The sequence below is a fragment of the Apus apus genome, chromosome 4 (assembly GCF_020740795.1).
Source record: "Apus apus isolate bApuApu2 chromosome 4, bApuApu2.pri.cur, whole genome shotgun sequence".
Classification (NCBI taxonomy): domain Eukaryota; kingdom Metazoa; phylum Chordata; class Aves; order Apodiformes; family Apodidae; genus Apus; species Apus apus.
This window is the reverse complement of record NC_067285.1, coordinates 56,550,399-56,805,445: the sequence shown is the minus strand read 5'-3', so window position 1 is coordinate 56,805,445 and position 255,047 is coordinate 56,550,399. Positions and strand designations below refer to the sequence as shown.

Genomic DNA, 255,047 nt, shown 5'->3' with positions numbered 1-255,047 from the left:
GACCCAGATACAAATCACAGTAAAACTGAGATTGAGCCTGTAGTGTTCTTTCCTGTTTGCATTTTCTTCCCTACTTCTCCTTGACACATTTGTTTCCTCCTTCCCCTTCATTCAGTCTCCCCTCTCTCTTCACAATTTTGATGAATATTAGGTTCTGCAGAAGCTCATTCACCCACCTGTCCCATCACCTGACATAAAGTTGGTGTGTGCAGTTTCTTCTTTACAAGGAACCACTGTCTCTTCTCTCTGATTCACTTACTAACCAAAGAGAAGTCGTGTCTCCAAAATTATTGTGCCATTCTCTACCTTGCTAGGAAAAATGCAAGTGTTGTGCACTACTGAGAAGTGAGTAAAATCATTGGCTTTGTGCATATGAAAAGTTGTTAATTTCTGTTTATCTGTGTTTATTCTGGACTTCACAACTGTTTTCCCCAGTTTTCAGGTGTCAGCAGCCTTTGAGATGGCAGGGTTTATTCTGTGCTGCTGTAGCTTGGGATTTTGGTCTGTCTGGCTTCTAGCCTTCCTTCATTGTTAACCTTGTATGCCTGCTGAATTAAGACTTGATACAGATGAGAAGTGAAGATGATGAGCTATTCCTAATTAAAATTTGCTGCAAGCAGCTGATTTGTAAAAGTTATGTTACGCCCTCAAGAAAAATGAAGGTACTTATGCTTAGAATACCCCTGATCCCTGTACACCCGTCTGCTGCTAAATGCTTTTCAAACCCTGCCCTTCAGAAACTCAGACCTTCACCTTCAGGCCTGGCTGTGGGGCACATTAGCAGATCTGTATATCAGAGCAACCTGCTCAGTTATAAACTAATAGTGCTTTTACCCAGTATCATCCACAACTGCCTCCTCATTAATTCTCTCAGCCTGGAAGCACCCTGATGTCTCCTTAATAGGGGTTAGTATTATTTATAGCAATTTACAGGTGTGCTGCTAGAAGACAGAACTGTAAATCACCCCAAATGTTATTCCATGATGAAGTATCCCTACATTATTTAGCACATTGTCCCAACATGACTGAATGATGCACAATGGAAAAACTTGCCACAGAAATGTAATCTTGAGAAGGACGAAATACTGCATATTTAGTTTAGATGTGTAGTTGCAGTTGATATTATTTTGGCAGTTTTGTAATCCAGGAGTATTTTCAGCTTCAGAAAAGTGGAGTACTTCTAACCTGGGGCAATACATGTGACACTGTTATACAGCTGATGTTGCAGAGGTATTTGACACAAAGAAAGGTTGGGCCTTATGTGCATGTTTCAGTTACAGCTTACTGCCTAGAGTGTACCATAGCAACTTCGTTTTACAGTGTATGAGAGTGATTCTCCTCAGAAGAAAGAAGACTGAGGTGTGATGAAATGCCAGCCAAGAGTGCCTACAGATACCTCAAAATAAAGAACTACATGTGTTCTGAGATGTTTGTCTATCATATTTGGCTTTAATCTGAGCACAGTTCTTTCCCGGATCGAGGAGAGGCTTGTAATTTTGAAATGAGAGGGAAGGTGGAGCAGCATCTTCTTCCTAAAAAGCCTGGACTGAAAATAATCCATATTAATTGTTATTCGAGTTCTTTCTTTTGTAACTGCAGGTGTTTTTCCTCCTTCAGATGTGCCAGGTACCATTTGTGTGGTAAATGTCTTCTGTTTTTTCTTTACTCAATCAAGAACGGTTTAAAGATTGTCATGCCTAAAATACACACCTGGTTGAGAACTCACTGGGTGAAATCTGGCCCAAAACCTAACAGAGCAGCTCCTGCTGCAGCCCAGCACCAGTAGCCAGGTCTGCTGCTGGTTTCCTCTGGGCAAGAAAACTTCCTCACAACCAACCATAGGCATATATGGAAGAGCAAAGAAGGAAAGAAGGGATTTAGAGAAGAGAAGGGAGGGTTGGTGTCAGTGCTTCCTTCCCAGGGAGTTTGGAGGTGTATGAATTAAAGAGTGTTTTCTAAAGGTGAGAACCGAATAGCCTTGGAAGTGCCTCTGTTGCTTTTTAATGAGTAATGGGTTTTTTCAGTTTAACCTTTTGAGTTTTCTGAGTTAAATCTTAATATCAGTCAGGTCTCTCCTAATGTGTAGTTCAAGACCTTCTAAAACTATTGGTGAGTATATTCAAAATGTTACTACAGACACAAAGCATCCATTTCCATGTGGGTAACAAGGCTGTTTGTGTTTGCACATGTCCATGTGCAGGAGGAACCATGAATTAGAAGCAGCCTCAGGCAGCAGAGCTGCATTCAGGCTGCTGCTTTAGGAGAATGAGATTTGCTGCAACACAGCAGTCTAGGGGGCAGGAAAGGGTGAAGAAGGCACACCAGGTGTTGAAATGTTCACCTGAGCATCATCTCTTCTGCAGGTAGCCCATTCACAGCTGGGAGCCTGGCTTCCTTGGGAGGGCCATGGGGACCACACTCTGCATGGCTGTCTCTGTCTGTATCTCTGTCTGTGCCTCCTGTAGCCTCAAACTGGCTTTAAAACCCTTAGCCCACTTGAAACCTATAGCTCAGATAGGGAGAGGGCTTAACTGTGAGCACATCCCCACAAATTTGTGCAGTGAAGCAGCTGACAGAGGTGAAAGACCCCATGTGTGTCCCACACAGGGGAAAAGGCAGAAAATCACACACATAGCAGAAAGCCTGCCCCAGGCAAAAGGTTTTATTAATGATCTATTGTCAGGAAAAGCATCAGTCAGAGTTTGTGCCTTATTGACACCAGAGAACCCAACCAAAAGACCCAAATCCAAGGGAAGTTGTCTTTCAGTCTTCCACTGCTGCTCTGCCTCCCTGCTCTGGTACCCCTGTGGCCAAGCTTTCAAAATGGCTGCTGTGCTGCTGCTGGGGAAATAAACTGCTGCTTGCTGTAGTTGGAGGTGAACGGGTGTTTCATCGGGCATGAAGTACTCCCGGTGTCCTGGGAGTAAGATATTCAGGGATGTTGCTGGTTGAGATTGTCAGCAGTGCTGGTAAATGAGGTAGGGCTGGTCCTCTGGTCTGAGTGCTCTCCTAGGACTTGGGAGACTTCCTTACTGTTCATCACCAGTCCCAGATGTCTCTATTTTCCTCTGCTGTAAGGTGAGGTAGCAGCATGTCCCTGCCTCCTGGGAATGCTGTGGGGATCAGTATGATAAATACCATGAGGCACTCTGATATTACCAGAGAGAGGGGGAAAAGCACTGAATTGCCAAAAAGACCCAGAAAGAATTGTAAAACTCTAGGGAAAAAGAAAAGGAAGCTAAATAAATAAATGAACCCCAAACAGGCAGTCCACTGGCACACAGTGTTAAATACACTGTCACTCACTCCCAGCATGATTTTCCCTTCTTTGCATGCTCTCTTCCACACATTGCTGCTGCTTTTGCAATTCGAGTCTGCAATGTGTATTGCTATTGCAGCACAGTAACAGGGTTGGAATTTGGACCACATTTTCCTTCACAGAGCACAGGCATCTTGGCACTAGAAGCCGTGTAAGCCATGTGTTTCGCAAAAAAAAAAAATAAATTAAGGAGCAAATTAAAATGTCATCTACATAAATATGCCACAATAAGTTGGATCAAAGTGCTCAAAACAAGACCACTTTGAAACAGAAAGGTGGGAATCAAAATTGCACATCCCTGCATATCCACTCAGATGCCAGCTGGTTAACCGAGGTATACATACCATGGCTGTTCAAATGAAAACATTTTAGCAGCTGTCTACAAAAATGTAAACCTCTCCCCATCTTCCCAGGGCTGCCCAGTGCACCATCCCCATGGGCTGCCCTGGTTCCAGCCCATTGCCTGCCCCATCTCTACTCATCAGCACATCTGCAGGGTCCAGCAGGCACACAGGGCTGCTCTGGGCTTCTCCAAAGGATGAGCAATAAGATCCCTGGCAAGGTCTGGACTTCACCGAATCCTGTTGCCATTGCCTTGCAAACCTGTGTCTGGGCAAGAGCCCATTGGATTGCTGGCTCTAATCCAGAGTATTCAATGAGTTAAAAGGCTAATTCAGGGGCACAACATGGCTCAGCAGGCTGGGGGGAGAGGTGCTGGTTTTCATGTCCAAGCCAAACACAGCCCAACCTCCCCAGTGGGGAAGAGGCTTTATAGAAGAGAAAAAGCTTAAGTAAGTGGTGGGTGGTCTCTAGTGGCTGTGTCCGTGGCAGTCTGCAGAACCAGCTGGGAACTGTTCTCTAGCCCTGGGGCTAACATGGCACTGCTAATTCCCCTCCTTTCTTCCCATTCCTCCCCAAAACTGTGTGGGCATAGCCAAACTGCCTGCTTGGAGCAGATGCTGTCTGCAGCCCATGGCCAAGCATTGCCCAGAAGGGTGGGTATCAGCCCTGGCCAGCACAGTGAAGGCAGAGCTGTCTGTGGCCAGGCTGGTGCCCCTTGTTCTGCTTCATTTCTGTTTTGGGATCTGAGGGAGGCTGCACTAAGTGGCTTCCCAGGATCCCACCCTCTCGGCTGTACTGGGAGGCTGGTGACATTTTTCTTGTGGCACAGGTGTTGCCACAAGCCCCAGCACTGGTTTTGAATACTGTCCTCAGCAGAGCCAGCAACAATGGAGCAGAATGGGCCACATTAACCATCACCCCTCTCTAAACACAACCACCCCAGCGGTGGGATGTGAGGGAGGCCCCAGCCTTCCTGAGCAGACAGGGATTAACCTGGGCAGAGAGACAGGGACCAGACATGTCACCCCTCCACTGCCCCCAGCCCACTGCCAACATCCACCTTGTGTCTGCCTATGGATGGAAGATGAAACAAAGACCGCTTTAAATTGCAGTCCAGGAGAGAAGGGAACAGGGAGCAGGCAGCTACCCCATCTTTGCGGGTGAGCTGCAGCAATTAGCACAGGGATTCTAGCTGGACTTTCCCTGTGGTCATGCCCCTTCTCTGTGAGAAAGGGCCAGTAGGAAAGATTTGTGTGCATCTTTGCATAAAGTATTTATTTAAGTACAAGAAACTTGGGAGAGGTATGTACCAAGGCACCGGCTATGTCCTTTCACAGTTATTTTTAAAGATGCTGCATTTTACTAATGTATTTTTAAAGAATCTTTATTTCTAAAATGAAGAGCAATCAGGAAAGAAATTTTACAACTCCAGAAGTAAAAACTTTCCAAAGGTGACATCTTTTGCTTTTTTTTTTTTTTTTTCTGCATAGCATCCCTTGTCTGTAAGCGTGTACGTGCATTTGTGACCACCTGTGGGATGGAGGCTTCCATAAGGCTAAGGTTTGCACAAACCCTTCTCATCACATTCTTTGGCCCATGGGCTTCATGTTGCCTGGTGGGCACTGCCACACATGACACAGCCAGAAGCTCCCCCACAAGAGTCACAGACCTGTAAATGAGACCTGTACACAGCTCATTCACTGCTGCACACCCATTTCTGCCCACAAAGGCAAGAAACTGAACTCTTTTCACTTGCTTAAATGCTGTAACTGCTGCTGCCATAAAATATCATCATTGTAACATGGGACTTTTCCAGGGCTTTGCCTCCCCATCTGGCATGGACTGACTCATCCAGCTGTGTTTGGCACAATTTTTTAATAGCTTTGTTAGACACAGACATAGCTATTTCCCTGTAAAATGCACTGCCAACAAAATATATGTTCTCAATGTTAAGTTAATCCTACCTACTTCCATAGCTTTCCCTCCAAAATCATGGAGCAAGAGAAAAGCTACGAGGGTTTTGAGTGAGCAGATGGGTAAGAAATGGCTTTCCACCATGCAATGTGCCCTTCTCAAATCCAGCAGGCCACACACTTTTGACCACATGCACCCTGAGAGGACTCAATCCCCAAATGCCACATGCAAGCAGGCAAGGAAAACACATGCCAGCAACGTGCCACTGTACTACATCTCCCATATGTTCCTGGTAGCAATACCTTTGAGCAGCTCCGCAAGTACACCTCAATGCATCAACCTGGGGCCTTCTGGTGATTCTTTGTGTGTTTTTGCCTACAAAGGGTGATAGTTTCACTTGTCATCCTGAAGGCATTTTTCTCTTCCTCTGGCCAGAGAGCATCTGGGACCAGTATAGTGGTGGTGGCTCTAAGAAGGGGCTCACTTTGCAGCGAAGATCCTGCGATGTCTGGAAGATGTGTCCAGCTCTTCAGGAGCAGCCTCCTCTCGTGTGGGGGCCAGGACTGCATGCACCCCAGCTTGCACAGATAGGGCCTCCCATGGCCTCACTGCCCCAGAGGAGGGGAGGGCTGGATGCAGAGTGGGGCTGCTTACAGGCCACGCTCCTGGCTGGAGAGGAGATAAACGTCCCCAAGGGTACCTCCCTGTCCCTGGGACCGTATGGTGAGGTGAATACCCCTGTGCTGAGGTAAATAACCCTTTGATACAGGCCTGTGTGTAAAGCCAGTTAGAGCCCCTTCGGGGCGTGTGTTCTGGGGGAGTTGCCGGGCTGCAGCGGTGTTGAAGAGCTGCTGATACCTGCACCATTCCCCCCCGCCAGCCGCCTTTGCCCCTAATCCGTGCACTCTGGAGTCGATTCCAAGGGCAAAAGGGCCTTTCCGACGGGTGCTGAAAGTCCCCTCCTGCAGGGGGGATTTGCCGCCGCCCTCCCCACCGCACCCCGAGTGTCGCCGGGGCAGCGGGCGCCAGTCCTCGGGGCCTCGGGGCGGGAGTTGCGCGGCTCAGTGTCCCTGCCCCGGGGGACTCCGGCTCCGCCACCCGGCTGTCACCGCCGCCTCCTCCCCGTTATTTACATCCGTCTTTAGCAGTCTAATTACCTGCTTTATTGCTTTCGCCCGGGGGAAGCCCGGGGACGGCGGCGCAGGGAAGGACCCTCCCCGCAAGCCCCCTCCGAGCTCCACTCCGCTCCACACCGCCCGGGGAAGGGGGTTGGACAAGCGGCTCAGCCAGGACTGCCCATGCACCGCCCGGTTTTCAGCAGGGTTTCGGGAGGACCAGGTCTCCGGAGGCGGCCGGGACCCGCCGCCGCTCAGGGACGGGGCAGCCCCTGGGGGGGCCGGCGAGGCCTTCCCCGCAGCCCGCCCACCCTCCTGGGGCATCTTCGTCGTGTTGCTCTAGCGCGATGTGCGCCCGCGGAGGGAAAAAATCCCGACAGAGTACGTGGATGTTCAGACGAGCAGTGGAGGTAATTTATTTGCCTTTATGCTCTTCCGATGGAGTGGGGGAGAGACGGCGGCGTCGTGCCTGCACATCGTTAAGCGGGTTTACTCCTCCTCAGCCAAAAGAGGTTCGTCCCCGGTCTCCCGCTTGCCGGGGAATCCCCCCGCGCCCCAGCCCGAGCACAGAGGCGAGCCCTGGGCCGCCCCCGGCCGTGGCCCGGCGCCACGGTGAGGGGCCGTCCCGCCGGGGTGCCGCTCCCCTAGCTCCGGGGGGAGCCCCAGCCTCTCCCCGCCCCTCCAGGTTGTCCGCCGCTCACTCGCACTTCCAAACTCATCTAAATTACATCAATAACAGAGCGCACTCTTTAATGAGCTCTCAACTTTAAAGACTTGAAGGATATTAACAAGCCGCTTGACAAATGGTGCTTAGAAGCACATTAAAGACGCTGCTAATGGAGCGCATAATGACGGCTAATTTTCGATCAGATATAAATTAGAGCCCCAACAGTTATTTGCCTTAAGGACTTTATGTAAATGATCCTGTTCTGTATAAACGGGGAGGCGAGGCGAGCCCAGCCCCGCCGCGCTGGGGAGCGGTGCCGCAGCCGGACGGGCCGCGCAGCGCCCTGCTCCGCCCGCCGCGGAAACACCGCGGGGCTGCGCCGCGACCCTATTCCCCCGACCCCCTCCTTCCCCCACCCCGTGGCACAGCGGCATCGCCCCCCCCCTCCCCCTCCCCACGGGCGCCCGGCTGCCAAGTGGGTTTGCGAGGGGGTGGGAGGAGGAGGCCAAAGGTTCGTCCCACTTCGGGGCTGGTTGCGGAGGGGAGGGGGCGGCTGTGACCCGGGGAAGACAGTGTCAAACCCCCGTGGGGGCTGAGGTCGGCCCAACCCCTCGGGCCGGGCGGCGCTGCGCCCCGCGGCCAAGGCGGAGGTCTGGAGCAGGGCAGGGGCGGGGGTCCCGCTGCGAAGCCGGCTCCTGCACACACGCACTCGCTCCCGGGGCTTGTCCCAGCTGCTGCCCAGCGCTCCTACAAGCACCTTTTATCTTCCTCCGTTCTTTTGGCTTGGGGGGTTGTGTTGAGTTTTGGGGCAGATTTGGGGGATTTGCGGCTTTTTTTCTTTCTTTTAATCTTCTGGCAACAAGTGCCAGCTGGGAGGCCGGCCCCTGGAAGGCGTAACCCCCCAGCACAGCGGCCGTGGTTCCTGCCCACCCGGGCCCCGCGGCTGCCCCCCGACCTGCCCGGCCTTGCGATGCCCCTGGCACGGAGGAGCCGTGTGAGCAGGTCAGCAACACCCCCGCCCCGGGAAGGGGATCCCGGCTGTCTGTGGGAACCCGCCGAGTTTTCCTAGGGATTTTTTTGGTGGTGGGTTTGGATTCTTTTTTCTTTCCTTCCCGCCCCGCTTACTTGCGGGGTGCCCTTCTCCCTCCAGAAACATCACTTACCTTTGCGGGGCGCGCCAAGCCGTGGCCGCGGGGCAGCTTCCCCTCCTGCGCCGCTGGGCTCCCTCCTCCGGGAGGGCCCCAGGGTCTCACCTGCCAAAATAACAATAACAGTAAAGGGGGGGAGGGTGTGGAATGTTGCCCCTCCGTCCTAAACCCCCGTTTACCGCGCCGGGACCACAAACCAGCCGGCCTTCCCTGGGAGCAGAGCGGCTTGTTAGGTCTGCCAGCGCCGCGCTAAGGGGGGGACCCGCCGGCCGAGGGGACCGCCCCCTCCCCCCTCTCCAGACCAACAGCTCCCCCCCTCGAGAGGGTATTTTTTCAGAAAAAAAAAATAACACCAAACAAAACGGCGACCCTCCCATCCGTCCCCGCGCCTCTCGGTGCAGCGACCCGCGGGCCTGGGCGCTGGAGTTGCGCGGGCGGAGGGGGCCCCGCTGTACTCACCCCGCGGCCCCGGGGCTGCGCCTCCTGCTCCGCGCTCGCTGCCCCGATCCATCGATTTGTTCTGGGAAAAGGCGGCGCATTCTTATAGCAGCTACGAGCAATTAATATTGCATTAACCCTATTACAAAAAAAAAAAAATCCGCACCCTCTCAAAGCCATCTATTATTAACGCGAGTGTAATTGGAGACCCGGGACGTGGGTGTGTGCGTGTCGTGGGCAAGGCAGGAAAACACAGGCGTGACAGTGTGGCGGGAAGGAAGGGGAGCCGAGGGTGGCTAATATTTGATTTCAGGTCTGTGGTTTTCTAATTCGAGATTAAAAGCAGTCACGTCTTTGAAGCCAGACACTTGGTGTAAATGTACAGTTAAAATATTCTATTCCATAGTCCCCAGACAGAGCTCTGCTACTCCCAGGCTTCATTAAATTTTAATTATCATCCCAGACTGGAGCAAGGAAAGAGGGGAAAGACTGTCCACCTAATTGCAATTGATAAAGGCAGAGAAGCCTAGATCTTTTTTCCTCGCGCGCACGCACAGCAGTTGTTGTTGTTGTTGTTGTTTTAATGCGGGTAAAGCCCGGAGAGGGCAGCGTGAGCATCTCCACCTATAGATCTGCTGTTTACAAAAGATGCACGTGAAGGAAAGCCGGGAAGTGATGTTATAGATGGGTAATGGGGAGGGGAACATTAGCTCTAGGATAGATCTGGCGAAAGATCAACGGAAGAGACAGGCACCCTCATTAGGGCTCGGCAGCTTATTGTCTCCCAAAACAAAGCGCGCCGGTGCCTCAGACCTTCCCGTCACGGGAGGCGGTGCCGAGCGGCAGCACAGGGGCTGCCCGGGTGCCCGCTCGAATCTCTCGGAGCCGAGAAGCCTCTGCCCTCCCCTCCCCAGCTCTTTCGTGCCTTTTCGTTTGTTGATAATCTGCGTGTGCGGGACAGGCCGTTACGGGGAGAAGTCGGCTAATTGCCTCAGGTTTTTAATTTGGAAAACTAGAGAGCAATTCTGTCTCCAGGCAGCAAAAGGTAGAAAATAAAACCCACCGCGTTTGCTTTCTAAGCAGCTTCCCATTATCACATCGCCACTTAATTTTATTTCCATTCTCTCCAAGTTAAATAGAAAGCCGAGCTCACAGGGGAGCTGCCATGTGCCTACAGACTGGGGATGTCAAGCAGAGAGACTCACTGTGCAAAGTTAATTTCAATTCCCGAGGAGGATTTCACATTCTCGCTCGCTCTGACCCACAGTAATTAGCTGAGATAACTAATGATTACTTACTTATTCCTTGTAATTATCTGGATTTAATAATTCGCTGTGTAATTTATTAATTCGCCCATAATAGCCTTTAAGTGAATGGCTCATTTAAGAGGGCGAAGCAGCAGTTGGGGGGCTGTTCGCCGCCTGCTGCCTGCGCCTACGGATGGTTTGGGGGGCTCTCTGCTGCTTTCGGGGGTCCAAGTGGCCCGACCCTGCGCCAGGCTGGCTCTGTCCGGCCCCCTGCCCCGCCGCTCACCGCCCCCATTCTCTCCTCTTGAAATTAGCCTCGTGCCCGCGGTCGCGGCCGGGGCGGGGGGCAGGGAGGCGTTTTCCGCCCGCTGCCCACGCCGGGAGGGGGTCTCGCCGGGGGGCGCGCAGGGGTGCGAGGGCTGCGCGCAGGGGCAGCAACACCCCTTCACAAACCGCCACCCCGTGCCTGCAGCCCCGGCGGCGGCGGAAGGAGAAGACAAGCTGCGCTGCGCGCCCGCGGGAGTTCTGCGCGCCCGCGGGACGGTGCAGTACCGTCGCGGTAGCAATAACGGCAACGACAGCGAAAAGCGCTGGTCACGGAGGGGGTCGGGGAGGACCGGGGGGAAGCGAGGCGATGCCTCCGCGCCCACTGAGTGAGTGCCGCGGCCGTGCCAGCAGGCCGGCACCCTCGGAGTGCCCAGGCACTTTGAAGATGCAGATGGAGCTGGTGGCTGGGCAAAAGTATGAATATTTAATAGCGGTTTCTTGTATGATCTCCCCTTCCCCCCCGCCTCCCCCCGCTCGTCACCGTCGGGTTTCCTCGGCTTTTGTGAGCTCCACGCGGGGAAATTACTCCCCCCCCCCCTTTTTTTTTTTTCTTTTTTTTTACTCCTGTGCGTGGAACTTTCCCCTCCCCAGTGGCGAGAAGCAAAGCGGCTCAGGTACCGGGGGGCTCGGTGGGGGGCACCTCCAAACAATACCCCCTCCCTTCCACGCACAATCCCAGCCACGCACACTGTCACCCGCGACGGGCGCGGGGCGGGCGGGGCTGGGCGCGGAGGGAAGCTGCCCATGGTGCTGACTCCTCACCACGGACAGCTCCGCTCCGCGCCCCGGGGGGCAGCAGCCGCCCCGTACCCCCTTGCCCGTGCTGGGGGGCAGGAGAGGGGAGCACAAGAGCCAATCCCGAAACCCGTAGGCGTCGTGGAATAGGGACAGAGGGTGGAAAACAAGAAGCAGGAAAGGCGCTTTGCCAAGGAAACGTTAAAATCCTTTTGTTTTTTCTTTCTTTTTTTCTTTTTTTTTTTTTTTAATGAAAGACGGTTTAACAACATTTAAAAATAACTGAGTACATTACTAGCATAAATAAATCTCCTATTAACCAAAAGAAAAACCAACGAAATCGGGTCATGTACAGAACTTAAGACTTCAAACGGTCTCGAATAGAACAGCGATACAGCGGAATCTGTAAGAATATATCTATATGTGCGTCAACGCCAATGAAATATTTACAATACATACAGGTACCCAACCGAGCACCCTCCTTTTATTGTTGTTGTTCCAAAAGAAATGTATAAACCATCTGTGAATTTACAAGCAATGCAGCCTCGCTCGCTCGTTCCCTTTTTCCTAGAAATTTAAATTTGGCTTTTCTACAAACAGACCGCTCAAAGGGACTTTCCTCCGTGGTAAAGTAGTATTGCAATCAAAGGTAATAAATAACCGACCGACCAAATAAATAAATAAATAAACAATCAGATAGATAAGATAGATAACCGAGCCGGTCTAAACACCGTCGCGATACAGCTTTGAAATCGAGAAAGACGGATATTGTGCTGGCAAGAAACCCGAAGGGACAAACCCCCCCACGCTGTCACTGAGGCGGCCACGTCCTCTCTCGCTTCGGGAGCAGCGTGTGGTGGGGACAATATGGGAATCCCCATTAAATATGTAACGCGGTAAACAAATACCTCGGACAGTGAATCAGGCTACACAAATAATGTAGGATATCTACTAGAGGGTGCCGACGCCGTACGAATAAGAATACTCGCCAGAGAAATACCTTAGGTTCAGGTGACAATTTACAGATGGCCAAAAGGGACGTTCAGAAGAAGAGAAAACCTCACGTTCATAAATCCTACCAACACAAAAATACTTGATCCTCACTATCCTTTTTTTTTTTTTTTTTACTTTTACCAAGACTTAGATTAAAGAGGTGTAATTAATTAGAATGAGCACAAAATGAAGTTGCTAGAGAGATAAATTAATAATTTACAAGGGGTTGTTTGGCAGTAATCTAATAATAGCTTTTGAAGACCAGTGAACACAGCAGGATCAGCTCTTTCCCTAAGCGTTATAACTTCAGAGAAGGAAAAGGATAATAACCACAGTAAAAATATATATATATTTATATATTTATAATACGCAGTGTAAATGCAGAAAAATCTGCCATCTTATTTTTTTTTTTTAATCTTAATTATTTAAATCAAAATACTTTTGAGACGTCTCTCGCGGCGCAAGCCTCAACTCTATTCAAGTTTGCGTCCCGAGAACACCGTGACAGTGCGGACACAGCGCTGCGAAGGGCACCTTTCACTCGTGCCCCCAGGCGAGGTCTGTTAAGAATAAAAACCAGCGGTACTTGCCGGGGCGGGTCCGGGCGGCGGCTCCGCGGGGAAGTTCCCCCGCAAGTTGGGCGCGGGGCCGGCGGTGGGGTGAGCTGGGGGCGGTGGGCTGGGGTTGTGTTGGTTTTTTTTCCTCCTTTCCTTTTTTGTTGTTGTTGATTTTGTTGTTGTCGTCGTTTATTGAATCTGAATCGGTTGGACGATGCCGATGCCGTTGATCGTCCCCGGCTGCCGGCTCAGATGCCGGCCGAGTACTTCATGCGCTTCTGCTTCTGGCGCTGGTTGCAGAACCAGACGCGGACCACGTTCTTCTTTAGGTCCAGCTTCTCGGCGATGGCGGCGATCTTCTCGGAGGAGGGCCGGGGTTGGAGGGCGAAGTAGGCCTCCAGCGAGCGCTTCTCGGGGGCGGCGATGGAGGTCCGCTTGCGTTTCTTCTCCGCGCCGCTGAAGAGCTCGGGCTTGGCCAGCTTCTCGCGGTGGGACTTCTCGGCCTCCTCCAGCCAGGCCTGCAGGATGGGCTTGAGGGCGATCATGTTGTTGTGGGAGAGGGTCAGGGACTCGAAGCGGCAGATCGTGCTCTGGCTGAGGGAGCCCACCCCCGGGATCTTCAGGTTGGCCAGCGCCGAGCCCACGTCGGCCTGGGTCACCCCCAGCTTGATGCGGCGCTGCTTGAAGCGCTCGGCGAAGGCCTCCAAGTCGCGGGGGTCGGCGTCCACATCGCTCATGCAGCCCATGTGGGCCGGCAGCCCGTGGGCGTGGGCCATGCCCAGCGCCGCCGGGTGCATGGGGTTCATGCCGGCCATGTGGGGAGCGTGGCCCGGCGTGGAGACCACGGCGCCGTCGGGGGCTGCCATAGCCCCCAAAGCCAGCCCCGGCGTCAGGTGCTCCAAGAGTTCCCCCTCCAGCGCCTGGTGGGGCTGGTGGTGATGGTGGTGATGGTGGTGATGGTGGTGGTGGGTGCCCGACAGGGCGGACGGGTGGGAGATGGGCACCGAGGAGGAGGAGGCGGCCGAGGTGCAGGGGATGGTGTTCATGGTGTGGTAAGTGGCGTCCGGCTTGAAGGGGCTGTGGTGCGGCGGGTGGTGGTGGTGGTGGCTCTTGCTCGGGGAGACGATGTCCACCGCTGCCAGGGCTTCGGCGCGGGCCAGCAGGCTCTCGTCCAGACCGCCGAATATATTGCTCTGCAATTGCAAATAGAAGGCACACATAACGCTCAGCAGGGAATTCGCCTCCCCGCGCACTCCGCCGTGCCACTAAAACCTTCCCAGCATGTTAAAAGAGAAATCCTGGAGAAGGGGGGTGGGAGGGTGGGGAACGGGGGGGGGAGAAGAGAAGAGAGGAGAAGAGGGAGCGAGCGGGGCGAGGGAGCGGGCGCGGCGCGCAGCCGCTCGCACAGAGGCAGCCAGCGGCGGGCTGGCGGGCGGACGGACAGACGGACACACGCACCAGCCGCACGCAGCATCCCAGGTCATAAAAATTAATACAGGCGGCAAGAGCCGCCGCATGCATAAGTTGGGCGAGCGCCCGGCGGCGCCGGGTGATTTGCTGCACGGCCATGAAAAAATCATCAGGCGGATGTGGGGGGCCGCCGAGGGGCTCCCCTTAAAGCGGGGTGGCAGGCGGCGGGCACCTACCGGAGGGGCGGGCAGGCAGGCCCGCCGCATCGCCTCCGCGCCGCCGCCGGGGCCGGAGCCCGAGCCGGAGCCGCCGCTGCCGGAGCCGGAGCCAGGACCGGAGCCGGAGCCGCGTCCGGCGGAGCCGCCGGTGCCGGTGCTGCTGGGGGAGCTGGCGGCGGGGGCGGCGGCGCCGGCGGAGGGGCAGGGCGAGGCGGTGTGCAGGGCCGAGTACTTGGTTTCGTGGAGGCCGCCGCTGCCGCCGCCGCTGCCGCCGTGAGGGAGGCCGAAGGGCTGCTTGCTGCTCAGGGACATCATCATGGTGCTCGCCGCAGCCGCGGCCCGGCCCGCCGGCAGCCGACCGCCGGAGAAGGGCAGGGGCGCGGGGCCAGGGGCCCGGACGCCCCGGAAAAGCCGCAGAAGGTCCGGCCTGCCCCCAGCGCCCCCACACCCCGTAAGAAAAAAAGAAAAAAAAAAAAATCCCACTCGCCCCCCAGCCGGCTGCCCGAGCCCCGCTGGGGAGGACGCGGCCGGGAGAGGCGGCTCCGGCGAGCCGGGGATGCGCGGGGGATGCGCGGGTTGCCTCCCGCCCGCCTCCGCTCCTTTGCCGGCCCTCGCCTCTCGCGAAGTGCCCTCCCCGCTGCCGCGCCGGTGGGTTTTACTCTCTTCCCTCCCTCCCCTCCCCTCTCGCCTGTCACTACAGCCCAACTCCTCGGGAAGGGCCCTCCGCGCCTGCCTCCTCCTCGGCCCAGGCCCCCTCCTCCGCCGCACCCTGCCCGCCCCCCACCGCCCCCGCGCCCACGCCCACGCGTGCTCCCACACTCACCGCCACGCCGCCCCCTCCCCTGATGGGGCGGAAAAAAGCCAAAAAAGCAAAAAATAAAAAGGGATGGGGAAGAGACCCCCCCCGCCGCTCAAATCCATTAAAAAAAATAATAAAATAATAATAATAAAAAGGAAAGATAAAAGTCCCGTCCAGGCTCACAACGAGCCCACAGTTCAAAGAGTGTCCCGGGCACTGCCCCGGCACGTCTTGCCGCTGCCGCGGGGGTACCGGCGGGGGGCCCGGGGGGGCCGGGGGCTCTGGCCGCAGGGCGTGGCGCGGGAGCCGCCGAGGGAAATGCACGGAGCTGCGGCCGGAGTCCGTCCCCTCCGGCGTCCCCCATCGGCGGAGATCCCGCGGGATCCTCCTGCGCAGAGCGCACCGCTGTCCCGCCAACTTTCCCCTGCCTCTCTTCGAAAAAGAAGAAAGAAAGGGGGGAGGGAGGGGGAAGAGGAAGAGAAGAGAGAAGAAATCGAGGAAAGTCAGTTTTACGGGAGGTGGCCGGGTTTATTTCCATGAATTTCACTGTACAGCAGGAAGGTTAAAATAAGTGCTTAGGTGTTTAATTTCTCACCTAAACAGCAGACTTGGTAATTTTAAGGGAAATAAAAAAAAATTACATTGTATCAGCTCTCACTGTCGCCAGCTCGGAGAAATGAAATAAATCAAAGTTAAAAGCTTGAGTATCATTTAATTATGGTGCGAATAGCGCTTGGAAAGAAGTAGAACAACATCTCTAAACAAATTACGGCCGGGCCAGGAAGGAATTATTAGATTGAAATTTCATTTAGGCTCGGGAGACACAGCGCTTCAATATGTAATCTGTTATGCCTCATCTGATTTGTATGCTTAATTCAGCTTGACGAATTTATTAGTTTTCATAATAGTAAAAAAATTGAGCAGCACTATGGGCTAATGCATTGTGTGTACTATAAATTGTATGTCACCGTTGAAAGGCTGAAGTCTATAGAAATCTTTTATTAATGACAACATAGGAAAGAGGATTTTCTTGCAAGCCTTTAAGGAGTTCATGCCAAACCTCCGCGCTCCGTGTCTCAGTAGGCTATTAACATATCGTCATACTAATTAGGCTACTTCATGAGTGATATAATTTCAAACTTTAAATTATGTTCTAATTAACAAGGGTTGTCCAATTTGCTTAATCTTCAAAAGGCTTTTGGCTTGTCTAATTAGTCTAAAGCATCGAAGCATCTCCAACGCCCGAGAAAAAGCCATCAATAACATTTTTAAGCGGGTGTGCAGCAGATCCCGGGCAGAGCCCAGGCGAGGTGCGGGCTGGCTGGCGGGGAGGCCGCTCCCCACCTCCCCGCCCTCCTCCCGGTGCCCCCGCGGCGCGCCGGGCCGCCCCTGCGCTCCCGCCTCCCCGGCAGCGGCCTCCGCCCTCCGCGCTTCAGCGCGGGCGCGCCGGGAGGTGCGCGGGCGGATGAGGAAACCCCTCCACTTTCGGTAGCGAAGAAAAAAAGACCAAAAAAAAAAAAGACTACCTCGTTGGCTCTGGGAAGTCCGAGGGCAACCAGCCCGCCGGTACGCGGAGCCGCTGAAGGGGCTTTGCCCACCCCGGGTCCGCCGCTGAACTTTGGCGGAAAGACGGGAGAGGAGGAAACCTTCCCGCACTGTACATTTAACCCCTCCCGCACTGAGTTTAATTACTCGCAATAGTTGTTCTAATGTATGCTGTCACACAGGAGAATTGAGAATGCATATCGTTAATATGAATTAATCTTGATCGTAATAGCCACTGACAACCGATCTCCAAAACCCTGAGCGCCTTTCGCCGCTCCGAACGGCCGCCACCGGGGTGCAGCGGGTTGAGAAACAGCATGCCCCAATCGCTGGGCAAACTTTCCCCGGTATCGGGCCCGGCGGCTGGTCCTGGCCGGCCCCGTGGGTCCCCGCGGGGCCGCGCCCGTCGGTGACGGAACTCGCCGCCGGTCCCGGCCTCGCGCAGCGCCCTGCCCGCGGCATCGCTGCGCTTCCCTTTTTTCTCCTTTTTTTGGATGTTTGTGTTTTTTTCTTTGGTTGGTTTGATTTGGGTTTGTTTTATGGAAAGAGACTCCGGGGTGCCCAGCTGCCCTCCGCTCCCCGCCCGCTGTCGTGAGGGGCGCCGGGGGGAGCCACAGCAGGCGCAGAGTCCCTGTTGCCCCCGGCATCTCGGCGGCCCTCCGAGGCCGCGGGCCCCGCAGCCGGCCCTGCGCACCAGTGGGCTGCCTAAATAAAAGGATAGCTCCCCCCCCTTCCCCTTACCCACGCCCACACCCTGACCCACGCAGACATCTAGGGAGAAATCACTGTCGCCTCTTATGTATCCATGTTCTGATTTACGATTAAAATTTAAAGCCACGCATTCATATTTTACCGAACCTAATGCGCCCTATGAATTTTTAATCAATTAAGATGCGGGCTACACTTTGAGCAAACTCTACCTTTGTTTTGAGCGCAGGGCAGCGCCTGCCCCGGCTCTACCGGAGGGGTGGCCCCGGTGCCACACACCGCCCCTGGCCTCGCCGCCTCCAGGCTTTTCCCCCGGGGCTCCCGGGCCGGGGTTGCGACCTGGCCCCGCGTCTGCGGAGGCACTGAGGGTAGGGAGAGCTGCAAGCCGCACAGCCTCAGCAGCCACCGGGCCGGGGCGCCCCATCGGGGCAGCGCCGCACTCTGGGCCGCACCCTAAGCACCCTCGTTCCCCCCAAGTCTGGCATCGCTGCCCTCACCGGCTCCGGCTCCCACTCTCCCTGCTCCAAATCTGTTTTTGGAGACTGGTGCGTGGTGTCGGGAAGGCACCGGGGGGTGCACACGTGGCTGCGCCCCCGCCGCCCCCCTCGCCGCCTCCACAGGCGGGACGACCCCTCCGGCTCCTCGGCCTCGCCGGGGCCGCGCTGCCGCCGCAAGCCGAGTCAAGTCACGAAGTCAAACTTAAAGCTCGGAACGATCAATGAAGACTTTTGCCGTCCGTGGCGCCTCGTGCTTCCTGGCACTAAAATAAATGCAAGAAATCGAAACTTAATTACTTGAAAGAAATCCCGAAATCCCTCTGCATAATTTATCCAGGTATTTTTTTGTGGCGTTTGTGTTGAATGCACGCGTTTAAGTCCGCACGCTCCTCTCCCCGACGCCGCTCCCCTCGGCAGGCGTGCAGCGACGGGAGGGCTCATCCCCGGCCCCCCGCACCCCTCCCGCTCCGCACTCCGCCCAGCGAAGGGAGGAGAGTGGGGTGGGCTCCGGAGATGACCGCGTTTCTGCCTGGGGGTTGCCCAACGCGGAGCCCCCGAGGCTGAGTGCATCTCCCGGGGCAGGGATGCGGGCAGGGAGGCATGCGGTACCTCTCCTCACCGCCTGCCAGGGCTGAGTCCTGAGCGAGGCGCCTGGCAGATATTTTCTGATCTGGAGTGTCTGGCGTAACAACCCGAGTCTCCTAAGTGTAATGGAAAGTGCCATAAAGTAACTCAGTTATTCTGATAAACTCTCCCCTTGTCTCTGACGATACCCTCGTGGCCTCCACAGTCCATCTTACGAATAGGGTATGACACCTGCTAGCTGGGGGTAGGATATTAACGGGCAGTGCAGGGATGGCCTTCTCATTTGCCATCTAGCCTGGCTGATGAGAGCCAGCTCCACAAGCCTTCCACTGAATTCATGAGGGCTGGGAGTCTGCCGGGTCGGGAGCAAACTTCATCATAGACACCTCATAGAGAAGTTGAAGTAATGTTATGAAAGAATGAAAAATACATTTGGGAGCTGCCTGGAAACTGAAGTACATTTTGATTTAACTTACATTAACAGAAACCTAATGTAAAAGTGAAGGGATCTAACAAAACCATTAATAATTTAAAAATAATTACAGATAGTCTATCCTTACTATTCATAACCACTCAACATTTTAGACAAAGGAAGCTGAATATTCTTCATGGGAGAAAGATGTGAGCAGACTGCTAAGCAGGAGCCATCCAGCTTGTGCTGCCTCTCCTCTGCTCATGTGTATTGCACATTCCCCACAGTACCCAGGGCACCATCCAAAAAGGACTTTCCTAGGAGGGAGGGTGAAAGCTGGCTGGAGGTGGAGGGCAGGTCCTGCCTTCGTGTGAAGCTTTTTGGTGGGTCTATGGCACAGATTTCAACCCCTCCTTCTTGCTGGAGTTGCTGTTTGAGGTGGGCCCAGTCTGGCAGAGGTGACCAAGTGCTCCCTCCTGCCTCCCTGGGCTCTCACAAAGCTCTGCTAGCCTTGGAGGCCTTGGGAAAGGCTTTTTCTACCCGTAGCCTTGGTTAACACCGGTGACAACAGTGACTCTTCTGTCCCATGCTGTGCCATGCTACTTAACGACAGCTGATATCAGCACCATACATCATCTACTTGGCTTGCCATGGCTCTGCACAGAAGTTATTTTTAATGCATCCATTTTAATTCAAGCTTCCACCTCACGCTTTATAGCTCAAGGGTCTTTGAGCATCCTGCAAGGTTGTGATTTTTGCCTGTGTTTCTATTCTGTTGAGGTGTTTTTGAAATACACCTGCTGTCCAAACACTGTGTAAAATCGAAGCAGCTGGATATGAGGCAAACTTCACTGTTTTTCTTTACAGATAAAGATAAAATTGTAAAGAGGGACATTCACAGACATAAAGTGGCTTCTAAAGGAAAAGAAATATCGGACAATACAAAGAAGATAAGAAATTCAGTTTTAACTCTCACAGGAATCTATCTTACAGATAGCCTCACAGGTGGGATCCCTTCCTAACTGCTTCCTCAATCACTTCTTGCACTGAAACTATTAAGACCTCATGGATCATTAAAAAAAAATAAATTGTAGAAATCACATGGTAGATGTCCTTGGGACTCCATTCTTGCTGACTTAGACAAAACCCTAGTATCTCAGATTACCCTTCATTAATTATTTTCATTAATTTTCCTTGTTATAGATGTATTATCACAAATCATATTCCAAACACATCCCCTAATTAAGCACAAAATTCCTCTCTACCTCTGTATGCCATTGAAATGGAGCAGTGAGGATGTGCCTGTTCAGCCTGTCCCTGCCGCACAGCCAAGGCTGGTGCCCAGAGGCTGGTGGCAGGCCGTCGAAGGGATGAAAGACAGTGCTTGCATGTCAGCTATCTTTTGAGACTTGCTCTAACTCAGAGAAAATAGTGTGATTTTTCCATTTGGTCATCAACATGGGTATGCTCAGAGCTTTTAGCACTTCCCAAATTTTGAGAGTTCGCCATCTTCCTCTGCAGTGTTTTCAAGATAAATCTGAGTTCCTCTTCTCCCCCTTCCACCATGTGAGGTGTGGGCTGATCTCTTTATATGTCCCCAGGATTCACCAGGCACCACCAGCCAGGAAGAAAACTATGACAGGTGGTAAGCATTGAAAAAGGCAATGAAAACCTTGTGTTTCTAAGCAGCATTTTTAAAATGGTTTAACAGTTGCATCACTGGATTTGCCTTTGTATCTCAGAGTGATTAGTGTGCTAAAATACTTACTTAGGTAGACATGGTCCTGTGGCCCCATGTGAGAGGTGTATAATGTACATCTGTGGTATTTTAAGTTCTGTGCTTTCCATTGCCTCCATAGTTTAATGAGGTCTTCCGCAGACTCACCCTGCTTCATGAACGGGTAGCAGAAAATGTCTGTGAATTGTTCTGTTTTCTCCCTTTGAGTCAATGCCCACGCAATCAGAGCATGTTGGGACTTGACCCTGGCTGGTGAGGAAGGCCCATGAGGACCAACATCTGCTAGAAATAACAGATATGCACTGGAGTGTTGGTCCCTGCAATACAGGGCACACTGAGCACAGACCTAGTCTATTGGCTCATCCTTGAAAACTGGGCTTTAATTCCCAGTAGATAGATCTGTGCATAAGAGCAATGATAATGTTTGGGGGCAATTCACCTTATATGTGGACCTAGACATTTGTCTACTTTTTATTCAAAACTAATCACAATTCCTCAACTTTCTCCTTCCCCTACTCCCCACCCTGTTGTTTTTTTGTTTGGTGTTTTTTTAGTTTGATTGTTTTGTTTTGTTTTTTTTAATTTAAAATTCAGTGGAAATAGTTTCCACCTTTCCTACAACCTCTGGGCATACATCAAAGCCCTTCCCTTCACACAGAGCATGGGCATGTATCTGCTTATGTTCTCCTATCCCTCTTTATAAACTAGATATTGTATGTTCTGAAGACTGTTAATATAATGAAATCAAATTGTGAAATGCCTCTGCAGCTCATATCAACACTTTCTACTGGAAAAAGCCTGTTAGGACTATGTTATCATGTATCTCTCGCAGCCCTGAGACAGCAATTGAATTCCAGTGAAATCACTTACCAAAGGCAATCAAGTCAATCAATGGGAGTTTTGCTAGTAACATCAAACATGATTAAATGGTTCTGTGTTAGGAACTGCAAATACACACATGGAAAAGAGGCCAGATCAGAAAATGGGACTATGAAGATAAACAAAAAATGCAGAAAGATAAGAAAAGATACCCAAAAAAAAAAAAGGGCAAAAAAAAAAAAAAGGCAGATTAGTAATCAACTGACATATATAGCCTACCCAATACAGAGTTTAAAATGCAGACAAGTCAGTTTATAGCCTGTAACACAAACTTCTGCAGGGGGGATTACTCAGAAGAACTCTTATCTACACATCCTGTTTTAAATATATTGCTGACTTGGGTTGTAGTAAACTTGTGTTTAACTGCTTTAATGTTTGTTTTGATGTGGGAGACCAAAGAGGCTGTCATTTTGAAACTTTTAAATATCATCAAGCTGCATGTGTGTCTGTTGCTATGTATACATAGTAAATACATTGTCAAGTTGTATTTTTACTTGTTAATCCCTTAAGAGTTATGTTGCCTGGTAGGTACCCAGACATCGTGAACTTACTGGAGTAAAACACAGCTTGTTTTTCTTGTTTAGGCCAGCACCTTTCCTTGGAGTAAGTGAATTTGCTGCTGCACACCCATGAGACAGAGGCAATGGTTTCTGACAGCTTCCAGCATCCCTGTCTTTCCCAGTGACTTAGGCTCGCAGCATGTTCACCTGCCTCCGAAAATAATCCTGCTGGGTCCAAAGAAAGCCAAAATGGGAGGAGAGGGTTTTTATTGTTGGGGTTTTTTTTGTGGATTTTTTTGTTTTGGTTTGGTTTTTAATTGGTGGATTATTTTTTTTTTAACTTGATATAGTTTTTAATAATGCTTGTGGATATTTTTTAATAAGGGGGTTTGATCTGCCAAAGATTTCACAAGCATTAAAACTCATTTGCTTTAAGTGCTGACAGCTGTGGAATGGCTCTTAAAGAGGAGGGGTGCACTCAGGGGGTTCCTGTCTGTGGTTCGTCCCTTTATCTGTCAGTCCCTGCACACTGGTGACCTATGAGTGTTGCCATCACAGGAGGGGGTGGTGGTGCCTGAATTACTGCTACCTCACCCCTGCGAATACAACTGGGGCACCCTGGGGGAACAAGAGAGGAAATTCAGGGCAGCTTGTGGCTGCTCTTCTGCTAGAGTAGACCAGCCACTGGGGACATGGGCTCAGGATCCTTTTCCATCTTTCCTCCCCCCAGCTCCAGGGTAGAGCAGCCCTGGCTGATGCTTTAGGGCAGCACAGGCTGGCGGCATCCAGAACTGGTCCATGTTTCTTTGGGTAAAATTGGGGTCAGGTCCTGGGTAGCTGCTGAAAGTTTGGATGACCCTGGGAGGTGCTTCCTGACAGCTGGGGCAGGGCTGGGGTTCCCCAGGAAAAGTGTCTCCCCACTGCCCAACCTAGACCCCCACTACCAGTTTCTAGAGAACAGGGAAAATTCTAAAGTGGAGCTAAAAGCAAACCCTTCTCCAGATTCCCAGCAGAGTGCTATGACCCATCCACTGCCAGGATTGTGCAAGAGACACATCTTGGAATGAAAGGCCATCTAATTCTTACTTTATCTCTCTGTTACACCTGATGTCCTTCCATGTCCCTGGTATGACATCTCATGGCATGGCATTGTACGTTGCAGCATGCTATATTGTGATTTGTATGTAATAGTGGAAATTTAATTTAAAACCAAAAAAGCACCAAAGGCAGGAGACATGTCAATCTAGAAACAAGATGGTTCAGTCTGTACTCATCTGTTGCTCAGAATACTTAAAAATTAACCAACTGACCAGAAAAGATCAGGAACCTGACAATTAAGGGTTACGTGCTTAGAGGCCGAAGCATCAGTTAGTAAGGCCCAGCTGCTTCAGATACTAAAAGGTGTGGGGGAGGTCTCAAACAAAAACAGGTGCGTAGAAAAAGTATCTTCTTGCAGGCATGTGAGGGGAAGAAGGTGATGAAAAGAGTTTTGTTTTCTTTGATTCGAAATTGTGTTCCAGCTGTGGATGACAGCCTGTGCTCCATGGGCGGGGTGAACCCTGGCTTGGAGAGAAAAGGAGGTGGGGCTGGTTTGTAATTCTCCTGCTTTGGGGCCTGCTGCAAAGGTCAGAAGGTTTGTGTAGAATTTCATGTTCAATACTCATCTGGTTGTGTTTTAGCAGGGATAAGCTCTCTACACACACTCATGTAGATAAACTGTGTCAGCACAGCTTTTATAAATCCCATTTTTACCAAAGATTTATGATACAACTTTAAATGTGTGCTCTAGACTGGTATCTTTCATAGAGCATTTTAGTGAGGGATCTTATTTTTTGGGAGTTGGTGCATTTATTTTCTATGCCTAAGATACATGATTAAAAATGTAATTTATAATGTGGCATAATAAAAATGGATTATCATTAAGGGGATAGCAGACTTACTCCAGTATCTACATAATTTATTTTCAGTAACGTTTTTATAGGGATTTTACACGTGCAATACAGGGGTGTGAGAGGTGGCAATAGTGCATTGGGCAATAGTAGGAGCTGCTGTGTCAACTCTGACCTTTTCGGCCTTGCTGTGCATGGATGAAGCAGTCAAGCTGGACAAAGAGGGAGGGAAGAAACGCTCATTCAGCAAAGGTATGCGGCAAAATTTTCCTTCTGTTTATTCCACTTTAAGTCAGAAATAACTGAGTAAATTGGAAGCGTCTTTGCTGAATTAATACATGTGAATGCTCCAGACATCTCAATGTTCTTATAAAATTCAACCAGCCCTGGGAATAGCTGGCTAGCTTGCTTCTGAAAGCTGAGATATGCTGCCTCCTGTACTGCTGTTTGTTAAAGATGCCTATTTTAAAGAGGCTGTGCAATATTACAGTTGTGTTTAAGATGGGCTGTATTCACTATTTGCTTCCATATGGTATGGCCATAGCTGCTTATTTCACTGTAATGATGATAACTGTTTTCACACAAATCCAGCTGTTACACATGAAGTGGTGGAAAACAACAAATCTCTCAGTGTGAACAGTGGCTGGTTTCTCCTTTACTCAGGGACTATGTGCACTGAGGGTGCTACAGGCATCTGCAAAGCAAAAGTCACAGAAATGACAAACAAAAGCTGGGCTCGTGCATTCTTTGTTATGGCAAAGTTCCTGCCAACTCAAAGACCAGCCATCAAATCAGAGCTTCATCTGAAACTAGAGAGACTTAGGCTGTACTAGCATTACTAAAATAAATAAACTCCTAAGTGAAATTTGCAATCTTGTTTTTGTGGGCATTTGTTTGTGGGTTGTTGTTTTCTTTTTTTAAGAGGTAACTGACAAGCCAGTGACTATAAAAACTTAGTTGCTTAGAGTATACACATAGTTGCCATTTGAAATCATCAACCTTCTTTATATTATGCAAGCAGCAATTCATATGTATGTCAGTACTTGCCTAGTTTGTTAGCTAATGTGCATATGAATTGGACCTTAAATACTCTACTGGCACACATCAGAATATCAAGATTCAGATTATAACAGTTGCTCAGTTCATGAATTTTTGAACCACTTCCAGTGGTAAAAAACCCCACTAACTACAAGTCAAGAAAGATATTATTTTAGGTTGTGTGGTATTCTTGCCAACTCCTCTGGTGTAAAAGCCACAAGTTTGTTTGCTTCCCTGTTTGACAGGTCATGGAAGTAGAAGCAAAGAAGGGGCAACATCACCTTTTGCATAAAACTCCCCCACCATTCTGGCAAGGACAAAAATGAGAAATTTCATCTAATTTGCTCATGATTCTTATACCATGTTTCCAAAACATATGAGAGTATAAATTGTGATCAGCTGAGAAAGAGGTAACTTTGTTTTGAGTTGTCTGTCTGCTTCAGATTGGTAGACTTGTGCCGCTCAGAATTTGCTTAAAGTCTACTGATAGTTTAAGTTGATGTGCAAATAACCTTTCATTTATCTGCCCCTAAATGCTGTAATCCATCATGAGAAGAAGAGCAGGAACAGCATTTTAGTGTAGACGGAGGATGGTGGGATCGCAGGTGCTGGCAGTGCAGGATGCAAGTGAGAGGCACACACCTTCTGAGGACAACTTTTGTTATTTAGTTAGGTCTTCCTTTTGGATAAGCAGTAGTAGAGGAGAGCAAGAACTTAGTGCTAGAGGGGAAAAAGCAGACCACTATGTCTTCAGGATGAAGACTTTTGCTCTTCTGGCGTTGTGAAAGTTAGTGCTGTAAGGAATGGGGTTTTTAAACTTGTGTTTCATTATTCCTTGCCTCTGCTAAGCACAAGCATGATGACAGGAGAGAAAGGAGAGGGGCCTGAATGCAGGCAGGGGGCAAGGGGTGCTTGTCCTGCCAGTGTGCCACCAGCACCTCGAGAGAAGGGTGAGCTGCGGAGCAGGAGGATGAGTTTATTCTGGGTTAACTTGTTGGTTTTATTATCAGAAACTCAGCTGACAACAGAGGAAGTCTGGAGAAAGCACAAGTTTTCATAACTGCAAGGGAGAGTCCTGAGATAAGATGCTGGTTCTGAGGCTCAACCTGTTAGCCACAGTGACTGTGGGCATTTTGGGCTTGTAATTTCTAGAAGCAATTAACACAAGAAAACAAAACACTGACTCAAATACATGAAGAAAATATAATACATTTCAGTACTTACTGAAAAGTTATTTTTCATCTCTGCACTTAGCTAACTCAATCCAGAAATCTGCTTTTTCTCCCCATCAGAACTGAATTAAATCAGCATTTTATTATTCATTTGGACATCATGCTCCAGAAGATTCTAAACAAAAATGCTGTGGCTGGTGACTGGCACACAATGTGTTCAGGATTTAGATAGCAGCTACTGAAAGCTGTTTTCTGCTGGAAGCTTCTTTATGACTCCAGGTTTTGGGAAGGCCAGACAGCATAGGCCCAGCTGTCATCCAGCCTTGTAACTGCCATGGACCCACCTTTCCCATTTTTACTTCATGTTTGGTGAGAGTTTGACTGTAAACAACTGAAATAAAATACTAATCCCCTGGGTGGACTGTGCTGGAGACTTATGTCCTGTTGGTCTTGGAGTAAAATGAACATAGTATGTGGGTTTGATCCTTTTTATTTTCATAAGAAGCTGACCAACTGATGTCAGCGGAGCATCATTCCTCTTAATTATTTTAAATCATCAAGCACCTTGTTTAGTGAGTGGGATGACACATGAATGTGAGGCTGCCTGCTCTATTTCAGGCGGGGATGGGTCCTGGCAGAGTTGGGCTCTGCCAGTGTCCAGCCCCTCGTCATTGCTGGGCTCAGCTGTGGGATGGTGTTGGGCTGGTGGATCTTCAGAGCCACTGCTGTCTTCTGGCATGCATTCATGTGCTGAGAAACACAACAGTGCTTGCTCCTGGCTGGGGTCTTCTGAGGCTGTTATGACACCAATAAGTAAAAGTTAATTGCAAATTTATTTCCTCATAGCAATAAGGAAAAAACACTTGGGGCCAGTTTCCTTTAAAGAAAAGGGGGAGAAAACCTGTTCTACACTCATTTGATTAACCTGTGCTGTTAATCACTGCCAGGTTTATGAACCTCTATTATAAACTTGTTACTCTAAGGAGTTTCAGTTCGGTGATTGAAAAACAGCTTTAGGGCCTGGTAGGTAAGAGCAGTGAGAAGTGCAAGTAGAAGCACTGAGCCTTTGAAGAGGTGCATAAATAATTAGTAACATATTTCACGTGAACTCTTTCGTCAGGATAGACAGTCAGACCTGGGATTTTATCAGAACATGATGAAAATGTAGTAAGAGCTCTATATTTATTCCAGCATAACAGTATTGAAATGTAACATAATTTGGTACATTAGAAGCTATTTTAGGTCACAGGTAACAGTGCTGCATTGCTGAACTGCTCTTGTATCTGCTGTGGTCTCTTCAGGAAGTAGAAAGTGTCTGAAAGTTATTTATGCTCTTGTGTCTTTTGAATCTTAGATCCATATTTCATGGTTGCAAAACATACAACACAGGTGAAAACATGAACTGCATCTTAAGCACCGTGATGCCCATGCAACTTCAGAAGGAAAATATAGCAGGCAAAATAGAAAACAAAGGTGGAGTTTTCTCAAAACACTCCAGTGGAAAAGAAAAAAAATCCAGCCCTCTAGGACACACCCATGTACCTCACTGCAAAGTGACAATTTAATTTTTGCTAATTAACAACAAACACAAATCCTCCTAACAAAATATAAGTATCTGGAAGTTACTGGCATCACAAGTGTCTTATACCAAGCACACCACTGTATTAATCATGGTTTGGTTTAGCATCACTCCAGTTGGTTTGAGTTGGGTGGGTTTTTTTGTTCATCTCACCCTCCTCCTCGCCTGCCCCGTTTATGTGGAAAAACTATGGTTTTTAGGGCAAGACTTCTGCTCTCCCAGTTTAAAGCACTAATCATAACCTCTGGGCAAAAGCCTGAGCTCCACCTGGTATGGATGACTTTGCTTGCTCCCACCTGGAGGAGGAGCTCAGTGAGTGTCAGCATGAGTGCTGTCCAACTGGGAATTCGTGTCAGCTTCAGCATAGCCCAGCACAGGCTGGTGGGTCTGGGGCCCCCTATGAGAAACCCACATGATGAAATGCTGAGGTTCTTTTAGTAGAAATACATTGGTCTCTCCTACTTTCAGAAATGCTCATGGGACTTCAGCGAGGTTGGGACTTAATGAGTGCTTTCTCTGTTAACCTGAACCGAATCAAGATTTCACTCTTTGCCTTTTTCTGCCAAGCATTTCTGCTCAGCTTTGAAGTCTGGAAGAATAAATCAAATTCAAAAAGTGACCTTCATTTTGCCTCCAATTCTAATGTTTGGACTGAGCAATGGTACTCTTAGAGCAGGAACACAGGCCAGCGAATTTCTCAGTCACAGTCATGAGGCATTTTCCACCCCTTCTACTTACATTAGGAATTACATAGACCTGTTTAAATAATGATTGCAGCTATTTTTTTAAATAGCTTTCATGCTTGTGTGCATTTGTATTTTAAGAGGGTAGTATTTAGCTAGCTTTAAGTTGTATTTTTTCATTGTGCTTGTCAAATAATTTTAAAGGGATATACGAAGTGATGAAAAAACAGTTTTCTATTTGCATGCTATGTGATGTGAAATGCAATGGGATCTCTACAGAATATAATATACAATGAAATGAGAAGTTACAGCTGATATGTGGAAGGAGACAGCACCACACCTAATCCTTCTGAGCTTAGCTTGGCAGCACATGAGCTCCTAGAGAGGCAAACCTGGAGCTGATGGGTGCCTGTGGGTACTGCTGTGCCTCCAGCCCTGTGGTCAGTGTATGGCTGCTCCCTCCTGCCAGAGGCACCCATGGGGGCAGGGCAGTGATGCCCACCCAAACAACTCTGCAGGACTCACAGACAGCTTTTCACAAACCCAGTGAAGGTGGTGGGAAAGCCCTAGCTGCAATTCTGCAGCAGTCCAGGTGTTCATCCTCTGTAAAGTGCTGTCCAGGTTAGCCTTTCTGTTTAAATTTTCATTTCCACTCTTGCTAGGAGTGTACTACTCATTTTTACAATTCTTTCTCTAAACTTGCCTTTGCTACTTAAATGGAAAGCTGTGTGCAAGAGACTGCTGCTTAGGCATCAGACAAAATACCCAGACAGATGCAAAGCCAGCCCCTCCTCCTTAAAGCTGGTTCTTCTCACCCTGGTTTTAAACTGGAAGAAATGCTATAGAAATCCATAGGCTTCAGCAAGGTAAGCAATGGAAAAAGAAGGTCCATGTTTTCTTGTTTATCTTCAGTCTCTTCTGGTGTCTGGTGGAAGCTGACACTAACTTGGCTATTTCATGTCCCACAGCATCAGAGTGACCTATTTTGTCACCATCTCTATGGTGAGCTTGATCTTTTTATTTTCACAGGAGCTCATAGGGCAAGTATTACACCTGACAAGTGAGTGGAAGCTGTGCTACTCAGTTATTACTTTTCATCTGCTAAGCAGGAAAGTGAGCCTTTTAAGTGCCTGGCTTGCGGGAGGTCATCATTAGTCTGTCAAGGTGTTCATTTATTGCTGTCTTCAACAAATGTATTTGATACGGCAATTCCTAGTTATGTTGTTTCGAACAGACAAGACATACTGTTTATGAAAACAGACTTCTTAAAAGCAAGCTGTGGTGGCGGGTAAAGGAGGAGAGGTTGTTTACAATATTTTAAGCCAAACGGTTCCTTTGGCAGAAGGTTTTCTTTAACAAGTGAGAATAACAAGAATTAGCTCTCTCAGCACTTTAACGAGCAGAGATTTTTGTCTGTAATGAGAAGAATGAGGCTTGTTTGACATAAACAACAGAACAACACAAGAAAGATGAACAAGGAGGGCAGAAATACATTAGTGAAGGTGAGGAGAAACAATTTCAGTGCTCTACTGTGAATTCAAGGTTCTTGAATTATAAATTGTAATTACAGCTGGCATCGTTCCAGAGGAGAGGTTGAAAGAAGGTATGTCTAACCAACTGTGCTAAATCCTGTTGAGGAACTGACCACAGCAGCATCCTTCCTGAGTTCATATAATCCAAATCACTCCCATTTTATTCTTCTGTACCAGGTCCTTCTTAATGCAGAAATGCAAATTCTCTTTCAGCCCCTGAGATTTGAAAACTGATGAGAATTTTTATGTTCCTCCATTAAGGATAAAAATAGGTTATCCCAAGATAGACAGCCCCCCAAATTATATACAGATTTGATAAAATGGGAATAGCTTACATTTGTCATTAAATGAATAACTACTTTCAGCAATCAGTGCCAATGACATGATCGAGCCTCTTCTGATTTTTTTTTTTCTGTTTCTGAATTTTTTTAGCAGTTTGGTGATAAGTTTACTAATGTCAGATTCTATTTACTTGAAGTAGGATATTCATCCATGTATAATTTAAAAGCAAATCTTTGGTCTGCTTTCTAAATCTAGCATGTGACTGAGAACAGCAGAGATATTACATGTGTGGCTATCCTCGTTTTCTCTGCAGCTCTCCCAAGAAGCAGAGCTTGGCCTCAGTGAGGAGACTGGGCTCTGAATGTGGCTGTCTGAATGTGTCTGGGTAGATACACACGTGTGCAGCCTCCAGGGTTTGGCCTTTGTTTCTAAAACCAGGATACTGTAGGACAAAGTGGATATTTATTGGATTCAAGCTCAGGATGGTTGTTGGTTGATGGCTGTTGCTGTGTAATGAAATTGTAAGGCTCCTACTTTTTAAAAATTATTTTTCCTTTCCTCTTTCTCCTTTTGAGAGCAATTGCAAAGCTAGGTTGCATTGCTGGAGTCCTGCTCTTTTCCCACCAGTAAATAATGTCACCTAAGCAGTGGTGACTGCAGACAGATAATTCAGAACCCTGGTTTCCATTTGGTGGTGTAGGAACAATGATTACTTTTCTTCTAGTCTGGCTCTTCACACCTTGCATATGCTAGTTATACTGATATTGCTCTTCTCTTTTCAGGATCTTCTGACAGCCTCAAAACTGGAGCTAGTCATCAAGTATTCACTTGGTCACTTGCTGTCTCCCGTTCTTGCTGGGTGTTTCATGGCAGCTGTCTCAGCTTTGCTCCCCCCCTCGACCTGTTGTGCATCATGTGTAAGTGTGCTTCATTTCATTGAAAGATTGGTACAGGAAACTGCGGACATGATCTGGCTGGAGGGGGATATTGGAGAAGGAAAAACTCTATGTAATGGAATAAATCTTATCTGTGTTTCTTTCCTTCTGTTTGGACACAAGTGTGTGCTACTTAGTAATATTTAATTTGTATTGCACCTATTAACAAGGGACCCTATATGTACCTGTGAGTTTCCAGGCTCTTATTACAGAAGTGATTCTTTTCCCACTTCCATTCCAGTGCTAGAGGCTCCATTTGCTTCTGCTTGCTTTGCCTCCATGTAAACCCATGTTTTTTTGATTCTATAAGGACAGGTAAGAAAGTCAATATGTCTTGGGACCTTAAAGGAACTAAATAATTACTACAAAAGAGTTTAAGAAGAATTATTTGGAACAATTTACCCTGTTAATTTTATGTTGGCAAGGCTATTTCCTTTACTGGAAGTGTCTGGGGCAAGCAAAAATGCATATTAAAGCCAAAGGGTGGTGTGTGCCATTGTATTTTATCTACAGTTTTGGTTTAGACCCTGATCTGTTACACCTCCATAAACCAGGGTTAATATGGTTGTAATAAAGGTCTGCTAAATGTAAAATGAGCATTATATTGAAGTAAAGTATATGGGGCTACTTCTATTTATATCAGGCAAGGAGAAAACCATAGATGTCTTGTGTAAGCACGTGGATATGTGCAAAAAATGTTACGTGGTTATATATAATCTACTGAACTTTGTTATTTTTCATCTATATGATAAAAGATGTATTAAAATCAGGAGAAAAATTAGTCAAATTTTGTTGCTATGAGAGAGTTTTTACAATTTCAGGCCTATTGTGTTGGTTTGGAAAACAGAGGGCATTTTTTGTTTTGTATTGGGGGTGTTTTTGTCAACACTGGTATGAACTGTAATTAAACCAGGTACCCATATGTTTACATAGAAAGACAAATGGTCTGTTTATTTCAGCACCTGTTTAACAAGCCACTAGCACAATCAATTCAATTAATCCCAGGAAATAAAACTTGAAATAAAGATGATATCTGAAATCATTTTTATTCATGGTTAGAGACCATGCAGATTCTTTTGACAAGTTGAAAAATCTTATGGGTGATGTTGAAAACTTCATTGTACAAGTGCTAATTCAATTTGAGGGCAAAAAAATTGACTTGATAGAATGGTTTCTGTAGAGATATTACTAGAATAGCAAACCCCCAAGCAATACAAAGGCAGCCAGAGTATTGTATGCTCATTCCTGAATTTTCAAACACTTAACAACTGTGAGAAGTATGAATATGCAAAGCTTCCAGGCTCTGACCAACATTTCCTTATTCTTTTCTATTCCTGGAATGAAAAAGCCAGTGGTTTATCCCATTGCATACATATAATGGTTACTAATGCAATTTAAGGTTGCAGATGATATAAGGTCATAGGTCTCTAACTCTGTAGAGCATTTAAGTAAATCAGCCTCTTCACCAGCTGCAGCACCTTAAATATGTGTGCAAATGCTCTGTTGAACTGGGGCTAAAATTTCACCCCTTGTATCTTCACAGCTGTTATGCAGGGGAGAGGGAAAGTGGACTTTGCAGAGGAAGAGCAATATTAAGAATTTATCAAATCACAACTATGGAGATTAAAATATTAAAATGGGAATGAACTCTGCCTTTAATGATGAGGGTCCTAAACAGTCATCCTCATCTCTAGAAGAAAAAACACCTAGAAGAGAGCCTTATAATGAATGTCCCATGTGAGGGAATGGTTTGAATAAGAATTGCCCTCCCACGTGGAAGACCCCTTGACCTCTGTGAGGATTTCGGGGACTTAGTGCCACATTGGATCTGAAGCCTCCAAAGGCAGTGTTAATTTGCCTAATTTTAAGTTCTGGGCCAGACACTGCGAGCTTTTGTTTGCACATATAGTCCATTATGCCTGAATATTTCATGGCAGCATTTTATGACAGATAGCGTATCAGCCTGATGTTTTATCTGGCAATGTGAAGTACCACAAATTGTGCACAACAGTTACACTGGTATTGTTGTCTGACCCTCATCTTTTGCTTTTTCTTACATGAGCAGTGCTACTGATTTCTGATAGGCAAAAAACCACCCACAGAACACCTGAGGTATTTGTGCAAGACTTAGGTTCTTGTGCTTACTGCTGAATGCTCAAAGCTTTGATGTCTCATCCTAAAAAAGACAGTAGAAACTACAAGAGTCAGTTCTTAAAAAAACTAAAATAATCTTGCTATAAATAAAGGACACAAATCTCTGCACGTTAAGGCTACCCAGAGAAGTAGCAAACCTGTTTATATTAGGTTGTCTCTTTACTATAAGGAAAATGTTTCAAAAATAAAAAAGCTGAAATGTGTATAACATTGAAGAATGCCACAAAAAAGCAGCTGATGTGCCATGAATGCTTTTAGCTTTTACTAGTGAAGTTTTTATTCTATACAGGCATTAAAAGGATTTATTCTGGGAACTTTTCTTCTGAGATACCTGTAGTCTTTCTCCTCCTTGCTAACTCTTGCAGGTGCTGTTTGCAACAGCCTTCTCAGCTGCCTGAGTCCCTTGACTGTGGCAAGTAGGCAAATGTTCTAGGTTATGACAAAAGTACGGAGGTTCCAAGCAAGGTGCTGGCAACATCAGTATTTATTGTAGGCTACCGAAGTCCTAGTGCTCTGATCAGTTCCAAGGGCTTCAGTGGTGAGTTGGTAGTTCTGGGTCTTGTTTCAACATGCAGGTAGGTGGTGATATGTCCCAGGAGGTGGGAGTTGCTGCAGCATCCTTAGCATGTGCTAAGTTACAGTGGAGGAGTGGAGGGGCAGTGTCATTGCCAGTCTGGAAATGTGGCTGGGATCTTTGCTAAAAGCAAAGCTCCTCTCTTGTTTGTCAGCTACTCCACAGTGAGTTTCCACCATGGACAAATTTTCTGACCATGAAAATTGCCATGTCTCCATTACTTAACCTGGAATGTGAAAATCACTCCAAGTTTCTGCTTAAATATTGTAAAAAAAAAAAGTGTCCACCTGCTTGCCCACTGTAAATATGTAATAATATGTGTATGTAATAATGTAAGTATGTAATAGTTGACACAGGTATTATGTGCATTTTACTGAGGTCAAGGAATTCTTTTATGATAAGAGAAAATGAAACCTGCTTGTTTTTAAAGTACTACCTTTTGTATAAAATAAGTATCTCTTGCAAGTGAAGATATAAGTACAGGGAAGACAGTCTCACTTTTAAGTGCCTCATGTTCAGAGCATGACTGTCTTAACTAGAGAAAGTGCTGCCAACTACTGATTGAAATTTAATGTTTTGGTTGTCATATGGCTTCCTATCTAAAAATTGACAAGTAATTTGAGCATTAATCAATCGGCTGCTGCTTCCTCTACATATTTTCTAATAATCAATCCAAATTTTTATTGGGCTGTCATTGTTAAGGATGATCAGCATGGTGTGCTGACCCTGGCTGGATGCCAGGTGCCCACCAAAGCTGCTCTATCCCTCCTCAGCTGGGCAGGGAAGAGAAAATATAAAAAGTCTCATGGTTGAGATAAAGACATGGAGACATTCACTCGCCAGTTAAAGTCATGGACAAAACAGACCCAAATTGGGAAAATTAATTTATTTATTAAAAATCAAATCAGGGTAGGACGATGGGAAAACTTTCCCCCCACTTCTCACTTCTTCCTGGGTGGAACTTTACTCCAAATTTTCTCTGCATCCTCCCCTCAAGCAGCACAGGGGGATGTGGAATGGGGGTTGCAGTCAGTTCATCACATGTTGTCTCTGCTGCTCCTTCCTCCTCTAGGCGAGGACCCCTCACACTTCTCTTCTGCTCCAGGGTGGGATCTCTGGCATAGGAGACAGTCCTCCATCAACTTTTTCAACGTGAGTCCTTCCCACGGCCTGCAGTTCTTTGTGAACTGCTCCAGCATTGGTACCTTACATGAGGTACAGTCCTTCAGGAACAGACTGCTCCAGTTTGGGTCCCCCAGGGGTTCACAAGTCCTGTGAGCAAGCCTACTCCAGTGTGGGCTCCTCTCGCCACAGGGCCACAGGTCCTGCCAGAAGCCTGCTCCAGCATGAGCTTCCCATGGGGTAACAGTCTCCTTTAGGCATCCACCTGCTCCATTGTAGACATCCCTGGGCTGCAGGGGGACAGTCTTCCTCACCAGGGTCTTCACCATGGGCGGCAGGTGAATCTCTGCTCCAGTGCCTGGAGCACCTTCTTCCCTCTCCTTCACTGACCTTGGTGTCTACAGAGTTGTCACTCTCACATATTCTCACTCCTCTCATCTGGCTGCTGCTGCTGTTGCTCCTGCAAAGTTTTTTCTCCTTCTTAAATATGTTGTCCCAGAGGTGCTACCACCATCACTGCTAGGCTCAGCCTTGGCCAACAGTGGGTCTGTCTTGGAGCTGGCTGGCACTGACTCTATCAGACATGGAGCAAGCTTCTGGCAGCTTCTCACAGAAGATAGCCCCTTTAGCGCCCTCCCTCCCCACTACCAAAACCTCACTAGGCAAACCCAATACAATTGAAAAAGAAGGGGTTTGTGAATAAAAATTAAGCATTCTACTGCTCTAGGCTGTGCTGCGTCTAACTTGTGCAAAATGATGTTACTTGGTGTTAACACTGTAGCTTTCTTTTTGCAGAAGAAGGCTGGCTCTGTGTTTTGGAATGCTGAATAGAAAATTAAAAATGCAGGCCAGTCTTCAGGAACATTTTACTTACTGTTTTAATAAACTTTTGTTTATGCCTAGAGGTGCCATTAAATTACCAGCCAGACATTAATATACAGTACACAAGGGATCTTGTATATAAGCAGTGATTATTACTGTGTGACTCAGATGGAGCTTGCTGTATAAACAGATAGCTGCTGGACAGAAGACTGAAAGTGAATACCTGTCTGGGTAAAGAGTGGTGGTACTTAGGCAGTGGATGTGCCATTTTGTTGGCTATGTTTAGAAGTAAGCTCTTTTTTAGAACAAAAGCATGACCCCAGAGGACAGTGGTCTGTCATGGTCAAAACACCTTTGCTTTCTTTAATAAAATAATGGAAGGCAAGCACATGGTGCAAATGATCCTGGAGCTAAAGGTACTAAGCATTTTCAAGTGAAATGTTGTTCTTGACCCCCTTAAAGAAGGAGTGTTTTTACAGAACCAAAGCATCTGCTTCCATTGCTGAGTGTGTAGGGTTGCTGGAAATGATTAATTCCAAAAATGACTTTCTTCCTGTGCTCCTGTGTCCACAGCAAGAACATCACCAAAGGAAGCAAAGACTGCAAGATCAAGCTGGAGTAAATATGGGCCGTGGACACCACACTGGAAAGCATCTGCCTGAGTAATGAAGCGGAGAGGTAATATTGGAAACGTATTTTGCTGCAGGCCTTGTGTTTGCATGCTTCTGCAGACAGGGACAACTTCAAATGTGGGATTGCAGGACTTGTAATTTCATCTAGAAGGAAGGAATTCAAAATCCCTCCAGCTCCTGAAAAAATGTATGCCAATTAATTCTGAATTGGGATTTTCCTTTACATTTGATCTACTTAAAAATACACCACAAGGAAAGCTTCCTATGAGGAAAGCTTAGAAATGCTCTCAGGGAAAAGGAGCCATCGTAACTCTCCTGCTTCCTAAAGGGATCAGGGCAGAACTCTACTTAATGTACATCCTCTAAAGGAAATACAAGGCCCTACCTAATACAGCCTCCTTAGGTTCTGCTGCAAAAAAATAACCAGATGATTCCTCCCCATCTCTGCTCTTCTTGTTCTTAGCTTCCCTACTGCAGTTTATAACTGACTTGCACCTACAGACAAAGTGAGTTCCTTCCCTTGTTTACTACAGCACAAGGTTCTGGCATTAAAGCTGAAAGCCAAGGCTGAGATCTGATAAATTAACAATGTAAAATCAACCTAAGATGACTTGTGTGGTATAATTTGGATAGGTGGCAGTCAGTGGTCAGTGCTGCTTGGAAATCTTTGTGAAACCTGATTATGTTGTAGGAATATTTCAGGCTCTCAAAAGAATAACTCTTCTTTTCCTTGGGAACAGGAAGGAGGGGGTGCAGTGTCCCATGGGTAGAGCTCTTCAGCAATGTCCTGCTAAGGGCATGGGGCAGATGCTGAGCATGAGAGAAGGGAGGAGTGAGAGGGTTCAGCAACTGTGTTGGCTGTCCCAAAGAAACAAGTGGTGGGTGTTCAAACACTGGATGTGCCAGATGTGCAAAAGTCTTGCCTCCTGGTTAGTGAGGGAAATTAATTCATGGTGGAAGGAGACTGGCATGACAGTAGGCTTGGATATAAAAGGCTTTCACTTCAGTCCACATCCTTCATGGTGCTGTTTACCTTGGGATGGTGTATACCCCAAAACTCTTACCTCAGCTTCACTTTAACCTTTGGTTGCCATCCCATCTCCCCTCTTTTTGTTTAAATAAGCAGTTTGAGCTGGACAGTTCTAGAATAATGACTGCATCCAAAACTTCCCTCAGACAGTGCTGACTTTATGATCTGTATCTGATTACAGCCAAAAAGTAAGGCAGTCTTGTTTTCCTTAAATTTGATGGTTGGAGGGGCTGTATTTGTTTCTGTGTTTCTGTTTTTCATTTATGTCATTATTTGCCAGCAACACACAGTCATGTCCTTTGTTTTAGATAAGCTTTATTCCCTTGTCCTGATGTGCTAGTGTTATAGGCACAAAGTGTCCCAGTTTTTTTTTTTTAATACTTCATCACTTATTAATGCTGCAGATAGTGGGATGAAGAGCTGTTAACATCCTCATTTTTCTGTATTGGCAGATATAATAGCTGATTTGTTATGAAATAGCTTTTCGAGGATGTTTTCCTCTCTGGTTAAATTTTTTTTCCCCTAAGTTTTGAGTGTATTTCCTAATGCCTTATCTCCCTTCCTGATTCCACTTTTTTTTTGGGGGGGTCTGCTTTCACATTTGAGAGAAGTTTTCCACTTAACTATAGAACTTTGAGAGATGAGGCAGAAGTGAGGCTAATCAACATCAGACATATCAGACCCCCTCTATTAAGGTGCTCTCATGCCTCTCTAAGAAGAGAGGTGGAGGAGAAGCTGGAGTTTTGACTTAGTTCAGAGTACTGCCAATGGGGACCTCCTGGCAGCTGGATGGTCCCTGTGTGTATGTACTGAATCATTGAATAGTTGGGGTTGGATGGGACCTTTAAAGCTCATCTAGTCCAGCACCCCTGCAATGATCAGGGCCATCTCCAGCTAGATAAGGTTGATCAAAGCCCTGTCCAACCTGACCTTGAATGTCTCAAGGGTTAGGGCACCAATGGTATCAGGAACTACAGCTGGTACAAATGAGGGCTACATTACAATGAGGTTCAGTATGCCTGTATGTGCTACAGTTACATAATTGCAGTGTCGACATGCCTGGGTTTATGCTTACACAATACCTGCTGCAGAGAAGCCTTGCAGTCTGATCTCCGAATTCTGCTCTAGTATAAAAAAGAATTTAGGAGAAAAAAAAAAAAGAAAGAAGAGTAGCTCAATTCCAACACTGCAAAAAGGACAAGTGCCACTTGGACAGGTGGGAACATGCAGCATTCTCTCAGGACTCACGTATGCAGCACATAGAAGCACTTGGGTTTCTGTGGGGGCGCTTCCTAGTCCATTTTAAATAAAAAAACCACTAAGGCTGAAGTCAAATAACTTGATTTGCAAATAATGTGGAATTTACTTCAATGCAGGTAAAAGACAGCACTGTCAAGCTATATGACTGTAAGCACCCCTATTTCCTGGCACTCAGGTTTATTAAGAGGAGGGCAGGTAAAACCTTTCTTTGTAAATCTGTACCCTAGTAAGCATAACAAGCTGCTTGGGGGATGCTTCCCCCTGCTTCCATCCTGCAGGGGGATATTGTGGCAGCTGATGAGGACTGGTGGTCAGGCTATGAGTCATGAACATGGCTTGATATTCAAAACGGTGAACAGAACTCAACATGCAAAGCTAAGAGCAAAGAATGTGCCTACATTTGCCTCTTTCTACTGCACATCATGTTGATCCTGAGACTGTAGTCTCCTACATGTCCAAACTGGCCATGGTCAGAGCTCATCATAGCTGTCCGGGGAATGCACTTGGCTTTTCTTTGGACTGATGGAGAGCTGGGTCCTGGCTATGGTAAATTCAGGACATGGCAATGACATGCAAAGGTCCAAGACGTATGAGACAACAGGTACCATAGCATGAAGTCAAACTGACAAACCTGAAAAAGTCTAGAGACATTTTCTCTGACATTCTCCCTCAGAAAAGCCAGTGAAATTGTTCCTTTTATCTGTGTCTTTAAATTCTTTGGTAATACTGAAATCAAAAGGAATGCCACAGAAAACAGGCCCCACCTTCCATCTAGCTCAGTGAATACCAAGTTTGGAGCATGGGCTGTCCTTTCTCTTGGACAAGCCCTGCTCTTCCTTCTGCTAGAAGATAAAGCTTAAGCTTCCAGAAGCCAGCTTTCAGAAACCTTAACACACACCCTTCTTGCAACTGCCTCTTTCTCAAGCCTATATGTGCACATGTATTCCTGGTTTCTCCAGTTGCTGCTCCTTCCAAACTTGACCTTTGTGACAGGTGTCAAAGGTGGGATGATTGCTCTCTTGTGTTTTCTGTGATTCACATGCTCTTCCCATTATGAGTAGTTAATTACTCTCAAACTGTTGTAAAATGTTTGTATCTGCACACACAGAGAAATACATCTGCTGGATTTCCTCTATAAAAATACAGAAGAGGTTTTTATATTGAAACTGTTAATGTTTTAGGCATTTTGGTATGAATATTGCAATACTAGAAGGTCATTTTTGTAAGTGTAAGGAGAAAAAGATACAAAAGTGTCACTATGTTATCTCTGAAGTGTCTTAACAGGTTAAATCCAGTTGTTGTTCTCTGTGAAATCATCCAGAGAAGCTACTTCATGTTATTGATTTCCTTTTTCAGGTTTAAATATATGCAGCTTTTAATGTTTGTTTGTTTGTTTGTTATTATTTTCTTGTATTTTTAAATTGCTTTTAAAGAAGCCCATAATTTGTTTCAAGCAGAGCTTTACTATCTCAATTTTTTTTTTTTTCTTTTTAATCCAAACTTCTGAGTGCATCATAATCTTACTGGCTACTGAGAAAGCATGTTTCTGTGAAAAAGTGCAAAACATGAAAAATTCTCTGATGTGTATGTTCATTTGGAGGTCTGGGATAAGGCAAGATAATATCATGAGTGAAGTAGCACTAAGCTGGGTTCTGTTTCTTTGATAAGAACAAGCAGGTTCTAGTAAAGGGATCTGCAAAGCCCTGTTTGCTGCCTTTTAGATTTTATTCCTAATGCCTAAGATTAGTGCATGATAATTTCACACTGGGATCTTAAGGAAAATAAAAGTTGCTTATTTGCTGGATACTAAATGTATAAGAGGACTCTTGATTATAAGTTAAAAAGAACCCCAAAACAATATGCATTTAAAATCTCTGGAGAAAGAAAATCATACCATTATAGAAATTATAAAAGGTTTTGTGGATCTTTTTTTATCTCATGGCATTCTTTTAAAAAGAATACCTATACACGTTTCAGTCTCATTAAGCACTGTTCTAAATTGAACTGGTGCATCATTCCTACTGCTGTGTTACACTACTGCAGCCTGTGAACACATTTAGTAATATTCAGTAGCAACAACCAAAAGATACAGATGCCTGAGACAGTGTAAGCACCTAGGCCAGGACAGAAAAAGAGTTGCAAATTCCATTTCCATAAGGAAAACCAGCTATCGGGATCAGTAAGGCAATCTCTTCAAGCTGCTGAGGAACTCTAAGGTCATGGCACTAAGTGCTTGTGAGAAATATAAATGTGTTGTAAACTGTCTCCCATATATTTCCACTTTTTCTCCTCAACTTTCCTATTTATAATTAACACCTCTCTTTATCTTGTTCATTCTGAATATCTTTGTTCTTTTCAAGCTAAATTATTTAATACTATCTCTTCCTCTCATTTAAGCTCCCTTTATCTCGTGCTCCCCTCTCCTTTATACTGAAATCTCTCCTGTCTACATGCATAATCAGATGACATCTGCAACTACGGAATTCAAAAATCCCAGCACATTCCCTAAAATAACTGTGTAGTTATTAGACAGTAAAGTATGTTGTGCAGACAAAGAACTAGGCTCCATATGGCACAAAGAGGAGCTGACATCTCGGCATCGGTTACAAACTGTGTAAGACTGATTGCTCATAACATAAAGCCCAAAAATGTCCAGTCCATTTCTGACTCTTTGCAGACATGAAAAACCAGTTGCTGCTCACATCAACAGTCCTGTTGATTTCAACGGTCTACCTGTGAGCAATGAAGATTTGGTGTCACAGAGCTATGCATGTCATGAAGCTTTTATGTTATGCAGAAGGAAGCACAAGGGCCTATAGAGGCAAGAAAGCACCTGGAAGCCCTGAGGTATGTTTGCAGCCAAAAAAAAATTAAAATTTGGTCGTGTGAAATCAGAGCAAAGCTAAACTCTTGTTCCTGTACTGTGTTCTAAGCCACAGCTACATATACCCCCAAAGTGGTTTTGTAACATGTAATGGAGAATACAGGTACACATGTGCCAGACCGTTCTGGAATCTGGTCAAGTCCTAGTGGTTAATCCAGATATGTGTATTATCTGTATGGGAACCGGATGAGGAACACGAAATGTTGCAGGATACAGTTTTGGATGACAGACACTAAATTGTCCCTCTTGAATACTGACCAAATGCCTCAATGTGGATTACAAACTGCCCTATAGCAACAGTGACACTGTAATGCAAACAAATGCAGGATATGTGAGGATCCTGCCAATTATACAATACACTTGCAGTGTTTTCTTCCTTCCTGTTCTGGTCTGATAGGGCAGGGCAGGGTTTACAGAGTGCTTTCTTATCCAAAAGCATGAACAGTTTGACCTGTTTCATATCAGAGACCTATATGCTAATCATGATAATCTAATAACAGCTTTTAAACAAAACCAGCTAAAGTACCTTTGTACAAGCCTTTCAATACACAATTTAGAATATCTCCATATGATCTTAACGATTACACAAGACAAGAGCTACATGAATCCATGTATTTTCTTGGCAAAAGACATTTTTTACAAACTTTGAATCTCTTGGAAACAAATTTCCAGGCAAAGCATCCCCTCAAAGCAACAGAGCCTTATTAAAACTTATATTTTCCTTTACTAAGTATAGAAAATCATCAGTGATATTTGATGACCATAGGCAAACCATTATTTATAAAAAATTTTTAACTGTACTAAATCTAATACACAATGAATTGCTCATTCTTCCCTAGAGAAGGCTTGGGACAGGGCACAAGGAGTGACCCTTGTTGCCTTGTTGTGGGAAAATGAGCAGCACCTTTCAGAGCCTAGACTGAACCTGGGGTTTCAAACTATAGCCAGTTAGATGCTCTGTGAGCAAACACATCTGAAACTTGTTGACAAAATGAGCCTAGAACTAACTTGGGCAGTGGGAAATATTAGAAATTCATAATTAGTATGTACCTGCAAAGTGGGAGGGGTAGGATTAGTACCATGTAGAAACTATGATGCAAAAGCAGGGAGAAACTGCTGACTTTACTGCAGGATTGAATTTTATTCCCAGGCTGAGTATCCTCTGTACCTGCCCCTCTGCATCCATCTACAGCTTCTGCAGCAATTGACCTTGCAACAACTTCATTCACTATGAAATTTGGCTGCTTCTGAGGGCTTAGCTTTTGGCCTGAACAGATTGTCATTTTGCTCTTTCCCTGGCAACAATGCTTTCCCGTGTTGTGTTGAAGCTGTTTGTGCCTTCTAGCCCCACTGCTGCAGAGTGAGGCCTCTGCATCCTGCACTGAACTAGCTGGGCATGTTATGCATTTATTTTCTTAAAAACCAGTCATCCTGTAGCAGTTGCACAGGCAAATGCAGTGAGGTTTTGCATTTTGGTACTCAAATCTGAGAGGACCAACGTGTACTCCAGGAAACTTTAGTAAAGCAGTGAAATGTATAATCATTTTAACCCTCAGATTTTGGACCCCCTTGCAGCTGAGAGAAGGCACATTCCCTCCACATTAAAAAAAAACCCTCAAGGATGAGGTATGTTTACACAAATAAACCTCACAGGACATACAACAAGCAACATACGCTTCCCGAAGTGGCTGAGCTCACAGCTGAGCTTCAAGCTACAGGTATTTCTTTACTTGGTAGCAGAGAGCAGAAGGCGTGTGGCAGCGCTGTTCTTTGAAGCATAAATACACCCAGAGAGACCGTGGAGTATAAACTTACCGAAGTGTTAAGAAACCACCCAGCAGAACTGTCATGTGTTTGAGACCTGCCGGAACGCGGCAGCCGCGTCGCTGTGAGCAGCGGTGCCCACGGAGCGCTTCGCGCTGTCATTTCCTTGCTCGTGTGGGGCTCCTGGCGGGGCAGAGACTGGGCTAGTGAGCCCCTCGGGAAGGCGAGACGAGAGCTAACTCGGAAATGGGAAGCGCAGGTCGAGCACCAGAATGAGGTTTTTACGCTGTTTTGATGGAGATAGATTGAACACTGAAATAAACCCGCCGAGCCCACAGAGAACGGTCTCCAGTCGGGAAGCCGGCTGGCTTAGCAGGCGCTCGGGGCTCACACCGCGGGACGCGATGTCGGCACGTCACGACAGGTGTGTCTTTTCCTGCGGGCAGGGCAGACACCTGTGGGCCGGTCAGAGCGGGCAGGCAGGCGGGCACCTTCCCTCGGCAGCCAAGCGGCACCGGGGCCACTGTGAACCCCCCGTCACCCGCCGCTCCGGCGCGGTAACGGGACACGGCGCGGGCACGCGTGTGGCGCGGCCGCCACCGCCTCCCGCAGCTCCCGGCTTCCAGCGTTTCAACCGTCGCTGCGGAACCGCAGCCACGGCGAGATCCCGACCCCCTGCCCGGCGGTTTCCGGCTCGGGCGGGTGGCAGCGGGCGGCGCGGGGCGTCCGCACGGCGGGACTGCGGGGTGTCCGCACGGCGGGACGCCCGGGCACCCCCCGCGTGTGCGGGCGCCCCGCGCCGCCCCCCCGGCCCGCCGCGTGCCCCCAACGGCCGCAACCGCCGGCTGGCTCGCGCCCGCCCTCCCGCGCGTCAGGCGCCGGGCGCCACGCAAACGTTGTAATGAACCAAAGCAGCGCGCACGCGGCGCCCGCCGCGCCCGCAGGGCCGCGCTCCGCCCGCTCGGGGCCGGCGCTGGAGCGCCGCGCGCCCCGGCCGCTCAGCGACTCCCCGCCCCGCGCTGCCGGGGGTGGCCGCCGGCGCTCGCGGCTCGGCGCGGGGATGCGGCGCGGGGCGGGGGCCACCGAAAACGGCGGGGCTCGGAGCTGCGGGAAGGCAGGAGGGCGGGCGGCGGCGTTGGAGCTGCGTGTGTATTAGGAGGTGCGTGGTAGAGATGGCGGCGGTGGGTGAGACTTTTCCTGTCGGCGGATCCGGCTGGTCGTGCCGGCGGGCGGTGGGGCTGCACCCCGCCCCGCCGCTGCGCCGTGCTGCGCCGCGCCGGGCCGGGCCGGGCGGGGGGGAGCGGAGCGGCGGGGCGCGCCATGGGGCTGCTGGAGCGCCTGCGGAAGGAGTGGTTCATCTTCGGGATCGTGCTGGTCATCGCGGTGGCGCGGCTGGAGCCCGCCGTCGGCGTCAAAGGGGGTGAGTCTGGCCGCTGCCCTCCCGGTGCGCCCGGCAGCTGGGCGGGCGCTGCGGGGCTGCGAGGGGAGCGCTAGGGTCAGTCCTCGGGGCCGCCGCCCGGTAGCCCGGGAGTCCTAGCGGGGAGCCCAGCAGTACTTGGTCAACTCCCGCCCCCCTTTGCCTGCCGGGGTGGGCCCGGGTGTCGGCAGCACGGTGGGGAGCGGGCCGCCTGGCTGCTGGGCTGCGGAGGTGGGCGAGAGGCTGCCGGCCCTTCTGCCGGTCCGCGGGTGGAGGGTGCCGGCCGCTTGGCTGCCGGGGCGCTGGGAGCGGCTCGGATGTCCCTCGGCCGTCGGGGCATCCGCTCAGAAACTTGGAAACTCGAGCTGCCAGGGTGCGGGAGGGCGTGCTGCGGGGCGCAACCGCACATCCCCGGCCCACCTCTGGTGCCCGCACCGCCGGCGGCTCGCCCTCCCGCCCTGCTAGCCGGTCACTGCTTCTCAGGTGCCTGAGAGACGTTTCAGGGTGTATTCCCGTGTGTACCTTTGCTAGGCACTGTGCCAGCTGCTTCAATAATACCCTGCTCTTCTTGGATTAGTGGTAATGAAAACTGGATGGCAACTGGCTTTGAATGTACTCCTGTTAAACTAAGTATTGACTTCAAGAACTCTAAGATGGGCATAAAGCCATTGCAGTTCAGCGTATTAATGTCTGTGAACTGCGTGAGAAGTGTAGTGTTAAAATACTAGGTACTGTATTTCAGACAGATTATTTTTTTTTTACTTTGTAATAGCACACTTGTATTTTAGATAGAGTTTTGTTTTGTTTTGTCCACTTCTAGTTCAACTTGAAAGAGGAGGGAAAACTGAAAATGATTCCGTGCAAAATGGTATCAAATGCTCACAGTAAACAAATCGGAAGAAAGATCTGTCATTTTCTAAGCAGTGAGGTCTTGTATGTTTCTTGTAACCAGCTGCAGAAGCACCCAGTGTTTATTTTAAAATAACAGTGTATCTTTTAGTCTGAATGCTGGCAGCCTCTTCTGGTTAGTTTCCATTGTAACTCTAGATGTCCACAATTCTCAAGAATAAATTAAATTATATATATATATATATGTCTCTGAAGATTTAAGAAAAAGGATGTAGAACGCTGGGAGTTGCTATGAAGGAATTCTGTTCATGTTATGGAAGGGGAAGAAGAATCTAGCATTTATATGCATAGATTTTTAAAATTATTTTTCTTAGCAGAGTTGAAGTTTGAGGATACCCAGCTTCTCTCACTGAGGAGCCAGCCTTTTTTTTTGTTTGGGTTTGTTGTTGTTGTTGTTGTTGTTGTTGTTTTTTTCCCTGCCCCTCAGGCTCTGGAAAAAAATAAAGTAATTTAAAAAAAATATGGCCCTAAACACTTGCTGTGGCAACTAAGGTTCTGGAGTTCAGGGTAGACAAATTCTTGCTGTGCAAGGATCCCTTCTAACATCTGTGTGCTGTTTTGCATAGATGAATATGACCCACATGGAGCTTCTTGCAGGATCTATGCCTGTCTTCGGCAGACCTTAAAAGACAACTTTAAATTGATAGTATCAGGTGGTATGTCCCTTTCTGGTTTGATTGTCATTCTAATTGTTAGCAGCAATGTGGGAGATCCTTTTAACTAGAGTAAGAGATAATTTTTCCTGAGCTTACTTCCTGCATGGAAGCACTATGATGGAGCACTTCATTTAATTATTCTACTGCAAAGACACATCAAGAGTTGATGTGGTATTGTTCCTGGGACAATTTACTTGAAAAATCTTGTAAGCATTGATTGAAACTTTTGAGCTCAAATTCCCCAAAGTCGTATCCCTCTTCTGAAGCTGCATGATCTCAGTGCTTGTTTTAAAACCAGAAAAAAAAAGAAAGAAAAAAAAAAAAAGAGGTGGGGTAGTGGGAAATGTCAGCATATGAAAAAAACCTTAGTTTGTCATCTTCCAGCTGATAAAACCATGCCATGTAATTTTTAAGGCCTTACTGAATGGGATGGATGACCCAGCATAGATACCAGTGGAACACTGTGCCACAAATAACAAAGATTTGTGCAGTTGCCACCTTCAGGGCATAAACCAAACCCTTTTTGTGTGCTTTTACTACTTGATGAATGAGCCTATTTAGTTCCTCTGTGAAAAGAGCTTTCCTGACCAGTCTTTTGCACAAGAGTGGAGGGCCATCCATTCTGACCAGAGTTCCCTTTGCTTCATGAACATGTGGTTGCCCTAGTGGTAGAGGTTTCTTCTGTGTAAAGGGGTTCAGGAAGACCAGTGAAAAACCCAAAAGAAAAACTGAGACCTGGAAGAACCACTCTCTTAGCCAGACTACCTAACCAACTGCCTGTCTGCCCAGTGTGGACGTGCATGTACATATATGCTCTAATTTCCATAAGATTAGAAAAAAAATATAATCATATATATAAAAAAGCATTTTTCTGTATCGCTATATATTTCTATTTTTTTCTCATTTTAAAATTTTTTTAATCCCTCCTGGTTATTCAGTTAACATGCCATAATTTTGCAATTAGCCATGTGCTTTGTTGCAACTTTAACTCTTGCATTTCCTGGCGTATTTTTACCTTATGTTTAGGTTGCTTGGTTTAGGTTTTGTATTTAACACACACAGTTTTAGTGTCTCATCAACAGAGTCCTCCCTGAGCGAAGGATTTGGGTTTAAATGGCTTGAAATGCAAATTTGAGTAGACTCAGTGTACACATCAAATTCCTCTCATTTAAAGATCATTGACCTTGCTCCAGTGTGACTATCAATGTATCATTCATCTGAGAGAGCAGAAAGGACCTTCTCTTCTAGAGTGTTGAGTAAAGGCTTGCTTGTTTGCTGCTGCAGTTTTGCTCATGACAACTTACTGTCGCTTGTTGAGTCAGGATATTACTTTGGTCTTAAGTGGCCTGCTAATATTTTCTTTCTAATATAATAACTGGTTGAGTGCTTGTGAAAAAATGAGTGTATACATACATTTTGCGCATGTTGGCTTCCAAACGCAAAGTGTATTAAGAGAATTCATCATTTTTATAGGAGTGTAAAAAGTATTTTACCTCAGTCTCGCTGAGAAAAAAAGTATATAAATATATGTAAACAAATGTAAGCTTTTAATATAGCAGAACTCTTGGGGGTGCAGGCATCTGCCCTTGCTGATCTCATTGCAGCAGTGTGTCTGAAATCTGTTCTGGTGGGGCTGGATTGAACTGCTTTGCCACAGCCTGGTTGTGGGGGAATAATGCAGAATTACATTGTTCCAAGGAAATGATTGCAAGGTACAATTTGGTTTCCTCTGTACAGGCAGCCAGACAGGCGTGTGTGTTGTGGGGGAAGGAGGAGACATATGTGAGTGATACCAATGACTGTGGAGGGAACAGCTAATATTTTTGTTTGAGTTTGCTGATGCTCTAGGGATACTCTGTTGACAGAACTGTGAAAAATTCCCCATTTTCACAACTTACCTGTTGGTTCCCAGTGGCCTGTAATCATGGAAGCCAAATTTGTGTGACATTATATCTTACTCTCCGCTTACTGGTTTTCTTTTATTTAAAGAATGAATAGCATGCTTTCTGTAACTTAACAGAAACCCCATTCTTTTTATTAGTGACTTTAATTATTAGATTTTTCTCTAGGTATTTTTCTGTGTATTCTCAATTGACATTGATATAACATATACGTATAATTATGTCTTTGACTGTAGTTCACTTTTTTCTCTATGTCTGTATTTTTTAGGAGCCTTGAAACCAGAAATTACCATAACTTACATTGCTGTTTCAGCTATATTCTTTAACAGTGGACTCTCCCTAAAAACCGAGGTACTGTAATTTCTCATTGCTTCATTGTTTTGCTTTGAAAAGTTTTGTGTTACTTTTGATCAGGTTTAAACGTAATCGGAGTATTTAATTACTATGCTGTTGTTGATGCTGGGAAAATAGCTAACAAGAAAAGATAAGTATTAGACATTTCTGGAATAACCACTCCTTGGTTTCAGAAGATTCTTCACAAAGTGAACATGATGAGAAGGAGAGTGTGAATGCATTTCACCCATCCATAGAGAGTGGCTTGCTTGACTTTGCAGGGCTTTGACTAAGTGGAAGTGCTGGGCACAATTTTGAGACTGGAGCTACACCTTGGATGTGTCTCAAAACCAAACTGGGGTGAGATCCAGCACACTAGCACCTGTGTTCTGCTACACCTTGGCTTCCCCAGTGCTCAGTTGAGATATGGAACAACAAACTGTTAATCCTCTCTGTAGGGAACTAGGCAGAGAGGGGCTATGTGGAGTCTCCACACCTCTGTAGGACACAGAGCTCTCTGTGCCTTTCTCTTTCATCTTACCTGCTAGTGTTCTCTCTTAAGTAAAACTGGTCAGGCTAGTCACTACAGGATTGATGCAAGCTTTAAGATTGATGGTGGCTTTAAGTTATCATGTTGGGAAGGCACAGGACAGCAGGTGGTATCGACACAAGAGGGTTCATTTGGAGGACAATATACAGGTACAAAGTCTTGGCAGTCTTTTTCTGTAGGATTTAGTTGTGAACAGGTGGACTTGAAGTGCCTGTGCTCTGCTGCATGTGACAGACGTTCTGACTTGTTTCAAATTTTGTCACATGTTTTTCAAAGAGGAACAATATGAGAGTAAGAAGAGATGAAGGGGAGAACCTCTTAGTGATGTGTTAAGGAGACACAGAGAAAGGAAATGATGGCTACATGCCAAGAAGAGAAGGAGCAGCCAGAGTTCAAGTGAAACACTGCGTGTCTCTGCTATTATAGTATCTTGATTTTTTTTTTATACTGTGGCCTGTGCTAACAGGTGATGTCATTCACATGTTGCATTAAGCTAATGTATAAAAGTATCATCATTCGGTATTGACTGGTTATCTTATGGGTAAATTGGGATTTTGGTGAACAGTGTGCGTTCAACTAAAACAAGTTTTTGTACCTGTATCATGGTTACAGTGATAAATTTTCAAAGGGAAATGGTGTTTGAATTGCTGGCAGCCCTCTCCTGTGTCTGATTCTCAGTGCTAATGTGCATCTAACTTTTTCCTGTTAAAGTGACATGACTGTCAGGTTCCTGGACAACGTGTCATGTTCTGCTTTGAACTTGCATAACTCTTTTTCATCTGTGGTTCTAAAAGCAATATATTTATGTAAATGAAGTTTTGCAGGAACTGATGTTTCTGTTCAGGTAGCCAATCTCAGATTGTTTTGGAAGCATCAGTTAGGGCTGGTGCTGTACATCCAGCTTTATATTCCATCAAGAAGCTAAGCCTTTTCTGAATAATTGCCATGGGGATAGAAGATAAATAGGAAGAAAACAATTTCACTCATTGTACCTTCTGCTATTACTTTCTAAAATGCATAAAAACAATCCTTAGATGTGTTAGGAGGTGAAGTCATAATTTTATTAAAATATTCTGCAGCATGTTTTAATTGTTAAAGGCACAGCCTAAAGCTGATTATTGGTTGATGTATTGTTTTATTGGGTTGCAAAACAAATAGTTTCTGCATTTGTATTTATTAGTTCTTGACCTTTGTGTGGGCTGTTCTGTCTTGGATAATATATTAGTTAGATCAAAACTAATATTTGGTGTGTTTTATGAAAAAGAAGCTGTGTGTTAACAGAGACCTTCAGATAAATCTGACAAAACTAGAAATATCTGTTGATCTTTTAAGGTTAGACTTGTGATTTTATCTGCTGTGAAAGCACCTGCTCAAAAAAGTTTGCCAACATGCATTCAGAAAGCAGTTCACAAAATAATAAGCAGCATTCAGGGAGAACCTGTCTGTGCATGGCAATGTTATGTTTTAAAATCTAGAGATCATTGAGGTTCTATTATGTTTGTAGGGATAGTCTGCATCCAGAAATGACAAGAACATTTGATTCCACCTTAATGTAATGCCCTTTCAGTTTTCGGTGACTGGTTTTCTTGCTCTTTTAAAGCAAATACCTCCTGCAGGGCCCCAGAAATTAAATCACATACTTGAGTTATCAATTTCAATAAGGAATTTGTAAGGCACTGAAAACTCTGTTTGCTCTGTGTGGGTATTTGCATGGCTGGGTGCCAACAGAGACCCACACTGACCAGCAAGAGGCTAGGATAAACTCTCTAAAAGATCTAGAATACTGGGAAAGACAAGATACCCTGTTCTACCTGGTGTGCAGGAACAGAGTAATAACTGGCAGCTTCCAGTACCTTTTCTGAGACTTCTACTTTTTTGAGGGCTATAGTGATAGATGTATTTTGGGACAAGCCCTTGTAGATTGCTTAAGACAGTGAAGGCTGTTTGCCTCAGTGTTTGTTCTAGGATTAATCAGTCTAAGGAATAACTGTTCTGAAAGACAATCACTAGAAACATTTTAAAAAGTGGTAATTTAGATCTGCAAAGACCTTTTCCACTAATATAGCATTCCATCATGCACTAAGTTTTCTGTGTTTCCTTGCCCCCAGGAAGCTCTAACCAGTCTTTTCCAGGTTTTTGTCTTGATTCTTGCTTTTGAAAGAATCACAGTGTTTTCTTCAAATAATCTGGACTTAAGGCATTTTCCAATTGTAAAAATATTTAATTCAAAGGACACTTGTATATGTGTGATGGTGCCTAAATTGGGGGTGCCTTCACAAGTTGGTCCACTAGGAAATCTGGAGGTGACTTGGCAGGAAAGGAGGAGGAACTAGAAGCTTTGCTGAAATAAGTAACTGCCTTTGTTTTTTCTCTATTTATTTGCTTTTTAAAATGTACACTTTTTTATATAGATATTTCCAGGTAGCTTTTCTTCCTGCACAGAATGTGTTTCTAGGAGTAGAGATTTTATTTTTGCTTTCTTTTTGATGTAAGATTAACTAATACTACAGTGATGCTATTCATAATGCTGTAGGTACTGTGACAGGTTCTGTGTGAAGAAGGCCTCTTTTTTTCATGCAAAGTGATAGTAGCCTGTTTAAGAGCTTCCTTTATTTAAAAGAAGTGTTTCATTCAGTTAACCAAGCACTGAGTGTAATTATACTTTCTTGGCAAAACTGGATCATGATCTAAGTTTCAAGTCTATGTTTTGTATTACTTTAAGAAGAGGTTATGAACCCATGTGTATTTTTTTTGTGGAAGGTTTTTTTTCCCCCTAACCCAAATTTCAGAGATAATTTTATTACAAGAAATAAAGCAACAAGAACATGGTGCTGAATTGCTAGTACTTCCAGATGTATAATTACACCAGTGTGCATTTGAATGGTCAAAAATGCAATATTTGATTGTGTTTCGTAAAGGTTCAAGTGTTTTGAAGCCGAGAGAGGCATTTGAAGATAGTCTTCTATATTACTGTACATAGAAATACACTTTTTTGTATTGGTGGGTTTTTTCGTGTGTGGTTTTTTTTTGTTTGTTTGCTTGTTTGGTTTTTTTTTAGTGCATCCAGGATGTCAGATAACTGGAGAGTCCTAGCAAGTTAGCTTTGAAGAAAAAGTGCTATCAGTTATTTTCCAGTTGCATTGTTTACCTGAAAAGCGTGCAAGTAATTTTGAGAGAGAGCAACCCTCATTCTGTGAGGGTTGAAATGAGCTGAAAAGTACAAGGCTTTTTCCTTGTGCTCAAAAACTGTGTAGAGGATCCTTGCAGTGCCCAAAAAGAAAAACAGACACAGAGCTAACTGAAGAATTTATTGCATAAGAATACTTGATCACATCTCTCTGCAGTGCTCTTACTATTGACAATTTTTTTTTTTTTCCTTTTTTTCAGTCTCCAGCTGTGTTTTGCACTTCTCAGAATTTTATGGCTTAGCTGCTCTTAACTTGTTATGGTCTTGATATTCTTTCTTAGCTATTTTTCATAATCCTATTTTTTTTTCTATGAATTTATCTTTCAATACATAAACAAAAATAAAAATCTACTACAATTTACTTTGCTTTTTATATTTGTTAATGTTTCCTTAAAAAAACCCACCACAAATTATGACTGTTTGTAATGTAAGCATCCCTTTTTCATGGTATAAATGAGAATCAACAGTTTGTAGCTCTCTAGAGAAACCTGAAATCACGTGGACACTACAAGTTGCCCTTGCTCAGCAGTCAATAAAGTAAACAGGCTGTCAGCATGGTTAGCACAGGTTTTGAAGCAGTGACAAAGTGTTAAGGCTGCCTGCTGAAAAGCTGCTGTTACGAGAGCGACACTATTATTGAAGTGGTGGACAGTTCTTTTGGAAAAATGCCCAGGAGCAGATAGAGCTTTTATGTTGTCTGGATGTACTTCATTATTAAAGAGGAGATCAGATGATCCTTAAAGGTGCCTTTTTGACATGCACTCTCTTTGTATTATAGAGATGATCCTAGTTTTAAAAGCACAAACGTTATCTTACTTCAGCTGTTATGACTGCAACTTCCTCTCTTTTTCTTTTGCAGGAGCTGACAAGTGCTTTGATGCATGTGAAACTACACCTTTTTGTCCAGATTTTTACACTTGTGTTCTTCCCAACAGCAATATGGCTCTTTCTTCAGCTATTATCAATCACACCTATAAATGAATGGCTTTTAAAAGGGTATGTTTAAGCATAATGGAGTGAAATATATTTGTAGCTATCTTCTTGAAGGGCTGCTTATCCTGCAGTGGGTGTTTTAAGAGTTGTATTGTGAACAGATTTTGCTAGCTGTTTTTGTGCTTCAGCACTTTCCTGTCAAAAACACACTACCTGCATAAGATAAGCCTTTCAGTAAAATGGTCTTATTTTTAGAAGGTCTGGTCAGTTAGTTTTGACTTTCAACATGTTAAGCTTTCTCTTTCACAAAACACAGCTAAAGTGCTATGCTGGGTCTCAAGGTGGATAGGAAAGGAACGCTAAATAAAACCCATAAGTTGGTGATTAAATTCTGTGTGTGCCACATGCTGATGTTCCTTTCTGTTTTTAAAAAGTCTGTATTGAGCATCACTCACGTGTCCAGATTGGGGTTTGGTATCTGCTCCTAGCTAAATTATGGGGAAAAATAAAGAAGAGAGTGAAGTTTTCATAGGAGGAGAACTTTGAGATAGCCAGAAGCTAAATTACCATGAAAGCAGTGGGTTTCAAGTCTGGTGTACTCTGGCAGCGTGTGCTTCCAAAGCTGCATTGATGGTAGTGATAGATGTTACGAAAAATAAAAAAAAATAAAAAGCTTTTTAAGTAGTAAAGGTCAATACCTAGCACCATGCAGCTATACTGGAATGTTTGAAGGCAAAAATCAATTATTTCACAAAACTACTTAAAGAATCCCCACTGCTTCTTACTGCTTGGTGAAACATTGCTTGGGGAGAGTTTACTGTCTTAAAAGTTTAATGATAAAGCTGCTCATGTTTGTTTTTACAAGGCCTAAACCTAAAAGAGCATTTGTTTTGTTTTTAAGAGGCTTCTTCAGGTGTTCCCCCAATTGTAAAGTGGTCCAGATGATACCGGGAAGGTGAAATCGGGATATCTTTTAAAAGTTAGCACTGTTTTGCTTAACAGTATTAGTACATCAATATAAAACAGAGCAGAAACTGACATCATCCCAAGCATCTTTTAAGTTACATTTTGGTTAGATGGCTGAGTTTTGCACTGACAAAATCTCTTTGGAAAGGAGTATGAAGCAACATAATAATGTTTGCACAGATTCACCTCTTCTGTCCCTCTTAGCATATAGCATTTACAGCACAGATGGTAAGGCATGAGGTGCAAAGATCTAGTATAAGATAGTTCCGTATCTAAAATACGTGTCTCTGGACCCTACTGCTCAATTGTCTGTAGTGTATTAGTAGAACAGGTATAATTTATCACCCTTCAGCAGGTGCTTGGACCCTTGATGTTAGTGTTTATAGCATGGCATTAAGCAGTGGAATGCTTCAGTTGGTTATCTGTAGTAATCTGTTTGCCATTAGAATTTGTTTGTATATCAGTAGTGTTACAAGTAGTTGATACAAAGCAAGAAGCAAAAAGTTAATGAGTACATGTTTCAATATACTTGATTAAAAGCATTTCCATTTAGTGAGTACCAGGCCTTTTTGTAGAGTAATATTTTCATATGAAGACTATTTAAAACCATACCTTGATAGTGATTTTTATTTTTTAATGTCCAAACGTATTTGAAATTTGAGAGGTCTCACAGATGCTGTGTTACTAATTACTTTTCTTATAGTGTGGAAAGTCCCTGCCAGCTGAGATGAATGCCCTTGCACACATTTCATACATCTCCGGGTTACTGTGAACTTAATCCACCCCTTTATTAGTGCAGGTGACAAGTTCAAGGAGCTGACTGCCAAGAGACCACATAGAAGAGAGATAACAGTAGCACAACTGATGTAGAGGATGGGCATTAGAATTACCATGTGTTTGTTTGCTGTAGATTTTTGTGGGTATTTCCAAACTTTTCACACCATTTCTTTTTCCTGTATTTCTTTTTTTTCAATATGAGTTTATCCTAAGTGCTGACAATTCTGCTTCCATAGCTTACTTCACTGCAAGCTAAAGGTACAATGTACTTCCAAGGTGGTGCTTGGCATTTTGTGATTGGATTTATATAATGTTTACATTGTCTGTCTCTTTCCTTTTCCACAGTGTCTGTAGCTGACAAACTGAATACCATCATTGTCATTTATCAGTTTCTTCTATTTAAGCTTTTTGTATATTTGCAGCTTAATAGTTGCACTATAATATGCTCCCTCTTATTTGGATTTAATACTTCTGTTTGCTGTAGCTTTTTGACACTGTGTTTCCTGGGCATGGACTAACACAGTTACAAGTGCAAAGTAGTTCAATGCTAGTAATTGATCTGGTCTAGAATACTGTGTCAAATTCCGATACTTGAAAATATATGTAGATTCCATTCTTTTGAGGGTTTTCACAGACAATTTCATGCCTTACCGTTCTTTCTAAATCAACAGTTTTTCTTCGGAAGTCCCAAATTTAACTGTAATATATTGTGGTATGTTCTTGTAGTTTCTAATTACACATTTGATGCAACTAATTTTTGTAATAATCACATTTTTTTTGGCATGTCTTTGAAAACAAAACAAAGCACACAATTTTTTCTTACTTTGCAGCAGCATTTACTATGTATGTCGATAATTTTGCTGCACAAACAATGGAAAAAAATGACATAATTATTTTAGACTTCTAAAATGCAGGAGAAATCTTTGTATGTGTTGATTAATGGAAGTCAGGTGATTTTACAACAAAGTGAAAACATGCATTAAAATTAAACATTTCATGGTCTTTTAATGTTCAGGAAATAAAAAGCTTAATTGTGAATATTTTTCTGGTAGGGTTTGATGAAAAATAAAGTATATTTCGAACCTGAAATAGTGAGCGTGTTTCTTCTTACTCTTCTATTTAGCAGTAAATGTTTTTATCACTGAGCAGCTTTTTCAAGAAACAGGGTTTTGCATCCTTATTTCCTTTTTTTTTTCCTCAAATAGCTACAGATATTTCCATCCACACTGCAAACTGTACTCCATCATGCATATGCAGTTACCTTTGTGATAGATGTGTAGATACCTTTGTGAGTGGTAGATACAGTACTTGAAATGGGGAAATGGAGTCACAGAGAGGTTAGGTCTTTGGGTTTTTAAATGGTGACAGGACTCTTCACTGAGGTGGTTGGTAAGAGAAAAGCACAGAAATCCCGCCAGCTGGTGCAGGGCTGTGGCTGTAACTGTAACATGAACTGACTGGGTTGCACAGGTGATGATTGTTTCTACTCAGCTCTGTGATATTTTAAGGTTTTAGGGTACATAGTGTTTGCATCCTGTGGGGAATGTAACATTTCTTCTCATTTTCAGCTTGCAGACAGTAGGCTGCATGCCGCCACCCGTGTCTTCTGCGGTGATTTTAACCAAAGCTGTTGGTGGAAATGAGGTGAGTTTTCGTTTTGTTCTTGAATGCTTTTTTTAGATGAAAGTTCAAACAAATATTTAGTTATGGTGAGCTTGTGGAGCAAAACATTGACTGCAATGTGATGTTGTTGTAGTTTGTAAAAACTTTTAGAGTTAAACTTGGCTATTATGTTGGTGTTGAACAAGGGAAACAATGTTACATGCTGGTGTTGTTCAAACTGAAAGAAGCTCAGTTTTCTGAGGTGATAGAAAAGTTTCTGATAGAAATTGATGTTAGGAGATTTGTTTGTTGCTGCAGTGTAATTCCTGACCATGTAATGTCCATATGCCATGTACTAGTTATTTCACAGACCATTAGCTTTGTGGTGAAGAACTGCCCTTGCAGTGATTGTTTGGGTGTTGTTTAGTTTTAAGAGGCCTTATGGTAAGAGTTCCGTGAGCTTGAAACTGCAAATGTAGCAAATGATTATGGAGACAGAAAAATTAATTTAAATTAATTACATTGTTATTTGTTACTGCATGAAATGAAAGTTCTGTGAACATGGAATTCTCTGACATTGATGCAGTGCCAAGCTCTCAACAGATAGGGAAATGCCAGAATTGAAGTTGTTTGTTCAAACTCAGTTTGGTCATTTCTGCCTTAAATGGCATATGCTGATGTAATTTCAGACTATTTATCCACAAAATACCTCCTGTTTTCAGGAGGACCAGTTAGGAAATTAATCCAGGTGTGCTAATTAATGAGGTTGTTTCCTTCCTTCTTCCTCATAACTGCTGAAGGTGAATGAGACCTAATAGGTGAGGAAGGGAGAAAATAACACTTGAAGAAATTAGTTTTAAAGCTAGGGCTAGTGGGGTGATGTTCTGGAGGGTTAGAGCCAAATCTTAATTCAGCCATAGAGCTCCTGCATGAGGTTGGGCAAGTCACTTCAACTGCATTTTTTAAATACGGCTCTTAGTTGTGTACTTCTTATTTTCTGAGTTCAGACTCCTGGGACTGATTAATGTCAGTTTTAAAACACATGATAGCACTGAAATAGATTGAAGTCATAGTTTGTACTGACAAAGTGCTGTTTAATTGCTGTATCCTCTGAAGAGAGACCCAAAGCATCTTAAGTCAAGCATCTGTAATTACGGGCAATCCTGATGCACATCACTGTCTCCCAGTTTGCTACCTGAAAGCAAGAATAATAAAAATTGTCTGATGGAGGTGCTGTGGAGTACTTATATAAGGAAATAATTCAGGTACATAGAAATGATGAAGAAATAAATTAGAAGTTTTGTAGTTACAGTTCTAGATGTAGATGCTGTAAACTATACAAAGATGCCACATAGTGAACAGTGAGGGTGAAATGAAGTATCAAATGTGTGCTTGTTCAGTGTTAGCACAATCTGTCCTAGCCTTAGAACACAGAAAATATCCCGTGGAAAAAAAAAATGAGTGGTTGCTTTGTTGAAGGGAATATCATAAAGCATTTGTGTGCAGGAGTAAGAGAGATATTTCAGTTTCTTGACCGTAAGAGTTCACCTTTTTATGCTAGTATTCTTCTGAGGTGGTTGGGGTGTGTATATTTTATACCAGCTGGAAAATAGAAACTTTCTATTGTGTGAGGTTTGTGGAAGTAATTGTATAAATCACTAACAAAATAAGGTAGAATCTCTAATTCTTCTGTACCTAACCGGTGTTGAAGGAATGCAGAAATGTATACCTTAATGATTTTTGCAGGTAGTTACTGACAGTGGAGATGGAGTGAATCAAGAGCTGGGTCTTGGGAATGGAGAGTTCTCAGTCAGGCTCTAGGAAAGTATACAAAAGAGAAACACCCTTTAAACACTCTCAGTGTAGACAAAGTATGTAGTGGATTTATTGCCAAACTTGAACAAGTTTCCAGTTCAAACGTATTTTTGGAACTTGATGCTTCTCTGTCATTAAGATGATTGTTATTTTTCCTTCTGACGAACAGCAAATCACATCCCTCATGCTAGGAGAGAAGACCCTTTCACATCTCTCCTCGCCAAATTTCACCCAAGCTGTTACTGATGCGTTTCTCTTTCTGACATTAGCAGAACCAGGCTTTTTTTTCCCATTACGATTTAAATCCATTCTTTTATACAAAGAATTTAAACCTGAGAGTCTGCTGGAAATATGAGTGACTGTACTTGAGAACATTTGTTCATAATAATGTCTCTTAAACTGCTTTGACCTCATCAAGCTTGTATCCCTTACCTAGAGAAACTGACTAGTCTTAGGTTGTGTCTACACTGCGTAATGTAATATGAAGATAAACAAACTTGCTCAGAAGCAGTGTGGTGAAGAAGCTCCACGTGAGCTAATTAGTTTGAGAACTGTCCTGCTGCTGCAGAGTGCAAGCACACCCTCAATAAGTGCTCTGAAGACCTCTGGATTTCTTGAAACACAGCGTATAAGAGCTGTGGTAGTTAGGTGTGTTATGACAGTATAGAGGGGTTTAGGTTTTTTTTAATCTTAGTAAAAGAGACTCTTGAATCTCAGTTTGGACTTGGGTTATCCTCAAAGAAGTGTCAGGTACTAGGGAATGGTAGAAATGATACTCACTTGGGGCTGAGGAAACATGGGTTCTATTTTTAGCTCTGTCATTAACCTGTTGGGTAGAGCAGTGAGGTATCGTGTATCGGGTTAGCAGAAATGGATAATGGCAACTTATGTTAAGTGTTTGAAGAACAGTGCTGAAGGTCTTACATAAAAGTTGCATTTCATTGTTTGGGACAGGGTATTAAATATTATTAAGTGTCTGGTTAAATGCTTAGAAAGATAGTCTACATCATTAGAAGCTGCTTGGGTGGGGGATTTTGCTGCTTATCAATGGGAAAATGTGGTTATGAGATTATAAAAGGAAGACATTTTTGTTAATCTTACAAAGACTTGGGTTTTTTAATTAAATGTTCCTGAGGGCACAAAATAAAGTGTTCTGCTTTTGTTGGCTAAGGAAGGTGTGGTCAACAAAGCTGATACTAAGAATTCTGATTAGACTGTATTCATTGTTGAAAAAGTTGATGTTCTGGGGTTGCAAGTACAAACCCAGAAAAGCTGAAAATCTTTATTATTTAACTCTCAGTGTTTAATAGCAGCTATACAACTTACCCGTGTTTTTTTTTCCTGATGGTTCAAACACATGGTATATAAAAAAACGTTGTATCTAAGCTTTAAGTCCTCTTGGTCTGTGTATAGGAATACAGCAGCTGAACAGTTACTCAAGAATGCAAATAAAAAATTGTCCAAACTGAAAATAAACATCCTTCCTTATACATCATTTGATCACCAACCTTGTGATCTATACTGCTTTCAAATATCTAGTCTCAGCAGCTGTTGTACTCTTATGAGGAAAGGCTGAGAAATCTGAGGCTCTTCAGCCTGGAGAAGAGAAGGCTGAGGGGAGACCTTATTAATGCCTGTATCTAAAGTGTGGGTGCAAGAAGGATGGAGCCAGACTCTTCTGAGTGTTTCCCAGTGACAGGACGAGGGGCAACAGGCACAAGCTGGAACATAGGAAGTTCTAATTAAATATGAGAAAAAAACTACTGAGAGGGTAAAAAAGCACTGGAACAGGCTGCTCGGGAGAGCTGTGGAGTCCCCTCACTGGAGATATTCAAAACCTGCCTGGATGCCATTCTGTGTAATGGGGATCCTGCTTTAGTGGGAGAGTTGGACTAGATGATCCATCGAGGTCCCTTCCAACTCTGATGATTCTGTGATTCTTCCAAACTCTACCACATTAACCATTTGTATTACTTTGCAGCATGCCTAGCAGCTGAGAATGTGGGGGTTGGCTTTGATGGTTGGGGCATTCCAAAGGAAACAAATTCTATCAAAAGCCCTTTGTCAGCAGTAACTTTCCATTAATAAGGAAAGACAATCAAGTCAGTTACCACCTTTGCTTGCTCTAGTTGTGGCGTTATGGTAGGGAGGAGGATTAGATTTGGAAACCAAAAGGCTCCCGAGTCTTTTGGTGTTTGAGGGTGAAAATTAACATTTTCACTTAGATCTGAGTGGTTTGGTGGCTTGTTTTAAGGGACTGAAAAGAACCTTCTTCATAAATCATAGGGATTATAGGAGGGAAAAGATCCCTGTAGCTTTTTAAGAAAGAAATAGACAGCAAAGAGAACCTACAGCAGATTTTTTTGTGTATTGGTGTTTTTTGACATAGTTGATGGAGGAGAAATCCAGTGTTGGCATTAGCAGAGTGAAGAATAGTATATTCTAGCTGCAAATAAGATGATGGAGTTGACTAGTTCACTCAATACTGCTTGTTATACAAGACTTAAGACAGACTTTTCAAATCTCATTTCCTTGCATATTGCCATGATGGCAGTGGCAGCAGCAGAGGTGTTCAGCTGTTCAAGACAGTGTTTCTGTACCACCTCAGAAACACTTGTGTACTAGTAGTAATATAAGTACTGTGTTTTGAAAATGTCTGATATGCAGCATTGTAAGATAATTACCTGTGGTTGTTGGAAGAAGATATGGAAGAGATTAAAATTTCTGTCCAAAGATAAGATAAGATATATAGGCAAAGATGCCTATATAATTCAGACTAGCTAGGAGCAAGTAGCATTCTATCCAGAGTAGTGTTAGCAGATGAGAGATGTAAGCGGTCCGGAGGGAAGCTCTCTGTACTGTCTGAATATCATGGGCTTTGGAGGAGAGGAAGATGATTTATGGCTATTCTGGCTTTGGTTTTCGTAGAAGTAGCTGTTCTTGATGTCATGAACAGAAATGCAGCTTGCTTAGTAGGGCTACAAATTCACACCTATCAACTCTGTGACCTGTTCTTAGGTTTCTTCAGCTCCTCTCTCTGGTCTATATATGATGTGTGGTTTGTTCTCTCAGCTCTCTTTCAGAGAGAAAACCAGGCTATTCCCAGCGTTTGTCACAAATACATTTAGCTCATTAGCAAAGCCAGTTTCAAGTTCTGAATATAATTTGGTGCGTATTAAGCCCTATACAAACAAAAAAATGTTCATATGTATGCTGACAAAAAATGAGGGATTACCATGATAAATAAAAATCTAATTTTTTATTTAGTGATATTTTCTCAATTATATAGTTGTTTTTGACATCAGTAATGCTTAGAAAATCTCTTGATTTGTGGAGAGAACAGTCTATGGAGGCCGGAAGGCCTCGCTGTTGTTCTTTGCTCTTGTTGAGCTGGGGAGGGTCAGGGTTTTAGTGACATTATAGCATTTGACAGCACAAAAGGCCTTTTGTGTAATTTTTCCAAAATGTATTTTAGTTTCTCAAGGAAATGATAAACCGAATTTCTTAAAAACTTGCTTCTAACTATCCATTTCTGTAAGAGAGAGACAAATAAATATGTCAGCATTTCAAGGTGCTGTGAAGACAAACCTATTAAAAACTGAGAGATCCTCAGACAGAAATGCTGTAGAGATGCCAGATATTACTACAAAGTATTTAGACAGCAAATGTCATATTCTCTTTAAGAATCAAAGTAACGAAGAAAAGAGGTTGAAAATTAGATCTATAAGTCTATTATCAGTTTGGGAGAAAAAACAATTTGCGATGACTTTTATGGCAGCTTAATGACACAGTTTTGAAACATGTAACATAACAGGCAAGAGCTGTGATGGAATTGTAGAGATAAATCATGGCAGACAGTTCTTTTTATTGAAGAATACTTTGGCTATTTCACTGTCATACACAACAAAACCATTGAGGTTTTTTTTGTTCAGTTAAGCTGTAGCTTTTACAAAATCTCTTAACCAAGGTACTGGTTTGTTTGGGGTTTTTTTAGCAACTTTCATGTGGATCTGTTATGCCTTTTGTAAAACAAGGTGTTGCATATCCATGATAAGATTTTAAAATATAAAATAGATTATAATAAAGACAGCTAGAAAAGTATTTATGGAACAAGATATGAAGTAAAGAAAGAATTCTAGTATTGATCTCTAGATTTGTTTTTTGAAGCAGCTGTCAAACATAAATCTGAATATAAAATTGCAAGGTCCACAGAATCAAGGAAGACTAGTAACATTTTGCCAACAAATTATGTGCAATAATTTTAACTGATATTTTAAAATAAAATCATGTGTGTGTTTACTGAGAAATGAACGCTGGAAAATTCCCTGGTTTGAGAGTGGTGTGTTTTTTCAGTAAAAACTAAAAAGTGAACCCTGACACTACTGTAAAGTCACAGGAAAGATATTGATTTCTCTAAAAATATCTTAAGTTCTTTGAACTGTGTATACATGTACATTAACCTTTGAAAAAAAACAAAAAACAAAATGAATAAAAAGAAGTACAAGCTCTAATGGTTCATGATTCATAGACTGATGCACAAGTGTACCAAGAATGTTTACCTTTGGAAGGTAACACATGAACATTATGAAACAAAATCATTTAAGATCTTCAAATAAACTCTATGTGCCATAATGATTAGTTGTCTCCAATAATATAGTTTTTTCTTCACTGAATGTAAGTAAAAATTTACAGTGGTGTTGTCTAAAATTTTATATCCAAAATACACTTAAAAGATTAATATTTTGGGGGTTTGTTTATGAAAGGGTAAGTCATTCTATTGTTTTAAAATTTGATACTGTTAAAGGAAAAAAAACCTCTAATGAAAATGAGGGGGATTTTTATTTCCTAAGTAATGAATTTTGTCAACCCACACAGATTAAATAGCTCTAAATGAAAATATGACCAATTCTACCAGTAGATACTGTAGTGAAGTCTCTGGATAATATATTATGGATGTCAGAGGACAAATTTAGGGAAGATTGTCTCTACTTCATGTGTACAAATATAAAGAGTTAAATGTGTCAGCATAAGCCTTGCATGTACATAGGAGCTGTTGTGCTATTAAGTTCACCCACTCTATTCTAGTATTACAGTCTAATTGTTTATGTATCCTAAGAGTTTACTTTTCTTTTATCATTACTGTGCTTTGAGCAGATGGTTTTTATTGAACTATTTATTGACACTTAGGGGTTTTTCCTTCCCTGAGTGGTGAGTACATTTTATATCCATCAATGCACAGGAGTAGCCCAAATTATTACTTACAATATGAATTTCATCACTATAATGTGTCCCAGTCACGCAGCTCCATTAGATATCTCTAGAGTTCTTCATTGTCTTCTCAAGTCTTCTATAACCCAAAGCAACTCTGGAATCTTCTAGGTTTCCTCCCTCCCCCCCCCCCCCCATTGTTCTCCTTTCATTTATCACTAGTAGTTGTAATACAGATCCACTGTTCAGAATGGAAGGAATTTTCAAAGGCATTAAGGTCTGCTCTTAGTTCAGTGGAAGTAAATTGAAGCTAATGGACTTCAGAAATACCCATATTTGAGCACTTTACTCCCCAGCTCCTTACTTCAGTTTGTACAAAGTTTCAGGTTCTTCCAACACCTTTGAGAAGCAACTGATTTGCTATCCTAAGGTATCAATCATTGAGTTAGACTTGTGATAAAAGCTTTAATTTTGTCTCTGGTTGCCAGTACTAACTTGGGGTCTTGCATTTGGCTTATAAAGTGGCTGGTGTAAATAGCCCCTCTCCTACACTCCTGGGACCATAAGAGATTAGGGAAGTGCAAGAAAAGATACTAAAACTCTTAACTGCTTAACTTTTATGATACAGAACTTCCAGCCTTGTGCATGTTCAACCTTCCCAAATCTGAAGTTCTTGTAGCAGCTCTGCCAGAACCTAGGAAGCTGTAAAATTGTCTGTTGAAATGATGCTAAACTGCTTGTGCTGTGGCTCTAAACTACCTGGAATCATCATAGCCTTGTGTTTATATAACTGTTTGCCCAACTGGCCTAGATGCGAGTTTAGCAGGAGTGTTCTCAGGTGCTTTGCTGTTGCTGTTCTACATTGCTTGACTGGAGAGACGAGTTTTTTTGTCTGCTATGGTGCATTCAGTGACCCTGAAAGCTGTTTGTGGCATAGAGAAGCCAGGTCAGAAAAAAAGCCTTGTTCTTATGCTTGATAAAAATGGCCTTTTAAAGCAGGGTGGATTTGTATTTGTCTTGTCCTGCAGGTCAATTCTGTGTAAAATTACAGTGTGCAAGACCTTCCTTTATTTAGCAGGGAGTGCTGTACAAAATGCATTGCCTATGCAAAGCAAGGGGTTTTAGCTGTTGAAACAAAATCAGTAATACTTTCATTAAAGTATTTGCCGAGAGTGGGGTCTACTGGCCCCCGAAAATTCAGCTTCTGTGCTCTCTGGTATTTAATCTTTATGGCTGTTTGAAAGAGAGATCGCAGATATTTTGTAGTGAGGGGGAAATGTGTTTGTTGCCTGCTTTCCCTTTCTCTATCCTTGAAAGGATATCTTCTGGAGAGCAGTGAAGACTTCAAATATTCTGAAGGTGATACCTTCAGAAAGTTACAAGTGATTTGTTTGTAGTGGAATAGTTTTTTGCAGTCTTAATTCTGTTGAATGTCTGCATGATGCCAGTGTTCGCTGTGTAAGGGTCATTTGCTAATGGCTTTATTTTGGCAGAGCAGTGCACTTGTTTGTTGGCACTGAAAGCCAGTGACATGCTTCTGGTTCTGCTGTCCCTCACCTCTTGGCTTACAAAGCAAACACTAATATTAACTTTAATAGTGAAGTGTTTAATAATCGTTGCATATGTTAGGGTTGATGTTAAATTGCTGACACAGCAGAACACAAACTGCTCAGCTTTGTTGCTCATTGGTGGTGTATTTTCTACCATGAAAAATAAAGAAGGCTCCGTTGACATTTGCTCATGTGTTCATCTGTCTCTATTGACCTGGATCCTCCTTCACAAAGACAAACTGCTGCAAATGGTTTAGCATGGCTGTTGGTGACCCCAGCATTGGGACTGGGAACAAAACCAGATACTTGTAAAATTAGCAAAAGCTAATATGCACAGTCATGATTGTCAAAAATTGAATTAATCCTGTGTTGTTTTTGTTTTGTTGGTTGGTTTGTTTGTTTGTTTTTAAACATTTGGAATGATAATGTGTAAAGCATTGCTAATATTTTGAAATCTGACAAATACCTTTTACTTTGACTGGTTTCCAGCTTACTCTGCAGGTAAATCTAAATTAAATGTGTCTCTTGAAAAGACAAAATGCCCTTTAGGGAATATCTTTAGAGGATTTAGTCAAGGATAACATTACTGTTCATGAAATGTGCAAATTCTGAACACTGGCTTGTAGAGAGATAATGTTTCTCCTTTCTTAAATATTTCCTTTCCATGTTAAAATCAAAGCTTCAGAGTATTTCACTTGGGAATGTTTTTGTTTCTATCCAAGCACATTTTTATCTGGGATGAATATATTTGCTTAGTGGCTAATAATATATAGGATAGAAAGCAATCAGGCTTGCAAATTCAATATTTCTGTTATTTGTTTTCTTTAGCTAAGTTTTTGGGTGTGCAATATTAAGTCCTTGTTTGTGGAAATCATAGCTGTAAAACATAAAGCGGGTTTTTCAGTTAAAAATGTTATCTTCAAATTTCATTCTTTTTCAAGGAAATTAAGTTGGTTATCCTTTTTTTTTTTCATCATTATGATAAGAGCATCATGAAGGTTTTTGTCTTCTAAATTGTTTGTCAAATGGTTATATTCAATACATGTTAAGAAAAAGTGTCTTGCATTCTATGGGAAAATTTTGTCTGCATGAAGAGACAACAAATTTTTAGATTCCTTTATATAAAAGTGAACAAGCTCAAATTTACTTAAAATATTTTAATAGAACTCTTAGGAGAACACAGGATATTTTAGAAGTGTTTCCAGTTGTTTTTTTTTCTGTTAAACTGACTTTTTACTCCTTTATTTGTGAGAGTATTTGGCTAAAAATGTGGAGAGCAATGGAGCAGCAAATTTTCTCTGCTTTCAAAGCATTATTTAGGCTCCAGCTTCTGTAAAATACTGGCCCTAACTGGTCCAAAACCAGGAAGCTGCTGGTAAACTGTTTCTGGACATGTTGAGGAAGAGCCACTTGTCAGCTGGGAACCCTTTTTCAGATGTGCAGTCCTCACAGCCGGTTGCTCTCTTGCTCAGCTAGGATTTTTTGCAAGTGTTCCCTTGTGCATATGACCTTTTCTGTCTGAAATCCACTACTTGTGCTGCCACTTCTGAATTAGCAAGGATGGAGGGGAAACAACACCACTTGGAGTAACTGCAGCAGGGGCTTGAACCCTTGTACTCATACGGGAAGCCCCTCTGATAAGATGGTAGCATTTAGGAAATTTTGAGGGGCAGGAGACTAGCAAAGGAGCATTAGTGTGTTCACACTACTATAGGTGCCCTGAAGCTCAACAGCCCCTGATTATTCATGTGGTAGGGAAGACATTAAATAGAAGCTTTGCTAACCCTTCCAGTACCTCTTCATATATATCCCCACCACAAGCTGCGTTTCCAGACTCTTTGGTTCTCTGGCATTTCCGGTTTCTCTGCCACCCACAGCCTGACCTCTCAAGGTCCTCGCTGTCCACCTCTGAATCCTGTTGTGCTGCAGGCCTCGGTACACATCCCCAGGGAATTAGCACCAGCTGCCTGGCTGCTCTGAGAAACAATGTGAGGCAGAGGAGAAGTGGGAAGGGGTAGGAGCCATGGTCGTGCTTGGCAGCATGTTATCATTCCTTGATGTGCACTGTGAGGCAGTAACTGTACTTTTTGACTAGGACTGCAAGCCAGACTTTGAATTTAAGGTAGATAATGTTTCTGAGGGAATTTTCCCCAAGAATCAGGGGAACAAAAATCTTGCCTTATATTAAAGTGGATACAGTAATTCTGACTTCATCTATTTACTTTGAATAATAGAGGGATATTGAGTAAGAAATAAATGAGCAAAAGAAAACCTACTGCATGCATGGCTTATCTGCAAAGAAGTCAGCAACCATAGACTAACTAGTTAGTCCATTACAGCAGTTCTGGTAATTATGTGGCACATAAACTAAAGAGAGTATTAATGTACTTGAAATGGGATTGTGTTTGGGATTATAAGTCCAGAGCAACAGTATATTTCCTGAATTAGGTTGCCAATTAGCATGTATTAATACTTCCATAAAATTTTGAAACTCCCAGTTCTAGCAGGTATTGTGGATCATTGTAACAAGATTCCCAAAATGCTGAATTTCTAGTGTGTGGATGACTTTACTTAGCTAGACCTTTTTGTTGTTATATTTTGTAATTATCTAAATTCATGTTGTTTATTGATATTGTTGCAAAATATCTATAATGTACACTGGGATGTATACTTTGATACTGTGTGAGTGTTTCAGCTCCAACTGCATATCCAAAACCTTTTAAAAGGAAAGCTCAATGAGCCCCATGGGGCAAAGTAAATTATTACATGTGGTGAACTCTTAAGTCATAGACCAAGGTCATGGCAGTGAGAGTGTATTTCAAAAAGGTTTTATCTGTGCTTGGAAAGCAAATGAAATCTCTCATCATTAACTTTAGAATTATAGTTATAAGAGGATTTTCACTAGAGGTGAAAGATCAAGTTCATGGCGGACATAATGGAGTCTGAAAAGTTCTTTCTCAGACATAATATTAGGGCATGAAACATTCACTGAGGTTTTCACATTATCGATGGGGAGTTTGTAGCCTCTAATCTGGATACTGAAGATCAAAATAGTTGTCATTATTGCTATCTATTGTGCATTTATTTCAACCTTTTTAGATTAAAAAAAAACACCTCTTTTTTAATATTGTAAAGACTTTTAGAAAAATTTCATAGCTTTTCAGCTGCGTCTGTCATAGCATACAGGCAACACCTTCCTTTGTTAATAATAATAATGCTTTTATAGAACTAGAATTTTGTAAACTTGAGTGATCTTCAGTCCCTAATGAAGTAATCAAAGCACATGTGCATACAGTGTTATGGTGTCTGTTGTAATTTGTTGATATCTCATGTAAACCAGAAAGAACAAGTGTTGAAGGGAAGCAGGGCAGCAAAACTTAAGTAGAACTAAGGTTTTTAGTGACCCAGGCTATTATCAGTCTGTTCTGCTGTATGTAGAAATGAATATTCATAGGCCTGTTTATTCAGCAGTTTGTGCTAGACATGTATGTGTGTATTTCTGCATTTCAGTGACACCAGTGAGCAATGGAAATCTGCTTAATAGTTGAGAGTCTGAGCTCCGTGTCTACATCTTGGGAATGGTTTTGCAAATACCCCCGCTGATAACACCATGCACTTGTTCACAGAGTTTACAGTGCTCAATCTGTTTGCTTGCACAAGTGCTGAAATTTGCCAGTGATGTGCTACTTTTAAAAGCAGAGTATTAAACAACCACAGGCAAAAATGAAACCCTTAATATTTCTGCTTTCACTGTCATGAAAATTATATATACAGGAAAGTTTCAGCTGTTATGATTTTATTTGGAAAAGTCTGTTTAGTCCTGTTTTCATGTTATTTCACTTCTAGGTAAAATTTAAGGTTTCAGTGTTTGTTTTTTTTGTTTGTTGTTTTTGGTTGTTTTTCTTAATTCCTTCCATCTAGTTTAAGAAGAGGTATTTGTTAAAAGGTGCATTTGCTCCCTGAGTTACAACTACAAATAACAAGTACATATATGTGTTTCCAGGTGATATTTTTATTTCTTTGAAAATATAAATTAATTCTACAGTAAGATTGAGTGACAGAGCACTGGAACAGGCTGCCCAGAGAGGTTGTGGAGTCTCCTTCACTGGAGACATTCAGAACTCACCTGGATGCATTCCTGTGTGTTGTACTCTAGGTGATCCTGCTCTGGCAGGGGGGTTGGACTAGATGATCTTTTGAGGTCCCTTCCAACCCCTAGGATTCTGTGATTCTGTGAAGATGTTTTTATAACTGGAACTAGAGAAAGTCAGCTTTAAGAGTGGGTGCTGTGTTTTATTCTACTTAAGCAAAATACCGTATTCCAAAATGAACGTGTTTTTAGGGAAACTTTTCATATTTTCAATATATGTGGTTTCTTAGAAGTCCTTTGAGAAGAGGAAGCATAAACTGAAGTGATGGTTACCTGTAATTCAAGAAATGACACCATTCAAGTTGGACATAAAACCTCAGTTCTGATCTGTGGATGTGTTTTATGCTTCTGTTTTAAAATGGCAAGTGATCATGAAATTTAGAAAATATATCCTGTTACATTTTTTTCTGTAATGTTAATGTCATATGTGTTATCTCAAAAATACTTGCAGTACTTTCATTATCCAAATGGTCCAGGATATCTGTATTGAGTGAGACTTTCTATACAGATTATGTTCTCTAAGGTGTATATTTTAATAATTTAGTCAATGGCCTCTCTTACATGTTTTTCCTTCAACCAAAGGTGCAAGCTCTTTTGTACAGTTGTAAGACATTTCCATTTCTAAGCATAGTTACAAATGTCTGTGACCTGTTGGTACTAGGACTGTTTTGCTATTTGTACCACCCATGTCAGTCATTTCTGCATGACTTGATTCTCTGCAATTTACAATCTGAGAAATTCGGAACAATAGATGTTATTTGTAAGTATGGAATACCCAGAAAAATACTCAGTATTGAAAAGTGCTGTCCTCAAATCCCTTTTGAGAATGAGTCACTCTGAGGCATATGTGCTTCATAAGGAGTCTGCTGTCAGGAGCTCTTGAGTAGCAAATGCCTATGTTGCTACGTTTGGTTTTTCAAATCTTCTTGGTACTCCCATCAGGTAAAACTTGGAGTACGCATCTTCTGCAAATAACATAAAAAGACCTACCTTGTTATATATATATATACACACATATATTCTTATATATATACACACATATATTCTTATATATATACATATATTTATTTTTTTTAAAAAAATAAATATATAAATTCCCAATAGTAGCTTATTCAGTAGTGCTGATTTACTTTGCTTTATGTAAATACAGAATCCTAGAACATAATGACTTTATAAGCCAGGTATTTTGTGAGTCTGACAGCTGAACTCTTAAGTGGCAAACAGGATTCAGATATGCGATTTTGTCTTTAGAGTATGTAAAATTAATTTCTTGTTGTCTTAGCAGTATAGTTAGTGTTACTACCCTCCCAATTCTTCCCCCTTCTGATATCCTTGCATAATAAAAGTCACTGTGCCCATAGTGTAAGCATCCTGTCATGTCGCTTAAGTGATCACACTGATTTTAATTTCCCTCCTCTTTCAAATCACCAGCCAGTTCCAGCATGTTGTTTATCATCTTCCTTACTAACACTGAAATCAGCAGTAAGTCTTCTATTTCCCAGACTGCTGGGTATTAGTAGTAGTCACTGCTTCTAAATTTCAAGAGATTATTTTATTCAGGTATATCACTCATGCTAACTTATCATACAGTATCTTGTGAGGTAGATGGCTCATTTAGCAACACTTCCAGCAGGCTATGCTCATGGTTTCTTTACCAGCTCTCATGGGTTGTGGTTTGCTTATTGTTTTGTTTTGTTTTTTTTTTAATTTGGGGTGGCAAGAGTGTCTTTTCACTCTCTCTAATAATTTTTTGCAGCCTAATGCAGATCTGCCGTACAAGCAGATTTTAAGAATGTTTCCTGTCTTTCAGGCTTCAAGTTCCTTCTAAGTTGTGTGGAGCAAGGCAATGGAAAAATTAATTTTGTTGGGTTATTTTCTTCTGTAGAGCATACTGTAATAAGCTGAGATTTTATTTTAAGCCATATCTCTGCTTACATGTTTTTACAAAACTAGAAATAGTTGAATTTGGTTTTCCTCTAATTAGCACATGCCAGCTGTTATCAGCAAAAGAACACCTGTGCTACTAGTGAGAGTACCAGGAAACTTGGGCATGTTTCTTCTCATTTATGCTAGTGCAAATCAGATATTCTTCTGTTGAAATTAAAGCAGTGGAGTGGGTAAGTGTAGGTAAGAGTCACAAGTGAAAATTGGGTCTATATGACTTGTAGTAGGTGGATTTCCAGAAGCAGTAATTTGTCTTAGCTGGTCTTCTTATGCAAAAATGTGCAGTTGACATAAAATGCTAAGCATATTTATAAGGAAGTAGAGTAATGCATTTTTAGTCCACTGTATTCTCACAAGTTAATTTTGGATTATTATTTTTTTTTTAATACAGTCTTTATTTCAAATAAATGAAACTGTGTCCATACTTTTAAAATAGAATAGTGAAGACAAGTATCGAATTGTTCATGCTGTAGATGCTTCCAAAGATACAGCTTTATTTGTGGGTTAAATGTCTGTAATTAAGTTAGAGTAATTGTACTTATCTTTGTTTAGGAAGTGTGTTCATCAGGAAACATTAATAAACTTTCCCTCTACTGTGTCTTTATGCAGATATTAACAAAGTATAAAGTAATTTTGCTAGCTGATGAGCTGTTTAATTAGAAGATAAGAATAAGAGTTTTGATAGAGGTGGAAATGTGGAAATACGGAGTACTGGAGTGCATTCAGAATCCTATTCCTCCAGCCTTTGCTGGAGGTAAGGGCAGCCTCCAAAACCTGGGATAATTTAATCAAAATAGTTTATGAGTGTTTTCTCCTAGGTTTGTCCATACATACAGAAAGAAAATGCGTAAATAATGAAGAACTACATATTGTAGATATAGTCAGCGGTGACCTATAGAGCTGTACTGTTAAATGTCCTAGATTAGGAAAGAAGAAGCCATAGTTGTATATACAGCCTTTCATATATGTGTTGAAATCAGGAGTCCTAGTTAATTTAGTACTTGGGCAGGATTGATGGTTCTGCAGTGAGATCAGCGCTTGAACTATATGTCATTTAGAATATTGTTCATTTTGATATAGACTGACTAGGTTTTTGGAAGAGTTCAGGTGTTGTTCAAAGTATTTTTACTAGTACCCATAATGGTTTTTCTCTCTGTTCCACTGTAATGACAGATAAATGGGAGCTACTCCATTCCATTTCCAAATTAGCAGAAGTGTTAACATGGATTCTGTTTAAAGACCTTTTTTCTCTGGAGTTTGTTTTCGTGTTGCATTTGCCTTTGTATGGATATGTTTGCATTCCTGTCATGCTACAGTGCTGGCTTCTTCCAGCTGTTGAGTTTTTTGGAATGGCTATAGGGAGTTTCATTTACTGTTAGAAAACCTTACTGAATAGCTGTAATTTCATAATAGATAATGCAAGACAGAATTAGCTGCCAATGTTTGGATGCTCATAGAACATAAATCAATACTTAGGGTAAACAGAGGAGTATTTGTGTTCTGAAGCATTTGCCTGTTTGCTGTTGAGTCTTGGTGATGGCATATGGCTTTGAAAACAAGTCTGTGATACGTATGTCCAAGCTCTTACTGTAGTATTTAAGACAGTCCTACCAAAATGTGCTTTTAGACTCTGTGAGAAATATTTTGTTAGAACCTCTGCCTAAATCCTCTGTATTTTTCTGTGTTTAACATGTAGGATTAGTGTGGAGTTTGTTTGCTTTATTGACTGTTTATTTCCTGTGTATTTTGTGAAGCAGATCTTATGTGTTCATATGAAGGGTGTTGTGTGTTGTTGATTTAGGAGTGGGGGAAAAGGTGTGTGGGATGCACTATTCAAATTCTATGGCAAGTGAAGACAGAGGGTGTATAAATAAGCACCTACAGTACATAAAATAACAAAATTACAATTCCACCTAGTCTTTATTTTTTTGTGCTACTTGTATTAATGCCATCTCCACTGATACAATCACATGCTATTTTTTAAAAAACACATTAGTTTGACCTGTTCTACCTTACAATGCTTTTCTTATTACACTACAGTCTGGATTGTTCTGCAGTCTGTGATGTATTAATAAATGCAATATAAGTTTTTTGTGTGGTGGTATGGAATATTGTATTACTTTTTTCTGTTGTGCAAAGCTGCATAACTACTTGGAAGCTGCAGCAGTCAGTTATTAATTAAGCTGCAACAGGCTGGTATCATAGCACAGCTTTTAAGAGAAACTTTTCCACATATGCATGTATTGCATATAGAGAACATGAAACAGTTACATTGCGCTGGTGCTACTGGTATTTTAAAATTATTTGGACTAATTCATGTTTACTTTAACAACATATCTGCTTGATGAGAAAGTAAAGGAGAATTTGCTTGATTCACATGAAAAAAAAAATTGCATAGCACCTTTCTGAATATCTCAGAAGTAAGATGAATTGTTCAGAAATTTTTTTTAGTGTTAACATGATGTAACAAAGCTAATGAAGCACAGATTATTTTCTTGATCCAACTGTTACAGTACTTTAGGAAGCTGCTGAAATACATTGGGTAACTTTTTAGTATTGTTTCTATGACTGAGCAGGGGGTGTTGTGGCTGGAAGAACACAGAATAGCTGTGGTGTGAGAAAAAGCAGGGTGATCTGTAACAGCATGATCCCTAGTAAAGTTTAGTTCATGATTTTCAAACTGCATCTGTCCATAGCACTTTTTAAAGATTTTGACAGAAATTTATTTTCTGCAAGAGCTGCTGTGGTATGTCAGATTATTTATTCAGAGGTTTCTCCAAAGTTCTGTTCTGCATAGTTTGAAAATATCTTGAAATGAGGCAAAGGTAAACCATATAGGCCTGCCCTTAGAGAAGGATTAGAGTTTGAATTTATTTAGTGTCCATTCTTTTTCATTTGAACTTGCCAATGAAAGAAAAGATGTGGTGGTTGGTTTCAACCAAAAAGGACACCCACACAGAAGGAATCTCTTCCTTATTCCTGCTGTTATGTGCCACCCCTGGGTTTTAAAAACAGTGCTGGTTGTGTTAGAAATGAAATGTAGTGTTGATTTTGCATTCTAGTGTTAGAAACGTAGTGTTGGTTTGGTTCACATATATATATTCTAGTGTTAGGAATATATAGTTTGTTTGAGATATATATTTTAGTTTTAGGAATATAATAGTTTGTTTGAGATAAGTGAGATATCTACACATTCCAATGACACCTGGAATGGTTTACAGGCCAAGAAACTGAGGGACTTAATTGGGCTCCATCTGGGGGATCTGAACATGGAGAAGGATTTATGGCCCAAGATAAGGCCAAACAAAGCTACTTCTATGTTGCTCTTCAGGGCAGGATGACACCAGAAGATTGTTAATTGGGAAGACAGCTAAGGGGGCAAGAAAGGTCAAAATTTTACCTTAAAAGGTAAAAAGTAAACTGCTAGAATGGAATGTGTAAACAGGGGTGGGAAACTTATAGGATAATTTGAAGCGTCGGATAGGCTGTAAACCCTGGAGTACTCAGCCAGTGGGGAAACAGGGGGGGGAATTTTGCGTCGGGGAATAGGGAATATAAACCGTTATTCACCTTGCTATAGGTGTGCCTACTTACTTAGGTCACCCATTCTTGCAAGAATGTAAATAAACTGTGCTTCACTGAAGGATCTGTGTGGGCCTGTTCATTGGCACGTCAAACGTTTCTCACAGTTGGAAGTACATGATAGGGATAATATTCATAGTATGGGTGTGCTTACTGCCCTCAGAAAAATAAATGTGAGATTTTTTTATTTCTTCCAGGTCTAGGTGTCCTGGTTCTTTCTCTTGGTGAGTTCAGGCATAAGTGGGCACTGGGAATACCTAAGACATGGGAACACTGCTGTAGGAAGGACATAAGGAGCATCAGTATAGGAAAAGGGCCTTTTGCAGTGCTGCCTGCAACAGTGTTGTCCAGCTGCCAGGGTCACATCTGATATTACCTGTACTGGTTTGAGGAATCTGATGGACCAGTGTTTGTGGCAAAACTCAGGTAGCCTCCAATGGCAGGAGAGCCCTGCCTTTGAATTAAACCTTCCAGCACATCTTACATTTTGAACTGCCCTGTTTCTAAGCCCAGAGCAGCCAGTTGAGCACTTGGCTGAATCTGTTACAGTTGTCAGAGGATCATACTTCAGGGATAACACTGCTGGCAGCTAAACCCTATGAATTAGTAAAAAATTGAGTGTTTGGGTATTAAGAGTAATTTTTGTAGACTTTTAAAAGATTTGTTTGATCATGCAGTATGCTGACTTTTCAGTAAAATCTTCATTAAATCCACCCATTCATTGCAGTTTTTTTACTTCTGTTTGCCTTTGTCACCCGTTCTTTCCTGGATTATCATTCATTAGCTTCCCCAAAGAGATTAACAGTTCCATAAAACACGATCACGTGCATTCTGGTGTTCTGCATGAAAGTAGAGCTGGAGATAAGAGAAGCCACAGGATCCCTGTAGAAATTTGAAGACAATTTTGATACTCTAGTCCACTAAAAAATCTGCTGATACTGTAATGTTTTTTCCCTTGCCAGGACCCTCCTTGCCTGGTGTCATTTCTTGAGGTCTCCTGGGATGAGATTAGTCTAAAACAACAAAGTAGCCAGATGTCTGGTTCTGAGAGTGTCCCAGAGGCCAGGGTATGGTAGGCAACAGTAATCGCTTGGGGCTGAAGATCAAAGGTACCTGAGAATTACTTATGGGCACATACTATGTGTCATTCCCATTATTAACAGTCTGAGAAAATTTGTATCTCTAATTAACCCTTTTGTTGGTTAAATTTTCTTGCCAGTACACTCCTGTCTGTAATAACTATATGTTCTTTTTGGTACTGTTTCATATCACGTTACGCTGGTGGGTTTGTTTGTTTGTTTGTTTTTAAAGGCAATACTCTCATAATAGCAAATCTGTGTAACTAATCCATATCCTTTTTATCATGGTCATTTTTTATATGTCAGAAGTTAGTACAATTTCTTTTTGTTTACTGTGCCATCCTTAGGGCTGTTGTTATTCCTACCAGAAAATGTGTCAAGACAAATGGTTAACTTGTCAGGATAGTGGTTTTAGTTCATTGTTTCCTAATCTAAAAAGAATTGGAATCTAATTCCAGATGCAGGATGTCTGCACATCACTGCTTTTTTCCATATTGGTAATTCTAATTAAATGCTAATTAATATGTTCAGTGATCAATGCTCATTTGTATTGTATACTCTGAAACAAAAAGCTAAGTGTAAGTGCTGTCCATGAATTCTTGTAGTGCTTTTAGAATTAATGGCTCCTGGAGTAAAAGAAAAACCTGATTGCAGCCTTCTGTGCTTTTTGTTATCCTCCAGATGAAAATATGGTTGTGAGTGGAATGTCTCTTTTAGTAAATGATAACATTGTCTGCCTTTGTAGACTTGAAGACTTAGAACTATTTTTTCCTAGCTTTGGAATAATAAACTGTAATTATCAGAGATACCTGTTGTTTGTTATGACTGCTACAATTAGACTTTCTTTAACATGACGTAGCATTAACTTGAGGTAAATACTGCACGTGTATGTTTGAGTGGGAGGACATGAGTTTCTGGTCACTGTGAATGTGTTTGAAGTTTATTGCCTATATTACATGTATTTAACAATTCTAAGAGTTATCTTTGAGCGAGTAGTGAGTGAGGAAAAGATCCCTGGAGTGATTTAAAGGACTGAATTTATTTATCTGTTTCAGTCTTGATAGTCTGTCTTCAAAACATGTTATTCAGGTGAGAAACCCCAAAAGCTGACCTGTCGGAAGGTGTATTGTGTTTTTACGTTTACTTTTGACACGGGTGTGCTTGCTGTCTGCGTCTTCCGCCACAGCCACAACTGCTGCTATTGTCCCCACTCCTGTTCAGTTGCACACCTCATCAGTCTTACTCTGCACCCAAAGCAGTGTTTAAGAAAGATTGCTGAATGAAATAAATGCTAGGCAAAGTTTTCTGGTGATGTAGGGTAATTTACCCTTTCAGGCCCTATGGCTGTCAGCAGGAATAGCCAGTCATCTTATTAATCTTATGAACCTCCTTTAAATTTTCATAGGGTAGAGACAGGTACTGTGCTTGTCAGAGATACAAGAGACGGGAGAGCTGGGTAGGAGTGGTTCACAGGAAGGAAATAGCTGTTTCCATATGGATGTTGCACTCTGGATTTTGGATCATTTGTTGCCATTCATGTGCCATCATCCAGGCACAGGGGCCTCACTGTGACTGCTTGGGAGCCACATGCTGCTTAGAAGAGTCTGGCTGGTGTAAAGAAATAAGCTCTTTATAACATGTATAACACATGGATCCTGTTTTGCAGACCCTTGTGGGTTTGTTGTTTTTTTGTTTGTTGGGTTTTTTTGGTGGTTTTGTTTGGTTTTGGTGTTTTTTTTTTTTTGTGGTTGTGGTGGTTTTTTGGGATTTGTGTGTGGGTGGTGTTTTTTGTTGTTTTTTTTTTTCTTCTCAGTTTTTCATTTGGGAGGCATTGCAGCAATCTTGGTTGTCTGCAGTGCTCTGTTGAAGGTCACAGTCAGAAGTGGAATAGGTAAAATCCAAGTGGCCATGAAGCTGTGTCTGCAAAAGCCAGTATGACTTTCTTTTGAGATAACACACAGACAGCAAGGTGCTTCCTATGCAGGTGATGAAACCGTAGCTGAGGTTTTGGGAGAGCACTGCTAGATGAATTTGCCTGGGATAGAAAGGCTTTGCCTGAAATAGGAATGCCTTTCACTTAATTCTCTTTTGTTTTCTACCTGGAGCTCTGGGAGACAGTGCCACAGCTACTGCCTTCAAGTGAGAATGTGACATAGTCACCAAATACTAGATTAGTTTATAGAAGTAGAAGCACTACTATCTCCCTCTTTTTTTTTTTTTTCAGACTGGTAACACTCCTATATGAATTCTGATCACTAGTACCACCTCTCCGGTTTAAGTAAAAAAAATGACTGGATCTGAGATGATGGGGGAGATTCAAATGCAGTGCAGGAGCAGAGAAAAGCACTGCAGAACTACTTCTCCATGTCAGCTACTTTTTACATTAAGGGATGAAGTTGTGAGGCACTAGTAGTTATTAAACCAGTAATTGGAGTTTGGAACTGGTGAAAATTTTGTGTCTTCTGCAATTAGATTGTCCCTCAGTTTCTTTTTCTTACAGTGTGCTTCTTTTCTGTACCACAAAATGTCTTAGGAACCTATAAAACAATTCTTTATTTGACTTAGGGAAAATAATTCTTTAGAGCAGTTTAGGTGCTTGAGTACAGTCCAGAAATAGATGTAAATACGTTACACAACTAGAATAAATTTTAAAACATTAAGATGTTATATCACATATTAATGAACGCTGCTTCATTCTGGGTACTTCCATTAAAAGAGAGTATCAATTTGAAATAACTTTTGTAAAAGAAATAACATCTGAACTAACAAGACTACCCCTTAAAATCTGTGGGAGCAGTGTTCTCTAGTTAGGGCATCCAGGGGTTACAGGGCTGTATTTTTTCTGCTGGCATAGCTATGTATAAACGAAAAAAATTGTGTGTTGCATTCATGTAACATTCATGTAATCATCTCTGGTATTGAAGAATAAAAACATAGGAACTGTGCTATCAAAGAGCAAAGGCTGTACAAGTAGTCAGGAAGAGCAGAGTCTTGCAAAGGAAAATAAAATTGTGGTTGAATTGAAGGACAACTTGTGAAGGAAATTAAAATGCATCGTCAGTATGGATCTCATAGTTTGTTACTTCAAAGAAGTATAGGTTTTTTTTTTTTATAGTGACATTGGCATGTGAAATATATTTTAAACAAGTATGTATTTTCTTCTATATTTTAGTAATTCCAGGAGTGATCACTCTGTTAAACAGCCCTCAAACTGAGCATATCCTGTATCAGAAGCTTAAGCCACATCTTCCCTTTTACTTATGTGAGCTGTTGCAATGTTCTGTACTTTGGGCAGTGTAAAATCAAATTTAAAAAATCTCCTATTGACTTAATTGAGACATGGGTCTGATCTAAAGATCGTGCCATGAAATTAATAGAAAAATCTTTCTTTCCATTCAGAAGTTTATTTCTGTTCACATGTTCCATTCACAACATTTGAATTTACAAATGACCAATGTAATTAACATTGCAGCTTTCTGTTGTCCACTGGCAACATGTCTGTAAGCACAAAGCTTTCACCATGAGCAGCAAAAGTTACTTGATGACTTGATTATACTCAAATTCTTGGTAGAGAATTCTTGCTGTTGAATTTCTGGTTTTCCAGCATGTCTGGTACAACTTGCCATTACTTTAGTTTGTGGAATTTTTAACCTAGAATTTGGAGAAGTAAGGAAATTAGAGAAAACCTCTACAAAACTGAGTGTTCCAGGGATTTTTCTTTTAATCTCTTGTAATAAGAAAGTCACCTCCTTTTGCTGGTTTATGGATAACCAAAGTAATTTATATTTAGAGGTGCTGAAGGCAAAAAGTTGTAATTTAAGTGTTCCAAGTGCTGTTCAGTTTTATGTCACCATTGTGATGATCATTGGTTAGTTGGGCTAAGGAGATGGCTGGAAGGATCAGGAGATAGTCGACAAAGCTTTTCTTCTTGAAATTGCAGGTTCTAGAAGTCTAAATCAAGTCATAGTAGATATATGAGGTTGTGGCTGTGTAAGAAGACTCTTGGCTATATTTTGCCAACCCTTGGGTTCTTTTAGAGTTTTATCCGTGACCCCTGTGACCTAGAATAAATTTGATGCAAAGGGCTATTTTTAACTATGCCCCCCTTCCCAGTTCCGAGGGGCACACTGCTAACAGGTTATCATGCCTGTGGTGGCAGAAGAGAATGTTTACATTGTGAACGTTAATTGCTTGTAAGCAATTTTTTTATAAATATGTCATGATTTTCTTAACGTGTAGTAGTTTTTTTTAAATCGTTATGTAGTTGAGGAATGTTAATAGGCAGAACTTTCATAAGGACAACTTTCTAGAATATTTCAATTATACAGCTAGCATTATTTTACTTGGTCTCTCTCTGACAGACTATTGTGACGTGGATTGCTATGCATTACACTTATTTGTACCAATAATAAAAGCATTTAAAATAAAATATGAAATTGCTTCTGAGTATTTCCTTCTTTGAGAGGGCTAGATAAATGCAAATTAATGAGGTTAGGGAAATTTTGCTTCACAAGTGATCAAGTAAATCTGGCTTTGCACAGTCTGCGAAACATGATTTTAATAAGACTGTATTACATTTCTGTTGTGCCTGCCATTGTAAAGGGGAATTGGGGAATACGTATTTTTTTAATGAAATTAAAAGTTGTATTAGAACCAGAGGTTTGGGGTTTTTTTTGTAGTCTTTGAGATTGTCATATAATATGAAGAAAATAGTATCTTTTACTGGCAAGTGTGTTTATTTTTTGTTCTTTCTTGTTAAGTATCTGAGCTTGTAGTCTGCACAAGCAGCATGTATACTGAAATTAAAATGGTTTGTTAGAGAAACACATTGACATACATGGCATAGTAAATGTAAATGTTGTCTTTATTTAAAAGGCTCAATAGAGACAACGTGCAAATTAGTATTCTGACTTGACCCAAAGCATTTGAAATGTGGGAATATTTCTTAGCTGTTAAGAAACATTAGTTGTGAAGAGTAGTACAATTATAAGCCGTCTTTAAATCAGATGGTTTATTGGCTCTTGCATCTCAAATGAGGATTATATGGTGATTCTTGGATATTTCTGGTGTGTGTGTGTGCAACTAAAACCTGGTCATGGGCTCTAGATGTTTAATGAGTAGCCATGTCATGCGTGGTGGCAGGCCTAGTACCAAAAATTGTTAAAATAGCTTTGGTGCTGAAAATCCTCCAGTGCTACAAAGCCCAGAAAGAAAAATTAAGCTAACCCTGAGCCCGCTTTCTTGGATGACAAAGCACAGAAATAACAAAGGTATCTGCCTTGCTGTTTTTTTAGGGAAAAATCCAGAGGGTAGGTAAGGCTGGAAGGTGCACCTGGAGAGCAGTGTGGCGTATTGGCAATTTTTGTTCGGGGTCTGGTTCCTGCTGGGAGCAGCAGCAGGTCCTGTTCAAAACCCTAGGCTTCCCTGAAGTTGGAAGGCCAGGAGTGCATCTGCTGGAGGGGTCCATCCAAAGCATCAAATGAGGACATGCAGCAGGTATGTTAAGCAGATGTGGAAAAATGGCCGTATGTCTTTCTGGGAAGGTAATTGGGCAGCAGGGCTTGGCGAGGCGGGGGCGACCGCCACAGGTTGATGGGCAGGTGGTCCCCGGCTTCCAGCGGGCGGGCGCGGGGGGCCTGCCTAATGTGCTGTCTGCCCTGAGGGTCCGGCAGCGCGGCTGGATTATTATGTTAATGCCGGAGCCTGCTGCCCTCTTCCTATCCCAGCTGGGCTCCCTGTTGTTAGGAACTGCTTTGCTCTGACAGTGGAGTAATATACTTCATGATTGAAAGGGCAAAGGGGCTGGCAGGAAAAAAAGAGCAGGTCTGCACAGAGATGTAAATGAAGGGGGAAAGGCTGCAGGAGGGTTGGCGCGTGCTGCGGATAGGAAGTTTATTAGGAAATCAGCAATATAAATGGCTAATTGAATTGTTATTTTCAAGTCCCGTTTCCTGATTTGTTTTTTGTGCATTACCCCCCCTAATGCTGATGTACAGTGAATTCGAAGTGCTTACCAAAGCAGGCACTTAGGTTGATTTATTTTAAACCAAGGTGCTATAATACATTGATACCAGCGTACAATGCTGACAATGGTGTATTTTTCAGGACTTTGATTACTGTTTCATGCTCTACCACTATATTGCTACACTACAGCTTACGAGGTGATATGATTCTTTTATATATTGTAGATAAGTATATCACTCTGAATTTTGTTGTTACTTCCACAAGAGTAGGAGATAGATACAGATTACAGAAATACATTTGTTATGGTGTTAGAGCAAATTGAAGTTTGATTTGACAAGATGATGACTACATTGTGATATTTTTCTGAGGTCTTTTCTGCAATAGAATTGACTAAACAGTGACTCAGTTTTAGAATTACTGTATGTGAGAGATGAAAATCTGTTCCATTAATGTATTTTTTCCCCTCCCATCTTTCCCTGCCTTTTATGAAGCTTCTATCAGTGGCTCGTATTTCAAGTCTACTTAAAGAAATAGCTGTTAACCAAAATTAAACCTTTTAAAGTAAGAGCTGTTTCTGTGAAATGCAGCTAGTGTGTTTTTCAGTTGTTTGGTAAGTGAGGTGCTTTTCTTGTACATTTAGCTGGTACTGGTGTTTGTGTAAGATGTGATTTCTGATTGTTTCTAGTGTTTAAGGTGACTTTTTCTACTCTTCAAACATTTGTTTGGATATCCCAATTCTGTTCATTAGTTTTCTGTTTACATGTATTGCTGCTCTGCAGTGATATTAAGAAAGTGTGTTTGTATTGGCATGGGGACCTCCTGCTGTGCAGGGAAGTTAGCAGCTCTCACGCCTTTGACCTGGCAGTGGTGATTGTACTTCTTAGGTAGTCTTGTCCACTTATGTATCATAGAACACCTTATGTTTTCCACCTTAAGGTGGAAAAGAATTCTGCGTCTAAATTGCTTCTGCAAAGTTAGTTTGTTCTGACTGTAGATACAGGAATTTCTGGGCTTAAATGGTAGGACAGTACTATTTTCCTTCCACACCCCCTTGCCTCATTGGGTGCCCATGATGAATAACTGTCATGGAATATGTTGTAGCAGTATGTGTGTTCCACTGGAGCCTTTGTACTTAAAATTATTGATTTCTTTATTGAGTTCTCCTTGGAGTTCTTTGTGGGCAAATCAAAAAGTGTTGGCCTTGTCTCTACAGTTTATCAGTAAATTGAGAATATAGTTTTAATCACAAAATGCTGGAAAACAGACACGTTAAAAAATAAATGTTTTCCAGCTGAAGGGGTTTTTCCCAATAATTGCATTTCAATTTTTATTATATATATGCACTTGGTTCTTTAGTAACTGCTTTAGAAATAAGGCAATTGGACTGCAAACCATGTCGAGTTGGGAGATTTTCCATTCTCTTTTTCTTCCCCCAGTGTATGCAATTTAGACTTTGTAGAAATGCTTCCTCTTCCTTTCAGGAAAATCTGTATGTAAATATTTTTTCAGGTCAGCTTAACCTGGGTCAGTTTTGCAAACAAATAGTTTTGACTTTGTCCACATTTTTCAGTGTAACTTAGGTACTCGCTTTCATTTCTCTTGATAAACTGATCTCCCTGGCTGTATCTTCTCAGTGCATCATAAGGATTCAATAACAGTGCTGCATTGTAGATCAGCTGAAAAGCTTTGTGCAGAGACAAAGGTGATCTACTGGGCATCAGAGCAGTTCAGCTGCAAGCAGCAAAATACCAAAACAAAATATTTTTAAAAAGAAAATTTAAATCGCCGTATGAAAAGTGGTGATTCTAGAAGGGACAGGCTTAAATTTACATCAAATTTTAAATACTGGAATATCCCTAATACTGGATATCCCAGTTTTCAATCAACACTGGATGTAACTGGAAATGGTAGAAGCTCAGTGAACACTGCCGCAAAGACCGTGTTCAATAGAGACAGCAAGTTTGTAACTTTTTGCAGTAAAACAAGCTTGTGCATTTCTTAGGCTTGTATCCAGCACATCTCTTGGTGAGCTTCTGGTCTGCACAGAATGTCAGCAGAGTTCTGTACACAAAACCCATAGGTTTTAAAGTTTTCTTGTCACCTTTGCTTCAGAGAAGTAATGGCTATATAGTATTCTATCCCATTAGAGACTAAAGTACCTCAAGGAAGTAATATCAATATCTTCACTTTAGTTGAGTCACTATGTATTTTATATATATGTGATATGTATATGAATGAAAATTTCACAGAACAGTTGCAGCATTTCTGTAATTCATTATATACTCCTACTGCTGGCCAAGTAGTTATGAAACCAAGTCCTTGACCCTGAACATGATTGGCATTTGGGTATTAATTCTTGCACTTTAATGAAGACTGCCCCGCTACCCTTTGGACTGGAGGGGGGTATAGCAGTCCTCTTGAAAAATGGAGGCAGCTAGCTGGTTAGAATTTCAAGATGTTTTGAGCATGCTTCAAAGGAAGGTTGGTGGCAAATACCCATATTATAGTTAATCTGTTTTTAGAAAAAAAGCTTGGAGCTTCAGGGGTTACTGATCCACTGTTGAACTCCTTGGGCAAATTTTGGGGGTATGTAAAGATGCACATTTATGCACTTTCTTACTCTATGTATGTGTAAATTCTAGTTATAAGCATTGTTAATTTATGACAAAAGCATCTGAGTAGCATTTAAAAGAAAGCAGTTGTATGAGTCAAGATGGTTCGTTTTTTTCATTCAGGCAGTGGCTATAGTGCTGACCTTTTCTTTATGAGTATGCTACTTTTCTTTGCCTTCTCTTTCTACCTCTGTCACAATATTACGGTGTGCAGAGCTTTGGGTGGGCTCATGAAAAAGGAAATTCCAGTACCCTACAATATAGGCTTACAATAAAACCTAACCTTTGGGCTAGGTTAAAAACACAAAACAGAACCTTTGAGATACAGACTGACATTTGTCGATGAGATGAAAATCTTTGTATCTTTTAACTGTGACCTGTGGCACTTTCTGACATGAGCTCCAGAGATTGGGGTTCATGGATCTGTGCACTGGGCCCCTTTACTTTTTGTTTTACAAAGCTGGTACTTCAGCCAGCCTCCCTGTGCTGTGGCCTTCCTTGCACTCATGTTTTATTTCTCATCTCCTGGCACTGCACTACTAGTAGTGAAGCTGTTCCCAGTGGTGATAATGACAGGGACTTTAATAACAATGCCCTTCTGAGCTGGTTTGGATGGCACAGCAGTTAAAATGTCTGATTCTGCTACTAACTGCTCAGAAAGCAATATGACAGTGGGATATTTATAGAAAAATACTGGTGCAGGCACAGCCTTACAGTTAATGCAAAGGGCACCTTTTAAAAAGTGGCCTTGTGCTTTCATTTCACTTCAGCAGGGAAGTAATACTCTTTGGAGTTGTGGGATGCATTGTTTAACTAGACCTCTAATCATGTTATGGATGATGTGTCTCCAGGAGAATCAGGGGACAAGACCTTTACGTGTTTTTATCACAGCTTAAGATCTCAGAAAATGTGAACTTAAATAAAAGTATGTTTGGGAGGTTGTTATTGCTCTGTATTCTTTTGAGGATACCTTCTACAATTGTTTTTTTTTTTAGGTTTTTTTTTGAGAGAAAATCACTTACAGTTATGAAATGTTTGACCATAAGAGAGGATTGGGTTGGCACAGTTACTTGTATACTGTTGTTCAGCAGAGCCTCCTTTATTAAATCATTGTTCAGCAATCCGTTTGTTCTAGCGTGAGAGCTCATATTTTCACTGCTAAGGTAATAAGTTTTTAGTCACTAACAAATACATGACGTGCATAAGGTTTGTGGGCGGTTTTCATACCAAAGTGTCAGTAATTGTTTCTTTTTTGCTCCGCAATTGTGTAGCACGGTCTGTTTCACAGGCCAAATGTGTGGCTGCTAAGGCTTATACTTTACAGTATGTAGGTAGAAGGGGGAAGTTATCTTCCATTTCCCCATGTGTAGCACAACTATGGGAATGCACTTTCCATTTAGGAAAAAAACATACTGGAAATTTGGCTATATGCCTTCCTGGGAACCCAGAGTTTTCTGGCATGGCAGAGCTGTATGAAGTTTGTGGAGGAGTAGGTCAGATGCTAGAGTGTGGAGTTTGCAGATAGTTATGCACATAGATGCTCAGTATGAGAAAGCATGTGTTGTTATGAGTCTGTCAGCTTTAAATCACTGCTGACTTGAATGTTTACACTGGCACTGGGCAGTAATCTTAATATTTGCACTTACAATTTTTAAGTAGAGGAGAGAAAAAGAGAAACTGCCTCGATTTATTCATGTTGGTATTCAGAAGACCACTGCAGACGTTCAGGTTACTGCTGCGTCAAGAGTGCATGATGTAGAAACAAACATACTGGAAGGCACTGTGGTTTATAAGTGTGATCTTGTGTTTTGTACTGCAGCTGATGGGAAGAGAGGAAAGTTAAGCTACAACTTCAGAGTATCTCTGAACTTGGGAATATGGCTGGTCAAGGATTGTCTCACATAAGGATGAAGCGAGAATACTGGTGGCTGTCTCTGCTGACAGGGCTTCTCATTGATGAAAGGAAATGGACCATGGCTGGTTGGAGGAGGAAATCTCTCCACCTTTGTATCCTGAAGGGATAGATATGAGGTTGCAAAAGATGTGTGTTGCCTGCAATTGTGTTTCTAGATGGGGCCTAGATAGGCCTTTTCCCCTGGTAAGCCTGGTGAGCATTGCACCAGTTTTATTTGCTACACAGCTAAACCACATCTGGTATGGATGGATCTGTCGTGTTTAGGATAAAGCAAAGAAACTATGGACAAAGCAACTCAGCATTGAACAGCTGATAGCCTGGACTGTTCAGGCACTGTACACCATGTCTCATGAGGCGTCTCTTCTCTTCTCTACCCAGGGAGGCCAAGTCTTAATTCTTTCTACGTGGAGATGGACATTCCAGCTCATGACAAAGGTTCTTCCCTCTTGGCTTCCTTCACATGATCTTTGTGATGCTGCTGATGAAAGCTTTTGTTTTCATTCTACTCAGTTATATGAGTAATCTGAAGTAAAATGATGGAGCCATACAGGACAGTGTTGCTTTCCAGCCTTTGCCCAACATGGATTTCTGTTACTAATCTCTATGTTAGTATTGGTGGAAATTTGCAGACTGACACGTAAGCATTCCTGAGGTCTGAATGCTTCATGTTTGCCAACTGAGTTGTTGACAAATGTTTGCATTCTGGTTTAACTGTCTGGAAAAACTTTTATGTATAAACTCTCATGGTTTTAGTCTTCATCTTCTATTGCCACTGAAGGAGCAATACCATGCTGTCTCCAGAACTCCCTTGAGAGAAGTTACAGTTTCTGACAAAAAGAAAGCAAGAGAGTTTTCTTACTCTGTCTCAGTGTTGCTGAAACTATTGGTGAAACAGAGAAATCCTTCAATAGGGAGCGAGCACCAAATACAGTAAATAAGTGCTTCTCAAAAGCCTGCCTTTTGACATCCTTTTGACAGATGGGTTTGTATTTGTAAATATTATTACCATCTGGCAGTGATGGTTATGAGGAGCTACAAAAATGAGGAAGTGAAAGACTGATTTTCAACAGAAAGAACTTGGCTAGTAAGAGGTAGGAGACAATAACTCTGCCAGCAGAGCCCCCAGCTTGTTTCTGTGCCCTGCTTGTGGCTGGTTGCTGAGCCTGGCTGAAGCAGCACAAAATTGGGTTGAAGGTGATGGCAACCTCAGGCAGCCTGTAACAAATGTGTAGTGTGGGCAGCTTCAGACCCATGGCTCAACTAGGTGTTTCAGAGGACATAATTCTGTGGATGACGTTCCCTTGCTGACATGCAAACAAATCACATACAAGTTATTCTGTTTTAATTTTCTGGTGCCTTTTCAGCATAATTTTCATAAAACTGCTGGTTATTGAACATTGTTGAAATAAAGAAGTGTTTCCATACTGTCAGCACAGCTCTAGAGGCAGGTTGGAGATTAGGTAATATCTTTTTCACAGTTAACGAATTGTGTTTGGCCACAGGGAACATAGCATAAAAACATAATCTGCTCCATATCTTGGTGTTTTCCTGTTGGTGTTCTGGGGTTTCTTTGGTTGGTGGGTGTAGGGGTTTTTTGCTTGTGTGTTTTTTGATGTTGTGTGGTAGGGTTTTTTTAAGAGGGTAAGGTCATGTGTGCAGATCCACTTCACTAAAAAAATAGAGTAATTTAGTATTTTTAAAGAGACACAAATTCACATTTTTGTAAGATCTCTTTTGGCTTCAAAATGCAGTTATAAAAGTCTGGGGTTTGGTTGGTTTTGTTAGTTTGTGGGTGTTTTCTTTGGGTTGTTTGTTTTTTTTTTGTGGTGGTGTTTTTTCTTTTATGTAATACCACTGTTGAGGTGCCCTATCACATATAAAACACATAGGGCCAAACATGTAAGATGCATACTGTAATTCTGTTGAATTCAGTATAGACTATATACACCTCAAAGGGTCAAATCTAGGACCTATTTGTTTCTGAGGTGATGCTCAAGTGTTAAAAAGGCATGTGCTTTGCCTTTGAGGGGGCAACTGTGCAGCTGGAAATTTTGTTGAGTAGTTGACACTACCTCTTTTATTTTTGCCATGCTGTAGCAGGATTTTTATATGCATTTTAACAGTTATTTAAGAGTCCCCATATGCTTAGAAAAGAATCTGAATATATGTGCCTTTTTTAAAGCTGCATCATAACTAGGTTATTCCATCAATACAGTAGAACGACTGGGAGCTGCAGTTGGAACAATATGTAAAAATACAGCTTGTAAAAGATTTCCTTTATTAACTGTCATCATCCACAGAATATATGTTCAAATAAACGTTGTGTAATAACTAAATTTGAGATTAATAGGCCCCTTAAGAAACAGCGAAGTCATTCAGGATAGTCAGTGAAAAATAGCCTGCAAGACTGTAACATGCACATATTGTCCTGCTTACATGCTCTCTCCGGTGTCATTCCCATTTATCAATGTCGGCGGGCTCTGTTCTCATTAAAACACTCTTGCACAAAAGCAACTTAATTTTCTTAAGAGAAGAGGACACCTGATTCAATTTAATGCTCAAAACCAGGAACTTGAATACATATATTTTTTCCTGTCTGAACTCAGATGAATAGTTATGAACAGCAACACAGATTAAACCCTATTAGGTATATTTATATTCTGTTTGCAGTAACAGTACTGTGGCAAATAGCTTTCTACAGAGCTGTATCATCTTATTAATGAAAACAGCAGTTAAGACATGAGCTGTGGTAACACTCACATGAGATTTTATTTTTAAATAGGAGATTGAAGGAGTTGTTTAAAGGGACTCTGCCGACTCATTCCAGCTACTTCTGACGTCGTGCCTTCTTCCTCCACCTTCTCGAACTACACTGATCTCTTTGGGTAGATAAAATTTCCTTTTCTGTCCTGTTTGGTCAAACCCATTTCCATCACTTCAGGGGTTTTTTTGTTTGTTTTTTTTTTGGGTTGTTTTTGTTGTTATTGCTTCTCCCTGTCAAATAGGAGGCATGGATCTATTAAATTGGGGGTTTTTTGCAGTAATTCCACTAGAGTCCTTGTCTATCTCCCAATCTTTTCTATTTTTTGGCTTTTTTTCACTTCTTCATTGTGCCGTGTGTGTTGAATAGGATATTTCATCTAGTAGCTGGTACTTGGGGTATATATACCGCTAATGCATGTCTGAAAATTATAAGGTTGATTTGCAGGTAATTTCAGGCAAACACAGATCAGCTTTGTGTGATTCCTAAGCTGCTTTCCTCTGCGACATTTTGAGGCTGTTTAGTTTCATTGCGCTGCATCTGCGGCCTTGGCTCTGGAACGTCCTTTCCACAGAGTTGGGACATCTCAGAGCCAGTCAGGTACTAGGATGCATAGCATGTGCTGCCTGCATCAGCTGTAGGGTGCCTAGGGCACACAGGTTCTGTGTAAGAGTAGGATTGAATCCAGTTAGGAAGGTTACCTTCCTAAAGGCTGCCCAAATAACACTAAAAAATCAAACATTTTAATGTTAAAAAGTATATTTACATATTAATAAAAAAGCCTTTTACTTTTTTGTACGATCCATGTATAAAGCTGTGAGGCCCTTTTGTTTCCCTGTGACTCTGCAGTAAAGGAAATTGCGGTTCCAGTTCAGTTGTACATAACAATTTCATACAAAATCTGCCAATAAAGATAAAATGTTGGGTTTTGACCCAGGTGTTCCAAATGTTGCCAGTGTGTCTTCTCCTTTAATGTAGTCCTGCTACATTATCATAAAAAGATATCCAGTCTAATAAATGGGGAAGTGCTCAACCCCTTCCTTGGTTGTGGCTTTGCCTTTTTCTTCTGTCTTTTACTAGCCTTTGTTGCTATGAGAACTGTCTTGGATCTTACTGCTGTCTATCACTGTTACAAATCCTAGCAGTGTCTTCTGTACCTATGCCTTATATATATTCCAAGATAAGGTGGGAGATGAAGGGCTGAAGCTTTGCACTAGGCTCAGCTATGGGAAGAGGAAAGTTTCTGACAAGTACTGCCAGAGTTCCTTCAGAGGTGGGCTGCTTGCTTCTCACTTGAATGGGCTCCAGGCCAGCCAATCCTCCTTGAAAATGCAGACCAGAGAGAGAGAGTTCCCTCCAGCCCAGTGCCATACTGAGGTGACTGAAATGGTACCTGCTTAATATTAAGTGAATTTGTTGTTCAGTGGAGCTAGTGTGTACTATTTTAAACTCTAGTGAAGATGTATGTTCTCTTCTGTGCTAGCTCTATTAAGAGTACTGGCAGTGACTTTCAGTCTTTGTTGTCTCTGAGTCGATGTAAACTTGAGTAATTTGTCTGGTTGTTACTATTGCTGCTTTTGAATGTGGTCTGACCCTGCATTTCAACACATGGCTATGCATTTACCTTTTGAAAGGATCTTGCCATTGATTTTATAGAGAAATTTCCCCTCATGTTAATGGTAAGTGCAATGAATGGTTTGCAAGCACAGGCAAATCTGAACTTGGAGTATTGATGACACCAAGCTGGGAGGAGTGGCTGACACACCAGAAGGCTGTGCTGCCATTCAGAGAGACTTAGACAGGCTGGAGACTTGGGCGGGGAAAAACCTGATGAAGTTTAACAAGAGCAAGTGTAGAGTTTTGCATTTGGGGAAGAAAAACACCATGCACCAGTACAGGTTGGGGGCTGACCTGCTGGAGAGCAGTGTAGGTGAAAGGGACCTGGGGGTCATGGTAGACAGGAGGATGACCATGAGTCAGCAGTGTGCCCTTGTGGCTAAGAAGGCCAATGGCATCCTGGGGTGTATTAGAAAGGGTGTGGTTAGTAGGTCAAGAGAGGTTCTCCTCCCCCTCTATTCTGCATTGGTGAGGCCACATCTGGAATATTGTGTCCAGTTCTGGGCCCCTCAGTTCAAGAAGGACAGGGAAGTGCTTGAAAGAGTCCAGCGCAGAGCCACAAGGATGATTAAGGGAGTGGAACATCTCCCTTATGAGGAAAGGCTGAGGGAGCTGGGTCTCTTTAGTTTGGAGAAAAGGAGACTGAGGGGGGACCTCATCAATGTTTACAAATATGTAAAGGGTGAGTGTCAAGACGATGGAGTTAAGCTTTTTTCAGTGAAGACCAGTGATAGGACAAGGGGTAATGGATACAAGTTGGAGCATAGGAGGTTTAAGATGAATATCAGGAAAAATTTTTTTACTGTAAGAGTGACAGAGCACTGGAACAGGCTGCCCAGAGAGGTTGTGGAGTCTCCTTCACTGGAGACATTCAAAACCCGCCTGGATGCCTTCCTGTGTGATGTACTCTAGGTGACCCTGCTCTGGCAGGGGGGTTGGACTAGATGATCTTTCGAGGTCCCTTCCAACCCCTATGATTCTATGATTCTATGATTCTATGATTCTAAGGACATCTAAATGTTTTCATGTTTTGTTGTTTGATTTAAGCTGACTGCAGATAGTCTGATATCTGTTGAAGCACAAAAGGAGCAAGCACTAAAAAAAAGTTATACAATAATAGTGACTAATAAATGTTTAAAATAGGAAATTAAAAGTCTAGCTGTGTCATATGTCAGCACTAATGTTTATTTGTATCATACCTCTTAGGATCTCAGAGTGCTTTTTAAGCAATGAATTAATTTAGACAATGCCCTGTGAGGTATGTAGGCAATATTATCCCTCTTGTTAGAAGGGAGTTGGAAGCACAAAGTGTTTACATTCTACAGGGTCATGCTACTAGGTACATTTATTGGAGCAGTGGGTTCAGTTTGCTACTAGTTTGTTTAAGCTGAACCAGAATCATAAATATAAGCCCCAGCTTTGTGGGTATGTGAAAAATTTACTTCTAAATTTATTTTGCAGGGGAAATGTTTGTAAAGAAAACTGCAAATAGATTGATTGACATGTAAGTCCTCCCTCACTGAGGCAAATAATCTGAATGATTACAGCTTAATTTGTGGTCTTCCTGTTTTTTGTGGGGTTTTTTTGTTTTGTTTGTTTGGGGTTTTTTGTTTGTTTTGTGTTGTTGTTTGGTCTTTTTTGTTGTGTGTGGGTTTTTTTCCTTCTTCTTTGGCCTATAATGAGTGTTTAATCATCTGCCATGGACAATTTCTGACACGTTGGAGAAAGGAAATTAAAAATTGCAAATGAGTGTGCTGTGAACTATCGCGAATTATGATTTTTACACATGGCTAGCTGAATACCTGAAACGTGGACTCTGTCTAAGATTCTTGTCTTAGTACCTATTACATACTTGAGAATACTAAAAAAACCCCAGAAGTCTTCCTGGTGCTTCAGGAAGGAAGGAGGAATAGTAGTTTGTTGGTGGCCAAAATATATACCACTGGAACCATCTAGCATCTCTCTTTAAAGCCTTTTCAGATACAGAATTTCTCCTGGAAGTGGAATTGTTTTATCTTAAGTTTATTTTAAGTAATAAAATTTCATGTCTCTAGATGATCCTCAAATTAGGATTGGTAGCCACTGATGTGGCTGAAACTAGATAGACAGTGTTCTTCTAAGTGTATCCGTTCTTGCCAGCTACTGCTTTGTTGTTTGTACATTGTTGAAATGACCAGGAAGATGGTTGAGGGCTGTCAAGCACGAAAGTTATTTCTCTTGCATCACTAGTCATGGTCTGGCAGGCTCACTTGCACTGTAAGCAGGGTCTGGGCTGAGCCTAGCTTCTGGTAGGACTAGATATTTTTGAGAGAGGGATGCAAGTTTAGCATGTTAGGGAAAGAAGGGCTACTTTTTATGCTCCCTGTCAATTTTGTGTGGATTTCACCAGCTTTCCTGAAGAGAGTGAAAGATAGGGTTCTTTGTAGCAGACAGAAATGTAGCTGTCACTGCACACAAAATCTGCATGGGGAGGAGGGGACCATTAAGTTTCCTCCCAGCCTTCTGGTACAGAAGTGGAGCCCAGATGCTTCTGTCTTGCAGATCTTAACAGCTGGTTTACACTGGTTTATGCAGCAAAGACTATTTTGCAAGGAAGAGGTTTTTAAGTGTGCTTAAAAATGGTGTCGGTCCTGCTTCATGAATGCAGAGACTGGATGTAATAAAAGGGACCTTTCTGCATCTTTATCAGATTGAAGTGATCAAATACAATCGGCTTGTGTAAAGGAATGACACATGTCCAACAAATACCAAAAAAACCTGATGGGTTTTATAATATAATGCTAATAGAACCTTAAGAGGGATACATAAGCAAAAGCTACCTAGAAGGAGATCTCCTGCATCAAAACTCGTCCTGTGCAGTTGGTTTGTGTGCATGGGTGTAATGTGGTGTTCTCTTGCCACATGAAATTATGAGCTGCACAGCTTCAAATAGTAGGAGAAAATCCTGATTTAATTCACACTTGTTGAAGAACTGTTTTAAGTAGTACTCTTGCTTTCAGCTGTGATCTCTGGCAAGAGGAGCTGTTTGGACTTGTGCCTCTTTTTTATGTTCAAAAAAAGGCATGCTGATGAGGAAGAGGTGTTAAAATATGTTACTGTAGTTTACAACTGACAAGTATAATGTTTTATTTAGCTGTATCTGTTCAGATGCTCCCTCCACAACATGGAGTGCCATATGCCATTGTCCCTGTTAGTAAGCAAGTCAGCAAAGGTTTCACAGTCTGCATTTGTTTTTGTATTTGGGTGACTGAGGAGCTGTGGTCCAGTGCCATCTTTTATTAATAGGGCCAGCAGAGGAGGAATCTAATGAAATTATCAAAGCTTTGAATTAATTATGAACTCGAATAAGAAAGCTAAGCTCTCTAGAGCCAAGGATCTCATTACCCATTCATTTTCATTGCATCCTCTTACAGAGCAGAAGGCAGGTTCAGCTACAGCTCTTGCCCTGATTTTGGACTTTATTCAAACTTGCTGAACTCACTAGCATCCACTTGTTATTAATCTGTGGCTGGAAGTGTCCAGGGCGATTAATTTGACTCTGCTTTAAATCTTCATGTAAACGGTAGATTTCCCTACTCCCTTTCCTCTTACCTTTGCTGTGTGGCTTTTCATCATCTGACTGGCTGCCATACAAGAGTTTCTGTTCTTTCTTGGTAATTCAGGAAAGCTATTCAAGATTCAACTTTTAACTTCCTGGAATTTAATGAGTTAATGTTAAGAAATAATACTGCTACTTTGTATTTCCTGGATGTTTAGGTAAGCACCAATGCTTCTTAAGTCATTATCAAAATTGTTTATTATTTTAGAAGACTGTGGAGTAAAAAGTAATGATTAGACATTTTGGCCTTTTTGGGGTTTTTGTGGTTTGTTTGTTTGGGGTTGTTTTTTGTTGTGGGTTTTTTGTTAGTTTGTTTTTGTTGTTCCTATTTTAAATTTGTTGGTCAAACTACAGAAACTTCTGAATTTGTCAGTACTTTATTATGACAAACACTTAATTTGCTTGCCTGATTTAACTATTGAAAATGGAATATTAAAGTATCTGAAAATGCAGTGTTATAGTTAAAACAGGTTGAACTTTACATAAGTAAATATGTACAAATGTTTCTGGCAAATTAGAGCAAAAGTAGTAAGACCAAGCTTCTGTGTAATATTCCTAGTTCTTGTGTATAGTCCTTTTAAGTCTACTGGCAAGAATTTTTTGCTCCTTCTTTTGTCCATTTCAGCACATTATTTATGAAAGCATAAGCTAGAACCTATTAGTCTTCATAAGTTACAGGCCACTGGCAATTTTTTAAGCAGCGGCAAACTGCCTAATGGTCTCTGGGTATGTGTGTATTTGGAGAATCTAATAGCTTGTGGGGTGGGGGAATAACATTTTGTTCTTGTACTATAGCTATTTTACCATTGCTGATATTTATCTTTTTCTCTCTTCAGGCAGCTGCTATATTTAATTCTGCTTTTGGAAGTTTTTTGGTAAGTAATGCAGCATTTATAGCAAGTGCTTTAATAGTCTTATTTTTAACAGTATCATTGTGCCATTTTTGCCATTTGGCAAAAATTTAGAATAATCTTTCAATTTATGTCACCATGCCATTAAATGTAGATCTTACAATTTATTTAATTTTTGCTAAACTCTTAAGAAAAGTAGTGAATAAATAGTCTCTGCTTGTAGTAAAGTAATAATGTGTTTACACATCTTAATTTTCTCCTTAATGGGTTAAAAGAATCTATTATTATGCAGATGCTTCAGACATGGGCATCAATATATTGATTTTTCTAATAAGGCCCATCAAATACTCATTATTTTCTATCAAGAGGCCATGGATTTTGAAAAGAAAACATGACCCAGCTGATCAGAGAATAGATGCTAATTTACTCAGTGACATGTCATTTGTTTAGCATATTTCACTGACAGTGAAGCCACTCAGTGTCTCTGAGGAACACACTAAAATAGCTAGATACGGGAAAGCAATCAATCCAACTAGAAATCTGTTTCTCTAAAAAGCTGGAACAGTATTTGTGGTTTAGAAATTATCTGGTGGGGTACAAAGATTCAGAAAGGACACTGTAAAGCACACTAAGTAAATATATTTATGAAGAAAGGAAGAATAGATTTATTTTATTAATGTGTTGTTTAGAGAGACATTAATGAATATTAAATACAAATTACTTTATATATAGGCAAGCTACTGTAACTGATTATTTAGGCAGCTAACGATTTAATTTGTTCTTCTTTACTAAATTTCATGCATGTTTAGAAGCATACATACTGCAATTCCAGTCTTGTGTCCCCCTAAAGGGGATGGTGATGTATAAAATGAATGAACAATAAAAGAATTAGGAAATTAACATCAAAACTGCAAGTACAAAGTAACTCATTTTATTCTTATTTGTTTTATGAAAACCTGGAGTTCGGGAGTTTTAAGTATGTAAAGCTGTACTGTCAAGAGAGGAATTTGCATGACACTTTGAATTTATGCTTTGTGTTGTTTTTTTGCGGGATTAGGTTAAAGTTAGGAGGGCAAATGTACATTTTGTGGGTATAGATGACCATTCACATTTTAAAAATATCAGTTCCCCAATACTTGTTCCTTTTTGTCATCTATCATGTTCTCCTTCAATGGGAAGAAGGTACTTTCTGCCTCAAACTGTGGAATCACAGTGCTAGAGCAACTTTGAAGTTTGTTTATGTGCATGGCATTTTCTCTTGTTGCTTGGCACTAGCTCCAGATTCTCTGCTGTCCTTGGCTTTCCGTTCAGGAGGTTTCTTTGAATACCCAAAGGCCTCAGTTTCAGCTGTCATTAGAAGAATGTCTTTTGACTTCAAATAAGAATTTGGGCCCCAGAGCACCTGACTACAATGCTGATTCCCAGTAAAGCAACATAAACATGTTTTAATTTGTAGAACCTGTTTGTAGCTCTTTGAAGAAATCTCAGTTAGAGAAGCTGTGCTAGTTTGCTTGTTCGTGTAATGCTCTTGATTCTGGTTTTGATCTTAGTTCCATGAGCTGATAATTGGAAAGTTCCTCTTAGATATAATCACCTCATTTCACTTTTTATTAACTTAATTTTTATTTAGTTAGTTTTTAAGAATCTTGGAGCAGTGTCACAGTAAACAATTGTCTTAAAAAAAAGCCTCAGGAAAGAATTTGCAAAGATACTGAAGATCAGCGAGAATCAAACCACAATACTAGATGATTTTTTTCTAATTACTGATTTTTAAAAAAATCACAATTAGAAAGTAAGTGACCACTATTAAGTAACAAATATATACAAACACTTAGACACTTATTGTGGTGTCCTAGTTTGAAATCATGATTATACAGGGCATATCTATGTATGACAGAAAATAAATCACAGATATGTTTACTGAAACCTTTGCTGTTACAAACTTTGCCAGTTACTCAGTTAATAGGATGAATCTTATTACTGAAAATGCAATGAGGTTATAGTAGACCAGGGACTGTAATAAGTAGCCAGAGTATTTTATGAGTTTTACAGTGCTGTAGGTCTACAGGGTGGCCTTTAACTGAGTGGCTTATTGTTTGAAGTCAAAACTATTCAATACAATATGAAAATAATTGGCCTGTTTCTGAGAAGACAATGGAAGTTTCTGATGTTTTTTTTGGAAATCCATTAGTTTATATTGCTGCCTACCTTACAGCTTGGTTATAGGTGGAGATTTATTTCCTGTATCTTTAATCCATGATGAATCTAAATCACATTTGCATTTTTGTTATTAGTTTCTGGTGCTGTGCTGTCTGTGGATAGGCTTAGATGCAGTTTTGTACCTTTGTGACCATAATCATACACATGTCCTGGAGATGATTTGGAAGGATCTGACAATTGGCAAGGCTGCAAGTTTTCTTATGTTTCTTTTCTTACAATGTGTAGCACATGGGCGGGTTGCTGCACTTGCGTGTCGCTGTGACAAAGCCAAGAGGACAGTATGTTGTCTGTTCTCATACTATGCCCTGTGGGCCAGTGCCTGCATATGAGATGGTGTGAATCAAGCTGATTTAAAAGGGCTGAAAGATGTGTGGTGCTTTTCACGCCCCCCCCCCCCCCCCCTTTTTTTTTTTTTTTTTTTTTTTTTAAGACTAGGAAATGATCCTTGAGAAGTTTAATTAAAATGAGTTGTGGAACAGAATGTCTGCAGGAAAAGACTCAGCATAATGATAGAGTGATACTGAGATGAGTTTATTCATATAATAAGGAACCCACTGTGATATGCAAAAGGTAGAAATGCCAAATATGGCTTGATGAGCAGAAATACACAAAGATTAAGCATTTGGAGATTTCTCACTGGTAAGGAGACTTACAAAAACTACGAACCAACTACAAAGCTATTCCTTTTAAACTCCACCAAAGCCCATATTCCTATAATATGCAGGCAAAATAATTCATGGAATGATACTGTACATATTTATACTTAGTTTAATAATGTCCCAAGTCTAATTAAAACACAGTGTTTTAAAGAATTAATTGTTACAGAAAAGTGTTTTTATGTAGCTGGATTAGTAATAACTAACGATAGATGAATTCAATTTACATAAATTTCAGCCAAGAGAATATTTAGAATCATACCACAGAGGATTGCTTTGAGTTAGGTAGTTAATATCATTATCTCCTCCCCTCATTTAAACGGTTTGGTTTGCAATAATTGTGGAACAAAAGTGATTTAAGTTTTGTTGTTTTTTTTTTCTCTTAATGGGGTTTTAATAAAGTCTGATAGCATTTTACTTATACTGGGTGGTTGGTTATCAGCAAGGTGCTACTGTGAATTGTGCAAATGCATGCTGTGGTCTGCTGAGATATAAAGCACTGAGGCAGCTGCTTCCACTTGTAGGAGAGGATGCTTTTGCACCTAAAGGCTAAGGAAACTGTTTGGGGTATTAAGTATGGATCTGGTGAGATACTTAACGTTGTTGCATTACCTTCCTTCCTGAGCATTTCTCTTCTACTTCTGAAGGTTGTGCTGCAACAGAAAAATAATGCTTGTTGATGTCCAAAGCACAGAGCAAGTAGGTGGGATTCTGCAAAACGTGCTGTGCTGATGATTGTTCTGTGGTGTTTGCCTGGGTGGCTCAGTTCTTTGACTTCAAGTTCACCGAGGCGTAATGTGTCATTGAGGCTGTTCTTGCACTGAAGCAGAGATGTGCTTTGTTGCAATGACTCAGTTTGCAATGACAATGTAACATCATGTGCATGGAAGAAGGAGAGGGCCAAAAGTCTAGAAGAGGATATCCTAACAAAACGCTCTGCGCTGCTAGACTAGAAACAGCCTTGTCTGATCTCTTTCTACCTCTCATCAGTTTCCTTTCTGCTTGAGAAAGTGGGCTTGGAAACTCATGGGAGTGTCCAGTTTATGATGTGAGTGAATGTTTTCTGGTTCTTTGATGCTTTGGGGTTAATTGCTGATCCTGAGTCAAACTGTGACAAGCAGTAAGTACGAAAGGAACAGCTATTAGCTTCCCCTTCAACAAAGAGCTGCAACCAAAATCTGAAGGTCTGTGGTAACAGGAAATCAAGAGGAAAAAAGAGGATTCAGAGGTCTTTGCTCTGGTTACCACTGAACTCCTGAAAAAAGAGAGGAAAAGGCAGCTGAAAATGCAGATGTTGGTTGAGACCTCTTATGATGCTGTCTTGGATTAGCTTAGCCTCCTCTATTGAAGTCGATGGGATGGAGTAAGGCATGTGTCCAGGCTACATGTCAGTCTGAAGGAAGGAACCTGTTCCAGGTCTCCGTAATTTCATTAATCTCCGTTTCCCAATTAATTATGTTTGGCTTTGTTTTATCTGACTGTCTTTCTAAGGGGACAGAGCTGGCTCATACTGTTCAAACACTCAAATTTTTTTGATCAGCCACTTGGCTTTTCAAATTAAGGCTAGTGTTTTATATACATTGTCTTAAAAATGAAAGTTAAAGCTAGCAGAAAATGTGGAAGTTAGCTTTTCACATACACACAAAGCCTAGCTGGTTAATGAAAATGTATGGAATTCTTATCTACTCTGCCTTAGCAGGCATAATGATTTACACAGCCTGACAGCACTAGTGCAGCAAGTAAATGCATTAGTCATAGTGTCCATTTTTCTTGCAAATTTGTGACACAAATTTAATTATGGGAATGACCAGCAACTTACAAATCTAATTTTGGTAGGCTGAGCCAACTTTTTTATTTTAATAACAATGGATTTTTTAGCAATGATTTCATTACTATTTAAAGAAATCTACCCGTATGGAAATAGCAAATTGGCTGAATTTATTTACTTTATTTTACCTTAATGGATGTTGAATGGTTTGGGTTTATTTTGGGGTTTTATTTATGATCGCTTTTTAAATCCTAATTTCTAGGATAGATATGCTTATCTGGCTTAATTATTTCTAGCACAAATATTGTAAATATTTCTCTAAAATCAGGCAAATGTTTGTATACCACTTTGTTCCCTCTTAATTGTCTTTGCAGTATGAAAAAGGGTAGAACAGTCATTTGGGATTCCCTTTTTACTGTGCTGCTCTTTACAAGAAAATCTTGCCAGGAAGTCTGTTCACAACAGGTGCTGAATTCTAGATTCAGTCTCATTTAATTTCAAACCGGAGCTGCTTTATGGTGTGTCACTGCAGTTGGAGGAGCTGTGGTCTCCTCTTCCCGTGTGAAGCAGTACAGTTGTGCTGCTGGTCTGTGCTCTGAATCTGATTTGGTTAGTTCTCAAACTTCTGAGCAAGTTCTTCTCCTTGTTAATCATCTACTTGGGAAGCCACCTCAGCCTTGAACAATGGGTTGTTGGTTTGTTGTTGTGTTTTTTTTTCCATGAGTGGAAGGGAATGGTAGGTCATGGCAGCAGTGAGTCTTTGGACCAGATTTTATGTACCTGGCAGGAAGAGTTTGGATTCTGTGGAATTTAAATAATCTTGGGAGCCACTTATGTTGCCTTACTGTAACTTTCTCTGCCTGGTGCTCCATTCTCTCATTGTTACTTAACATCCTCATGTTGATTTCTGCTATCTTGATCTGAAATTTCCAATGTAAGTTTGGGCATCATCAGCTGTTTCCAGATCTGCCAAATAACATTTTGAAATGTGTAGGCCATCACTCTTACTGTGTGTTTGTGCTTTCAGTGTATAGCATGCTCAGTTTAATACCCAAATTTAGTTAGCTTGTACTGTTTTAGTACAAGCAAGGCAGAGGAACAAACCTTATTGTGGCAGAGGCCTGTTAATCTTGAAAAGAGCCCTTGATGTAAATTATTATTTTGAGGGATGGGTAGGTGTGTGCACCTATCGCAATGTTTTCCTATCTGTCTCTCCAAAATCCAAACTGACAGGGTGGGTGCCACTTAGAAAGAGATGCAGAATGTTGTGTTTTGTTTTGTTTTTTTTAAATAAAAAAAGTCTGCTTGTCTGTGAGTAATGCTGGACTCCTTGAAAATAAAACAGGAGGAAGTATAAAGGTATGATCATCAGAAAATTAAGAAGCAGTAAGCCAGATCTTGCTGCTAAGGGACTAAGAGAAATCAGATGGAGGATAACTGAAAATCTGAGTATGATAACACCTAGATGATGTGTGATCTGTCTGATGACACAGTTGATTTGAAAAGACCGATGAAGTCAATAGAGAGTTACACAGCCAGCCAGCTCAGACTGCCTGAGATCCAGCTACCAAGTAACAGCCCTGCTGTTGGTTATCCTTGTGTTAGGGAGAAGGAGGGTATGTAACAGTAACCCAGATGAAAGAAAATGTGCATTTAAATTATCAGAAAAAAAGTATCCTTTTTTTTTTTTCTTTCAACAGCTAAGATGAAAATGCATTAAAATCTCCATAATAACAAAAATAAAACTAACAGCTGCCAAATGTGGAGGGCAGCTGGTCTCAGTGCTTTCTTAGCTTTCCCGTTAGCTTTTGCTATTGAGCATTTAATTAATCTCCCTCGGTCTTATAAGACTCAAGCAGCCAGTTCTTCCAAAAAAAGTAAGGTAGTGATAAGTAGGCCATTACATGTAGCTCTTTGTATTCTCTTTGGAGCCCAAAAATAATTAACTCTCATCTTTTTGAAGAAAAATATATTTGGGTATTCTCCTTTTTCCACTTTTGCATGTGACAGTAGGAAGGGTTTTTTCTTGCACCTGCATTTTTGGTCAGCAACCCCATCTATGCTGTTGCTTGGTGACTGCTTTTGAGACAGTACATTGAATCCTCCCAATAACTTGAATCCCCCCTTCCCTTATCTTTACTGTTTTTATGGATTAACAGCCTCTCAAGGAAAGAAATACCTGAGGATTCACGTGCAGTAGGATTTCTTAAGTTGGTAAAAGAAGCAACAAAAGTGGAAGTTGCTTGAGAAAATTCGGAGGCAGGATTCAGAGTGTTTGTGGCAAATCAGAAAGATACTGTGGAAGTTGGAGCAGCTTTATTCTTCCAGTCCAGTTGTCATTTATGAATTGCATAGTAAAGGTAGTGAAACTTTTTGATCTAAAACTAGGCATTCAAAATAACTTAAATTTTATCATCTGGTGTATTTCTTCTGATCACATCGTGTAGGGAAACTGGAAATGGAAGTGCCCTCAGACAGATTATGGTACAGTCATCTCTCGTGTTAATGGAAGTTGAATACTGGAAATTTAGAAAAGGCTTGATTCAATTTTAAATTAATGCTAATGAATAAGAGTCAAAAGAGTATGTATCTTTGGGAACTGACATTTGGAGAACATCTAGAGGAGGAAAATGTATGTGTTATGGTATTATATAATCAGGCAATTTGTTGGATTAGCATGTAAATCACATCTATGCTGATACACAGCTTTAGCATAAGACCAAGAAATGTGTAGATATGGCACTTCAGGTCATGCTCTAGTGGCTGAGGTTGTGTGGGGGGGTCTGTAGGTGTTTTTTGGTGGAGTGTCTGTGGTTGGTTGTGTTTGTTTCTTTGGGGTTTTTTTGTGTGCTGATGGTTGGACTTGGTGATCTCAGAGGTCCTTTCCAACCGTGATGATTCTGTGATCAGTTTGTTGTCTAAGATCACTATTGTCATAATTTGTAAAATTAATCATTGCCCTCTTTACTGTGAAATAGTATTTTTATCAGAAGAACATACTTGGTTTGGGCTATTTTTTCTGGTTCTGCTTACTTTTTCTTAATGGTCAAGACTTGAAATAAACAATTACACTAGGCCACAAATTGTGTGCAGATCATAATTTTGAAAAGGTCCTCGTACTCATTGGTGCTGCTTTTGTGTCTTCTGTTTTGCAACAGTTTCCTGTCTTTTTACTCCAAGAGAAAGTAAAATTAACAGGAACAAATATCACTATTTCTGTCAGAAAGATCAGGATTTCTGACTTCTAGTTAAGTCACTGAAGTTTTTATCATGGGATGATGTCATATCACTTCTTTATGTTAGTTTTAAAAAAATGGTTGCACTGAAAAGCTGCTCTATTTGTTTCTGACAAACACATGAAGAAATACTTGCAGGCTTTCTTTAAAAAGGTGAAAATTTATGCTACAAACCTTTGAACAATTTCTTAATAAAAACAAGAGAGATATCATGACTACTATAAGCTGAGTGACTGGAAACCGTTCCCCTTGCTGTCAGGGTGACAAATACTGTCTTAAGAGAAGTGCCAGCTGTTAGGTCAAAAGCTTTCGCAAAGTCTTTAACTCAACTAGCAAGGAAGGCATGGTTATCATAAAAACTGGAACTTCCTTTGGAAATGTGTGGTTTTTTATTATTTATTGTTGGCCTTTTAAAAGGTAATTTTGGGAGACTCATGATCTTTCAGCATGAGACGGCAACAGTTCATTAATTTTTTTGAATGGCTGCACTTGTGTTGTTGCTGAGAGGCTCCCTTTATTATTATTTTTCCTTAGCTCCTTGCAAAGTACCAAAACAACCTACAGCTTTAATCCTTAATGGCACATTTGAAAAAATAATTTTTGTAAAGGAGGGGGAGTAATATTTTAATTAATGGTCTGTCATTACCTGGCTTCCTTTAACACTCTTTTGTCAGTGAAACAGATTTTTCATTTTGACTTTGTGTAAAAACAAGCAAACAGAAAAACCTGAAAAATCCCCACCCCAACAAAACCCAAACCATACTGGAGCTAACGCTTGCGCCTGTCTTGAGACTCGGGCTTGCTCGTGCCCATGAATAAAATCACCTCCCAGCATCTTCTTTCCTTCTCCTTCATTTCAGTGATGATAAGTGTTTATTTCTTACAGTCTTTTTTTAAAAAAGAGTAGAAGCATCACAACATTATTTTTCTAAAATATTTTTCTGAAGTTACCTCTTGGTCAACTCCAGTTTATGGTCTTGTTGCAAGAATGGTTATGTGATGTCCTTTCCCTGTTGAGTTGCTGGAAGTTCAGAATAAATTATCATCTGACTTTATCTATTAAAAACTCAATGTGTTGCACAAAAGAGAGTCAAACACTGCAAAGACTTTGTGAGCTCTGACAAAGTGAAGCATTTGAAAATCTGTTATTTTTTTACATCAAAATAAAAATAATTATTCTTGCTTGTATCTGAATGTGGTAACCACCTTATGTCGAACACAAACAATTGTAGGTTAATATATGAAGATGGATGTTGATTCTACATTTATAAAACAAGTTTCGTATTACCTTCTGGTTTTTCTTGAAAGCTCAACATTAGATACTTTCATTGGATACCTTTGTTCTAGTGTTTAACTTGACCAAGACCAGTTGATAGAGACTGGGAACAGCTCTTTTGCCTGTCATAAACCCACTGGATGAAAGCTTTGTGTGGTTTCACCCCTTCTGCATACTCTTAATATATCACTTTTTACTGTGGTATGATAGAAGTATTAGCATTGATGCCCACTTGAGTGGAAAAGTCTTTCTAGTTTCTTCCTCCTGGTACATTTGAGGTATGTACTAATGGCTTGAAAATGCACACCTTGTCATGCCTCATTGCTTAATTATGGTCTAGTTTCTTTCCCACATTTTTACTAGCGTATGGAAAGCAAATGTTAACTATTTCAAGGAGAAATATATTACATAGAATTAGATAATGTGAATAATGTGAAAGCCAGAGTTTTTTAAAATAACTCCAACCTTTTAATAAAATGAAATGTCAAATATGCGAACATGTCTTTCAAGAAATGATCAAAAAACTGTGAAAAATTTCATATCCTTCTAAAGTCAAATAATTATCCACCATCATATAATTTTTTGTTAGATGGACAGTACAAAGATGAAAGAAAATTTTATAGATAACATTGCCCTTCACAGCTGACTGAAGCAGGTGTTAGAAATGCAGATTAAGCATGCTGACTAAAGACTATATAAATTTGAAGTGAAAATGCCACTGGTCTACTTGCAGTGCCCTGCACATGTGAAGTTTCAGGTAGTTAAATTATTAATTTTATTGTGTGAGATGGGGCAGCAGTTAGAGAAGGTCCTTGTGCATTTATGTTGGGTTTTTTTCCCTGTAGTCTTTTTAACTGTACATGATGAGCAGCTAATAGAATTTGCTTCATCGTGTAAGTTTTGCTGTGGAAAGGGAGTATATGATGCAGCTAGATATATCCACTGTATAAGATTATTGGCCAGTTAGGTGTTTTATGGGAACGCGTGGTGCAAGCACACAAATGTGGTTAAATACAGTTTCTATAAAGGAAGGAGAATAAATGTTGACAGTATTGCTGTACAAATCCTCAGACACTGGGAAATTTGTGATTGGTCCTTTAGCACACTTCTATCAAAGGGGTATAAGGTGTTAATTTACAGGTCATTCTTTTCTGGACTTCATAGGCTTTCTGTGGATATTGCGCTTCATGATCTTCAGGTGCCTTGCTCGTGTGGGTGGTGTGAAGCTTATTGGAGTTTTGGTAGGAGGACACTGGGAGAGGACTGAAGGGTGTTTTCTTCCAGCAACTCAGTAACCTGCTAATAAACTGAAATAGCCTGTGAATTTAATTTTGTCCTGACTTATCAGGTGCCTGGAGCTAGTAATCAATCTGTAGGAGGACTAATTCTCAGATAAATGAGAATTGGAAGTGGATTGAGAGAATCTCTTAGAGAGGAGCAGTACGGAGGCTCTTGCTCAGCACAAGGGACAGTCGGTTTTCTTCTGACTGTGGACTGTTGTGAGGATAGCCTAACATCTGTCTAGTGGGGAAGACAATTAACAGGGAAATGGTGCTGTCCTCTCTCACCTAGAATGTCTGCAAGAAAATAACAGGTTTTGTAGTTTTTCTTAGGAAGTAGTAAGTAGTCCTAGGATCTGCTAGTTCTAAAAGTATGTGGTCATAGAAAAAGTGCTTTTTTGAAAAGCAGACAATTGTCGTGTCCGTTAGCTCATGGGATGTGGTATTTGCACTGGCAGCAGTTCTGCTCTAGCTGGAGAGAGCTACTCCATATTCCATGAATTCTGTATGTGGATTGAGAAAGCTTGGTTATAGTCAGTGGAACAGATATTCAAGTGTCTGTTCAGTGCTTCCTGGGAGATAGCATGCAGATGGCAAAACAATAATTTATAATTTGAAAAGGCTGTAAATGGTTCCAAAAGTTTTACATGTATCTACTTTTCTTCTATAAGAACTACAACAACAAAATTCCAGTTATTTCACTGTTTTCCATACACCTCTACCCACAGGCACCTGGACTTAGCTCTTTTTCTCCTTTCTGTTAACTGATGCTTAGATACACGTGTTTTTGTTCCTTCAGTGATGGTCACTGTATCTTTCCCTGTGCTACAGAACTGAGTACCCTACAGTGAGTGCAAAATCATGTGAAGTGGTATAAAGTCCCTTGAAAGACTACTTGTGTTCATAATACAGATAAGGCAGTATAATAAAGCAGCAAAATAACAATGTAAATTTTACTCTAACCTTAGTTCATGTATTGCATTTCAGTGAGATTTTTCTGGTTATTGACTTTGAGAAACAGCTTTTATCCATCTTTCTTATCTTGCAGACCAATTAAATAAGAGCGAGAGACTGCAGATAATTCATTTTATAGACTATGTAATGTCCCCAACGAAGAACTGCTAAATGAATTAAGTGTAAAATGTATTAATTCCTATTGCCTTCCATATTTTTAGTAGGTAATTAAAAGACAAGCTAAGAGCATCACTGTAACCCAAACAGCTCACAAAATAATAATACCTAGATGAAACTTAGTGTCTATAAAGTAATACCTTATTGCTTAGTTTAGTCACTCAGTTAGTAAAAGTACAAGTATGGTTTTGCTGCGCTTGCTTTTTTTTTTTTTTTTGGTCCCATCCTAATGACAGTATGGGCTTCCCAGCAAAGCTGTTCCATCTGCCATTTTGTCTTCCAGTTCCAAAATCCCATCAATGTGTATATGTATTCAAGTCGGAGAACTAAAACAGAATTTCATTGTTACTATCTCAGTTTGCTTACCCTGAGCAAAGGGGTAGATCTGTCAAAATGGGATACATCACTCCATCTGGAAAAATATATCGGAGTTGTACATCAAGTTGTGACATTATTATTACGTCATAAATGCTTGCAAAGCATTGTGCTCGCTCCTTTTTTATTTTTCAAACTCCTGGTATTAAAATTGTCATGCTAATTCAGACATCAGTGCAGTCCAATGCCAGCTGAACTTGTGTGGAGAGCATGTCAAGCCAATGTTATCAAATAATGTACAGAAAATAATACCATATGTAATATATGGGAGGAGGTATAATTTGTTTTATTTGCTATAGGAATAATTTAAAAAGCTGTTAAAAACCCTTTATAACCTCTTCCAGGGATGGAAAAGGCCATCACTGATAACATCATAGTGTTTTTTTTTTCTGTCTGTTTCATAAAGCTGTTCAAGCACCCCAGATTAGAGTGATACAGATTAAGACTTCAAGGCATATGTTTTGCTACAGTGCTAGTCACTGTCTCTAGGCTGTCCAGATAATTTTTTTTTTTATATTATTAATGCCTGGATTTCTTAAAACCTTGTCAGAGTAAGGAGGAGTTTCTTCCTCTTTGGAGAACCAGCAAGAGGGAGCTCCAGCAGTCATCAGAGTTCAGTTGAGTACTGACATGTCCAAGCAGATTAAAAAGAGGCTTGTGATGGAGAAGGGTTTTGGGACAGGAGAACCTGGGAGAGTGGAAGGTCTAAATTTAAGATGATCTATTGAAGAAGCGTAAGTGGGAGAGAGTTGGCAGATCTCTGGGGAGTGCTTGGATTGTGATGACTTCAGTGCAGAAGGAAGAACAGCAAGTTTTCGGTCAGGCTGGACTGGGGTTTCCCTGAGGCGACCCCTGACATGGAGCTCCTGTTTCGGGAGGATGCACACACCACAAGTGTCTTCCATGTTCCCTCTGCCCAATTGCCACACACCCTCTGCCTGTCTTTTGCTCTCACTCTTGTAATTTCTTTTTGTCATCCGAAATACAAAATGCCTTGTCCATGTAACCATGAGAGCCAACACTAATGTAACATGTTTAAGCTGAGGTGGAAGCATAGCTCTTCAGGGTGTTAACATCAAATAAAAGCTGTTATAGTGGTAAACTTTTGAATTAGATTTTCCAGACTGATTCTGTTACGAATATCCCACTAGAAAAATAATTGGTTTATGACATTACATGATAAAGTTCTCAAACTGAACTCATAAAGAGTTCTGTTTTAATGGATAATCAGGCAGTAGTTTTGTAGAGCCTTTGGACATTACCCTCCAGATTTTACAGGGACTATCTTAAATTGTGGTGAAAAGCTAATCAGCAGGGCTAAGATGCTGAGACATGCCTTGTTCCATTAAGATTCTCCTCATCACCTGTGAATTACTTGACTGAAATACTATTTGGATAGGGATTTAGCAAATTAAAAGTACCTCGAAATATTTCTTTTCTGGATTTATAAGTACTGCACTAGCTTCTCTAGTGCCTGAAGTTTGTGGTGGAGCATCGGTCCTTCTGCCACTCAGGAACTGTGGTTCACGTTGAGCTGTGCATGCCTGGCATAGTGAAGGTACATTGTGGGTGTATTAAAAGCGTGTGGACATAAATGGTTTTGAAGTTTTTTCTGAAAATTATATTCTAAGAATTAGATTTGTATTCTAAGAATTGCACAAAAGCTTGAATCTTGTCTGTGTTAAGAAATAACGTGTCTCAAAAGGATGTGTTCTTTCTGTGCTTACTATTAGCATGTGCAAAAAAGGGTTTTGTACTGAGATCTAGCAGTTGTGCACATAACTGATTGTTTTGCATATTAAATTTGCACTTAGAAGTATAATTATCTGAGTATAGCACACAGCTTTTTCTACTTAGGCCATAATCTCATATAGTATCTGTGTTTACAGTAGCATCTTGTATAGATAACACTACTATCAGGAGCTGGATTGCAGTCTTCCCATACCATTTTTTAATGTGTTGAACACCACTGTACATGCACAAGTAATAACTACGCAGAGAGAATAAACTTTTTCAGTTTAATCTTACGGCAGTATCTTTTTAGAACCTGGGTTTTTTTTATTAGAATTACTCAAAGGTTTTATTGTGTAAATTACAGAAGAAACACTCCTGAAGTCCTTAAGAAAGAACCATTCTTTTCCTCTGCATCATGATAAATGTAGCAATTGTGTGTGTATACTAGAATAGATCATATTGAACATCCCCCGAGCTCTGTTTGCAGACAAGTCCTATCTCCACCATGACAGAATTCCCATAAGAGTTTAAATTATTAATGCCCTGGAATCTGCGGGGTTCAGCAGATATGCTCAGCGTTATTGATGGCAAACTTTATCCCTTTATTTCTAAGACACATAATGAAATAGGGAGTCCCTCAAATAACTGCATTTCGTGTTTAGGCTAATTTTGTAGAGGCCAGTGGGCTTTGCCTTAATGTGTGTAAATACAATTTTTCTCTTTTACAGCAGATTGTGTGGTAGATGGGAATGAGACTGATTTGGCAGTAATTTATGAATCCTTCTAGCATTCTCTGTGTGCTGCACCCTGTGTGGGCAAGATGCTCTAATTACACTTACTCTATATAATGAGAGCTTTTAATGACAATTACTGATAGTTACGGATGTTTAGGGACCTTTTTTTTTTCCTAGCTTAAGATGATGTATTGACTTTTACGAGAAGACTTTAATTTTCACTTTATGCAATATCTCTCCTTCCTCCCCCCAGCCTTCACAACTGATAGGTTGACTGGTGAAGCTGCTAGAGTGTAGCCAGAGAGTTATTGTTCAGTTAATTTAACTTCAGGAGATATGATTTTTCACTATTTTCTTTCTGAATTCATATCTGTACATTCATGTGCTCTTTTTCATTGCAATTTAGTGTTTGGAGTGATGTTACACAACTTGAATTTGTTTTATATAACAAGATAAAAGTCCATTTCACACTGAATATGTCACTGCCATGTTAAGCAAAAACATTTACAAAAGCTTCATTTTTCTCTTAATGTAGTGGCTTAAAAGACATTTTAATATGAAGCTATAGACATTAAATAGGAGTAGGTTTAATATATGTTCCAGTTTTCAACTAAATTAATTACAGGGGCACACTACAAGTATAGTCATAGTCCCAGGTTACAAAGTTGCTTCTCATAGGGCTTGCTCACTTTTTTTTTTAGTAAGGCTGTCAGTATCCTTATTGACTATTGTCTTTAAATATCAACACATATTTGGGCAGCTTCCAGTTTAATGGTCACTTGAGAAAGTGAGCTATCAATAATTGAAAGATCAGTTTAACACTTGTGAGGAAGAGGCAGTTTAAAAGATTATTTTTTTTTTCTTTCACTTTCATTTACTATGTGTTTTAGGGGTATCTTGCTTTGCTTTTGGTTCCTGCTGCTGGCAGTGTTGTATTGATGTGGGAAGTGAAGCCTTCTTGTAATTCCAGGGAAGCAAAAGAAGAGAACAAGAGCGTTGCCTGTTCTCCTTAGCAGCACTTACGGCTGTTCATTCCTATGTATACTCTACAGGTTGCTGTGTCTTCTATTGCCCTAACACAACTAGCAGTGGGACTGGGCTAGAAGACAGACCTGGCCTGAGTATTATAATAACCCTTTCAATGTTTGATGTGGCTTTCTTGTGCTTTGTTGTGTTTTAAATCCTGACCATGGCAGTAGTCTGATTTATCATGCAGCTGTCTTAAGTGAGAAGATGGTGTTCTAGGATGTGGGAACGAAAGTAAAAGGTTGGATGGAAGAGGAAAGAGCATGGCAGCATCTGAAACTCATTTGTAGCTTAAGGCAACACTTAGGAAATCAGACCATAAGAAAGATTGTCTGTATGCTATTTTATCTCTGTGGTCTACGAACCCTGAGGCCTTAGGTCTGATATCAGTATTTTACTAATAATATTTGTGTGCTTCACATTTATTTGCTAATTCTGATAAAGTGGTAATTAAAAGCTTTCATGAAGTCAGTTCAGATCTGCAGTAGATGGAGCTAATTAGTGTGGCACAGTTTTTCAGAAGGAGTTTGTTAGAGGCTTGATTTGTCTCTCTGATAGCATGATGTGCCTTTTCAAAGTATTGAGTGTGTGCAGATGTTTTATGACTGAAGCATTGCAGAGTCTGATGTCTGTTATTTGAGTTGAAGCCTTTGGACCTACTTGGATAACCAAAAGTGCACAGACAAAGGCTGATACAAACAGCCTAGTTAAACATAAAACACCAGTCATCTCCTAGGACCAGTAATAGGAAACAAGAATTCCACTTCCCTGTATTCTGGCATTGGTTCATAAATACTTGGGTGACTAGCACAAAACACACATTGTGTTTTGTTGTATAGGCTGTTTGACCTGAGCCTATAATTAAAGTGGAGCAGGTCTGAATTGCAGTCACCATGGGTAGACATCAGCCTGCCATAGTTGGATCCAATCTCTGAATCCCACAGGCTTACGTAGCCCGGGATGAAGACTATGACTAGTTTTGCTTCCTAGTAGATTACCTCTCGCTTACAAGTCAGATTATGCTTGATGTCATTCCTGAGTTGAGTAAACCTGGCCTTGATGTCATGGAACCAGAATCTTAGTCCAGAGATCAGCAATACACAACATGGCTGCTAAAGGAGATGCTAAAGAAGGATGCAAGTAGCACACACAAGGTCAAGTGCTGGGAGGCACAGCATTGTAAGACTTGTTTGTGAAAAGTGACAGCTCCCAGTTTCTGTTTCCCAGTAATATTTGCAATTGGTAGAAACTAAAAGAACCTCACAGAAAAATGGTATTATCAGCATCTTACTCTTGAAAAGGAGCAGATCTGGGCTTCTGAGTTTCTGGAAGGACTTTGGTCTCTGCAAGCATGCTTAGCCTCCAAGTTCAAAAGTGGAAATGGAGCCTGAAAGGACACCCTTACAAGAATTTTGGCCCAGGCTTAGCCAACCTGTTGTCTATGATGACTATTTTTAGTCTATCATAGGCACACCTTCCCCTTACCTAGTGATGAGTTGAGGCTTTGATTTTCTAATTACTCTGAGCAAGAACCACTTGTCAGGAAAGCAAAGAATCATGGACTTCAGAAAACAAATTTCCTATTCACAATTCTTAACAACAGCTATCCCTGAAAAACTAGAGACTTCAGTTCCCTTATTCTGTCACAGCTTCTGGGAGTCTTGTATATGTGGCAAGCAGTTTTTCCTGCCTTCTTGGCTCAGTGCACATATTTTTTTGGCATTGTTTGATTTCTGTTGCTTACCAAAGGACCAGCCCTTTCAAAACTGGCTGTTTTCTAGATTTGTCTGTGAGCTGCAAATTGGGTGATGCTTTGTGTCTCCACTGTCAGTATTCCTTTCACAAGCCTCTGCCTCTGTGTAATTCAAAATCTATGCCACAATTGGTGGAAAATATACTGGTGTACTCGAGAGGAGTCCTTCTGCACTGGTTTGTCCTGTTTGCTGCCAAACCATCTGCTTGGTGTCAGGCCTCTTCAGCACAGGGAGGCTTCTGGTTGTGTTGGCAGAAGGTGGTGGTGGTGGTCAGCATCAGGGTGATGGCATCATGGATTGTGAATTGAAGCGTCTTTGTAATCCTTAATGCAAAGGCAAAATGTGTATCATGGGGACTGCAGAACCACTGAGAGCATTATGGTGTAGGACAGCATAATATTTGCAAGAAAATGTATTTTTTAAGCTTATGCACTTGAATTTTTTTCTTGGTTAAGAGAAGTTTTTCATCTTAAGAAGGACTGAAAATATGGCTGAGATGGTAAAACTGAATAGGTTTACTGTGACCAGAAAGAAACGCTTCCAAAGAAGTCACAAGTGGACTTAGAAAATTTACCTGCTAGAAATTACGTGTTGGATGTCTCATGTCTTCTCTAGGGAGCTGTCAAGCCTTTTGCTGTCACTGTGGAGTGACTAAAAGTTGTTTCTGTCTAACAAAGATACAGTAGCCTTTTCAGGAAACAAGTTGGGGAGCAGGTTTGAGGTTATATCCTTTGCTCAGGCTTGTCAGTATAAACTATAGGTTGTTAGGTCAAAGGCTGTTGGTTGTTATGGTACCTGCCACAGTAAGAACTTTCTGTGGGGTCCTGCAGGAGACTTGAGTGGTGCAAGTTTTATTTTCTACAGTCCTGAACAATGATGAAATGGCTGGGAGAGGGGTATTTGGTGGGATGCTTTAATAGAGTTTCTATAGTAAGTCAAGCCAGAGGCACTTTACCATAAATTCCAGATCATTAGAAATGCACTGATTTCAATAGGTAGTTTGGATGAATGGAACTAAAAACATGAAAATCAAACTGGTCAAAATAAGAACTTGAACTTTTAAAAGAAATGTTATAATTTGGGAGCCAACCTTGTTTGGAAAAAAAATGAGGGCAGAAAGATGGGTTTCAAAGTAGGTCAAAATGGGCATCAGGCAGTTCTGTGAGTTTCAGGGATGGCATCTCAGCTCTTTGCAGGTTGTTGCTGATGCCTGGCAACATTGAAGAACATTAAACTTCTAGCTTTGCTTGCTCTGCCTTTTTGGTAAATCAAGCAATGTGCTTCAAATGTTGCAGCCATGTTTTAAATAAGGGGTAGCTTTTCATAAATGTGTTTACTCTGTCATTTCAAGTTACCCTGTCTTTTGAGGGTTCTTTCGGTAGATAGAGACAGGGTGCTCAGAATGACAAATGTTCCTGTTCAGTGACTGTCAGGATTTCTTTTTTTTTACAGGCACTTTTTTTTTTTAACAGCATTTTCAAAAGGCAAGTGTGATCCAGCAAAACAGGATTTTATTTTTTTTTAATTTAAATTTTTTTTTTTTAATTGTCTGAGGTATAATCCTTCACTGAATTCTCTGGTGATGAAGCCAGTTTAAGAGGTGATGACCCTGCTTTCAGCTCCTCTCCTGCTGCAGAAAAAAAGGTGCCAATATATTGTTTTCTTGGGCCATGCTTTAGACAGTGAAACGAGCCGAGTTTAAAAACAAAAACCTGGGTTTTATTTCTCCCCACTTGGATTGTGTCTGTAATCCATTTTAGAAATGAACTCGTGTGTGCCTGAAGAAGAGGTGATGGTTAACTGTGGACAAAGGAGAGGAGGCTAAGGAGAACAGTTTATTAGTCAGCTTGGCTAGAGCAGACTGAAGTGAAGCTGTGTCTTGTGTAGACATAAAAGGTAGAATTCTGCCCTGATAAAAAATAAATGGAAAAGTCTTTTCTGGTGCCAAAGTGCAAGGGTTCTTTAAAGTTTTCCTACAGAACAAGAGTTAAAAGGAACAGTTGTTACTTGGGGGGTTTGGATAAGGTTTTTTGGGAGGTTTTTTGGTAGCGTATTTTGAAGTTTATCTTGTCAAGTGCTGAAGCACTCCAAGCTTTAGCTAGGAAAAAACAACCACGCATGCTTCATCTCTCTCGTCAACCTTATATTGACCTTATTGCTCTCTACAACTACCTGGTGGGAGGCTGTAGCAAGGTGAGTGTTGGACTCCTCTCCCAAGTAACAAGCAATAGAACAAGAGGAAATTGGCCTCAAGTTGCACCAGCGGAGACTTAAATTGGATATTAGGAAAAATTTCTTCACTGAAAGGGTTGTCAGGCACTGGGAGGGGCTGCCCAGGGAAGTGGTAGAGTCAGCATCCCTGGAGGCATTCAAAAGATATGTAGATGTGGTGCTTAGGGACATGGTTTAGTGGTCAACTTGGCAGCATTAGTTTCTAAATGTTTGAACTAGATGATCTGAAAGGTCTTTTATGACCTAAATGATTCTATGATATTTAATTCCAGTCTTGAGATTTGTTAATGGCTAGAAAAATGGAAAAAACCTCATACACTTACTCATATATGGTCTTTCTGGTAGTAATGTCCTCGTGGCTCTACTGGGTTCCCTCCCTGAGCTGCATGTCGTATCAGGTACACAATATTCTTTCTTTCCATAACTACGATTAATGTCTTCTCAGCTGGAGAAATGTTACTGCTTTCAAGCCCTTTTTGCTTAAATGGAACATCTGCAAATATTTTTGAGATAATATGAATTCTCAAATGCTGGATTTGAGTTGAGATACAAAATAGCACTAAATGGGGATAAAAATACAAGTAGAACAGTTAATATATTGTCAACACTGTTTAGTGGGTTTTTTTAAAGCTATTAAAGTTCCTAAGTGCCAGTGATATATTTTAATATCTGTGAGATATGTCACTGTCAGCATTTGACTCAGGTCCGACAACAATGCTCTCGATCCCCTCCCTCTCCCATCCAGGTAGGGAAGGAGAGAGAGAAGAAGAGAGAGACTTGGCTGGATTGAAAACTAAATTACACAGCTTTAATTAAACACTAATGATATAAGAAAATATATACAATTATATTCAAATATGTTCAGATATCTGCAAAAGCCTCTCGTCTCCCCCCACCCCCAGCCACTCCCACAGCATCTCCTGAGCTGAAACAGTCCCGAGAAATCCTGGAGCTGGTGCTGGAGAAAGCACAGAGTGATGAGGGTCAGGAGAGCTTGAGCCTAAGGGTCAAAGGTGATGGATGGACAGAGTCTTCCCCGGACACCGGCCGTGGATGGAAGAGAAGGGATGAAGCAGGAAGGAATTTGTCTTCTGTGATCTCTGACCTTCCTCTGAGCTTACGTAGATACATGGAATGGAATATCTCTGGCCAACTTTGCTGTCTGTCTAACTCGGCCTCCTACCAGGGGGCGGGTCACAGATCTCCCCGTAGTGTCTGAGCCAGCAGAGTGAAGGTGCGACCTTGAAGACCCAGCAGTTAGAAAAACATTCCACTCTTATCAGCCTTAGCTGGAAGGCTCTGTGACTAGTTAAAAGAAAGCTTACTGAAGGAAAAAAAAAAAATCAGTAAAAGGAAAATTGGCTTAATCCTGGCTCAAACCAGGACAGTCACACAGATTAAAACTTTGTAATGCTTCTGAGGGGCATGGGTATTACCGGAACAGGTTCAGAAGAAGCCTGCTAGAGTACTCAATACAGATGGAACCTGAACTCTTCTGACTTCTGTGCCAGAAATTAGAGGAGAAATGTCCTTTGTGAGTACCAATGTTGTATCAGTGGAGTTGTGGGCAATGTTGCTCCAGAGGGGACATCTTACCTATCTTACCTGCTGCTTGATGAAGCAAAGTGGGGGAATCCTCAGTCCCCATTTTTTTATGGACAGGTCTTCTTATCCCCCAAATGGAGAACAAAGAAACAGTCTTTTCTGTATTAATCATTGTTAATATTAAGTGTGACGTACATGTAACACAGAATATTCTTTGTTTCTCCTTTTAGTAACCAGCCCCTTATCAAATGACAGTTTTTACCTTCCTTGTACTCAAGCAATAGCAGTCAACACAAAATTAATGCACATTTAACAATTCTTCTTCGTGCATCATCTTTGTCAGCCCATTACACATAATGTTATGTTAAATGCTTTGAATGCTCTGGATGTGCCCTTTGCAAAGTCTTGTCTTGTGCTAGATCTCAATACCTTGTACTTGAACTCACTATACAAATATCTGCTGAATCCATTCTGTTCTGGAGCACACGAACAGCTAGGTGCCCTTGTTCACTTCATGCCATTACTATTAACTTCTGTGACTCTCTAGGGATCTCTGTTAAAAAAAAAAAAAAAGTTGGGGAAAAAAAAAAAAGGCAACCAAACCACACAAACTGCCTCATATATCTATCTGTCTCTTGGCTTTTTTTTCTGTCCCCTGGGATTTTTTAATATATGTCTCATAAGCTAGGTTATAGACTTTTGGAGAAAGAAACTGCCTGATACGTTCATACAGTTCACTGCACATTGGTTTGTCTAACCATTTGGCTCTACTGTAAAACAAACAATTCAAATAACTTGAGTTCTAGCGCTGAGAGTCCCCTGTTAATTTGTAGGTAAGCACTCATATCTTCCTTACTATTCTTTTGTTTCTCCTGTACATGTGTATGAAGGTTGCATACAGATGAAATAGGAGACCGATTAACTGGCAGTGTAGAACAAATCAGTGAAACTGGCTACTCTGGCTGTTTGACAACCATTTGCATACTAAACTGAACAAAAAGGAGACGTGCTCTTTAGTCTGTTTCAGTCACAGCAGCCCAATGAATTATCTTTATCTGTGTAAGATATTAAACATAATTTGTGCTTGAGGTTTTTTTATATAATTTTAAAGATAATTTGTTGGTGCTTTGGTACAAAAAGGAGGATTTCAGTTTTCTGTATTAATTTGAGGTTGTGCCATTTCTTTGAACCTACTTGGATAATATTCCTTTCTGGCATTTGATTATACAGATAATATTGGAGGTGAGAGAGAGTGTTAAAAATTGTGTACAAGAAAAGCATCTACAAAACACCATTCATTCCTTTAATTAACATTTAGCTGCCTGAGTTCTCTCCGTATGTAATCAAGGCAACATTTAAGAAAATATTGTATTCGAGCATGCCATTTCATAGAGGAAAGACAGAGAGAGTTTGCCAGGGCAAAGGGCAAGGTCATCAATTTGTATTCACTGAATGTGACATATATTGCATAAAGAGGATTTGATCAAACCTTTTAAATGTACTTTGTTCAAGAGGTTGAAAGGAATACTGCTATAATTGTCTACACTGTACTGGCATAAGAAGGACAGATGGCTACTAGGGAACTGTTCACAGGTTTTCCCTTCAAATGGTTGCAGGTATATGATAAGGAAAATCCTGTTTTCAGATGGGATTGCATTGATGTCAGTACATCAAACACATACATTCATCTGCAGCATTTCCCCTAAACCAGATGCACTAATGTAGAACTAAGTGATACTGTAATTAATGTACTGGGTTTTTTTTTGTTGTTTTAGGAATATTTTTTTTCACACAAGTTATTACTGTCCTTAATTTTGAGACTGTGCATGTCCCAAGATGGGGATAAGCACATAAAACATACAAGTGGCTGTGTTCTCTGTATTGTTGGCTGTGGATGGTTGTACAGTTTAAGTAAAGCGATTCACCTTTTATCATATCTGATTCACAATGTTATATTTTAAAAGTATGGTGGTTTGTGTTTTTTGCCTTGTATATACCCATTATCTGGATAGTTAACTTTTCAGGTGGCTTCAGCACTGGAACAAGATTTTATGTTTATATTAATAATTTTTATTTTTCTAAGTCTTCCACACTTCTTTTTTTGTCAGTGAATGCATTTTCATTTACTGTGCATGTGTCCTGGTCATCTGAGATTCTGTAGTATTTTGCTGTGCTTGAAAACCTTTCCCTGTTGAACACCACTTTATTCTATTGGGTATCAGATTTTGTTCCAGAATTTGTTTTTATTTGTCCTCTTTGTCCAAAAGAATAAATATTGTGTTGGAGGAAAATCTGATACATTTTGCTAGCAGTTCTGTAATACTGAAGTGCATAATTTGGCAAGAGCTTGGGGCTATTCTCCTAGCTGTTAGACATTTTACATCACTCAACCACCAGCAAGTACATCTTGATTCATTAGAAAACTGTGAATGGGTAGGCTTTGTTTTCTCTGTAGCCTGGAAATATTCATTCAGGAGGAGAGCAGTGTCCATTATGGTGTCTTTGCTGTCTGTGGAAGAAACTGATGCATGTTGCTGAGGCAGCAGATCAGCAGAAGGCATCTAATTGCTAACAGAGTTGGCATATCTCAAATATATTCAGACTGATTGAGGGGTTTGGAGATTGTAACTGCAAGTGTGCTCACTGAGGCTTGTACTGTGGAGGGATTTCTAGATTCTGTGCCTGAGTTACTCAGAAGATGACTTCAGTGGAAAGGGAGCTTTTGTGCCTCTTTGGTGTTTTAGCCTGTTTTTTAACTCACTGTTCCTTCATAGCTCTATCTGCAGATTATTAGGGAGCTTTCTGTTGGATCTATTATTCAAAGATTTAATTAAACTGTACAGTTTAAGTAATCTGTCATCTTAATTTCTAAAATTCTTCTAGTGTGTAGGCAATAAACCAACAGAGATTCTGTGGTTGCTTAGCTTTATTGAGTCTGGGTGGAAACAAATAATATGTTCTTTTAGTGAAAATGTTTATACATGATGGCAGAGATTGTATTGCAGCAGACTTAAAAACTGCAGTACTGGGATTGACCCAATACTCTTTGTCGGCGGCCAAGGGCATATATTTAAGGAATACTGTATTTAAAGTTCAATGAATTAGTGTATGGCACTTTCCCCTAAAGTTCTTGCACTCTCCCGATCTGTATATCCTAAGCTGGTTATAATTTCTGCATATGTATTACATTTCAACAGGTTTATCTTCTGTGAACTTGTCTTGTTTTCTCTTCAACCGAAGTACCAAGGTTTACAACCAAGGTTGTAAAAGATAAGTAGTTTTAAGGAAGAAATGTCTGGGATGATTGTTCTTCTATTAGGTGTAACCAGAAGGTTCTGACATTTCTCTATATGTTGACTGTGCTTACTAGCTGCTACACTGGGTATTTCATTGAAATAGTAGGGCATTGGTATCTCAATGGCTCACAACACCAAAAAGAAAACAGCTCTTTGAGTGCCTTAAGAAGTAAAAAACACTATCTGCAGGAACAAGGAATAGCTTTAGTGCCTGATTTGAGATAAGCATCGGAAAAACTTACATTTGTAAACTTGGTTAGGATTGTCATTCACTAAAATCATCCTCTTCCGGAGACTCGTTAAAAGTCTTGCTTTTGGAATAAGGAACAGACTGGAACTGTCTGGGCAAAGGCTTATATATGTAACCTGTCCTTCCTCTGTTTTTTCCCTTTGTTACTTCGAATATTTGCGTTCTGATAATTTCAACCGTGTATCTTTATTTTTCAAACAAAATTTCTGTGCAAAACAGTATGTTTCACTAGTCAAAAGCATGTAATTTCAATTGTACCTTCAAAACAAGTCACAAGATGCAACTATGTGCACATACAGAAATGCATGTGTGCACTGTTTGACAAGTTAGCTATTGATAGAAAAGGGGAGTGCAAATGTAACAAAGAATAACTGAACAGGTTCTTTTAAGCTCCCTTCACAACAAACATCAAAGAAAAATGCACTGCCACCTGTTAAAATGTTACGAAAGGTTAGCAAGTTTGCATTGTTGTTTACTAAATTGTTTTGCTCTTTTAAATCAAAGTTAACTAGTTCAGACATGGTTTTATTTCAATAGGTGGATCCTCTCTACTTCTGACATTCTTACTGTTGTTGGGATAGGAGGTGCCTTTCTGTTTCATGCTCATTTAGTCTTTCTGGGGCGTTCTAAAAAAGCTGAGATAATAGTGTTTGGTTATCTGGTGTTTTTTTAATGTAGCAATCACTAAAAAAAATAAAAGAATTAAGCAGAGTACTTACGAAAAGTCATTGCTGATGCTTTCAGTGTATGCTCACTATTTTGAGCATGTGTGTGCTAACAGGACTTGCATATGTATGTTTTGTAATCTGTAGAGGCTGAAAAAAAGGTGGCTTATCTGAAATATCTCATGCCAACAAAAATTTTCTTCAGTCTACACATTCTTTGGTTCAAATACAATTATTTTTATCAATATTTTTCCCTTGTATCATTGTATTGTTCAGCTCAGTTAGAGCTTGAAAGCCTAAATGTGTGTAAGCAAATGTATGATACAGTACTACACTAAGGAAGCTGTCCAGTTGTTTTCTGGTGTTGGTTGGCTCTGAGTACTTGTAAGTAATCCTGAGATATTCGTAGGTTAAAGGAAAGGTATTGCTGATAGACAGTGCCAGGCTCAGGAAATATGGGCAAACCCCATTATATGATACCAGCTCAATGTTTTGATCCAGAAGAGTGGATAACTAGCATCTGTGCAGTCAGATTAAGAACTAGGATGAAGGAATGCCCAAACATTGCAGTAGAGCTGTGGCTTCAAGGGCCCTGGGGGCATCTTATTTTATGAAGAATGGGCAGGACTAAAACTCCCATTTCTTGCTGACTCACTCAGGTGTCCAAACACTGGCAAGAGGTACTCTATATTCCATTTTCTGGTATTTGCAGTCAGGGTCCCATGAAGCCCAGAATAAGTTGTTTACCTTGTACATGTCAAACATAAATGAAAATGAACTCTTCATGTGAAGCACTTGTGTTTCTTTCCCTTTCCATTGTTCTGAACAAAGCAAGGATGCATCAGTTTGCCAATCCAGACTTTCACCACCCCTGTGAAATGGAACATGTTTGCAAAGTGCACTGTGATAAAGATAAGCTGCTTTCTCTCTTCTTTACTGCACCTGAAGTCCAGTTGGGTAAATCTCTAGTACAAACATGAGCTGCAGAAGGTGAGGAACAGCAGATTCTCCTAAGCAGAATTTCAAGATAAGGTGGTAAACTAAATAAATTCGAACTTCTTTCTGTGGCCACACTTGACAGCACAGAAGAGAAGGTAACGTTTGGCTTGAAGCATAGGAAGAAAATACAGCTTCTGCTTACAAATTTACTTAATACGTGAAAGGATATAGAAAACAAAAACCTTAATTTATGTTTTTATTCAAGATACATTAATAGGAAAATGGAAAGAAAAAAGTTTAATTGCTGGTATTTATTCTGTGTCTGCAAAGCCTACCATTGTTTTTGTTCTTAGTACTGTACAATTTTAAAGTAGCAGCACAGTAAGTTGGATCCTGGTTTGACTTTATGTGCCTCGCTGTTCAGCTCAGTGGTTTCCCTGTAGAAACAGAAACTGACACTGCCTTGCTTGAATTTTCTTCAATCAATATTAGTGTGGCACAATACAAATTATACAGTAGAATAGTATTAAAGAAAAGCTTATCAGATACAGATGGCTAGAGAAACAGGTTTTTGTTTAAGAGCTTTCAAAGCATTCTTTACAAGTGATATGGGACCCCATCAAATGAATTGTGTGTTTTGTTACATCTTTAGATGCAGACATTCTTTTCAGCTGGTTTTAGTAGTGTATAATTCCTGCATATAAAAGTTTGTAGACTAAATTAGTGTTACTGTACATCTAAATGTAGCTATATAAAAATATTTATACATATATCTCTGTAGCTTTTAGAACAAACCCTCAGAGGTTATGCATTGTGTGAGTGCAAGTCTACAGCAGCAAAACTGTTAATTTGCCTGACTAGGAATATTAACCATACTATATCCAATAACTGCCAGGAACAATTCCCCACCATTCCCTGTGACTTCATTTTAATTGATTTTTTTTCAAGTTCCAGCTTCTGAGATTTCGTTTACTCTGACAGAATGTTTATTAAATGTGTAAAAAGAAAATTGTTTTGTAAATTGTTTCCGAGAGTGTTTTTTATCTTCCATAAATTGGTGGCTCATTTAACATTTTCCATATACCTTTGTTTTCCACCCTGTGCTCTGCCTCATTTGTTTTCTTATTGGATTTGATGATTAAATACTGATCAGCTGCTGGTCTGATCAGCTGTGCATATTGCTTTCCTTTAAACATTGTTCATATACACCCTGAGGACAGGGTTACGTTCACCGTTATAAACAGAATGGAGTGGTGTTTAATGGTCCCATTTGATCTGTTTTATAGAGGATGGTGAGCTCCACAATGAACATTTGTAAAACTGATCATTGAAATAGACCTTTGTGTTACAGGAGAAATAAATGACACACAACAGTCCAAAAGGGACTGTTGGCTGGTTGCTTTACATTGCAGAGATGTAGCTTGTGTTGAGGCCTCTGATGCTAAACAGAGTATTGGTAATGCTTTTATGGGGACTTTCTTCTGTCTTGCTCTCTTTTCTCTATAAGATACTATACACTTGATCATAATAATAATAATGTGTCATGTGTTGCTGTGAGGATTCATGCAGGATCATGTGTGATTTACATATAAATCTAAACTATTACTTACTCTTTGAAAAGCAGAGGTAACTTGTGCAAGTGTTTACAGAATCACAGAATTTTTGGTGTTGGAAGGGACCTTAAAGATCATGGAGTTCCAACACCCCTGCGTGGGCAGGGACACCTTTCACTAGAACAGGCTGCTCAGAGCCCCATCCAACCTGCCCTTCAACACCTCCAGGGATGGAGCCCCCACAACATCTCAGGGCTGCCTGTTCATGTCTAACCACCCTTACACTGAAGAATTTATGCCTGATGTCTAACCTAAATCTTTCTTCTTTCAGCTTAAAACCATTACCCCTAGTCCTCTCACTGCAAGCCCCTGTAAAAAAAGCCTCCCCAGTTTACTGACTACTGTTAAGTGCTACCTCTGAATTATTTTTAAAAAATCATGATAGTGAAGGAAATCCTCTCAGGTTTTAGACTGTACTTCAATTGGAATGCTAGTCTGTTTTCTGGGAGATACTGTAATATTTTATTTCTGCTTGAAACGTTTATTTCTGAGAAGCCAAATCCTATGAAATCACTGGAAGTGTAACTGGAAAAAGGAACATCTTAAAAGCTGGTGTTGTGTACAGTTCCAATCATGGGAACCATAGTGAATTCATAAGTTTTGGTAGACTGGGACAGTTCGTGCCATGGCTAATTTCAGCACTCCATTTTTCAAATTCAGTCCTGTTCTAAATCCATTGGAATCAGTGTATTTACAGTGGTGTAAAGCTGGAACATTGCACCAGTGAAACATACGTTTTCATTTGTTTGCCCATAGCTACAAATGAATGGTGCCTGCTGACTCCAGTGAGAGCCCCAGTTAGTAATTCCAGGGCTGGATTTGTTTTTTAATTGTTTATCTCTATTTCTGAAGTACATTCAGAATTAGCTGAACGGTTCAGTAATTCTGTAAAGTGTTTGTTCTTCCAAGGACAATTTTAATCTCTTTGTTGTTGGCTTGGAGACAGTAATGCTGGTTTGATAACAGTAAGTTCTGCTGTTAAGCTTTCAAGCATAGTTTGTGATACAGTGAGACTTTTTGCAGGTATTTACAGCATGTGGGATGATGAATATTAGTTCAGGAATGCAGTTGTCATTTTAAGTATGCATTAGTAGCTTTAGTAGCTTGGTCTCTTTTTAATATTTTTTATTTTTTATTTAACTGCTTCTAGGTACCCCTGTCTGTCCATAGTGAACTAAGTAGCTTCAAAAAACTAGTCGGTGGGAGTTTTGCATCTAAGCTGCTTGATCCTTGATAATCTAATGAGCTAGGTGTGGTTATGATGAGTATTATTTAACATCTTTTTGCAGTGCGTGGATCTGTGGCAGGTGTTTAGAGGCATTCCCTGGCTCTTGCTTCCAACTGCTGATCAACTTTTTATTGGCTCTATAATGTAAAAACAGGTACCAGAACATGATACCCATCCTTCGGTAAATAACCTGATGAGGCAAGTGCTCATCACTGTGTGTAGAAAGTAAACACAGAGGTACTTTTCTCAGTCAAGCTGGCAGCAGCTGTGGGCATGCAGAATAGAGGAATATTAGATTGGACAGTAGGAAGAATTTCAGTACTGAAAGGGTTGTCAGGTATTGGAACAGGCTGCCCAGGGCAGTGGTGGAGTCACCATCCCTGAAGGTATTAAAGAGCCATATAGATGTAGTAGTTAGGGATATGGTTTAGTTAAGGACTTGTCAGTGTTAGGTTGAAGGTTGGACTCGGTGATCTTTAAGGTCTTTTCCAACCAAGGTAATTCTGTGATTCTGTTATATTAGACACCTCTGTCTTTTTACTGGCAATGCTATTTGGCAGACACAGACTTGCTGTAGCTTAGAGAGATTATGAGATTTGATGGTATACAACTTAAGATTCAGGTAACTCATTTCTACTCTGGTAGGCACTACCCTTTGATAGTCTTTGGTAATTTTATTCTTTCACTTATTTTTAATTTTCTTTTTTTTCCTCTTTAGATTTTGCTCATGCTTTGACGTTTAGAAAATGCACAAATGTAGGAAATTATGCCATATTTGTCTGAAGGTCTGTGCATGCACGTACATTGCATAAGGAATGTACCTACCTACCCAGGACGCAGCTGAACAGAAAACCCCCTAGCCAGCTCTGTACCTTGGTTTTGCAGAATTGGTGCTTCTACACGCCCTGAGTATGTTACAGTAGCTAGGCTCGTTGTGCCTAGTGTCCTAGCTGGGTGTTTGTTCTGACCCATGTAAAACAGGTAGATACAAACTAGGACTGAAAACTTCACAGAGTCAACTTTATGGTTGACTTGATGATTGACCTGAATGGTCTTTTCCAGCCTAAATGTTTCTATGATAATAGACATCTTCTGTATACTTTGGGAGGAGCATTTACACCATATAACTTCAGTGCCCAAGTTACACTTCAGATGGTGTTTAAATACAAAGCCCTCCTAACCTACGTGTTTAACTTGTATGTCATGATGTTAAGGGTCAAGTACCCCTCCCTGGCAACACACTGTGTTTAATAGAGTAATGTACCATAATGTAAATTGGAAATAATTAATCTTGTGCATGTATTAGATTTTTAGAAACAGGCTTAAATTAATTTCTTTTTTTTTCCTGTAGTTTGAGCAGCTTTTCAGATTTTTCTGCATTCTTAATTTCTCAGCACAGTTGTGTTTCATAGTTATTTCTTGAAAATTATTTCCATCTTTTTGTTTGACAGGAAAAAATATTAGCCATGGTAACGGCAATAAGCATGTTTGGATAGCGAATGGTAAAATGTCTGTTGAATGGGGCTTGCGTCATTAGCTGTCAGGGCTGCAGAAGATGAGTAGTTAACTGAGTGAGTAATGTGTAACATTATCACTGACGGAACGTTTCTTACCATTAAGCCTTCAAACTCTTATTCAGCTGTCAACACATGGGCACTTTCTGGAGCCAAAATCTCTCATGCTGTGCACTGCCTGCAGCTCGCCTGAAGCTTAACTTTGACTAAAAGTGTTGATTTCGCTTCTTTTAGCCTTGTTCTCATTTAGCGTTAAAACCTGCTTAGAGTCTGCCTTTTATTCTGTAAAGCACACATGCATGTGTCATCCCTCGCACACTTCTGATGTGAAGTTAAGGCGCTCAAAAGATACGCTAGTAATCTTAATGAATAATTGATCAGAAGGAGTCTGGCGGTGTTAATTGTGAGGTGCAGCTGAGTGAATGCCAAAACAAAAGCTCTTCTAAATGTTTCCGAAAACCTTGTAAAGTCTTTAGCATTGAGCAACAGGGTCAGTGCACTGAAGTGGAATTTAAAGGAGGTTCTTGAATGTAATGGATTTTGACTTCCCTTTGTCATGTGCCTCAGTGCATCATTGATTGAGCACTCATTTGTTAAATCAGCTGTATTTTTTGCCATTTGTCAGAGCACAGACACTTAAACTGCAGCCCTTTTTCCTTTAAACATAAGTTTCTTGTCTTAATAAATCATGGGCGTGAATTAGTTTTTTATCTGAGGTGATCAATTTTTCAACCAGTGAGGCATGTGAAGATGGTCACAAGAAAACACATTGTGAGCTTTTATTTTCCTAACTATTAGAAGGGAAAGATCAGGGATACATTTTAGCTAAACATCGATAATTCATGTCTTTAAATTCAGCTTCCAGCAAAATGCTCAAAAATGATTTTATTTGGAAAGCTCTAAATCATGTGCATTAAAAGAACAGTTCAAGGTAACCAGTGTTCTGTCGAGTCTTTAAGAAATGAGCAAAGGAAACCTGAGAGTTAAGGAACAAGCAGTGTATTGTATGTTTGCAGCCATGAGAGATGGTCTCTGATTAGTGGAAAGGCTAATTACCTGGAGTATGCAGGAGCACTATAGGTGCCATGCATACCTGATTAGAGTTCTGACAGTAGGGCAGAAGAAAGAAAACCTTGAGAATGTGCCAAAAATATCCCTTTATGTAAGGAGATGCTGTTACCTTTGGAAGTGAATAGTCATATATCTGGAATGGTTATTGCTGCTAGTAATAAGTATTTTATAGATGGGCCATCAGCTTCTGAGAAACTTACGTGTACGACGTTTAATACAAGAATTACTTGTCAAATCTGGAAATGTTCCTCTTGATGCTCTGTGCTTGCTAGATAAATGTCCAATTAGATTTATTTGCCAACTGTCATTGCAGATTAGGGTCTGAATGAGTAGTCGGTACTTGTGAGAGGCTGAAGACAAGCTAATGTTTGGGGTTTTTTCAATGTTGATACTACTAATGAAGTTAGAAAGTGTTTCTTCATCTCAAAATTAAGTGAGAGTTCTTCAACATCTATGACAAAAAAAAATGCAGAGAGCCTCAGTGTCCTGCTGCGTATTGGCTTAAATGTTAGGTACACTTGGAAATCAGCTCTTTGGAGGATTATATCTTTTTGGAAAAGATTTTGAGGTGAGGAAAAAAAAAAGGAGAGGAACAGAAGGTAAAGAGCCTCAAGAACACTGGGGAAGAGGAAAGCCAATCATGTTGACAGAAGGATTTAAAGCTTCTTGATAGTGTAGAGTTTAGCACTGTAACTGCCTAGGTATGATTCAAGTGAAGAAGGATGGAGAAACAATCTCCAGCTCTGACACCACCTCTTTTTTTAAACCAAACCTTTCTGCAAGGAGCTGTAAATGCTCACCACCTTTGGGTGTGTTCAATGGAGTTAAATCCAGTCACGAGTGGTGTTCCCCGAGGCTCAGTGCTGGGGCTGCTCCAGTTTAACATGATGATTTGGATGAGGGGATAGAAGGCACCCTCAGTAAGTTTGCAGATGACACCAAGCTGGGTGGTAGTGTTGATCTGCATGAGGGTTGGGAGACTCTGCAGAGGGATCTGGACAGACTTGATGAATGGGCTCAGGCCAGTTGTGTGAGTTTAAAAAAAATGGGTGGATGTGGTGTTTCAGGAGATAGTTTAGTGGTTACGGGATGTAGGGCAGATGGTTGGATTTGATGATCTTGAAGGTCTTTTCCAACCTTGATAATTCTATAATTAGCAGCAATATAAATTTACCATAAAGTTTCTGGCAAGTAGAATGATGGTGTGTTTTCTTGTATCATAACGAGGAGTTTAATTGTGACCATGACTTGATAAACGTGTTTTGTTTCGCCAGCAAGTACACTGCAGTGACATCTGTTAATGTTGCTAAGGCTGTTCCCCCCCTGCTTCCCCCAGCATAGTTCCTGGTTTCTAGACCCACTCTACAGGTAGCTTGCAACTTGAGCAGCTGTTGTTGCTTCTGATACTGTCGGCACTTGGGGACAGTTTCCTTTCTTCTCTCTCTGGCTCCCTAGGCTCTATCAAAAGTGTGAATCTGAAACCAAACAAAATAAAGCTTCAGTCCACATCTTTGCTCAGCCTTTACATGTACATTTTACTGTTTTGAGTTCTTTTCAACTGCAGCTATCAGAAGGAATAAAACAGTGCATCACCTAGTAGAGTACTGAAGTGATCATCAAGCAATTTGCTTCTCCCTGAAGCCAGACAGCCAAAGCTTTTTATTACTGACTGACTGAACTTTCTGTGGTTGTCTGTCTAGGTTGCTAGGCCACCTTGTTACCATGATTTGTGATGTTTGTGGCTTTTGATTGTAGGCAAACCAGAAATGCTAATTTAAATATAATATTTACATTAAAAAAACCTCCCACATTATATATATAAAAATAACTCAGCAGGTTTTAATGTTTTTGTTTGTTGTTTTCTTTTCATTGTGGAAAGCCCTAGTAGGCATCCAGCAAAGGGATCCTGCAACTCTGGTTTATGTCCCCTCTTGTAAAACAGTGTGGTTAACAAAAGACTCTTTTCAACTCTTCAGTTAACTTGTAGCTCATTTATAGCAGCAATATTGGGAACAGTCATACCAAGTTGTTGATAATTTTAGCCTGCAGAATGGTTATTTTGCTCTGTGTATGGGCTAGGCTGATGTCCTTTTGTGTCTGATCCAGAAAGGAGAGGGATGGTGGCGTTGCTGTCTTTTAATAATAGAGCCTTGATTTGTCCACTGTAGTGTTAAGTAAACCTGCATTATGTGTATTTTCATTGACTGTAATTGCTTTCTAGATAAAAGAAACCAAAACAAGTTGGGTTTTGTTGTTTGTGGGGGTTTTTTTGTGTGTGTGTTTCGTTGTTTTTTTTTTCACTCTGTCACCTGTATGAAAGTATGCAGCAAAACCTGAGGGGGAAAAAAAGGAAATTAAGTAGTCTTCACACAGAAATTATGCCCAAAACAAAAAAAGGCTGTTAGTAAATTGATAATGAGCAAACTGGTAAGTGAGGATCCCCTCTCTGAAGAAATGTAATTTTCATATCCAGGCAGCCAGAAGCTGTTGTATTTCTTATTTTTAAGGAACAGCCTGCAGAATGCAAGTAGAATCTGTGTTTAACCCCAAGGTAAGACTCTTTAGCCCCTCCATGTTATGGGTACTAAAACTGCCCTGTAACAGATAACTTAGTTATTGACAGCTCATACTGAGTTGGATGGTGGTTTAGTTGTTGTAATTTTCAAAGTGGCTACAGCTGGTAGATCACAATGATGAGTAACACTAATTATTAGGTTGCATATCTTGTTTACTGTTAATCAACAGGGCAAACAGTACCTGAGAGCTACATTGCAAATCTGGTCAATTGTTAATCTCGGGATGGGTTAAATCTTCTCTCTCAGTGATTCATGTGTTCAGCCTGGAGATAGAAGGTGATGTACTTACTCTTCAAATTCTGTGAAGAAGTCCTGTCTGCCACCAACCAGGTGAAAACAAATATCTTATTAGTTAGGAAATCTTTGAAATCCTCAGTAAAAGCTAAGGGCCTTAGGGGTATGTTTTGTCCCTACAGCTCATGAAGTTCTGTGAATGTGTGTGGCAAGTCAAGTCATTTAACCAAGTAATTACAAGGGTTTTCACTTTGAAAAGAAATTTATTGTACTTGTAGAATGAGAATGATTCTGGATATGGAGGACTGGCACCTTCAGAAATTTAAGTACACAAATGGTCTAATGCTGTACTGTGAACCTCCAGCCTTGCAGTGGTTCTTTGGGAAGAGATGGGACAAAGTCTGAGGTGTCAGAAAGGAGCTACCTCAGGAGCTAGGATGTCTGTGAGGATAGAATAGACTGAAGACACTTGCCCTGAAAAGGAGTAGGTAGAAATCTTGGATAACTTCTTTTACTTGTTCCCCTGTTTTACCTCCTGTAAAGAAGGAAACACCTTCCAAATTAATACTGTCTTGCCATTTGAGAGCTCAAGTAAAAAAAAAATAAAGCCTTCCCTGTGGGGACTGTGAGGGAAATACTGTGTCCTCATTTGGTTCCAGTTTCACATGCCAGGTCCCTTCCCTGCCTAGGCAGTGTCTGCTAGATGAGGACTAGAAACAATTTTGTTTTGTTTTCAGAAACAATTTCCTCCTCTGGAAATATTTTGTTACGTTACTGAATCAAAGATCCCCATTTCAAGGCAGATTATTTAAATGCAAAAAGAGTGTTCCTATCAGTCAAGGGAAAAGCAGGCTTCTTCTGATGGCAAGTTTGAGCTGCATAACCCATACAGGAAACTGAAGTACAAAGCCAGGATTTCTTTGCTGCCCCCTCTCCCCCCTTTCCTTCCCCTATGTTTTAAAGACTGCGTTATTTCAGATGTCTCTGCCTGGGTTTTGTACCTTTCTACAGCTTATCTGGTCCAGGATGCTCAGTGTGTGCTGACATTGTGGTTTTTGTGACATGCCATCTTTGTCAGAGGACAGTACAGAAGAAACTCACTGTAGTGGCTGTGGGGTTTGGTGCTAGTTGCCATGTTCAGCCTGATGCCCCTATCCTGCTCACTGTGCTTGGATGATCCAGGCAATGCTGGGCAGCCCAGGAGCCTTTCCAGGTGGCATTCCTGTCTCCTACCAAAGGCAGATGGTAATTGTGAGCCAGGCAGTATGGACTTGTGGAGGTGAGTTTCAGGGAGGTGAATTTTCCTCGGACCTGCCAGCTCAAAATCAGTGTAGACAGTGCTCTTTTGATGTGACAGCACTGTAGATTCAACCGGTTTCCTGTGTGCTTCAAAGCAGTTGTCAGTTTCTTCAGCAGGTACAGTGAGTGATTTAGGATGCTGTGCTGAGGGACAGGCTGCAATAAGGAATATCTTGGCCCAGTAGGTCATCTGTGACTTGAGCAGTAGCAGGCAATTGAGCAAATGCACCATTCTTCTGTCTTGGATGCAAGATCTCCATCTGTATCTAGTGAATAATATATAAAAAATCAACATATTTGAAGCAGATTGTTAAAAAAAAAAATAAAAATCACAAGATATTCCATTCATAACAAGAGCAGGGATTTTGGCCCATTCTACTGCACATGAATGAAACCCAGCATTTTCTTCTTATTGTTAATGTGCAAACTGAGCACATGAAAATGTGTATTAAGCAGCTTGTCTGCTCTGCAGGGATACCTGAAACAGCACAGAAGTTTCATGCTCTCAACCGTGTGTTTTGACAGTAAACGAGATGAGGGGTGACTGAGCACTTGCAAAACCACAAAATCATGTCAGCAGAAAAGAAGCAGTTTTTACTGATTGTATAGAGTTGGTGAAGTGAATAATAATCAGTCTAGTCATGCTGAAATCTATTTGGAGTTAGAACTGAGATACAACTTTTCTGCTATAACATAACTTGGTAACTCTTCGAACAGAATTCAGTTTCTTTTGTAAGTAAACTATCTTAATTTAATCCATTAATTTAAACAATCATATTTCTGTGGTTTGGGGTTTTCTTAACCTTAGCTATAGTGCGTACTTTTAATTTTTGAAGCAGTTATTTGCCACAAACTGGCGTTATACAGTCCTTTTTCTTATTCTTAGTCATTAATAACATATTTGATTCATGAATGTTCAGCAATTTATGCACAGTTCAGTTCAGCTGAATACTGTAATATCCCATTCAAACCATTAAAAACAGTTATCACAAGATAACATTAGGTCAGAATATAGGGCAGGCCATTTAAATGGTATTATTGATTGCTGCTTTGTGAAGATTTTCCTCAGTTGAGTTTAAACCATGTGCTTTTATTTGCTACTGATTTCTAGAAAAACTGTCTTGGCAACATAATTGGAATTTTGATGTCTTGCTTTTGATGCCCGGTGGAATCTACATACTTTACATAATTTCATTTTTTATACAAATTAACTAGTTCCACATTTTTTGAAGAAAAGGCTGCAGCTTCAGTTACATCTTGAGAAGTGGAGAGTATTTACTCATCTATTGCAGAAGTTACTATGGAAATTAATGTTTTTATTAATTAATTTTATTAATGCAGTACTGCATAATTCTGGAATTATGCAGATGCAGAAGGCAGGAAAGACTTGGGTTTACAACTGGGTTTTCAATCAGTTTAGTTTGTGTGTTTGTCCTGAAGACATTTTGTAGTCTGCCACCCACCCTCCCCGGAGGGTGGATTGGTAGTATACCAGCTGGTGTGTTCTGTTTGTAGAATGTGAGATAATCACTGCTGTAAGACTACAGTCCTGATGTCTGTATAAATGTGTTTTTTTAACGAGAAATAATAGATAGAAGAACCACCTCTTTTTTTAAACATTGTAGAACTAATTTATTAGCATCTGCATATTTTTAATAATGGTGTTGCTTTCATTTGACTACATGTATATGTATTTGTATGTATTAAGTTTTTTCTTTGAGAAAGAATTTGAGACTGAACTTGCTAGGTTCCTAGGAAAACAAAAACATGGGTTTTTTCCTCCCTTTATTTAAACCATGGTATTTGACTCCTCTTGAGTATGTATTCATTATCTTAAAATAGAAACAATCTCCCCTCCCTGTGCTCAGAATCAACATTATTGTTGAATTTCCAGGCCAAGGAGAATACTGGTTGCATTGCAAGCAAATAATTTTCTGTATGATGGAATAAACTGTCAATTAGTATGAAACGAGTTAATCATACTACATTTTTTAAAATACCTCTTTGTTTTGTCTGTCCTGTGTTTGCAAAAGAAGACACATTCAGATGGCAAACCTGTGTTTTTGTTCCTTTTCAAAAATCCCTGACAAGCCCATGACACAGGCTACTGCTGTAGCTGTACATTTCTATTCATTATTGATGACTTGGGGCCAGGCAGGCAACACAGAACACAAGCAATATAGATTACCATATTGGGGGCTGGGTTTTGGGGGGTTGTGTATACGCGTGCGCGCACGCATGCATGTGTACCTCTTGGTTGGGTTTGGCCTTTGAAATAGTTCTGAGAGGAAATCATATCTGGGAATAATAGTGGAAACGGATTGAATGAGCTTTGTGATGCATTTCAGTAAAGCAGTTCAGGGCACTTAGACTGAAGGAAAAAAAGAATGTATAAGTGAGCTCACTCCCAAAATAATTATTAGCAGCTTCACTTTCCAGCAGACTTGGAAATGATCCTGAAGGGTCCAGAGCATTATTTACATCAGGTAATTTGGAGAGCTTTTCTCACCTTGCAGAGTGCACTTAACACCTTGGCTGATGAGACATTTTCCTGACAAAACTGGTGAAAGCTAATTTATACATAACAATAGTTATAGATGAACTATGCTGTTTGTTTGATTTTGGGGGTGATGAGTTCTCATTTGGTGGATACCAAAGACCAAACCCACAGTTTGGGTGAGCGGGAGAATGATGGCAGTAGTTTAAGTAGTATTTCTGAATAGCAGGTCACTAAGAGACCTTTGCAATGCTAAGAAAATGTTTTACTGCTGCTGATTCATAATTAATCCTTACAGGTTTTTATTTGCACAAGACTCCTGTGCAAGTTTATATTTCTTTTTATGTATGTCATAGGGGTTGTACAGTTTTATACTTGTACTGTTTGAGGGTTTTTGCTTGAACAGAAATGAGGGAGATAACAGTTTATTTAAACATAGAGTTTGTTAGAAAATGAAATGTGCTTGTATTCACATAGTAATGCTGTGTTCAACAGAAACCATTGTATTTAAATATTTTAAAGTTACAAGTAAAGCTATAGAAATAAATAAGTAGAATCAATTTTGATAACTGCTTATAACTGCTCATTTCTGTTGTATTTGGCATTCCTTTTATCTCAAGTTTCTGTAATTTTTTCCCTTATGCTTCTGGGCTTTTTTTCATGCAGCTGATTATCACAGCAGGTAAAGTTAATTCACAGTTTGGTTACTTCAAAGCTTATAGTGTTAAAATATTTTTTTAAAACACTTAATGGAATAATATAAGAGTGGTAGAGGGTGATTAGGTCCAGCTCACAAGGAAGGACAGCAAGAGCTTGTAGGGACCTTGCTCTGTCTTGGATCTCTGACTTTGGACATGACTGTTTCAGTTCCGGTTTAGATGTAGAATCCTTTGAAGTAAGACTAATGTAAAGCATTAAATCTGTTTTTTCTTGTTCTGGGAAAGGTGAGGAGCCATTGCAGTGGAAGAGGGGCACTATTCCAAAAAGCAGTGTCAGTCAAAGTAGAATGTTTGCTTAGTGTATTCCTTCCATATCTGTGGTTCTGGTTTCTCTTATTGTGACTCAGGACTCTTTAACGTGTATCAAAATACAGAATCAACTATGGCTAATTTAACACTACAACTTAAGTTTAGGAGGAGGTTCCTGTCCCTGGAAGGTCCCACAGCACCATCTAGTGTGTCATCCTCTCATATTGCCGAATGGTTTTGTGACAGCAGAGATGCTGAGGCCAGCATGCTTTCCTAGTAACATTTTCTTAATTATTAAAATTAGGATTTGCTGGTTACTCGACATAGATGCAAATAAAGGAGAAATTTAGATCTTTTGTAACTTACTTCTGCAAGAAAACAGGCCTAAAAATTGAATGGAAAAATAAACTTTTCTTCTAAAATCTGAACATGTTACTGCATTCTTGTTTTCTATGTACAAAACAAAGGAGAAATTGTGGTTCATCCTTAACACTGCACTAACATACCTTGCATGTAACAAACGCCCCAAAGCATGTAACTGTAACTTATTATATCCTTAATGTATGTTAAACCCTTTATTAAGAAAGGGCCATGCTTACACCTAGAGACACCCTAATCCTACAGGCTGTGTGTCTTTCCTCCTTAGTCCCACTGAGGTCATGCTGTATGGTGTGGAAACTTGCCTACATTCCAGAAATTACAGGATTGTGTTAAAGTTATTTTTGCAAAGACGAGGATTGCTCTGAAAAATGCATGGATGATTGAGAAGCTCCTTTCTCCCTTTTTTGCCTTTTTTAGAGATGGTCCACTTAATGGCAGTGTATAAATTCAGTTCATGTGCTGACATACAGAATTACAGTGATACCGTTTCCTGCTGACACCACATGAGAAATAAATTTGAATAGGAAAAGACAATAGCTAATGAGCTGGAATTAGGAAAAGTATTGTGTGTATTAGGAATTTTTAAAAGAGTCTCATTTAAGTGGGAGGTAAAGGAGTGGAAGAAAGTTTTGAAGCTATGAAGGATGATGGTCAGCAAAAGCAACTGAAGAGGAAGTGGGAAACAGTTGGAGCTACAGGCTCACCAGTGTCATTGAATGTGATGAAGTTAACAAGACTGATGGCTTGAATGTGTTGCACAGAAGAGTGACAACAAAAAGTTGCAGGGAGGTGTTAAGAGTTTGAGTGGGTAATGTCACTTGATCCCACTCCCAATAGGTGAGCAAAGGCCTATGAAAGTCTCCTTTTGTCATGCACAGTGTTGTGGAGCTGCTGCAGTAGCAGGAGGTTTCAGCACTTGGATAGTACAGCCAGAAGCTTGTTTCCCCAGCAGCAATACCCTGCCTACTGTAAGAGCTATTCCACACTCTGCCAGGCTGCTCCCATCTAACTGAACTTAATTTAGTTATTCTAAAAATACAGCTTAAGTTAGGTTATGAGGTTTCAGGATGTTTAATGGAAGCACTCATGTCCAACTCTGATTCAGACTTCTCCTATATTTTCTGCATCGTTCCAGTATCACCTGCAAAGCCCTGAGGAGTTTTTAGAGTTGCTTTAAAACTTCAAGGTCCTCACTAGTGTGTTCTGAACTATTCTGCTGTGGTGTAAGGAGAAAACTTCTAATGTGTTGAAGGTGCCCTCTGCTGGGAAGCCAGGCAAACCAGGTTTATATGGAGTTTTTTACCTTTCTGAAGTACTCTTTCCATACTCTTGGCTTAAATCCAAATCCTCACTCCTCCGCCTTGCTGAAAAAACTGCTAGTTCCTTTTGGTTTTATGCTTTATAATCAGTCTGTCACAAGTGTAGTAGTGTTACAGCCAGTGGTTCAGATCCTGTCATTTCTGAGTTTCTAGGTTCTGGTGTGCTGAAAAAAACCTGAATACTGGCTACTTATATTCCTTTTGATTCCATTTCATTTTTGTACTTGCATAAAATGTGTGTGAGGGGAACATCTGCAATTAGTAATTATTAGTAAATAGTGTAAATGCTTTTGATTTATTTACTGCTTACTATTTTACTGTTTACTTTTTTACTATTCTGTGATGGTAGTATGTTTTTTAATATTTTTTTTTCTTTAAATTTCCCTTCCCACAGTAGAGGCCACTAGATTGACACAACAGAACAAAGGTGGTACAATGTCCGGCGCATTTCACAAAGTACTATCCCTAATCTTATAGTTGATATGAAATTTAGCTTATTTTCTCCCCTCTGATAAAGCAAAAGCCATTTTGACATACTGCTTCTAATTTCACAGTTTTGTTATTACAAACTAGTATTGGCCTAATGGGATGAGTTGTATTGTTGTGGTAATAGTTATAATTATGGTTGAATTAGATTTATGTAGAATTGCATTTTCAGTTTTGTATTGTAGTTCATTGCCTTGGTGTAGTGCAGTGTTTATCAATTTAACAAAATGTCATGTTTTCCTATTATTATGGGGAGGATGGGTGTATTTAGCATCCTAAAAAGCATCAGTTCATAAGCCTTTGTTCCTCCCAGCATTCACACCAGTCGTTTGATATAAAGTAGGACAATAAAGAGCTAAATTACATATTTTGTTTTGAAGTCCTACGGTTGTGTAAGTCTTCTCAGAATCAGCAATGTCATTGGAGCAGCTGACAGAAAAGGGATATATGGTAGGAGACTTTTAAATACCTGTGTTTTGCACCTGAAATGACTTTGAAAATAATTAAACTGGAGAACAAAAGGCAAGTGATTATTTGGCATCAGGAGCTTTTGTGATGTCCACAAGGGAACAACACGGGAACACTGAAATTACATCGTGGAACAATGACTAAAATTCCAAGCACCCCAGTTCTAACTTAATGTCTGAGATTGCAAGAGTTAAAGCCAAACATTTATGTCATTTACATGGACATGAAGTTTGAAAGGGAGAAAAACATAGGTTTTATTGTGGAAATATAGCTCATCTAATACCACAAAAATTCATTCTCTCCAGGGTTGTCTTTATGTAGGATCAAATGAACAGCATAGTCTGTATAGCCATGCTTACACATGTTTTAAGAACCTAGGAAAATGTTGTCTCAAATAGGCTCCTGCAGCTACGTGATCCAAATACTAATGCACTGCAATGTTTTCCGAATAATTTCAGTTACAGACTTGAAAGTTAGTACTCGAAAACAGATATATGCCAAATTCCCAGTTGCCTGTGCAACCCTGTCATCTGGCCCGTTTCTGTTCTGACCTCTCTTCATTTAGCACATACCAGTATTTTCACAAGGACTTGCACAGGATGTCCCAGCCTGACTTTAGGGTTTTTTGCCCTTCTAGTTTGAAAACAAATAAGTATATTTAACATAGGTGTTTTTATCTGGTTCTGTAGTGTCTGTCAAGAGGTTCTGCGTAGTTCCAAAGAAGTTGAGTGGGGACAGGTGGAAGAAGGGAGAAGGCAACTAATTTCTGAGAATTTTGGCTGTTTATCCAAGTATGTGACAGGCCTGTTTCAGCAGTGGGAGACATAGTTTATATGATGTCTAAAATTAAGAGTACTGCAAAGCAGTTCAGCACAGGGCTATATTTTAAATCAGTTATTAAAGATTATGCATAATGTGGTATTACAGCTAATGAGCAGTTTTACATAGGTGTCATGTCATGCTGTGGAATTGTGGAGTTCTGGACAGACTGAGGGGTGAGGGTAGATGGAAATCTTGTACTCCTTTTGAATAGACTTAAGAGTTAGCTTTGAGTAGTGTTGTAGTCTTTACAATCTCTATCATGTTCTTGAACACATTGAACTATAAGCTTTTTGACCTTTAAGAGAGCCTCCTCTTTCCTTTGTGATGGTACCAGATTTTTTGAGAACGTGTTTATCTGTATCCTGTCAGAACTTTGGAAACAGCTGTCTATTGCTCACAAACATACCTAAAGCAGACCTAGAAGTTCTTCCTACAGGCAGGTTTCTCTTTTAGAAATGTAAAATAACATAAAGTTGTCTGCAAAGTTGTCAAAAACATAATAAAGGAAAAACAAAAGAAAAACCGCAATGAACTCAAACCACAGTTCCAAGCACAAAAGCAAGGATACAAAACACGTAAAAAGAAACAGAAATAATAAATGTTTCCTCTCATGCTATAGTCAGAAAAATTGCACTTTTTTTTTTGTTACTCTACCTTTTCCAAAAAGTATCAGTGACTCTTGAAATAAAACCATGTGAGAAACACTGCTATAAAGAGATTAAGCCTGATTTTCAGTTCTCATTCGTGCTTGCCTTCTGATGAAATTATCTAGAGTTCACAGCCATTTTCCTTGCACCTTACTCTGTCAGTAATAATGGAAATGCTGCCTGCTTAACTTTTTACCTAACCTTTATTCAGTTTATAACATAACACTTACTTGTGTCCTGCTCTGATGAAGCATTCAAGAACATCTGTGGCTTTAAGCAAAAGTAGATGATTGGTTTCAGAAAATACACATTTGTTCAGAACCTTGACTACAAAACCCTTTTATTTTTTTCTTTCTAGTCTTCTTAAGACAAATCAGATGTGACTTTGGTTAAGGTTTTTTCTTTCTCTAGTAATTGGCACATGCATGTCATACTGATGACCTGTAAAAATGAAGAAAAATTGCATGGGAAATTGTGGGTAAAGGAAACGAAGAAAAGTTCACATCTATTTCATGCCTCATTACAATAATCCTTACTCATCTTCTACCATGTGTCCCTCTGGATCGGTGCCCACCTTCCTCTTACTATTTGCATAATTTCTTGCTTAGTGATTTGCTGTCATATTTTCAAATCCATTATGTTACTTCTCTTTGCTGTCCAATTTGGCAGCCAGTTACATGTATTGATTCTACGTACCCTTTTGGAGATTAAACACCTTTTAATATCTACTCTACAGCAATGCTGGCCTGGATGAAACCTATTGAAAACCTCTTCATATCTTTATCTGTATAAGACAAATAACAACTAAATGGTTCTGCAAGTACATCCTTCCCGTTAAAGTACACATGTATGCTCATGCTTGCACACACTAACTTTATTTAGTCTTTTATTCATGATCTCTACTGTAAAAAGAAATGTGTTTACAGGTATCTGACTATTCAGGCTCCTATGTTGAATCTGTGTCTCAGGTCAGGCTGAGGGGTTTTTTGTTCCCTTTCATCTAAAATCATTGAAATATATTCAGTCAGTCTTTCACATCAGAGGTGCAAATGGATTTCTTGAAAGTTTTTCTGCTGATAGCAAACGGCAGTCACTTTACAACTTTGACTCCATTGTGGGCAGCAGTCGGAAAGCTTAACACTCTACCCGAACTTTGAAGATGCTAAAACTGTTTAATGACCTTGCATTCTCAAGGGCAGATGCTCAGCTTCTGCTGGAAGTGTTAATCTACAATCTGTTTATCTCCATACACTATGTATTTGACAGCACTTGCCCGGAAAGCAAGGCAGGGAAAAGCGCAGTCAAATTTAGTTACTTTTTCCTCTCTGATAGTGTTAGTGTCCACTTGACTTAGAAACTATCGTCTTTTAATTTTTAGCTTCCTTTACAACCTTAGCAGCCATGTTAGCAGTATCAGAATATGCTTGTCTGTGAAGGCTCTGCTGGTGTGTGAGCTGGACCACAGAGAGCATCTGTATTTTGAGTTAATAATATTTTGGTTTTACTATCAAAGCCTGAACAGTTGTCTCTATTTTTTATCAGTAGGCTTTAGACTCATTATGCTTTCTCTTTTATTCTTTTGTGGATAGAGTTGAGATACATCACATAATGGTTATGTGATTGATTGGTTATGGCATATTGAGGAACATGCTTCTAATGAAGAGGTAATGTGTTGAAGCAAAGCAGTGTGTGCAGGGAAAAACAGTACCTTTTGTTAGACAAATATACTTGAGTCATGTAAAACCCTCCTTCAAATCTGGAACAGAAAACTGAAGAGAAGGACTTTTGCACAAAAAAGCAGTCCAGTGTTTTCAGATAACATATAAATGGGATTTATGTGCCCAAAGTTTGCTCTTCACCAACTCCATCTGTCCATCTGACTCCCTCAGTCTGGTAACACAGGTTCCCCCCCAGCAAATCTTATCTTGCTTGTGCCCATAACCATCAGAGCCACCGCTATTGACTGAAATAAACCCTTTGGTTGTAATGTAATTCCTGTGGTTTTTCAAACCAGTGCTCCTTATCAAAACAAAACATTAACATCAAATTACTCTGATTCAGCAACAGCATCTAGTTTTTAATATGAACTTGTCTGCTCTGTCAGGTAATGGTTTAGCTTCCCAGGGAATTGCATATCTGTTGCAAATGAGAAAATTCAATCTTGTAAGTCCTTTCTGTGGTGAGGCAACAGGAAATTTCTGATTATTGAAATCACCAGGTTTAATAGCAAAATTTTATAAATAATTGCTATAATTGACCTTTTGAATGCTAAATTTTCAACAATTTCAGGAATTTATTATGTGTACCAGGATTCTCTTCCTCTCCACTTACAGAATTGTGAAGTGTTACTGTCACAGAGGTAATATTTCCTTTTGTGACATACGCTTTGAATGAGCAATGCCTGTTGTGTTAATATCACCAAGCTTCTAAAGCAAACATATACCACGTTACAGGTCCCATCCTAAAGAAGAAGGGCACCATCATTATTTATCAACAAGATAAAAGAGGAGGTTGTTTTTGGGTTTGTTTGGTTTTTTTACTTTTACAGTTTTTGGTAATGTATAAAAGCACTGTGAAAGACAATGAGACATGAAGTGTGTAAGAAGTGACTGATGGTGCTGACTCAATTAGTTCCTTCAGATTTAGAGAGGCAGAGCCTCTTCTCACTACACTCAATGCCCGTTAAGAGTACAGGCTGCTGTTGGCCTATCATCTCTCACTCCATCCGTGCTCCTTTTTGCTTGTGTGAAGGTCTGAAGACGGAACCCTGCTGCAGTGGTGTTCTACCATCTCCAAATTACAAAGTGCTTTGATAATACTCAGGCACTTGTAATATTTGAGCTGTGCAGTGGAGTTGTCAATGGAAAAGGGGAAGAAGAGGAAAGTCTGGGTCATGTCTTCTTAGTAGTAGTTCAAAAAAGGTGGAGTTCAGTCATGCTGATGAGTGACTGTCTTGCACCTGCATTACTAAGATCTTAATGTCAGTTTTCTATTCTGAGCATCATAGATGCTACTGTACTCAAGTGTCTGTTCAGCTTTGTACCTTCTCCCATCCTCAACTTCTGTTTCTTCTTCTACAGCTGATATACCTGAACACCTATATTTCTTCATAACTGTTATCTGTATTTTGCTCTAGGCCTCCCTTTAAACAGTGACTGTCTCCCTAAAGCAATTCTTACTGCTTCTACATCTTATCTTTCTAGACTTTTATGATCTATCTCAGCTGTGACATTTGCAAAAAGATAAATTATTATAGATAGCTAGGCTGTGGGGCAGTCAGATATGGCATATATTATTTATTTCAAATATGTTTTTAAATTCTGCAGAGCCTTCAGGTTGTACAGCTTAACTGTTGCCTCTTTGATCCTTCTTGTCTGATATCATTTGTGGCATTTACTTGTTGTATTTTGCTTTAAGAGCACGATAGAAACTCTGTGCTAATGAGTTGTCTGGATCTGTGACTTTTTGTGGAACCAGAAAGCAAATACAAACCTATTAAAATAATGTTTTTCTTTATATTAGCTTCCAAAAGATTGAAGTTACTCAAGGTTAACTGAAAAGCAGGGAACAAGCAGAAAATGAGCATCCTTTTAGATGGATGTAAGCATGTTTTGGACCCTTGTCCTTTATACAATAAAGTTTCTGAATAGCTGAAAGACTAGTTATTTTTGAGACATATCTGGGTGAAGTATAGTCCTGGCTTAGAGAAGCTCTGAGCAGGCTTTGTGAATTAGCATGCATTAAATGACAGAATCAGTTTATTGAGCGATAATAAAATATTGAACTCAGATAGAAGGATGATGGGGAATTGCTATTTGCAGCTATGAAACTGATGTATGTCATGTTAATTCCCAACCCAAACAACACGTTTTAAGACTTACCCTCATTAAACTTAAAATCCTGTATTTTGTCCAATCATCAGCTTTAAACCCGTTCCTTGTCAGTGGAGACAACAAATCTTTTTGCTTGCGTCTGCCTAGGGGATGTGGAAAGCTGAGGTGGTCCTGTGTGATTAGATTAGATGAAAGACTTGGCTACAACCAGTGAGATGCAAAGTCTAATCAAGTGAAGTAAGTTTTGAGATCTCAGCTCGTTTCCTTGGGGAATATCAGTTTACATTACATAGTCACAACACCTAATTCATCACAGATGATGCAGCTTTTGCTCAGAAGAGGACCTGGGACTTGGTAGCGGTAGCGTGGGACTTGGTCACAAGTCTCCCACTAAGGAGGAGCAGCTTAGTGAAGTTGAGATACAGCACAGTGAGGGGAGAGCTTTAATATGTTTTAAAAAACTTCCTGCATTTCTGTAAATCACATCCTTTAGAAGAGAGGGCCTTAGGTGCAAAATGGGAAATGCTAGAGCTAAGAAAAATATATTTTGTACTGAGTATAGTTTATAAAATGATCGGTGTACAGATTTTAAAGAATACACACAGTGAAGAGCAAAGTGGAACTTCTGGTTAGTAAATTCCAATGATGTTGAACGATATTTGTGTGTTTCCATGCACTAAGCTAGAAGAAAGTAAAGACTATTCACTTCCCTAGCTAACTAACTTTTCTTGTTTGTTTTTTCCAGGGCATCGTTATAACTCCACTTCTGCTTCTGCTTTTTGTAAGTATCCTGATCTTAAGATGTCTTTTTACTGAGTATTCTTGCACCCATTAGGCAGTATATTTAATACATATATTTGGGTGGTTGAACGACGAATACTGAGGAAGATCTTGCTGGTCAGTATTTGAAATAAGTTGCCTCCCAGAGGCCACCAAAGTGTGCTGCAATGAATGCTAACATGACTTGCCCTTCATTCTAAGAGGACCAAAACCTGTTTTTCTTTCAGATCATATGCTATTAGTCAGGCTGAATAAAATGCAAACACTTGCCGAGTAAAGTGATCACACAGGAGAGCTTTCACATACAGGAGCTGGACAAGATTTTACTGAACCAAAATGGATGACAGGCCAATTGGGAAAGCAGTGTTTGGATAAACAGAGCCTTGGGCAACTAAGCCCATGAGTATTTTTGTGGTAGAGATTAGTGCTATGATAGCAGCAATACAAATTACTGGAGCCCATGTGTATCACTAAATGTGATGCTGCTTCATTCCTGATAGGTCAAGATTTCTTTTTCAGTTAGTCTACTGTTGAGGGATTGGTTCCTTACAGTTCATGGTAGAAACAAAAGGAGAACACAAAGCTTTAGCTTCTTGTTTGTAAAGGTATGGATGTATAATGGTCAGCATACAATGAAGAGGCTTTAACAGATGGGTAGTGATGCTTTAGTAAGTCCCTTGTCAGTTGCTAAGTCTTGGTGCTTGAGGATTTGCTGGCACAAATGGTACAGTGCAAGTTACTGAGGACTGTGGCTTTGTGAAGAGCTAGGAAATAGGCTGAAGCACTTCAAGGATTTCAGGGGAGGCATATATTGCATTTTATTATTGTATTCATTGCCTTGTATGTAAGCCAGCATCCTGAAAAGAGGGGTAAGTGTGAAGCTAATCTGAAACAACTTGAAAGCAGCGTGCAAGTGGCACACTGTTTATATTTTATGGTAGGAATGCTTAAGCAGCATATGTACTGTATCCAAATATAGCAGTGTATAATAAACTGAGATAAATAGTACTGTGAGAGTGGCTGTAACATTACCAACTCCTGCTTCAGGAAAGCTGTGTGGGAAGATTTTTATTTTTCAATAACAAATTGTAATTCATCTGATGTAGCTATGTTTACACAAGAACTGCTTTGACCTTATCGTGTATATATATTAATATACACCAGCAAAGCTTTCTTGATATACCTGGGACCATAGACTTACTGTAGGTTGAAAAACATTCCAGGTGGTCTGCCTTACTGTTTTCCTCTCATATTTCCTCCTGTATGGAACACGTTTCTTCCACAGGCTGTTCATCCAGAGACCTGTGCCTTTGTTTCTAAGTGACTGAAACTTCACCTCTTTTTACTTATTCTCACTGGCAACTTTAACCCTGCTACACCTCACTGAGTTTTGGTGCTTTTTATAGCCAAAAGGGATATTTTCTGTAGAAATTGAAATGTTAAGGAATGATCTGGATACCTTTTCAAGCAAGATAAAGATCTTTCTTCTGATGGCTTTATGGATAGATAGCAAGATATCCTGTCCCATAAATTGCAGTTTTCACTATTACTTCTCAAAAGAGGTGGTAAAACTTCCTATGTGCAAAACCAAGAAGGCAAAGCATATGCCTCAAGTCTTCCTAGCAGCCCAGGAGACTTGGACAAGAACTATGTAAAATGCACATCAATTGTGCAGTTTGTAACGTGACTTGGAGCTGTTGTTCTTGAGGAAAATACACACATGAATTATTTTTTCATCAGAGTGATAAACAAACTAGTTTGGGAATGGGGGGAGTTAAAAAGCTGCATTTTTTTTTTGTCACAAAGCCCAAAACTTGAGGACTTCTCTTGGGGTATATTGACATTTAAAAGTCCTTGAGTTCTTTGCAGAGAACTTGACACACAAAGAGCAGCCATTCTGGTCAGCCCAGCAACACATCTTGCCAAGATGATACCTGCCTTCTCTGAACATTCAGTGTATCTAGTGGCAGGCATTTAGGATAGTGAACTAAAAGCACATTCCTTGATACACTGTTCCTGTAAATTGGCAGCCTGTGGTTTGGACTGCTGAAACCTTTTTTTCTCGTGAACCTCTCTAATTTTCCTTTGAGTTTCCTTGATACATCTGACCTCCTCAACATGTAGTGGATTCAAGCACACAGTTCGCACACTGCTGTTCAGTTGTTTACACCCTCCTGCTTGATCATTTCATGTAGGGCTGTGTTGTTACTGTGAAGTGAGAAACACTGACTAGTAATTTCCTGGTTACCTTTTCTGTACCATTCATGAGTTTAGTCATGCAACTTCACCCTTAATAAAGGATGGAACTGTCAATTCAAAACATAAAGATTGTCAGTTACATTTTGGAAAAGTGTATTTCTACTATGAAGCTTTTTGTGTAAAGCATACTCAAAAAAAGCATTCTAAGAGGTTCTGATTGATTTAATGAAATCTTAAATACTGCACAGAATTACCAGACTGTATCCTTGTGAGGATGCCATGCTAGAAGCCACCTTCACCATGGATACCTCTGATTAACATTGTCCCTAATAAGAAGCTATTGAATCTGACTTCCAGATGCATTATTCTGCAGTATCATCGTCCTTATGTTAACCCTTATTATTAACAGTTAATATGTTAGATTTCCAGAAAAGGTGTTATAAATGGGCAATGTCCCATAAACTACATGTAACTGATTAGATACATGTATTAGTTCACATATGTGGTGAATGGGAGTGTTGAAACAAAGTCCTGTAAGATACATCAGTTTCAGGTTAGCACAGGGTTATGCTGTTCGCGTTTCTTTACAACATTCTGCGATGTTTCATTAATGATGATTAGGAGGCTGGATACCAAAGCACTCAGAGAAGGATGCTGTCTCTCTTCCTCTTCTCCGGTCATATACTTAACTAAAGCCAGAGGTAACAGATTGATCATGATTTTTTTTAAAGCAGAGGAATAAACTTTATTTTCTCAAAGGCATGTGGGGAAAAAAACCCACCAACTAGAAACTGAAGGGTAGACTAAATTTTGCTTTTGCACATAACTATATTGCTATCAATAAATAATGACTATAAACAGGTTAAGTAATGCCAGAGGAAGTTAGTCACTTGGGTATGACCGTCCATCTTAACTTATCATGTGACTTGTTCTCTATGTTCAGTTTATTATTTGAATTCTTAAGTATTCTGCATTTGGGCACATTTATATTACTAAAAGTTAAACAATAGGTGTCATCATACTGTGAAGTTATTAGTGCTGTGATCTCTTTAATAACCTCGAGATGTGAACATCTTTTTATGATGTGTCATTTGAAAGACACAATTTCAGTAGCACTGCACTCTGAAACAGTTGTAGCTGTATCATCTCACTAATGTACTTATGTTGTACCTTTATATTTATGAAAAACAGGAATATGTATGAATGCAGCTTTATTTTTATTGAGGGATTTCATACACCTTCATATGGACAGGATGGAGGCCAGCCTGGTGCCTCAATGAAGTCATGTCTCTTGGATTTGCCCTGGAAGCAAAGTGAGCACAGATATTATACTACCATGTAAGAGGGTGATGCAGGGTGACCTTTCTTGTGTGAATTTACCTCTGTTTTACCAAGATACACAAACTTAAGATTTTCTTAATTGTATTTGGTATCAAAATGCAAGAAGTCAGCTATCTGCACACCTGCTTGAGCCTGTGATGCCCTGGGTTTTATGATACAGTTTCCCAAGTCAGCCACCTTCTTGGTATTACCTGTAATGTTGAGACTCAGTGCCTGACTATCAAAGTAACAAAAGTCAAGGTGTGTGAAGCTGTGTATTTTTACTGAAAGCCATCACAGAAAATGCTAGAGATAAGTGTTTTACATTGTTATGTACTTCACATTCTTCAGAAGCATGCCTGAAAAGCAGTTAACAAGGAATGTTGAAGAGCCAATGCAAAATTCATTTGTATTTTTTAAAATAGGCTTGGCAAAACCCTCCATGTAACTGTCACACACTGCTCCCATGTTTGCTGTTTTACCAAAGAAGATTGCCATGACGTTTGTGTCTCAAAATGGAATCTTCCCGAGGCTTTATCAGCTTGCTTCTTGATTTATTCAGTGATATTTTCTTCTCTGATACCCTCTCAGATTTCTGAATTTTGTAGTAAGTATTTTTATGGTGACATTGTAGCAGTAATGCCATAAGTACTAGAAAGTAGTGTTGCTGAAGGAATTCAGGAGTAGACAAGTGCAGGAAATTCTGAGCAAGTATCACAGAGAAAATGAAAATAAAATTACTGCATAAGGGTATGAATGAACCTAGAAGCTGATTGAAATACTGAAGTTAAAAGCTTTTTCCTATATTCACAATCCTTAAACTAAAATATTGTTTTGCAGGTTGTTGATATTTCTGAAAATTTTGCCAAGTCTTCTCCAACTCCATGTATTCCAGATAATTTTTTTTATTAAAAGGAGCTGTTGTTACATAATATTTTAAACAGGTTTTCTACACACTGTCTTGTTATTCCTCTCAAGCACTTGGTAAATGAGAGTTGATACCAGTCAAATGAATTGTTAAATATGCAAATATTGTGGTAGCTGGAAAGCCTTGGAAGTTAATAAGGAAGTTGCAGCTAATGGATTTCACTAGTATGTGACAAAAGGCTGGTAACAGTGTGGGGGGAAGGGATAGCATAGTGCATTAGCTGCTAACAGATCAACTTATTCATGTGGAAGTTTTACAGTGCATCATTTCTACCTGGTTATTTACCTCACTGTTTCCTTTCTCTTTAATAATTGGGAAGACAAAATTCTCTGATCTGATCAAACCCTTTTCAATTAACCAGAAATTTTATGACTGCCATGAAATACTTGCTTTTTATTCCTTTTTGAAATTCGCCTTTTATGGCTTTGTAATATAAATTGCATACAAATAACAGAGAATATTGGCGGCCCTGTCTTTTCCTGCTATGCACACACGCTCACAAAATACTGTAAATTTGTCTAGGGAGGAGTCTAAAATATGTAGAGTTTCTGTGGAGGACTTTCTTTCCTACTTGGTTTTCTCTTGAAATTTGCATCTATGCAATTCTAGGGGAGACTTTTAAGTACACATTCTACTTCTACACAGCAGAAGTTAACCACATGTCTTAACAGAATCACAGAACCAGGATACTAGGAGGATCCTGTTCCTTCTCACCCAGTCCACCTCTTTTCCATGCTGTGCAATTCACCTCAAAACTGAACATAATTCAATGGAAAAGTACAGATTTTTGCTCTCCCTCCATAGTTGCCATGCTAGAAACTTGTGCCTCTGATGAGCAGAAACCTAATTTTCAGTAGAACGTTTGTGACACATGTCACCCACTTGCCTTTGTTGCCATTTTTATCAATACACCTGAATAGCACTTCTCTGAAATTTATCACCCTGGCTCAAACATAGTGTACAGAGTCAGCTAAAGAAGCCATGCATTTCTGAAATTTAAAACATAAACTAAAAAAACCCAACCAAACAAAAAACAACAAAAAACCCCAACAAAACAAACACACACAAAAAAAACCCAAACAACATAAAAAGCCATAACAAAACAACACAAATCCCTTATTCTGGGATGTTTTGTGTGCCTTTTCCAGTTTGAATTCCTTCTTTCGCCTGGGTAAAAAGAGTTGTGCACCGCAGTGCAGTGTTCTTCACAAGGGCATATCCAGGCCTTGTGCAATGTCACAGGTATCCCCTATCTTGATTGATTTACTACTTCTGTTATGTCACAGCTGCCTTTTATATATAACACTCATGGGTTTTAATTATCTTGTATTTATAAATCTATCTGGGTCTCTTTAGTTTGGAGAAAAGGAGACTGAGGGGGGACCTCATCAATGTTTACAAATATGTAAAGGGTGAGTGTCAAGACGATGGAGTTAAGCTTTTTTCGGTGATGACCAGTGATAGGACAAGGAGTAATGGATACAAGTTGGAGCATAGGAGGTTTAAGATGAATATCAGGAAAAATTTTTTTACTGTAAGAGTGACAGAGCACTGGAACAGGCTGCCCAGAGAGGTTGTGGAGTCTCCTTCGCTGGAGACATTCAAAACCCGCCTGGACGCCTTCCTGTGTGATGTACTCTAGGTGACCCTGCTCTGGCAGGGGGGTTGGACTAGATGATCTTTCGAGGTCCCTTCCAACCCCTAGGATTCTATGATTCTATGATTCTATGATCTATCCCTTTCCAGTTAGTTATCCTCGTGTTTGCATCAGATTTTTTGGATACTAGTCCTTAAGTCTCAGCTCTGCAAAGCTATTAATCATCTAACTCCTGTGTAGGTGCCTTTGGGTTGTATGCTTGATCTCATTTCTTTACATTAGTTCTCCAGATCATTGTATCGTGGTAAAGTGGAAGAGTAGCTCTTGTTATATTCCAGATTGACAATACCTATGGTTATTTTTATAGCTCTATAAAAGGCTTTCAAATCAACAGGTATGTTTGGATTGGCTTGGCATTTAATATGACATGGGAGAACCCAGAACAGGATTAAGCATCTGTGATGACTTTAGCAAGGAAAACCCCAATATATTTTCTTGCTCAAGCCAGAAAAACAAACAAACAAAAAAACAAACAAAAAACCCAACAAACAACAACAACAAAAACAGATTACCAGCTTTCTTTTTTCTACAATTCTGATTATGAAACAGGTTGGTTTTTTTGTTGGGAGTTGTTTGGTTTCTTAAACAAAACTGGAGGGTTTATGTAGACAGCTTGGTTTTTTTATGTTTGTTCCAAATCAAGTCCCATGGCCACAGAGCATATAGAATAGGTAAGAATTTGCAAAACATACCATAAGGCCAGAACACTTTTAAATTTTTTTTGGTAGTACTAGAGACTTATGTCTGCCTTTAATTTTTAAGAATAGCAATGAAAGATCCATTTGTTAAAATGCATGACTGCCAAGCCAGTGATTGTGATCTCTGTTGTACCTTTAGCGCCTTTCTCTGAGGTAAGAGGCAACTTGCAGGTTTTGATAGGCAGAATTAAAAGCTTTATTTTAAAATTTAAATAAATTCTTTCTCATGCCTTCGATTCTGCCAGTGCTAGGAAACTGAAACCTATTTGCTTTTGAAATGCGAAACCTCTGTCTTCTCTTAATATAGAAGCTCTGTTGTCAGTTATATGCATTCCCTTCCCTCTCCTGCTGTTAACAGCCATTAGAGATGGACAATTTCAGTACAGTGACTCTTGTTCAGTTGCTGGGAGCTGGCATCTTTTACTCAGCTTCTGTGTTTTGCTTATCAAGATACCTGAACACTCTGCATGTGAGTGCTGTTAAAGCAGTGGAATAGGACATCCTAGTGACCTGCCAGCTCTGTTTAGACTGCTGTGAAAAGTTATGTAGGAATTACTGTCTCGGCTTCCCCTCTTCTCCGCTCTCATGAGACCCTGTCTGGAGTACTGTGTCCATTTCTGGAGTCCCCAACATAAGAAGGACATAAACCTCTTGGACTGTGGCCAGAGGAGGGCCACAAAGATGATTAGAGGGCTGGAGCACCTCTCCTATGAGGACGGGCTGAGAGAGTTGGGGTTGTTCAGCCTGGAGAAGAGAGGGCTCCAGGGAGACCTTATAGCGGCCTTCCTGTACCTGAAGGGGCTACAGGAAAGCTGGGGAGGGGCTTTTCACAAGGGCTTGTAGGACAAGGGGTAATGGCCTTAAACTGGAAGAGGATAGATTTAGACTGGATATTAGGAAGAAGTTCTTTAATGGTGAGACACTAGAACAGGTTGCTCAGGGATGCCTCCTCCCTAGGAGCATTAAAGGCCAGGTTGGATGGGGCTCTTATGCAACCTGGTCTAGTGGGAGTTGTCCCTGCCCATGGTGGGTGGGGTGGAACTAGATGATCCTTCAGGTCTCTTCCAACCCAAGTCATTCTGTTCTGTGATTTTATTTTCATAAGAGATTCTAAACAGAGTATTTTTTATACCTATAAATAAGCAGTTTGATTCTATTATGTTTTTACAGTAGTTCTTTACAGTACTACTTCTGTTTGTTTGCTTGTGAAGAAAGGTTCGTTTTTAGGCATGGAGATTATTATAACAAGGAGGTCAGCCAAATCAGACGTTTTAGCATAATGCTAATTTTGGTGCAGTGCAGATCATCTAGGTGTTTTTTAAAAAAATGTTGTTTTGTCACAGCAAATGTAGTATGGAACTTAGCTTGATCTGACTGAAATCTGAGAAAATCAGTATTTATTTTTTCAGACAAAATATTTGTATTTGTAAACTTGTAGGAAGGTTTGATTAGCATTTTACAAAGCTTTTTGTTGCCATTGTTCCTCACTTCTCAGTCTAAGTGGATGTAATGAATGTACCCAAGTTCAAAGGAAGCCTGGAACTCAGATAGTGTCTGAGGGTCCACAATACATGTTTCTGAGCCTAATGAGTTTGCATATTACAAAATGTTGAGGCAGTCCTGGTTAGGTTAGTCCTCCATAGCCGTGGGTCCTTTAGCACTTGGGATTCCTCATGGTTAGCCACTCTATGTCGAGATTCTGGGTTAAAACCTCTTTTTTCTGTGTGATTGAGAAGTTCTGCCTTTTCTTTCTTGAGTCACTTACCTTCTGTGTCTTTCTCTGGGAAGAGATTTAAGATTAGGGTGTTACAAGAGTTTGTAGATGTTGTCTAACAGATACATTCTGATAAAAAAAACCTGTCCACTAAAGTTATTGTCGTAATATACAGAAGGCACCAAAGTTCAGAAGTCAGTTTGAAGAAGTAATGTTGCTACCATAGGTGGGACGGAAAGTCTAATACCATAGCTGTGCTCAAAGGGTGGGGCAGAGCCTGGCAAACACACTGCTCTGGACCTCTCCCTGAGTGTGGTGTTGTGACGTGTTAGGACCTCTTAAGGACCCAAGAAAAAAGCTGTCTCCATGCTATTTTGTAGAAAGTAATGAAGGTGCTGGAAACTGGCAGAATAATATGATTCTCAACTACACAACTGAAACAGGTCAAAAATAGTGCAGTCATATGATCATGCAGGAGAGGAGTAATACTAGAAGCAGAAAAACTTGACTTGTTCTACAAGAAGGAAAGGCTTTTTTTCTGTTACAAACCAGATATAGCTGAAGAACTCATTTCCTCTGGCCAAAAGGAGGATTGATAATGGATATGTGGATTTCTGTTTTGTTTAAAATCAATCAGTGTGAGGTGATTACTTGAAATGTCTGCCTTTTGGTGGTCCAGGTGACACTGAGATGAATGGGTGGGCTTATATCCTGATATAGAAGATTGTTCCTTTGAAGAATAAAATTTTACTTTTCCCAGGTAAATTGGTTCAGCATTCCAGCACAGTACCTGTAATTCAGTTTCTAATTATGCAATAAACCAAACCAACCAAACAAACAAAACCCCAAAAAGCCCCACACCTAAACCAAAACATTGCCTTACATATACCAAATACTTCAGAATCCACAATAGCTTGAAGACACTACATTCGAAGTAACATTTTTCAAAGCTTGGAAGACTCTTGCTGTTTGACTTGCTGCCTTTTTCAGCAGCGTGTTATACTGTTATTCAGGTTTTTTCATTCCTGACTCAGAAACTGATTATGCATCCACTGAGCATAAAGTAGCATGAGAAGTCCAATCAATGTTTTTATTAAAAGAGCTATTGCCAAAGTGTCACAGTTTTGTGAAGCTATGCAGGGGGGCCAGGCATGCAGACTTCTTTGTTAGATTTACTCCTTTGAGACCCAGGCAGATTTTAAAGTTTAAAAATCTTCACTTTCACTTGAAAAAGCTTCATTGAATACACAGTAAGTAATGCTTTTAGCTCCTCCACATGTAACAAAAAATAAGTCCAAATACAGTTTGAAAAACTATGAACCTTTTAAAATTTCAGAAGCTCCGAACAAGAATTAAAACAACAAGGAGATCATGAGTGGTATGATGGAGTTGTCTGCTCCACTTTCTGCAAGGAATTGGGCAGAGAGCCCTGTGTCCTTTGGGAATAGAGTAGCTGTACTGCCTGACTTCAGGTACTCATGTGGGTGATCTGAATGAAGCCTTTATTTCTCATTCTTGACTCCATGGAAAATTTAGGCTCCTTAATCTTGGCGCTCTCACTTGCACCCTACTTGCAGACCAAAAATCTTGGTGGATGGTATCATGTTCGGGTCACCTCCAACTGTCTCCTGTGCCCACATTGTTAAAATTGGAGGTGATGGGGATGAGATGCTGTAATTTATTACATAGGCAAACTGAGTCTTACCTGATGTTGCCAGTTAAGGTAGTTCATAGTAAACAGCCATATCCCAAGGCTCTCTACCCTCGGAAGGGGACTTATGAAAGCACATGATGGAGCGCATTTAAAGAAAGAGTAGATTTGGTCTGGTTCCATGCTCTTAAACTCTAAGCTGGCCAAGCAACACTCCCAAGTCCCGTAATTTCCTAGCATCAGAAGTGAATTTCATTTTGGGCTGTTTCCCAGTTCTGGTGCCATTTACATGAACCAATAAAGACAGCCCTGTAGGTGTGCTCACCATTTTCCAAAGCAGTGCATATACAAATGGCATTTACAAAAAGCAGTACATATACATGTAAACCACTGGAAAAGTGGTATAACTGGCATCTTCTCATGAGATTATTTTCAGCAGGTAGAGGTTGCAGTTGTGCATTTCTAAATGAAGTAAAATACTTCATTATGTGAATTCTTTTATTTTTCTGTTCTTTGAATTTCTGAAGAAACTAGTTTTATGCCAAACCCATTTTTATGGCCATATGTTGATTTTTCTAGGCAGAGTTATAGGAAGTCGTTGGATTGTATGATCACCTTGTCTATCATACCTGCAGGTAGCTTTGAAGGGAAAAAAAGTGTAAAAAGTATAATGCAATCTGAGTATAATTTAAGAGACTTACATGTGTGAGAATGGAAATCAGCATAATTTAGATGGAGCTGAAAAGATTCTGAATTCTGTAATAATTTTGAGGATCTCTAAAGTGAAGTACAAAATGTAAAATAATGTAGATCTGTGAAATCTTCAGTGCAATGTCATTTACTTTCATCATCAAGCCAACAGTTGTATGTGGAAACCTTAACAGTGCTATTTCAATCTTCTTAATATGTATTCCTTAATGCATAATCTATTGCTGGTGAAGATACATTAAACTAAATTAAATGAAACTTTTCAATGACCTAGCATAAAACAATTCCAATCAGAATATTAAAAATATTTAAATTTTTCCTAAGCATTCTGAAATAGGTTGGAAAACCCACTGACTGTTCACCTTTTCTACCTGCATCTTTAAAAAACCATACTTTTAGCATTTACAATCACAATTAAAGAGATCAGCTATTTGAAGACTAAGCCTGTCATGGTTTAGTTGTCTTAGTGAAAGAATAGTTAAATGCTTTCAGTAAATCTCTTCTTAAACACCATTTAAATAAAACATGTTAATCTTTTCACTATTATGTATTTATTGGTTGATTGATTGCAATAACCACAGCAAATTTTGTTGCTTGCTATTTGTATAAATGGTAAGGTTAGCTGAGCTGTTTGGTTAGGAAGATTCACTCACTGTCTTTTTAGATTATTATCCTACAAATGCTTGTATAGTTGACTTGGCATATATATATATATGTAGCAGGTTTTAAAATAGTCAACCAGAGATTGTTTTAGTTTTGTTATTCTGGAATACCAAATGCTTTATTGGGACTTAACAATTAAACAGTTTATGCACATACTTCCAAGTTTTTATGCTTAATATAAAATGTATACTAATGTGTAATGTTATGCATGAAATTTGCAAATACTCAGAAAAAGTGCAATATTAATGGTATCTTTTTTATTTTGTAGCTTGGATCATCATCCTCTGTGCCTTTTACGTCTATATTCTCGCAGCTGTTTATGACTGTTGTAGTCCCCCTTATTATTGGACAGGTATGTCTTTTAAATATACATTCTTATTTTAAAAAATAAGATAAAGAGAGCTATCTTAAAGACAGACTGGCAACCTGTTAAGCTGCCGCATAGGAACAGCCTCAGGATAGCAAAGTCTAATATCAGAGAAAAGATGCTGCAGTGCTCTCAGGAGCCACATTGATCTTTGTTGAGATTGAGCATCCGTCTCTCACTACCACAAACATACGCTACTGCAGATCGAGAGGGGAGTTTGTGAACATAAAGTGGGAAAAATGGCAGCCCAGACTCTGAGAAATTCCAAGCCCATACAAATGAGCTTTGAGAATACTATACAGTCCTTTGTCACAAGCCCTTTGCCTGGATGATGCAGGAAGTTCTCCCTGTGTAAGATCTACTGTTAATCACAGGAATAAAAAATTCTCAACTTTAAAAAAACATACATGGGCTAGACAGTCCCAAGTTAAGAAAGCAAAAAATTAAGACGCTGCTTAAGCCATTTTGCATGTACTTTATGATAAGGGTTTTAATTGCATTACTGCAAACTGTTCTTTCTGTATGACTCCTCTATCATTTGTTACACTGGATGGAGGGTTTTCATGAAATGAGCAGCTGTTCAATATTTCATTTTAAACTCATTTTTCATATTGTAATACAAGGCCTTATTTTGCATGGCATATAATAGAAATCTCTCACTGAATGTAAAGATACTGATTGTAATATAAGATTTTCTGTGACACTTGTCTATGTGGTATATTCTTTCACTAATTATATTAATATATAAATTAATATTAATTATTTTTTTCTTCCACATCATGGTGGGAAATAGCTATAGTAAGACCAAAAGTTGTCAGAAGTGTCCACTGTTCTTGGACACCAAACCACCTGAAGTCTAATTTTTAAATACTTGTAAGTATTTGTTGTTCTCAGGCATTCAGAATGCACAAAGGGAGTATCAGTGGGATTTGCAGTTCATTCCCAAGGGGTACTGTTGCTCATTCTAGCATCCAGCGTAACTGGTTTCAGCTGGAACTTCCTGATTCTTGCCAGCCTAAAGCAGACTTTGACATTGAAAGCATGGTTAAAATATAAGCAAATGAAAGTGGAGTCTCTACAGGAGCACCCTGGACAGGTTTAAGAATATCTGTCGTTGCCAGTCTTGTATCAAACTATAATTGCACATTTCAAAATTAGCATGTTTTGTAACTGACTGAAGTCCTAGTGAAGTTTGTTTCTTACATGGTTAAAAAAAAAAAAATTAAAAAAAATGAAGTCTAATAAGAAAATGAGCATCATAAGCATGACAGTAGCTACCAGCATCAGTACCTGCATGTGACTGTAACCATAACACATGGAAAATGGATGAAATTTCTGTGTCCCTCAAGACTATTCAATTGCTCACATGCTTTGAGTCAAATGCCTAAGAATCTCCTTTTTAATGAATATCTCTTTAGACCACAGAAGGTTGCTGATAAACCTACCAGTGTATCACATTCTTATCTTGTCAGATGAAGTCTCCACCAAAAGCAGACAAGCAAAAGTACTTAAATATTCTTGTCCAGGAAGGTCCAAAGGAAGCTATTAGTTGGAAGCCTTAGTTGGAAATTTCTAGGAAACAAACAGCATGCAGCAGATCTAGCAAAAAAATAATCTATAGTGATGGAGTGTCAGGAATCTGTACTGCGATGTAGTAAGTCTGAAGATGATGGCAAACTGCTAGACAAAGTGAATGCAAAATTTCAGGAGGCCTTTCTTCTATATAGGAAATGTCATGTTCCTTTGGATAGATGTTACAAGAAATTGCTATGTGAGCTAACTAGTGGAGTTGGGTTTTTTTTTTTGGTTGCACCAAGTAAGGCTAAATAACATGAACTGAGCAGCAAACATATGAAATAAGTGCCCTAAGTCACCATAAGTTCAAAATCAGATTTGTCGTGAGACTTAACCGAGAACAGATGTGATTTTAGGAGTTCTGATAAAGACTGGAAAGAAAAAAAAAATAGAGAATCTTAAAGCTTGCATTACTCAATCACAGATTTATTTAAGGGTTTGGTTTTTAAAAATACACTTCAACAAGAAAAAGGATGATTCTCCTTTAGAAGTTTTTGAAGCGTTTTCTGGAAATGAATGGCCGACAGAAATAGCTCACATTCCTCTAAGCATGTAGACTTTGTTTCTAAAGTTATTGCATGTTATTGTGTCTGTTCAGAGGATATGGAAGAGAGGAAATGCTAGGAATAGCTACAGATCAAAAATGCCAAGAGTAGTTTACATTGATTGTCTTGATTAGGTAGAACTGTACAAAAGTAAATCAACTCACCTAGATAGGAATAGAAACTGTTTTCGAAGTTACACGTGCAAAAATAACATGCAGCAGAGAAAAACAATTAGCAAGAAAAGGACTGACACCAAAAGATACAGTGATAGGTCTGCTCGTCCTTCATCCTCTGGAGGTGGGATGGATCTGTGTGGATTAAATGGGAAGTTTTTTGTTTAGTTTGTAGACCACTACTCACTAATTACTGAATTGTTGCACAACATGGGGCGGAGCAATGTAGTATTGCTTTGTGAATTGGAAGTTGCTCACTCTGGGATTCCAAATGCATTAAGAGATAATGGCCCACAATTAAAGAATTACAGTCTCATCGATTACTTCTAATTTATCATTTAATGCCCTCAATGTCAGTTCCTTACCATGCACAGTCATACTGTTCAGCAGAAAAGTCAGTGGAAGAATGCCTGGTAAGGTTACCTGGTAGCAAAGAGCCTTATTGGGGGAAAAAAAGAGCTTGGAACCTGTCTGCTTGGAGGATTGCTTCTCTTCAGCCTTCCTAACTCAGCTCTGATCAACAGAGGCTTTATGCTCAATCCACATCAGTGTAAAACAGAGGAGGCTGCTTAAAGGAAGCATTCTCCAAGGGCTTTATTTTTCTTTAAAAAATCTCGCCTCTGGGAAAACCTCTGTTGCCTAAACGCTCATTTCCTGAGCAGGCTGCAGAGCTGGCTGTTTGAGCAGCCCCTGGGATGTAAGCAAAGCAGATGAGAAGGTGCTTTTAGATTTGTTTTGTTTGGGTGTTTTTTTGTTTGCTTTATGGCAAAATGTATCAAGAGTTTTGGTTTCTTGCCTGACTTGTCAGAATTTTTAATGACGGCTGGGAGAAAGAGGTCGCAATAGTGTCATTGATGCTTATTTTCTACTGTTTCTCGAACAATTTTCCAGCATGGCAAGACTGCCGTTGACAGGAGTCAAACATGTTTTTCTAGCCTCTGACAATGAAATGTGTAAAGGGCTATGCATAGAGACTCTGCTCAGGTGGTGGCTGCCATTTGTTAGTTAAAGAGGGAACTGTTAGAGGAGGAGGAAGAAGATACGATCAGAAAAGCTCTAAGTCTTACAGAAAGCAGTTAATGACAGATGGTCTTCAATGAGGATAATTGTTCTGGTCTTTGTCAGAAATGTGCAGTTTGTCTAAACCTAAAAAAAAAAAAAAAGTGGCCTGTATCCTCTGTGTCTACAGATGCATTTTTCTAATTGACAGTGTGGTGTTAGTCAAATCAGTATTGATAGCATAGTATTGCATTTGTATTTATAAAGTAAGGAATAAGACCTCTCTGACAAGAGGTCTTGAAAAGAAACAGTCTGTAGTATTTTATAAAGATCTAATCTTCTATAAGCCTTGAAGCCCTACAGTGCATAAGAGCTTGTTATCTGTGCAGCACTCTTGTGTAACTTCAAGGGGAATTTGAGAATACTTGTTATACAATAAACATGATAATAGATATTTCATGGGATAGATTTTTTAATTTGCTTTGGCAGCTAGAAGTTCTGATTATTTTTTTCTTGGGTAGCAGAGTTCTGATGAAGATTGCTGCTCCTGAGCTGTTGTGACTTTGCTAAAATAATTGTTTCCTTGTCTACAGATGTTGGTAATAATAGCCAGCAAAATGTAAGTTTTCAATAAATGTCTAAGCAGTTTCTTCATGGCCAGTTGTGAGATTTAGCTGAAGACTCTTGTTTCTTTGCATTTTTTTTTCTTCTGAGGTGACAGATAACAAGAACAGTGAAAACCACTGCAATATTTCCTTTCCTCTTTCTGCAGACTTTCTCCATTCTCTATACCTAAGTGCTTATGACAGACTTTTATTTTATGTTTTATATTAAAGAGCGATTTATGATTAAATGTTAATGAAATAGAATTTTCACTGTGCTTTCATTATATTCTACTAGTTTGAACATTTTTCAAAGCAGCACACCAAAACCCACTGTTTTCTATGAATAAATAATAAAAAGCTTGTCTGTACATTATCATTCATGCATTCTCTAGTTGCCCCATTGGTAATTTGTCTGCCAGCGTAAAGTGGGCGCTTCACATTAAACAGACCTTAACTAAAGCTAAAATTAATGTTACGATTCTAAGTAGTTCTTTCCAAATCTACAAAATGAAGCCCAGTTGTACAGAAATCCTTGCCGAATCTAGTCACACACAGAAAAAATCTTGGTGTCCTACAAGTAAAGGATTTTAAGTCCCTTATGCATCATCACCTAAAATGTTCCAGAGGAACCTTACCAGCATTTGGGAGGTGTGCTTATAAACACAACTCTAAAAGGGTGCTATGTTGCAATACAAGTTGTCAGTGAAATTGAAATTAAAAAGCTTGGCAAGATATTTATTTTTAGAGAATAAGAAATTGGAAAGGTAGGTGGTTGTTGCTGGGAAGCAGAAGGTACCATTCACCTAAACCTAATGTTTGTTTATAGCGGGTGGGTGGGGGAAACAACAGTTAAAGAAACTGTTACAAAAAGGGAACAGTGTCATATCCTTTCTTGTAACTTAAATCCACACGGAAGTAGCCCTGTTTTCTCTTCAAAGTCATAGGGAGCTGCAGGGAGTAGTGGTACCATGGGAGATGAGGGCTTCTAGAAGCTTGTTGCAGAAAACTGAGATGGCAGATAAACAGACTTCAGACCGGTTTGCTCCCTTCTGACGCTTGATTCAAACAAGGAACAGAACCTAGTCCCCATGGAAATACAAAATATGAAGACAACACGTACTGCTGCTACAGGCTCACTTTATGTTTTTGCCACATGGCACCTGTTTGGAAGGTTTTAAAGCAACAGTTGTAAATTACCCCAAAATGTGAAAGATAATTTTGAAAACGGCCTTGTGGGGGGTTTATAAAGCTTCCTTTGAAGGTGTGTATGTGTCAGGAGCTATCTCTTGGGAGTAAACTGACTGACGTATTTGAGTTAGATAGCTTTTAGGGGAGTTAGTAAGCTGAGGGGAAAAAAAAACAACCACAAGATGCTTGTTAAAAAAAAATAAATTCACCAGATTGCAAAAATGGGGTTTTATCCATCCCATCTTCAGAAAAGAAGTATTAGGTTGCACGGTCTGCAGAATAAGGATAGATTTGAAATTGTTGGTGCCCTAGAAGGTATAGAAGGATAGGTGAACCAGTACCAAGTTTGGAACGTGATAGCAGCATAGAGGCAAGGTGAGAATGCATGCCTTCACACAGGTATGCTCCCTATAAAGTTATTAGGGCAGGGTCTGGCTGAAATGCTATGACCTCTGCTATGGAAAAGAGTTTGTGCCTTTGAACTGTGATGCAGACCTTGAATATATGGGAAGTTAAGAAATCTGTGATGGATCTTCCATCTCATTTATGACATTTCTACAGTACACTTAATCTCCCTTCCTTTCCAGTATCTGATTTTTTCTACTGGTTTTCAGAGTTGCTGTCATCTTAGTTCACTTTATTTTTCCCATTTTTTTCCCCTTTCATGTCTTCCAAGTTTCACTGAAGTAATTAATAATATTCTATGCAGTCTTCTTTCTTGGTTTGCTACCTCTCCATAGAGGAGATACTGAGAAGTTATGAAACTGTTCTGAACATCTGGCCTGGCTCAAAGCTTTTCAAAAGAAAAGTTTTGCATTGCAGAATTGATCACAAAGGTTTGTTACTATAAGTAGTAGTAATATTAGTTAAGAATAAGTGAGGAATCTTACCTTAAAAGATGGAGTAAGAAAGATAACACCTTTCTTACCTGCATTTATATATCATAATAATCCAGCACAGTTTCAGCTTGTTTCCTTGTGTGTTTCAACACAATGAAAAGATTTCTTGTGTTTCTTTGTTGAAATGGTAAAGCCCCAGGTATTTTTTCCAGGTATTCAGAAGTACATACAAATACGTAATAAACAAGAGGAGCAGAACTACAATAAAAACATTGTAAATCCTGTTGAAGATTATATCAGTCCATACCAGTTGACAGAATAAGGAAAACTCTACTTTGTGTAATGATGTAACAACCAAGAGATACTGTAGTGTGTATGATAGAAACAGAAAATGTAACTTCGTAACTATTTCCCCTGTTTCTTTTCATTCCATGGGCTTAAAAAAAAACAAAAGTTGAAGGTCTAGAGTATTTTTAAAATATGTACAGTATTCCAAATGTCAGAAATAATTCTGTTCCATGGATATGGGGAGGAAGCTCCTTGCCCTGTTTAGTTGAATTAATAATGAACATTAATGAATTGCATTGTTTATTGCATTTTATTTTTTTTTTTTAATCTTGTATGTCCAGCACTTGAACAGGCAGGTGGAAACAGTCTAGCTGTATTTTACTGACAAATTTCTCTGGGTATACAGTGTGACTGTTACGAAGGTACAATTACATAAGTGAATTGTTTTTCTATAATATATCTTCTGCTGTTTTCATGTATGACATTACAACAGATGAACATTATTTTCCTGCTTTCCTGGAACAGCAGATCATGTTTCTTTGCAGAGACGACGTTCAGTGAATTAAGCATATAAGCAATAAGCCCATTTGCTTAGGGAGGTGGGTGTTTAGACAAGGAGGTTATGGCAGCATCCGGAGCAGCCTGGAAGAAAAACACTGTGAATATAAACATTCTGGTAGAAGAGTTAAATTGAAATGGGGACACTACTGTTAAAGCATTTGTAATTATATTCCTTTGTTGTTAAGAATTAAATCCTAGGCAAGAGGAAAGTTTGAGTCTGGAACTGTGCTTTGAAGCAAATTTCAGGTGATGCCTTTCCAAAAAACTTTCAGGATTGCCAGGACACACTCACCAGAAGGTAGTTGCCTGATGGCTATGTTTATGTTCTTTTATTGTCTAACTTTTCTGTGAGTTTATCTTTCATCATGCAGATGATTTATAAAATAGCACCTATTGTAAAGTTTTGCTTCTCTTCCTCCCTTCTCTCCCCTAAACCACAGCTTGAGGGAAGGATTCCCATGCACTGTTCTTTTGTGTGCAACCTCCAGCTCGATTGCCAGCAATTGCCTGATCTTTGGGGTTGGCATTTAAATCTGCACAAAAATCTTTGTAGTTTTATCATAACTAATGTGTTCACTACCATAGGACCAGAGGCCACACAGCTCTCCTCACAGAAGTAATCCTACTCTCAGTAGTCTCAGCAGAGATGCAGGTTGCAAGGCCTTTGTACCTTGAGATTTACCTTAAAAATTGTGCATGTATTCTCACCGACATGGTAGCATCCTGCAGCATGTCCCCCTGTAAAGTACATTTTAAAATGCTTTCATGTTTCATATAAAAACCATCTCTTCCAGCATCTCTGCCTCCCTCTTCCCACCCCATAAGATGTTCGGGTTTTGAACTGCATTTTATGTGAGGAATCCCCTTTCACTAGGAACGGTGAAATTATTGCATCTGAAGAGTACTCCTCTTTTTGCTCTTTTCCATCAGTGGGCCAGTCTGATTCATCTATTTTGGATGTCAGTAATTCATATTTCTACCACAGCTTCTAAGTTAATCTTTTTACAGGAGTATCAGTTCAGATGTTTTCTTAACTGCTTGTTTTTTTGATGTTTGTCCCTCCCTTGTCTCCCACTTTACTGGTCTATACTTCAAAATACTAATCAGCTGAGAGGTGGTGCCTGAGTCTGGCACCCTTCACACAGGCCATTACATAAAAAAGTTATTGTGTTTGCAGACAAATGAAGCTTAATATCTCTGCCCAGGCTCTGAATTACCTATGAGAGTCTTTATTTAATCATTTCAGTCTGTGTTGCTCATGTTTTTTCAATGCCTATTGGACTTCCTGTCAGAGGAACACGAAACACCAAAGTTCACTGGCTGGTTCTGTACTTTATTGTATCTTGTCTTTATTGTATTTGTGGGATTTATCATTATTTCACTACAAATATTCACAATTTAAGTTCTGTGTTAACCCTAAAAAGTTACAGAATTTGGTTAAGAATTACAGGGCTTTCGAATCAACCTTGTCCTGAAACAACTTATGCAGGTCATGAATAAGTAAGAAACAGATTGTTTTTCATTCAAAATGAATCAGCTGACAGGAAGAATCTAGTTGAGTTTTTACAGATACCTGCAGGGTCCCTCTTCAGTTATACAAGTATTTAGATTACTTTGAAACTGTGATCATAGGCTGAATTGACCCCTGAAGTTATAGATCATCTTGAAACTTGTGAGAAGGTCAAAATGTATGGGATTCTGTGTTAGAGAGGATGTATTTTGTCTGTGTTTTAACATTATACATTTAGCATGACACTGGGTTGATTAGATGATTTCTTGAAGCCACAATTTAGTTCTTCAGTGTCTGAGTATGTAATTGAAAAAAAAAAAAAAAATACAATGTGCAATTAGAAGTGATAGTGGTATTTGTGATTGTTGATTCACAATAATTCCAGACTAGATAGAGATGGATATTTAAAGAATACACCAATCAGATGAAGATTTTGAGGAAATACTTCTTGCAGTTTAATTTTTATAATGTTTCTTCTCTCTCTTATTTGTTAGTCCATGATAAATACCTGTATAAAGTTGTTATTGTCATGTATGTTATAATTATACCTTACGCAGACACAAGGTTATATCTTTCCTGATAAATACCTCCAGTATAAGTTGTACTGTGGCATAATTAACCATCACTTTTCTTTTTCAACATCTCATTACTTTCAGTATAAATCTTCTGGAAGGACCATAAATGAATAGGTGGTCTTAAGTAGCTTTTATTTTTCCCCAATGTGACCGTAATTTAGGGGATAATAGAACTTTTTTTTAACTTCCTTAAAGACCCTCACTTTAGAAGTGAAAGACTTTGGATTTTGCTTCTGATATTTTCAGAGTCCCAAATCTGCTTAGATTAGACTAACATGGTCTTCCCATTTTACATCTTTCACACTTGATGTCTTCGCCCAGCTTTTTTGCCTCTCTTTCATCAGTGTGGGGTCTTACTCCTACCGGGTGGCTGCTTATAAGAAGGAGGCTGAAGGAGATCCCTTTAATGCTCTTTCAGAAGTTTCACTGTATATTCTGAGTTCTTTTCTCTCTTTAACATCTGGTGAGTGTGAAATTTAAGTTGAAATTGAAGTTGAGTGTTTCCACTGGGGTGTTGAGCATTCCTTTACGTGTTTTCCTGTAAATCTGTTATTTTTCGTCAATGGGAAACTTAGAAGTTCTGGGAGGCCAGTGCTGGTGTTCAGCCTACGTAGCTTTGCATGAACCCCATGTGCCAAATTTTTAGTACATGCCCTGCCATGTGGTTGATGAATTCTGTTTGCTGTGGTCACTGGGATAGCTGCTTCCATGCCTTCCCAATTAAGAGGTCACAAACAAGCTGGAAAGGCAGTGAGGCAAGCTGACAGTGGTGAGGTCAATCTCACAGCTTTGGCAGTTAGTGTATGAAAAGGTCCTATGGTCACATTGGTGGTGATGCTTTGATACTAATCTTGAATACCTCTAAAATGTTCTCTTTTATGAAACTGATAGTGGTGATGTTTATTAATGGTACCGCTATGGGAAGGTAACGAGACACCTTTAGAGCCCTCTGGTAGAAGTGTTTCAGGATCTCATGCTATTGTTTCTGAAAGAGCATGGTAACTGAGAACATCGGGAGGTCTTGGGAGAAATTAGACAAGACAACATGATTGCTGAAAAATTGTCACAGGTCGCAGCTATATGACTTTAAGAAGTTTTTTCAAACCATTTAAAGAGAAAAACCAAAAGCAACTCCCCAGGCAGGGCTGAAATAGATGCATTGTATCTGCTGAGGCTTAGTCCTGTAGTATTTGGCATAATTTGGAAGTTGAAGTTACTTTAAATATATAGTTGTTTCTAAAAAATTCTTGAAAACCAAGTACAGATTCTGTTTCCTGAAAGTGCAAAAGTTCTGCTAAGTACAGTAGGTTTCCTTGTTTTCATGTGTTAATTCTGGTATTCTAAAAGCGTGCAAATGGCATTTGTCTTTCAATTTACAAAAACTTGAGATATTCAGAGTCTGAATTATTTAAACTCCCACAACACATGCACTTTTGCTTTTCAAGCTTGAGTTATAATTTAATTAAAAACTTCTGGTGCATCGCTAGCTATTTAAATATTAAAATGTTCCATGGATCACTTTCGATTATCTACCATCATGAATTTCCTGGAGATGTCACATTTTTAAGATTCCCAATGTTGCACTTGGAATTGTCTGTTGATGCAAAGGGGACTGTGATAATTACATACATCCATTAGTATCAGCAGAGGAGATAAACTTTGGGGAGGCTTAATGGGCATGTCTCAGTGACAGCTAGCAAAGAACATTTGGCATGATTAAGGATGGATTTGAATGTACTTGAAAATATACTCTCATTATGGATGCCCAGTGGAAGTTGCACTACAAATGTTAAATTCCCCAGAAGAGGAGTTGTGTGGCAGGGAAGCTTTGAAATCCACTGTGGCCATCATCCAAATTACTCTCTTCTCTTTGTGTCTTTCCACTGTCAGATTCACTTTGTGATGCCCAAGTTGGCTCCCTGCATCTTCGAAAAGAGGCAACCTGTTGGTTTCTGTGTTTCAGATTGTCCGAAGATACATCAAGGACTGGCTTGAAAGGAAGAAGCCTCCATTTGGCACTATCAGCAGCTGTGTGCTCCTGATGATCATCTACACAACATTCTGTGATACTTTCGCCAATCCAAATATTGACCTTGATAAATTTAGCTTGATCATAATAGTGTTCATAAGTAAGTTCACCCTTAAAGCATCTCTTTTATCTGTGTTTATATTTTGCAGTTAGTTGTATGTACTGGAAAGGGTGAGGCTGCAGGGATGCTGGCACAGGACTAGGGCTTGTACTCCTAATGCATCTAGTCAACCAGACTACCAGATTTCTTAGAGGCTGGATGCTTCTAGGGGACTGAGTAAGAATTTAGAGAGGGATGAACCCTACTACTTAGGTGTGCCTGACTTTGCTCAGTCGGCCTCCATTTCTTAAGGGGCAGGATATTACTTTCCAAGTGTTTACAACCATTCTGTTTCAGCTTCTTGGTTATTAAACAACCATAAATGCACAGGTGTTGCATTCCAAATAGAAAGAAAAGATTTGTGCTTAAGCCTTTAGTCAGAAGCGCTGTTAGAACTTTAAAATATTTCTTCCTTACTGTATTATAGACCTAGAAACTAGTGGGAGTTTAAATGTGTTGATATATTTCTGTGGATGAACACATTTCTTGCAGAGTTTGTTTTAGAAGCACTCTAGTCACTCAGCCTTAAATAACATACACATGAGAACAGCCTGCTGGTATCCTTGCCATCAGTTAAAAATACGCTTGCAGATCACTACCTCCCAAGGAAAGGCAGTGGAATACAGGCACTGTCTCCTCTCCCAGTAGGGAATTCCTGTCTTGATTCAGACTGTCCAGAGACAGGAGTTTCAATTTGCTTGGGGGAGAGGTAACTACAGTATAAATCACATCTTGTACACTCTAAAACTGTTACGTTTCAAGAAATCAATGCATCACCTACCTCAGAGTGAGTGTATGTGCACGTGTTTCTGTCTAATAAAAATAATGTATCTTCTATAAATCCAACCTCCATTAAAGTCATTAGGAACTTACCCCTGCCCTTTGTGGGTCAGTTCTTATTCTCTCCTAATTGTGGCAGTTTTTTGGATTGTATATACATGTGTTAAATACTACATGGAATTATAAATGGTAAGGTATAAATACTTTATTCTGAAAGCAAAGAAGGAGGAAGCCATGCAAAGGGGCATTTTTTTTAAATGGAGGAAATACTTGTTTACATAGGCACCTGAGAAGGGTCATGTCCCAGATGCACTTAAGTTAGTGCAGAGTTGTCAGCAAGAAAGAGAGATATGGAAGTTTTCAACTCTGACTTAACATGTAGAGAAACTCAGAATGAAGTAATTTTTTTACTGTACTGATCACTACTTTGAAAAAGAAAGTTTTTTTAAAAGGCACCGTTCTTCCTTGAGCAGTTGGTGTAGCGTGGTTGCTTCTATTGCCTTTTTTGTCCTTTTATTTCTCTGCAAGACAACTCTGCATTTGTGCCATCTGTAATTATATATACCACTTGCAGTGCAAAACACTGAAAATCATTATATATACATTTTCATTGCCAGTGTATATAACTGGAGATCTTAGGAAGAATATTAACATAAGCACTGAAATGGCTTGGAATATATCAGATGTTTGTTTTTTTCTAAAATATTTATAAAACAAAACAAAAAAAAAGAGGCCAGTTGTGGAGATGAATATGCACATTGTATTCTAGAAGAAGTTTCTGTACTGCTGTTGGATGTGTTGGCTGTATGTGTGTGTTGTGTTATACCAGGATGTGAAACTAGCACAAGGAGTTTAGATGAAACTGCGTTTATGATTCTGCTGAATAATGTTTTAATGTAATTTTTATGTTAATATTCTAACTACAGTAAAATATGCACAAGGGATAATCGGTAGCAACACATGCTTATTGCTTTACACAATTATGCATATTAAGGGATTTTTTTTTTTTCTGTTCATATTACATTAATGTACTTAGTTGCAGAAAAATTGTAATTCAGGAACAATGGGTTGCTTCCTTATTTTGCAAAGGAAGAGTTAAGTGCATCCTGAGGTGACATTTATACATCCTAAGAAATGTATGTAAGAGAATGGAAAATGTCACTGGTAATAGCTAATATCCCTGTCATGTTGCCCAGTTGTAAACAGTGGTCAAAATCAAATGTATTTTCTTGGCTTGCACTGTCCTATGGGGCACATTAGCCTCATTGCATTCACAAGTTTTGCAAGGAGAAAAGAGAGGACCCACCCCTGATTCTGCTGCACGTGAAAGCCTTTCCCCATAACCCACAAAGACCCAGAAAAGATCTGTGTAGGTCACAGGGTTTCTTTTCTAGTGCTGTGGAGATTTCCTGCACTCCAACACAATGCTCAGGCTCTGCAGTCCCAGGAGCTACTCAGGGCACAGCAGGGAAACTGCCTGCTTCCCCCCACATCTGTGCAGACCAAGGGTGGGCTCTGTGCATCCCACAAGCCCTGCAGGTGTCAGGAGAGGGGGCAAAGAGGAGAGATCCCTTCAGAATGCTCAAAAACCATCCGCACTTAGTCAGCACAAAGCTGACTTGAGCTCAAACAAAAGCTGCTTTGTCTGACCTATGCTGCCCAGTGCAGGAATTAGCCTTTTTCTCAGAGGGAATTAAAATGTCTATGATGATCTTCTCTTAATAGTGATCATTCATCAGGAGAGTGATATGCCTAGTGTGTGAGAGTATTTATTGGGATCATGCTTACACCTGGTACTTTCTCCTGTTAAATAGAAGGGGCTAAATTTAAATGCTTGACAACCAGAGTATGTATGAGAGATTTTATGTTGTCAACCCAATAGGCAAAACCAGTGCACACAGATGTGCAGCATGCAGTAGTGAACTTTCTTGCTATTTTTATGTCAAGAAATAGTTGACTGAGAAGAGTAACCTCAGGAAGAACTTGTGTAGCCATGGCATTAGCTCTGGCTTTCTTGGATGTAGTGATACATACTGTTCATCCAGACAAAATTGTCTTTAAAGGTTGTCTGTCATTGTATTTCTCTGGTTAGACTTGGTCCAGCTTCTGACCTGTTGCGTGGGGGCAAAAGGCATGAACACAGCAATTGAAGAGATTTATGTGATCTTTACTTCTGTGATCTAAGTCTTATTTTATCTTGTTTCTCTTCTAGTATTTTCCATTCAGATGAGCTTCATGTTTTTGACTTTCCTCTTCTCTACAAGGTATTTGAATGTGCTGAATCAGAACTTATGATTATTTGTTTTGTGTGATATATTTGGTTTGGGTGATACAGTTTATGCGAACATGTAAAGGCAGGTTTCTGAATAGAGGTGAGACCTCATTTTGGTATTTCATGTTGTCCTTACTGCCTTTTCTCTGTGAGAGTTTCATAGGCTGAGAGAGCAGGACCTGAATTCTGTCCTTTCTTGTGTGTTAATTACAAAGTTGTTAAATCTCAATCAATCACTGCTATACCTCATCCACTGAAAAAAATGGATTTGCACAGATGTCATTGAAGGTATAATTTGCCCTGCAGACATACTGATGACATATGAGAGAGCAAGCTCAGTCTGACTTTTTACATCTCAAGATACATTTGCTGGGCTGGCAATTCACTCTACTCTGTACATGTCAAATATGTTACATTTATGTGGTGATTCTTAAAAGGCAGTTGTCCTGAACTAATGTTAGGTAGAGCTAATTTTTTTCTTTTTAAGTATCAACCATGAGGAACAGTTGTACATTCACTTCTCAAGAAATAGTACCTTGAGAACGGTGTAAGCCAACAGTTCAGTGCATCACTTGAGCCAGAGTATCCACCATTGTCCTCTTTTAGGCTTACTGGAGCACTTTCTGCTGAATGGGGAGTGCTGCAAACAGCAGACTCCAGACATGCACTTTATATAAATTGTACAATATCCATAAGGGAGAATCACTAAGAAGGGTGCAATATCTTAGAGCTACTTAGCTTTTTTAGTGCCACAAGAAAATCTGTGATGAGATCATGCCCTGACCTTAGGAGGCATTTTAAAATAACTTTGGAACTTCTAGACCTAACCTGGGGGGAAGATATGTCCTGTCTGTATGATCTAAAATGCCACAAGTAGTAACCAACTGAGACATTATGGTAAATATTTTGAAATGTCATAAATTTATGCCTAATTTGGACCAGAGGGTGAACAATTGGCCAGTCATATACATCCCTCTGAACGTCGTTTTTCCACCCTTCCCAGCCTTACTCCCAGTATATAAACCCCTAGATGCGGTTTTTCTTTGAAGTGGAAGACAGTTACATATTCTAAACAGTGATCATCGTGTAGACTATCTAAATTGAGCATTTTGCTAACATTACATAGTAGAAGAAATTGTAGGTCATTCTCTTTTTTTTTTTAATAGAGGCAAGCTGCTCACTGCATGTTTGCAAAAATAACCTTGGCTGGAGTAAAGTTATGTCCTACATACCATGTATTCAGAATTCCTCTCCTTCACACAGGAGCATATTCATTAGAGAGTTTGCCACAACTGAGAAACAATTCTGCTCAAAAAAAAAAGTAATTGAACACTACTGTTCATTTGTGGGTAGAATTATTTCTGTCAGTAGACCTGATCAAAGTGATGTAAATGTGCATATGGATCCTCAAAGTAATATATTTGATAGATTATGTTTTAAGAAGGTTTTTGCTATCGGAGATTATTAAAACTCTTTTTTTTTTCTAGGAACAACTCTAGTTTCACACCAGCAGACACAGTGGCTATCGTTTTCTGTTCCACACACAAATCCCTCACCCTGGGTAAGTCAGGAGATTAGCTTTTCAGCAAAACCACAGTAACATTCATACCTTGCTGTGTTGAAAAAAAATGTTGTTGGTTGCTGTTTTTTCTGCTTAAATGGTTTTGGTTTTAGTGTGACAAGTAATGCTACCAGTATGGTACTACTAGTAAGATAATATTCTTGCACAGATAAAATAAATGCTTATTACAGAGCAGACTACATAGTTGTCTCAGATGACATTTTAGTGGTATATACAGTAAGACCACCTTATTTATGGAAGACTGAATTTTTCTTTCTGTTCTTATTCTGTTGCCTAATCTAATATTGATAACATTTCTGGTTTGTTACAAAAAGCATTGTGAAGTATATCTTCCCAGTCTCTTTGTAAAATCTTACACTGAAAAAGCTGGGATGTACAAGTGAAAATCAAAGTGTACAGTGTATTCAGAAAGCACAAATAGACAGTATTGTCTTTTGCTTAACATGAACAAAATGTATGTGTTTATTTTAAGTCTGCAGATATTTTGGATAGTTTCATTTATTATAATTCATTCATTAAAACATCTTGGAGATATTTGTCACTTATGACCCCTTAGTGATTATAAGATGTTCTGATGGAAGTTCACAAAACACTACTAAATCAGTTATGCTTGCAGCCACTTGCTACTGCTTCATCTGTTATGCTCAGTCAGTGAAGCCACTAGTACTTGAATATTTTCTTACTGTTTTTCAAAATATGAAAACATGGATCTGATAAAGCATACGTGACTGAATAGATGCCTTTTCAAGACTGTGTCTGTCTAAGAGAAACACAGCTGGTGTCAATAACAAAGGTAAGAGCCAGCCTGAAACAGGGAAGAACAAGTCAGGATTTAGGTGCGATGTTTTCCAAGTCAGTTTGATAAAGTAAAACTCATCTCAGGGTTTTTTGCTTCAGCCAGGCCTGTGCTGCACAACTGTTAGCAAGTGCCCCTGAAAGTCTATGGGAAGTGAAGGAGTTCCTGGAAGACAAGAAAAAGGCAAACATAATGCCTCTTTTTCACAATGGAAACCAGGAGGGAACAAGGAATTATAGATCAGTGAGTTTAACTTCATTTTGCAGAAAACTACTGAAACAAATAATTAAATAAATTACTTTAAGAGTGTAGGAAGAAAGAAGGAAATTAATAACAGCCCTGTAGATTTGTCAAATGCATATCATACCAAACTAACCTAATTTTCTTTCACACAAGGTCCTGTGGGTTGCAGAGAAGTAGCAAAAGTTGTATGGCTTAAGAGCATTATGGCTTTTGACATTTGCATGATGTTTTGGACTCCACAGTTCAAAAAATTATGTGGACCAGCTGGAAAGAGATCAGAGGAGAGTGCCATGAATGATCATAGATCTCAAAAACATGACCCCAGAGGAAAGCTGAAACAAGTGGGATTGTTGAGAGAAGACAGCTGAAATACAGTAGTGATCTTCAAATGCATAAAAGGTTGATGCAAAGAAGGAAGAAAGTGGACTTTGAAAAATGAAGGTCTTTGTTACAATGATGATGATTTAAGCTAACAATCAGGGAAACCTGTAAAACAGTTTAGCTTTGGAATATGTTGTCTGTTGATGTATTGAATCTCCTGTCACTGTAGACAAGCCTCAGACAGGAATTAAATAGCTAGAGTTGATCCTACATTAAAGTAGAACTTAGATTAAATGACATTAAGTCTTTTTCAGCCAAATGCTTCAATTTAAATATGAGCTTGTATTCAGGAGAACAGTTACACTTGTATTTCTAGAAAGCAGCCCCACACTGAAGTCACAACACACTAGTGTACTTGCTGTTTGGAGGTGCATATAAACTTAGGACACAGCTGTGATACTACAGAGGAGAAGCTGGTTGTATTTAACAGCACAAATGTGTAAGTCTCCCCTTCCCCTCCCCCATGAAAATAGTTTCCTCTATGCTCTGTTGAACACGGGAGCTTGCTATGACAGTAAGAAAACAATTGCAAAGACTTTTTTTAAGCCCTAGAGAGGACTGCCATTATCCAGAAAAAAATGAGGACTCTTCATTTCTTTTACTCACTACCAGGTACCCTCATGCAGGTTGCCTTGACCTATGCACACAGCTGAGTCAGTTCACTTTGCTTCTGCTAGTACACAATAATTTTGTATTTTATTTTTTCCCTTAGAAGAACCTAGTTTGAGGTTCCTAGCTTGCTAGACTTTTTTGGCTCACATTTTCCCAATTCCAGGTTACTGTTCTCATTAGCAAAGCCTGATGAGTCAAGCTTTGTACTTTGCAGCTCTCTTTGCCCAAGCACACAAACAAAAATACTTTGGCCTTCTTATATTCAGGGACTCTTACAGCTTCTCTTCACCCATACATACTTTTACCCAGCCAGTACAGGTGCTGCATGGGTAAGTGTGCAAGTTGAAATGAAACAAATAGATGGTGGAACACAGTATTGTGGAGCTGGAGTACTGTATACAGCTCTGGAGTCCCTCAGAACAGAAAAGACATGGAGCTGTTGGAAACTGTCTAGAGAAGGGCCACAAAGCTGAACAGAGGGCTGGAGCACCTCTGCTATGAAGACAGGCTGAGAGAGTTGGAGCTGCTCAGCCTGGAGAAGGCTCCAAGGAGACCTTACAGCACCTTCCAGTGCCTGAAGGGGCTACAGGAAAGCTGGGGAGGGGCTTTTAGCCAGAGAGGGCAGTGATAGGACAAGGAGTAATGGTTTTAAACTGAAAGAGGGTAGATTTAGGTTAGACATCAAGAGGAAATTCTTCACCATGAGGTTAGTAAGGTGCTGGAATAGGTTGCCCAGGGAGGTTATTCATGCCCCCTCCCTGGAGGTGTTTAAGGCCAGGCTGGATGAGGCTTTGTGCAACCTGGTCTAGTGCGAGGTGTCCCTGCTCATAGCAGGGAGGCTGGAACCTGATGATCTTTAAGGTCCCTTCCAACTTTAACCATTCTATTATTCTATGACTGCTTCTTGGCAATAGACTGTTCCATTTCTCAGTTTCAGAGCAGACTGCTTTACTTTCATTCTTGAAGAAGGATATCTCTTGGGAAGCTAGTTTGCCTTCTAGGGGGCTAGTTACAGGTTGTAATGTGTTTGTAGGCTTTGCAGTTTTGCACTGCCTTTCCTTACTGCTCAGGGCCTGCATTGAGATTGCTGGGTGGCTGAGACCTGTGCTTCCCTTGCAGTATTCCCTCTCTGGGACTCAGCTTTGTCAAGATTTCTTTCAGGCTCCTAGGCTCGTCTTCCTTGGGGCCAGCAGCAGTGAGTCCTGAATTGAGCACCTTGATGGGGAAATGCTCTTTTTGGCAGCCCCTGGGAAGCCTGTCTTTGGTAAGCCTGAGGACCCCACTGCTCTTGGGTGCACCCCTACACTGTGTGTGCACTACATAGGTGTGCCTTCTGTGTAGCACTTTCAAGCTGGCTCTTTTTGACACCCTGGGTGTGTTACTCTGTTTGGCAATAGAACCAGGTCCAGATAAGTTAGAGGTGCATAAACATAGGTTTTTATGTAAGTAGGGAGGATGGGATTTTATGAAGCTGTAGTGCAAAGAGGCATAACCCTGAGCTGATGATGTAAACAGGAATATTAACCAGAGCAACCTAGTATTTATTCCTTCACTGCAGGTGGAAGCAAAGTAGATCTCATTTGTTATAAGGACAGTTTAATCTATCCACAACACATTCTTGTCCACCCTGATCTTTGCAGAAAAAAAGAACAGACAGGCATTTTGGCCCATAGTATTTTGTTGTTCTGTGACATTGCTCTTTTTTCAGGGATGTTTACTATGAACCCTGCAACGAGAAACCTTCTAGTCTCTTCTTTTTCCTTCTCCCTCTGTCACTACAGTGCCTAAAAGTACAAGCACAGCTCAGGGTCTGGTTTCACATCCATAGCGGAGCTCTGCTTTTTTTGTCTTCAGTATTCCAGTGGTAGTGTATAAATGACCCCCCAACACTTGTTCTTTCACTTTGAAACTGATTTATCTCAGCTTGGCAGGTGAAACTCCAAATAGGTATGTCTGGCCCATTCCCAGGGGAGCTTAGAATGGCACTGACTAAAGTGGGAGAAGAGCTGACAGCTTTAAAGCTTTAGAAGTGGTAAACAGAAGAAGCATGAGAAGACTTTTATAAGTCACTTTCTCCCACACCATATTATGAAACCAACTAATTCCCATGCAGTGCATGCTCATGAGGCCAACTGCCACTTCCACTGTTGAATCCATGAATAAGCACTTGCTCTGCACGGAGATGAGTGCTGTTCCCATATGCTGGGTTATGTTTTGTAGACAGAACAGTTGACACACTTTTTGTCTCAAAGATCAGAGTGCAGGGCATGTTTGTGTAAGGAAAATTACGCAGGGTAGGTGCCTTTGTGTTTCTTAGTTCAGAACACAAGCTGATATTTCTGCACAGAGGTGGGTGCTCTGGCAGTTTTTTCCAACAGAGCACACCACATATGCAGAGAAGCTAATGTGTATTTGTATTTCACTTAATGAGTGGAACAGGATATAAGCTTGCAAGTAGTGAAGATAAATATAGTATTCACAATGCCCTCTGGCATATTCAGCCACTTTGTTCTCTTTCTCTCCTTCTCCCTACTCACATATATGCACAGTACATGTGAGCACACACATATGCGGACATTTGATGCATGGCTTTTATTAGTGCATTTGCCATTGATTGATTAGTACTTAGTATTAGTACTTCTTCTATTGATTGATTGCAGATGAAGTGACTATTTGACCTTTAATTATGAGCCTTGCTATTGAAAATGACATTGAGCTATGGCTTCACATAATCCATCTGGAAAGCCCAACATGATGCCATTCCCTGGAGTTCATTCAGTGAGAAGAGAAGAGGCCTTAAGGAAGTGCAGCACTATCAGTGTGGCTCATCTGAAAAAATACTGCAGAGTTGTCACTTGCGCGTACACAAAAGTTGCAGCCAGGTACAGAACATGATCTTCTTTTTTGCAGTAGGTGAATTGCTAGCTAGAAGTTACAACTCCAAAATAAAAATGCAGGATTGTAAAAAAAAATTAAATATTTTCAGATTAATTTTTGTATTTACTATGTAAAATTATTTTATCAGCAAAAAATGGAGTGCTGCTGCATATTTTGGCTACCACAAGTGCAAATGTTGTACTGTAGGTCTGATGGAAAACAGTATGACAAAAATAACCCCACCTTTTAGTAAAATCAGGGTATTGTTTGTGATGCAGAGTTCGTTTTTCCTCATTTGGATCTATCAGTGTAGCAGTTCTTTTACCATGGAATTCTGAAAGTGGTGCAATCAGAGTTCATAGGCCACAAAATATTTTCAGGAAATAATAGAGCTCATTTTGTAAATAAAAGCCAAAGCGCTAACTTTCTTTTATATCATTTTAATTTCATCCAAATTTATTTAATAAATTCTCAGCTTCTTACTGCACCAGTATGGAACTAACAGCCTGTACTTGAACAGTTCTTAAAAGCCTGCTGTAATGCACAAGTAGATTCACAGACAACTCAATTGTCTGTGAGCAGATCATCTAGGCTATGGATTAATCAGCCCATGCCTTCCCCTGAGTTCCCCAGCTGCACAATATGACAGAGTGCATCGTGCTCACATATAGCTCCAATCTGCTCACAGCTATATATAGTTTGCTCATGTTTACTACAGATATCTCCTTACAAGATTTTTCAGAGATAAATAATATATTTGCACAGCCTAAACAACTGCTATTTAGTAGGAGCTGAGGTTTTGCTTCATCTGTTTTTTTTCCTATACCCAAACTCTGTGAAAATGCTGTACTAACCGAGCGCAGATGCTTTTTATCGCGTGGTGATAATCAGCTCTCTCTTCAAGAGAGAAAAATGCTAAAATGTTCTAACTTGTGTCAAGATAAAAGGTAGATATTTTTTATTTTTAAAAGGGAGGCATCTCTTAATTCTATAATAGAGAATAAGATGGTAACATTGGATGTGTTGCCCTGAGTGAGTATTCAGGCTATACTCTGTGGCATTTTTTAAATGTGTTTTTTCTCTGCTCCTGGCAGAGAATTGTCCTCTAAGGCAATTATTCATCTAGGTACTAACTGACTAGCTATCAATGTCTCAATAGTTTCTTTGACTAGGTCTAGAAAATAATCTTGGTTATTTAATCTCTGAAAGTTTTAAAGAGTAAGATTTCTGATACTGTCTCTTTTCCTTTCAAAATTTTCCTATGAGCTTTGAGCAGGAGGCATTACTGCTGGCATCATGTCATGGTTCTTGGTGTTATTAGCAGTTGAACTTGATATTTTCTTACTTGTTAAAAACTTCTTAGTTTCACTTTTTCCCCGGGTGTCCAGTAGAGTGATGTAAGTGAAAATTATCTGGCTGATCCTCTGCCTAGAATTAGTGGGTGCTGATCCTTGGGGCAGAAGGGAAGCTGGAGGAAGGACTATGCTAAAAAGAATGAGTGTCTTGTGGAGGCCATGTCTGGGCAAATATGTACCTCTCACTACTACCAGAGAGTTAGAAACATTTCTGCTTCTGAGATCCCAGAGGGTTTACTGGATGCTAGAACCTTTAGTGAGTTTTGATATTGTCGTTCTTTGGGTAAAAATGAAAAGTTTTTCTCATCTCCTCAGTCTTCACCCAGCATTTGCGTGAAAGAATCAGTAAGTGATTTGCTAGGCTTTTTCCTCTGCTCTGTGACTCCCCTTCTCTTTTTCCTCTCTCTGTCTCTGGAAAATAAGACTGAGGGATATGTGCTACATGAGATGACAGCGGGGAGAGCAGAAGCACCTAGATCCACTGCACTTTTCTCATGTCAGCATCTTTTTTTGCAGCCTAAAATGAGGGCGGGTGGATTGTCTTTTCTAGCTCAGCAATCTTCTAGGACCAACATTTGTTTCTTACCAAATAATACTATCAGTCAGGTTGTTACCATGTAATTGGCAAGTCTTCTTTCTCAGTAGATCCCAAATAATGCTCAGGAAATGCTGCTATTTCCAGTATGGCTGCCATATCAGAATATTAGCAAAACCAAATATAGACTGAAGTCTTATGCAGTTGGGAATTTATGAATGTTTTCTGCTTGAACAGACAAATCCACCTGAGGTGAGATGCCATTTTGCCTTTGTAAGTGTTTCTGTAATACTATGGCCAAGACTTACTTGAAGGGGCCATCTCCACAAGACGTCAAACTGACAGTTTTGAGTAGGCTGTGGTTGCTGGATTAGTCTGTGCTTGAGCATCTCTTTTATTTTGCCTTGCTACTCATATACATGGCTGGGCAGTCATCCCATTTGTCTCCTTCAGACCAGAGCATCCCTAGGGGTTGTACTTTCAGGAGGGGAATGTGCTGGTAGGCCAATCTGAAACTAGGAAATGTCCAGTGACATGTAGTGACTTTTGGACACAGAGTACCTGATACTGCCTTGGCTTTTAATCACAAGATTCACTATATAGCATGTCTAATCTATTTTCCTCAATTTTGCCCCCTATGTGATTCTAGAAAGGAAAATACTAGCATAAATTAGGGAATTTCCTTTCCTTTCTGACCTGAAACACACATTTCTTTGATTATTCTTAGAATGTGGCAAGAAATTCTGCACCAGCTCCCAGGGCTTCCTTTTCATCTGTATCCTCTGCCAGTAGTAGGTTTTTTATTAATATTTAGAAAGTTTGCCTCCAGCAGTACTAAAATGTGCATCAGAGGACAACAGTTGTTTACTGTGTTTGAACTGAAGAATCTCACCCAGGAGATCTCATTCACTTGAAGTTTACATCTCTCAATCTCGACTTGCAGAAAGAGATCGATGAATAACAATTGTCATTTCAGAGTTGCACCTCTCCAATTATTTATTTGATTGTGTGTCTTCCCAGATGTACATGTAATTGTATCAGACACTAAAAACCAGATTGCAGGTTTTTAATGACAGCAAGCTCATATTTCTTTATAATAAAAAATAAAAATAAACACACACATCCATTTGTAAAATGATGACACAGGAGCCCTCCCTCCCCACCTAAACCAGTTAAAGGTAATTTATCTACTTAAAGAAACTACATTATATTCAGCAGATAGCTGACAGGCGACCCTTGGGAAGACCCATGTTTGGACATGACTCAAGATTATTTTTTTTTTTACCTCAAGCTGGCAGAGGCTACAAGTGTCGCCCATACTAAAGCTGGCGAGTATTGAAGATGATGTTGAATCTCCCTGAGAGAGTTGCATCTACATTTGCTGCTCTCCGTGCAGCTTCTGGCAACGAGTCTGAGCTGCTTACTCCAGACACTTCTAAAATAGTGGGTACAAGGATGCAAAAAATCAACAGTAGCAACAAATTTAGAAATCTCCTGTTACAGGATGGTCTTAGGAATCTGGAAGAGGGTTCCTCCTCTAAAAGCTGCCATGACCACTGCAAGCACATAACCCTAATCCATTGAGTTTTAGAACAGGAAATAGTATCCCTCAGGATTTCTAGGTAGTGAGCTGTTTTCTCAAAATGCCTTTCCAAATGACTGGAGCATGAAAGCTCTTCTGGCCTCATATCTTCTTTTCCTGACCACAGAAATCAGATGAAGAGAGAATTAGGAAAATTTATGCTAGTATTCCTAAAAAATACTGGTTTTCTTTATGAAAAGAACTGTTTTCTTGTTTTACCATTTATAATGAATTTGTGTATCATGTTTTCCTTTGCATCAAGGCTGCAGGATAAAAAAAGCTTTCAAAAATCTAATTAAAAGATAGTATGAAACACTTTGGAGCATAATCCTTTCCTGCTTGTTTACAAATATAATAAGAGCAAATATATAAAACATTTTTATAATGGCCTTTAAAATAATATGTTCAAATAAAATCCATATAATCCAGACTTTAATGTTGAGAAATCTTAGCATCAGCTGTATGTAGGGAAGGGCAGTAATGTTCAAGGAAATCAAATCTCAGGTTTGTGTTTTTAGGACACTTTTTCGATCTCTGTCCAGAATTCCATTCATCAGTAGGTCTGCCCTATTAAAACTTAAAAAAAAAAAGTGTTGGCTACAAGAACTAATAAAGAAGGGAAGGAAGTGTTTAAATTCAATGTATTTAAACTTCATAGCTTAGATGTTGCTAGTGAATTACAAGGAAGAATTTACCTTGTGCCATCAGTATGAAAAGTGAACTAATATCTAAGCCATAAAAAAAAGGATTGAAGTGTGAGGATCAGTTTACAGTGTTGCTGTGCCCACATTGTGGTGCCAAATTAAGGATAAATCATATTCAAAATATTACTTTGGTCATATGGTGGTCCAATTAATTCTTGAGTTCCCTGTTAACTAATTACTACTGCCGTGTTGTCAGACAGGTGGAGGTGTTTGGAGTCTAAGGCACTAGTCTTCAGTTGTTGGTGTTAAATGTTTCATTGTTAGCAGCTGGTAAGTTTGCCTATGTTGTTCATTGCACATCACTTCCAATCTGAATGCACCCACTGAAAACCCAGAAATAGACAAACTGTACTTTGTTTCCCTTCCTCTAGCTTTTACATTTTTATTTACTTAAAAATTTGATAATATCAAGATGTGCTGTCTCCTAATAACTGTACTTGCATTACACTTAAATTACGGATTTCTATGATGGGTATAGTGAGGCAGTTACATGAAGTTACAGTCTCCTTCTCTGGAGATTTTCAAGACTCATCTGGATACCTTTCTGAGTGGTCTGCCCTAGTAAGGGTTTTTTTTGGTCCTGCTCTGGCAGGCTGGTTTGGACTCAATGATCTTCAGAGGGTCCCTTCCAACCCCTAATATTCTGTGATTCTGTGATTCAGTACTGAGCCTTCTCAATAATTCTGGACCCCAAAAAGTAAATTATTTAATGTAATCATAGAATGGTTTGAGTTGGTCAGGGACGCCTCCCACTAGATCAGGTTGTCAGGGCCCCATCCAACCTGCTCTTGAACACTTCCAGGGATGGGGCTTCCACAACATCCCTGGGCAACCTGTGCCAGTGTCTCACCACCCTCACGCTAAAGAATTTATTCCGAATGTCTAAACCTAAATCTACCCTCTTCCAGTTTTGATCTTTTCCCCCTTGTCCTTTCGCTACAAGGCCTTGGAAAAAGCCTCTTCAAGTACTGGAAGGCCACTATAAGGTCTCTCCAGAGCCTTCTCTTCTCCAGGCTGAACAACCCCAGCTCTCTCAGCCTGTCCTTGTAGGCGAGGTGCTCCTAATGCGAGGCCTTGTTGAATATCCTGGTATATCTTTGTTCTTTCCCAAGGAGCCGGATAACAGTGAAAATTTTTTTGAAGATGTGGGTCCCTGCAGACCTCCAAACAAAACTAGCATAGCCCTGCATTCTACAGTTTTCCTCTGCAGCTCTTCCAGACTCCCTTAATGTCTCACCAGTCCCTTGGAGAACCTCCCTGTCAGATGTCTGTTTTTCCCACTTTGTGAGCCTGTTTTTTGCTTTCTGTTACAAGTATCACTGACCTGAAATATGAAAACATACTGAAAAAAAAAAAAGTCTTTTTTCCCTGAAAATATTTTAAAGACAAGTCTTCATACAGCATATGTGGGGGCAGAAAGGCAAGGGGAATGTAGTCTCAACTGCTACATATGTTGCAGACCCCCCTCCCCCCCAGTCAGTAGCTAAGTGTCATATCACCTGGACGTAGTTGGGGTTGTGCTGATGGATGATCTCTTTATACCTACTGGCAAAAGTCAGATCTCCATGGTAACGCTAGGCTTTGTCACCATGGTGCAAACAACCATTGTACCACTGTAAACCATTGTCTAGCCACTGTGGAGGGACTCTTATCTTGATGCTACTGTTTCCTTCTGGACTAAAGACTAGCAAAATTTGTCTGTTACTTTTCTCAGCCTTGATTGTGGCAAGCAGGACCAGGGAGGTGATCGTCCCTCTGTACTCAGCATTGGTGAGGCCACACCTCAAGGTGTCCAGTTTTGGGTACCTCAATACAAGAAGGACATCAAGGTGTGGGAGCGTGTCCAAAGAAGGGCAACAGAGCTGGTGAAGGGCCTAGAGAACAAATCTTATGAGTAGTGTCTGAGGGAACTGGGGCTGTTTAGTCTGAAGAAAAGGAGGCTGAGGAGAGACCTCATAGGCCTCTACAAGTACCTGAAAGGATGTTGTAAAGAGGTAGGTGCTGGTCTCTTCTCAAAAGTAACTGGTGATAGATTAAGAGGAAATGGCCTCAAGCTGCACCAGGGGAGGTTTAGACCTGACATTAGGAAGAACTTTTTCACTGAAGGGGTTGTCAGACATTGGAACATGCTGCCCAGGGAGGTGGTTGAGTCACCATCCCTGAATATGTTTAAAAGTCATCTAGATGTGGTGCTTGGGAATATGGCTTAGTGCTGGACTTGGTAGAGTAGGGTTAATAGTTGGACTTGATGATCTTTAAGGTCTTTTCTAACCTAAGTGATTCTGTGTGATTCTTTTGCAGAGTACAAAATGACTGTAAGGTCTAGGATCTCTTGTTTAGGGCTAAGAGCACAATAAATCTCAGAGTTGCAGCTTCAGTGGGGCTGGAAAAGGACTTCCAAATTTTCCTCTGAGGAATTTTTCACCTGGGGAAGAGCTTGGCTGCCTGTTTTAGGCAGTAATCTGTTTTCCCTCCAATGTAATGTGATTTCATCTTACATCGGAAGGTGCTGCCTTCATGTGAAATGGGAACACTCAGTAGCAAGGGAATATTTGTATTGTTGTGGGTTGTCAGATACCACTTAGTGGTTCCTGTCCCTGAAAGAAACTGGTCCTGAAGGAAGAGCATTTAACTTGAGTTCAGTGCACACTTTGGAGAGGGCATGGATATAGGAAAATGAATCCTTAAGCAGTTAATTTGTAAAAAGCATCTTCTTCCATTGTGATCTCAATAGGTCATAACAGTGACTGAACAGGGGCAAGAACCATCTTCTGTCCCTTTGCCCAGGATAGGCATAGTCTATAAATTTCTGTCTCCTCAAAACTAACCACAGCAATGTGATTTGCCTGGGAAGAAACAGGGAAAGAGATTCACAGCATCTTGCCATTCTGCTTCTGCATGAACAACCTTTTTCTAATCTTCTAAACTGGATTTTGCCCAGAGCTCACCATCCCTTCCCATCATGCTGTCACTGGGCTACTTGCAATACTATTCTGAAAGTTGGTGGTAAAATTTCAGGTGCTCATTTGGCACTGTATTTGCAGTGATAAGCTCAGAAACCCCCCCCTCTGGCAGCTTAGGGGATTTTAATGCAATATATGCCCCTCCTTAGAGGCTTTTTCTCAGTTTGAAAGAAAAAAAAAAAAAAAGCTACTTGACCTACTAATGTTCCCTTCACATCAACCCTTGAGAGGATCCTTCGGAAAGAGAGTAACATGGAGATTGTCAGAGAAGCAATGTCATACACTTGATGCGTTTTGTATATTGCACTTGAAGATCATGGCAATTCTGAAATCCATAGATAAGTAGAAGGGATAATTGAAAATCCAGAGGCTCAGGCTTTTCTTCAAAGTATTTCCAATGCCTCTTTGCAAAGAGTTCTTTGGCATTCTGATTCCTGAATGCCTGGTGGTTCCATAGCTCTAGAGGTTACCTCTTTGTTTTGCCCCAAACCTCTTTTCCTAAGAAGAAATGCTGCACCATTTTGTGATTTGGAATGTGGTTCAGTAATGTGAGCAATAAAGTTTTAGGATAAATTGTTTGTTGTTAGGACACTGAAGGGGAAAACCTATACAGTAAAGTATGTAAGTAGAGCATCTAGCAATAATTCTGCTTTGGGTGTGAGAGATAATGGCCTATGTTTCAGTGGCAATAAAATGTTCTGTTATCTGAACCCATTGCAACGTGATAGAAAACAGCAAATGATAAAACAATGCTTTGAGGAGAGCTTACACATTCAGTGAGCATAAAATAAACATATTAAAATAGAAAAAAAAAAAACCCACCCTGGTTTCCAGTACTTACTGCTTTATCACTTCCATCATGGGTATAGGATAAAAGAAAACTCTTACTTGCTTGTTAGAAGAAGAAAGCTCCTACTTGAAGTTCTTACTTGGCAGATGTCAGTTGAAAGCTCTGCTATGGAATATGCTGCAATGTCAAACTCTGTTGGGTAATTTTAGACGAATGTGTCATGTGTGACATGGAAATATGGCATGCTGTACATTAGTGATTTCCCAAGTGTTTGGATCAGGTAGTAATGTGCTGAGAAAGTGCTCTTTATCTCTCCACACTGTGTACTTGTATAGCAGTGGGGAAAGGCTTTTGGTAGAAATTACTTTAGTCAGAAAAAGAATCCATTTACAATATGTGCCTTCTAACATCTTTCAGACAATGCATTGTATTAAAGAGGCATTTTTTGATTAATGTTTTATAAACATTTTTCAGCATGACAGCTTAAAGTCCCTGTAAAATTGTAAATGCGTGCATAGTGCTCACTTCCATAAAGTCAAATGCCATCTCATAAAGTCTAGTTGGATCCTGTCAGTGACAGTGACACAGAATCAGTACCTTGGAGCATTAAAATTAATTTGGTTCATTTATATTACTGCAGCGATAGCTAGATGAAAAGAGTCCTATATTTAAATTCTCTTAAAGATACCTTCAAATCTTTTAGGATTTTTTTATTATTACTATTTTACAGTTAACTAAATGTAGTGAAGTGCAGCATAATATTTTCATGGGCCTTTTAAGAAGGTGAGTACAAAATGTGAAAGTATCAAAGGGGAAGGGAGAGGATGTTGGAGGTTATACTGGGTGCAAATCTGGAGAAAAGATAAATAACTTTTAGTTGTGCAGGCTACTAGAGAAACAGTGGCCTTTGATGAGGGTTGGATAAACCACAGCCTTGGAGCCAAATTGGAATACTCTGGAGCAGTGGAGAGCAAACAGGGCTCTTGTATAGCAGACTTGCTTCTCCCTCTTCCTTGTTGAAGGTCATGGATAAACAGCTTTTCTCTTGCTAGCTCTTCCTCAGGTTTCCAAAGTTGTTCTGTGAAATGGGCTGAGTGAGGACACGAACAGGAAGAAAAATGAAATGTTCTCCATATCACAGGCTTAACTCACTTCTCTGAGTTGCAGTGAGACTGTGATTTTAGTGCCCGCTGCACTTACTGGACCTTAGAGATTTTAGTGAAAGTACCCAAAATGTACACTTCTGTAAGGGAGAGAATTGAAGGTTTTGGGAAGCAAAAAACAAGCAGGCTAAAAGCACAGGAGTGGAGGAGGAAAACGCAAGAAGGGAGAAAATACAGGAAAAAAAAAAAAAAAAAAAAAAGCCTCTGAATGCTGAAGCCAAAAAGCAAGGAGGAAGATGGCAACACAGGGGCACACTGGTAGGATAAACATGGCCAAACAAAGGAGAAGAGGGCAATTCAGGGTTAAAAGCTGGAAACAGACTGATCTTGGTTGGACGGGGTATCTGGGGGATGATATCAGTGGTTCCTCCCTTCTGCTACAGCTCTTTTTAGGATCAGGCAAGGTGTTTTCTCACTCAGCTGAGTGCCACGTTTCCTCTTTCTTTGGAGAAGGATGGGATACAACCTTAACTTGTACTTGTCACAGTGTTTGGTCAGCTCTGATGCAGGAGTTGGGTGTGCTTTCATGAAATAAGGCTGTTGAAATTATTTTTGGCAACTCAGCAGCTCATTACACCTCTACTTTGAGCAAAGCTGTTCCAGTTGGTACCAAAGCACAGAGAAGCACTTTGTCATTCAGCTTTTGTGATATGGAGTGAGTGAGAGTTTTTGGCAGAGGAGTTGAACCTAGCTGCTGGTATCCTGTAGCTTCATAAACTCCAAAAACATGAATGGTTGTTTGTGGCATGAGCCTTCAGACCATGACAGTATTCTTAAAATTTAACAAGTGTTCCTCCTCCAGTGTCAATCAAGGTGAAGATCCTTAGAAGTCAGTCCAATTAACCTGAAATGCAGTTAAGCATGATTAATAGCTCTATGAAAACAAAGCAAAAACCAGGCATTATTCTTTTTATGTGTGAAAGCAGACTTAATGCTCCAGAGGGCAAATAAATACCCTAGTAATACTGGGAGGTGGGGGGAGGAAGGAGCTGCTGTGTACTTTGAGGAAACTTAAAACTAAGGTAGCAGTCTGGGTTTTAATATATGTGATTTGATCCTGAGCAAAAATGTACTTATCTTAAACTTAGTGTAGCTGTCATACTCCATCAGCACTGGAAGGAATATGCTGTGAAAGATGAGGAGTGGACAACCCAAAATAAAGATAACCATATCCATTTTGCTTAATACCTTCATGCCTTGCTATCTTTCTGTAAGATTTAAACTCATCTCACCTTATTAGTGTTGTTATAGATGCATTTTTTTCTTCCTTTGGCTGGGACTTGGTTTTCCTTTTGGGGTTTTGGTTTTTTCCAAGTGTTTTAGATAGATAGATATATTTTAAAAATACTTTTTGTTTTTAAGAGTGGGAAAAGTAACTATTAAAATATTTTTTTCCTAACTCTGCATTTGCTAGAGTTTTATGTATTTGGAAAACATTAGCAGTCTTACTAATGCTTGCAGTTACTATGCATTGCTACGAAAAAGTTCAGACATTTTAAAAAAGAAATAAAACCCCCATGCCACTTTGTTTAGCTTTGTGGTAATATTACTGACAGATGCATTTGTGACTCTAGTTTGTGGATCTTTTGTCATGAAATGTTTTCTGAGAGAGCTGTGTACTGGCAAGTTTGGAATTATAAAGGTCAGTGTGAAACAAAGCAACACGGCTTTTTCTTTCCATTGAACTAATGCTTACCTGCAAAAATTATTAGTGTTTCTTCTTTTCACCAGGTAGGTTTTTTCCTGGTAAATAACAGGAACTTTAATTGCACATTAGTAGCTTACAGGAACTTACTGTTGTGACAAGTATTTAAACCAGCTGTGAATTAAGAACCTCTTTCCACCCAGTAATCTAATTATATTGTCACACTAATTATAGTATTTTGTATTTATATTTCACAACTTTAATTTTCTTTTCCTAGTTTACTAATATAACTTTCCTCTAGACAATTTACCTTTTAAGCTAGAATTTCTCATTTTTTCTTTCAGAAAGTGTACAATAATTTAAAGCATGTCTCAGTTACTTTGGATCCATTCTGTTCATGTCTCTGCTCTTAGTTTTCTGTGTGATCTTAGGCTAGTCATTTTAGTGTTCTCTGATTCTCCGTAGGAGTCCTGTTCAGCTTACTAAGGTGTTTTTGGATCTATGCATGAAATTGCACTACTAAAACATCAGGTACTGTCTTCGGAACATAAATATAGCATGTTCATAGTCTGGGACTCTAGCTTGCCTTTTTTTTTTTTTTGTGGTTAGAGAAAAGAAAAGGGCCCACAAGCATCAAGTTGAGAGTCGGAAACAGGCAATAAAACCTGCATCTGTTCACAAAACCAGTATGATGGGCATTTGAAGTACGTTGCACTCCTTAATATAATACAAATGCCCATTTAATTTCTATCCAAATACTACTTATTCACAAGCCCCAGAAATTAGTGCTAATAATAAGCATTATTAGCTAATAAGCTAATAATAATCACACTTATTGTGTGATAGGTCCATTATGTTGTTGTGAAGGAAGTAATAATATTGAAATTAAGCATGCAAGCTTTTATTTATTTGACTTAATTTTTCCCTGGAAATAGTCACGTAAGTAAAGGCTACTACTAGTCTGGGAATGAGATTGTTAGTAGTGTAATTTGATAAAACTAATGAAAATAATTACAAGAAATGGTGCAGTGGAAGCATGATGAACATATCAGCAAGCCTAGACATGTGTCAGCAATAGTGGGGCACTGGTATTATTCAGGAAATAAGCTGTTTCCTCACATAGGGAAGAGGCAGCTTTTATTAAGGGAAACCTGAAATGGTGTTGAGAATGGGAATTTATCCAAGACACAGAGAAAAGTTTATGTAAACATGGCAACCTTGGCCGACCTGAAACTTTGACTAATGGGGGAATGAAGGGCATGTGGCACAAAGCTCTGCTTTGTGTTATTGCTAAGAAAGGAGACACACAGATGCGTTCTGTGGAGGCTGTGTGTAGTCTGCTTTGCTGCAAGGCTGGTGCTGGCAGAAGATTCCCAGAATGACATTTAAGATGAGGGAGAAAATAAGGTATGTTCTTGTAGGCTCCTGAGGAATTGCAGCTGCTCTTGTTGGCAACTGTGCAAAAGTCTGGTTAAGCAATACAGAGATGGTTGCAAGTTTTGCCCATACCTATGCTTTGTTGAGGATGGTAGCAAAGTTCCAAGATTTAAACAGATAATTTTGAACACTAACATGTTCAAAATAAACATAATCAGTGTAATTACTGCTAAACTGAATAAAATATAATTTTCCCTATTGCATCATCAAGTGGGAAGATTATGCATGGAGATGTCTAATAGAATTAGCACTGTTGAGTGCAAATTTAGGCTCTTAGGAAAAATGGCCAATCTCTAGTTTTTAACAGTCACCTCTTCTAGTATCTGGCAACTTCTGTACTCCAGCTGCTCCCTAACTCTTCATAGGCATAACCACTTCATATTGCTCTCTCAGTTCACTAAACCTTTTCTCTCTGGTGCTGTCTCTCTTCTGAAACATGCAGATAGGGCAAAGAGTTTTGTTCTCTAACACATGAGCATTCACCTGCAGACTACTTGACTCTCTACCTTGACTGCATGAGTCAGTCAAAGCAGGGGAGGCTGTTTGGGTACTCACCAACTGGCAGGGAGTACACCAGGAATGCAACCCTCCTCCACTGGTGAGCGGACTGAAGAAAGGTTAGAAGCAGGAGTTGTGCAGGCTGGATGGAGGACAATCATGAAAACAAGAAACAGCACAGTGAGAGGAAGTAATACAGTAAATAAGCAGTAGAGAGGTATGCTCAGCAACCAAACAGTCATGCTATGGAAGAACATAATTTTTATCAAGTCTTCAGCAGGAGTTTGACAGTTATTAGCATAATTAGAAAAGATCTTTTATGGCATTCCCCTACTTGTTCCTTTCTGCCACAGACCTTCCTCTGCCATGTATTTTTTTTTTTTTGTTCACTAGTTTCTTTGTGTTGATATTTTCTTTATAGAAAACTCAGAGTCTTCATTTCTTTTGAGTTTCTTTTGGGGTGAAAAGTCAATGCAACAAAAAATGCTTTGCTTTTCTTTGGAGCTCAAAGTCTGAGGTGAGAGTCTGTCTCCTGTTTTTCTGCCTGCAGGGATTCCAATGCTGAAGATAGTATTTGCGGGTTATGAGCACCTGTCCTTAATTTCCATCCCCTTACTCATCTATCATCCTGCTCAGATTCTTCTTGGCAGTCTGTTGGTACCAACAATAAAATCTTGGATGGTTTCTAGGCAAAAGGTAAGAATTTCTGGTTTTGATTTATAATCAAAAGTGTGCTGTGGGACAAAAAATACCTAACCACATCTTAAACTCCTCAGATTCCTCCTTGGATATGCCATGGTAGGGATTTTTCTGTGTCTTTACTTCCTTTCTGACCTTGGTGGTCACAGTGTTTTCAAATTAAAAATGTTGAACTTTATCCCCCTTGATTCTGAAAAGGTTCAAGTCTTAAAATTAGACCTCAACAGGTAGTTCAAATTATTAATTCATTCAGATCATTAATTCAGATTATGCCCAATAGGAATGTCTTTAGCTAATATAATCACAGCTTTGGATCTCCCTTGTGGAGAAGAGGCAAAGATTTGTCCACTGGCATGGGAGCTCGGGAAATCAAGTAAAATGAGGGAACTTTCTGAATTTAATCGAAGCAGGATGAAAACTTTTAATTTTATTATTTTTTTTCTTCTTGGGTCACCCTTTACAATAACAGGAGTCTGATGCATCCCATTTCATGCCAAAATTATGACATGGGATAGCTTGTAGAATTATAGACTATAACCTAGAGGGTTTTGCATTGACATCACTGATTAAAACTATGCTTATTTGAGTACAAATTGAAACTATTGGCATCTGACAGCCATTCTGTGATGTATATGGAATGATTGCAGTGTTTTTAGTCAGGTTCTCAGAACAGCAGTAACCAACTCAGAAAGCTAGTCCATGCAACTGATTTTAATGCTGTATTTCATGTTCTGAGATGACAGGGGTCAAGAAGCTGTGGCAACTGAGGCAGTCTTTGACAGCCATTTTAAGTGAAGGTTCAGATCTACAGAGGGAAACCCAGCCCAACCAGTACCCTGCATCCTCCACTTGTGTTTCCACTTTTCAGCAAAACCCAACAGGCTGCCATTTTACTAGCTTCACTCCACTAAAGTCACCTTCCTAACTTGGAACACTAACATTTGCCAAAGCAGTGATTTTTATGTGGCTCCTCTTTTGGTTATGTGAATTGTAATGGAGGAAGACTCAATCTGCAGGAACTGAGTCCAGAAATCAGCCTGTATTAAGATACACTTACCCTAGCATCTGAAAATGGAAATTGGAGAATCATGTAATTTCTCCATCAGTCTGAAAGTCTGGGGTTTGTTTTTTCATTTGTTTGTTGGTCAGAAATTATCAGCAGGTAATGTGTAAAGGTTGTATAAAGAAAATTCCATGCTATTCCTGCAGAAAGATACAGTTGACATTACTGGTGATAGAATGGTCCTGGCAATGCTAGCTTCTCTTCGGCATCTAACTGATCTCTGCTGCCAAGACCAGGAAGGGGGCTGGAGCTCCTCCAGACCTCCCTGATCCTGAGGGGCTGTGATGGCCTTTAGGGCCTGCTGTCAGTTGCTGCAAGTTAACACAGCTTTTAAACAGGGCATTAGAAAAGTCAACAAGTACTGTAGAGATTTACGGTTCACCAGCATTAGTTTCTTATTCATTAAGCATCAAATTAATCTCCTGTGCTAATCAGACTGTAATGCTACTGTAGAACCACCTTGGGGGATTGTTGTTCTGTTGCAGCAGTTTCTTCAGTTGGTCTTCTGTATTATTCACAAATGTTATTTTAATTACTCTTTGAAAAAAATCAATGAGGTTGGGTCTGGTACAGTTGCAGTAAGTATAATAGAAGTGAATGTTTTGACTGGATAATGGTCTTCTGCTTTGAAAATAAACATGTCATCATCACCCTTGATGTTTATTTTCTATAAACACCTTGGCTTCATTTTGGCATCTCTCTTGCAGAGGGAGACGGTTATCCAGTCACAGTACTCAACTGTAGTGACATTCTTACTTAATTATGATAGTACATGTGATCTGGTTGTATGAAATTGAATTTAAATATTTAGAGGTTCATCTACTCTAAGGTATTTCTAGTTTGTAAATATGGCAGCAGAATCTGCCAAACTACAAAGTTAAAAAATTGTTTCCCCAAACAAATATGGAATGCTGTCTCTCTCCAAAGTCTCTCGCTGAATAATACCCAAAAGACTTATCTCAAACTGCTAGATTTAACAATAGTTAAACGCTGGTGTTTCTGAAAGCTGGTGTTTCTGAGGGGAATATAGCCTATTTATTTTTAAAGGTTTGGACTTTTTTAAGGGTTTACATTTGTGCTGGAGTGTTTTTCAAGCAGTGCTTACAAGCTATAAATGCACAATATTAAAGGTTAATATCTACAATAAGAAGACCCATCAGACATCTCTCAGACTGAAAATTGCTTGTTTCACCAACCCTCTAGAAATCATAGGTCTCTCACTCAGCAGGCAAATGCCAGTCTGTCAGGGCACTTCCCTCAAAAGGCTAATGAAAACAGAGGTTCCAAGTTTCAGGACTTTGCAAATGTCACTAATTGCCCTCTTACTCAGACCAATTCAGCCCACACAAGAAAGCATCGAGCTTTGTTCTTGCAGAGCACACCAACAGGCATCCTTCACAGTGTCTACAGTAGTAGAGGAAAACCAAACACCTTTTAAGCCTGTCGGATTTGCCTCCTAAGTTAGAGAGGTGGCTTCCTGCCAAGCTAGAAGCATGATCTCCTATCATTTGAGTGAGACTTCTGTCACACTCTGAATAAATAGTTCAGCTACCATAGTTTGCCAGTCCTGTGGGGAACACAGATTTGGACCCTGCCATCAAATAAAGGCATGTGGCTTTTCATTCCCCCCCCCCATAAAAGCAGACTAGAGCTACAAAGACATAAGGTGTCCCCTGGCATAAGATAACCTCTGGACTGATAGACTTTGGCTTATTCTTCCATTTTCTCAGAAAGGAAAGTGTAAGGATTTTTTTTCACAATCTTTCCCTAAGTAGGTCAGAAGCTCTTGTGTCTGTGCCACAACTGGTTTCCTGAGTGGAGTCCCAACAGTTGCTTTCTAAAAGACATCCAAGACCTGCATCTCTCAGTGGCATTGCAACCATATTCCTTGTGGTTCCTCTGTTAAGGCTTTCGGTATGAGGAGCTGGGATGGGCCATCAGAGATAAAAAGATAATCATGAAACCCAGAGTGGTTTGTCAGCTCTGTGCTGACACCTCACTCAGCCTTGCAGAAGTACATGCACCGTTTGTTGCCCCTTATAAATAAAAATCCTGTCTTGTGCTGGCGGCTGTGTTTTAAGAATATAGAAAAGTGACTGGTTTTTTTACTGTTCACAGGCACTGAAGTTAACCAGGCAGCCCAAAGCACCTGTGAAGGTATAATGATGGAGATGGCCTGCATCGCAGTGAATGTATATATGTACTATACTGTACACACAGACAATTGAGACAACTGGGTATTTGTGAATGTTACTTCAGTACATATTTTATTTTTATATATATATATCTTAAAAAGATACCCATTAAGTGCCTTACAGATGCATTTTTGGCAAATTGTTTCCAGAAGCCACTTTGTTGGTTGCTGCAAGAGGTTGTACAGTATTTTGGAGTCCTTTAGTTTTTATTTTTCTAACAGTGAATGGTCATGACAGCAGCTGTTTCTTCCATTAGCCCTGCTTTTAAAAACAGGGTGCAGCCGCTGTAAGTCTCTGTTTTGACCAGAAGCCTACCCCATTGCTGGCTTAACCTAGAGAAAAGCCTTCTAAAGGCAGTGGTTTTTTTGAGATTGACTTGAATTTCTGTGTGACTCCGTTACACTCCCTAGTCATATGACTGTGACATGCCTTCTTCTTCTGAGTTTGTGTATACTCAGCATGGGGCCATCTATTGGATAGGAGCTGAGAAGCATGAATTATTTGCATTTGTTGACACAGTTGTCTAGACATTCCTTCAAAGTTAATGGTTTCTCAAGAAAATTCTTTCAATTCCATTGTATGATATTGTGCCATTGTATATCTTAAATGCCTCATAAGCTTCTTCAAAGAAATGGTCTGGTGCTTGGGTTATGAGTGAAGTATTTGTGTTTGCAGCTAGAATATCTTTTATCATTTATCCCTGAAAAACACAATTTTTTGTTTTTCTTTTTTCATTTCCTTCCCCTGGTGCAATGCATGGAGATCAGCAGTGACAGAATTTAGGATGCTAATATTGAAACAGAGCCTTTACTGTAGTAAGCCAAGCTATGTTTTCTATATTGCTGCACTGGTAATGAATAATAGCTTGTGAGGGACAAGATAGGTGACAATTATTTTTTTTGCCAATTAAAAGGATCCTTATAGTAACAGAAATGCTATAGTAGCTAATTTGACAATCAGTCACAACTCTTTATAAAATGTTACTCTTTTTAATAAATCTATATAAAAAATTACAAATTACTATTTCTCAGCAGAGTGTTAAAGAGAAAGGACCACAGTCATATATTTAAACATATAGCCAGCACTACTGCTTCTCTGGGAGATTAAGATTTCAGAAGCATACTCTAGTCCCGACTCTGAGGTGTACCTGTTGGCAAAAAAATGTGCTGGCAATTGTGCATTAAAACACTGAAAGAAGTGAAAGAAATAGGTCAAACTGGGATCGATATAAATGCAGAAGTTTCATGTGTGTCATAGTTAACATCTCAGTTAATGGTGCAATGGAGTGCAGACACCTAGGAGCAGATCCTTATCAGATGTAAATTATCATTGCTCTGATAAGGCTATAACCATTTACACAAGCTGACAACAGGTATGTGAAATTCAAACCCTTTTGCTTTAGTGAACAAAAAAAATTGTGTTTGGTTTACCTAGTCAGTTATTCCTAGTTCATTATTCCTGTGAACTGCAGGAAAGTAATCTGGTACCAATCATTGGTGCTTTACCTGATAGTCAAGTCAGTGCAGAACTGGTCTGTTGCCATCTCTGTGAGAAATGACTGGGAGCTGACAGCATCATTGTGTTCAGAATTGTCATCAGCAATACAGCGACCATGTAACAAAGGTACGTGAAGTGGTAACATGCTCAACTCTTTCATTCCCTGGAGGGGGATAAAGCTCTGCACACTAAGCAGGTAGAAGGGCTGAGGGACACTGTCTACTGCCCGTGTTCCCCAGGGCTGTGCTCTCTTCTCACTGGCCAGTGATGCAAAGGGCAGTGGCTGTGATCTCAACAGTTCTGGTCAGCACATCCCTGGATGGCATAGTCAGATCCACACACAGGCCAACCTGTGCGGTCATTGGAGAGAGCGGCATGTGTGTTCTTGGACCAAATTGAAGGTTCCCCTTCCTTAAGCACACTAACCGGTAACTGGCTCCCTATGGGAACAAATTCCTCTGTCTGGGCTTAAAAACCTTGCTTGCAGCAGACAGTCCAGGCCCAGGACAGTTTATTTTTGCTCAGTGTCCAAAAACCTGAATTTCCAGAGTATATACAGACTTAATCCCAATCCCACTGACATCAGGGACTCTTGGTTGGTTTTGAATGGCAAAGCAACAGGCTCAGAAAGTGGGTTAGCTTTTTTTAAATATATAGGAAAAGTTCAAGCGTTCAGTAACTTAACTGTGATTGTGTCAATGCTAAATAGTCAGAACACTGCAAGTACCCTTACTGAGCTACCTCTACGTACTGAATCTCTGACTTTCAGTACATCCAACAATTGGCTTAGATTCCACTGAACACATCCTTTTTTTCTTTGTTACATTTTTTCTTCATTTAAGAATATTTAAAACTGTTTTAAGGTGGAGTTTTGTTAGAGCCTTTACAAAGTCCTTGTTGATTGTTTGGGGCAGCCTAAATATTATGTATGAGTGTTGGAGGTGTTGGTCTAAAGGGAATATAAAGCAAAACTGAAATACATATTTTAAATCTGTACTTAATGAAATTTAATCATGCATATCAATTCTGTTATGTTTAAAAGACTGTTAAAATGTTTGCTTTATGACTTCTTAATATGCCTGTCTTTAATAAACAGAATGGTTTTTAATTTGATTTTGTTAATAGGAAAACAAGATAAAATTACTTATCCTCTAGGTCAACTTTTTACCTCTGTTACCTGTTTTGTTCTTTTGTGGCTAAGCTTTTGAATTGTTTGCTTATTCTGAAAAAAAAAAAAAAAAAAAAAAAAAGATTGTGGACTGCACAGAAATATTTTATTACTAAACTTGGGGGAAGAAAATCTTCAGGATACTGCAGTTATTAAAAAATATAAAAAATTCTCGCAAACTGAAAACTAATTTATAGAACTCCACAGTTTTTCAGTAGAGGGTTAGAACAGTTCTCAAGCTTTTTGACTTCTTGGCTTTAAATTTAAACTGAGAGAAATCTGGTATTGAAAATACTCAGGCAAAACTGATGGCAAAGGAGAACTTTGCCCACGTTAAAACATAAGGTTTTTCTTGATCATCAACACTTCTTATCTTTTGCATATCTGTAACCTCATCTGATGACTGTGGTACAAAAACACCCAAATAAAAAGAGAGCACTATGGAGTTCATAGGGAATCTTAGCACATTGTTTTGCTACTTAAACATTTTATTTCTCTTTCTGTGCACTAAATTGCGAAGCTTTTGATGACCCCAGTAGTAGGTCTTAGATAAGCCATTCTTTCTGTAGTTAAAATCAAAATTGGGGTTGTGTTTTGTTTTGTTTTTAAGAGATCCTTTAGATGATGACAGAAAAGGCAGTCTCAGCAGCAGCTGTGCAGTTGTGCTTGTTCACAGAGCAAAAGGAGAGTAATCCAGCAGCTTGGTTTTGCAGAAGTCCCTTACATTATTCTGGCAGTCAGGAAAAGAGAAGGTGATAGTTTTATTTGTGTAAGGTTTTCTGTGGAAATATCTTGACAGCAGGAGGTTAGAAGGCAAGATGAAATACTGTGTGTTTGCAAGTACATTTATTTATGTGCAAGTGCATACGTGCATAAGAGATGAGCAGGTATATATGTAGAAATCACTAGAAAGGACTAAGTCCCTGATACACTTTTTTTTTTTTTTTTTGCAAGACTGCATATGGAGAAAGAGGTACTTTTTTGATGTTATTCTGATTAAAAATGAAATTTCAGACATTTAATTGTGTTTTGTATTGAATCATAATCCCATACAGAACCTTTACAGCAGACAATTGCAGCATTGTATTTGTAAACTGTAGACTATTTTGCACTTAAACAGATGTTGATGCATTTGGGAATTACAACACAGTAAAGGGCTAAATCATAGTTTTTCCATTTTGTTATAATCCAAATGCATTTATATTACTATTATTATAAAGTGCCAGAAACACATACAGTCCCTTACAAGCACGTTAAATAGACAACAGACTAAATTCAGCCTTGGTTACACTTGCACATCTCCAGTGAAAGGGCTGTTAAGCTGCAGAGCAGTCTCCCTAGGGAAGCTGTTTGAAAAGCCCTGACATTGTTCTAACAAAGCTTGGTGATTATGTAGCGCATGAGGTGAGTAAATGAGTATATTACTTTAGATTTGATAGCTTGCTCTTTTCAGCATCTAACAAACCATGTCTCTTTCTTCCCTCTTTCCATGGGTGGCCCAGATTTCCCAGACCAAAACTGCAGCATCAGTGTATTAATGGCAGAGAATGGAGGTTGTCCCCTCTTTGCCATTTTCTTGCTCAAACCACATTATCACTTGTGATCATTAGACTGTGACTTCCTTGAGGAGGCATTTGGAATTAAATTCTTTGAAGTTTTTTGTGTATGATTCCTGTAAAATTCGCATTCAACAGTAAACACCTTGCAGGATGGTAAGTAATCTTCTGGAGTAGCAAAGACAAGGACTATCCAAAGGCTTTAGATGTGCAGGACTAGAGAAAGCAATGCCAGGAAATGCAGGTGCAAAGCACTGCTGCAGGCAGGTCTGCTTCATGCTGGCATCTAGAGTTGTAGCAGAGGTCATGAAAGCAGCCTCTAAATTGTTCTCTTGCCAGAAAGGTGGAGAGTGAGATCTTCAGTGAGAAGTGAAATTAAATTTGTTAGAGATTAAAAGGACAAGAGAGATGTGTTGGAAGCAATTGGTGCCAGTGAGGCCTCTCGGCGGCTCCGCTAAGCAAATTGCAGTCTCAGTGGAATATCAGCTTCTCAGTCCATCAGATTGCAGTAATCAAGTCTGGAGCTGATGGGAGCATGAGTCACCACTTAATTTTCTCATCAGCAGAGGCCAAGTTTTCAAAATATTTTTAGATGCATTTCCACAGAGATTTCTGCCAGCAAGTGACCTAGAGAGTGACAAGAAAATGAGCAATAGCTGCTGTTGGATCAGGCTGTGCTCCCTGTCACCTATCCTGCTTGACTGCAGGTTTGGGCAGGGAGGGCAGGTAGCTTTTGGCACTGCTATGCAGAAAAAAAGCCCCACTGAGTTGATCCCAACACCTGGATTTGTTAAGTAATAGCATAACCTGTTAATTCTGAGGCTATCTGATAGGTTCAAATCAAGTCTGACTCTGTGTTGTAAGCCCAGGCCAGAAGCAGGTGGGAGATTAGAAAAGGACTGTGATCCCTGCACAGACAGCCGATTCCCAGCAGCGGCAGCACTCAGAGAGGGCTGGGCACCCCCCAGAGATCCCGTACTGGTGTGTATTGTCCACTCTTTACCTGTCTTCAAAGTTGCCACCTGGCACTACCATTTTTCACCTAGTGAAGAAGAAGAAAAGCCTCCTGGGACGGCATCCTCTGTGGGTGGGCTCCATCTCATGTAATTGTAAGAAAATCAAAGGCTTGCAGATGTTAGCATGCTGATGATAGCTCATCTCTGTAAGAGAAAACATACTATTATGGTCAGTTTTCTTATTAAACAGTTCCAAATTGGAAAGGAAATCAGCTCTCTTAAAAGGGAAGGAAAATGGGCTGCCTCGAAGGAAAGACTATTTAATTGATAGGATTTAAAAAATTACGGAGGTCATGCAAGACCTGGCCTTTTGCCAGAAGAACTGCAGGAAATAAAATTTGAGAGTCCCAAGACAATAATTTCTATTGACAAAAGCTTTTGCAATTCTGTGCAATTCTGATCTGTTTCTTTGTGTTGTGACTGCAGTCCTTCCCCATCAGTGTCTTTTGTTTTGCTGCACAGCCCATACCCAAGATACTACAAAATTCTACCTTATTTCCTGGTGCCCTCTTCTTGTCAACAGTGTTTGATGAAACAAGTGATAAAATGTCTTTTTTTCCCTTATTTGCAAGCTAAATTCTCACAGACACTTTTTCTTTTTTTAACTTCTCACAGTGAGTTGTCCCTAAATGAACCTGTTGGTGTCATCACCGAGATGATGCTTTCATCTGCTTGGAGAGCTTCCCTTAAGATGCTCTCTCCTTAGTGACAGTATCCCATAGCAGCGTGACAGGATAGCTGTGACCGAGAAACCGGGGCAGCTTTCCAAGATGCTGCTTGGGGAAGTGGAAGGCGGCTTTTGTGCTGATACTTAAGAACTTTACCCATGCAAATTAAGGTTCTCAACCTCATTAAAGCTCGCAGCTCCCCTGGATGGAAACGCCCACATGCATGTGGGCCTGCAGCTCACCGCTGGATCCTTTGTCGTTGCTGTTGGTCCTTTGGGCAATCCCATATTGCTGCCTGGTATGTTTTGCTGAGTTCTCCAACAAATTCTCGTATGTTCTCTTTCAAAATGTTGCTTTAAATTTCAGCAGGACCTCAGTCTTTTTCTTAATAAAAATAACAAAGTCTTTTTTCAGGGAAATATTTTAGATCACTCTTTGTCTGAAAAGTGAACTGCATTTTCCAAACAGTGCCTCAGGACTGAAAAAGATGCATGTACAGTATTTGGCTCATGCACTTACTCTACCCCTTCCCCAAAACACACACAGTCTTTCAGGTAACTCACAGCGGGTTGCCTAAAGCCCCCTTTAGAAAGCCCCTACGAGGTGTGTTTAGGTTCAATTCCCTGATAAATAAAAGATATCCCAGAGGCATAATAGTGTACTAAAAATAAGAGGATGACACAATTTCAGTCAGCTAATATGATAACTCTGTTTGATGCAGCTCACGGAGTGTTAATGTGGGAAGCCTGTATCTTTTCAGCTTGGCTGTCTGTGAGCATTGTGCATGGATCTCTCCCCGAGCCAGAGCCAAATCCCAGAGCCGCACGGGAGCGGCACTTCCCTGGGGCGCCAGGGTTTTTCCACCCTGTGCTCACAAACTCCCCTCTTTCTGGCCCCAACAAATGTAAAAACATTGCTGAGTTGTGATACGTGAGGTTTTGTGTGAGCCAGGGGAACAGAGTGGAAGCGCCGCAGTCGGTGGAGCCTGACTTTTCCCGTGTTTCCCATCAGGTAACACGTCTTCCTGCCGCGTAAGGCCCGCGTCTCACCTCTCCGGCTGTGAGGGGCATGAAGAGCTGGTCATAGCTGTACCATCACGTGTCAGTGTTCCCAAATAATCTCATTTAAAGTATCTGTCAGGACATTGTTTAAAAAACAGGAAAGCTCAAATCTTGCTGGTACCAGGTTTTTTTGCAAGATTTTTAGGTGGGGTTTTTGTTACGGTTTGGTTTTTTTTTTAAGGTGCGCTGTATGTAGAAAAACTTATCCATGTGCAACAGGATGTTTATTAAAACATTATCTTCTATGTTCTATTTTTTTTTACATGTATTTAAGAATGTATTTTGCTTGTCCAGCTCTTTCAACAGCAAACTCTCTCTGCTGGTTCACCGTTTGAATTTTTAGCTTTGTTGCATACAGAAATATGCTCCAGTGTATTGCAAGCAGCAGCTTTCTATGTTTAAAAAATAAAACTAGTGAGAAATTTCAGTGTTTTTCAATACTAGTGAAAATAAAATTTAGTTAGATGGCATAGTGGTATTCTTTGACTAGCTGCTGCTTGGAATGTGCTTGACATTTTTTTTCCCCAAGTCCCAGTTTAGGTGTTTATTGTCTTAGCAACAAAATGTTTGCTCTGAACAATCCCAGAATCACTTTACATTAGCAGAAGTAAAAGAGTATTTATGGTCAATAATTCAGCTGTTATAACAGTAAGGAAAAAGGATTCCTTTTTAAAATTTGCTGCCGGATTCTGGTTTCAAGGATGCTGAGTAAGGTAAGTAATGTTCTTTTGATTAACAGTCAAGCCTTCCGTGATTTTTGTTTAAAGAAGACTTTATTAAGCTTTTTTCTTGAATTAATCTTTTTTGTTCTGTTTGGAACAGAATTCCATCTGAAGGAAACTCTCAATGACTTTTTAGCCTACATTAAATTCCCCCTGACAAACAGATGGGAATTATTATTAATTTGCTCCAGAAAGAACTAATGGGCTTTGCCAAATAAATCATGCAGATCGCCAAGTGTGCTATTCATCTCTTCTGCATATTGCTGCTTAAAAATCACGATAGTTGTCCTTTAAAAGGCAAAGGTCACATCAGTTCTTTGACTTGAAGTGATAAATCGGGACTGAGGGTTGTCTTGGGCCTTATTTTCTTTTTCCGTTCGCAGTTCAGAAAATGACGGAGAGCTGGTGAGCCTGGGCTCCTGGCTTCAGGCATCTGTTTATTTCAGCTCGCGCGGTGGTCTCTGCATCCTCCGCTCTCTTGGGGATCTTCCAGCTCAGCCAAGCTTGGAGACGCGGGCGCGTTCCTGGGGCCTGGGCCCCTGCCCTGCCCCAAGCGACAGGGAAGCCTGGGGAAGCCAGCGCCCCGCGCCCTTCCCCCCCGCCGGGGGCTCCGGCGCTCTGACCCAGGCGGAGCCGTGCCCGGGGGCCCGGGACCCCTGCCCTGCCCTGCCCTGCGCTGCCGGGCCCCGAGGTGGCGGCGCACGGGACAGCCGCGCTCCTCAGCCCGCGCCGAGGGGACGGGCGGGACGGGCGCTCCCGGGCGCACGCGGGTCCGCCCGGGAAAGGGGCCGGTGGCGGGGCCGGGCCGGGGCAGGCTGCGGGAGGCGGGCGCCGTGCGGGGCAAGGCTGCCCCCCGGCGGCGGCGCGGGGCAGCGCGGCTGCTGCGGCGCGTCCCCTGGGTTGCGCGCTTGGGCGCGGGAGGCGTTTCCGGCCGGCTCGGCGCTGCGGCGGGAGGGGCCGCCGGGCGGGTGGGGGGGGCGGCGGGGGCTGTGCTGACCCCGTCTGTGGCTGAGTGCTCGTTCCGTCCCCAGACCGGCAGCAGCCGGGGTGGCTGAGGCTGGAGTTCGAGTAAGAGGTTGCGGGTGACTCTGCTGGGGGGTGTTCGTGCTACGTGAGGTGCTGGGAGCTACGGGTGACACCACTTGAGCGAGTTAAATGTTTTTCCACTTCGGGCTGTGTGTTTGCATAGAAAAGGTGAGCAAGTCTTCTGCCTTTCCATCTCCACCACAGCCTGATGTCCTTGGTGCCTGCCGCCGCTTCCCAGAGATGGACAGCGAGGCTGATCTTTGGCTTGCCCGTGAAATGGCAACACATTTTCTCAACAACAAATTATACTTTGACATTAGAAGGTGGCAATCTGTAACGGATATTGCAATCTGAAGATTCAAAGAGACTATCTGTGATCTTTGTCCTCAGCTGAGTAAGCCGGAGTCGCTCTTCCCTCCTACACGTTATTTGATTGTGGTACATAACCTTGGGATGTACTAATAATCATTAGTCAGAGCTGATACATCCTTTATGGGCCTGCCCTCCTCAGAAAGGGAGACATTCTCAAGAACAGCAGTAAATCAGTCAAACGTGCACTTAAATATACAGTAAAATGTGGTTTGAGACACGAGCCTTCATACATCATATAACAAAATGCTTTATTGAGGGAGTCACACGTGCTAATGAGGAAAGAGGGCTGCTGCAACGAGACCCAAGAAGGGGAAACAATCTGGTGGCAGGAAGGAGCCAGGATAGATTCTTGCGCAGCTCGTGATCTGAGGGCAGTCATGATTCCCCGGGTCCTTCTCTGCCCTCTGGCAGGTGATGTGGTGCCTCCGAGGAGCTGGCATGAGAGGGAAGGGAGAGGAAAGGAAGGGAGCCCTGCAGGGCTGCCCAGCCACCACGGGTTTCAGACTGAGCCTTGAGACTGTGGCAGAGGTAGCAGAGGGGGTACAGCTTGCCAGGAGGAGTGAGGGGGCTCTTCTGCTGTTCACCAGCTGGGTGGGCTGGGTCGCTGTCTTGCCCTTAGTTTTTGCTGGTGAGCAGCTGTCTTTTTGTAGCTGAATGTTGCTGAAATTGTTTGAGCATCTCCACATCTTTTTACAGGCATTTAATTTAAATCAAAATTAGCAAATACATGCATCTGCACCTCCTGCTTTTGCCAAGGGCAGACCCTCAGGGGTGAGAGAGACGACGAATCCTCACCCCTCAGCAAGGCAACCCAGGCTTCATCTCTCTCCCTGTGCTCAGTTTGCTGGGAGATGTGCTGAATGTTTTGCTGTCTGGGTTCCTGGCCTTGCAGTTTATCCTCACGTGGTTTCTGTGGTCTTAAGCAGCTGCAGAAACTGTGCCTACAGGGCCAGCCAAGCCACCCAGCCAGATCTCCTTAGTGCCTGGGGCCTCCCCCGACACTGCTCTGGGGAAGGCAGTGCCTCAGCTGAGAGCCTGAGCTTGCACATACCTGCTGGCCACCATAGCTGGGCCCACAGGGCCCTGTGGCTTCTCCTGTGAGTCTCATCACCCCTTATGGAGCTGACTAAATCAGGGCATAGTTGGGTTTTTTTGCTTACTAGGGACAATTAAACCAATGCAGGAAATGTCCATGATGACTTAACCAAGCTTTGGGCCAACTGCGTTGCTTAAGACAACCTCACGGCCTTACAGTTAGTGCCACAAATGCACTGGAGAGCTGCCATCCTCTGCTAACTGCTGTTGGGGCAGGTATCTTTCATAGACCAGATTCAATACTGCGTGAGACATCATCTCTGCACAGCAGAGGGGAACAGGTTTACGGCAGGGCTTGATGATGGGCGAAACCAGATACCAGGAGAGAGCAGAAAGAAACACTGGTGGTGTTAGATGTTCAACATGTAGGACTGATGGTTGAGTGGCAGTGGTTTATATTTTTGTGAAGCAGAGGGAGAGCAGGAATCACAGAGACACAAAACAGGAAAATGAGTTCGCAAGTAAGGCCGTGATGAACCGACATGTCTGTATGCAAGTCAGTTATTTCTAAATCTTTTTTTATTATTGTTTTTTCTTTTTCTTTTAGTGAGGCTAGCTCAAGTATCATAATGGCATCAGAGGACTTAAGCCATAGGAGTTTTACTGTGTTTGATGCCTATTTGGCTGGTGGGGAGGCAGATTTAGGATAGGTGTGCATTAGAGCTGAATGTGAGCTGCTTTCCGTGCTTTTGGTCAGTAATTCCAACCCAAAGCCCTGTCACTTTGCTGAGGGTTGTCAGCCTGTCGTGGGCACAGACTGCTGCAGGCTGACCCATGCTGGAGGAACCGAGATCCTTCAGTTCCAGCAGAACATCTGTGACCAAGACAGTCACACACCTAGAGAGCAAAACAAAGCAAGTCTTTCACTTGTCCCTCCAGCAAACGTTAGGATGCTTTTGCCTTTCTTTTCCTAATTCTGTCATTTTTTTCTCCTAAATCTGCTCAAAATGTGAGCACAGGAATTTCTGTACAAAGTGAGTCACTTAAGAACGGGGGTGTTTGAATAGTTTGCCTTTTAATAAATTAATCAGTGCTCATGTTTTTAACAGCCTTAAGCAGAGAGAAAAACCTTCGTTCCTCTTGTCATGGCAACTACAATAAACGAAACATCATTCAGAAGTCAAGAAAAAAACCACTAGCACTTTAGGTCTCAGCCAAGTCCGCAAAGTAGCAAAACTCATTACTAATTCAAAGGAGTTGTGTCCCTCAGAGCTCACCATTACTGGTTTTACTACTAATAATACTAGAGCTGCATAAATTTAACAGAAGGCAGAGTTGGGCAGAAGGCAGAGCAGTGTTGAAGTGCTGCTCTCCTAATCAAACATCTCCACAAGGCCTTCACTTGCTCTGGTCAGCCTGACAAGAAGCAGTGCTGGGTCATGGTGAAAGTTCTGGGGAAAGGAAGGATATGGTTTTAAGGCTATACCAATCTGGTGACATTAAACCTAGGAAGATAATGGCAGAGGCCATAGGTATTTCTAATGTATTCATAAACATCTATACCATCATAAGAAACTTTTTAAAATAATATGTGATAGTTCTTTAAATATTTAAGAGTTTGTTGACCTATTTTCTCAGTTAATTAGGATTTTTTTGGCTGCATTAACAATGAGTTGAATGCAGTCTGCTTTAGTCACTACACAGTTCAGCTGCATTGGGTTGCAGAAACATGATTTCTTTCTAAAGCGTTTAGCATAGGAGAGGGATGCCATTGTAAGTGTCTAGACCTGTACTTAAGAACCTGTAGGCTTCCTAGTAGGTAGTGCTTAAGCTCCACTTACTGAACACAAAACCATTCACCTAGCATCCTTTTGAGTCCTAAAACAAGTGTCTTTTCAATTCCAGCACTACCCTTGGTTACTCTGCAGTGGAAGGGCTGTGGTGAGGCCACCCTTCTCTTCAAAGTGCAGTGGTTAAGATCACCAAGCTCATCTCTGCAAGCTGCAGAGTATGTTCTTTCCTTACCCATTTATTTTGCCCAAGGCCTAGAAGTTAACTAGATAGAAATTTGTCTACATGTATAGCACAAAGCATCATGCCAGTAATCACAGTACAGTCGTATGGTCAGAAACCAGCTCTTTCTGAACACAGATAGAAAGTGCTATTAACAAAAGATGCAGTGTGTTCATCACACTGCAGTGTGTTCATCACACTGCAGAGGCTTGCATGCGAGAACTCATTTATGTCCCACCTGTCTCCTCTGAAGTCAGTGGCCAGATAAGGGAGGACCTGAGAGCAGAGCTTTGACTGACTATCAAGCATGGAGAAGGTCAGATGCCTGGAGATGGCTACAGGACCCTCCTGACAGAGGGGCCAGTTGTCAACAGGAAGGATTCTGTGAGCCATCAGGGTCCCACCAGTGTCTGCTGAGGTATTGGGAGGATTGCAGCAGGTTGTGAAATGAGCTGGAGCACCAAATTTTAAATCTGTGCCCCATTACGCAGCTTGGGGACCATCTGAGCCCCTCAGCCCTAGAAAAGGACACCAGAAGAGGTGACTCACAGAATCATGGAATTGGCAGAGTTGGAAGGGACCTCTAGAGATCATCTAGCCCAACTCCCCTGCTAAAGTGGGATCCCCTAGAGCACATTACTCAGGACTGCATCCAGGTGGGTCCTGAATATCTCCAGAGAAGGAGACTCCACAACCTCCCTGGGCAGCCTGTTCCAGTGCTCTGTCACGCTCACTGTAAGTAAGTTTTTCCTCATATTTAAATGGAACTTCCTGTGTTCCAGTTGTGTCCATTGCCCCTCGTCCTGTCACTGGGAACTACTGAAAACAGTCTGGCTCCATCCTCCTTGCACCCATCCTTTAGATACTTATAGGCATTAATAAGGTCTCCCCTCAGCCTTCTCATCTCCAGGCTAGAGTCCCAGCTCTCTCAGCCTTTCCTCATACAGGAGATGCTCCAATCCCCCAGTCATCTTTGTTGCCCTCCACTGGACTCTCTCTAGTAGTTCCCTGTCTCTCTTGAACTGGGGAGCCCAGGACTGCACACAGTATTCCAGATGTGGCCTCACCAGGGCAGAGTAGAGGAGGAGAATGACCTCAACCCACTGGCCACACTTCCTTATGTACCCCAGGATTCCACAGGCCCTCTTGGCAGCAAGCGCACACTGCTGGCTCGTGGATAATTTACTATCTACCAGGACTCCCAGATCCTTCTGCTTGGAACTGCTTTCCAGAAGGTCCTCCCTAACCTGTATTGGTGCTTGGGGTTCTTCCTCCCCAGGTGCAGGACCCTACACTTGCCTTTGTTGAACCTCATTAGGTTCTTCTCTGCCCAGCTCTGCAGCCTGTCCAGGTCACACTGGATGGCAGCACAGCCCTCTGGAGTGTCAGCCACCCCTCCCAGTTTGGTATCATCAGCAAACTTGCTGAGGATACACTCTGTCCCCTCATCCAGGTCATTGACGAATACATTGAACAAGACTGGACCAAGTATTGACCCCTGCAGGACATCACTGGTTAAACTTCTCCAGCTCTACCCTGTTCCATTAGTCACAGCCCTCTGAGTCTGTCACACAGCCAGCTCTCAATCCACCTCACTGTCCACTCATCTAGCCCACACTACCTCAGTTTCCTAATGAGGATGTTATGGGAGATAGTGTCAAAAGCCTTGCTGAAGTCAAGGTATATGACATCTGCTGCTCTCCCCTCATCCAGCCAACCAGTTATGTCATCATAGAAGGCTAGTAGATTGCTCAAGCAATCTTGGTAAATCCATGGTAAATCCATGTTGACCACTCCCATTAACTTCCTGTTCTTCAATGTGTTTAGCAATGACATCCAGAACGAGTCGCTCCATCACCTTCTCAGGGACAGACGTGAGATTAACTGGTCTGTGGTTCCCTGGTCCTCCTTCTTGCCCTTTCTGAAAACTGGAGTGATAATTGCCTTCCAGTCTTCAGGCACCTCTCCTTGCTCTGAAAGGCTCTAAAATGCACATCTCAAGAGGATCGATATCAGGACTATTTCTGGCTCTTTCAAAGCTGCAGTAAAACAAACCTTTACCCTTGCTGTCATCACCTCTCCTTCTTAGAAAGTGTCAAGGACCTTTGTGTTTTCCAAGGGCTGTTATAGTGGCCTCCTGCAGAAAGCTACATGGTCAGAGTGAAGTTTGCAGAAACTCAAGAGTGCAAGGATGCTGTTCACTTTCCAGGCAGCCTTTGGTGGGGATCTCCAAAGTGACCTGGGAAGGGTACTTCTCAGTGCATGTTTCTGCACAGAGTGTTACTGAGCTGACTCGAAGTAAAAGACCAAGTAAACGCGGCTGTCAGGCTTCAACAAGCTTCCTCATCAGGTGCAAATGGACAGGAAAGGTTTTTGTCCATTTGCACCTGATGAGGAGACATGTTTCTCCCCCAAAAGCTGGTGTCCGCCACACTGTGTTTTGTTCCCGTAGATCAATTCAGCATACTTTGGATCAATGTTCTCTACTAATGACTTATTGCTTTTTATTTTCAGGTTTAAACTTAAAATCTACCAGCAAATATTTTGTCATCTGAGAGACACCAAGTGCACAGAGTCAAACCTGTAAGTTCCTAAGTGAGAATGGTTTGGGCTATATCAGCAGTTTCTAGTTCCTAGAAAGAAATGTAAGTCTAGAAACTTTTGCTGGGATTAAACAGGAGACAATACTACAGCATGGAGGAAGAATTTCTATTTTTGGCTACACCCTTAAGGCAACAGAGGAAGCATATGTCGTGGCTGCAGTGACAGCTAATGAGCAGATATGCAGTATTAATTGCAGTAAGTGTAACACACTGAACAATCTATCAGTTTCTATTTTCTTGGCAGCTGTAGCTTAGATCCTTTCGACAGGCACCTCTGTCTGCACGGGCTGCTTTGTGTTTACCTCCCTGGTGGCACAGAGGAGCTGCCCCACTGCTTCCTGCAGCCCGTGTGTGCAGCCAGGGCTGTTTTCGCCTGCGTCAGCCGCTCCAGGCCTGCTTTGGGCACTGCCGCTCTTCAGATGATTGTCTTCTTCCCCCTGCTTGAGGGGCTGACCCAGTTGTACTCGGCTCGCACCAGCACGAAGCTGTTCTCCCGGCTCCTGTGGAAGCGCATCCCCTCCCCGCTATCCAGGGTGGCGAGGCGGGGGTCAGGCGGGCTGAAGGCCACCTCCGCCCGCTTCTGGCAGCGCGGGGCGCAGAGGCAGCGGGCGGCTGCCAGCGCCAGGCCCAGGGCGGCTGTGCAGACCAGGAGGATGCCGAGTTGGGCTGCGAGGAGTCGGGTCCCTCTTCCAGGGTCTTCCCCCTTCCCGGGAACAGCAGACTCAGGAGCTGGTCTGGTCACCCCTGGCAGGGTATTTCCAGCCACTGCCTCCTCCTCGCCCTTGGCGCCTGCCGCCGCTGGCTGCGGTGCCGGCTTTCTCTCTGCCATCTGCCTGGAAGCTGACGACAAGTTGCCAGCAGCGTCGGCCTCGTGAAACCAGGCTGTTGTCACAGCGGCGTCACCCAGGTGAGTGTGTACGTGCGGGGCAGAAGGAGACCCTGTCACAGCCAGGGAGGCTTCCAAGGTGGCCCCTCTCTCAGGACTGGCCTTTGAAGGGAAACACAGGACAGGATGTGCAGTGAGGGAGGAGAAAGGGGCTGATGAGATTCTCACTTCTGATATCACGGTACAGTTCAGCTCTGCGTTTCTGACCCCCAGGTGTCCCCCGGGCCTTGGAATAGCCCTGGTCCATCCCCTGGTTACTCAGTAGCTTTGAGAAAACGAGGCAGATTTCCCCCCTCCATCTGTATCAGAATTGCCATGTGAGGGATGAGGAGCTGGATGCCGGTCTCGGGGAGGCAAGGCAGAGGGGATTAAGGGGCAGGTGGAGAGGAAGGTCACTGCTTTGTCTAAGTAAAGGTCTGCAGCTCCCATGGTGGTAGTGGTATTTTTCACAGGCATTGTTATCGCACAACAAAAATGACCTAGTAAACAGTTCTCATCTTGAGTGATGCCGGGGTCATGCTGAAGGATAGGCATGATCTTCCCAGCCGGGCTTCCTGTTTGGGGTCACACTGGGATTTGTTACTGGCCTTCTGAGGCAATGGATCAAGTCATGGAGCAGAGGGAAACTTGGGATGGCCTTTGGCATCAGCAGTTTCGGGCAGTCACATACAACCTGTGGACTCTAGCCAAAGCCTGTCTTGCTTTCTCAGTCTACACACACAGTTTGAAACCTGCTGCCTCTTAATGGTGCTTAACCACCCATTTAAGTGGGAATGCCTGTTGTTGCATGCTCCTGTTCCCAGGAGCTCTGCCTGGTGCCACACACCATCACAAAATTACAGCCACACCATGCTAGTTCTGCAGCCCAGACTCTGCTGTAGATATCTTCCAAGGCTAACTGTGAAACAATCATATGATTTAGGAGGCCTCCACTGAATTTTTCCATTCCCACTGTGCACTGGAGCCCCCATCCAAAACTTGAAAAATGTACTGGAGTCTTTTCTTTGGCTCCACTGAGATTTGGATCTGGCCCTCAGTATCTGGCACCTCTCCAGACTGTCCAGCCCAGCAAGCTTTTTCACACATCCATTAATTACACCAGAGAAACTCTCACCCTCTACCGAGATCACTGATTTCTCAAGCTTGCTGGGAAGACAGTGTGACAGGAGCATAAAGTTGAGGTAGGAGCCCTGGCAAGCTGTGAACCAAAGGTGCTAGTAAAATACAGTAGTAAGTTAAAGATTTTCAGTGGCTGAACTGCAAACTGTAAAGTAGGTGTCTGGCAAAGTTCAGAATGTTTACGTATGGATCACTTGCCCTCAAAATGTAAACACCATACTGTAGGGATATACTGCAGGATTTGGAACTTTGAGATAGCAAATGAAATTGCCTTGCAAGCCCTTGTCCTGTTGCACCTCATTTCTCATTCCTTTTTATTCCTCTCTCGTTTCTTGCCTAATCTCTCAGCATTGCTATTTTGTTATGCTCTTCTGGTCTTGTCTTGCACAGTAACTTTTCCTTTCCTTTTGACTACCATCTTCTCTCATTTCTCCACTTCTCTCCATGGTTATGCCAGGTATTCATGTTACATGTCTCTCCTTTACTTAGTCTCTCCTCTACACCTTCCTAAATATTTCTGCCTCATTCTCTGCTACATGACCCCTTCCTCTTTTTATTTTCTGTGAGATTATTTCTCTTCCTCCCATGGCATCCTGCAACCCAGATTTAGATCTTTATTTTACTTCTCTCCACCCCCTGTGTATTGGACTTCCTCTGATAACTCTTTGCCTTGTGTCTCTAAGCTATCCCTGCTTTCCAGCTTCTCCACTAGTTCACATCTGAGCATCCTTCTCTCATCTCCACAGCCTTGATGTTCTCCAGTTTCTCTCTTCTTCCTCTCCTTTTCTTTCTCTGCCTAATTCCTCACATATCCTTTTCAATTCTCGCATCTCCTTCTGTATGGGCAGCCACCCTGCTCCCCTGAAGCTGCAGTCCTTTCACACCTTTCTGGGATTCCTCTCCTGAGATCACCCCTTCTCGAAAGGTGCTCCCACCCACTTGTCCCACCTGCCAGCTCCCGTTCTTCCAGCTGCCTCAGGTGAGTGCACCTTGTGCCTGTGGCTAACCCTACTTCCACCATCATCACCACCACCATCACCTCAGGCTTTCTGGGCCATCCAGCTTTCCAGGCTGACCCTGTCCTCAGAAAGCACACAGCTTCATTGGCCATCCCCAGGAAAGGTGAGGACTTTGGCCTCTGGTGAATGTCATGGGTGGTACCTATCCAGCACCTCTGAAAAAGGAACATCTCAACCTTCCACAGGAATAAAATGCACATTCCTAACCCAGTAGCATCCAGCAGCCTGCAGTCATCTTTACATATGGAAAAGGTACTTTAGAATGTTTTCACAGCAGAACTCTTAAACCTTAGACAGTGGGCTCAAAAGGAAAACAAACAAACAAAAGATAAATTTAAACCAAGTCCCACTTAAAAAATTAAGACTCTTAACAGTCTCAATTAAATTTTAATAACTTATAGACATACACAGGCTCCTTGGAGCTGTGATGCAGTAGAGAGGTTTTAGCCTCATCTTATCTTAGACCTTTCTGTCTTCAGAGAAGATGTCCTCCCCATCCCCGCTGCTTACCTGCCCTTCTTCTTTACACATCAAACACAAGCGTGGGGTGGCAGCGCTGGCAGTGCCTTCTGCTCTGAGATATGGACAGAGGAAAGGCAGTGTTAGGAAGTGAGACCTGTCACTGTGGCTCAGGTGGGAATCCCTGAGCTCCACACCACTGGACAAGCCTGCTGCTCCCTAGAGAAACCTCGGGATTCACCCAGGCAATACAGACTGTACAGGGCTGTTTTTAATAACACCTGGTCATTTCTTCCTGTCCCCCTCATTTTCACGCACAGTATGAAATGTTGCATGAAAGCTCATGCAGCCCAAACCCCTCTAGGACTTCTGAGCAGACATCCTCAAGCCCAAATTTCATAATTGCTTTGAATCCTTCCTTTTCCTTACAGATGGAGAAATAGATCTGCTGAGTCCACCATGTCATTGAATATTTGGATGTGCTTGTGGTGTAGCAGTAAATAGTTTTTATCACATTTTTCAGCCACCTGGCCAGGCCCCCACTGAGTTGAGCTCAACCAAAACCAAACTCAACCAAAAAGTTGGGGTTTTAGGAGTTTTGTTTTTCTCTCTGTCACTGTCATATGCAATCTCCAAAGGATTATTTCTCAAAATTTTGGCAAGGAAAGACCCTCTCACCTCCCCCCTCAGCCACAGACACCTTCCTACATGGGCCCTCACTCATCCACAGGGAATCTAGTACTATTTTCCTTCCCCAGAAGGGCTGGAGAAATACCTCTTCCCACCGCCTAGTTTACCCATCAGAGGTGCTGTAGCTGGGGGTGTCATCCTGGGAGGGGGAACTTTGCAGGGCATCCGTCGTACCGAGGTCTCGGGTGGGGAGGGATGGCTCCAGTCCCTGCCTGCTGGGCCTGCTGCTCCCACTGGATGCAGCCCACGAGGGCCAGACCAGCTGCTTTGGGTCAGCAACGGGATGGGCATCTGACCCCACACCCAAACCTGGCTCCAGTGCTGGCCTTGCTGCGACACTGGTGGGGCTGGCAGGTGGCACAGGGGTGTGCAGGAGGAGGATGGTGGCAGCCACGGGAGAGATGGGACCTTATCCAGCATGGAGACAAAACAAAAATCAGGGAGAGAGGAGCAAAAGTCTAGAGTCTTTGGTTTGTTTATTTTAAATCCCACTCAGTGCTAATGTTTGCTAGGAAAGATTGTAATAGTGACTTTTTTTTTTTTTTTTCATGTCACTTAATTTTAAGTGGGAATGCAGATGGAAAGCAAAGCAGTGCCTATATTATGGCCAGGTAAAATAATTGGCTTGGGTTGGAAGAGATCTTAAAGATCATCTAGCTACAACCCCCCTACCATCAGCAGGGACACCTCCCACTGGACCAGGTTGCCAAAAGCCCCGTTCATCCTGGCCTTGAACACTTCCAGGGAGGGGGCATCCACAGCTCCTCTGTGTATCCTGTGCCAGTGTCTCATCACCTTCACAGTGAATAATTTCTTCCTAGTGTCTAATCTAAATCTACCCTCCCTTATTTAAACAGCTTTACTAATTGCACTTGCTTGTCTTCAGGAGCTGAGATTCTAGGTAAAGTGTGTTGTATTTTCAGGTTTGCATTGAAATCGTAAGATCTGGCAATCCTGTTTATATTTCTGGATCTCCTTAAAACTGGCTCCATCACCTTGAATGCTAACCCATGCCCCCACTTCAAAGAGTTCACGCAGCCATCACTGATCTCCCTGACAGCCACAGGAGTTGAACGGGTCCCTCCAGCTTGTTTGGGTCACTTGTGTTCAACACTTGCCTGGAATGAGCTGTAAAACTACTCTGTGGGAAGCAGTCGGTAAGGAATCCCATAGCTTTGCTCACCATACCTGTGTGGTGGGGGTCGGATGGTCCCTGCGAGGCTGTGGGGGTTACAGGATCAGGCTTTTTGCTGCTGCCAGCAAGAGTTTCAGTTTGCCCTCGCTGAGCCACAACAGCAGATTCAATCTTTGCCCAGTAAACAAAGTATGACTGGACTATGGAAATGCTGTTAAAACATAATTAGGCAAGAATTTACTGGCTGTATAGTATTAATAAAGCATCTCACTGTTTAGCTAATCACAAGGACTGCTTTAATCTAAAGACAGAAGCAACACAAAAGTATTTTAAAGGATTAGGCCATCATACATTTTGTATTACAAATAAAAGATACCAGGTCCCATAAGAAAGATAGAGGGTGAAGAATCACCACTCATAATTAAGATCAGCCACAAAAATGTATGGGGAATTATATTAAAAAAAAAAAAAAAAGAGAAAAAAGTATTAAATTTGCTGTGTTGATTGAAGTACGTTTGGAAAACTTGGACTAGCTCTGCCTATAATCTTCCGTCGGCAGGGAGACATCAGTGGTATTTACTAATTAAAACAAGTCAATGTAACTTGTACAAACAGCAGAATAGGTAGGGGGGGGAAAGTCTCTTCTCAGCCCTCTAATATTTGAGCCTGCCTAACCCTCTGCTTTTTGCCAGGTGCCAAAAGTGCATTGGCCAACCTTTAGCTATTCACCCAGAGAGCCTCATTTCAGCTGGAGATTTTTGGACAATTTCAGCTCAGATTGCTCAGCTGCTTCTGAAAATGAGTTAAGGGCAAACCAACTTGGCTTCTTCTGTGCCAGAACAACACATTTTTAAGCCTAACAAGGAGTTTTTCTAGATGCTGTGATAGGGAGAAAAGAGAGAGGCTACCAGAAATCAGCTCAGAGGGCCAAAAGCCAGAGGGTGAAGGAAGCACCAGAGCAGGTGGCTAGGAACAGAGGTTGGGTTTCGGTTGGATTTATTGAGTTTTATGTGGTTTAAATAGTATTTCCCAATCTAAAACAACAGGCAAATTTGGAAATGCTAAGCAGCACTGTTTTTGTTTCAATGAATTTGTGTTGCATTGCAATGAAATGCACAAGCAACAGTGCTCACCAGGATGCTTATGTTTTGGGGAGTTAACAAGGATCTGGTCAAACAGCTTCTAAGCAGTTTTGTAAAGTAAAAACATAACAATTTAATGTCTTCCAAAATGTAAAGTCACTGTGCTTCCTCTAAGACAGCCAGTTATAAAATGTTTAATTTCATTCCAAACCAGAACCAAAATACTTAGACAATTTGGGACTTTGGTGCAGAGTAGGGATGTCAAGTTTTGTCTGAGTGCTCACTCTCTCTTCCTACTGTGAATAATTCTATTTACACTTAACTTTTTAAAGAAAACACTAATAATTTTATTTTTTTAAAAAACGTAATAATAGAAGATTATCCTGTATGCAGGGAAGTCCTATGGGCTGTGTTATTTAGAAAGACAGGCAATGTGATCACAGTTGTCTCTTTATGCCTAAATAATTATATTTCCTAAGGTCCTAGGCTGTCATCTTCCAGTGTATTTATTCTGAGAAAATGTTGACCATGTAGATAAAAAACAGCACTACCTAGCAGATACAAATGGTGGCTTTTGTGCCAGCTGGGACACTGCTGCAGCATTTGATAAGTATTTAGCTATATGTCCACTGTGCTGGACAAGTATGATGGGAAAATGAAGCCAAGCCTTTAACTGAGAAGACACAAATTCTGGTTAGGAACCAGCATGTTCTTACAAAAACTTGATGTCTCCAATGGGTTGGTCTGGTGCTTTCCATACAAAGGACAAATTTCTCTTCAGTGACTTGTCTGAGTGGGTCACAGTGTCACCATCTTCAAAACAGTTCAACAGCTTGGAACCAGGAGGGATGAAGACGAATGTGCCAACTATTTCGTCATTAGACACTGTGCGAGCTTGAAGCAAAAACCCCATAAAATCCCGAGTGCTCCTCACAGTCACTGCAAGACAAAACACGGGGCATGAAGGGATTTGTCTCATAGTTGTGGGGTGATTTTTTTGCAGTGGAGTTTCCTGTGCTAACACTGAAACAAAACAAAAAAACCAGACCTGTGCAAAAACAAAATCTTACTGTCTTGATTCTCATGGTCTGTCTTGGATATGCTGGGTGCTGGAGTCCAGACTTTACCTTTAAGTTTTTAGTATGTAATTGCACACAAAATTTGCTTGATTCTTCCCCCCTTTGATTATAAGCAGCTTTTGTGCATTAGGCATTTTGTGCATTGTGCATTAGGTAGTGTGCAGCCATTTTTTAAGGAAGGAGGTTTGGTTGCTGCCCTGTACACATGCAAAAGGCTTGAAGGGGTTTTATTTTTCATGGGGATGTGCATGCAAGCAGCCATGCTAGGGAGCAGTGCCTCAGCTCTATCTGCATGGGGATGGGAGTGCTGCCTAACCTTACCTGAGAGTCAGGCAAGTCACCCCGGCCCCTTTGTGTGGTGCAGAGGAGCAGGGAAGGTGACTTCAGCCTCTGGAGGTACCAGTCACAAACCATTGTATGTAATGACGTCTGGTATAGTTGAGATGCAGTTGAGATAAATGGATCCCACTCAAAGCATCCAAACCTACCAGCTGCCTCCAGCAAGCAGTTGGTCTGCAACATGGTGAAATCCTGGAGTTGGACATCAGCTGAGAAACTCTGGGCAAAGGACGTTTGTTTCCTCATTATGAGATAGGTGATGAAGCTCACTCGGAGCAGTTGTCCCTCTTCCCAACCCTCACAAAGATTAAAGCCACACATATTTTTCAGATTCAGGAATAAGAAGCTGTTCCTTACCTGGAACCTTGTCACCTGGGGAGTAGAAGGACATGTTGGTGTGGAGAGTAATGTAGTTGTTGCTGGGGCTGTGCAGCTGCACTCTCAGGTGGTTGGGCATCATGTCAGTGCAGGCAGAAAGGCTGGCGCCATGTGAGAAGGCAGTTGTGTAGGAGGCCAAGCAGAGGGTTGTGCCTACCCAGCTGATGAGGCCAATGTGGGCTCTCCTGCCACCCTCCATCCCACAGCTGTAAAACAACCAGCAGGTTCACTTCAAAGCAGCAGCTTCAGCAGACTGTGAGCCCGCCTGGCGCCTTTGAATTAGCTGAGCTCCAGAGCTGCCCTTCCCACAGCCTTTAAATGAAGGAGAATAAATGATCTCTGTGGCACGTGGAGCCACTTCGGTAATCTACAGCTTTTAACATTTTGAAGTAAATTGTTGAGGCTGGAAAGGAAGAGGCCCGGCAAGAGGAGGCATTTCTTGTGATACTGCCCAGGGAGGGAGTGGTTGAGGAAGATTTGCCTTAGAAAGTCTTGCAGTATTTAGCAGGACAAGAAGGCTCTGCACGACTGCTCTCAGCACACCTCACCATTCCCTACCCAAATGTACAGCCTGATCAGTGGGGGAAACATCTGCCCTAAGACCTGCAGGGCTGCTGCCCAGCACAGAGCCTCTCCTTGTTGTGTCCCCGCAGGGACAGCATGTGTGTATGTCCCCCTTGCTCTGGCCTGGGAAGCACAAGCACTTTTAGCAGCCCATGCATTGTGGCTTGGAGGTGCTGGGCTGCTTGTGACCATCAGACCCATTCCTGGCTGCCCAGCAGCATTTCAGCTTGTCATTCTCAGTCGGGGTTTGCTGTTTCTGGTGAGAGGGCAGAGATGCTGTCTTTGAAGTCAGCCTTGGAAGCCTGAGATAAATGGGCAGCTGTTTTGGCTAATGCCAAGATTTCTACTTATTCTCTGATTTGTAATCCAAGCAAGCTTTATTTTTTTTTTTCCTTGACATGGTTGAAGTTTAACGCTTGGCATTAAATGCATGTCTTCAGTACCTCTCAGCTTTGGTGGCTGGCACAAAACACGTTTCCAGAATAGCTGGAGTATTGTGTTATTCTGATTTTTCAGAATGTGCTTTTGAAAGTGAAGCTGAAGGACGAACAGACAGTATTTAGTGTAATGGATATTGTAAGTCAGGTAGCCCTGCTTTTGGTGTAGCGCTTTCTAATATCTTCTTTTCAACATACAGCTTTTCCTGGCTTAGATTTCATTACACTTAGTTAATAAGTAGATGTAAACAAGCCAGAGGAAACTGGAGGCTGAGGAGGTCCAGCTTACACCTCTGCCCCTATGCTTCTGAAACTTGCCAGCTGACTCTTAACAAACCACCACGGCACAGGGAGCAGTTCATGCCTAGCCCAAAGCAGGGAGCAGATGGATGCAGTTTAACCTTCCACAGCAGAGCACTGTCCCACTCCACCCAGTTACAGGCCAGAAGATGCTTGCAGGAGTCGCAGCAGCCTTCACGAAATATCGCAGCCCCTGTAGGACCAGCGGCGGGATGCCTTCTCCTCGTCGGGTCCGCCTCCCCTCGGGGCACACCTAAACCCCCCTTGCTGGGTAGGATTTCCCACAGGAGCTCATGAAAGTGCCCCCGAGCTCTTTCCCTCGGGCACCTCCCAGGGTGCCCCGCCGTCCCGCATCCCACCCGCGCCGCTCAGCGCCCCGGGCCGGGGAGCGGGGCTGCTCTCCCGCGGGCCGGAGCGGCCGGTGCCGCCGCGCTTACCTCGGGCACGTCCGGCGCTGCTGCCGCCCGGCCTGCCGAGACCCGTCCTTTCAGGGACCTGCTTCACTTTCTCCTCGAATGGGAAGCGCAGCAGCTGTTACTGCTAATACCCACCACCTACAGCAGCTCTCTGCCAGTGCCCAAATCCTGCCTTAATCATGTTAGTTTTCCTCCTCACATCCCACCACCGTCCCTTCCTTTTTTTTTTTTTTTTAATTATTTTTTTTTTTGTAACTCCAAGCTTCTGCAGTGAAAACAAAGGCAACGAGCAGGGAGGGCAGCAGCAAGCCATGGGGTTTGTGTGGGACACTCTGCCACTCCTTTGCAGAGGTGCAGGGGGATGGGACTTCTGCCTGCCCTGTTACCCTTCCCACACTCCCCCCCCCCCTTTTCCATGCTGAAACTTTGCAAATCAAAGCCACATCAGTTCCCTCCCTCTAGTCCATGACCCCCACCAGTGTGCCCTGTCTCTCAGGCTCACATGGGAGTTACTTTGTCAGTAAAAGCAGAATTTTGCTAGAAAGGCCAGAAAGGCGCATCCCACACTTGAGCCCTGCCAGGAGGAGCCGTCAGCACCCCACGAACACACCAGAGCTGGCACAGGGGACTAAACATCTGATTTGTGTGACTGTCCCCTGGCACAGGACCCGTGTTTAAGTCCAGGCTTAAGTACATGCTCCTTGCTGGAGCATGTACTGCAGCCATGATGGTGTCCAGCCAGGGAGCTGATCCTGTCTCTCAGCTTCCCAGCTCCTCCTCGGATCCACCTCATCGCTGTAGACTGCTGTGGTGACTGGGACTCTAAACCAACCCTGGCCACCATCACCAGACTAGCCCTGCTCCCTGCCAGTGCCTCCTTGCTCACAATGGATGGAAAATAGCGTCCAATTCCTTGTCATCATTGGAGCCACCATTAGGAGATGCTGAGCAAACTGCTAGCAGCTTGCAACCCTGAGCACAGCTAAAGGAATGGAATAACAGTCTCTAGAGGAATGGAGCAACAACCCCATCAGCTGCCCAGCTTTTCTTCATCCAGCAGATGTGTAAGAGGCAGTACCAGATGTCTCAGGGCCACTGGGAGAGGGTTTGACCCTGCAGTGCAGGAATGCTATCGAAGATGGAGGGGCAAAAGAGCCCTCGGTGCTCCTCTTCCTCTGACACAGGTGTGGCTGTTGGCTGAATGAGTTCCTGCTCGTGCTTAGGCCACTCTCCTTACAAGACACCACAAAGTTCTGTCCTGTCCCATGACTAAAGGAAATACACCAACACACAGGTGACACCACCGAGTTTTGTTTCTGCAGCTCCAGCAGTGCCAGTATTTGATCTTGCTTGGGTCTAACCAGTGTAGTGGGCACCCTGGTGACCTTTGCCTGGGGTGCTCCCCAAAAACTGAAGGCAGGCTTGCAGACACCCCACTTACTAGTGCTGTTCCCATCAGTCTGCCCTGCTCTAAAGCCTGTCCTTCAGAAGTGAAACAAGATGCTGGACTGGCTCTGAGTTACTGTTGCTGGCAGCCCAGCTCACATCTGTTTAATTGGTTTCAAAGTATGGGAACGGGTGGTACCAGGCTCTCAGCAGCCTGCTCTCCTCTGAATTTGAAAGGGCCTTATAGTCACTGAATTTTAAAATAGAATGCAAGTCTTATAGTTTTCTTTTGTCGGTTGAAGGAGAGAGTAGTTCAGGGGGTGGGAGTAAGAATTTGCATTATTGATTCTGGTCCAGTTTTCAATTGTCCATACTTCATATACAAAGGAGAGTACTTTTATGCTATCCTTTCCTGAAACCAGCTGGTCTCTTATGGCTTTTGCTTACTTATTCCTAAACTAAACTTGCTGTTGCTTAAAATTCCTGCAGACCTCTGACAACCTGCAGAGGAAATGCCAAACACATTGCAGTCATTCTGACACAGTAGCCAGGTTTGAAAACAAGTATTCCATGTACCTGTATGTCTTTGCATCCCAGTGTGGTTTTACAGTATTGTATGGTCTTCTTCAGGTGCTGCCACACACTGCACACGTTTTCATTATGCCAGTGAGGACCAATTCTCCATTGGCTTCCTCCTGAAAAAGGGGGAGAAGCAGCAGAGTGCAGACTGTGTAACAGTGCTGTCGGGTGCTCCCTGGAGCTCTGTGCAAAGCTCTGATGGAGAAGAGCTTCAAAGTAGTGAAACCCAGACCCAACCCATCCTGGCCTGGCTCTGCTCGCTCCCCACACTGGGCCAGTCTCTGGGCAGGGCAGGGCCTGCTGCGGTGCAAGGGCTGCACACAGGTTTAGCAGCACCCGCCAGCAGAGTTGCATTGTGCTGCCTGCACACAGCGTTAATTGCTGGACTGATCTGAAATACAGCCTCACAGAGAGTGCATCTTTGCTGCCTGCTCTCAAAGGGAGGAACTCTGTGGCTTCAAAGCTGCACTCAAACCAAATGTCACAACTATCTCCTCCTTTGAGATGGAAAAAGCTTGTCACAGTCAGTACAGTGACAGACACAAGCACCTACTAGCAGCCTCAAACTGCTCATTCAAATGCTAAGTGACAGGCAGATGTTTCCAATAAGAAATACAGCCCTCTCCATAGCCTCTGGTTGCATCACCCACCAGGACAGCATTGCCTCAGCCTTCTCTGGCCAGAGCTTTGACCTGCTCAAGTCACAGGAGCTCAGCCTGGCTCATGGAGCCCAGACAGACATGAGAAGACCATGTGGCATTGCTGTCACTAGCGAGAGGTTTGTCTTTTTCTATCATAAATTCCTTTGTAGGAAGCTGGCAAGGAAGGGGAACATAGACAACTTACACCCTGCCTATTGTTTTCTCAGCAGCACTTGTGTAGCAGATTTCTACAAGGAAAAAAAAAAAAAAGAGAGAGAGAGAAGAAAATAAAAGAATTAAAAAAAAAAAAAAAGACCACAGGCAGGATTTTAAATTAGCACTAGGAAAAACTCTGAGTGCTTTGTAATAGCTTGATAATGAACCTAGACTATAAACTGTATAGCTTGAAGTTTCATCAACAAAGTGCACAGAAAGATTATAAACCCAGTAACATCCCAGGCTCTTTGATACAGACACTTTCTCCTTCTTGCAGGTTGCTTCTACACCTCCACATCATTCAGGCATAACAAGGACAGCAGGCATGGAGCAGGCACAGCGGAGATCAGTACATAATACAGGCATGGATGTAAGCAGCCCAGAGCTGACACTCAAGACCAAGGTGGTTGCTTCATTGACAGGTTGAGAAATGCTCTGCTACTGCAAGATAATAAGGGTTATAATGAGTTAAAAATCTTTCCTGGTCAGCTAGCGGCCACATGGGTACTGTGGATAAAGTTTGGGGGGGCGGTTAGAGAACAGTGGGCAGGTTGATCAACTAAAGAGATGGAGGGTGGCAAAAGTTATTTGACTCAAGATCACAAGAGCAGCAAAACCCACTGGTAGTCCCACAGGGAGAATGGAGAACAATGGCCATGACCTGGAATCTCAGGGGAGACCTGTGCATGTCTGTGGCTCTGTGCTTGGGGAGACCAGGGAAAAAGAGGATGTTTCTCTGACATATAGTTAGGTGCAAGACTGGGACAAGTACTGGCAGGTCCTTCCATTTCTATCCAGTTGACTATTCTTGCTGTTCCTCTATCGCACTTACTGAAGTGAGACAGTTCAAATGTTACTGCTGGGAATGAACCGACACATACACAGGCATGCAAGGTATACTGTGAGCCTCCTTCCCTTACAAATTCAGCCTAAGACAACCCCAACCAAGCCTTTATTTTGTTTGGCAACCACTGCAACCTAGGCATTTGTTCTGCATGAGAGGGGCAGGATGAGGACACAGACAGACAGACATGGTGCAGGGCTTTTTCTGGATCTCAATAAGCAAGGCACAGCGATGCTTTAATAAGACAGAATAAGACAAGGAATACAGACAGCAGGCAAAGTGTACATCCTACCAGGCACACCACATTCAGGTAGCATTGGACAGAGCCCAGATGGCTTTTCTCACAGTGCTCTGCACAGAGCAGATGTAACCCCCTCCACAGCAAGCAGCTCTCCCTTTTCATCGCTTGAGTTATTTTGGTTTTGCTTACAAGAAAACAACCCTCTTTCCAAAGGCTGTTCTCATGAGAACTTGCTGCTGCTCTGTTAGATAAAGGCAAGGCCAGGCAGGTGGTGCAGTCGTGGTGCTGAGTAGGAGTTGCCCACAAGCTCTGCTGTTGGGATGAGCTGGCAGAGGTGTCCTGTGGCCAAGGGCTCCCTGCAGCACAACAGAGACATGAAAGCCCCAGCAGGCATGCAGCCCAGCACTGCTGTTTGGACCACTGACTCCAAAATGTCTAAGGGTCCTTTGGTCAGGATCAATACAGCAGCTCAGGAAAAGCCTCCTCCTGTCTGATTTCTCAGCCTCAGAGAACTGTTTGGCACAGAAACCTGAGACTTCGAAGCTGCTGGCTCTGGAGTGTTTGCTTTCAAAACCAACACAGGGCTGGAGCTCACCATGGGCATGGGTTGGCATATTAAAGACCAGGCATTGCTTTATTACCATTGGCCAAGCATTCAAAGGCCATTATACTGCAAACACTTTCTTGAGCACCGTAATCAATGCAGCTGAAACCTGCAGCTGTGGGGCACAGCTGGTTTTTTGGAACTGGGTAAACTTTAGGACTTAATGGGCAGAAGAGCTCTGGGTAGCTGATTTTACATTATAACATCTTGAAAAAGATAGAAAGACCTCAAATAAATGTTCAAAGTAGTTTGCATTAGATTCCCTTTGAACTAGGAAGCATGTGGCAACAAACTGTTTAACTGGGTGGTAATCAGTGTATACCTTTAAAGCAAATCATTCCAGCATGCTCTGCTCCCTTTATATAGGGGCACTGCAGGGCACTGTAGGGTTTAGTTACTTGGCTTCTGGCTACTCTACCACGCAGTGAGTATTGTCCTCCTTCTTCCAGACTTGCTTTCTCTAGTTCCCACAGGATAGTTGTGCTGCTGCTCCTAGCCAGGCTTTTGTTTAAGGATGTGTGGCTTGGTTTTGCCACTTGGTTTCAAGTGAAGAAGCTTACAGTGGATGTGGGGATGTAGCAAATCTGGAGTTACTGCTCTTCCTTGAGTCTGTCTGTGGACTTGAATGCTTGGAAGGAGGTGAGAGTGGGGTAGGGGTTGAATGGCTATGGTTTATGTCATACAGTGATCTCATTGCATAAAAAAGCTACATATCTATGTGAATGCAGCTTTAGTCTTTGAAATGCAATTAATTTTTCTTTTTAGCTTTGAATTACTTAACTTTGGGTACCTTCTTCTAAGACAAGTGATGAAAAAGCACTTTTAAGTTGTTCAAGGAATGTTTCAGTGTCAATCCTCATCTTACAAGGAGCAGCTGAGGGAATGGGTGATGCTTATTTTGGAGGAGGCTCAGGAGAGACCTCATTGCCTTCTGTAACTACCTGAAAGGAGGTTGTAGGGAAGTGCGTGTTGGCCTCTTCTCCTAAGTAAATAACAACAGGACCAGGGGAAATGGCCTGAAGTTGTGGCAGGGGATGTTCAGATTGGATATTAGGAAGAATTTCTGTAAAGAGTGGTCAGGTACTGGAACAGCCTGCCCAGAGAGGTGGTTGAGTTACCATCCCTGGAGGTGTTCAAACACTGTGTAGATGTGGCACTTCAGGGTATACTCCAGTGGCTGAGGTTGTAGGGCTTTTTGTTTGCTTTTTTGGGTTTTGGTTTTTTTGTTTGTTAGTTGGTGGGGGCGGATGTTGATTTGTTTTTTTGCTGGTATTTTCTGGTGGAGTGTGTGTGGTTGTGGTGTTCAGGTTGGGTTTTTTTTGTGTTGTTGGTTGATATTGATTTTGCTTACAAACATGACAATTCTGTGATTCTGTAAATAAGCTTGATCCACAAGTAACCTGTTCTATACACAAATACTGGGGCAAGAGCATTAGGATGTGGTAAGTGAGGTAACGTGAAGGACATAAGCGTTAGTACCTGGTGTGGCCTGTGTATGAAAATATATTGTGTTTGTAAGAGTGTATCTGTATCTCCCAGTGGGATAAAGACCTTATAAATCAGGTTGCGTCGTTTTTAAGCATTAAGAGTTTGTGAACCACACTACTCTACTTTGATATTTATGCACGTATGTAATGGGATGGCTCATCTTAAAACTCAAACTGTGGATAGTGTTTCATGTGCTACTCTGAAAGCTGTCTGGCCAGTGTATGATTTATTTGCAGCTGGTATGTTGTCCTACAGAACACAGTACATCAAAACAAAATCTGAAAGGTAAGTGAAGTAAATCCAAGATGAATGTTTTATCCAACTCAAAACAGGCTACATCCAAACATTGAACTGCTTAATTCAAGTCAAGCTTAAATGCTCACTGGATTTACACATAGGATCTAAAAATTGAATTAAGGGGGGAAAATACTGTAAAATGTATATGAAGGTCAGGGATTGGGGGAATTAAGCATTTAATTTCTTTAGCTGCTCTAAAAATTCAAATACGAGTTACAACACCTAATCTTTAATGCGAATCTTCCTATCTACTTCACATCATAGTGACTTATTGATCTAAATACATTAAAACAACCCTCAGCATGTAGTCTACATAGTATTTTCTAAGTTCAGAGTTTAGCATAAGACGATCTCAAGTAGCAGATCACAAGTGAAAAATGTTCTATAACTACTTTTAGAAACAGAACTGCAGTTAAAAAGTAAGTGATGCAAACTTTTGAGTAAATCTAAGCCTGTGCAAAATGTGTTGCAGTAGGTGGAAAAAGGGAGAAAGGTGGAGAAGGAAGAGGGGGGAGAAAAACCAACCCTGTATGAAAATGAAAAACAAAAATAAACAGAAAAAACAAAACCCAGTCTTCAAGAATGAAAAAACATAGTAAACTGCCAGCTGCATAAAGATGACAAAACAAATGAGAACTGTATGCTCCCCTTGGAGGTACATCTTCCTTTTTTTAATAGAAGTCAATTAAAGAGTAGTAAACTGGTGATTTGTACATGCATCCTGGGCTCTTTTCAACCTTTGTGAGAAAATTATCTCTTCATGTGTTCTGTAGCAGCTTCTGAAGTGTTTAGTGTAGAAAGGTTAACTACTGGTTGCATAATTTAGAATTATTCCTTGATCTTGAACAAAAAAACAATTGTAGCCTACATTCTGTCCCTTGGGTAACTGAAATACTACTACTCTCTGCTTGCATTAGAGCTATTGATACTTAGTAAGAATGGACCAATGTGGCATTTCACATAATTGTCATCCACAACTAGAAATACTTGTTTCTGGAAACACTATAGACTGCCCAAAGAACAAAGCAGGGCTTCAGAAAACTCATTTTTAAAGATTGGCTAAATAACCTCACCATGAGGTACGCTACCCTACTGTACAACTTTGTCCTGAGGAACAAGAAAATATTCCAAGTATCTGGATGTCAAATGCAGTAACAGCCAGTCTAAGAAATATCTGAATGTTCAGGTTTTTTCTTGGCTGACTGCATGTAAAAGGAGAGAAGGTATTTCATAAGGCAATATAAGTATCCATATAAAACTGAGCTGGATTTACTCACTGGGCTTTGATTATCTGGGAACATAGTTGCAAAATATCAAGTTCTGACTCTGTTGCCTGCACACAGGTTTCCCCACCCAGTGCATGCTCCATACTATAAGCTTAATGTATTTATTCTCATTTCTGGCTAGCACATAAAGAAAGAGAATATATAGACAATACTGGGTTGGAGGGAAGTGGATGGGGGAAAAAAGTGAACTGTCTGAAGAGGACACATATGGCATGTTTACAAGAGCTTTTAAATTCCTAGTCTCCTTTCAGGAGTAGTAGCTTTAGATACCAGTTAAAACTGCTTTTATTCAAGAAGTCCATTGTGCTTGGTACAGATGCAGGAATAAAAAGCCACAAGCTGAGGTAGGGTGGGAGGGGTATGGAGGCAGGAGGTGAAGCAGCTGCCAGCTGTGTTGGCACACCAGCTGAGCTCTTCACCTGTGACTGACTGCCTCAGCTAGCACAGAGCTTTCCTTTCACCCTTAGGGCTTTTCTTCCATTTGACTCAATCCGTTCCCCACTCCTAACTGTTGAAGTGTCACCGTTACATCCCTTGATTCAACCCACAATTCAAGATTTTTTGGACAGCTGAACTTCTTACCCGATGACTCTTACTAAGTAAGACTGGCATTTAAAGCTGACCCTGTGTTTTCCAAAAGGGACAGGTCATTGTCACCAAAACATTAGCATTTCCCTTCCCAGTGTCAGTTGAACATCAACACAAGGCTGTGATTTGCAATTACTCCATGCTTGCTTACCTTCCAATCAGTATTTCTGTAACTGTTAGCATAATTAAATGAGCTGTTGCTTTTAATTAGTCTTGCAGCACTCTTACATGCTTCACCTTTATTTTTTTTTCTGTACAGTGGAACAAAGCAACACTTTGAAACAAAAACATTCAGGTTTACACTGATTTACATTTATTTTAAAAAAATACTTCAACACTTGTGTGTTTTGCCTGTGGATTATTAACTACAAACCAAATAGGGCTCATCACTTGAAGAGGTTCACAAGTACAAAACAGCCTCCTTCTGGCATCTTCACATCCTCCTCTTCTGCGTGCTTATGTACAATACTGTGAAAAGCAGAAAGTGGCACACATGAGGACCCTGGTAAATAATGTGCAGGAGCTTGAGTATTTAAAACATCATATTTCCATGGCTTTTAACACAACAGTGTAATAAATCCCATCCAGTGTGAACAAAGTCGGGAAACTTAAGTCCAGGTTTCACAAAATGCTACCAAATCTACACATTACGTATTATTTTGCTTCAGTATTTATTATATTCACAGCCAAACTTCACTCTGGCAGATGCAGGCTGAACAGAGGAAGAACAAAGCCAGCTGCCCTGCAGCATTACTGAGGGGAGCATGAGAGTGTTTCTAAGCAGCACAATGACGGGTGTCATGCACTAATGCTGTTATCTTTCAACAAAAGCTGGAAATCCCAAGCACTTAAGGCAAAGCTAAGGACTGCCTATGAAGGAGCAGACACCTTCCACCTGCCTGGCTGGTGACACCCCCCAAACAGATCCATGCACAAAATGAAACTGCATCAAGCTCCTAAACCTGGAATGTCTTAATTTCTCTCTTCAGCCTCTTGCCTCTCATCCATTTAACTTTTATAAATGATTCTTATTTCCATAATTGATTCTCCAGCTGCAATATCACTGCAGTCCTTAGCATAATAATCCAAATTCCTTGCAAAAAGCATTTGGCCTCATTCACGGATTATTTCTCCTCCCAAAAAAGTCTCTCACACTGGTGCTGTGTTCTCTGGTGCCACAGGGGATTCAGTTCTTGTTTCTTTTCTCTCCCTCCTTCCTGTCCTCCATTTTCTTCTCAAGTAATTGGCCAAATTCTGTTTCATTTACCTTCTCAGTAAGTCTCTTCACATCTGACTTGTGAACACTTTCTGTTTTAGATATTATTCTTCTCCTGGCATGTCCTGCTATTACAGCCTAGCTGATACAGAGTCATTTCAGGAGCTTGAGATTGTCCTTTACATGAACTAAAATCCATCCACTGCACTGGGAAACTGAAAGGCTCAATAGTGAAGTGTAAGTGATTTTCTTGACTGGTGGCAAAATCTTTACTCACAAAGATGAAAATAAACTGCAGTACTAATGAACAGCATGGGGGTCTGGACAACTGCACCACAAGAGAATACTAGAGTGTCAGCAGTATTTGTACTGTAGCATAAATTTATGCAGTACTTTGACTAATAAAACACAAACTTCTATGGAGCAGAGACCATCTCGGCAGGCAGTAAGTGCAAAAAGAGTGAACCTGTCAAAAGCTGGGAACTAAGCCCTAAGGAAGGCTATGAAAGAGCATGCTTCTCTAAATGAACTTCAAGTTCAGTGGCAAAAAGGGCCACAGGAATGAAGAAAAGCACCAACGCTGAAAAGTGACAGTAAAAAGTAGATATGTTCAAGTTTCCAAGATAGCCTAAAACTAATATTCTTACAGGCAGCTTGCTTACACCTCAGCCATTCTTCAAATTCAGAAGTAAATATCAAGACACAATCTTTTAATAAGCAATAGCACAAGGAAGAAGTTACCGTTATTTCCTCGGATAAATGCGTCCCCATACTTGTTCTTTAATTGCCCATTTACATATTCTTCAGTCTGTTCCAGAGCTATATTCATATATCCATCCAGGCAAGCCAGGACACCTGTAGACAGTGACAGTTTAATAGTGAATCATCTTAAACTTATTTTTAAATAAACACAAAGGAATCATGCTTGAATAGTACAGAAAACCTGTGTAAGAAACTAAAACCCCAAGTTTGGCCAAATGAGTCAGTACATCAGAGTAGTCTTCAAAGAATTAAGACAGAAGTAAGGAACTCCAGTAGCTGACATAAGAGCAGAAGAAAGGCATTGAGGTATAACTTAAAAGACTGAATATTTCCACTTTGAAAGTTTAAGTTCCACTTGTGTTTTTAAGCCACACACCTGAAAAGAACTTGTGATATTAAGTGTAACTGGATAACCTAAGGACAAGGCTACATAAATCAGGTTTTCATCAAAACTTGAGAAGGATAAAGCTGAAAATAGTCCTTTTAATACAGGACACCACAAATTTTTTCAAATTTATTTTAATGTTTACAGATCTAGAGAAAGACTGACTGCAAGTCTCTGTGTAAACAAAACTACCTTTTTCACAGGCAAAGGTGTTTCAAGGGACATCGAAACATTCTCACAAAAAATACAATACATTAATTTTGCATCTTCAGAAAAAAAAAACACCCTGCCATGTGTAACATTAGCTGTTATTTTCATTGGGAAAATAAGCATCTGAGTAGCACTGCTTTTAGAGAAGTACTTGTGTTCTCCCTTCTCATAGGCTGTGCCTTGTTCACACCGTACTGCCTCACTGCTGGCAGCATGATGGCATTTTTTCATTTAAAATCACTCCTCAGCCTCTACACCCAGACTTAAGACCAGAACCATGGCTGTCTACAAATTGAACCTGCCTGATGAACAAACAGACTATTCATGTAAGGAACTGAATGTGAGGATTAAGAGATGTAAAGAATTGCTCAGAGAATGTCATCTGATTTGTTAATCGTGCACACAAAACAACTTGTAAAAAGCTGTATTTATTATCTACATCGTGCATGTGTGTTTTCCTGACTTCATCCTTGCACACACAGCCAACACTACTAAAATACTCATCTTTTTTCCTCTGTTTGAAAAGGACCTAATTTGTTTACCTGGCACTAAAACATGAGAAATATAGTGTGATGGCTTCACTTGGGGACAAGGCAAAAACTCCAGTCTGAGAATCCTCCTCTAGGACATGTTCTCATTTTTCAGAAGTGTTACTGTTAATATCTTCCATTAAATAATTAGGAATTCAAGTTCTCCTGTCAACTTTTAATGGTTTGAGGATTGATTTTCCAGTAATTTTTTCTTACTTCTATCTCCACAAAAATGGGCAAAACTGAATGACTGCTCCACGTGTTATTAACTTCACAAAAAAAAAAAAACCCAAACAAAAGGAAGCTATTTTTTCTCTCCAGTAATCTCAAGTACTCCACATAGCACTAGAAAACAAAATATTTGTCCAAAACTAAAATTCAGCTGTGTGGGGTTTCATAAGCTACCATTCAGTAGGCCATAAATACAGTATTTTAATTTTTTTTTGTTCCTAAAGTGCGTTCATGCTTGTTTAATTCTCTTCCTCTTTTCCTTTGTCTCCTTTCAGGTCACTAATGCCATTAGATATTGTCACTGCCCATCCTGGCTAGTGTTTTATCTTTTTTAATCTATATGTAGAGATGTTTTGATGTACATATCCAGTTACTTTTCCAGGGCTTCTTCCCTTACAAGTGTGCAGCACTTGCCAGCAAATCAAGACATTTTACAGCTACACATCAACACATGTATTAGACCCTCTTTGTGCTCAGAGGGTGGAGGTACAGACATGAAATTAACAACAGAGTCTAGAAGCAGAATCTAGACAGACTTGCAACAAAAGTCTGAGATGCTGGCTTTTAAAAGGTCTGGCTTTCACAAATGTTGGTCAAATTTGTGCAGAAAACAGTGCCTATTTTTCAAACAAGAACAGCATACAGGTTTTTAACCGTGGGGTCACTTCAAGTGGGAAGGAAGGAAAGCAGAGGGAAGTAAGGAAGGGAGGGGAAAAAAATCCAGTAACAAATAAGGGTGTTTAAAGAAACTATGGTTCAATTCCTGGTAGGTCTGACTGCAGGCATGTTAAACTATCTTTGTTGAGGGGAAAGCTGAGGAGTTTATCTGTAGTAGTTACAAATGGATATTACCAAGCAGAAGGTACCAATATTCTGAAAATAGGAAGTGCATCCCAAAACCAAATTGGGTTTGGCCCTGTGTTCTGTGTACCTTTAGGTAAATGACTTGATCTAATTGACTTTAATGAGCTGTTGCTGCATTCTCCTACAAGGAAGAATTTACAGAGGCCAAAGGCTGAGGAGAAACTGAAGTTTTTCAGCTACCCAACCCCACCTGAAGTGTTCAGACACTGTGGTTCTCAAAGAAATGACACACTGAAAATTCAGCCAGCTGAAAGACACTAAAGAGAAACAGGAAGGGATATGAAGGGACGGCTTGCTCTGTCTTTGAACAATATCTAAAACTCTCAAAATACTAAGACTCCTTGTCACAGCACAAACAAGTCTCCTCTCACAAGTGCTAAGCTGAGCCAATTGAATTAAGCCTGTTTCATGCTGTGATCTGTAGCAGAATCATAATGTTTAAGTCACTCCAGAATAAAGTGTCTAAATTGTGCACAATAGGAGATATGTGAGTTTCAATTAAGTTTGGATACTACTAAAGAAAAAAATCATACAGGCCAATAGTCTTATCCTAATGGGAGTAGGACCGAGAGTGAACAGAGAAGTTGAATTTAATGCCTAAAAATAACAATCCTACATACAGTGCATGAAGGTATACATACAGATAGTCCAGCAGTTTTATTCCAGAATTCTTCACCCTGTGTTAATAGGAACTTGGCTTAAAAGCAAAAGCCACACTAAGCTTTCTCTTGTTGGATCAAGACTCAAAAAGATAAAGTGCATAGGCATTTCTTTAACCAAGAATGTAAGTAAGTCTTGCATCCCATGTGTAAGAGCTGGTTTATCACTGATAGCCCAGTTAACTGTTTGAAGCTTTTCTGGACCAAGGTCTATACTGGGAATTGGAGAACAGGAAAGTGAAGGAAAGGGTAGTTCCAAAAAGGGTTGCTATCAGACCACTGAAATGGCACTGCCTGACAATTTCAGGAATTGTAATTCCAACCCATCTTTTACATATATCAGTTTAGAAACTAAGAATGACCCTGAGACTCCAGTCTAATAATCTGTGATAAGGATACTAAGAATTTAGGTAAGTAATTTTAATCTCTAAATTCACTGTTAACCTCATTTTCATCAGTTTCAATCAGAGTTGATTGTTTTTAATGTCACCATTCTGAGATCTATATTCATATACTCCAAGATTCTGGATCACACCGGTTTGCTTTTCAAAATCAATGCATCTGTTCTAGCCTCCCCAATCTCAGCATGAGAGACAGATGGAGAACATACCTCTATAATCAACTCCAGAATTTAATTTTACAACAACTGGCCTTCCAATGATTTGTTTTAGGAAGTCACTCGGGGTTTGCTTCCGTAGACTCATCTTGATCTTCTCTGGTAAGCTAGGAAGAGAAGTTGAGAGAAAACACTGGAATAAGCACCACACTCACATATGATCTTTAAACACAGTACAGACAGGCAGTCACCTGACTCAGTACTTTCAGTAGAAGAAAATACAGAAAGAGAAAAAAAGCAAAATCTGAAGGATAGAGGTCAAGAGACAGAGCTCCTATAGCCATTGCATTAAACCTTCCTTTTGGCATTGTTGTACCTTCTGAAATTAAGAATCCTTTCTTTGCCATGCTGTGCAACTTGAAAACTTCCAACAGAGCCAAAGGCCTCATCACCTCTAGAACCTCTTGTTAAAATGCTTTTAGTAAAACTAGAGAGCTGAGCCATAATAAGTGGTTCAGATCTTCGGGGGATGGAAGAAGAAGCCAGTAGGTGCTCTGTACACAGAGGTCTGTGCTGGAACAGCAGGAGGAGAGATTGTTTTTATCTTGGCTCATAAATAGGAGCAAAGAATAAATTTGAAAGGATGCCCTCCAATGAATCTGAAGGAGGCCTAAGTTTAGAGTTAAAGCCTGTGATTAAGCTGTACAAAGACCTGAAAGGCTGTTGTGCTTTGGAACTTCATGGTGCAGCACACGCCCCCGGGCTGGCCTCATTTCTGCCTCAATAACGCCGTGTCCACGGGTTTTCCCTGCGCTTCAGCATCAGCACCGCTTCCCACCGCTGACCCCGGGCACTGCCAGCTTCCTGCGCCCGCTCTCCGGCCGCACCCCAGGCAGCTGCTCCGGCCCCGCACGGGAAGCCATCGGCCTTCCCGCCAGCCCCGCCTGGACCGCCGGGCTGGGCGGCGCGACCTGCCTCCCTCCTCCCGCCCGGGCAGGGAAACGGGAGCCGCGGGGGTCCCCCCGCCCCGCAGGGGACGCGTCCTGCCGCTGCGTCCCGCGGCCAGCGCTGCCTGCCCGGCCCGGCTCCGGCGCCGCGGGAAGCCCCTGGGCCAACGTCCCCGGCGGCGGGGCGGGGCGGCAGAGGCAGCGCCGGCGGTGGCTCCGGTAACGGCGGCCGCGGAGCAGGGGCCGCGCAGGGCCCCGGGACCCGCACCCGCCCCGCACTCACCCGCCCCGCACGCGCCTTCCCGCCGCCGCGCCCCGCCAGCCCCGCCCCCTACGGCGCGGCAGCAGGGACACGCCGCGCCGGCGCGCGCGGGGCGGGCCCGCGGTGGCTGCCTGGCCGCGGCTCCCGGGGCGCGTTTCCCGCCCGCCGTGCTGGGGTTTTCCCTCCGGGGCCCGCTCCGGAAAGCAAAGGGCTGGTCCGGCTGCTCCCGAGGGCCTGTTCCAAGCGGGACGGCCCGTGGCTGCACCGCCCGCCCGGGCAGCGGCGCCGGGGCGCTCCGGCCTCCCCGGGAACGGCCGCGGGCGGTGCGGGAGGGTGCGGGGCGCTGGCTCCGCCTTAGCTCAGCCCGTGGCCTCACCAAGGTCTTCCTTTTTTATTTTCTCTTTTTTATAGCTTACTACGCCCAACCTCACGGCCCGTCGGGTTCTTACGGGAAACCTGCGGCACAGAAGGGGGGGGCGGAGGCGGGACGGGACCCTCGGGCTGGCCCGGTGGGCAGGGACGCCGGCCCCCGGAGCGGGCGGCCCCCGGGGGTGGGACGGCCTCGGCTTCCCGGGCGGCCCGTGCCAGCGTCTCGGCACCTTCGCCGTCAAGAACTTCCTCGTAATACCCGAGCCAGATGTTCCCTCTCTCGGTTTGAAACCAGGCCCCTTGCTCCCGTCGCGACGTGCAGCGGCTTCAGGCCGCCGTGGTGCCCCCCCGGAGCCTTCTCTTCTCCAGGCGGAACGACCTGCCGGGCTCTGAACCCGCATTGCCGGCTCACGTGAAGGTTTTCATCAACCAACCTCCCTCAGTCCTTGTCAGGGTTGTTTTCAGTCCATTCTCTGCCCGTCCTGTATGGTCTTTGGGATTGTCCTGACCCATGTGCATATATAATCCAGTACAGAATTACATTACTAATTTCAAAACGATCTTGGCTTACGTGGGCCTTACCAGCAAAACAATGAGAGTCCTGCGGCTGCCCTGGTGTCTGTACCAGAGCCAGACAGGAAAGTCATGTTCAGGTCGTTTTACAGATGACCTACTGAACACACAAGTCGAGATTTTTGGTTTTAATGTCGTCTGGAAAGAACACTGCACAACGAGGAGCTGAACTTTTGTCGTCTTCCCCATCTTTCCCCCTTTTTCTCGAGCGATCCCCTAATGTCTGGAAAATACTTTGTTTTCTTTGAGGGCTTTAGTACTGTGACAGGAGTTAATCAGCTGTGAAAGCTTCTGGACTGGATTTTCTTTATTCTTCCATTATTGATTCAGTATCTTGGTGAAACTCTTAATTCTAGTGATACAAAGAAAATGTACTATGTCTTTTCAGAACATGGATTTATATTCTGTCTTCCTTCTGGAGTTGTTTATCTTCTCTTTTTGAACACATATCCAGTGACATTTCCCCCCCCTAAGCTTAGGCTAAAAGGCTTTAAGAGGCAAGATCTGCAAACCTGACCTAGTTCACCTTGACTGTCCCAGAGTTCAAGCACAGGCACGGCCAGGAAAGTTGGGCCACATTGTGCCTGTGTTCCCAGGCAACCGTCATGTTAATCAGGAGCATCCAACTGTGGTTGATTACATCTAGTACTTGAAGCAGAAAAGGAACATAAAATAGTTACTCTGAGGAGCAGGCTTACAAAGTTTTGTTTGGCTGCCTGGCTTCAGTGAGTAATAGTTTGATAAGGGAGCATTCTGGTTTTTGTTGATACAGGTCGCTGTGATAAAGACTGAGCAAATAGATTGGGTTTTTTTGCATGCCTGCACTGGTAAATATTCATGACAATTTTGTAAATGCAGCTGGCGACATCTTATGGTTTGGGAGTCTTCCTCTTTATTTTATGAGTTTGTCTGTACAGCTTGTATTTTTTTTTCTTTCTTTTTTTTTTTTTTTTTTGCTAGCCATCAGAACCTGCTGAGCTATTTTGCCTGCTGCTCAGTAGGCTGCTTTCTGGTCAGCTTAGGCATATACTTAGTTACAGTTTCTATGTGTGTGAATACTTCGGTCGTTTGATGTCAGTCAACAAAACCCTGCTTTCCTGCTTCAGACTCTGTTAACCTCACAAACACATTTATTTTGAATCACAGGCATCAAGATTGACAAGTTTGGTATCCTTAGCTCCCCTCTTTCATGTTTTGAGACCAAGTCACGAGTCCGAATCTGAGGTAATTTTCCTTGGTTTGCCATAGGTCTTGAAGCAGTCTCACTTGCTGTTGTTCCTAGTGGTAAATTAGCCTTCATGAAGGAAGGCATATGTTGGTGAGCACTTTGGTGTAGTGTGACTCACACCTGGGAAGACAATTCCCATCTTGTGCAGTCAGGAAAATTGTCATCACATCTGTTATTAGGCAACCTAAATAATGTATTATTTCCTGAGTGACAAAACCCCAGTGACCTCAGGTAAAGGATTTAAGTAATCCACATTCAAGTGGACTCCTTAAATATTTCAAAACTTCAAGAGTGAAAAGAAAATTAAGATGTCATTGGCTAATTATTCTCTTTTGTTTGTCATCTAGATGAAAAAGGATCTTGACCTAAAATGTCACATACCTTGCTATCAAGTAGATTATTTTAAGCATTGCATTGCTTTATCCTTTCCTAGTGTGTACTGACAGAGCTTTTTCAGCTGTATAACTCATGGAAATCAGTGTGATGCTGCCCTTGTGTTTTAATCAAGATGAACTTGAAAGGTGAACATTGTAAGTGATAGAAATTATTTATAATTTGGTAATAAAAGTTTATGTCGAACACTCAAAATTTCATACATCTGCTATTTGCTGGCCTTGAGATATAGAACAATTGCAATTGCCTTTACATTTGGCCTTAGATGAAAGGTCATAAATTATGATGATAGAGTTCGTATTCATTCCCAGCTCACAAAATTTCCATATTAACATCTTCACCTCAAACATAAATGGTTACAAAGAAAAGGGTTGTGTGGGCCTTTGTCAGCTGAACTTGATGGAAGTCGGTGGATCGTGTACTGTTGCCAACTTTTAAACATAAAACATCACAGAATCCTTGTTCAGAGGACATAATTAAAACTTTGCAGTTAACTTTAAAAATGAAATGTGATTCAAAAGTCTCTTTTTCTCTCTCTTTAATGCAGCAGAAGCCACTTCAAAGTTAGGAAGGTTTTTCTCTCCCAGCTACTTGAAATGAAAACATTTCCATAGAGCAAGGTGACTGTTTAAAACATGTCAAAAGGAGTGTCCAGTTTTTCTGTGCCTTGTGAAGTGCACACCACATATGTAAGTTTAAATGCAGAAGAACAACAGTCTAGATGACAAAAGAATGTCTGTGGAAGACTTTGAATTCAGTCTAAATAATCCCTGGCTATGACCACTAGATGGAAAAAGGAAGGTGTACAAAACAGTCCTCATCTGAAAATTGTGTCAGAGGACAAACCCATTCCAGCCACAGTCATAGTGTATCCCAAGATTTTAACAATCGATTTTGGTGAGTCCTTAGATTAGGGAAAAATTACTGTTTTTTTTAATTATGTAATTGAATAAGAGGCCAAGAAGAATTCCAAATCCAGGGGAATTGTTCTTGTTCAGAGCCTCTGAGTGTGTAGAGGCAGAAGGAGACGTCAGCATCCATAAAACAGTGTTGAGGTGAGAAGCTCTGGAGTTCAGGGTTAGTGCTGTTATTGCAGGGTTTCCTGAGGGTCCTGAAGGAAACACTACCTTTCTGGAGTTTGAGTAGTGGAGGATGAGGTTCTGTTCCCACTGAAGTCAACTGAAGTTTTGTTAGTTACTTCTCAGTGCTTAGGATGCCTTTGTAACTTACTGAAAATCCGCCTGAAATCTCAAATCCATCTCTATGAGCTGGTACCACAATCTAACTGATAGTTAGACTAATAGTTGTCACAGCCTAGTTTTAGAAACTTCTAAAACTTCTCAGTGATAGATCCCAGCTGCTGAACTATCAGCCCACTGCCCTGATCCAAACCTCCTCCAGTGGATTCAGGATAGGACTCTTAATTTGCAGATCCTTTCCACACACTTGGAATTAAGAAAGCACCATCCGTGCTCTCTCCATAGCTATCCCACAGGATTCCCGAGGAAGAACCTCATGACAAGCTTCTGCAACCTCTTGTCTGCTTTTCAGTCCTGAAGCAACTCCTGTGCTGAAGAGCAGGGATGAGCTTCCCCCTCAGTGCCAAGGAGCCCGGGCTGTTAGCTGACAGCAAGCTGGAGGGTGTGATTTGCTGAGGGCTCTCATCATGCCTTGCCAGAGGCTGTGCTGGGTGCAGAGAACAGATTTGCTCTTTGGCACAGGACTGCTCAAGCTGACCTCGCAACTCTCTTGAAGTTGGCATAACCTCTGTGCTCTGTCCCTTTCTTTTTCCTTCTGGAGCTGTTTTTTCATTACCATTTGTGCTGCTTAGAAGTGTTCTTCTGATGCCCTGAGGGTAAGGGGCATGACACTAAGGAATTGAAGGGTGCAGGAAGAAGCAACAGAAAGGAAGTATTAGGACCTCCTTCCTTTTCCTCCACAGCAGACTTCCTGGTGAAGAGGGAGCTGTCAGGAGGTCTTCAGGGAGCTGGGAAGAGTAATGTGAGAACTAAGCCTAAGGCTTTCTTTCTCCTAGACTTGCAGGTCTGTAGAAAAGAAAGGGACGATCTCAGAAGCTTTCAGAGTTCAATTTTAACTCCCTCTGAGTTCCTGGGAAATCTCTCCTCAACGGACAAGCTTTCTCATGAACCTTAAGGGGTTTGACATCTTCCTGTGCATGCATTTGTATGGGAAAGTTCAAGCCTTTCTGCTTTTGAGTAATCATCTATCTGTGCATATAAAGTAAAAGATCAAAGATTTTTTTTCCCCCTTAGACAAAGGGTTAGTTACCAAACATAATTTCTCATGCTATGCTAAGATAATCAGAACTGCTGATTCCCAGCCATGCTTTCAATTAAAACATTAATGCATTTTTAAATTGGACCTCAATTAAAAAATATTTGGCTTGTGCTAGAAGTTTTAGATAGGAGAGCCTAATAAAGATCTGTCTTAGAGTTTTTACATTGTGTTCACTACCTTGAATGTTCATGTCCTCCCCAATGGATTGAGTGACATAATGACCTTTTGTCACATGCTTGTCTCTCCTACTTTCTGTCCAGTTAAAATATAGTTTGACCGATCACGTGAAAATTGTGGGGTTTATTAAGTAAGGCAGGAAGCTCCAGTTGATTTATTTTCTGTAACACTTAGCTAGTTTGTTCCAGTTCCATCGTATTTTGGATATAGCCTTTTGTGTTTGGGCTTTCTAAATTATTTACATCAAAGAAATACAAGTTCTCTATTTTTTTTCCAGTGTGGAATACCAATTCCAGATGACACTTCAATGTAAACTTTCCCATAGCCAGCTTGATTATGTGCTTCAGATTGAAAACTCTCTGGTGTCCAGTTTAAGCACAGACACAGGCTGAAATGGTTACTTTAAATTGACCTGTTGGTGTAAAGCATCTGCAAGGTTAGTTCCCAGCTCCCCAGAAATGCTTCTGATGCAGACCTAGGGATATGAAGTAAACACGGGGCAGCTCTAATTTATAGTGTGGGCAAAACAATCCATACTGTGTTCTGAAATTCAGTGATGAAGCAAGAGTAAAAAGTGTTCAGCCACCTTTCTGTCCCTCTCTGACCCTTTTCACTTAAGGATCCAGCTGATGCTCTAGGGAAAAAGTATCTGACTCACAGGACAATTAAGTCTCTTTCTGGGAACTGGCTGGATCTACTATCACCTGATGTCTTCCAGCCTCTCAACCAATTTTTTCCATTTATCTGACCCTCCACAGGTATTTCGTATATGGGAAAAATTTGTTTGCCTCTCCCCAGAAAAGTCCTGAGAGTCTCACCACAGATTTCAGTAAGCTGTGGATTAGGGATAAGCCTAAAATAAATCAAACAGGGTTTTTTTTTTTCCATCCACATGTTTCTAGTCTTCCAGAAATTGTGAGACCTAAGCCTGAACCCAGCAGTGCTACTTCACTGTATGGAGCAGCTAGCACAGTTCAGTAATAGTTCTGTTTTATTGACACAGACCACAACATCCTATAAAAAAGAAGTGTAGGTAACTCTGAAATTCAAAGCATTTGCTGACACATACCAAGAAAAGATACTGAAAAATGAAGACACAAAAAAAAGAGATTGATGATTCAAGCTCTGGACTTGAAAACTTTTGTTTCTGTTGATATTGTATCTTTGTAGATTATGCAGAACCTCCTTAGACTTTACTGACATTTAGGAAAAAAAAAAAAAAAAGAAATAATAATAAAATCTTAGAGAGAAAAATAAGCATACAAAGATGATTGAGTTTGTCCATGTGAGGAGTACTTTCCTGGACTAGCCAGACTGGAAGGCACATGTGGAAACTGCCGAGTCAGTGTTTACTTGGTTTCTCATATGCCTCTGCCAGAGGCTTCCAGGGTGACCTTGGTTGAATCACATCCTCAGTGGCTCAGTTCCCACACTCAATTAACAGAAATGTGATTAGATGGAAGAAGCTATTTTTATTCCTGTAAATTATTTTTGAAGTGGAGGGAAAATAGGGAAGTTGCATATAGAAAAATCTCAAATACTCCTAGTTTCAGTAATTTTAAACATTTAATCTACTGTTAACCCAGAAACTGAAACAATTAACTATTTAAAATAGTGGAGGTTGTGGTGTAATCACTCTGTTTTTATGTGCCTTTACTAACTGGAGAGGTCAATTTCTTTAGAAATAAAATGAGATTTAATGTCAATGTTAGGTCACTCCTAGAGCATTTGTGAGCTGGTATTTTCCAGCGGCCCAAATTCTTGGGCATTGACTACAAAATTACTGCTGAGTCTTAAGGAACAGAATGGAATGTGATTCTTTTGTAATATAACAACAAAAAAAGGCAAAAATCAAAAGGGAAGTCTAGAAACTCTATATATCATAGAATCATCCTGGTTGGAAGGGACCTTGAAGATCAAGTCCAACCATATATCAAGATGAACAGTTTTCTTAGGAATATAACAAAAGCATAAAGTTTCATATTAAGTCAAAACTTTATTTTTAACTGAGTACATTATAGAGCTCTCATATTTTTAACTTTATTATAATTTCAATGGATACACCAGAGAAAATAAGGATGCTCTCTATAAATACAGATCTGTCAAAATGGTGTGACTGCCTGTGGCTGAGGCCCCGAGGCCTGCAATTTCAGGGGTAGTAAAAACCTCAAATGCAATGTTCAGGTCTGATTCTCTGCTGTTCACACATACAAGAAAGTATCCCTATATACTTTAGTCTTGAGTGATTTTACAAGGAAAAAAAGTATTACCAGGAAAAAATATATAAAACAATATTGAAGGTTATGTACTAACTCTTTCAGGTCTGTGATAACAGGTATCAATGAATATTATTTTCTAGGAGAGTGGAATGATACAGGGCAACTGACTCACTGGTCCATGGTCTGTTTTTCAGCTTTCAGGCAAAACTGCCATCTGTGCTATCAGTGCAGCTCCACTAGTCCTAGGAATTGTAGGAGCTCTAGGGCAAAAACAACACCCATGTTTTCTCAATCATCTGATCCTACCTAGAAAATTTAGAGGGCAGTAGCATAAAGTGCCTGTAGCAATCCAGACCACCTGTCATTAAAATTGCACCCTTGCTACTGCCAGTGGGCATGCATGGATGCTGAAAACAATGGAGAAAGCTAAGGTAGCACTAAGCGTAGACAAGTCGTGTGGCAATGAAACTGGCAAGGTTCAAAAGGCTCTTCTGAGAGATGATACAAAGGCCTGCTCAGTAGTCCTTGCAGGGTTTTGTGGCTAGGAAGGCGCTAGCAACCCTGCTGTAAAATGTGTTATAAATCCTTATGACTTGGGTCATTAAAGAATTACAGCTCTCATTACTTCACTCTCCTCTGCTCTATATAAACATAGGACTTCATTCTACAAAGAAGAGGAAGAAAATCCCCTCTGCATTCTGGGGAAACTGGAAGGTGAAGAAGCCAGCTGTGTTCGTACCACGCATTGCTTTTCTTTGCCTTCTTGTTTCATTTCACTCTATCCACATTGAGTCAGACATGCTCAGGCTTCCTACATGACCGATGTAGAATCCTCTGGTCTTGCATCTTCAGACCATATTCCAGCCATGTCATCTCCTCAGCTACTAAATTTTTCCTGTGCATTCACCTTCCTCATCCAAATCATAGTTTTGGGTTTGTTCAGGTTTTTTCATGGTATTCACCTGGGTGCTTGTTTGCTTGGAACTGACACTACCAATTGATTTCACATAACGCACACAGCACAGCCAAAATATATATTTCTGTCTCTGGATGTAGGGTTCAGACATTAAAATCAATGCCTTGGAGGTGAAAGGCTGCATCGTCCATAAATAACTCTCAAGCCACTCATTTCGTTTCCTCAGAGTATGACAATGGAGTATGTCATGTGGAAGATGAAAATACACGTGCTGTGTTTGCATGCTGAAGTTCCCTCCATTGGGGGGAATTCTAATGGAAATAGGCAATAGCAGTGAATTTGTATTTTTGTACAGAATGCATGCGGAGACTTTTTTTCTTATAGTAAAGAAATATGTGATAATTTTAGTCCATTAATGAATAAAAAATAAATTGTCTTATGCTGTGTGAACAATTCTGGGATACACCAGCAAAGGACGTGAATTTCCAGTTTGAAATGAGCAAGTCAAGTACTGGATAGGCTAGTCTGGAGATGTAGGACCTGTTCTCGCTTCTGTTGCTGAGCTGTTCTCAAATGTTAAGACAGGTCTTTTCACCTCTCAGTGTCTCAGTTTCCCTTCTGTAAAACAGGAAGAATGACATCTAAAGTGCTTTCAGAGCAATGGATGAAAACTTCAAGGCTTTTCATCAGCTTTTCAAAAATACATATTATTAATATACTAATGATGCTATGAGAGAAAATGATCAATATTTATATTTTTCTTTGCCATTTAGCAGATGTTTTTCTTCTGCCTATATTTTCTGAAGTCATATGCATAACAGCAGCATGTTGTCACTTTCTTGCAGAACATACAAGTCTTTTTGTACCTCTATGATATAAAAATGAAAAATAGGTTAAATTCTGGTATGTCATTTGTCTCAAACCTGGAGGGCCAAAGTCAAAGGGAAAATCTTTTTATTTACTGCATGAGCAAGTACAAAATCTATACATTAATAAATTCTAGAGGACTGTATATTCATGCTTTACACACACTGCTTTTTATGCTTGATTTTTTTTTTTTAGGAGCTGAAATAAAAGGGATTGCTTTCAAAAATCACAACACATTAAATAGTCCGTGTTTAAGAAATTGTGTATTTATTTTTGAAGTAACCTCATTACTACTAAACTACTTTTTCCTTTTGACAGTAAAGCAGGGTGCTTATCGTCCATATTTTCATAATGAAAGCTCCCAAGCACAGGATACTGTGGCAGATTTACAGCTTGCAAGCAGCAGAACTGACAGGCATTTTAATACGAAAGGAGATATGATGTCTTTAATGTACAGTGATGTCACTTCTAACAGGGTAGAAGCCTGCTTTTTGCACTGCAATCACCATAAGAAGTGAAACCTGTCTGCTTCAGGAGGGACCTTTTAACCCAGAAAAAGGTCACAAATAATAGAAAAAAGACAGGCCTCTGCATACTTGGGTGGAAGGGCACACTGAGGCTGGAGGAGCAAGGCTGTTGTGGATGTGCATTATCTCCAGGAAGTTGAAGATAGATATAGTCTAGCTAGCGCTAACCTTGAGAACAGAAAAAGAAAGGATAATGAAAATCCTCGAGGGAGTGTTAAACTGGAAGCTGGATTGCCTGTTGACCACCTCTTTTTTTTTTTTTTTTCCTTTTATCCAGCATTGATTGGACCTAATAACTGGAAAGCGATATTGACAGCAATATCGCCTGCCATTAGCTGCACCCGTGATTATTTCACTGAAAGGACAGCAGCCCAGTACCAAAATCAAAAGTCTGTCTTTCTACATTAGACCAATGAATTTACTACCTCTCTCTAGGAAACAGTTGCCAGTGATTTTAAAGGCTGCTTTAAAATGTGCATTTCTTGATTCTCCTCTTAAATGTGCTTCCAGCTCCTGACTGAAAGATTTTATCATGTAATTCTGAAGCTGCGCCATTCTTAAACTTTGTATACAAGAGCATAAGCTGAAATGCCATAAAATGGCAAGAATTCTCAAGGTCCAATAAGTATCTTGTGTTACCATTAGGCTGGTGACTTTGGTTAAAGACAGGAAATGAAAGTATGCAGGCATATATATTTCCTGAAGACATTAACTTCCTCTAAACTAAAATTTAAGAAAATCAACTTTGAATCTCATATATTTTGGTATTTTGGCATTTTGATCTTGAAGGAAAAGGGATGAAAGGGATGAGAAGAACAACATAAGAAGCAATGTGGTTGCTTTCTATTATCTTTGTAGAAATCTTAATTTTAAAAGAACAGGCTTTTGAGCAGGATCTGAACCATTGTGTTCTCCTAGCTCGGGTGCCAGGGCACTGAAACAGTAATATTCAGGGAAGACAAAAGAAGGAGGAAATCAGTGTTGGCCAGTCTATATATTGTTATCTCAAAAAGAAAGCATTGATATCAATATAGCTGCGTATCTGTGTCCTTCAAAATCAGAAATGATGATTGACCTTGTGAAGATGCATGTAACATTGCACAGCTAGTCCTGTACAGTTTTGAATTAAATTGTTTATAAATGAATATGTTCTTAGAGTTGACACAATTGGTTTTAATTTACTTCGAAACAGCTGTCTCTCTTCATTCCTCTTCAAAATGGAGGGAAGAGAAACTGCAAATTCAAGTCTGCATATAGAAATAACTCACATTTCAGTAGAAAAATGTCAGAAGTACTGGCAGTATCTGAAAATTCTTCTCCCTATTTTGAGCCTGTTCTTCTGACAGCAAAGGAACATTCCAGAGATAAGCCCTGTGTATATTTGGAAATATGATAATATTCTAGTTATATTTTCTAAAAAGTTAAAATACTGGGAAATCAGGTATGATGGGGTACTGCTGTAGATCCATAGATCACTGAAAAAAAGAAATTACAATCAGATGCCATTAATATAAGTTAATGGTTTGAAATGGTCTTGTAATAGTTTTAAAAGATCCTGTGTCTGGAGACAAAAGCAGCTTGACAGACACAAGTTGTGAACTGCTTCACTTTCCATGCTACCTTATATCTGTCAATATATTGGTTATGGAGCTCTGCTGAGGCCAGTCTCAAAAGGCAGACTGTCACATTTCTCAAAGATAAAACATCCCTATGGGTACAAAGAATTCAGGGACACAAGCTGATAGACAGGAGCAGCACTGCAACTCTAACATTTTATGGCTAAGTTCAATGAGTGAGTCCTTAAATGGGTAATTGAATTGATGAAAGGCTTACAGTTGCTCCGATTAAACTTGTTCTTTCTCCATATGAAAGACTCAGGATAGTTTAAGCAAAAATTGAGGAAGAAACTCAGAAGAGAGACATTCATAAGCACTTTGAAAATTGGTCTCGCATGAAAAGCTTGCCATTTAGGTCACATGTGCCACTTGTGGATACAAAGAATCCCCTTTCCCAAGAAGTGTCATTTGCAACAGCCCCTTTCTTTTAATTAAGGATTTGTAAATATTTTTAGAACATGTCTTGCTGCTTCATGACTCATTCCCCCTATGATCTTTGGTATTTTTCCCATTTGTGATTGTGTAGCATCCCTGTGGCATATGGTCACCTGGGAAAGTATTACTAGGGAAGAAATTCAGCAATTTTGGCTATTTTTAATGACCTTTGGAAGCTATAAATGTGGAAGAAGAGCCACATCAAAACAATGTTTTTCAATTTACTGCATTGCATCAATGAATCTCATTGTTTGCTCAAATTTTCAATGCTGTGTCTCTCTGTTGTATCTTTGTTTATAATAGTAAACTGTCTGGGAAATGTCCTTTTTTTCTGTGTGTGCTTATACAGAGCAAAGTGCAAGAGAGTGATGGCCTGTGACTTGCACCATTAGGTGCTATGATAACACAGTTTTTAAAGAAATGCATATTGGACCAGGAACTCCTAAATTCTTGCTTTGAAAAGCCTTAGCTTTAAACCTGTATCTGAGCAGTAACTTGTTTTTGTGCCATTAGCTTATTTTTTTTTTAGAAAACTCAGAAGGTAGTTATGTTCTTAACACATCCAGCAGGTATGTGGTGCCTTTCAGCGAATGAGGACTGTACCCTCAGAGGGATAACAAATCTCTGTGCCTTTACTTACATTTAGATAGCACAGTGAAAGAACACTTCCTGTAGGGCTGGATTTTATTTGCCTGTGGATATAAGCACGGATTTATTGATATTTGGTGCACAAAGTTTAGCTTGTATTTGCTCTCACCACGATTGCCTTACGGCCAAGAGGGCCAATGCCATCCTGGGGTGCATTAAGCAAAGTGTGGCCAGTAGATCGAGGGCAGCTATCCTCCCCCTCTACTCTGCCCTGATGAGGCCACATCTGGAGTGCTTTGTCCAGTTCTGGGCTCCCCAGTTCATAAAGGACAAGGAACTACTAAAGAGAGTCCAGCAAAGGGCCACTAAGATGATTAAGGGACTGAAGCATCTATCATATGGGAAAAGGCTGGATCTGTTCAGCTTAAAGAAAAGGAGGCTCAGGGGCATTCTCATTAATGCTTGTAAATACCTAAAGGGTGGGTATCAGGAGGATGGGCCCAGAATCTTCTCAGTGGTGTCCAGTGATAGGACAAGGGGTGATGGTTGCAAACAGGAACACAGGAGGTTCAAGCTAAACATAAGGAAAAACTTCTTTACTGTGAGAGTGACAGAGCACTGGAAGAAGCTGCCCAGGGAGGTTGTGGAGTCTCCATCTCTGGAGACATTCAGAACCCAGCTGGACGTGTTCCTGTGTGATCTATTCTAAGTGATCCTGCCTTAGCAGGGGGATTGGACTGAATGATCTTCAGAGGTCCCTTCTGACCTCAACCATTCAATGATTCAGTAAACATTTAGTGTCAGTGAGCACTTACTGTATTGAAAGTCATCAGTGAGGACACATGTACCTAGTTCAGACAGTCTGAAATAATCAAACCGGTTTGGACTCTATGCCTGCATTTGAGCTGAATTTTTGATGTTTGAGTCTTATATAAGTAACTTAATATGGCTTACAAGTTGTTACAAACCTTGCTTGCATGCTTACACTCTCTCCTGAAATACATATGTTGACTATTGTGAGATATTTTTTTGGAGAAAAATATATTTCTTGGTTTATTTGCATGTATGTTCAGTGCAATTACATGCTTACACTAGTCTCACAATAAGGTTAATTAATTAATATACCATGTGCTTGAATATATTTTTTTCTTTTTAAAATAATGCTGAGTTATAACTGCAATTTTTTTTCTTCTCCCCATAACTGCTTTTGGCTTCCTTCTGCTCATGGGACACCATTCACCATTCTGTTTAAATAACCAGATTGGTCAGAATGGTTGACTTTTTCAAGCACCTTCTCTTTTTGGAGAATTAAAGTCATAGCTGGAAAACTGGCCATCCGAGCTCAGTCATTTCTATGTATTTTTGTTAATTTTTCCTGTTTAATGGTCCTTTCAAATTTAGATTGCATGGTTACTTCAGGCTCACATCATATGCTCCTCAGAAATAGCAGCTCACAGTGGGAAAAGATAACCTATTTCCTTCAAACACTGTAGCTCTATCTGTGAACTATTGGCATCACGTGAAGATTGATTAAAGTTCTGCAGACACGTAATGCAAAAAAAAAAAATAATAAAAAAAAAAATTGCTCTCCTTGCCTGTTTCAAAGGATAGCTAACTCAAATTCTAGCTGCTGGCCTCTGAAGTCTGAAACTGGCTGAGTCTGTTTATCAATTAGGGTGCCAGTCTTTAGAACAACATTCAGAGGATAATGGTAATGAGGGACCAGAGTCATGGCTCCAGAGGAACATATTAGTATTAACCTCAATGCTAGGTCATGCACTATGCCTTTTAATGAGGGGTGTTAGGACTTCCTAGACAGGTGCATTTTGAGCTGAAGTGTAACATAACCTTTTCTACCTTATCATGTCAGGTGGCAAATTTAAACCACGGTGGACTGAAATAGGCTTGCTCAGCACTATAGATAATTTAATTCCTCAGCCATCTTTTCTCTTTATCTCCTGTTGACATGCTCCAGACTATAAAACAATAATAGAAACCAGGTTCAGATAAACATAAACCTTACGAAGGTACAGTAGGCTTTGTGCCCTTCCCCTTGTTCACCTCTCTGAACTGCAAAATGGGGTGCTCTTTCTGAAGGGGTAATGGATGAATGTGGATACTGAGTGCACTGTGCTTTGGGGTCCCTCTGCCTGTGTCTGACAGACTGTCTTCAACAGCCTCAGCAGCCTTGCCCTGTGAAATGTGCCAGCCCAAAGGCTTTGGGAGGGGCTGTTAGTTGTGAACAGGGATATGAGTTTGATCTTTCTCTGCATGGTGTGCTTTTGCCAGTCTGTGCTCCCTTGGAGTTTCTATTTTTAAATATTATATGCATGTCTCCAGAAAACTACCTATTTAAGCTTATAATGAAAAGTTTCCTGGAAACCACCACCACCCTGTTACCTGTTCCACAATGGGCTCAGTCATAAAATAGGCTTGAAATATACCCTATTTCTCTTCAGGTTTTGGAGGATAAAAGCAGTTGATTCCATTAGCCATCAGTCAGGGACAGAATAGCTCATAGATCTGGAAGTGCTGAATCCAAGTATTATTATTTATGGTTGTGGGGCAGCACGATTCCCATGATTTACATAAGGATTACCACTTTGGCGCTGCTTTGTAATCTTGGATAAGCCACCTAAGCAATTTGTGACTCAGCTTCCTGTTTTATAAAAAAAGGCATAATGGGACTTACCTTAAGAAAAAATACTGTCATTGTAAAGTGCTTGGAAGCAGCAACAGGGCCCCTTTACTATGCTAACAATAGCAGTGATCTTTGAGGCAGGACAGCAGGGAGATGCAAGTGTTTCAGCATTGCCTGCTCTGCCAGGAGCATGGAGACAAGTGAATCTGTGGAGCAGCAGCCAAGGCTACAAAAGCTTGGTGATGCCGGAGAGCCCTTATAGCCCCTGGGCGGCCCAGGCTACCAGTTTCTGCTGCCTCAGCTGCACTGCAAGTCCAACCAGATGTGATCTGGCACTAAGGAAAGAAAAGCCCTCTCCTAAGAGCTGAAATAATTACTGATATCTAAAGGGGTACGTTGATTTATGCAGTCTTGTAATTACATTCAAATGGGTGTAGCCAGACAGATGTTTGCAGAAGAGTAAGGTTTTATGAGGCCAGTCTAATGAATGAACCCCTCTGCACCCTCTGAGATAATTTCAGCCTCTCCCTTGTGTATAGATGGAAATTACAGCAGCAGCCATAGCACGAGTGTGCCAGTCTACAGAACAGAACAGTCCAGTGCAGACGTATCAGTCAGTGTCCTATTGATCATATTAAGCTAAGTGGAGTACTAGTGTGTCAGTGCTAAAATGTTGCCCTGGTTTTATATTTGTGCATTCTTCTAGAGCCAATGTACTTTCAGTGATATCCTCTATTATTAAATATTATTCATAACCGTGTGTTTTATTCAATTAAGGATGTTCTGGAAGCATCACTCATCTTTTTGCATGTGGTACAATGCAAAATTATGTTTGGGGAGGGCTGCAGTATCTGCAGCAGAGAGATCTTGAAAGAAGTTTTGGTTAGTGGAGGGAGGCCCACAGCGAGAAAAATACACTGATGGTCCAGACTTCCTCACTCTGACCCTCCCATTCACTTATGCCAGTTAGAGACAGGCCTACAGGGGAGTTTCTGTTGAAACTGAGGAGGATAAGTGATAGCTTTTCAGATGTGATCTATTCCTGGTAGCTGATTATTTATTTTAGATGTTTGAATAAAGGTGCCTACCTTTTTTTATAATAATAGATTTTTTTCTGGTGCTGAAAAGTGTTGCATTACACTGCAGCGCTTCTGGAGTGCAGCAGCAGCAGTAGCTATATTTCAGGTGCCCTTAATCATTCAGGTCCAAGGAAAGAGTGTGTCTTTGAACTGCTTGAGGGACAGTGTGATTGACATCAAGTATAAGCACACCTCCTATTAGAGCTGTGGCACTGCGGTCATTGAGAAACTAGTGCTGATCAATGCCACCCAAACACAGCCATCAACAATAAAAGGAATCCATGACAGAATTGTTGTCTCATACCACAAAGTGCCTCTTGTTAGCAGAAATGCTGTGTCCCTGAGTAGACAGAACTTATGGGCTAAGGAATAGGATGGCATCCATTATTAGCATGTCAGAATGCAATTGTTTGTCAAAACCTGTGGGTTGTGTGTTTGGTTGTTTTACAATAGCAGTGTCAGGTGTTCTGCTTTTTATTATTATGTTGTGTAGCACTAGAAAAAGTACACATGGTTTGATAACTATACCCTTTACTGTGATTCAAGAAATGTTTATCTTGCCACATAATTTGCATATTACCTATTAGCCATAAAACTACTCTCTTGCTAGTCAGAACAACACATAACCCCATTTTCCTTCTTTATCTACACAATACTTTGCAGAGTGCAATGTCAGCAGGGCTCTATGAACAGGATTCTGGAATTACAGATACCTACTCTTACCTTTGCTGCTGTAGTTCTTATGGGCCTAATCCAAACTCACTTGAAGTTGGAAAGCCTTAGGAAAGGCTTCCATTTATCTTGGTAACCTTTGCATGAAGTCCCAAGAGATGTTTGCCAAATTTTAGAGAATTGTTCAAATTATAGGAGTCCCATTTTGGTCCCTTAGGGGACTGATCCTTTAAAACAGTGGTCTACAAAATTGCTAGATTGTGCACCCCTATCAGCAAAAAAATTTTGAACATGTACCCCCAGTATATGTACAATCATTTATTTATGAATTATATACCTGTAGTACTGTACTAATGCATTATATACATTATAAACCATACAAGAATAGAAATTTTTAAAGGATGGCCTAGATTAAATTAATTTTTTAAAAAATATTTATTAGTGGCACAAAAAAAATTTCTCCCTGCATCCCAGTGGGTTGTCTTGTGTGCACCCTACATTGGAGCCCACTGTCTTAGAGGGTCCATGCATTGGCAGTGGCAATTTTACATCATATAACATGCAGAAGTTGTTTATATACAACTACTTAGATGAGCATCATAGCTTGGGAACCACTCATTTTTATCACTGACAAGTTTGAACACTTTACAAGCTTGTCAATGGCATAACCTTTCTCAGTTTTTTCCATCTGCAAAATAGAAAAGAAAAAAAAAAAAAGCAAGTTAACAAGGTTACACATCTTAGGTTTTTTTGAGAAGGTAACTACAAGACTATTACTACTGTAAGTCCTACAGGACACTAAGCATTGTAACATGTATATTTCCTGGACAAAAAAAAAAAACATCCTGGCCAAACTGGGAGATTAATAAATGAGACTAATATTACCCTTTCATGTTAGAAGAATGATCTCATAATTTTCATCAAGACATGATGCCAAAATCATGGTTCTTGCCCAAACTAAATGATTCAGCAGAGCTGTAAAAAAAAGGAGATTATCTGTCAGATTATGCTTAAACTAGAGCTGAGCCAAATTTTGTCCTTAACCTTCAAGTACAGCTGTAGCAATTCCTGGTTTAAATTCAGCTTGGCCTAGAGAATTTGCTTTAGTTTTTGCTTTGATTTTCTTATTAAATGACCATTATGTATGTGAACTTTTTTGCTCTGTCTGGATACATGTAAATATTTTGCAGCTTCTGTTCACTGATTGCCAGTAAGTTTGAACCCTGCTTATTGAGAGTGAAAACATGGGTCAAGTTACATCAGGTTGTCCCTCCGGTGCTCCTGACTACTGGAGCTGGTTCCATTAGAAAGCTGTTGTTCAAGTGAACTTCCATGCTGCTTGACCCTGTTTGCACATACATTCGCCTTGCCTCCTTTCTTTTGCCACCCCAGAGCATATTGTTAGATGTATCAGAACTAAATATGTTCATTTTTCAATAAACAAACCCCAAATAAAATTAATGTACATGATTATTAATATTTCTGAATATATGGAAAAAAGATCACAAGTATTTTATGAAAGGAGCAGTTTCCAAAGGTACAGAAATATTCAACATTCACAAAAGCTGCTCACCTAAATGTCACTCTGAACTTTTGAAATCTCCTTTATAGTTATCTTTCCCTTCTCCATTTTATGACCTTAGGACAGAGATCATGTAGCATGTCTACGTTGAAATATTCAGCTACTATTAGCTACTAAAATGAAATTATCACTAACATCCTCAGATCTTGCCATCGTATTAAAATAATTACTAATCCCATTTCTCCAAAGAAACATTGTTTTAGCTGAACATTCTAATGAAATGTTTAAAAATAGGTGTCTCAGTTTTTATATATATGCCATTTTTTACATGCAAACTAAGTAATGTAGGGAAAAATAGGCACAGCTCAATTGTGCCACCACCTTGCTAACATTGCCATTACCAGCTTGTTTAAGATAACGTAGCAAACCACAGAATATAAAGTCCCAAACACACACAGTGAGAAGTCTAGTATGTCAATCCCTGTTTTCATATGAAAGATTTCAAAATGAAACCATGGTGTAAAAAGCCCGTTGCAACAAAGGATTGGAAACATTATGTCTTGTCATTTCAAATACATTTACAGGAGAAGAGCTGGAGTCTGTCCCACCATCACCTCAAATGTTAGTTCACCACTCTCCAGTGAGGAGTGCAGTAGAAATTAACTCAGTAATGCCTTTTCTTCTGCTGTCACAGGAGCTTCCTCCACCAAGATCAATTAAGTGAGTACAGTAGCAGCTCATGGAGAGGAATGGCATTAAAGTGCATTTGGTTTATCCATGGCTGAACAAAGCTCGCCTAGAAGCTCAGCCCAAAATATCGCCCAGACAAAAATGAAAGAACAGCTCTGCTAGGATAAAATTAATGAAAGCAATTAACTCAGAGCTGTGCATTTTGGAAGAAGACAATGAGGGGTCTGCAAATGCTACAAGGTCGAGGAATCCTCATCTAGAATATTTTGTTTTGTGGGAGTGTGTGTGTGTATTATATACTTGAAATATGTATCATTCATGTATATATTTATATAAGAAGCACAACATTTACATATTCAGTAGTAATATGTTAGTAATAGTTAGTGCTGCCTTATAGGTAGCAAGAAGAGAGCAGATGACCTGCTGCTACCTTCCTCATATTTGTCCCTTTGTCAGCCTGGACTATAGCAGCAGCAGTTTCCTTTCACTGCCATCAGGGTCAGCAGATCTTATGGGCAACTTGTTGTTCATTCCATACATATTTGGAACCATTACTATGCAATATTCATTCTGATTTTAAATGATTTAGTAATGTATGTACCATTTACACATGAACAACCTTTGCATCTGAATCTAGGTCAACACCTTGTCTCTGTGATGAAAATAAAACCTAATACCTGATTATGTCAGATTGAGGAAACTGGTCTTAGCCACCTTGAATTGTTTTTGAAGGCACAAGTTGTCAAGCCTTGTTTGTGTGCAACAGTCTGACACAAAGGAAGTACCTCTGGCAAGTTCATTATATTTATCCATCTCACAAGCAGTTGTCCAGCCTGTGGATTTCATCTCTTACTCTGCAGGAGCATTTTTCAGCCAATATATACCTGCGGGATGCATAGGCAAAGAACTGGTGAAAACTCAACAGGTTCCTGAACCTGAAACTCGTTAAAGTATGTAAATAGACCTACCAAAGTAAGTGTGACTATTTGCATGCTTTAAGTCAAGTGTTTTCAGATTTGGGACTGTGCTGGTCAGCATCAAGTTTAATATAACAAAAGCAATAAATCAGTTTGATCCCAGATATTTTAAATGTTGAGTTATGTAGCGTGAAGTGCTTTGCACAAAGCAGTTCACGTCAACTTCCAATAACACATGTAGGAGTTCATGCAACTGCAGTCAGAATGAGGAAAAATAACCTGTATTGGCAATCATTTAGTAAAAAGAAAAATGCCCGAATAGAAGTTTATTCCAGTTCTTCATAACCAGATGTGCTCTGTAGTGTACCACAGTTTCCATTCTTAAAAAAAAAAAAAAAAAAAAAAAAGTGGGCTAGATAAAACTCTATTGCTGCATTTGTTTTCAGTACCAAAAATATGTCCCCTGATTAGATAGCCTGGGTCACAAACAGTTACATATACTTTCCTTCTACTTGCTAGTACAAGCAGTGCTGTCTGTGTTAGGACTGAACTAGAACAGGAATTCCTTTATTTGTATAAACAAATGCAGTAATAGTGGAAATGAATGATTTTCTAATATTTGTTTTATCTAATTAATGTTAAGAACATATAAAAATTGTTCATTAATTTACATCCAGTACTTTTTTCTATAATTTTATAGTGATTTTATTTTTTTTATTAGTCAAAGTTCTTTGAAGTGATTCTGGCTTCTCCAGAAGCTTTCTTAAAACATGCTGAAAAAGACACATATCTTTGTTGTTGTAAACTCAGTTAGGATGAGAATGTTAGTTCTAACTGTGCAGTTTGAATTTTTTTCATCTATAGTCTCTGTTGATATCACAACAGAAGGGAAGGAACAATCCCCAAGTTTCTGACAACTTACAGGCAATTTCTAAATTCCATTGTTATTTAGAAGATGTCCAGATTAAGACAAGAATCTTTGTTCTAACTTTCAGAGGTATTCGAAGTGCACCCTGAAGTACAAATGAAGAAAAGGAAATACTTTAATCAGGAATCAGTGCTTCTGAAAGAGGAATGCTTTGCATAAGTTTATTTAAATTTGGTGGATTATTTTCTGTGCTTGTCTTAGACTTCAAATGGGAATTTTGCACTAGTACTAGTCCACAAGTAGCACTACCAGAGCCTCAACTGTAGAAAAGCCATTTGTCTCCTTACTAACATGTAACTTTTTCTTAGAACAGGTTTGAATGACACAATAATATAAATGACAGCATCTGCTGGTACATCAGAAGTGCTGTAGGCTGAGCTATGCTGGTAGGCAAGGCATAAGTACTTCTCCTCAGGTGTTGCTTGCTTTCTTTTGTGACAATAGCCACTATGAGAAACCTTGTCATGTGGGAAAACAGGGTTAATGCACTCTGAAACTATGACCACTTCATGTGAGTAGAAACACTTGTACAGAAGCTGTATGACAACCTAAGGAGTCCTGGCCAACCGGTTAAGGGGGAAGAGGAGAGTCAGTGGAGCATGGCCAGGCCTGTGGCTGCCCTTGCTGCCCACCTGTAGATATTTGTCTTCTCCTGCCCTACTTTTCTGCTGGATCAGAGCTTGCATTTACCAAAATACAACAGTGACAATGTTTGGACAGCAAAGCCATGCAAGATGAACGTTCTTGGCTACTTGGGTTTCCTCTCTGGTTGTGTTTTCTAAGGAAGAAAATGACTTCATGTTTGTGTATTTATCTGACCAAATGGGAAGGATGTTCGCCACACCGCTGTGTTACACGCAAATAGAGTGATGCACCTTGGACAACAGAGAACCTGTCTAGACTTCCCATAGAAAATAATTGTTTCAGAGCCTTCTGTTGTCGCTTAGGAGCAAGATCCTAGCGTTGTGGCGCAGCATTAAGGAAAACAGCAGCTCAACGATGAGCAGCAAATAAAGAAAAAAAAAGAAGAGAAGGCAAATTACAAATGAGGGATTGTCAGAACAGGAAGTGTCATGGGTGAAGCTGATGTAATACAAGCTGGGAATGCAGAACAATTTCCAAATGCAAGCCTGATGCCATGCTACAGTCCTGAATGCCCTTAGCAGTACCTAACGCTGGCTTTATCACTTCCAGTACAGCGGGGAGATCAGGTCTCTGCCGCCACGGGCAGCCGGCCCGCCAGCGTGGGCTGCTCGTGGGGTGCTGGTTTCCCTCCCCCCCCGGGGCTGGGGGCAGCCCCCTGCCCTGGGCTTGCCCCGGCACCCAGCCAGGCGCCGGGCAGCCCTCCCGCCGCCTCCTGCCTCGCCCCGGCGCTGCCGCCTCCTGGGGCAGCGGCCCCGGGATTGGCCCCTGGCTCCAGCAGAGCGCCCTGATTGGCTGCTGGGAGAGAGGCAGCCCGGCTCACGCCAGTCACGGCCGGTCCTAGCCGGCTCTAACCGGCTGCGCCCGGGGTCTCCCGCCACCACCCTGGGGTTGCCCAGAGCAGCGGGGGCGAGCCGGCCAGCGCCAGCGGGCCCCGCCCTGGGAGGCGGCGTGGCGCCGGCGCCCCAGCTGCCGTCGGGCGCTCCCTCCTGCCCGAGCAGGTGCCCAGGAACCAGCGGTGACGGTCAAGGGCACAAACATCGGCCATGAAGATGTTTTGGCCGGGAAAGGAGTGGCAGAGAGGAGGGGTCCACGAAGTCATGGCTGGCGTGAGGAGAGCAAGTAAGGGTTGATGGTTTATTGCTTCAATACCTGAGTTAGTATCAGAGGAGGACAACGTGGCAGGTCAAAGCAAAGAAGCAGTAGTCATTCTGCACGTAATACCCAGGTAAGCATTACGGTACCGCTTGGCCCAGATGTGGGTGATGAAAGCCCAAGGGAGAGAGCCCAGAGTTGTTAAACAGGCAGAAGCCACCCCTGGCTCACGGGGAGACTGAATCGTCAGGGCCAGAGCAGCCTCTGGCAGCACAGGTGCCGCAGATAGGACCAGTTAGCTCTGCTGTTACTCTGCTTTCAAGACACCTGCCTTTGGCCGCTGTCAGTGGCAGGAGACCAGGTGAGGTGTCCCTTGGTCTGGTGAGCTGTCTGGTGTTCTCACATACCTACCATTTACCTCTGCGTAGCTACTTCTGAAACAGAGCTTTGCAGAGGTATGGACACCTAGAGCTCAGCCTGGTGTTTGTACCCCTGTGAACAGAAGCTTTGGCCATTGATATTAGCGGATACAGCTGAAGAAATGTCTTCAGTAGTATTGCTGCCTAACAGCTTTAGCACATTTTTATGATATGTGATGTTTTCAAAGTCCTTGGTTCTTGGAGTTATGGGAGAATGCAGAAATATCCATTTCCTTGCAGAGGTTCAGGTTACATGAGCTCTTGGGTTTGTAAGCTGTCTGAGAGGTCAAATCCAGTCAAATGCTTGTGTGGCTTATCTTGTATTAAATATTGCAGTAGTCATCTTATCTATTTGAGAAAGGTGAAGGGTTCAGTGACCCTGAGACTTGAGTCTGTGGTGCCAGGGAGTCAGGGAATTTTTCAAACTTGCCGTATTATTATCTTCTTAGAGTCAGACTGTTTTTAAAAGGTGTTATTAAAGATTCCTATGCAGTTAAAATGGTACAGTTTTAAAAAAAAATTATCACTCTGTATTAATTTGTAAGTCTTGCTTATGCTCTGATCC

At 41.2% G+C, this 255,047-nt stretch overlaps 4 protein-coding genes across 13 annotated transcripts; 1 reads left to right on the top strand and 3 right to left on the bottom strand.

The window, feature by feature from the left end:
• Positions 1-13,050: 13,050 nt before the first annotated feature.
• Positions 13,051-14,748, bottom strand: POU4F2 (POU class 4 homeobox 2). Its single transcript, XM_051618398.1, has 2 exons — positions 14,449-14,748; positions 13,051-13,995 (listed from the first exon to the last, which is right to left on the bottom strand). The coding sequence occupies exons 1-2, from the start codon at positions 14,746-14,748 to the stop codon at positions 13,051-13,053; spliced, it is 1,245 nt and encodes a 414-aa protein (XP_051474358.1).
• A 29,978-nt stretch (positions 14,749-44,726) lies between these two features.
• SLC10A7 (solute carrier family 10 member 7) lies at positions 44,727-195,914 on the top strand. Of its 6 annotated transcripts, XM_051619086.1 has the most exons (13): positions 44,738-44,865; positions 48,597-48,679; positions 53,258-53,394; positions 56,643-56,718; positions 95,308-95,346; positions 143,141-143,176; positions 154,982-155,065; positions 165,902-166,067; positions 169,060-169,111; positions 170,607-170,680; positions 188,833-188,978; positions 192,163-192,201; positions 195,859-195,914. In XM_051619086.1, exons 1-13 carry the CDS (start codon positions 44,766-44,768, stop codon positions 195,898-195,900), a joined length of 1,074 nt encoding a protein of 357 aa, XP_051475046.1. In that variant the 5' UTR covers positions 44,738-44,765; the 3' UTR covers positions 195,901-195,914. The 6 variants fall into 6 exon arrangements, 4 of the variants coding, with proteins under 4 accessions (XP_051475050.1, XP_051475046.1, XP_051475047.1 ...); XM_051619087.1 differs by lacking the exon at positions 195,859-195,914 and having other exon boundaries at positions 192,163-194,849; XM_051619088.1 differs by lacking the exons at positions 188,833-188,978; positions 195,859-195,914 and having other exon boundaries at positions 192,163-194,849.
• An 11,477-nt stretch (positions 195,915-207,391) lies between these two features.
• Positions 207,392-215,361, bottom strand: REELD1 (reeler domain containing 1). Its single transcript, XM_051618273.1, has 6 exons — positions 215,142-215,361; positions 214,083-214,305; positions 212,338-212,495; positions 211,257-211,557; positions 210,511-210,574; positions 207,392-207,964 (listed from the first exon to the last, which is right to left on the bottom strand). Exons 1-6 carry the CDS (start codon positions 215,359-215,361, stop codon positions 207,392-207,394), a joined length of 1,539 nt encoding a protein of 512 aa, XP_051474233.1.
• Positions 215,362-225,339: 9,978 nt separating this feature from the next.
• Positions 225,340-232,354, bottom strand: LSM6 (LSM6 homolog, U6 small nuclear RNA and mRNA degradation associated). Of its 5 annotated transcripts, none has more exons than XM_051619737.1 (4): positions 232,300-232,354; positions 230,517-230,629; positions 227,007-227,120; positions 225,340-225,517 (listed from the first exon to the last, which is right to left on the bottom strand). In XM_051619737.1, exons 2-4 carry the CDS (start codon positions 230,608-230,610, stop codon positions 225,483-225,485), a joined length of 243 nt encoding a protein of 80 aa, XP_051475697.1. In that variant the 5' UTR covers positions 230,611-230,629; positions 232,300-232,354; the 3' UTR covers positions 225,340-225,482. The 5 variants fall into 5 exon arrangements, with proteins under 5 accessions (XP_051475697.1, XP_051475699.1, XP_051475700.1 ...); XM_051619739.1 differs by lacking the exon at positions 232,300-232,354 and adding an exon at positions 232,098-232,116; XM_051619740.1 differs by lacking the exon at positions 232,300-232,354 and adding an exon at positions 231,693-231,785.
• Between the last annotated feature and the right edge of the window lie 22,693 nt (positions 232,355-255,047).

Coding starts and splice junctions, on each gene's coding strand:
- POU4F2 (XM_051618398.1), bottom strand. CDS start 14,748: ATGATGATGTCCCTGAGCAGCAAGCAGCCCTTCGGCCTCCCTCACGGC. Junction 13,996..14,448: donor CCTGCCTGCCCGCCCCTCCG/GTAGGTGCCCGC, acceptor TTGCAATTGCAG/AGCAATATATTCGGCGGTCT.
- SLC10A7 (XM_051619086.1), top strand. CDS start 44,766: ATGGGGCTGCTGGAGCGCCTGCGGAAGGAGTGGTTCATCTTCGGGATC. Junction 48,680..53,257: donor GACTCTCCCTAAAAACCGAG/GTACTGTAATTT, acceptor TTTCTTTTGCAG/GAGCTGACAAGTGCTTTGAT. Junction 169,112..170,606: donor ACTTTCCTCTTCTCTACAAG/GTATTTGAATGT, acceptor TTTTTTTTCTAG/GAACAACTCTAGTTTCACAC.
- REELD1 (XM_051618273.1), bottom strand. CDS start 215,361: ATGGAGGGTGGCAGGAGAGCCCACATTGGCCTCATCAGCTGGGTAGGC. Junction 211,558..212,337: donor ATCCGACCCCCACCACACAG/GTATGGTGAGCA, acceptor ATGCTGGATAAG/GTCCCATCTCTCCCGTGGCT. Junction 210,575..211,256: donor AGCTACAGCACCTCTGATGG/GTAAACTAGGCG, acceptor TCCATATCTCAG/AGCAGAAGGCACTGCCAGCG.
- LSM6 (XM_051619737.1), bottom strand. CDS start 230,610: ATGAGTCTACGGAAGCAAACCCCGAGTGACTTCCTAAAACAAATCATT. Junction 227,121..230,516: donor TTCTGGAGTTGATTATAGAG/GTATGTTCTCCA, acceptor CACTGTCTACAG/GTGTCCTGGCTTGCCTGGAT. Junction 225,518..227,006: donor ATTTATCCGAGGAAATAACG/GTAACTTCTTCC, acceptor TGCTTTTCACAG/TATTGTACATAAGCACGCAG.